This window comes from Amblyomma maculatum, chromosome 3 (genome assembly GCF_055883805.1).
Source record: "Amblyomma maculatum isolate TAMU_Amacu chromosome 3, ASM5588380v1, whole genome shotgun sequence".
In the NCBI taxonomy this organism is placed as follows: Eukaryota; Metazoa; Arthropoda; class Arachnida; order Ixodida; family Ixodidae; genus Amblyomma; species Amblyomma maculatum.
Window position 1 is genome coordinate 166,270,671 of NC_139346.1, and position 243,793 is coordinate 166,514,463.

The following is a 243,793-nucleotide window of genomic DNA, read 5'->3' on the forward strand; positions in this document are numbered from 1 at the left end:
TGGGGTTCAACGTCCCAAAGCGACTCAGGCTATGAGAGACGCCGTAGTGGAGGACTCCACAAATTTCGACCACCTGGGGTTCTTTAACGTGCACTGATGAACATTGCATGGAGACGCTTTTCCCAGTGCATCTAACAATGGACAGTATTTTAAGTCCTTTAGCCTGCCCTAGGCCTAAGAGGAAAGCAATATACTGTCTTGTCCCGTCTTCTGCGCTATTTTCTTCTACCATTACTGCATCGTACTAGAGGACAAAGACCAAAACAGCTCTTCCCCTGCTGCTCAGGTGGCAACAAGGCGCACCACACTCTACAAAGTTTGCTGTACACGGCAGGCATAAGAATAAATTCGAACTAGTTCCTTCGGCACGACTGCTGTAACAAGCGGCTGAGCTTTCGGCTGTAACGTGTACATTAGAGGTTCGACGCTTCGGACGCATGCATGACACTATTTTTGTGGCATCCGCGTTCTACGAGCATTTTCTGTTAGGTGTATGACGGATGAGGACGCTGTAGACTACTGCGAAAGGACTTCAAAGAGCGAAGGGAACGGCGCTTGTCTTTCTCCGCTATGCCATTCGTGTTTCCTGATCTGGATCACGCTTCCTTGCTGCACTGGTAACAATTTATGAACTGAGGATTACTGCTTAACCTTTGCCACGGTCATGCACAAAAGATGTACAATGGGCGTTGTTCGAAGCTTACGTATGCAGCCATTTCATTGAATTTGGGGCTGAAGCCTCCCTCGCCAGCACTGCCTTCTGCTAACTTGGCGGCCTCGGGGATAGCGGTCTCCCTTCCGATGTGCCGCAGTGAAAGCCTCGCAGGATCCATGTTATGGTCTTGAGTTTCAGCGACCGTTGCGGCTGGGTTCGATCGTAGATGAAGGGACCCGGAAGAAGCTCAACTATAGTGAAATAGACTACCCCTATTTCAGTTCTTCTTCTTCTTCTTCTTCTTCCTTGATATTTGGCACATACCCACGAAGGGGATTGGCCAGGGTTCAGTGTGGACTGCCAAATGTCCTACACAAACTGAATTAGTGTAATAAAGTAATTGACAACTAAACAAAAACAAAAGGTTTAAGGTCAGAAAAGTTATTGAATGAAAAATATGAAGCAAAAATTTGGAGTTTTGTAAATTTGGAATGCAATTAGCAGGGGAATCTGTCCGTAGCTGCTATGTAGTTATGTAAGTACTGACAAATTTGAGGCAACGCAAATCCTTTCGCACTCGCACCGAAGGAGAGTAGAAGCGGGACCGATAACGTAAATCCCAAGCGTGCAATTGGACTTTCTAAATGCACCCTCCTCTGATATGAAAACCTTCGGCAAGCGAGAAGGAAGTGATCGATATTTTCAATTTCACCGCAAGCCTCACAAAGGTTTGTGGGGATGATCCCGCATCTACATAAATAAAGATTTAAGCGAGGAATCCTGCATCTCAGAAGAGTCATCGTAACCTCACACTGCCGTGATTTACATGCTCGAACTTTCCATGAGTATATGAGATGCTGGTATTCGGCTGTAGATAGCAAAGAATCATTGCATGTAGCGGCTAGGTATTGATATCGCTGGAAACGGGACATTCCAAAAATGGTGATATTAGGAATGGTACAAGAAACAGATGCATCAAGAGCTGATTTAGCCAGGAAATCTGCAGTTTCGTTATGAAAAATACCGCTGTGTCCGGGGACCCAGATGAAGCGTATTTCTTTCACCCACCCCGGTATGAAATACTTTAGTGAGCGGATCAACTGAGCATCCCGTGCTGACTCCAGTGACAACAAAACAGAAAGAGAGTCTGATAGAAAAATTATTTTTGATTGACTGCAGGGAACTTTTAGTAGCGCTAGCCCAATTGCCATAAACTCTGCTAGAAATATCGGTGTGTAATCCGGGACACGCACCGAAAAACTCCAGGAAAGAGACTCCGAAAAAATTCCAATCGCAGCTTTGTGCGCAATCACAGACGCATCAGTGGCAATTACAGCGTGATCAGGGAACTTTTCAAGGTGTTCACATAGGAGACTGGATATTAAATTTGAGGGCAAGTGCTTCACATTAGATTGAAATATAGAATCATAATTTATATCCACAAAGGACGTTGAGCAACCAATAGGACATATAGAAGCAAGGTCCACACCAATGTTTGTTAAAATGCTCTGCGTATAAACAACCTGGGGCTTGCAGACCCTTGGCCACTGGTGAGTGAGAAAGAGGGCGGGGTTTGACACAAAAATAGGTATAGCCACACCGGGAGTAGTCTCAAATGATCGCAAGAATGATCTGACAGTTAGAAGGTGGAAACGGGAGTTAAGGTCCGGAATGCGGGCCTCCAAGTACAGAACAGTGGTAGAGACTGACTGTGGAAGCCCTAGGCAGAGGCGCAGCGCCCGTCTTTCTAAAAGCAGCAAAGGATGTAGCTTATATTTTGGACACCCAGAAAAAAGAATGCAGCCGAATTCCAGAATCGGTCTCACATAGGCTTTGTACAAAAGTAGAAGAGTATCTCGACGCATACCAAATTTCCTGTTACTTATCCGTGTCAGCCTACCAAGGGCACGTTCACCTTTCCGAGCATTAGACTTGATGTGAAGCCTCCAATCCATAGTAGCATCATACGTAATGCCTAAATACCGCACAGATTCCACTTGAGGTATGACATCTGAGCGGTAGTTTAACGAAACATATAAGGGGGTTACGGTTTTAAAAACTAGCACACTACTTTTGGACACATTTAAAACCAATTTATTTTGTCAAACCAGACCTCAAGTGCATTTAGGTAAGCCTGTAGTGAACGATATAGGTCATGAATATCTTTTGCCGAGGCGAAGAATGCTATGTCATCTGCATATACATATACAGTGACATCAGGATGAACCGGAATATCGCACATTAATATATTAAAAAAGGAGTGGGGAGAGCACAGAACCCTGGGGCACCCCTCTTGTCTGTGCATAGGTGTCTGAGGTTAATGTGCCATCAGTGCAAAAAAATTCTCGTCCTTTCAAAAATTCCCTGATCCACGCATAAATGTAGAACTGAGGACGTAATAATGACAACTTGTTTAGTAGAATGGAATGTTCAATGCTGTCATAGGCCTTAGCAATATCGAGCGTCACTAACGCTGATACCTCCTTGTTGTACATTGCAAGGCGAATCCTACTTTCTAAATCTACATGCGCAGACCATATTGAGCATCCATTGCGGAAGCCTATTTGGGAAGAACTCAAAGCATTAACCTCTGAGATATGCTTTGAGAGGCGGCCATGCACAATTCTTTCTATTAATTTTACTAGATTCGAAGTCAAAGCTATCGGCCGAATGTTTTCAACATGAAATCCTTTACCAGGGTCTTTCAAGAGCAATATAATTTTCGCCACTTTCCAGACGTGAGGCAGCCATGCAGATTCTAATGATTCATTAACCAGATCCAGGAGATCCTGAGTGAAATCATTTGCTAAAATTTTGACCATACCTACCGTAACCCCGTCCCAACCTGGAGCCGAGTTTCTCATGGAAGAAATCACAGATAGTAGTTCTGACCTATCAACCTCAACATACTCTGAGCAGGAAATGGGAGCGTGCAAGGGAACTCTGCACTGCTCCTGGAAACGTAATGCTAGTCCTTGCGCAATTTGTTCCAACTCATCCTTTGCCTCCTGTGGGGACAACACTACTGAACTTAATGACTGTGAAAGGTGCGAGTTTCTATTTCGTTCCATGAAACGATACAAAGCCTTCCTGTGCTTAGGGTTTGACAAATAATTATTTAAATTTTCGTTGTACTCGTCCTTTACCTGCGCTATGGCTCTTTTGAATGACGCCGAACAAAATTTGTAGTTTATCCAGTTTACTGGGCTCTGGTTATAAGAGAGGCTTTTCCATGCTGCTTTTCTACGGCGGAAGGCTTTCTCACACGCGTCATTCCACCATGGGGATGGCGACTTATTGTTTACTGTAGACCGCACAGTGAACTGGGAATCTACAGTAGCATTCGCGATTGAGGAAAATACCTTTTGTGCTTTGTCGGTCCTACATGAACAAAGGTTTGATTTGAGGGAGGAGCGTAGCGAAGCTGCATATTTGGCGTTGTTTACTAGTTTACGGTCCAAAGTTCTATCTCGTGTTGTGCTCATCATGATGGTAAATGTTATTGGAAAGTGGTCGCTAGACGTACCACTATCTACTGTGGACCATCCTCCTATACCTATCCCACCTGCTGCCAGGGATAAATCGACGACAGATTGTGAATTTCCGCGCATGAAGGTTATAGCCCGAGAATTGCAGCAGCGCACAGCATTTGACGACATCCACGTCCATAACAGCTGTCCACATGCGTCGGAGTAGTTATCCCAAAGAGTATGGTGCGAGTTAAAATCACCTGCAATAACTACCCTATTAGAATTTGTAAGTAATCTGTCAAAATAGTCTGTGCTACGTACACCTGTGGGGCAGTAGACGTTAGCGACTGTGACAGGGCCACAATGCGGCAATGTGATATCTACAGCCAAAATCTCACACTCAGGATTCATTACTGTTTTGCTTATTTTTGCCCGGTGACATAATTTTGACGATATCAAAGTTAATAAACCACCGCCCCTACCGTTTACACGATCGGCGCGGAAAACATGATATTTCTTTAAGGTAAATGACTTTGCGGGGGAGAGCCAAGTTTCTTGCAAAAGCACTATGTCTGGTTTATGTGTTGAAAGGAGAAGATATAAATCTGGAAGTGAAGATATAATAGAGCGACAATTCCACTGCAGAACTTGTACACCTGCCATGATTACTTATCTAAAATTGAGGCCGCAATAGCCTCTTTTAACACATCGGTTTGCTGTGAAACTTTGGAAGGTCCTTTTTTAGTTTTGGTCTGAGAAATGGAGGACTTAGAGGGTGAGCTAGAAGCACGGCGCTTTTGAGTAGGGCATGCCATTTCAACACCATTAGAGCAAAAACTTTTGCGAGAAATGCCTACAGGGACACTGTCGATTGGGGTGCACTTGAGCCAGCACTAGAGGAGAATCTGCATTTTAACTTTCAGTACAGGTTTGAGATGAAATAGATGCTGGAGTCAGCACAGGTTGAGGTGGGCGAAGTGACTGGCTACCAACGATACTAGACAAAGCTTCAGTAAAGCTGGTAAGCATACGGTCAACCACGACAGAAAGGGCTTTTTCAACCGTTTTCACAATTGCGGTAGACAACGTGGTCTCAAAGTCTGGAGTAGAAGGGCGCGCACAGTTGGCATAAGTGTGCCTTTTTCGATCAAGAAGGGCATAAGCATCTGCTCGAGAGCAACGATTCTCTTGAATTAATTCTAGTAACGCTTGCTCCTGAGATCGTTTCTCACAACTGGGGTCATCAGCCGAGTGCTCGTTACTGCACAGACAACAGCTAGGTCTTGCAGCGGTACAGCTATTAGAAGAGTGTCCTTCCCCACACACCCTGCATCTTGTCGCAGACTTACACGCTCGTCCACTGTGTCCAAATCGCCAACAGTTGGTACATTGAAGGGGGCGAGGACGTAGCGGGTCAATGCGATAAATAATTGGCCAAATTTTTAACTCAGATGGACACATGAGACCGGCAAAGGTTGTTATAACTGACTCTGTAGCAACACGCACCCCGGCCACTATGCGAGAGCAGCGATACACTGAAAGAACACCAGCTCCTGCGTCCTGAAATTCCTCCAAAATTTCTTGAGCAGTAGATGCAGGATCCACTCCACGCACAATACCCTTAGTGCAAGCCAGCTGTTCAGGAATAAAAGCTTTTACAGGAATCGATGTAAAAGAACTGCAGCGTAGCAGATCTGACACACAATTAATGTTTGCAGATTTGCAAACTATACCTCTTCTCCCGAAAGGTCGCACCTCAGAGATATCAAGGTAGTGATCCGTCAGAGTTTTGAGTTGCTGCTGAATAGCTTTCGGATTTTTCATTTTCAGCATTCCATCGCCTATCGGTATGAGTGCGACAGGAATCACATCGACGCCATTTTTTGCAAATGATTCCAGAGGCAAGCTTTCATTCGGCAGGCTGGCGAACCAATCTGCCGAGCCCCCTCCCGGGGTGGTGAAAGACATGCCTGTGCGCAAGGTAATGACACCTTTACATTACCAAATCCTATAAAGCTAGCCTGAACCCTGATCAAAACCCCCCTGAACGTGGAAAGGCCTCACCACGAAGAAGCTCAGGCACCGAACACCTTGAGGACTCCCAAGACAGGCAGATCAGAAATCGACGTCTTCTTATTCTGCTCAACTCGCACGATCGCAACCCGCAACCCGCGCTCTTTTTCTTCCTTTTTCAGTTCGCGTAATTTCGTTCCCTCTACGATAGGGTCCCGCAACTTCTTTCTCCTCACTGGTTGTCTCTCAGCGAGTCAAACAAACAGCTATAGTTGCTGAGAAGTGTCCCTGAACGCAACCTAAAAGTAGCATACACTCACTGAAAGCAGGGAATGATTACGGTGAAGGCAACTGAATAGTGTTATCGTTGTCATGCCGTCACCTCGTGGTTCTGTTCACGGCTGGTTTTGCAGCTATTAAGAATCAAAGACATCACATAATACAACCTCAAAGGGAATATGCTGGTAATTTATTTCAATGTTGTGAATTGTAAAAACTAATCCAGAAAAGAACTGCACTCAGAGGATTCGAACAGATGATCGATTGAGTGCTGGTATTAGTATTATTCCATTGCGTCACGGAAGATTTTTTTTTTCTTCTTTATTGTCTTTATTTCACAACCAACACAGACAGCATACTGATTTTGCAAAAACAAGCCGGTTTACGTGTCATACTTATAATTACAAAAAAATTGCAAACAATAACTTTCCGATTCCAGCTACCCGTAGCCATTGGTACCCAGAGCAATTCTCTGATAGATGCAAACTATGTCGGGATAAGGTGGATCTGGTACATATCATATGGACGTCTACACAAATTCAAATTATAGATCAAGAGACAAAAACACAATAATTTTGGAAGACTACTGTTGAGCTCACACCTTGAAACTCAGCCATAGATCTAATCAGACTGGCCAAACACAACGTCCGGATCCAGGGACTCCAGGCCGCCGTACAGGCAGATAGGCGGGTGCCTATCCTGTATATGGTGGACGTTAAAGTTCTACCACCACCCCCATGTTGTTGTTCGAGGGGTCTCTACAAGCGGTGCTGCTCGTCGCTTTGAAGGCGAGTGTCACGTTTCGTCTTGTTCCAAATAGTTTGCAGTGCCTCAAAGCTTCAACTATACGCCACAGGGTCTGGCTTGTTTTGGTTTGTGCAGTTTAACGTCCCAAAGCAACTCAGGCTATAAGAGACATCGTAGTGGAGGACTCCGGAAATTTCGACCACCTGGGGTTCATGGGTAGGCTGCAAAGCATCGGGCATGGATCCGGTGTCATAAAGGCCTCAATTTTATCAGCGATTCTGTTACTTTTGTCAGCAACTGCTGGAAATTTTTAAACATTGATATTTTGAGTTATGGGACCGATCATTTTTCATGCATAAAGTTGTGAGCTGTGTACTGCATTATAATACAGCTAAAATACCCGGGTTCGAGCCCGACCGCCGGCGGCTTCGTTTCGATAGAGGTGAAACTGAGTGGCGTCTTTGTGCTGCGCGATGTCAGTGCACGTTAAAGAACCCCAGGCGGTCGATATTTGCGCAGTCCTTCACTACGGCGTCTCTGATAGACTGAATCACTTTGGGACATTAAACCCCGCAAACCAAACCAGACCAAACCATAATACACCTAAAATTATTAGGCTCATTAATAATTTTTGAATAGTTAGGTTTTGAACCATTGCTGTTAGGCTTCTTTTTCTTTATTTTGCTTTTTTGTAAGCTCGCTGTAAGCAATAAACATATCAGTTCTAGAAACTGCCTTTCTCGATCACCGCTGCGGCGCGAGGAATTTTGGGGCCTCTCATGGGCAAATGCGATACCGCGCGGTCAGGAGCAGCTCTAGCCACGCCCACTAGTACGCATCACACAGCACCGAGCTCCTTTTGCAGTGGCCGACTTCATGGGAGCGGCGATCAGCCAGAGCACGTGAAAGGCGCGTCTCTGTGTGATGCCGCACTCGTGGGCGTGGCTACTCCTGACCGCCCGGTACCGCGTACGCCCGTGAGAGGCCCCAAAGTTCCTCGCGCGGCAACAGTGATCGAGGACGCATTTTCGAAAGTCTAAAAGCTGGTATAGGTATTACCAAGGCTGCTCGTAGATCGAGCGGTCATGATATTCGTCACGGTTAGCTACGACCTTTTCAACTAATAAGGAGCGTAAGACAACAGTTAAAAAGCTAACTATCCAATATTATTTCACCTTCCGTGTATTTAGCATGCATTCTCACGCCCTACGCCGTTGACAATGCTACGGCGAAAAGGTTCCTTCCAACTTCAAAAAGTTTATTTTCATAAATTTCTCACCGTGTTAAACGAAACACCCTTTACGATTGCTACCCAGTTTGTCGGTGTTTTCTGCACGGTAAGGATTCTGCTGGGTGTATGCATGTTTTTCGACCCGCAGGTCTTTTCGTTTTCTAGCGTATTATTAATTACATTAAATGCTTTTGAATCTCGGGCCGGCTATATGCAAAAAAGTTGTATAATGCATTCATGCGATTGTCTGCTTAGATCTTCTATCAGTGCTGGACTTGAACCAGCTAATTCTTTTAATAACTAACGAGTAATGGCACGTTGTCTTGAAGCATGCGTGGAAAATTGCAGCAGGAGCTGGGCTTTCGAGCTGAGAGCCTCCCCCCCCCCCCCCCTCTGCTTCCCCACGCACACACACATACGAAAGGCAATTATATTATTGCATCATTTATATCCTTTCTTTTTTCTTTCTCGGAAAATAGCATGTGTCGGCAATGCGCAACTAAGTAGCCACCTTAGTGCGGTACATTCAAGTGACTTCGACTGTAATATACGAAGTAATGAAAGCTTGCTTTCAACTAACTAATGTTCTTTATTAAAACGGCGCGAGTGTTTAACCAACCATACGTTAGAAACGCTACCATCTTTTAACGTCTGCAGTTACGTAGTTCGATAGCTTATTAGAATACTTTTTTTTTTTTTTCAGACAGCACATTTACCGTAATGTCATAGTATCCTTGACCTGTAGTTCGAAAATTAGACGCCCACCACTCTCATTTTTACTTACTCCAACAAAGTGACTCCGGCAACAGCTAAAAAGAAAAATGGAAGAGCTGTTGCTGTGAGCGATGTTCAGGCGAGTGCAAAGGCTTTTTATGTCGGGCCACGCCCCAGCCGGGATATCTTGAAGCGTGACGAAACTGGTGCTGCTAGCACCATCAGGCAAAGTTGCGCAAACGCGGTAGCTGTGCGGCGTGCGATGTGCAGAATGGCTTGTATCTGAGCTAGTTTGTTGTTTCTCGTGCGGAAAAAGGCAATAGGTATTTTTCTGCCTACGCGGTCTGTTGTTTGCTCTCAAATTTCGATATATTTAATTAATCATTTCATTATATTGCATGGATGACGTATACGCAGGTGACAAGCGACTTGTGCAGTTACGAAAAGCGCGCATTCGGCAGCGGCAGTTTCCCATTCGTCTACATATAGGCGAGCGCACATGTCTGATCGCTGAATTCGCGTACGCGTGCACGGAATATGTCGGTGCTGCGCCAGAAAGGTTCTGCAGGTCCTCCACAACGAGTATTTAACCACGGTTCTAGTTGTTGCATATCTTTTTCGCCGAATCTTCAGGTAGAATACTCATATTTGCGGCCTCGCCTGAAGAAGACGGAAACAGCACGAATAGTGGGTGAAATACTGTATAACTAGGGACGACGTGAAAAATAAAACCAACTATGCAGGGAAAATATTGCAACGTTTGTAGACGTAATGGCAACAGTTCGGCGAGAATGTAAGCAGGCAAACGCGCCGCGAAAGGTGCAAGTCACAAACCCTGCAATCAAAAAAGTAAAATAGGTTTGGTTTGGTTTGGGGAGTTTAGCAAAGAAAGCAAAATAACTGTAATTATCCTTGAGATGAGAGTATCTATAGGTTATATCAGAGTTTGTAAGTGCAGGCAGTATTTCAAGGTTGTCAGGTCATTTCGGCTGTCACTCCATACCCATCGTTATGGACCTCTTGCCCACATCGAAGTGCAGGCCACCGCAAACAGTGTGTATGCGATGCCGTCTACAGCAGAGCAGATACAGTTTCTAAACAGAACCATATGTCACAGCTCACACCACATGTGGTGTGGTCTCCAAATGACGTAAAACAATGATTGGCCACTGTGGATTTTATCCTTTGTCCGAGCCTCTCAATTCCAGTACTCTGGGGCACCTTTTAAATTCGAGGGAACTGTGATAAATTATTAATAATCATCATCAGCCAGATTATACCCACTGCAGAGCGAAGGCCTCTCCCTTATTTTTCCAATTAGCCCTGTCCTGCGCTAGCTGCATCCAATTGACCCGTGCGAACTTTTTAACCTCATCCGCCCACCAAAATTTCTGTCGCCCCAAACTACGCTTTCCTTCCCGTGGAATATCCTTTCTTTTTTCTTTCCCTCTCGGAAACTAGCATGTGTCGGCAATGCGCAACTAAGTTACCCTAAGCGACCATCGATTGCCCTCTTTTCGCACTACATGTCCTGCCCATGCCCATTTCTTCTTCTTGACTTAAACTAGAACGTCATAAACTAGTGTTATTTAGTTATTTCTCTGATCCACTCTGTACGTTTCCTATTTCTTAACGTTGCACTACCATTTTGCGCTCCATAGCCCTCGGCGTTATCCTCAACATTAGTAGAACTCTCTTGGTTAGCCTCCACGTTCCAGCCCCCATAGGTGAGTACTGGTAAGATGCAATTATTATATACTTTCCTCTTGAACGACACCGGTAAGCTTCAAGTCATAATTTGCGAGTATTTGCCAAATGCACTCTATCCAATTTTATTCTCCTAGTTATTTCCCTTTCATGATCCGGATCTGCGGTTACTATACCTGTCGTAAGTAGACATATTCGCCTACTACTTCCAGTGCTTCGCTGCCTAACGTAAACTTCTGTTTGTTCCCGAGGCTGTTGAACATTATCTTAGTCTTCTGCATACTGATTTCCAAGCCTAACCTTCCGCTATTCCTGTCTAAGTCATTAATCATTCTTTGCAGTCCATCCCCTGAGATACTTAGCAAGGCAATGTCATCAGCGAATCGTAGATTACTCAGGTATTCTCGATCGACCCTTATCCCTAGTTTCTCCCATTCCAAGTCTCTGAATATATTAATTAGGCTGTTAATGCTCATTTCAACGGAAATGGCTTAAGCTTACGATGCGTATAGCGAGAATCTGCTTTTGAAGTTTTTTTTCCTGTGTCCCTAGTGGGATAGTTAAAACTAGCATAGAAAACCAACCTGCTGTGCTTTTGAAAATATACGAATTTATGAAATAGTGTAAGATCCTTTTTTATGAACACAATGATAGTTTCTAAGCTTCCGATCCATGGGGAAGTTTTACTGCCGAAGTCTGTCCTGCACTCCCAACAAGCAACTAAGACTTTCCATATAAGACAAAACAGGTATGTCTGTAAATAATTGCGAGGCAACTGTTTAATAATGTAAGATGCTTTTATGACATTATCAATGAAAACGATCAAAGCATTCTATACTTACCAAAATTTAGCCTCTGAAGTTTGTCCATTAAAAAAAACCTATGGGGCACATTTTTAAAAATTAATACCAAAGCCTTCAAGCTTGTCGAAGAAAAATCTGCCGATACATTGATTGTCACTGAGAAATTTAACAGTGCAAAAGCTACTTTCAGAAACTCTTTCCATAAACTTTTTAAAAATTTCTAGTTATGATAATGGGAAAGGTAAAGAGCCACTTTTAACCCTGTGCTGTCATCATTGTTCATGCAGCTGCTTATGCACGTGAGCATAGAAAAAAATGTCGTTATGAACCAAGCATTAGCGCGACTTAAATCACGTGTAATCTTGGTATACTCCCGCGTACAAACTCTTTCTGATTTCTCGAAGAAAACAGCCCGCACTGTCTTCATTCAGTTCAGTTCAGTCGTTCAGTCGTGTCCGACTCTTCGTAACCCTATGGACCATTTCACGCCACGCTTTCCGGTCTCTCACTGTCTTCCTAACATCACATAACTTCATCTGCAGTGCCTCGAGGATGCCATCTAACCATCGCGTTCGCTGCCTACCCCTTCTCCGGCGACCCTCAGCCTTTCCCAACATGAAATCTTTCTCAAGCGACTCCTCTCTTCTCATCAGATGACCAAAGTAGGTGAGCTTTAACTTTAGAATTTGACCCTCCAATGAGCAGTCAGGGTTTATGGTCGACAATATCGACTGATTTGATCTTCTGGCAGTCCAAGGAACTCTCAAGAGTCTTCGCCAGCACCACAATTCAAACGCGTCAATTCTTCGGCGGTCAGCCTTTTTCACAGTCCAACTCTCGCATCCATACATCACAACTGGAAAGACCATAGCACGTGTTATACGGATCTTGGTTGGCAGACTAATGTCTCTGCTCTTTACTAGTCGGTCAAGGCTAACCATTGCTCTCTATCCCAGAAGCAGGCGTCTCCTAATTTCATGGCTGCAGTCTCCTTCCGAGGTAATCTTGGAGCCCAAGAAGAGAAAATCTGTCACAGCTTCCACTTCTTGTCCATTGATGCTCCAGGAACTGTCTTCATTACTGAGGCTAACATTTTATCCTCCTCGTGATATTCGTCTTTTGTTGTGGCTCACCTTTTATTTTCACCCTGCATTCTAACCCCCCGCCGAGAAAGCCCATTATGTGGGCACTAAAGCAGCCTGTAATTAAAGTAGAGTGGCAACATCTATACAACTTGACAGCTTTAAATCTGCGCTTTAGTAAAGAACTGATGTCGGCAGCATGCATTCCCGGAGTGGCTGAACGTGCGACACCTAAACAACACCATGCCCCAACCCCGCACGCGGAAGGAAACGCCAGTAGGAAAGCGAAAGTAGGCGGTGTCGATGCTAGGCTGCAATGTTTAGGCGAGCCTCGCAAGACGAAAGTCATGAGTGCCGATCTTTTATGCATTCGCGACTCTTTTTCGACAGATATACACAGTAAGGCAAAAGCGGATTGCGGGGACTCAAGAAAGCTTTTCGAGGTTGCACTTGCTGAAAAGCGCCTGCTATGTTGGCGCAATTCCGTTCTATTAACATGGTTTTCCCACCTGCCCTCCATTCCATTAGTCCGAAGACTGCACATATCGACCGAGCCTGGGGAGCTACGGCGGCAACACTGCTGTCTGAGATCTCACTTCACTCTTTCCTAACAGCAAACCAAGAAGTGAATTAGTGACTAAAAATGCCTGCTGAGAGACCTGCGTGCACAATGCATGACTGGTATTTGATACTTGCGCAGTACGCAGCAGGCCCATGAAAAAGGTAGAGTGGTTTCTCAAAGCTGCTGTGCTCGGTTTCACGCGTCTTCCATGTCGGCAGCACTAAAAGGTGCTGCCTTTTCCATGTTTCTGGGCGAAATAGTGTAATCATGCACTAGATCTGTCATTACACGAGCAATGTATGTTACTTCATATTTTGACGGTAATAGAAAGGTGGCACTCATCTAGTTCACTGTAGCGTGACCTCTGTATAGGATTCAAATGAGTTTCTCTTCGCAATGCCTAGCAAATAAAGTCGAATCGAATGGCAAATATTACAGCTTGTGCAAGAAGATAAGTCCTTTACGCCCGTTCGCGATAAACAGCAAAAGCGTACCAAGTTTTGACGTCCGAAGCCAGATCTATAGGGCATGAAGCATGCTATCTGCAATGGAAGGCTCTGGATGAATGCCAAGTAATGACGTTCTTTACCGGGCACCAAATATTCACAAAATGTAACTCCTGCCTTTGGTTTCCATCGCAATGTGACCGCTGCGGCTGGGATCGAACCTAGAACACGTCCTCAGCGCTCGAACGCCACGACCCTTCATCCTCGTGCAAAGATTATTATTGTTCAACAAGCGTTAGCCATGTTGCGAAAGCCCACATAGATAGTTGTCATGTGACAGGTTCGGTACAACTGTACAGAGAGCTCCAATGTGGACACAACTGTGATGAGCGTCACTGCACGGATCTAATTATTCATAAATCATGCATTGTAATTACTCGAAGAAGTTTCAGTACCTTAAGCGAGCAATCTACCTGAAATAGCAGCTTTAGTTTTTATAATAGCACTGAAAGCGTACATGCATACAGTCGCGACCTCATCCTTTAATGTTCACTCATTACACACTTCCATCAAGATAAGCCGTATGATCAAACCGTGCGGTAGGCAGTAATGAAGTGAAGAAGACCAGCGAAGCGGTGATTCATGGCAGCACCTACTCGAAGCAGTAAGAGCAATGTAGCTACGCTTCTTGCGCGCGCGCGCACACACACATGCACACAAGCACAAGCGACCACCCACAAACTTAAAACTTGTCCCACAGAGACCGAGAACAAGGCGTTCAGGCGCTTCCAAGAGAACGGGGGCGCGGTTTACCGACCTACAGCGCAGCCACAAAATGGAAGGCACAACGGTATTCATTGGTGTAGAGATGAAAAATTCTACAGCCGAAAATAGAAAAAAACAACGCGGGTGCCTGCTGCTCTTATCCCGACAAACTGTGTGAGGTCATTTAAGCACACAGAGATCCGCTGCAATCACCGGGATTGTGCAGCGCAGGTTTCGTGCGAATATGGAGAGCCTTTTCCTTTGCTCGATGGAAGTGAAGTTCCTCATTTGCGATCTCTTGCGTACGCGTTTTTGGCGGCACTCCGGGCCCATGACGATGTCACAGAATGGGGGAGAATAATTTGGCAGCAGGTCTCAAGCCCGAAATGTAGTCAAAGAAAAAAACTGATCGTTGAAATAGAACACATCATCCTGCACAAATTGCGCCGAAGGATTTTAGAACTGTTCTACTAACAGCCGAAAAATTGCGCAACAGTGGAGATAGCAAAGCATGATTACATCCCAGTTTCCCCTGAGACAACTTTTGGTGCTCCATAGCTCTATTTTTAAGCAGCATCTCTCTCTCTCTTGTGCAAGTCTTGTTTTGTTTTGTTTGTTTGTTTTTTCCAGGCCAGGGGAGAACCAATTTAGAGCAGCAAAGTCGTTTTCCACATGATCGGCTTAAATGCGCTAAAATCGGAACGAAACGGTGAGAATGCAGTTTGAATAACGGCGGGCAAAATTTGTGGGAAGCGAGTTTAGAGGGCCAGTACTATAAGCTGCAAAACACACGTCGGTTTTGTTACTCGAATATCTGCGGTGGCGGCGGCGAGCAGTACATTTACGCTTGTTTATGCGCCTTCGGTTTCGCGAAAAGATTTAGAAAAGAAAACTAGGTCGGCGTGACAGCAGCAAAGCGAAGCCGCTTGTGTTTGTGCGTGTGAGCCGAACTCGATGTGGAGAGTGTGTTTGGTGGGCGCATTGCTCCGCGTGTACGTAATAGGATCCGCGGCGTATATGTATAGGAACACGTGGAGTATACCGGAGCCAAATTCGGTGGGCGTTACGCCACGAGCTTTAAGAAGTCATTCGCTCCATAGCAATACAAAGCGACGCTGACCCATGGTTGACCCGTTTCCATTACACATCATAGCATGGTTTCGCATCCGCGATACGTTTGACTCGGCTAAAGAATTCACGTGGGTCTTTCTGTACAACGTCCCAACGTATAACGGTATAGACCTTCCACGACTATACCGGCGCAGAATTGAACCACCCATCGTACCAGCGACGGCAGCTTTGAATATGAAAGAGAGAGAGAGAGAGAGAGAGAGAGAGAGAGAGAGAGAGAGAGAGAGAGAGAGAGAGAGAGAGAGAGAGAGGGGGGGACGACATGAAAGACCGAATTTTCACTTACATCCCCGGCTAAGAAACCGCACAAACATCTGCTCACTGCATTCCAGACTGGTTCATACGCATTCTCCGGTGATTTGGAGATTGTTTTCTAAAGCCTTTTAAGCGAGAGTTTAAGGTGCATGAGAATCTCTCGCGTGGCAGGTTTACAACATGCGTTCGGGAACTTCAAAATGCCTTTAAAAAAATATCAATTTGACGGGCCAATTTAAAGCACTGCTGAATATTTAATGCTAAATTCTTTACAGCTCCTTACTAACAGCCCTTTACCTACCTCCTACCTACTCCTGCATTTACAGTTAACCCCTTTACGTATTTATTTCATTTTCGGAAGACCCTTACGCGCGAAAGGATTACGTGCGATACGCTCGAGCAGCGTACACCGTGCACGCAGCGAGTTAGGAGGGAGGGGGTGCTGCAGGCGTTTAATCTGGAAGTGGAAATTTACATAGTTAAATCAAGAATCGAGAAATTTGACGAAAGCCCGTTCGGTCGGTATGGTCAACGGCACCGACCAAAACACGGATGGGAGGACTTTTCGGCTCCCACATGGGAGTTTTCCTCACAGGGTATTACAATGGAGCGTTGCCTTTAACTTACCGCGCGTGAATGAACTCGGACATCCTGAATACACTGGCGCGATAGTATTTACATCATTGCAGATGAGCGTATTTGTGCTATCGTTTGTGTGATCAAGTACTCGAGATACTGCTATTAAATTCGCATGCCTTGCTTTGCACTCTGACACATACTTGCAAAGCCCATTCAGGTTTTCGTTCTCATATATTAATTGACTCAGTGCTTGTGACTCATTTTATGCTCAGTCTGCATATCACAGGAGCGCAATATACATGCGAAAGGGAATGGGAAAGAAAAACCGGGGGGGGGGGGGGGGGGGGGGGGTATAGTACGGGTGCACGCTAAAACAATGGCCAAGATAGAAGAAAACAGCACAATCACTGGGCACCAAGAGTCCATTTTTAAGGAAGGTGTGTTTGTGGGAAGGGGGGGGGGGGGGGGGCAGCAAAATATAAGGCGGCACTTACGAGCGTTATCTCAAGCCATTGACAGGCTACAACCGCACACGCTCAATGGTGGAAGTCTTGTAACAACCTGCGCAAGGCGTCCGTGTTCCATCTTGTCGTTACTTCATTTCGCCTTCGTTGGGAGCAGAGCTCCTTGGATGAAAGTCAAATTTCATCCCAACTGTATTTTGCTAGCGCCTTTTAGTTCTGCGTCACATAGGTCGTGGAAAACGAAAACGTGCACGAAAGTACACGGACACCATCTTCCACAACACTGGCAACTGTAGGCAAGCGACGCTTCGGCAATGTCATTGCCCTAAGCAGCGCAGAGAAACCGCAGCACCAATGGACCGCATTTTACGACATCTGGAAATGGTCGCGGTGCTCCCAGGTCATCGCTTCGATCGCGTGTCATTTCAATCCTACCTGTCGAGGACACTAATGCCCAGCTACGAACTCCTCTGATTCGTTGTACGCCACACTGACAGAAACCCCTTGGGAATGAAGAGCCGTCTTGACGGCGGATGAAAGAACCAATTAGGCCAGTGCACAACGGCTCCACTGAAGTGTTTAAATGCAGAATAAGTGTTTCTAATGGCGCTGTCACTTGTCGAGGACCTATTGTTCTTTGCGACAACCGGAAGGAGTGGTAAATGCCCGCTGTGGCTCTGCCAGACACGGGCCTGCCGGAAACCAAAAAGACACATCCCTGTCCATGTCTGAACGTCCCGACGTCCCACGTTTACTTTCTCCACGAGGACCTGCAAATGTGGCTTTTACAGCCGGGTCAACCTGGTCACCACCAGTAATGAAGAAGCCGCTTCAGCCTCTGCTACCAGAACATTACCTTTTTGGAAGAAAAGGCACTCCAACGAGCATGGTTTAGAAAACCTACTCAGTCTCTCCGGAATTAATACGCGGAGATGAAAACAGGCTTCAGTAGTTCTGTCACCTTCCTCCCGCGACCCGCCTTCACTAAAGAAAATGACACCAGCCACACGGAGCTTAAATATCGGCAGTGGAGACCAATCCCTTTCCCGACCGTGAAGTCCGAGGTGAGCGCTAAAGCGAATGCAGTCTTGCTACTGTTTCCAGCGTAGCACCATGGGCGCGAATTGAGACAGACTAGTTGAGTTTCCCCTACAGGTGGCCAGGTGAGGAAACACCTGATGATATCGATGTTGTTAATAAATGTGAGATTCAGACTCGCAACAATCACGTTATTTGATGGAACGACAGAAAGATTACAATTTATTTACATATAAATAAAACAAGAAGATACAAGCAAGAAGAGAGCTATTTGCATGACTGACCCGTTGGTCGGACGAAATCAGCCCTGGTTTAATCCAGAGCGGTTACTTTTAAGCCATCTGTCTCCGCCCTTGGCGGGGACATCAACCAATAAGCCATAAGGCAACTTTTCTCACCAATCAAAGACTGGGGAAAGGAGCAAGAGTGGAAGCGTGGGCGAGTTGGTGATGGTTCGATTGGTGCATAGCGCTAAAAAGACAAGGACACAGCGAGACACACAGGACGGGCGCTAACTTACAACTGAATTTTTATTTCAAGACCAGGCAATATAAGCACTTTCTTGACAAAGAAGAGGGGGAGACATAAAAGCGTTAAAATATAGGAAGCAATCAAACAGCGTTATCGTCAAACACGTTCACAGAATTAGCAGACAGGTATTGCATTTCTTTGTCAGATAAAAACACTGAGGCAGCACTGATGCACATATCTTTTTGCAATGAAATATTGAACGCCTCTATGATTTCCCTTGTAAGCTGATCTTTGTGGCAATCAATGATGTCCGACCTTTTAAAATCGGGATAACAACTGGGACATTTCTTGGTTTTTCCATCTATTTCTTTTTCATTAATGTGGCAAGCAAGATGCCCTTTGACACCATTCCTGACATCATTGTAATGTTCGCGTAACCTGTCATTAAGGCATCTGCCGGTCTGCCCTATATATTTCCGGCCGCATTTCAGTGGTATAGAATAAATTACATTATTTTTACAGGAGACATATTGGTTCTTATGATTCTTTCCACATTTTTTGGCTTTATTAGCACGAGGGTTCACGCGGTTACATAGGTTTGATAATTTGTCAGGAGCGGAGAACACCACCCGCACTTTGGCTCGGCTCATTATCCTCTTTAGATTGTGGGAAAGGGTGTGGCAATATGGGATAACTGTGACTTTCTGTTGGTTTTTCTTTTCATTCTGTGGAATAAGTTCATTAGGATCAGCCTTTCCCAAATGAGATAGTGTATGCTTCAGCAATTTCTGAGCGACGGATACCAGAAGATAGGGCGGGTAACCTGCTTCTTTTAGCCTATTGCACTGTTTAAGAAAACTAAACTCAGTATGGTGTGTACAAGTCTTTTTGAGCGCGTTGGAGAGGCATAGATTAGCAATGGCACGTTTCACCGTTTTTGAATGAGCAGAATGGAACGGAAGGACCGGTTTTTTGCTTCGTGGTTCATAGGACCAGCAGGTGTGACGTGCTTGTAGGTGCAGTTTTATGTCCAGAAATTGAATAGAAGGATCATCAGGCATCTCATGAGTAATGGTTAAGGGAGATAAGGCGATGTTAAAGCATTTTAAGATTTGTTGTGCGGTGGCGTGACAGATGCCTTAATGACAGGTTACGCGAACATAACAATGATGTCAGGAATGGTGTCAAAGGGCATCTTGCTTGCCACATTAATGAAAAAGAAATAGATGGAAAAACCAAGAAATGTCCCAGTTGTTATCCCGATTTTAAAAGGTCGGACGTCATTGATTGCCACAAAGATCAGCTTACAAGGGAAATCATAGAGGCGTTCAATATTTCATTGCAAAAAGATATGTGCATCAGTGCTGCCTCAGTGTTTTTATCTGACAAAGAAATGCAATACCTGTCTGCTAATTCTGTGAACGTGTTTGACGATAACGCTGTTTGATTGCTTCCTATATTTTAACGCTTTTATGTCTCCCCCTCTTCTTTGTCAAGAAAGTGCTTATATTGCCTGGTCTTGAAATAAAAATTCAGTTGTAAGTTAGCGCCCGTCCTGTGTGTCTCGCTGTGTCCTTGTCTTTTTAGCGCTATGCACCAATTGGGGAAAGGATATTAACTAACAACACGTGGGAAAGGAGAGGTCCCAACCAAACATATGAACGGCACTGACGTCACCACATTCCGAACCTCTGCTTTCCCTTGTTTTCTTTCGCACACGTGCATGCGGGACCAACGTATGCCGCGTGAACAGCAGCTGAAGTTCTTTATAAAAACAAAAAAAAAAAAAAGAACAGAAAGCTGTCACTGAGGAGTCAAACGCCACGTGGAAGCTCCCAATTGAGCAAGTGCTTCTTGTGAGCACCTGTGGCTCAATGACCCATTGTGCCTCATCGCGCACTGATCAGCCACCGCCCACCTGCTACCCCACAAAGGCTGTATGCATATGCGCAGAGGGAAAGACGCGCACGTAGCAATACGAGAATAATGCATACAAAAGAAAACGTCCACTGGTCCCCGATATGACATTCAACACTGTATACTGCACAAAGATGCGCGCTGGAGTGACAGCTATGGTAGGAAGGCAAGACGAGAAGGAAATGAGTGCTCTGCAGCGGCAGGTGACGCGTTTCCACCAAATTGGTAATCGCCGTGACCGATGACAGGTGCAAATCTCAAAGTACCTATCTCGGTTAGTACGCTCTGTACGGGAAACCGAATGGCGCGAAAGTTCACCGAACTTCACACTGTACCCCTGGAGTTAACTTCTAAAGACGTGACCCAGAGGGCGCTCACATACTTCATGGCGGCTTATGCTGACAGCTCTCCTTTGATAATCGTCGCAGTAGGTGAATAACCAATTCGCTTGGAGAACACGAACGTGAAGGCATGTAATAGGAAAGGAAGCAGGCCGAGAAGAGCCTGCGAAGCAGTCAGTACTTGTAGACTACCAGCAGCAGAACCCGTAGGATGCCTTCGACGCTCTTTGTTTGAAAGCGGATCTGCCGTGGATGCTGCCCTGCCTTCGCTAAAAACAGATAATGCATTTCAGACGGCTATAGAGTGCACGTTTTATAATTCTTTGCTATACATGCGAACACGTGTGCACGCAAAGTTACGAACACAAAGCTGTCGCTTTTACGCGCCTTGGGCGATTGCGAAAATGGTTTGTATAGATCTCTTCACACAATGCAGCCAACATCAACCGTCCCGTTCGAACAAGACAGAACACCGTTTCTGGCGCCGTCGCAGGTACTTACGGCACAAGGCCGACACTCGGCGTGTAATCTCTTCGATTACAAATGGAGAAATGACTGGCGCTGTGCCCTCGTGACAGCGAAAATTCGCTAATTGATTATTGTTTCCTGAGCGGCCAGCATGACCGGAAGCTAAAGGGAACGCCTTACAGGAGCCCGATGCCCATCATAAAAACCAGCCGTACAAGATTAGAAAGGTGGCAATAATGTGCTAACGGCGTTCTTTTCAAGCCTGTCACGCGCACACTCAGAAGCTGTGAGCGCGAAGTTCGGGGGAAATCCGTTTCGGCCAGCCCCTCCAATTCAGTATAAGGTGCTGCATTATCCACTGAATCTGACTCATTACAACCCAAATAAGTACCACTCTTACCTCATTTTTGCAGTCTGCTGGAAGAAATTGGTCTTTACTGCTGGGATTATACCTTGCACTTCTTAGACCGTGTGCATCTAACAAAGCTAAAAAGTAAGAAATTGAGAAACGTAAGTCAGCGCTGCATCGTTCGGGCGAATAATTATTTTGCACTTTTCATGCTTTAGGCTGGCGGCATAAGGATATGCCCAAATAGCCCTGAGTTCTGTGCAATTCGATGATACTCACCGCCATAGCAGAATGTGTTAGCTAAGTTGTGGAGTTAGCAATTAAAAATTATATGAGACAGTTAAAGCTGCTGTAAGGCGAAAGCCTTTTTAATTTTTTATTTCTTTCTAATTTTTATGTTTTCATTTATATTTGAGTATAATCATTAGATTCACCATTGACTTGCTATGTGGCTACTGGATAAGAGTCTGGACTTACGGATTGACCTACTATCTTTCTGGATTCACATTGAACGCCTCGCCTTCTAGAAAACGGGTTCGCGAGTCATGGTCTCGCCCGACGAGTGACGAATCCAGTCGTTCTTAAAAACACCGGTTTATTCCGAATGAAATAAAAAGCATTCAATAAAAAAGAAACAACATCGAGTGCCACTTCGCTGGAAACATGTTGTCGAGGAACGCGACATTGGACCACCAAGAATAAAAGAGAACGGGGGTCAGGGCTTTACCGCGGCAAGACAAAACACCCTGTGGCATGAATAGGGCGAGCGATAGGGCCAAAACTCTAACAGGTGGTGCAAGAAACATTAATTGCTCCTCGCGTGACGCCACCTCACGCAAATACGCCTGTTCGCTCATGCGCACTCGCGCTGCCCGAACGGTTTCTAATACAAATAGAAAAAAACGCTCACGGTTTCTCGCGGTTTGAAAACGCTAAAAGAGGCTGCGGAGCCCCACAACTTATGGCTTTTGCCTATTGATTAGCCAATGTTTAGATATTTTAGATATGTCTATTTAGAACACGTAGTAACCGCAGATCCGACCATGAAAAGAAAATAACAAGAAGAATAAAATTCGGATGGAGCGCATTTGGCAAGCACTCGCAGATTATGACTATAGCACTTACCGGTATCACTCAAGAGGAAAGTATACAACAGTTGCGTCTTACCTGTACTTACCTGTGGGACTGAAAAGTGGAGGCTAACCAGGAGTGTTCTACATAAGTGGAGGACAATTCAGAGGGCTATGGAACGAAAAATGGTAGGGGTAACATTAAGAGATAGGAAGCGTGCAGAGTGGTTCAGAGAAATAACTCAAGTTACCGACATTCTAGTAGAAATTAAGAAGAAGAAATGGACATGGGCAGGACATGTAGTGCGAAGAGAGGATAACCGATGGTCGCTGAGGGTAACAAACTGGATTCCAAGGGAAGGAAAGCGTAGCAGGGGGCGGCAGAAAGTTAGGCGGGCGGATGAGGTTAAGAAGTTCGCAGGGGTCAAGTGGATGCAGCTAGCACATAACCGGGTTAAGTGGAGAAATATGGGAGAGGCCTTTGCCCTGCAGTGGGTATAGTCAAGCTGATGATGATGGTGATTATAATGAGATATTTTAGCCAATTTAGCCAGTGTTTGCTTGTTATCTTTTGGATTGGCTGTAGATCTGTCTTTGCATGCAACACTCCTGCGGATGCCACTCATGAGCCAAGAAAGGCCTTCGCCTTAAAAAAAGCTTCAATGCTCATTGGACGTTATTCATTGTCGCTGCTGCCGTCGGATTACATTTTGACAAGCTGCTTCGGAAGGTTAAACCCCAGCACTAACCACCTAACCATCTGCGCAATACACCCGTGTTCTGTAACGACATCATTCCATTTCACTTTATTTTATTAAGCTATAGTTTGTGAGCCCAAATTTATTCCCGAACATATTTTGGTCGGCGCTGTGTAGTGTTTGGTCACGTCATTCGTGTAGACAAAACACGCAGTCGCAGCTCAATCAGTAATTAAAGGTACGTTATGGACATCATTCGTCGTTTATTGCTTTTTTTTTTCTACTGAGTCTTTCTGTCAACTCGGTGCCTGCATCTTTTTGTTTGTTCGTGTCTGTTTTGTTTGTTCGTTTGTTAGTTAGTTAGTTTGTTTGTTTTTTGTTCATTCGTTCATAAGGATCTGATAACACTCCTTTTCTGTCGCTTCGCCTGCGCTTGTTTTTATTAGTTCACTCGATTTGTATGTCAGACACATATGCCGTTTTACGATTATATACATGATGGCGAGTGAGGCGCCGTAGGCGAGGCGTTCAGCTTCCCGGGAAAATGACAGCGAGGAGAGTAAAGCTGACGCCAAAGAGATTGAAAATGAGCACAATCAGAGTCCATTCCTTTGAGCACAATGCTACAACGGTCATATAAAAAATAACAACACTATTACAAGTACGGTATGTTAAAATTTATGGACTTAAAGTAAATATTTTATTTTTTATTTTTTATTTTTGCTTTGCAAGTGACGGCATGAAGAGATAGTAAACCTTATTTCTTCCTATTGACCCCGCGGGGGCTTCCTTCAGGTCTGGGAAAACATCATTCTCGATGGCCGTCCACGCCTGGCCAATCAGTAATTGCTGACAGGGAAATTCTGTGGGAGTCAGCATCATATCAGAGAAGCCACTGCTACCACCACAAAAGCTTATCTGCGAACAACGTGCTTGTGAACACTGCAAATGTTCGCACTCGTATGCAACTTTATTTGCTTGCAACAAATAAGTACTTCGGTAGCTCAGTCCCTGTCTATAGCCATGCTATAGTGTTGTGCCAATTGGGTGCCATGATATTCCTCAATCGCATGGATGTTTAAGAGTGTTCTGTCGATGCCTAATTTAATGCTGAGTTCACAGAAAAAAAATATTGCTAAACGTTCTAACAGTCTCAGATTTATCGAAACCGAAAAAGTAGAATGAGATTGTGCTCTACGCACACTCACGATAATGGATCATAGAGTGCTCATGGCGGCGAATTTGAACGCCAGGCTTTGCTGAAGTCGTGCACGAACTGCATTGCTTAACGATGTTTTAGAAGCCCTCGCAACATGTAACCCCGTATTACCAAAGGCAGCCAAATTAAAACCAAGCTGTTGCTCTTGCTCTATAGACTGGTAGGAGAAAAATGATTTCGAATTTTGCTATGTTTTCGTTCGTTGATTGCAAAATGATTCTTCAGAAAACTTTCCACGGGCACAATGTGTAGCACTTAGCGAAGCTAATTTAGCCAGCCAACCACCTCCCGCAGTACAGATGGGTTTCCTAACAACTAGGCCGCGACTGCGGTTAAATGCTTGGTGGAGATATAATGTCCAGGACATAATTCGTGGACTATTTATAGCGCTAATTCATTATTGACTCAGTTCCGCTCGGGAGGCAGCGGTCCAACGGGCGCTATATTACTGTGCCCGCGGCTATCCGGATTCAGGTCATAAGGCCACCTAGACGCGTGGGAACCGGTGTCTTTTCCGATATAGCGAAACTATAATACACAGCTGTCTGCGAACGAACGGCCCGTTAGCAATATGGAGTGGTAAAAAGAAATAAGACTCTTGACGGAAAGGCAGAGCTGCTGACGTCGACATGCAGTATTTGCAACCTCAATGGCAACATTCACGGTAGGTGCCGCCTACGCATTGGTCGCTATGCTGCGTGGGAAGTGTAATAGAAGAGGTATACAAAAAAATGCACACGCAACGATGGAATTTGATGCGAAAGATTCGCTGCTCAGGACGATGGATACTTATTGCGCAAGGAAATCACCACCAAAAGCGTGCTATCCCACAAGTTTTTTTTTTGTTTGTTTGTTTACGCATGTGGGTAACATACCCGCATTTTCCAAAAAAATAAGCCTAGCATACCAAGCTAAGGGATAGCTTGCTCCTTCTGTATCACTGGTGGGCGCTCATTGGCGGCACCGGGGATCGAAACCTGCATCTCCGGCAGGCGAGGAAGATGCCCATTAGGACACCGGCGCGGTACGAAAATCTGCGTTACCGGCATTGGTCGTAAACTTCGCTTTTGCATCGCATCCCGCTGAGCTTTTTTTATTTTTCGATTTGATTTCACCGTCCCCCTTCCGTTCCGCTGAGGCGTGGGTTTCTGGTGCGTGGTGCCCTTCTGAAGGACGGAGGTGAAGGGAGGGAAAGGGAGAAAGGAGGGGGGGGGGGGAAGGAATAAGGCCTAGGTTTGTGTACAACAGGAGACGAAGATTTAGCGTTATCATTGGATACCCGGAAGTACAGTATCCGGAAGTGCGCCCACCCGTGGTTGTTTCGAAGGAGGTCCTTTCCGGGCCAGGGAGGTGCTGGATCTGAGGACCCATAAATGCACGCACGCACGCACGCACGCACACACACACACACACACACACACACACACACGCACGCACACGCACGCACACACACACACACACACACACACACACACACACACACACACACACACACACACACACACACACACACACACACACACACACACACACACACACACATACATACATACATACATACATACATACATACATACATACATACATACATACATACATACATACATACATACATACATACATACATACGCGCTCGCACGCGCTTACGTCAGCGTGTGTGAGAGAAAAAGCAGAGAAGTGGGTTCATTTTTCAGATATAAAACTTTGTGGTAGTATAGTCTAAATATCCCTAGCCGCTTATTTGCCTTGGTTGAGGTGATTTCCTCACCTTAAAGAAGACAGGCAGATGATCATATTTATTTTTCTCAATTTGTGTTCTTATGTCAATTGAACGTTGGCCGTTCGGCTCGTCCGTTCCCGTTTTTCTTGTTGCTGAAAAAAAAAAAAAGAAAAGCTGTGTCAATCGCCCAGAAGTAGCCAGTAATATGATGTGGTGCCAGCTAGCGCAGGCGTTAGTGGGAAGGTAAAGCTGGCATATCTGGCAGCCCTTTAGCGAGGAGTATGCAACAACATTCCTTACGTCTCCCGTATACATTCGGGGCACACGAAAATGTTTAGGCCACTGCGGTTGTTACGAAGGCGTCATTACCATGAGAAACATTTAAGTTATACGGCATGTGAATAGTCCTTTTTAGTAGCCAAATAGAATAAGAATGTGTATATATGCGACTGCATTAAATACGAATATTTTAGATGACAGAATGGAATTCGAATCAGAGAGAGAAAGAGAGAAAAAACCGAATCAAAGAGCTTCCCTAACATTCGCTACTTGTCGGAACATTTTATCATCAATCGTTCGAAATAGCGAAGATGTACTTGTGGCTTTCCGATATGCCGCTATTGGTTATGTGGTTACAGCTGCTCTTAAAGGAGGAAACACCAATCTGCGCAAATTAATTGCTATACGAAGACAATAAATTTACCTCATTATGCTCAACTTGTACACATATTTAAATAGCATTTCGCGGTTGGAAAAAAAAAAACAGGCTAATAATAGCTGCACATATGATCACGCGAGAGGGAGCGTTATATATAAACCATGGCCTCTGATATTAGATCCTACCACGTCGTCTAATCTCAGTGCAGCTATTAGCATGTGCAGCTATTAGCATGTGCAGCTATTAGCATGTGCAGCTAATAGCTGCGCATGGGCACTACGAACGTAGCGACGAACGGACCGCGTCGCGTGCCCAATACTCCATCACAAGCGGCCAATAGCAGCAGCATGGTACTCGGCAACTATGTAATAGTCGTCGGAGAAAAATCTGACGGTAGTTATTCGAATCTGGGAACAATTATTCGAAAAGTATTCGAAAACTTGAACAACTTGGTTCGTTTCGATTAATTTTGAAAATGCACTATTTGTTTTGTCCGAATAATCAGTAAGAGGATATTCGATTCACTTTCTGATATTTACTAATATTTGCACACCTCTAATTACAGCACTCAAAAAATTCAATGGTGACATGCGCGAGCGCACGCTGATAAAATTCGACACAGGAAAGAGGAGGAGGAGGAGGAGGAGGAGGAGGAGGAGGAGGAGGAGGAGGAGGAGGAGGAGGAGGAGGAGGAGGAGGAGGAGGAGGAGGAGGAGGAGGAGGAGGAGGAGGAAACAAATTTTTTCAACGCACTATTAAGCGTCGAGAATGTCCTGGGCCAGAGTCACCAAGGCCAACTAGTCCTTCAGCTGGTCAGAGGCTAACCGAGCCCGCCACGTTGGGGGAGGAGGTTGTGGAAAGTGAGGTGATTTTATTGCAACAGGGCAGGAAAACATGCAGCGTTCTAAGTTTGCATAATGTTCGGAGCGATTTGGGCACGCGGGGGAATGTCTGATTCAGTATAGAAATGATCGCGCAGGAGTAAGGAATATATTTAGTTGTATGCGTCTAAGTATGCGTATTTGTGTGGTAGGGAGAGATTTATCAGGAAGAGGAAGTGTACGAAGAGTTTCCCTAATGTTGTCATTGTGAGTATTGCACAGGAAAGAAGCACACCTTTAGAGAAGACGGAGTAGTTCCAAACGGCTTGCACCTTGCGTGGGAAGCCGCGGCCCCGTGCCAAATATAGCAGCCTAGCGGACGACGCGAAGTGGTGGATTGCTTCGGCATTTGGCGCCTTGGCAGCGCACCTCAGCCGCTACTCAACTTGCTTTTCTATGCACCTGTAGCCTGCGGCCTTGTCAACCCACGCGCGGTCAATGAAAATGCTTCAGTGAAGACAAATGTGGGCCGAGGTAATCCTGATTAGGTAGTACGCCAATAAAGCAGCAATTGATGTGTATTGGGACGAAGTATGCATCGAACAGCTGGCAGCGCAATCGACCGATGGACGCCGCATATAGTGAGCCAAGGCTTCGCACCGCAAGGGTTTAGGAATGTATAGCTCTCGTAAGGCCCACATCTTCAGGGTGGTGACCATCGTAGAGATGATGACAACCAAGAACACATAGAAAGTGAAGTAAATAGAATTCTCCTATTTATTGATCCACTGCAATTATAGCATTATTAGGGCAAATAATTCTCTCACTTGTCACTCAACCAGGAGCGATAGCATTTCCGTACTCAGTAAAAAGATTGAATTCATGCTGATCCATCGGTTATATGCAAACTGTTGCATTACCGAAATCGAAGCAACTCTGTAACCACCCGACCTCCTCGCACGCACATACAGACACACAACCTCGCATTTCTCTATTTTATAACTTTGCAAAAAGGTTACAATGTTATCATTTCATCTTTACCAAAAAGCAGCAGACCGCTAGCCTTTTACGCGGGAATTTGACCTTGGATTACGTTCATGGGTTGTAGCCCACTGTTCCTGGAATTCCGCATTTAACGCATGCTCTAAGAATTTAAATGCCGCGAAAAATAGCGCAACTTCCTATCCGAGCATATCAGTATGCTGCAACAAAAAGTGAAGCGCTTAAGCAAAAGTCAGAAAATCTCATCAAAATTCTAAAAGCGCCACCCACTCGCACCATAACCAAAAGCATTCGCTAAACATTATCTCGCCACAGGCTGAAATCGGGGGAGGAATATTCTAAGCTTTGAGGCTAAACACTCTTCGTGCAGAGCGCCACGGCCAGTCAGACCCTCACTCCCCGCTCCGCCACACATGCACACAACATGTCGCGCCATCGTCGCGGTGTCTCCGTCGTCAGCATCAGCGACCGCGACGATCACTGGCGCCGAAACCGACAATAAGGGAGCCAGGTGCCGAGAAACAACGCTGCATTCTCTAGACAACAACAGTAGGAACAGGTAAAGCACACAGGCGAGGAGAGTTACTCTGGCGCCGTTCCGGAGACTTCTTGCTCGCTCGTGCTTCTTTTGTCCTCCGGCACGCGCAAGTCGTGGCGTCCGCAGCGCGACCAGCGGCGGATATGCAACGACGACGCAGGAGCCTCCACGCTCGCCGCTGCGCTCGGTTGAGCGAAAAGAACGGGCTGCGGCGTCGGTGCCGGCCAGAGGCGCCAATCTGGGTCCACCATCTCGCGACGCGGATGAGGACCACAATCAGGCAAGAAGGAAGGAAGAAAATAAATATCAGAAGAGAAGAATGCCTCTTTACTTCCCCTTTCCTTTCCATTTTTTTTTTTTCTACCGCTTCTCTATTATTCTCTTCCGCCAGGGGCATTTACTCGGGCGACTGGCGACGTTTCTCTCACCTGCCGATGACCGGTGAAAGAAAAGCTGCCTTCCAAGTTCACCGGCTCACGGTCATGCTGTCGGAGCCGGGCGGCCAGTTCAAGGCGAAGTTCGCCGACAGCCTCTCTGTTGGCGCTGCCTTTGAATGGTTTGATTTTGATATGTGCGCCGCGCGCGGTACTTGAGGTTGCACCAGGAAGGACGGGAACGACCCATCGAAACGCTGCCTATCCCGATAGAGTGGGGTCCATGTGAGTGGTGTTATCATGAGTTTCTAACCGAACTCATGATAACACCACTCGCTATCTTCTTAATACCACTCCGCTATATCGCCTGTTTCATCATATAAATATCTCGGCATTCACATAACACATAATCTTTCTTGGAAAATGCACGCGAACTATATATCTAACCAGGCTAACCGCACACTAGGCTTCTTACGCAGCCATTTCAGAGCTGCAAACAGTTTCGTTAACTTCATTTGTATAGGACGTTAATAAGACCCAGACTAGATAATGCAGGCTCTATCTGGGATCCTAATCTAGTAACTTTAATTAACAGTTTAGACTCCGTTCAGAACCGCGCCGCTCGCTTTACTGTTTCCAATTTTTCACGAACTGCAAGCGTATCAGAAATAAAATCAACCCTTGGTCTTCCTGTGCTTTCTCTGCGTCGTAAATATTTTCGCTTATGTCTTTTTCATCGAATTTATTATATTAATCCTATTCTCAAAAATAAATTATTTCATACTCCTTCTTATATATCCTCACGCATTGATCACAGTTTCAAGGTGGGGATCGCTCTTTCGAACCACACTTTGTTTGAATTCATTTATTCCTCGAACTGCGAATGACTGGAACTATCTCCCTGCCTTCGTTACTGCCATCACCGATGTCGAAATTTTAAAGAAAACTACGACTGAGTTTGTATGCCCCTCCTCTCTGTAATGCCTCCGGGCCTTGAGAGTATTGAAAATAAATAAATAAATAAGTTATTGGTTTTCTTTTGTGTGTGCAGCCTTATCTATCACGAAAATATTTGTCGCCAAACTTTCTTAAATCTTCATTTCGTTTAGTTTTTGAACGTTGAATTTATTTATCTTCCATATTTTGCTATAAATGCAAACATGGTATGACTCTGACTCCGAACACGAGGGTGGACTTGCTAGAAATAATGCGGAAGTCTGTCTGAAGGGCATTCTGTACAGACAATTATCAGCACCAATCGGGACTTGAATAGCCGGTGACTTAGACAGGTCAGCTTCGACTCATTTGGCAGTCGTTACAGCCTCTCTAGTCACCATCATCTTCCATCCATTTTTTTCTGCACCGTGAATGTTTGGGATGGCAGCTACGAGGGAGGGCAACTTCGAGCGAAATAAGAGCGCAGTAATTGCCTCCCATCTCAATGCAACTCTTAAACCGTTCAAGGGCGCCACCAGGGAAGAGGTGAAGAAGCGAGTGGAAGGAGGAAAAGAGAGAGAATGGCACAACAAAGCATTTCTGGTTAATTTGGAATACATTTTGTTCTTTTCCTGTCACTGATATTGCACAACACACTGGCGCTTTTCGTATTTAGTCCCAGTGGAAACGTTGCGGACGTAGTCGAGTATTGAAAGCGAGTCGGGCTCACCCTCGAATGCACTAATCACTAAGTCACCACCACGGTAAGTGCTAGTAAAGAACGAGCGAGTTTTATAGCGCTTCAATATCGTCGGAGACGTTATAAGGCACGTCAAATGCGCTGCCTAGTAGAGCCGAGATCGCGTGTTGAAGAATTGTTGGCGCTAACACGTGGTACACAAAACCCTGGGCCTTCGCTTTATCCGTGACCGCGGTAATGCATTTCACTGCGACCGCGATCTGTATGCGGTTCCACTGAAATCATTTCCTCATCTCCGGCCAGTCGCCACACATCTAAAACGACGAAGGCATCTCAGAGGACGGAGATTGCTGCGAAACGCTGAGAAAGAAAAATACCTGATGACACAAGGGCCAAGATTATGTGAGCCGTGCTAGAATGCGCGGAGCCTGTTCAGCAGTGTATACGATGGTTGTACACGCTCTCCACGACTCTGGACTAAGACATGTAGACTGCTAATATTACGATTACATATGAAGACACAAGACTGCGAAGGCAAACACAGGAAAAGGATTATTGTTTGCTTATTTGTACTGTTTTTATTATTTGTACCCGTTCTCCTGTTATAATGCCCTGTAGGTTATGTTGTGAAGAAAAAAAAATAGTATTTTCTCCTTGATCTTTTACACGGCATACTGGAAGGACGACTATGGTCACCCTGATGGAAGAATACTTTTCCACAGGGCCACTGGTGTGAAAAGTTGTTTAGCTGTGTATGAAACACCAGTTGGTAAAACTCACAAGCACTAAACCGAGGCGATGAACTGTCCCCGCGCACATTACTGTCGCTCACAGTGAAGCCACGTCGCAAGCATCCGCTTGTCTGCGACTTTCGAAGCGGTCACCGCGTTCGCCCCAGATTCCACTGCTGCCACGACTGCTCCGGAAAGCCAGGGCAAGTCCACAAAATGCGGTCACACTGCGTCCCCGGAGGAACAAGGCGAGCGGCTCCACTCAGCTCTCTTCCGGGGCAGACGCCACGAACTATGAATCCATATGCTCTTGCAACCTCCACCTTCGACATCGAGCACTTCAGAAAGGGGTTGGCTACACTGCAGTGGTAAAAAGTAGATAGTTTTATACTGCCGTCTAATGGCTGCGCTAGGGTGAGTGCTCAATAGTATTTGATCTCTTATTTTAATTCGTCTTGGTTGTTGTTACTGCGCGATGATGCAAAAAACTATACGCATACGTACAACCTATCTATTCTCGAGAGTACTCTCACTCGAAACGTATCATACAGCATCATCAGCTGCAGCAAAGCAAACAAAAAATGGGTGCTGATGGATGTGACATCACATACCACAATAAACTTCTTCGATCATATTTCCATTTATTCTTACCGTTTCCGTCCATCATGCCTGGAATGGGCGAAAAGCGGCGGGCGCCTGATTTTGTGGAACGCGGTAAGAGGTTTGCACCTAAAATATAGCAACTCGGTGGTGGCTATACGGTAGCAACAGTAACTGCAGTTGTCGAAGAACACAAACTCCGTTACTCTGCGCTGCGTTCTATTCAAAGCTGACGAATATATTTCGAGAAAAGGCCCCTAAAGCGTCCTACGATAATATCGAACAAAATAGGAAAACTTCGCCCAGCTACAAACATTCAAAATGTTAACATCTTCATATCTGTCGTCAAAAAATCGTGAACAAACAAACAATACGAAGCTTTTTGGCAATATTAAAAGCTTCTGCAAGAAGTCAGCGTTGGACTGAAGCGGAGGCTAAAGAGGCTGCCGCCCGGGGCCTCGACTCTGAGGGCAAGAGGAGGGGGCCCATTTAAATATTCTAACCTGCTTCATATATATGTTACACCAAATAACGGAACTTCGAGCAACACTGTGATATGAAGAAAGGAAACCAGAACAAAGATGAGGGGAGGGGCTCCGTTTAATCTGACTTCGTTTAGCTTTTGGGATGACCTTGTCGAGCTCCAAAAGCAGGAATTACAGACTACTCTGGGACGTCCCTTTCTTTAGAGAAGATCTGCACTTGCTTAGAGATTGGAGAAAAGATTGTTATTGTTGCTTTGGAAGAGGAAAACAGGCCATGTGTGAGTGAGTCCCGGACTATGTTATTCGTTACCTCCTCGTCAAGCGTTATAGCCCCGGTTGTGTTCTGTGTGCTGCCAAACTAATACATCACTCTCGCAGTAATCACAATGATCACAACTTGTTCTTTTTTTTTTTTTTTACTTCGTTGCAGTACAATGAAACGGGGCATATTGTACAAGTACAATATGGAAATGAGGAGGGACCGCCAGAAGGAAAACAAAAGGGGGGGGGGGGGACATGCCCCCCATTATTTTTAATCCGGACCTGCAAAAATCAGCTCATGCGATCTTAGTTAACTTTACAAGACACTTTCACATCTCCGCGGTCGGAGGAAGGGTCTTTCCTTATTTGCTTGTTTATTTTGTTCACCCTCTGTCTGTCCAACAAAACCAGACTTTTTCAACGTAATGCGAAATACGTGTTTACCATAATGACTCGCACTTTACAATGCTCCCTTGCTCCCCTTCAGTACATATGTCATCGACACTGACAGATGTCGTTGACCTTGACTTTTTAAGGTATGACCTTCTACTGGAGTAAAATTTGTTTGACTGTCGTGTCACTCATAGATAACTGGACGCTTTGCAACTCAGAAAACTAGAATAATGAAAAATCCTGCATGCAAATTAGCATATCATATTGAAGTTACTAAAAATATCCTAGATCTCACTATGGCGGGACGGCTCCGCACGGCTGGCTCGTTGGTCTAGGGGTATGATTCTCGCTTAGGGTGCGAGAGGTCCCGGGTTCAAATCCCGGACGAGCCCGAATATTTTTCTTTTTTCATACGTTTTATTTTTATCGCAAACCCTCGTCCGCAGTCAATTTCCTCCGATTTCTATTAGACTGCTTTTTTTTTTCTTTTTGTTCTCGGCTTCAGTCATAAATGCATTAGCGCAACAGACGTCCCGTCTAAAACTGCAAAAGGGTCGTTTCTATAGCTGGGCAAAGAGTTTCTATGATAAGATTCCAGTCATGAGCGAACTTAGCCGTTATACCGATGCAAACGCTATTGACGAGTTTGATCGTTTAAGTTGATATTGTTGCGGGGGGCGGGCGGCGTTGCCTTTCTACAGCATTTCCTCCACTTTCATCAACGAAGCAGTGCATAGGCGATATTGCAAAAATGAAAACGGTTACTACTGCTCGCTCTGTATCCGATTGCTTTCTTGTTGTTAAAAATGATACTTTTTAGATAGGAAGCGCTCCGCGGAAACTATCAGCGATCCCCATCGCTTTTGACTTCGGAAAATTGCACACGAAGCTCCGCAGTTCGTTCCACTGAAATCAGCTATCTCATCTCGACTCCTCGAGCCGGGTCGGGCCAAAGCCATCGCATGGAGGAAAAATTTCAGGCATGTAGCGGGACCGTAATAAGTGCAAGCGACAAGGTTCGAAGATCCAGTGGCCGCCAATGAGTGTAACGACATTTGCACTCGCGCTCTCTGATCTTGTTTCAAAACTGCGATTACATTTTGGGAGTTGATGTTGGTAACGTTCAAAGTGCACTCATATGTAGACACGTGCATTTCGCCGGCAAAACAACCTGGGCGACGCCGACGTGGGACTCGCGCGCACTGGATGGAAATTTGATGTATGCCTCAACGACACCTCAAAACAGGCCGAAATACGTTTGGCAACGCGGAGCAAGCAGCGGGTGACGCCTCGTAGTGGTCGCTTCTCATTTGAGGCTTTGACTCCGCTCTCTCGATGCTGAGACCACGCGAAAAAAAAATTACGAGGGACTTTAGCGACAAAAATATTGAAAGGCTTTAAAAGCCTGAAAAGCCTCATCTTGTCTAGCGTTCCTGCCATCTGCAATCCCACACTTGAACGCGCGCCAAGGAACGCCACGCGACAGCCGCCGCAAAAGCGGGACACATTTTGTCCACGCCTTAAAATTAGAGGGTCTCTGAAAGCGTACCCTTCCTATTATATAATTTGCCTCCAATCGTTAGCCTCTTGTGTGCATTCATTGTAGGGCTACATATAATTATAATTAGTTTACAGGAAAGGAAAGGAGCAGTGTCTATCACACTTTCTCCGGCAAGTGTGAGTTTGGAAGGTACACTATCGCTCCTGTCGCGTGGCGTTCCTTGGCGCGCGTTCAAGTGTGGGATTGCAGATGGCAGGAACACTAGACAAAATGAGACTTCTCAGGCTTTCGCCTTTCACTACTTTAGTCGCTAAAATGCCTCGTATTTTATTCATGCATATCCAATCTTTTCTTCTTCTTACTCCTTTCTTACATTCCGTAGTCTGCATGAACTCTCAGGGCTTTCCATCGTAGAACAATTTTCCTTAGATCTCCACACAACCATACATAGATGATAAACTCGTGCAAATGCAACCACACGATGTATCCTTCGCTGAATTTTAGTGACCATAAGGGGATCACCGGCAATAAGCTGTCCCATCAACTCGCCCGCGGAAGTTTTGACTATGTGACCTATCAGTGATCATATGGTCAAGCCCGCCGACGGTCGGCGAGGGGTGGCCATCAAGAAGGACATCAAGCTGCACTACACGTTACATCAAGGTAACGTTACTCCGTTGCACACAGATTAACTCTTGCATACCGCAGGATTCAGGACTCATCCCGCAGGTATATTTACCAATGCATGCCTTTACAGCCCCATCACTACCCTTCCTCCTACTCCGATTTGAACGCTGTCTCTTTTTCGGCCCTGTCACCCTCAGCACCAAGCACTGTCCAAATGCCCTTAACGCTATACCTGGCCCGCCTGGTAGGAGGATCCCAATGAGGACTTTCAGAAAACCATGGTCCTCCTGGCTGTCAACGTGTTGGACATCTAAATTTCGACTGCTAATAAAAACGTTTGCGTCCTCCTCTGAAATCGCTATAAAGGCATATGAGCAGTGGTTTTTTAAAGTTTTTACACCACGTACCTCGTACTGCGCAAATTCTTGGTTGTAACTTCACGCGTTTCTTATCCGACCGCAATCATGGTCATGCTGATTGATTGTTTTATTGCCTGACTGACTAATTCACTGACTGATTGTTTCAGTCTGTAAATTAAAAAATTTATGACTAATATTGGACTGATAACTTGGCAACTGATCAGTTGATTGATTGATTGATTGATTGATTGATTGATTGATTGATTGATTGATTGATTGATTGATTGATTGATTGATTGATTGATTGATTGATTGATTGATTGATTGATTGATTGATTGATTGACGTTTGTATGTGACGTCACTCCTGCGATGTAAGGCACCGAGCTATTAAGGGCTGCTGCTCAATTACGACCACGTTGGGTGCGTAAACGGCACGAAAATTATTTCATCTAACGCTATTTAATGCCATTGCCAGAATCGAAGCCGAAATCGGCATTAGTGTGCCATAGACACCCCAGTGGGATGGTGGAAATGTAGTTCACTGCTCATCCTACCTACTGTTTGCATGCCCGAGTTTCCTTGCCTTGCACAGGAAGTGCATAGAAGCCCTACATACTGCGCTGTGGGTGGTCGTTCGTTCAACGGCCACTCACTGATCCCAAAACCAGTCTCAGCTATGGAGTCTACTAGTTCGATTGCATGCATGAATGTTCCTCGAAATGTAATTTATTTCCGTTTAATGCAAAAGCTGCACGGCTGCGTCTGATCGAACCTTTCGTTATCTCCAGCTCGATGGGCGATCTGCAGTTTTCGGTGGCTGATACTGCGTCCTTGACCGACGTCTTACTGCGTCTTTTACTTGTATGTAAAGGGCTCGTCTTATTGACATTTATATGTTCTTCTAGTGCAGAATATCAATGAATTCGTCCTTTTTGACCGCGGTGAGGTAGGTTGAAGCAGCGGTGCGGTGAGGTATTGAAGGTCTCCCATTAGCTTTTTAGTGTTACCTGGATGCCATATTTGTTGGCCGGAAATACAAGATTCAAGTTCATAGGTCTGGTGTCTATGTTGAGCGGCTAGTAATACCTGCTTTCAGTGATATTTTCTGTGGACGAATAGACGTTTCACTCGAATCATAGTTATAAAGTAATGATATAAGATCTCTTAGTTACGTTGACGATTGCATTATTTTCGTGCGCAATCGAACTTCAAGTGTGGCTAAGCATGTTGCCAAGATCTTCGAGGAGTCCAGCAAAGGATTGAACATTACTGCGAAACAACCCAAGGACGAATGCATCCAGTTCCCTGACATCGATAATCTGCTTCATAAAGGATCTGTTAGGATTTCTGATCGCTTCTAGGACATGACTCACAGCACCCGAGAATCATCAAGAAAGTTTATATTTCGGCCTTAGGCCGTGAGGTGTTGCCCTCGCAGGATTGAACCTGGCATCAGTAATGAGGTTAGCTGTTCAAGGGTGGATGCGGTCTTCCTGTTGAGGCTACTCAACAAGTGTTTTCATGAGCTGGCTGAAAAAAGAAACACCTGAACAACCAGGGGAAGATCATGGCGCACAGAAAAGGACAGCAGCTATCTCTTACGGTAATAGCGTATCAACTGCCGCGAAATTACAGTTACAGTTAAAATTAATTAAAGTTACAGTTAGCTAGAACGGGTGCGCCATGTACGTCATGAGCAAGTGCTCTTGTCGGGCTGGGCGTTGCTGGTTTATGAAATTCACCTCTTGTTGTTGAATGATGTATACCGTAAGCGATTTATTTTTTTCAGACACCTAATTGCCAGATTTCTTTTAATCAAACAGACATAGGAAAAGGTTGCATCCGCATACAATTTGAAAAAATGGAGCAGTAGGGGGCTTATCGCCTCTGTTTCGAGAAACTTGCTGCATGCCTGCAAAAAAAATCGGATTTTGAGACTTTTCCTTAATTTGCTAAATATTGAGCTTGCACAGAATAAATCGTTTACGATTGAAAGGCAAACACAGCGGGGCATGGATGCAACCTATAGGCCTCTAAGCTTCAGATTCCTCTTGCGCTGCCATCTAACACTGGACCGCACAAAACTGCAGATAAGCGTCAAGGTGGTCTCGTAAAGTGGTCAAAGTATTCCACATCCAGAAGAAAGCGTGCAGATGCGTATGCACGGAGCCATCAATTATATTGCACAAAAGAGAGGCGGTTTTTCATACGACTTGTTTTGGTTTTCAGAATTATGGCTTTATGATTCCAGAATTATGCTGCTAAGCTGGCTACGAATTCGCGGGAATAACTGGCCATCGCACGCGCAGCTTGTTGTTTCTTACCTTTCTCTTTTTACTATGCTGTCTTGGTTGTTCTCAACTTTTTCACAATTGTGTGCTTTTATTTTCTTTTTCGCGCTGTTTTCTGTCATCCTTTTTTCACTGCCTATCAATTTTCGAGCTCTTTAACCATGTCAAGTATCGTTCCTTAAGTTCAAATTATACGGTCTTATTTACTGGTGCTCAAATTATCACGTATGCATGCTCTCCATGCATGCCACTATCTAGCTTCATGTCTACAGCCATGAGCGAAGAGAGAACAGTGCACAGGAGTATGATAAAAGCCGAATACAAATTATACGACAAGAAATGAGAAACTTTTGAGCCCTTTCACGGGATTTTTGCGCAAGGTCTTTATCACATTGATACCGGTATCTCGCTCTGTTCGAAGCGCTTCAGACGATTGGACTGAATGCGGTACCATTTGTTGGCCGGAAGCTGGGTACAGCGCTATTATCGGTATTTGACGCATCCTGAGGACTTAAAAACATCGTCGAATTCATGTAAGTCATTGGCAGGGTAGATACCAGAGTATGAGACCGCATGGTTGATACACTCGGCCAGCCAACTTCGCCGCGAGCTTCGTTCGTGGTAGATCTAAAAACATTTGTATGCTACAGAAAAAAAAAAAAAAAAAAAAAAAAAAAAAAAAAAAAAAAACTTGATTGTAAGGTGTTTAGTGACGGAAGCAAAAGCGATAAGGAGTCAGCTCATGTCTTAGATCGCGGCGACTTTCCCTATGTGCTGTCAAGCCAAGATTAAACAAAATATAGCCGAACCGGAAGCGGAAATCAATGAAAGGTATTTAAGGCACTTGTGCGCCCGTTTAGAACCTTGTCGTGCATGCAGTCACCGCTGTTGAGAGTCATGAAAAAAAGAAATGTAAAGGGACCCTTCGCGAATGGGCGTTGAATTGTAGATATAATGAAATGAACAGACGCGCATAGGGTACACGTATGGCTGCGTGAGGTTCCGATAAAGCTCAATGCAAGACCGCCCGGAGCACTTTAACGCAAGAGCTCACTGTCACCGTGAACGTCCAATTAAAGTTCACAAAGGAGCCCGCTCTTATTCTGGAATTGTTAACTGATGCCATCGGGAAAGAGAATGACTTCAGAGGGGGAGGAGCTCTGAAAGGTAATAAAGCAGATCAGGGTTTGAACGGTGCAATGCTTTGTTGTGCAGTCACGACTCACCCCCCCCCCCCCCCCAAGACAACAAAACACAAACCAAAGCACTAAGCATGCAGTCCCGATCTTTCCATTTCCTTTTTTTGTTTTCCTTTCAGAAAACACGCCACGCCTGTCATTGTACTAGCTCTCCCCCTCGTCGCGGGATCACAGAGGGAGGTTAAACAGCGGGAGACTACCAGTTGGGTGCCAATTTTAGACTGAATCCCGAAGTTGTCGCTGACTAAGCATCAATTCAGCGGACTATTAATCAACTGTTATTGGTATTACGACATATACCTCACAGCGGGACAGTATATGCAACTGCCTGATGTGGTCTGGCTCGCAAATGCAGTCTGGAGGCAGCCAAAAAAACTTTTTTTTTTTTTTGCATTAAAATAGTCCCTCCTTACTTTTTCACATATATATTTCACTCTTGCTCTTCCTCATTTTTCCTCTTTCTTGAAATATGACGCCATATACATTCGATAGCTGCTAACGCTGTTATAGAAACAGCAGTAACTGACGAAATGAAGACAGAGAAAACGGCACGAGAAAACTAGGACGAAAGAGAAGGAGCAGGAGAGGGGCGCACATTCTGTCGTTGCGTTATCGTTGTGTTTTCGTCGTTGTTCTCCCGCGCCGATGCATTTCGTCAGCCATAATTCTAGAGCACTATAGCCATGCCGCACCATCTAATATACCTCAAGCCGATGTCTCGCTGGAAACAATAGTTCGCCCATATTGATTTTCCACTAATGGTTCACAAAATGTACTTCTCTGATAGAGTGGTTGATTCAGTGAAGGTGAAGCGAAATTTTTAAATATAGGCGTTTTGCGATTTAGAGATTTCTTAGTTGGAGCTTGTAGAGATCGTGGAGAACCGCGCATCCCTCCGAAACACCGCGCGCCCCGGAGGATAAAGGGGACAAAAGTATTCCTTCTCTTCCGAGGATGAGTAAGGCTGGCATGTGCTTCCCACATGTGGAGAAGGCGACTATCCGCAGCCGAAGTGTCCTCTGGTTCCGGGATAGTGGATGTCGCCGACTCCACATCATGTGTGAGTGAAGACACCTAGGCCTCCAGGTCCACAATGGTGTCCGGGGGCGTTTTGCCGGATGCGGCGAAATCGATCCCAATCGACCACGCAGGCCTGATTGCGTTTGGGGGGTGGGGTGAGGGAGGAGATGGAGAGTTCAGTGCATAAAATGTAATGCTCACTGCCTAATGAGTGAGTGGTATTAGTCCAGCGGCTTTCTCGAACGCATTTTGAGAGATTCAAGTCTGGGCTTGTGTCTTGCTGAATGCTAGATCCGATTCGGGTGAGATAGGAGGTGTCGTTGAGAATAGAAAGCCCTTCGTCCTGAACGAAGGACAAAACTGCCGTACCTTTACGGCAGTTCTTTCGGTAATCCCAGCTGGTATATGGCTAGCATTGAAGTCGCCAACCACTAGTAGGGATCCTCCCGCGCTGTGAGGGCTTTCTTGATTGCGCCAATAAGGGGGTCAGGAGGGCTCTTGGGAGGACTATAGAGGTTGAACCTCTGCAGTTCCACTACCACACGCTAATTCTGTTGGGGTGTGCCGCCATGTTGGGTTCTATCAGTAATAGCTAAAGGGGTGGGTAGTACAGTGCAACCTCTGGGGAGAAGCTCACAAACTTGGGTTTGGATTTGAGAAAACGAGGCTTCTTGAGCACTTTGACGCTTCTCAATAGCCTCTAATCGTTTTGCGGCGTTCGTCATCCAGTTCTGGGTTTCGGCGCGGAAAGGTTGTACCGAGCGTTCCAGGGATGCATTGCCGTCATAAGGAGGGCAGTCTGCTCGGCATTGATGGCTCGGAAGGAACTACCCCAGTCGCTATCTTGCGTTTTGCGGGAACGCCACGAGTAGGTGAAGTAGCGCGCGAAGAGGAGGTGGAGAGGGGAGAGTTTGAAGGAGTTTTGGAAATGGTGGGAGGTGCTTGGGTTTGCGACATTGTCGGCAACGCTGCAGGGGACTGCTCTCGCCTTAAAAGGAGTTGTAGATGCCGTTTAAGCTCGGCGGTTTCTTGACTCTGTGTTCTTAACTGAGCTTTAAGCTCCGCGTTCTCTCGCTCGAGCGAGGAAGACGGCGGCCTCCAGCTCACCTGTTTCGTCGATGGACTGTTTGGCCCGGGCGTGGCGGGAAGGACCTCGAGCGGCTTCTGCTGTGGCCATGGCGGGATCCCGTCTTGGAGCGGCTGCGGGTCTTCGAAGACGATCGAAACCGGCTTCTTGATGGTCTAGACGACTTGAGAGTTGTCTCAGGAGGTGGAGCGTCCGAAAGCGTTATCGGCGATGTGGATTTTTGGGATAAGCTTCCGGAGCATTTGAAGCGCACTTTGCAGCGTTTGGTCCCCGTGAATTGGGTTTCACCGCATAAGATGCTCTTTGGCGTGCAGCCCGGCGTTTGCTTGGGTGGATGGGCAACGCCGCAACGGAAACACAGGTCAGTCTTCTCCTTGGGACAGACGTCTGCACGGTGTCCAGGCTTCCGACAGTTGAAGCAAGCTTCAACTTTTTCCTTGAATGGGTAGCAAGAATAAATAGTGCGGTAGAAGTTCAGTTGACGCGGTACCTCCGTGGTGTCGATGAACGTGACTAAAATTGACTTTGTCCTGCCGAGCTGCCGGGCTTCGGCGATGGTGAAGGACTTTCTCTGATTAAGGGCCACAAGGTCTTGGGAGATTTCGTCTTGCGTCTGATTGTAGACGGCTTCGTAAATAATGCCTCTTACGGTGTTGTCGGGGGCCGCGACACAAGCTTTCAGGGGTACATCTGGTCGTTGAGGCGAAATCCTTGCATGCGGACAAAATGTTTCATACGAGTTTCAGAAGGTGTCCTCACCGTGAAAGAGTTGTTGTGCGGGTTAATGAGCAACTTGTCGTTGATTCTGGCTTCGTGGTAGTCGACTACTGCCCCGGCACAGATCAGAGGCAGGAGTGCAACTCCATTGATTAGGCGAAGATTCAAGCCCCCGCCCGGTCGGAAAACAACCTTGTAGTCCGATGTCGGCAACCGGGGAATAGGATCATGCCTCTTCAGCTTGGGAGGGGAAGTCTTGCCTTTCGGAGCGGAAACAAGGTTGTCCGAACTTGTCGAGGCTCCAGCAGACGCGGACGCGCCGCTGTCCGAGGCTTGCTTCAGGTTGGAGTAGAGCTTGTTCCGGGCCCGCACCGCACGGGTTCAACGAGGATCGTTGTGAAATTCTTCTGGTGAAATATCTTCTCCTTCTTCACCAACTGTCATCTTGAAACATGAAGCAGTCAAGGAGTTTGGGCGATGAGCAGCCGGCGGCGCTAGGCCTGACCGGTAAAGGTACGAGGAGCCCTTGGTGAGCAAGGCTTGACGAGATGTGCTCGGCACAAAGAAGAAATCTTCAAAAGGTGAGAAAATATGGACATAGATTGTTCGAAAATGTCTGAAACTGGCGCGGAGCACCTTCCCTGACCGATTTGATGGCGATCAGGTCATTCCAGGTCGTAATTCCGCCACGAAAGTTGAAAATCACAGGAGCTGATGTGAAATACGTCCACTGGCTTCGAACGCTGGTGGCTAATCCTTAGTGGTGACATGTCATTTCAGCGGAATCGCTGAACTCTATCCGCTGCGAAACGCCACAAAGAAAGAGATCCTGACGAAGCTTTCAGGATTGTTCTGCCGCTACGGGTTTCCGGAGAGGCTGACCACTGACAACGCCTCGTACTTCACGGCGAAAGTTTTTCGTGATACGTGTGCCGCCATGGGCGTACGGCAGCAGTGAACAACGGGTTATCATCCACAGTCAAACGTGACCGAGCGCCGCAATCTCGATGTGAAGCCACTACTCGGGGCATGCGCCCGGACGCACAACGACTGGGATGAGCACCTCGACACGATCACCTTTGCACTGCGAACAAGCGAGAATCGCTCCACACGCTTCACGCCTGCCTTCCTGATGTTCGGGAGGGAACTAAATACGCCAACTGACATCATTTTGACCAAAAGGCAGGATGCTTCGTCAGGCGAAACGGCAATAGCCGACTACGCGCGGCGCATGCGTGATCGCTTGCAAAAAGCAGTGAGCGAGGCCAGCCAAAATCGCGCTAAAGCCGTGTGCACCTCCGGGCGTCTTAAACACTTACATGGACGCAGAGCTAGTGCGGAGGCCCGCCCGATGTGCCGAGTGCTCAGTGACTTAAGACATTTGCGGGTGGGCCTCAAGCAAACTACTGTATATTGTTCTATAGTATGCATATATATCTTATTTTTACCTATCCTTTTCTTTCTCCCTATCGCTCACCTCTTTCATTTCCTCTACCCCTTCCTCGCTATCCCTTTATTTCCGCCGCCCCATTCAGGTGCTTCAGATATCAGATAGCAGATACTGGGGCTGGCAAACATCTTTTCCTTTCTTTTGTATATAAATAAAATAACCACTACCACCACCACCAGGGCTAGCCAGAAGGCTGCCTATGATCGCGCGCACCCGAAACTGGAATTTCAAGTGGGAGACTTCGTTCTAAAGCATAGTCATGTGCAGAGCGATGCGAGCACGGGGTTCGCAGCTGGCCTTGTGCCTAAGTGGATTGGGCCGTTCATAGTTGTTGAGAAGCTCTCGCAGCTGAATTACAAGCTGAAAGATCCGAACACGGGCCGATTTGACAAGCCGATCCACGTCGGGGAGCTAAGCAGTACTTCCAACGGGAAGTGGCTGGCAGGACCGCAGCACCGATTCCGTGAAGACGTGAGGAAAGGTCAGTACCCCCATCTACCCCCAAGGCTCGCCCATAGAACACCCACTATAGGCGAAAACGACCTTGACGGGGTGACTAGCCTCACAACAACGCGTCGCCCCCTCAGAAGAGCGGTCAAGTAAGCAACCGGTTGTGAGGAAGCCAGCTGGCTACGGGAGGTTCGTATCTAGCAGTACTGTTGCTATGTCCCCTCGTCCCAAACAAAAGGGGGGGGGGGGGGGGAAGCGGACGGTGGCGAAGACGCTACCAAGCTGTCCCCCCTCTCCACCTGCTCCCGAAGGGACCTGGCCAAGTGGCAGGCAACTATTGGTTAGAGGCGCCAAGGGAAAACCAATCGGAATTCCTTATTTGTTTCCCAGAGGGCGCGGCAGGGCGGTTCGAACTCGGAGCGATTCGTTCGGCCGCCCCGCCACGCCAGTCTGTTCCGAAACGTCGTTGGAAGAACAACGCCGCTTGGGCCAGGCAGTGAGACTGGACGGAGCCCGCCTGGTCCAGGCTGACGGAGGGGCCAGTTCGCCGCAGCAGCAGCAGTCACGGCATCTCCGTCGGACACCGGAACGCCGTCAAGAACCAGGGCGCCGGGAGCCACGGTCTCGGCTGGTACCGCAGCAAGGGCCGCAGCAGCGAGGACCTCGGCGGCCGGGGCCACAGCAGCGGGGAATGCAGCAATGGGGCCCGCAGCATCGGGGCCCGCGGCCGCAGTGGGTGCAGCAGTACGACCCGCAACCGCAGTGGACGCTGCAGCAGCCGCTACAACAGGAGCGGCCGCGGTATCCGCGACGGGCTCCGGTGACGGCGGCTGCACCACGGAAACGGCGGTTCCGGTCCGTGGCCACCTGGACGTGCCAGTAGGGTGCCGAGCCGCCACGACCGTATGTAAGTGTGGCGGCGTGGTCAGACCAACTTCAGGTGGCGGCGGACCTCGCCCTGGATCGGGTGCCGCGGGTCTTCCGCGGCCGCACTGTGCGGGAAAACTTGGCGGCGCGCCCGACTTCGGGGATGGGCTCCGATCCGGGAGCCGTCTATTGCGGCACGTGTGGCGTGCTGGTAGTACACGAGGCCGTCTACAGGGCGTCGGCCATCCACCGGGACGTCTCGGACCGCTGCGACACGAGGCAGGAGGCGGTACGAGCCAGGATGGCTCGAGACCCTGAATTCGCCTCCCTCATACTCCGGGTGGACGTTCCAGCCGCCCAGAGCCCGGAGACCCTCCTGCCTTGCCTCGAGCCCGCGGATGACCAGCTGGTCATTGATGAAGATGAGATGGCCCTCGAGATAGACCTGCTGGGAAGGTTAAAGGGAGGCGAGCCCGGATCCCCCCACCCTGCTCTCTCAGCTGGAAGAAGGTGGGAAGGAAGTCGTTGCCGGTCACCGTCGCCTAAATTCAGGTGACGTTCGGTCTTTAGGGAGGAGGAGTGTAGCGATCGTGGAGAACCGCGCATCCCTCCGAAACAACGCGCGCTGTGGAGGATGAAGGAGACAAAAGTATTCCTTCTCTTCCGAGGATGATGATGATGATGAAGTCTTTGGGGTATTCTTGGGGCGGGGATACTGGACGCGGGTTATGCCGGCCTACGTCGTGGCATTTTTGGGAAGACCCAATAAATATCTGGTTCCGGGCAAAGTCCTGTTCTGCGTTGTGTCGTACTTCGCATTACCACTTTGCGGCCGTGAGAAAGGCTGCCCGTGGCGTGCGATCGCGGGAGCGCGGTGTTTGCGGCCAAGGCCTCTGACGAGGCTCGACGGCCTATAGTACGAACCCCCACAAGCTTCAGTGCCATCTTTGGCTGGCATCAGAAAACGGACGAATCATGCTAACTTCTTAGTGGTTTTAGCCAAATTCTAATAGCATATTTTACTATTTAACTTAGATGCTTGAATAAAATTGAGATTTGTAGCTGGCCGCCAGTACTAGCGGTACCAATTGTTAAAACTTATAAAGCGCGAAATTCATCGGCTGAGTGGCTGAACGAATTTCAACCACTGCGCGCCCTTTTCGAAACACGCGCGCTGCGAAACACCAGTCACTACATCCCTCTCTTGGATGCCTGCCACGTGACCTACCCGGTCCTTTCCGCGATCTCGCCGCTGGTGACGGGAACTTTTTTTTTTTTTTTTTAAAGGGGGTGCGCGGCGGCGAATCCTTGCTTCGCCATAGCACCCGCGGTAGTAGCATTCTCGAAATTCTATGAAGGATTATGGTTCTGACTATCGGATGGCTATAAATTATTCATTTCAACCCGACCCCTTGGTGTAGTTGCGAAAAGATTAACTATTGGAATTTTGATATTCGGCTTACTATTTAGGAAAATTCGTCTATTTTTTGTTGCCTGACAAAACTGCTACTATAGCGCCGCACGAGCCACCTCGAAATCTTAAAAAGGCTATTTTCGAAAATTCTAGTTCGCTTTCGCTCGAACACCAGGAATAACAAAATACAACACACGGAAAACAAGCATAGTCAGAAACTCAAAGCTTTATTTAATGTGTTGCCGTATATAATTAAAGACTTCCTCCTCGTGAGTTGCGTCACAAATCCTGACTGATGAAGCGATACCGAGCGCACCTCATCAGAGATGATCAGCGTGTGTTTGCCTCGATTTGAAAGGCATATTTTCTGTATTACCTCACCGCTTTAACTGCTGGATGCGTCAGGTACTTGCCGGGCAGATCCGTCTCAGGACGCCAATATAATTTGCATGTTTTCTAAGATTGCTTAGTCCGACCTGAGACGCAGTGTACGTGTACAAAGATTACGGGAAACGATTTCAGAGAAATCTTTGCCCGCGCAAGCATCGCATTGATGTTCGAATGAATTACTCTTTCCTATCCTTAGGTATCCATATAACCAGAGTTTTGTCCGTTTTGATTTTGCTCATTAGCACATATCGCGTCTGAAACCGTAATCCAAGTACCATCAGTACCTTGGACGCATAGCTTCCACTGCCTGGCAGGCACAAGACAGACCCCGATCTTTGCTAAGGCTGTGGCACACTATCGATCGTAATCTTGTAATATCGATCATAAACATATGCTTTAATGCCTGGAGAACTGAGAGCCTAGCTGGTAGCAAATGAAAAAAAAAAAAAAAGGAACACTGGTGCGCACTGACAAAAGCTTGGGGATTAATGTCTCATACCGCTTGCAAGTACTGTTCATTCAAATTAGGCAATCTAACTATCAGCTGAACCATACGCATTAGGCCAATTTTATATTTCCTTGTCTGCCATAAAGGGAACTACTCTAAATTGAGATCGTATTTGAATGGGCAATTGGAAACATTGGCGCTGGTCCCCTTCTATAAGGAACTAAAAAAAAAATTGCTTTAAAAGCATCTTAACCGATGAACCTGAAACTTCGAGGTTCGGTTTTTATGGTTTATATTATTTTGTTCCTGGTGTTTCAGACCTAAGGTTCGTTCTGTATACTGCGGCTCCTTCGGAGTGCACATTCTCCATGTTGACATGATATGAGTTATATTTTTTCTTCTTTGGAAGCTTCCTCTTACACCGCTAAGTATAAGGTTCTTTCTTGATCGTTTGTGCCCATTCAGTACCATACGATGCCACATTATTGTTGGGACTGCACTCTGTATGGTTCAGTGCTACGTATTATTGAAACTGTGACACTGGAACGAGCTCTGTGTAAGAATACTTTGTTGAGAGTATTGTTAAAACCCAAGATGTTTTAAAAGATGCAGGCTGTGGTGCTGAAAGAGAGTTGGTGTTTAGGAAGCTAACACAAGTTTGACTTGGTTTGGTTTGTAAGATTTAACATCCCAAAGCGACTCAGGCTATGAGGGATGCCGTAGTGGAGGACTCCGGAAATTTCAACCACCTGGGGTTTTTTAACGTGCACTGACATCGCGCAGCACACGGGCGCTTTGCTTATCGCCTCGCCCGTGTGCTGTGCGATGTCAGTCCCAGCCCCGGCGGCCGCTTTTCGGTGGAGGCAAGAAGCAAGTCGCCCGTGTGCTGTGCGATGTCAGTCCCGGCCCCGGCGGCCGCTTTTCAGTGGAGGCGAGAAGCAAGTCGCCCGTGTGCTGTGCGATGTCAGTCCCGGCCCCGGCGGCCGCTTTTCAGTGGAGGCGAGAAGCAAGTCGCCCGTGTGCTGTGCGATGTCAGTGCACGTTAAAGAACCCCAGGTTGAAAGGACTCCGTTTTTCACGGCCGGCAAATGGCCCGGCTAACTTGTAAATATATATGTACTGTTTATTTTGTAATTTTTACATTTAGCAATAAAGAGAAAAAATCCCGGGCAAAATAAAAAAAAAAATGAGGACCCCTTCTGCTTCGCTCTGAGTGCGCGTTGGGGTAGTTAATCTTCCATAAAAGAAATCATTTCGACGGCAGTCCTGTAGGCCCGTCCGAAGAGCTCCTTCTCTGCCCTCTCTTCATTTTTTTTTCTTTCTTCGAGGAGGGGGGATAGGGGAGATTATCATCTCAGGGGAATTCCGATGAAGGCTGTCCGTCGGCTTACAAGGCAGCGCATTGCGTGCGCGAGGAGTGCGCGTGTCCTCCAGGTCGCGTGTCAAAAGTGACGTGGCTGGTTAGATCTCCGAGTTTAGCTACAGGTACCCAATAAAAAAAAAAATTAGAAACCCACGCACCCTGCCCGGAGTGTCTCGCATGGTGGGCCGTCCTCGTCAAACTACTAGACATGCCATGTTCACGGCTTTGCTTTATTCGTTGCAACTGCGCTGCCAGTGACGTATTTTTATGGCATCAAAAGGTCGAGCCCCTTGACCTAGGGGTCTTTCAAAAGTGAAATAAAAAAAAGGGAAATTTATAGCCCCTCTTGCCTCTCCTCCTGACATCCAGGGGCGTCTGAGCTGTTGCAGGCATGCGTGCCTTGTAGCCATCAGTGCATGCGCAGATGGCTCCCCACAGAAGCGGAAGGCAGTAATGTATCCGCATTGGGCTATGCTAAAACTCTCTAGACCAGTGCGCTTCAGTGAGTCGCCCGAGCTTATCGTACCGCCACGTTGAAAAAAAAAAAGGATAAAGCGCCTGTAAAATTAAAGTGAACATCTCAGACACGTGCGCTTGATTTGGCCGCGTTAAGGAAAGAAAAATGCAAGTCCTACTCATTATTTTATTTTCATGTTAAAATAGTTATTTCTTGGTCCAATACTGGTCTTGCACAACAGCGCTGCTACCCTGCTTGAAGAATTCCCCAAATTCTTTTTTTTTCTTACAACTTGGCATTTGACGGACTCCGCATTGTCGGAGTACCCCATTAGCACCTGCCGAAGGTGGGATGACGCGTGACCGGACGGGTGACAGGGGAATCCCGCAGCGTTTCCGGATGGAACCATGCGAACGCTGCTGCGGCCGCTTCCGCCGATACCTTCGGCCGAACGGGTTGTCTCTCAGGTGCTTCTCCTCGGGCTGTGTCGAAGATGTGACCTCCTTCGCGGTGAAGACAGTAACACGTACTCCTTACTGTTTTGTTTAACAGTTGATGTGCTTCCGTTGTGAGAATTAGAAACGACGCTGCATGCATCCGCTCTTACCTGTTTCTTTTTTTTTTTTCCTCCATACTTTCCTGCGGGGATTGAAAGAAACGAACAAAAAGGAAGCTTCTTTTTTGTTTCATGACCTGGGCGTCCGTGTCTACTCACCTGATTTCTTCTTTTTTCCCTGCCGATCATTTCCTTTCTCTATCGCGATGACGCACCGCGAGTAATGTGTTATGCGTGTGTTGCGTAGAAAACTCCTCTCGCCAAGGCTACGCGTGTAAACTGGATTCACGGAAGCGCGTTCTGTTCGCGGCTTCTTCCGACGCATACGACCGCCTCGAGCGGGAAACTTACATGACGTTTGTCCGGTGTCGAATGGTTCTCGTTTGTTTCCACTGCTCAGGTATTGGCGGGGTGAAGTTCAGGAGAATAGCACAGGAGCAGAGCAATATTTGTGCCCTATTTTGAGACCTCACTACTTCGGCCTATATGAAGCCAAACCAGACAAACATTTTTGTTTTTATTCGTTTCAGAGCGGTAACAGTACGGAGAACTTCATCCTGAACCATCACTTCTTCCACCTAGGAAAGAATTGAAGGTCCTGCATTTGATTTTGCCTCATTCACTTCGAAGAAGTTCTAATTTTAGATTATTTTTGTTCTTTTTCTTTTCTTTCTTTTCTCCCCTCTTAATAGCTGCGTTGAAATGATATGTAATCAGTTCAGTTCAGGCGTTCAGTCGTGTCCGACTCTTCGTGACCCCATGGACCATGTCACGCCACGCTTTCCGGTCTCTCACTATCTTCTTAACATCACATAGGATATGTAATCACCAAACCTAAACGCCTGTCTGAGCATCAATTTTTATCCTCTTCGGCTGCATCAGTAAAATATAGATGTGCGGAACGCTACGATTTCGAGCGCATTGTTCCAAGATGGCAGTCACAGAACAGCCCTAGTAGGGTGCCTCGATGTGCGCTCCCTTCCGGAGGCGGAGGGGAGCGCGCACATCTAGGCAGCCTAGGCTCTAGTCCTCCCATCTTTCTCCAAAATTTTAAGCCGTTGCTCGTGACGCTATCTGGAAAGGGCTGCTTCAAACTGTCTTTCCAACCCTCGGCTTGCACCCGCGTCCCGCAACTTTAGAAATTAAACACCGAGTCTAAAAGAGTAAATTTACCGTGCGCGACCAAGGCTCGGCAGCGGTGTTGCCCCAGTGTCAGGCAATTTAAGTGCAAGCAGTCCCGGCTCCCAGAAATAGCTGTCTTCCATGCCTGAAGCGAAGAGCACATACGGACGGCTCTGAATGCTTTCTGCGCTTCCCATCATCTCCGTTTGTCGTTTTCATTTGTCTATATTATTACTACCATTTCTTAATTCATGCCTGCGTGGTTTTCTTTATTTATTTTTTTTTAATGGGACGCGACCTTCGAGAACAAGGACGCTTGTACACGAAGCACCACGAACGGCACCACGAACGGCACCACGAACGAAAGCGTTTCGGAGCGCGCATCCGACAACGACGCCAGATATACCGTGTCGCACAGGACATAAGCAGCTCGAAGGCGTTTGCAGCGTTCCTCGTTGCTTTTCCGAAGTACAGCGAGTGTTCACGTATCGGCGTTAAGAAGCTGCCCTACCCAACAGACGGCATGAGTTTGTGAAACGGTGTTGTATTTAAGTCCCTGCACGCGGGCACGGGCTCATAACGTGTTTGGCACGAAGCCCTTTGTCGTGTTTATGCATGGATGGCGCAAAAACCGCTGATTCTCCCACTCCTCTTCCTATCGCGTTTTTTTTTTCTCGAATTAGGAGCAGGCAGATTAATTACAAATGCTTTGGTTGTGATACAACCTTTTCTATGCGCACCATATCATTTGCGAGTGTGGATCGGGCTCCATTGCTCTAATTGAAAAATCTTGCCAATTGTTGCATTCAGCACAAATCATATAGGTAAAGCGGTCGCGTATCGCCTGAACCCAAGAATAATGAATAACCATGCTTCGTGTTGTTCGGTGTGATATGATTCACCAGAAAGCTAAAATTACTGTTTATCTAGAGCTAAAAGCCCATTCATTATACTTGTTTCTATAATTTCGACAGGTTCATTCGCCCGTTTTAAAGTACAATTTATGAAGTGTAAGCGCCTAAGAAGGCGTACGTTTTAACTCCGTAACTAATTATTAGTCACTACTATTCACCCAAGCACCGAAAGTTCATAGGGAAAGAAGCATTCGCCCATGTTAGCGTGAGCAGAATTGATGCTCCTGTCCAGTGCACTTGCTCTACCAAAGCTGACCTGAACGGCTAACAGATTGATTGACTAAAAGTTCGAAGTGGGAGCAGAGTATTATGACTTATCATAGCAGCGACGGATTCCTGGAAAAGTGCTGTTGCCGAGATATTTCTCTGCCCGCCGACAGAGAAGCTGTTGCTTTATGAATCACCCAAGAAGCGATGACATGGCACCACGTGTTGTGGACAGCGTCAGAATACGCCGGTGGCACGCTGTGTCCGACCTTGGGCAACGACTGTACCTCTCTATGTCATCATCGTTGCCAGATCAGCATCTGGCTGAAAGAGGAGAGAGTGATTTGGCGGACATTTCCGGCGGACGGTTTATGAAGACTCCACTTCACCAAATCAAGGTGATTGGATATTTCTGAATGAACTGAATTCTCCCACTAAATGACCTAGAGAGAGGCAACCCTTTTAAAAAGAGAACCAGTGCTCAGCTTCAGTGCATTTTCATTTCGCCACCAAGTAAATAAATATCTCAATCTCTCGCCCCCTCTGTTTCGGCAGCCGCCGCCCTATGTACCTGAACTGACGGAACAACAACAACAAAAAAAAAAAAAAAAAAGCGCTGACAGACAGGACGAGGAAGAAAAGGCAGGTACGCGTCAACGCTGTTTTCGTTGTTCCGTCCAACATGAACCAACCAGCCCGACTCAGCCCACTTCTTAGACCGGAACTGAAGCCTGAATCGGCCCCTCGCAATCCTTTGGGTATACGCTGCAGGACAGACTCAGCAATATACTTCAATAATGTGGAAATTTGGGCTTGTTGGTTCATACTTCCAAGCTGTAGCCCACACAAGACGGGGGACTGAGAACGAGAGGACACACACACACAGGCCGTCGCACACGTGAAGTGTTTTTGTATTTTGTTTAAGAAACTCCCCAAAGTTGACTAGGTTTTCTTGAACTTAGTCGTTTTTACGAAATGCTTCCGCCGGTCGTCCGAGGCGGTTCCATGCCACAAACGCCATGAATTCAGTGCAGCACCGCCGTACAACAGAGCACGCATAAAGACCGATGCGGTTTCCATCTTATGTTGCACAGTATTGAATTAAAATGTACCCCTCGCAGTTGAAGTTATGACGCCATCTCGGTTCATATAGACTTATCGCGAAAACGATTGCTTCAAATACACGCGTTTCTTTCTTATCCGCAGACTGCCATCCTCGGTGCGCACATACGCCTGAGTGCACGCCTATAACGAAAAAAAAAAAAAAAAGAAGCACACACTGTAAGTGACTGGTGATGCCACCGCTGTCAACAGTGTCGGAGCTACTGCGCAAGCTATAGAAAAGTGGCGTGAGCTGTCGTTTACACGCTCTGTTTGCTGGACTTCCCCTTTCAGACACGCTTGGCGCGCTCTGCGCAGGTTGAGCGCTTCGCCGAATAGGCTGAATGAAGTACGTCAGTTTGCCAGCATTCACATCTGTACCACGACATTAGGGAGTTTTAGTGTTGCGTATTTATAGTTCGCTGCCCTTATCGCAGCTCTCAGGATCTGTAATACGCAAGTATGTATACAGCTCAGAGACCAGATAGACTTATAGCTGCGTAAGGACTGAGAACTGCGCCCACACGCACGCACAAAAAACACGCACGTGCGTACGCTTTCTGATGTGTTTGCGGATCACGTTGTCATTTGGGCCTCGGACGGACACATTCGTGATGAGTTTAAGTAGCTCACTACTTAAAGGCGTAGATCGCCTGGTCGGAGTATTTCACCACCTTTGTGGCTTTAATGAGTTTTATCTTTAGACGGCTTAGTTAACGATTAACCTATCTCTTATGCAATCCACTCTTACAAAGTACATCAGTTTCACCCTTTCGTATTTAACATCTATAACTTTGAACATATCATTCAAGTGAGATATCGAACGAACCGTATATTATCGGTTGAAGTTGAGCGAATCGGGTCCGTATGTGCCCAAGGGTGCGTACAAGGAACCATAATGGAAGCAGGTCAACCATATACCGTCGCCGCTTTGTAATATGAAAGCCCCCATATAAGAATACCCCAGCGTGTAACATTAGCCGAATTCGGATCCCATACCGCGCGCTCAGCATTCCTTCGTGTGTATGCGTGCCCAAAAGGAGAAGCCGAACACTCTCTGAACATCTGTTGTTACGGTCCACAAATGCTATCGCATTCAGCTCACACTTACACGGCCTTTCTCCCCCCGCTTACGCTGACCCCATTTATGTGACTTTCCTCTCTTCTTTGATGTTTAGAATTTCGACAGTTGCGTTTCATATGAATTTAAGGACACGTACTGTGTACACATCCGTGAGTGCAACCGGACGTTGAGCAACAAAGTAAATGCTTAGCACGAGCGTGCGTTTTGATTTTCGGGCACGTGCGTGCGTTGTTTGCGGAATTGTGGGTTATTCTCCTTCTTTTATAGCGCAGTGCGCGCGTCTGTTGTTGTGCGCATCGCATCCCCTTCGTCTCGCTCCAATATCTGTGGGACAGAACTGAACGTGTCCGGTTTTTCTTCTGCTCCATTTTCGAAGTTCGTCTCCCCTCCTCCCCCTTCTTTTTTTCGTGGATTCCTATACTCACGAGAAGAAAACACACATTCGGGGGCGGCAGAAGGTCCGAAGAAGTAGCTCCAAAGATGAAGCAAGACCCGTTACTTTTTCTTGCCTCTACCTTCTAGAGAAAATTTGAGAGAAAATACGAAAAACACCATTGTAACCTTATTTCGGTCGCTCTGTGTCTGTACCCTCGTTTTCTTGCTGATTTCTTCAGCGTGTTATTTATTTTTTCTATCTTCTCGCGCGTAGGACGATTGTTCGCAGTCCGACTTCCCGTTTTTACTCGATCATTTTTGTGGATTTGTGTTCATCGCTTCATTCTTACTTTACACTTTTTATGCTCTTTGCAGCCTCTCTAGAGGCGTGGGACGTTTTTCTATTGCGCGTACGTAGGACAAGGCTATACACACCACTCGATGTTGCGTTATGTACACGCGCACTAAATACAACGGATTCTCTGTGCCCGCTAAATAGACCACTGCTAGTACACACACGTTCACACAAGCGAACACAGACGCACGCAGACACGTATACCCACAAACACACAAAGAGCGAAGAAGAAACGACCTCTCACGCACGCTGTTCGACCATCGACTGTGGTGCCCTTTTTTAGGCCAATGGACACCGTCGTCCTGCGGTCCATTCGCGTCTGAGGTGATGCGTAAGTGTTGTGGTTCGGCACCTCATTCCCCGTCGTCTTTCTGAGCGGGTGTTTGAGAGAGGGGGTGAGAGAGAGTAGAGAAAGGGAGCAAGGACCGATTCGGTTCGTTCGCACCATTGCTCCTCTTTTTCCACTCGTTGTCACTGACCCAAGTGCGCGGACACCAAGTGTGGCTGGCCGCGGTGGACTTTCCAGGTCGTCACGTACACGAAGCAGGGTGATGGTGGCGGATGACGATGTGGAAACTGTCGCACAGTACGGTAGCCTCGGGCAAAATGTACGCACTACGACCTTGACCTTGTTTTTCTAGCTTAGCTACACAGCCACGCGATACCAAATTCAAAAAATTATTATTTTTTTTTTTTTTGCGCTTAAGCCAACCTCATTTAAAGCGTAGCGTGTTGAAGAGAAAAGGGATTGCAGTTCTGATGACACAGCGCAAAAACAGCATTGACCTATCTTTGCTGCTGTTTTTGTCACTCACTCACTCACTCACTCACTCACTCACTCACTCACTCACTCACTCACTCACTCACTCACTCACTCAGTGAAGAATTTAACAGCGCATTCGATGTTATTCGGAGACCGCACCGTGAATCTTTCCACTTGCGCACTGTTTATTAAGAGCGCTGAGACGACCGTTTTAAGGTTCTGGAAATCCCCTTGTAGACGTGAGGAGCATTTGGCTCACTGCCACGCTTGTGAACGGAAAGCTACAGGAATTATATCTGAGAATTAATTCTTCACTTGCGTTTTTCGGTCGACATGGGAGATGGAAACGATAACGAAAAATACCCTTCGAGTTCAAAGTTCGCTCAAGGCGATGCAAGAAAGGGAACGTTACCTTAGGGCGAAACAAAAAAAAAAAAGAGATAAGAAAAGGCCAACTTGTTCAAAACAACACCCTGCGTCATACAAACGATCTTAAGAGCCAAATGTGAGTGCATGTACATTAAATGGACGTGACACACACAAAAAAAAAAAGAATTACTTTTAACTTCCTCGCTGAGCGCAGAGAAAGATTAACTTTATCGAGACCCGCATAGTGTCACAAAACGTGATGCAAAGCGTAAAATGTCTGATGCGTATCGCTTTCTGGCTAGATCAGCAAAGGTTTTGACAAAACATTGGCGGCGATATTGGCTTTCACGATATCTTTAATATGCGCAGCTTAGGCAACTAAGTTGAAAGAAGGAAATACATTTCAAGACTGGTTAATATATATATATACATATATATATATATATATATATATATATATATATATATATATATATATATATATAATCATCTACTGTGGTGTGCCCTGTTGCAAGTAAATGGAGGATATTTAAGTAATAATAAAAAACTCTTAAAACACTGTCCTCATCGTGTATTTCTCTCTCATAGCTATAATAAGTCCATATTAAACAGCATAAACTACATTCTGAGTAAGAAAAGGTTAAAATGTGGCAAGAAAAATATTAACTACTTTATCTTTGATTTCGTTTTTTATTGAGCTATTTACTTTGCCGTCTAGGCAATGACATTTCAGAGAGGGGTATAACTTTAAGATCAACAGGATTAAAGGCTATTGAACCCTAGCTATGCTGAAACTGTCGAAAAATTGTTCTAGTGCCCTGTATCGTTCTCTGTCGCCGTTGGTTTACAATACAATTAAGCCTGCAGAGTGGAAAAAAGCGAGCTGTTTCTTTATCAAACGTATTAGAGAAAATCTGATGGATTCGTTCAATAAAGATGTTAATAGCTGTGAATCTTCATGTCTACTTAAACTAAAAGAGCGCCAAGCTTTTCATCGTAAGCATCATTAGCCTCAGCTCACTACAGGAAGGCCGTCCCATATGGGATGCATTACATATTTTCTATCGTTCAATGCGTCTTTTTTTTTTCTTTTCACTTTAATACGAACCCTGTATAACGACGTCTTTTAAGATAAACTTAATCGCGGATGGTTGCATCCTGTACTGGAAAACACGACGTCAGTGTTTAGTAAACACTATCTACGCAGAAAAAACAAAACAAAAAAGCGATGCCGCATTTCAACACCTCCAGGAAATCCTCGTCACAGAAGCAGCTCGTGCACAACTCAAACCGCGCTCGCCGTATGTCGCTCCGTATACCTAATACTCAGCTAGCCGACGTCCGTTGAGCTGTTAACAGTCTCTGCATACAAATGAACAGCCGCCGCACACCGCCTAGCATTCATCTCGATTGTATTCAGAGCGCGTTGGCGTCAAGAAAGAGAGCGCGCGCAATTTCTTTCTTTCGTGCCCCAAAAGAGACCTAACTCGATTCATTATCTAGCTTGCGCGCCCAGCCCTTAAACGAGAGGGAAGACAATGAAAGCACCTGCGGCGATGATTCACGCTTCCTTATTAGGTAGGCAAGTGAGCACCTGCCCTAGAGAACGTGGCCAGCTGTAAATCGCCTTCGCGAGGATTGATAAGGCTGCTGAGTGGATACTGACTAAAGTGGTGAGTGAGGGATTGCGTAAGTTGGCCGCACGAGTGACGGCTTGCCGGTGACCGCTGCCTTATTTCTTTTCGTGCTTTTTCGTTACGGAAAACAAAAAGCGGGACGAAAGAATGTTACGCAGGATTATACGAACGTAATCCATGTCGTAGGCTCTGGCTGCATGTATTATTAAGGCGATACGCACAATTTTGTGTTGCTCTGACGCGAAAGAGGGAGGGAAAGGAAGTTTGAAAACAAAAAGACGAAGATACTTCCGATTTGTATAATGTATCAGCAAAAACGAAACGAATTGTCGCTGAACATATCGGCTGAAATTTAGTTTGACGTTCGGAATATTTCAGCGCATATTAATTGCGCCACCCCGATAATTCAACTTCCACACACAGTTGCCACAACAGCTTCGCTATGAATGTTCTAAAGTGAGCAATTTTGAGCCGGCGTTATCACGCGTGTCGACTCAAGATTATGAACTGTGGGAAAGCACTGCATTCTCGGCTCAATTCTGCTATTGCACCGCGGTGAGATGAGACAATGCCGTCATGCAGTTAGTTTCGATCCCGTTGATCTGACTTATATAAGCCTGAAGGTTCGCTCGGTTCATTATATGCAAGCATGAAAAAGAGTCCGATGCAGCGACATGGCGGCCAAACCACTTACTAAATCGGCATCGACATTCACATCGCTACAATTGGTGTTTCCCATTTAAATGGTATGCGGTTACTACTTTAATGCAATCCAATTCTGCGAGCGTATTACGCACACTGAGTGCAGGCAAATGCGTGGTTTCCAGATGAAAGGATAAGGATTTATTAAATTGGTTATAAATAATAAGTTTATTTCCTTGCATAAGCTAGTGCCCTCCTCCTTTATGCATATGGAAAATAACTTCCAGTTCTTGTCGCGTACTTCGACTTCATACGAGACTGAGCTCGTCATACGCTTTCTATGTAATCGCTTGCAACGTTTTGTTTCCACTTTTTTTACGCCGTTATGTGTGCACTCAACTGGGGCGTCTGTCGGCGCCCTCGTTCTATTCATAGGGAGCTCCCTCAAAGCAACAAAGAGTGCGACAAATTAGAAGCACGAAGGGCATTCATTCACCCATTCGGATCTGGTGAGGGACTCGTGTAAAGAGGGCAAGCGCGCGGCAAACATGCCGACCGTGCACCATCTGCGTATCCGCACACGCAAGCGACGAGGCATGCGTTAGTTCGCAGCACTAAGCCTTTTCTCGGTCTCTGCGCGGTTACTATACATCAGTCGACAAAGGATCAATTCACAGCAATCTGCTAGCCAAACCTTGCATTGAGTATTCTCGCTTTCTTCACCTATCCAGCCTGCCGGAGCGTCGTCTAGCTTGCATATGCATGATGAATGGCGAGCAGCCTTTCGAAATGATGTTTTCGTCAACAGATGAAAAACAGCCCATGCTAACTACGGCTGAGGCCGTCATACTCGAAAATATTTTGCGCTGGCGTAGTTGAAAGCAGGGGACAGGAAAAGGGGAGGGTTCCGACTGGTGGGTAATTTATATGATAGCACATAAAGGGACTCTTGTGTCTTGTCCCTTGGCTTGTTGCGCTATGAAACTTCAAACAGGAAACCGACTTGCTAAAGGAACTGGGAATTTAGTCTGGAATATTGATGAGTGACTAAATGAGTGAAAAGTGTGTTTTATTTTCCTGTGCGCAGAAAATTTTAGAAGTGTCCTTAGAAATTAATCACGGTGATGTGCAATAAAAGGAAGAAACATGGAGGAAATGCTTGACATGTGAGCCATCCGCGATCGAGGTGCCTATCGGCGTCTTGAACTGCAAATAGTATGAGAAGGCTCAGTAACTTTTCATCTTAAAGTAATGTGGATTCCAACAGCAATTATCAATTTATTTTGCAACCTACCCCGCATTTACTGATACCCATCAGTATCTCTACTCTGTCGCAAAGCTAAATAGAAGTATTGTTTTCTGATGAACGATATAGGAAGCGGCATTTGAAACGCGCGCAAAATGTTCGAGAAAGGAACAATAGTGCGGTCATTGGCTGCAAACCAATTTTTAAACAGAGCTTTTACGTTTAGCACGCATTTGTTTAAAGGCTATACTAGTTAAGTTTATAAAGTTCAACGTCCTGAAGCGACCCAGGCTATGAGAGACGCCGTAGTGGAGGACTCTGCAAATTTCCACCACCTGGGGTTCTTTAACGTACACTGACATCGCACAGCACACAGGCGCCTTGCTTTTCGCCTCCATTGAAGCGGCCGCCGCGGCCAGGATTCGATCCCGCATCTTTTGGCACAGTAGTCGGGAGCCCTAACCACTGCGCCACCGCGGCGGGGCTATCCTATACATCCGTCTCAGAGTTGGCGACAGGGCAGCGAGGAATTGGGGACGAGTTCAATCTTTTCTGCGTTTAAATTAACCGCATCCAGCACTCGGATGCGTGAATTTCTACGGCGCTACGACGAGAACCTATTGACCCCCTAGCGCTGCCTCAAAACAGAGAGAGAAAATAAGTCTATACCTATTATACGCTACCTTGCGCAAAGCTCGATATGCTTTCCTATTTCTTCTCTAAATTTCCTCAGTAGACATGGCACGATTTCATTGTAATCTCTTAACCTTTATCGCTGTCTGCGCCGGTTTGAACATGGTGATAACCGAGGCAGTACGCATCATTCGCCGTTGCGCTGTTGAAAATAACAAAATAGTGAATGGAAATGGAAATTTGCATTGACCAACCTTCTCACCTGCGCATCTGTTGGTGGTCACGCAGGTATGATAACATCGCTGTAGACTGTCGCGTTACGACTAAAATAATAAACGACTTTTACTTGTTTATTTGTTCTCAGTCTTTTATTTCTTTTAAATCTTAAAGACATTTGGTAATTGGTTTGGTTTATGGGTTTAATGTCCCAAATCGACTTATAGGCTACGAGAGACGGTGTCGGGATGGGCTCCGGAAATTGGTTCTCTAACGTGCACTAACATCGGACAGCGCACGGGCGCCTTGCTTTTCGCCTTCTCCGAAAATCGGGCGCCTGTCTTAACGACATTCAATGCAACTTTGGAGTAACAATTACATGACGTAGAAAAATGCCCTTTATGTTTTCGCAATGCGTTTGCCTCAGTTACAAAAGTCTCCACAGTTTTGCTTCCGTACACATACACGCAAACCATGCGCTTAGAAGGACGAGTTCCTAGTTTCTTTTGTCTAACAAGTGCTCATGATAGGCTATGAAAAAATGAATAACGTACCGTCTTTGCCAAAAGCAACCAGGGTGCATGTTTTGCTTCTCGCTTGCATTCTAAAGCCACCATGGCTTCCCAGAGGATCACAACTTAATAATAAGCGAGGACAGAAGCTCGCCTTTACTTTGCAGGATTTACAGCTTCAGAAGTGGTACGAACTCTTCACTACTCGACCTAGAAGCGAAACCCGCAGCCTGGTTACTTTTGGCAAAGACGGTACATTTGAAAAATACACTGCGCGACTTCCCGACCTATAAATGCAGTTAGGTATATTGCTCTAAACCTGTTGCAAGTTTGAACATAAGTTATTGCCATTTTTTGACTAAAAGTAGCCACAGAGATTTTTCTTTTTGCTTGCTTTTCCCCTCTCTATATTATTTTCACCTTGACTGCACCTCACATCGCATGTCGACATCGCAGCCTCACGAGTCGAATCCGACCAGGAAAGGATCAAGCGCGATCTAGACGATGTGCAGGCGAGGAGGGTGCCGAGAAAAGGGGAGAGATCGAAAAGGAGGAGTGGTCGAAGGGGGTGGAAAGAGGAAGAGAACGACGGGAGGGTAGCAGCGGCTCCTTCTCTCTCCTTCTCCTCCGCCGATTGTGTCGCCGTCGCGCGAGCGCTCTTGAATCGGTGGCGTGGTCGGCGGCAGCAACGTCGTTCAAGAACGTGCCGCCGCTGTAGTCGAGTCTGGCGCGGCGTGCGAGTGTAGCGGTGCGCTCGTTGGCCGAGGAGGGTGTCCGGTCGGTTCGCGCTACAGGCCGCGGCCGTTGGAGTATTGCTCGTGCAACTGTGATTGTTCATTAACGTTAAAGCAAAGCGCGGTAATTTTCCTGGGCCGCTTCTCGAATAACAGAGCGCGTATGTGTCCGTGTTGTTTCCTTTTTCGCTGCTGGAGGTGTGCTTTGCCGATTCGCCGCTGGGTGTTTTTGGTGTTCGTCGAGAGCAACTTTGGGATTACTGTTGGGACGCCTTGAAACCGCCAGCAGCTGCATCGTTCCATTCCAGAAGGTCTGCGAGGGAGACTGCGCTAGTCTGTCCAGTCAAGGTGAGTCGCTCCTTCTTTCAGCGGGAGATCTACGCCGTTACTCGGGCGGAAAGCTAGTTAGCTGTGGGCGAACGTGTCGTGAAGAGTAGTTTAATTAATCGCACTTTTATGGACACGGGTTTTATGCTACTAAAGGTTTCCAGAAGTTTCGTGGTTTAGAACTTGTTCCTGGAACAGTGGTTCCCCACAGAGATCTGTGAGCTGTATATTTTTGCGTATTTGCCGAGTCTGCCGGAGTCAGGAAAATAGAGGAATGGGTCCTATTTTCCCTCCGAGTTTTCGTTGCAGTAAAATTGGCCATTACGATATTCTTTTTCGAAAGAAAAGGAATGGGTAGATGGCAGATAATCTACCTGGGAGGGTACTTTGAAGGGTAGAAGTGAATCCGAAATTTCACAGTACTAAGCTTATCTACAAAAGCACTCGCGCCTCCCTGGAGCAAGAGGGCGAACACGAGGAGCAAGTCAAAATTAGTATTCGTGAAGGAAATGCATCATTCTGTGCTTTAGACACGTTGGCTTTCACAGTCAACCTCGGATGGTGGTTGGCACAGGTGAAGGGGCATCCTCCCACCTCCTTTTAGAAAATGAATATAGCAGGTGGCGATGGTCTCGCCTCCCCCAGCAACACCTCCCCCTTTTTTCTTTTTTGTCCGAGCAGGAAATGAAAGCAAAGTCTGAACAAAGGTTTATACTTCTCAGATATCCTCCTGAAAGTTGTGTGAGGAACTTGACAGCTTACAGACTGCATGCAGGGCCGAGCGTTTCGCGATGTCATTCAGTACAGCAAGAGAGCAGAGGGAACAGTGCTCGCAGGACCCGGATATGCCTGCCAGGTGCACTTCGTCAGGTGCACACCTATGCATTGAAACACACCTGTTTCCAGTTCCGAGTCTGGTTTACGCAGGTGCGTCAGAAACGTGCTGATACTCCTTCGTTGTCCTTTTCTTCGTTACTCCGAGATAACACGCGTTGAACACGGTTGAAAAGTGCCTTTCGAGGAGGGCGGGAAAAAAAAAAGCAGTACTTCCGAGGAAGAGGTGGAGATGAGGTCTGTTGAACATGCGTGCACAGCGGCTTACATTTTGAAACCAACCCTTTCAAACGTAATTGCGGCCAACGATTACCGCTCCCCGACGCCTTTCTAATACGCCCCCTTTCCTCCAACACACGCGCGCGCACCGCGCTCACGTGCAGCAGTGCATCTGTACAGGCCGGTGGCCAACTGCTGTTCATGCTTTGGGTAGAGTGTGCTAGTACACTCTACCTTGGGATTCTTGACCCATAAACAGGTTTCGCTTTGCTCAGGTGTCGGGGATATCGTCCCGTGTGTGAGGGTTGTTCGTTTGTTGATGATTTGGGGAACTCTCGTGCACGGGTAACAAATCAGCGCGACGCAAAAAAAGAAAAAAAAAACGTTCGTGAGGGAGGGAAGCTTGCATTACAACGCCCGGCGCGTTTTTTCCGGTGTCCCTCCCCCGAGAACGTTTGTCCACCTTTCCTCTCCTGCTACCCACGAGAATGCGTAACTGACTAGCCCACAAATTTTGCGCGAGATTTCACGAAGCTCGCCGCGTGTTCATTACGTGCCAGGAGAGGTTTCTTTTTTGCCGTAGGAATGACTTCTCTCCCTTCCTGGATTTCTCCCGTGCTTTTAACAATTGTTTCGCCAAGCGTGTTCTAGGCCGAAGCCACCTTTACCTTAGGCGACACAATCCAGAAATACGTTCAGTGGTTGGCAGTCTGTTCTGAAAGTTTTATGAAATTACTAGCAATATTGGCTGGTTAATTGGTGTGTGTAGGACGGCAAGGAAGCACTGTTGGAAGCAATAAAGTGGACGGGAGACTGCGCTGATGATTGGGACTTATATGAAGTCATTTGGTTTGGTTTGTGGTTTTAACGTCCTAAAGCGACTCGGGCTATGAGAGACGCCGTAGTGGAGGACTCCGGAAATTTCGACCACCTGGAATTCTTTACCGTGCACTGGCATCGCACAGCACACGGGCACCTTGCCTTTCGCCTCCAGTGAAAAGCGGCCGACGAGGCCGGGATTCGATCCCGCAAGTCATCTGTTTTGACACGGCAACTGCCCTTAGCTACAACTAGAGACCAGCGTTTCATATCGTCTTATTTCCGCACATATTTATTTTAAACATTCGCTAGTACATATCTACGTGTATCAAGGGTCGCCAGTCCCTTTTCTCTTTAGCTGCTGACGACCAAGTAGACATGACTAGTTTCGACATTTATTAGTATACACTTTCCTTCTCTCCTCTATGTAGACTTTCCGGCAGTATTCCGATGCTTTCAAAGTACAATATCGAAACCAAAGAACGCGCCATAAATCGGGAAAATCAGGCTGTCCGAAGAGTTCCTATAAATCAATCTTATTTTTCTTTAGCAATATTTTTCCGCCACGAGAACAATGAACACCATTTCTATGATTCAATTTCAATTTTTTTTCGCGTGTATTCATGACAAAAAGCCTCGGTGCCGCCGCGCACTTATTTCACTTTCTCGTTAATGCGTCACTCAGCTGGAGGTAATGGAGCGCAACGAACTGCAGCCGATCAGTCACGTTTAGATCAGAGACAAAGAAAGGAAAGAAAAATGTTGTGTTCGCCCCTCAAGTGATCCCTCTGCAACCACTGCCGTCGACTTATTCTTATGACTACGTGGATAATCCACTTAGACATCCCATCGTGACAAATCAGGGTTTCGTAGATGAAAAGGGGTTTACAACAGCTGAATAGAATTAACCGCGGAGTCATGAAAATCTATTCGACGTCGCGCCTTTGGCTGAAGGATTTTTTTTTTTTTTTTTAAGTTGTATCCTTCCATAACTACCGCGAATTTTCGTCTCAGCGGTGGGGGTAGCGGAGTGCTTGTGCAACGAAGGTATAAACCACTTCTCCAAAAATGCAAGGAGCGAGCACTCATGAGATTGCGCACATGGTGCTTTCTAATACTGCTCGCACTCTGAAGTAGTAGTAGTAGTATATGGTTAATTATTATTAGATATCAAAAAGGAAGGAAAGAATGTTTGACAGCCCCGGTATTTCACTTTGAAGACTCGAATAGATTTTTGCAAACAGTGCCACTGGGCTTTCGGGTAGATTGTATCATTTGCTGCTCACGAGACGGAAGTGATGCGGAACGGGACCCTCCAAGGAGGCCACCATACAAACGGCAATCATGGTAGCGAGCTCTATTTGAAGCGCCAGCTCTACACGGTGATAATGAGACAAATTCCTACTGACTCCGCGTGCCATACAGCCGCTTGGTTAGGTTCGGTTATGTTATCAAAAGATTAACTTTGCTTGTTTTTCTTTTTCTTTCTTTCTTTCTTTTTTTTTTTTTTTTTTTGCGCCGGACCGTCAAATGGTGTAGTAAAAATACACTGCTGGTTCTTTGTTTTCTTTATGAATAGTGTAACGAAGGTCCAACGCTCTCACTTGCGCATTTATGCACTGCAAGTTCACCTTGTGTGTCTGGCGCCATATGATTATAAGGCCGTTTCCTTCCTAGCTTCATGGAACGAAATCCCTTGCACGAGGTCTGTGCGCGAGATCTGTCATTTTCCGCGAAATGTGATCTTGTATAGCATTCTGACATCTGCTATCCCACACTTGAACGCGCGCCAAGGAACGCCACGCGGCAGGAACGATGGTTAGCATCCAAACTCACTTGCCGGAGAAAGTGTGACAGATCGATACTGCTTCTTTCCTTTCCTGTAAACCAATTATAATTATATTGTAGCACTGCAACGAACTTCGATAAGAGGAAACGATGCGAGGCAAATGTTAGGGGAGGAAGGGTAGGCGTTAGCCATTCTCCTCTTAAGAGATCGAAGAGACATTCTAATTTTTTTTGTTTTGATGCGTATGAATAAAGCTAAAAACCAGAGCTAACAATTTTAGCGAAATTTGGGTATTCCTGTGTAACGGGCGTAGTCTACCGTCGTATTTAAGTCACACACTAAAGTGTCGGCCGCACAATGAAATCAACTAATTTATCGACTGCAATGCTGACGATGTCATTGGTTTCAAAGCGTGACATGTTTTTATTGTCTTCGCAAATAACATGTACACGAACGAAATCATTGTAAGCAGTGGGAAGTACCTAATCGACACCCTTTTATGGGCTAGGATATTAAGCGCGTTAACATTTACAGTCTTTCAGTACACACTTTAACTCTGCTTTCTTTCAAGGCTTACTGAAAATGCCACCTCGACATTAACTGGGCTGTGCTGCTCCTAAATGTGACGGCTACGCTGTAATATACGTACAATCATTCCGGCCTCGGCGGCCGCTTTTCGATGGAGGCGAAAAGCAAGGCGCCCGTGTGCTGTGCGATGTCAGTGCACGTTAAAGAACTGCAGGTGGTAGAAATTTCTGGAGTTCTCCACTACGGCGTCTCTCATAGCCTGAGTCGCTTTGGGACGTTAAACCGCACAAACCAAACCATCATTTCAGTGAACAGGTATCGTCTAAAAGAACATTCACATCGGGAAAGACTACTCGCGCTTGTCTTCAATAGGGCGTCATCCTTATAACTCTGGGCTTTCCTTGCATCGCCGTCACGACACGTGGGAATCCCTGCCCGGAAGGTCGGCTGCTGGCATACAATATAAACACTGGGGGTCCACCGGCACGCGCGGAAGAAAGTGACTCGTCCCTTTCTTCTTCTCCACGCTGTGCATGCGGCCCGTAGGTGAACAATGGATGCGTTGTGTGACCCACTTGAGTTAGTATATACGCGAACGTCCGTGTATATACCGGCTGTGTAGGAAGAGGAGATTCCCTTCACATTCCTCTCGCGCATACATACATATTGTGTTGGTACGTGGGCACGCTGCTTTTCCGGACCTTTCTGCGTGCATCAGCCAGGATGCGCGCTTGATGAGGTCGTTTGCCTTTGGGCAGAAAGCTGCCTTTGTTGTGCATGTGGTTGATTGAAATGAGTGCACCGGCGCCCCTCAAAATCAATTCATTCGATGCATCATTCGAGGTTAATATCATGTTTGGAAAAGACTGACGCCGGTCAACTCGAGCGCTGCACCTAATGCGACAAGTATCCTATGTTGTGCCGGCGTTTGAACAACCCTGGTGTTCTTCTCAAGAACTCCGTGGCTTATGGCTGCGGGATACGGATGGCCTGCACCGATGCGTTCTCGAATTTCGTACTGGTGTGACTATTTTTAGTGGCTTCTTTGTTTATTTAGACCATACATAGATGCATCTCGCGTGTGCGTGCCTTGCGGCGTTGCCTTACTTACTTCAGGCCCCTTTTACTTATTTATTTATTTCGGCTACTGGCAATTCCACAAGGGATTTTCACAGGGTGGGTACATGAATACAGAAAGAAAATTTACAAGCGCAGGTGTCAAAAAATCAGGGAAAGGTGCAGGCATAAAAGTGACAATATTCAACAACCTTTTAAAAACAACACTCCGGGGCTGCTTTTCATGTTGCTGCATTTGCTCCTAGATCATGGACATCATACTTATGATGGCAGCTGAGGACTGGCGCTCGAGAAAATGAAAGTTAGCAGTCGGTAGCTGACGTTTCCAGCGCTTTTTATCATTCATATGACACACAAAGACATCCAGTCAATCACTGAAACTAGCAGAGAGTCTGGCTGTACTTGCCAAAGGCTGTTGTTTCCGTCGGTCAAGCGGAACATGCATATGTTTAGTTTGCCGAAGGTCGTATTCATCCTTCCGACCCCTTGCTTGAAACGGCCACGCACCGCCTCGATAGTTTGCAGCTTCGCACTGAACTGGTTATTAGCATGTGACCGGCTCTTCCGTTAATACTGCCTGTGCACTCATCTCGGCTTCCTTGCCTCACCGCAGGGCCCTCCCACTTCTCACTGCTGTCCCTTCGCCCTTCCTGTCTCGAACATATTCCTTCCATACTCTTGCGACCGAGGGTGCGCCGTTCCTGCATGATTAGCTCGTTTTCGCGCGCTGTGCCATGCCAGGCCACGGTGAGAAAAGAAAGCATAAAAGCATAACGCTTGTCAGTAGACCGTAGCAACGGCGAACGGGCTACTTGGCCAGGCGCAGCAACCTGTCCGGCCGACATGTCCGTCCCGGGAGAAAACGGAAGCAACGTCCAAGTCCGCGCCAGAAAGACAGCCGCGTTTCTCCTCTTCTTGTTCCTTTATTTTTGCGGAGTACGCCGTCGCTGATGACGCGTGGGTACCTCGCCGCCAAAGGCGTGGGTTGCTTCGACGTGTGCGATAGCTCCATCTTGAATGCCGGGGCCGAGATCTGGCCGCTGTTCTTTCTTTCCCTCCTCTCTTTCTCCCAGTCTGGCATGTATACACACGGGGGTGTGTCGGCTGCTCCGTTATACGTGTGCCTGCGCGCGACTGCATAAGAGATCGCGGCGCCCCCACTGCATGTATATAGATGTGTGCGCTCTGGCGACGCCAGCATAATCGCCGTCGCACAGATGGACGCCCTGCCGTGGTCGCTTTTCCGTCGGTGCCGTTTCCTTCCGCGTGCGTGTGTGTTGCTGTGCCACTTGGCACTGTGGCTGGCTGCGTGAGCGCTATAGATTGTAGGAGTACACATACGCATGCAGCAGTGCGTGAGACATGCATGGGCGTCGTGAAAAACCCTGACGCCGTTGTGTGCTTGTGGCCGCGGGCGTCTGACCGTGGGCTTCCCCCGCAATGGCCCACAGACTACCTATTTTTTTTTATTATTCACCACAATCCCTGGATCTAGGTGCTCGCTAATCTCGGGAGCCAATGCTCTTGCTCCTACCAGTTTCGCGCTATCACTTTGTGTGTCTGGCTAGTAGGTGGTTGGGCTTACGGCTCCAGCTCAGAGGCTGCTAAAAACGAAATAGCCTCCGGAAGAATGGTTGAGGAATGTGCAATAACGGGAGTGGGGCAATGAAGATTTTAGTGTATTGAATGCAAACCTAGGTATACATTTGTCTTGACGATCGCATCCCATGTCTACAAGGTTCAGCTGAGCTATGATCACTTAGTTTTTTATGACCTCTGCGCACGTCAATGTCTACTTTACGTGCACCATGTCCTAATTAAGAAAATATCGCGGCGACTAGACCGTTTTCTCCAAATGCGTCGCTCAGAACTCTAAGTTCTCGTATAGAACGAGCCTCGCTCGCATGCGTTGCTTTCCCTTGTTCTTGTACTTGGCTGCCAGTGGACTTGTTGCATTCCGATCCGGCAAGCTTATATACGGCCGCTGGAATCTTTTCGCGTAACCTTCTATTACCGTCCTTAATTTCAATCAAGCAGCTCAAAAGTAGCCGGTTATCGGCGCGCACTTTGTTGTTTAACTCACTGGACCGACAACCATGCACCGACGGCTGAAGCCAGTGCAGTTGGCTTAGAACGTGCAACTTCGCACCGCTCGGGCATTGTCTTAATCAGTTATGGTATCTGCAGTGGTTTAAATTAGTGCACTGCTTTTCTGCTCTTTCTGGCTCTACCTGTTGTCCTCTAGGAGTCGCTCTGATCGACACTTACGGACAACCGCATAAACGCGGTTAGCAAAAGAGGTCACGGCTTACCGGGGCAAAATGAGTTGGCCTTAACTCGGTGCCGTCGCATGCAAAGGTTGACTCTCCAGTCTTTCCGGGGCGTGTCATGCATACAGGTGAGGGTCTTTAGCCAGCTGTCACGTTCTAAGGATGCTACCGTACTCACCACGAGACGAGACTCGTTAAACAAAGGATCTTCAAACGACGTTAAACACGTTAAACATTCATAAGAAATTTTAGCGCTTACTTAAAGAATTAATTCCATTTTTATTTCCTTGCTTTGCTTTCTCATTGCAGCTGTGTGCTTGGCCTTTTTGATTACCTCAGCTGGCTTGCTTGAGCTCACTTCGTGCAAACCAAGGGATCACACATTGTGTCTGGGCCGTAGGCTTGTGTGTTCTGAGATGCAGACCTCCGCCTGGGGTGGCAGAGTAGTTAAAACACAAGGAGACTGGTTCGATCCTAGGTGCGGCAGCCGCTCTTCTGTGGAGGCCACAAGCAATGCGCCTATGTACTAGACGATGTAACTGTACATTCAAGAACCCAAGGTGGTATATTTTCGGAGCCTTCCACGATGGCGTCCCGCGCGGCATGAGTCGCTTTCGGACTTCAAACCGCATAAACCAAACCGAACCTGAGATGTAGAATTTTTTTTCTGCACATCACCACCAAGCATTGCCACCAGCTACGTCTGGAAGTTTTCAGTTTCTTCTTTGTTTACTAGAGCACATTTAAGGCGTTTTTGTTACGTTCCCAAGATCTGTACATGTTTTGGTTTGTGGGGTTTTAACGTCCCAAAGCGACTCAGGCTATGAGAGACGCCGTAGTGGAGGGCTCCGGAAAATTCGCCCACCTGGGGTTCTTTAACGTGCACTGACATCGCACAGTACACGAGCGCCTTGCTTCTCGTCTCTATCGAAAAGCGGCCGCCGAGGCCAGGATTCGAACTCGCATCCTTGGGAACAGTAGTCGAGCGCCGTAACCACTGCGCTACTCCGGCGGGGCCTGTAAGTGTTTTGGATGCAAAGGCCGGTCATGTCTCTACATGAAAACTGTCAAGGCGCTAGCAGCTGCGGAGATGCTTCGCCGAACTACTCTGCCTCGCACGTGAAACGACCATATGGTTAATAACGAAAAGTGCTGTTCTTCAGGTACTGCACGAGCCCACGAGTCCCCACAGCGTCGTCAATACTGCGTTTTCTGCGCCACTTGCTACCTTTTGCACGCGGAACCGTTGCGCTTAACGAGCCGCTTTCTTGCTAGACAGCAGCGCGATTAATAACATGCGCTTTCACGAAAAGTAGTACATAGAAAGACGAATACGGAACAGACGCGAACCAGCCAGAACACTTCTAATTTGATAACCCCTGGCGCTGGTTAACTTTCACCCCTTTAGGCTGCAGCACGTGTACAAAAAAAAAAAAAAGAAAAAGGAAACGGCCTCGACGTATAAACCAGTCGATGTACTCTGTACTGCGGAGAGAATGCCTTCGGCGTGGAATGAAAGGGCGCCTTTAACGGCATGCAAGCGTTCGCATAGCAGGTGAGATCGACTCATAAATGGCGCCCTTGAGAAAAAACGCCGTTGTACGCCGGCAAAGATAGAAATCTTCACGGGCGCGGAGCAAAACGTGGTGAGTGCTGTGCCCGATACTGTTCCCCGATACGTTAATTGTATCTATGCCATTTATTGCAGGCGAGGCTGATATCGGCCTCGCGAGCTTTCTTTTTGTCGCCTGCACATTATCGTTGCCATAGATAGCATGTCGAGAAAGGAAACGAGACCATTGACAACCGCAGGCGCTTCTGGGAAAACGACTTTTTTTTTTTTACTTGTAACATGTATCGGCGATAAATGGGGCAATACATGATATGTCAGAGGGCTTTGTTGCTTAATCGCTTCGAGTAAAACTATGCACAACTATACAGCACTGCTTATATGCGGAGCTGTAGTCCACTGTACGCTTGTCTTCTCAGAGCCGCTTGAATCGCGGTATCGCAAAGCCAGGTTCTGGCGATTAAAGGCACGTGTTTGGATGATAGCATTCCTTGCATATGACCGTATGATTGGGGGCGGAGAAACGCGCGCTGCAGGTTACTGCGTCTCGATGACTGAGCCGAAGGGATCCAGCTTTATTCAGGCAGACCATAGGTGTGCCTAAATGGTTGCTCCTATTGTTAGGTTTTTGTTACAACCCAGTGATCGACACGGCAAACTTAGCGGCGGTTCCTTATAATATAAAGCAGTCGGAATATAACATTTTTTATGGATCATAAAATAGAGCAGTATGAAGGCGCCACTGTATGTACGGGAATGTCTCGTGATGCAACGTACCGCGCTATTTTTACGCTCACTGAACTGAAAGAAATTGAGGGCAACTTAGTCATCATGAAGCTCTGTTAGGTTCGAGTAGTAATTCTGAAAAAGCGCCAGGGATCAGTACTTACTGCATGAAAACTGAATTCATCGCAGCGACCTGTTTACACGCTTTGTTTCCGCGACGTGGAATGTACTGCGACTACTTGCACCCACTCAGGCACTGCGATGGTGCTGACAATGCTCAGCACCTCAGGATGCTGAGCATTGCAGGATGCTCAAATGCCAGTTTGAGCATCCTGATAAGTCCCGAGCTGTGATCCCGACAACGTATGGCCCATATAATCAGGAGTCTGTACTCTGTCTCGATATCAGTTGCATTGCTTCGACACAGTATCCTTGCGATCACCTTTCGTTTTATTGGCGCATCTCTTCCCCCACCGCGCGTTGAGGCGTTCACCGAAAAGTGTTACTGCGTCTTTATTCCTTTCCACCAAGCTCAGAAAAGTGAAGGATCCATGATTCATGATCCTGTCTTTTTGTGTGTGTGCGTGTGTGTTTGTCTGCGTAATGAAACCTATAGTATGAGAGAGTATAGGGTGAAGAAAAAAAATGTCGCTACGGGGAGATCGCGGAATATAAGCATTCCCGAAGTTTCCAGTGTATGTGCTGCTATGTGTAAAGGCGCCGAGAGAAGTGATGTCTAGCGATTCGTTTAGCGCCGCAACAAAGTAGAGCTCATACTGCGGTGCTCGAAGCAGACGCGAAGCGATATTTACCGTGAACAGTAAAATGAACAAAAAGGAGGAGGGCGTATTAATCGGCTTTACCCGCGAAGAAATTCCTCTCCAACAGGAACAGCAAACTGCGAAGAAACTCAGGGGCGGGTCCCGTCACCGTTCACTCTTCAGCTCTCATCCCGTTACGCGGGACACTTCGACCAGCGTAATTTTGTTGTTTTTTTTTATGGTTTTCTAATGTTATATGCACGCCCCTTTACGTTACCTTGGTAACCTCGTGTGTACGCAATATTAACAGCTAGCGTTGCGCCTGGGGAGTACTTGGGCACGGACAACGCAATAGCGGGCAGGTCCTCAGAATACGCTAATGTCGTGCAACAGAGGCGCTCAGAGTCGGGCAAAATTTCAGGCCTAACCGAAGGCAGCGCGCCACCACACTATACCCGACTGCTCTCACTATATGCACATTGATTCGTGTGTTCTGCAGGGTGTGCAGACCTGCGGCCAGATTTGGATGGCTGCGTGCATGCGTCTAGGAAGCAGTGAACGCCGCACGCAGGAAACGTTACTGCTGGGGTGTGACGGGCCGGAAAAGGACCCACCGGCCATGCCTAGTTGCGTGCAGTTACCCGGTACACAGTACGTGTAGAACGGCGTGCAGTATACTTCACGTATCGTGGGGTCATTGACTGCTATCTACACACGTTATGCCCGCTCACGGCTATCGATTCACTGCACCTAACTATATATCTCGTATTTTTAAGTTCTATCAGTTTTCACATCACGAACAGTGGTTCTGCAGGCAGTATCAGACAGAAGTGTGGGACTCTATATATCTGCGGTTACGAAGTGCGACAACACTGCGTGCCCGCAAAATATAAACAAATGCTATTGCAAAATATCCTCCTGCAATAGGTAACGACTCAATCAATGCGTTAAGCCGTAGTTACTTTCGAACCTGCCTGCAGTGTCTATACGTAGCTCAATCAGGCCGGAAATGTCCAGACAAGCATGATGGTCGAGAACATTTTGACCGCTTTCACCCTGCTCACTCTAATGATGGCGCCTCAAGCAAAATTATCTGCAGTGCACGTAATTGCTGAGTAGAAAAATGGTCGCGACCTCTCCGAGGCCCCATTCGTAACCGCGTATGGATGAGCAGCAGCTTGTCTTCCACAGGCGAGTGACCGAGATTGCCGTGTTCGTCTTTCGCTTATCTATCGCTTCGTTCGCACGTATTCTAGATCGACGCATTTCGAAGCTGGATTGAGTCCATTCGTTTTGTTGTTCATTCAGGTTGAAGTGCGAACGGCTTGCTACAATGGTCACCTTTTTCCTTTTTTAATGTTGGTCAGTCATGTGCAGTCGGTCCGGTGGGCCGTTGGAAATCATAAATGTTATTTGCCCTATACCGCCACGAGCTTCGTCAGCCGCGGCAAACACCTTCATGCGTCGTAGTTGGAAATGCCGTGACGAGAGAAAACAGAACAAAAAAAAAATCTGGAACGCGTCGTCTGGGTCACACAGCAGGAAGATGCTGACGACCGGACTTCGGCATTTCCGCGATGTTTTCAGCTTGACACAAAAAAAAGAATTCTGTTTGTGACACACTAGTTTATCGCACTCTATAAGCATGTTTAAAAAAATATGAATTTCGTGTGAATCGTCGATGTGGATCAGGTTGACATTTCGCTCAACACTGACGGTCGTGGTCTGTGGTCGTGCTTCTCTAGTAAAAAGGACAACGCGGTCTAAACAATGACCATAGCTGCTTCCTCCGTTGCGGCCGAGTACGGTCGTTTGCGGAAACTTTATTTCGCTCCGTTGGCGCGTTTAACCGCACCTGAATAAGCGAAGCGTTGACTGTGGTTTCCCTCAGCCCTCCTAGCGAAATAATCTACTTCGCTTGGAGGTTACTCTCTACGTATCCTTGCTACTACATATGCCTGCAATGACGCAGTGATGATAACAAGGGACAAGTAGGCACGCGTGGTTACACACTGTGATTCTCGTTCGAATCAGGTTCGTGTGTTCCTGCAAATGGGCCGGGAAGGGCACACATCCCCACTGTCTTTATTTTTGAGCACTCTAGTGCCTGTAAGGCAGTGGAGCAGGCGCTGCGTGCGTGTGTCTGTATTCCTTTTTTTTTTTCCTTTTTTTTTTAATGTCGAGTAAGCAGGTGGCCATTTCAGCTTCCGCTCTGAGCATCACAGATGGCCAAACAGCAGGCTGCGTATGCGTTCAGGCTTGGCTTAGATTGGCTCGGCTTGGTTGGGTGCGGTCTTTCCGTGACAGGCAGCGTATATCCGCTGTGAGCCTGTGGTAAACAGTGCGTGAGCGTGTGTGCGCGCGCGCACTTGTGTTGCGTACGCGTACGCGCGCATAACCCCGTACGTCAGACTTGGGCCTTTTGCGGGCCTAAGTCGTTTTGTCGGTGAGGTTCCTTCCGCTTTGTTTCTGTGCACGTATTTTTGTGTGTGCATATGTCCTCAATTCGTGGGCGACGTTGCGGCAAAAAGTGCTTGCTTTAGACTCGCAAGCTGTGTCGCTGGAGATGTTTACGAGATTGGCTCTCGCTGGAGGTAGTGTCTGGCGGAGTTAATAGAGCGAATACTAAAAATGCGTTCGTGCATGCGCAAGTGGCTTTTGGCAGGTCACGTGCCACGGAGGATGAAGCCCTTTGTCTCATAATTCATAAGACGTGGTCGGTAGGAAAACACGTGGCTGCATGTGCTATACGTGCTAGAAAACAGCTGTAGCTGTAGTTGCGCGCTGCAAAGGTGTATTGGAACAGACGAAGCGCGTTTTAGTGCTGGTGGTAGAGTGCATTAGTCGTCATATCTCCATTCGTTGCTTTCTTTGCACTAGTTGTCGGCCAGCTTGCCAAAGTCAAGATATGCGATTCACGATACTTGCTTAGTAGGTTTTCATATGCACTGATATCTTAAGGCATCAATGTTACGACCAAGCATCCGCAATTGCGCGCTCTATTGTTCGCCTGTGGGCATGGATAAGTTTTGTGAATATGTGGTGATGGTCCAATGGCTCTAAGTGAGCCTGTTTCCAGGAATCCTGTTTTGTAAGCATGTTTTGCTTTGTGGACAACCTGCAAATGCCAAATTGGCCCTGTCAAGAGAACGTCTGGAAAAACACAAAGAAACGTCCCCCTGCGGGAAATAGCAGGAAGTGCTTTCTTTTGTTCACCCTTCCAGTCGAGAAGTGCTATCCTCCAGTGATGAATGCCTCCTATCCAAAGGAGACGACAGAGTGACATGTCCGCTGACGTGCAGGACAAGAAAGGAGCATGACTCATACGGCCATTAAGTGATTTCCCGGGAATACAGGAAAGATTTGCAATTGTCGAAAAGGGACCATGTTGGGAGCCCTATGCGGCGCCACGTGCACTCGGGTTTCTGAGAAGTAAAACCCCTTGTCAGAACCAGCCTGTGGTTTCTTTGCTGAAGAATAGAAATGTACCTCCTCTCCTCGCCGTTCCCAAGCTTTTCCCGCCAACAAGTGATCACGCCCAACGAATGAATGCCGGACCAGTCAGTGCTTCAGACCATCAGTGCAGTGATGTGTTCGATTGGATGCCGATACCTGAGGGGCGTGCCCTGGATTTGGTTGGTCAGCATCTTCAGAGAGGGGCTGGACATAGGGGGTTTTTAAGGACGCTGCAGAGCACGAAATGTCGCTCTGAGCCCTGGGTAAACGGCTCATCCAGTCGCTTCTCGCTATGAACTCTTAACGCTTGCCATTTTGCTGATGTACCCTTCTTTTTCGTGTAAATAATCTTGTAAATAAGTTTCTCAAAGTGCCATTAAACCTGCTTGTACATATTTCACCAACTTCGAAGATTCAATCCTACTTCAACCCCGAGTCTCTGCACGCTACCAAGTGAAGGCCGGGTCGACATAGCCCCAGCGTCACGACAACTGGTGATCAGCGGTAGGATCTGGATCTACAAGCCCCAACACTGGTGCCCAGCGTTGGGATCTGAATCTACAAGCCACAACATCTGGTGATTGGAGGTGGATCTGAAGCTACAAGCCACAACACCTTGTGATCGGAGGTGGCATCTCAAGCAACAAGCAGGAGCAACAATCGGCCAAGAGGGCAGCTCGGAACATCGATCGCATGTGTGGGTGAGTGCTTGGCTTTTCTTCTGATGTGGACCAGGTTCTAGAACAGGGTTAGATTTTAGAACTGGTAAAAAGTGTTGAAACGCCTTTAGGTTTGGTAGTTTGCACTGTTGTTTTGGAAGTAGCCGACACTCGGAGCGATCATGGACCTACAAAAGCTGCAGAAACCGGAACTGTTGCAATTGTGTGAGGAATTGGGAATTGATACAAGAGGTTTGGCACGAAAACCTTTGATTATAAAGGCAATCACAGATTTGGGAGCCGATGATGAGGAGCTCAGTGAAGCATGGAACCTCATCGCCCAAAAAAAGGAGGAGCAGCTCAGACAGCAGAAAGAGCGGGAAAAAGAGGAAAAGAGGCGTGAGCGTGAACTTGAGAGGGAAAAAGAGGAAAGGGAGCGCGAACGTCAGAGGGAAAAAGAGGAAAGGGAGCGCGAACGTCAGAGGGAAAAAGAGGAAAGGGAGCGCGAACGTCAGAGGGAAAAAGAGGAAAGAGAGCGTGAACTTGAGAGGGAAAAAGAGGAAAGGGAGCACGAACGTGAGAAGCTTGAGAGAGAAGCAAAAAAGCGGGAGCTAGAAATTGAGCTCCGGAAATTAGAAGTAGAGTTGAGCAAGAGGTCGGGCAATTGTCCCCAGCTAGCGGTACCTCTTCTCAACAAGGAGGCAGATTTCAAGATGTCAAAGTACATGCAGCCATATGTGATATCAGGGGATATCGGTCTGTATCTGGGTAACTTTGAGCGAACTTGCGAAGAACTGTCCTTCCAGCGAGACACGTGGTCTCAGAGATTATTGACGGTTCTGCCCTGCGAGGCAGCGGAGGTTGTCGCGCGGCTAAACAAGGAGGACGCGGACAACTACGAGAAGGTCAAAGCTTGCCTTCTGATTTTCGGAGACAGAGATGTGCAGGCCTTAACACGTTCAAAGGCGCGAGAACTAGCTACACTGCTCATTTCAGAAAAATCAACAGCGGAGGAAACGGCAGTTAAAACAGTGGTAAATGCGGAAAATAGCGGGCCAGAAAACTTTGAGAGCGAGGCATCTCAGATAAGTCAACATGAAAGTGAGCTTGATAAGACACGGAATGAGGACGTTCTTGAAAGTAACCTCTTGCCGCCAGTGTCTAGTAATCTCACGAGACTTTTAAGTGGAACCCGAGAGGACTTAGCTATGGAGCAAGCCAATGATCCCAAGAATAAGCTCGAAGTACAGTGGGAAGGACCTGCTAAAGTCGTTGCAGAGCTTTCTGACACTAACTACGCAGTGAAAATCCCCGATAGGCGTAAAGCAGTGCGCATTTATCATTGCAATCTTATGAAGCCTTATGTGCAGAAGGAAGCCGTGGTAAATCTAACGTTAAACCTTCCCGAGGAGATGGGGGACAACTTGATTTGCCTCAGCGGAAAAGGAAGCAACGCTCAGGAGCTTCTCAAAAAGACGGAGCAGAGAGGAGAACTAAAGAAATCCCAGCTGTCCGATCTGGGCGAGATAATAACAGAGTTTGAGGCCTGCTTCGTGGACAGGCCAGGCAGGACTGATTTGACTGAGCACGATATTGAGCTGACTTCAGACGTGCCAGTGCGATCAAGGTGCTACCGATTTTCTCCAAGGCAAAGAGAAATTCTGGATAGGGAAGTAACTCGCATGCTGGAATTGGGAGTAATAAAACCCTCGGAAAGCGATTATGCTTCGCCTATGATCTTAGTAGAAGCTCCAGGTAAAGACCCTAGGCCTGTGGTAGACTACCGAAAGCTAAATTCTCTCACCAGGGATCAAGTGTATCCTATTCCGAATATTGAGGAGAGAGTAGAACAGGTCAGTAGAGCGGCATATGTGACTACGCTGGACCTTACTCGAGGATACTGGCAAGTACCGCTCACTGAGCGCGCCAGCAGATACGCGGCTTTCGTCACTCCGACGGGCAGCTACCAGCCAACAATGATGAGTTTCGGGCTCAAAAATGCTCCATTTTGTTTTTCCCGACTCATGGATAGGGTTTTAAAGGGGTGTGAAACATTCGCGGTGCCTTATTTGGACGACATTGAGGTTTTTTCCGACTCATGGGCGGACCATATGGTACATCTAAGAGCTGTACTGAGCCTTTTGCGTCAAGCTGGACTAACCGTAAAGGCCGAGAAATGTTGCCTGGCAAGGGCGACCGTGGACTACTTGGGTCACAATGTAGGTCAAGGTTTCAGGAAACCCAGCGAGATTAAGATTTCTGCGGTAGCAGACTACCCGCGGCCGAGCACGAAGACGGAAATTCGAGCATTCCTAGGTCTGACTGGATACTACAATCACTACATCCCTAACTATTCAGCTTTGGCCAGCCCTCTGACCGACGCTCTCCGCAAGACAGAACCGACAAATGTAGTCTGGGACGAACAAAAGGAAGCCTCCTTCGTAAACCTGAAGGCTGTGCTGATTAGCCGTCCGGTATTGCGAGCTCCAGACTATGGCCGAGAATTCACGGTCCAGTGTGATGCCAGTGATCGAGGGTTAGGCGCTGTTCTCTGCCAGAGAGATGACGACGGTAATGAGCACCACGTGCTCTACTTGAGCAGAAAGCTGAGTTCTAGAGAGAGGGCTTATTGCGCGTCAGAGAAAGAGTGCGCTTGCATTGTATGGGCCATTCAAAAATTGCAGTGCTATCTTGGAGGGGCCAAATTCACCGTAGAGACGGACCATTGTCCCCTGGCTTGGCTGCAAACTGCGACATCGAAGAACAGTCGCCTTCTTAGGTGGAGCTTGATTTTACAGCCGTACAATTTTGAAATAAGATACAAAAAGGGGAAGTTAAATGGGAATGCGGACGCGCTTAGCCGCTCTTTCTAAGCGGTCCGAGATGTTCCTCACCATGTATCCAAATTGATAATCAGGGTTTTTTTTTTTTTTTTTTTTTTTTTTTTTTTCGTGCGCTTGTATATGTGTGGCTATGTAAAGCAGCACGTTTGGTTTTCTAGGAATACGTGGGTCCTGAACGTCTTGAGAGTGGGCTTTTCTCGAACAACAATGGCAGTTTTCTTTTGACCTGGTCTCTTCAGACGGGAGCCGAGTGCTTGCTTCGACATGTGGTTGAGTTTCAGACAGCTCGAGCAATTTGGCCTACAACAATCAAGACAACGCGACAAGCAACAGCGAGCTTCAAGCGTTCACGTGCAGGCCATTAAGTCGTCTCTTCATGCAGCAGCTGGGACTGCTGCCCTCCGAGACTCTTCTGGCGGGGGAGGAGGCTGTTACGACCAAGCATCCGCAATTGCGCGCTCTATTGTTCGCCTGTGGGCATGGATAAGTTTTGTGAATATGTGGTGATGGTCCAATGGCTCTAAGTGAGCCTGTTTCCAGGAATCCTGTTTTGTAAGCATGTTTTGCTTTGTGGACAACCTGCAAATGCCAAATTGGCCCTGTCAAGAGAACGTCTGGAAAAACACAAAGAAACGTCCCCCTGCGGGAAATAGCAGGAAGTGCTTTCTTTTGTTCACCCTTCCAGTCGAGAAGTGCTATCCTCCAGTGATGAATGCCTCCTATCCAAAGGAGACGACAGAGTGACATGTCCGCTGACGTGCAGGACAAGAAAGGAGCATGACTCATACGGCCATTAAGTGATTTCCCGGGAATACAGGAAAGATTTGCAATTGTCGAAAAGGGACCATGTTGGGAGCCCTATGCGGCGCCACGTGCACTCGGGTTTCTGAGAAGTAAAACCCCTTGTCAGAACCAGCCTGTGGTTTCTTTGCTGAAGAATAGAAATGTACCTCCTCTCCTCGCCGTTCCCAAGCTTTTCCCGCCAACAAGTGATCACGCCCAACGAATGAATGCCGGACCAGTCAGTGCTTCAGACCATCAGTGCAGTGATGTGTTCGATTGGATGCCGATACCTGAGGGGCGTGCCCTGGATTTGGTTGGTCAGCATCTTCAGAGAGGGGCTGGACATAGGGGGTTTTTAAGGACGCTGCAGAGCACGAAATGTCGCTCTGAGCCCTGGGTAAACGGCTCATCCAGTCGCTTCTCGCTATGAACTCTTAACGCTTGCCATTTTGCTGATGTACCCTTCTTTTTCGTGTAAATAATCTTGTAAATAAGTTTCTCAAAGTGCCATTAAACCTGCTTGTACATATTTCACCAACTTCGAAGATTCAATCCTACTTCAACCCCGAGTCTCTGCACGCTACCAAGTGAAGGCCGGGTCGACATAGCCCCAGCGTCACGACAATCAATCTGTCTTGAAGGCCGACAGTTCTTCCTGGGTGCTAGTAGAGTTCTGTAGAGCAAGCATATTTCTAGGTGTAGCCCGAACAGCTGCAACGCGGCTGTACTTCGTCTCACAAGATGTTTGAAGCACTGCGAAAGGCAGAGGCACCCCTGTCCAATCAGGATCGCGCGCACTACAATTGCAAGGACTCATCTGCCTTTCGCAGTGCTGCAGGTATCTTGTGAGATGAAGTATAGGAGCACAATTGCAAGGGCTCCTCTTCCTTTCGCAGTGCTGCAGATATCTTGTGAGACGAAGTATAGATGATAGGGCTCGTTTGCGAACTGTTATGGTGCACTACTGTGAAAGAGCACCCGGGTTCGATCCCGACCGCCGGCGGCTGCGTTTCGATGGAGGCGAAAAGAGGCGTCAGTGTGCTGTGCTGTGCCAGCGCACGTTAAAGATCCCCAGGTGGTCGAAAATATTCCGCAGCCCTCCATTATGGCTCCTCTTTCTCTCTTTCACTCCCACCTTGCTCTTGTCTCTTAAGGCGCGGTTCAGGTGTCCGCAGAAACAAGTGCAACAGATACTGCGTCTTTACCTTCCTGTGAACCAATTATTTTTATTATTATTAACTGTTATGGTGAAGAGTTCTGATAAACATGCAAAAATGTTCCTCTAAAGTTGCTCTCATATTGCTACTCATGGGCAGTTCACTTCTCTTGGCATGTTTTTCTGAGCATGGGGAATTTGTTCCTGTCCCAGCCCCGTCCCGTGTACACACCCATCTCATTTAATGTCATTAGCCCGTATGTGTAAATACCTCGCGTATTGTTTATCTTCCGGGCACCGTCCGAGAGAACGGCATTCATTCAGCCTTCGCCAAGCCCACGGCAAACGCTGGTAGCTTACGCGCGATCTGGTTGCCATTTGTTATTACAACATCCGGCGCATATCGGCGCTGCGCGCCCACATTGACGCCTTGCGAAACAGCCTTGGGCGCCCTCTGGCCTCGCGTTCTTGCAGGATCGTCGCCTGTGTGTGTGCGTGTCTTCATATGCAAATGAGTTGATAAGCGGTGATGATGCGATACATAGCGAGCGGCATCACGTACCCGCGCCGCAATGGTGGAACAATGCGGCTTATGCATGCAACTCGGTGCGTGCACGACCTCTGCGAACGAGCTTTCCCAAACCGTTGCGCCAATCGCGCAGACGCAACGGTTCGGAAATGAAGACAAATGGCGAACCGTTGCGGTTCGCTCGGTTCGTTACTGTTCGCTCTCTTGTTGCATTTCCAGCTCAGTGAAGATAGCCTGTCCGGTTTCCGAGGGTCACTTGCACCCTCAGTGCTGCCCCAGCATTGGTACAATGATGGCAGTGCCCGGCCCCATGTAGGACCACGTTGCCTATATAGCCCTATGTAGGCCAGACTTAGGGCCAGACATTGTTAGCAATTTCTCGCCCTATGTAGGACCGGACATTGCCAACACTGAATCAATACTGGGTCCAAGGTTTGTGCTGTTGCGGATACACAACTGGCCTTTCTTGCATAAGTAATGACTGCTCGTGCCTACCCTTTGCGAATGTCATCCATTTTACGCGATTATTGGATTCGCGTTTCAAGTTAGTTGCGTTTTTAATTTATGCTGCACTTTTGTACCCGAAAGTTAACGACGGCCCGACTGTCGTCCCACCACGCGGTCCGTGTGACGAAAGCGGATTATGTAGAAATCGCTTTCTTTCGTTAATGGCCTTAAGTCGCTCTTCCTTGAAACAATGTTAAAATAAAAGGCACGAGATTTATATAGTGTTTATTAATATAATTTATAATATTAATATAATTTATAATCATAATTTATATAGTGTTAACAGCAAGGAAGGTCAGCTGCTTGGTCGACAACCCCAAGCTGTCAGGCGATATGACCCACAACACTTTCTTGCGTGGGCGTACCCGGGTGGGATTAAAAATGCTATCAAATAACACACCGGCTAACTAACGAGTAATGGGCTTCGTTCATACCGCTGTAAGTGCGATTTTACTTGTACCGATCGTCAAGCAGGGACGCACCGTTCTCGTGGATGCCAGTAACGTACGGAGTGTGTCAGCAAACCCTTATACGATGCTTCAGCAATCTTGTGAGAATAAAATTACTGGCGCACTTAATTAAGCGACTTACGGTGCACGCTGATGCAAAAACACGTTGTTGTATTACCATTTGTTGAGAGTTGAAGTGATGTAATTAGTATTAATCAGTATGGGCGGTTTATATTTATTAGTGTCAGAATTAATAATAATAATTTAATTGGCCGCAATAATAATGCTGATTTGTTAATCAATATGGGCGGTTTATATTAACTAGTGTCAGTGTAATTATTAATTAATTTTAATTTGTCGCAATAATAATGCTGATTTGTGGTAATGCAATTGTATTTCGTGTTATGTTGTTGTAATGACCAGTTAAAATTAGCGCTGTTTGGAAATTGTGATTAGTTGTTTAGTATTGGTAATTCGTAGCGATATCGATAGTCGATATATTATGGCGCAATCGACCTCCGTTAACCTTGTCATCGTCTCTGGGGTTTTCTTGCGCCGCTTTTTTTTTTTTTTTTTTTCGGCGACACCGGGTTTCTGCGCCCACGTATACCACCTCGTGCTTTCGCGTCACAAAAGCATGGAAGACGGCATATGTTTGCATCTGTAGTCGGATGCAGTTCTAGGACTAAGCGGCAAATTTCCCTCACTGGTTTCCTCCAGACATGGCCAGACTAGCGCGGAGGTGGCGGCGTGCACGTGCCACCCTTGCTGCCGTCCGTCCGGCTATGCCAATGACGTCGGCCATGCCAATGCTAACGGCTTCGGTCTACTGTGACGTTGCGGTCAGTCGTCTTGAACCAGTTAATTAGCCCACCAAAATGCTACGCCACTTGACGGACGGCGATTGACCGTGACGTCACGACAAGTCAGTACCATTTGTTTCTGACTGCCCTTTGAAAAGCATTTGCTGTGGTTACATTCGCTGTCACCTCTGCACGACACGACCCGTAAGTTTTCCTCTTAGCCAGCCTCCTTGCACTTTGCCTCGATAGATAGCCCTGCTTCCGTGCAAACGTGCCAGCAGAACCTGAGCACTTGTACAAACGTTCAGTGTTTAGAAGAAGACAAAAATAAAAGTAAAATCAGGCACGCGCACGGCAGTATAGAGACGAGTCAAACTGGAATGTTTGTCCGTGCGACCGCCACGAGTTGTCAGATTACGGTCATTCCTCGGTGCCACCGAATGCCTCCCCGGCACAGGCAGGAACCCTACGGCACTACCAAGAGACCACTGCATGTAGAATGTACGCTCTTTCTCCCTCTGCTGCCCTTTCCCTTCCGGTGTACACTGGCTTTGCTTCTCCGTTTCTGACCCGTTCGGTTCGTTCCTCTGTCTATGCATGTGGGTCGGCGTCCTTTCCTCCCTCAAGGACGGCCACAGGCCCGTGCAAGTTCTTTGCTACTGCTCCTGCGCTCTAGGCAGCAGACAGCAAGCCTTTAGATCCAGCATTGCAGAGGCATTGCGCACTGGACATGACGGGACATGCATCAGCGAGCCCGGCAGCGGAGCAAGCTGTCTTCGAGCAGTGTCCGGCAGGTCTTGCCGATACCCCCCTGGGGAACCGTCTTACCTTTGGCGCCCACGCTTACAAATGAAGCGGAGTCGTCGCACGCGCCTCTGCGGTGCCACTACTGGATGTCTCCGGCATAGCAAAGACAGGGCTATCAAGCAGGATTTGCGCTGCACACTTATACTGCAGCTTGCATTATTTAGTCTTTTGGCTCTCCTGTCGAGCTCCGAAACTGTATCCAAGACCCCGTGCCCCTGCTCGCTCCGCTCGCGCCGCTTTACTGTCCGTATTGCTTGCCACTGGACATATATTTCCCCGGGGTATATATTTAGCACCTGTCAAGATTCTTTGCATTCCCGCCGTCTGTTCACGAACGTGGGTATAGCGGCCTGGCGTCGTCTTGCTCAGGAATACTGCGATTTATTGAAGGGAATATGTCCCTTCGAGTGAAATATCGGCCTGTCCGGAGAGCGCCTCGGCGACTAATCGGGTGATTAATGGTGAGCCGAATGTGGTAGGCCGGTAGGTTGGTACTGGCGTCTGCTTTGCGCATCGGACAGTGTGGTATACCTGTCGGGGAGAGAGGCAACTCGTTCGTTAGCCCAAACGCTTATTTCGTTTGGCGCCGTCTGGGGCTTCTGTGTTTGGTTGAGACCGACAGCACGCTTCGTGGAAGATTGCTGTCTCCGTTTTATTTATGCTGGCGACTAATAAGCGCCCGTTGGAAGGAAAGATTAGAAAGCTGAGCTTCATCACCCGCTTTTGGCGCTTTGCTTTGATTCACTGACGCTGTTCAAGAGCCACATATATATTTGTGGCAAAAAAAGAAAGGAAAAAAAAATCCAGTGATCTCTACATCACGAAGCAGCCACTTACATGATGAGTGTGTGGCTTCCGCTGAGCTCCCTTTGAGAGCATAGGTAGAACTGATCTAAACACTGGTGCACGCTACGCTCACTGTATACATTATCAAGCTACAATCGCTATAAGAGTCTGCTATAGATATCAACAAAAATTATCAACCCTTAATGCGTTGCGGAATCGAGGCTTTTATCCTATATAGTTGGGACTTAAAATCAGGGGGTTCTCGAGGGAGGGGGAGTCTGATACATCCCACTAATATTTAAGAGGGGTCTAAAACTCTCCCGCTTGAATGCATAAGGGCTGAATGAATACGAAGCGAAAGCTATTTTTTATTCTTGAAAGTGGTAATCGGAACATTCCTTCTCGATCGGTTCGACAGTGTCAACGTGAGTCGTAATAAGAACCATCATGTTTTCTAAAACCCAAGACGAAGAAAAATAATATCTGCCTATATATATATATATATATATATATATATATATATATATATATATATATATATATATATATATATATATATATATATATATATATATATATATATATATATATATATATATATATATAATCTCCAGCATGCAGAGCAGTTCGGTGCAGGCCGCTTCTGGTAATGCCAACAAGGCATCGAGTATAAGTTTCAGCCAATAAAGACATCCTAAATGAGGCAACAAAGAGCATAATTGCCCAACGAGACCAGAGTACTTGCGTAAAGCAAGGAGCGCGTTTGCATGAACAAATATCGTGCTTGTTAGTTCTTACTCAGCTGGCTTCGCACAATCCTGCTGTAGAAGCATCCTCAACCTTGAAAACATGATGTAACGGGGAGTAAATGCGCATCAACTTGTGGAGTAGTTTAATTAGGCGCAGCTGATTTCCCGTAATTGCCTAGTTTAATTTTATCGTCGAAATATTCGCCTTTCCTGCAGCTCACAGCTCGCACACTACGACGTTGGCTGGTTGTGCAGCCGAGCGTGTAGTGTACCTTTCCCGCATTTCTCTTTGGCGCAAGATCCGCCTTCCGTCTCGTCCTCTCCCGCATTGCACGTGAGCTGGCGCGGCCGTTCGGAGAAACAAAGGCCACCTTCGGACAGTGCGCGTTTTCCGCCGTTCTTGTTTCGTGCAGCGCTTAGGGAGGCTAGATCTCGCTCAACGCCGACCAGAAAAACCGCCACGATCTTCCTGGGGCTGACTTAAACCACAAGCGGTGACGGTAGCAGTTAGGCTTTTCTGGATTCTTGTACGAGTGGCGACAGAAAACTTCTGAGTCACAGAACAAGGCTATAAAACGGTCGACTTTAATTCATTATTACAGGTTCGCTAGTGCAAGACGATTCCCGGTATTATCATGCAATGCTAGTGCCTCCTGTGACTTAAAACTTCGGCCGATCGACGGGGCGACGACGCCCTGGGGCGCACTTCTGCAATACCATGATGGTCCTGAAGATGTCTCGGTTTCGAGCAACTTCTGGCGCTTTTTGAAATCCTGCATCTGAGGAGTCATCGGTTTTAATTAAACAACTGTTATCCGTATTATCACAATAGTGTCACATAACTTTCAAACAAGTTTTTCTTTATATACATACCGCTTTGTTCACATTCAATTCATGAGTGTTTTCATATGCCCGTTGGGAAGGTGTATCACTTTGTATATAATTTTCAAATACTTTATTTTAACAATACCGGCCGCGCATGAAATTTTTGAGCTTGAAAAATCCTGCGGCTTTATTTCCGCTTTCTTTCGGCAACGGCGTAAGAACCTTGAGCAATATTTGAGCCGCGCTTCCGTTCGCATTTGCAGCTCGTACAACGATGAACGCAACTAGGGGAAACTAAGCTGGCAAGGCGAGTCCGCGGTGCGCATTCCTGTCGTTCCTATAGTGTGCGGAAAGATTTTACCTTTCATGATATTCTGTCTTTTACTTTTTTTTTTCTTTGCGGAATTTTATGCGTCATAGCAAGTAAGAAGAGGTACGTGGGTGAAGGTGTACCTTGCGGGAATTTCTTTTTTTTTTTTTTTTTTTTCTGCCCAGCCCTTTTGCAATTCGCTTTCTGCGGAGCGGCAGTTGCGCGAAGAGGATTTCCAGCGCGCGTTGCATTCAAGTAGCGTGCTCCGTCTACAGCAAGTATTGCCGAATATGTGTATACACCACTTGCCACTAGATATCAGCAGACCACACAAAGCGCCAGAAAGCATAATAAAATATTGATAATAAAACGGTTTCGTCGCAGATTTCGTTTCTCGGTAGCCATAAGCAGATAAAAAATTATGAAGCACACTTAAGCTCCGCCTTTAAAGGTGTGACGTCATTAACGCTGAGGTACTAAGCTGCCTCGTTGTCCAGCTCAGGTCGTAGGCGACCACCGCACATATGAATCCGTAAGAGCGTGCCTGACTCGGCATACAGGAGCGCTGGATGGTTATCCTTCCCACCTCAAATGAACAACTCGAGTCGGCAGCTCCTCTCAGCTTTCTGATGTCATGTCGTCTCTTCAAGTCGCATTCATGTCAGCCACCAGCTACCACCTGCGAAGGCCATGCTCGTGATATTTTGGTCACAAAACCGACGACGTCGACGACGAAGCATTTTCCAGTGAACTGGGCCTTTAATGCTATCACGTTAAAAAAGAAAAAAGAAAAAAAGCTGGCGATGTGTACATTAAAATGTATCCTGAGCAGGGAAAGAGAGTCATGCGCTTTTAGAAAGGTGTGACGTCACCCTCGCATCCGATGCGTGACACGCCGCGAACTTGCCGAGACAAGTTTTCTGGACTCGTTCCTCGCTTACGGCCGCTCCTATAATCATTGGAACGACAATGAGTCACTCAGAGACAGCCCACCCAGCCTTTGCAGGGGTACAAAAACGATATCAATTAGCCTGCCTCCCTAAACGTTCTCTCCTGAAGCACTGGATACTCACTACCATCGCGCGAGCACTGTGTGGACAACCCTTTGAGTTTTTTTTTTTTTTTTTTTTCGTTTAATGATGTCCCCCGTCATGTTGTAGTCTACAAGAGAGGGTATATGAGAGCTCATTTACGGGAACGGATGCGAACTCACCTCAGGTCGTACGCAGTGTACTGGCGAATAAAATAGAAATGAAAAGCATGGGAGGGAAACAGTGGATAAGAGGGGGACGATAAGCGCGGCTGCGACCTTGTGGTGCCATAGCCAGCTTCGCCGCGGGGTGCTGCAGCGCGGATTCCGGTCGTTCTTGGTCAGCGCATGCGGACGACGGCGTTGAGCTGTCGTTTCTCCGAACTGGTCCACGCTGAGGAAACCTCGGGAAGATGGCGTTGCTAACGCTGAAGAAAGAAAAAAAAAAAGGGGGGGGGGGGGGATAAATAACTATGACGTGAAAATTAGGAACGAGTGGTATACAACCTCGCTTGTGCTTGCTTTGTATTGTACTATACGACAGCATCGGCAGTTAGTATGCAAGCCCTTTGTTCCTTGATGAAACCGCATTTTGCCCGATTCGGGTTAACCTGATTTTTACCCTCTTTTGTTCGCTGGGACAGAATTCTAGGACTACACCAAGACTGGAGGATCTTTTTTTAACCATTTGTATTATGTTAATTTCGTCGTAACTTCCTTTAATACTCGTTAGCCAGCGTGTAGCTTCCCGTCAGAGAGACTCTGAAGAGTACTAGTTAGGCTCGATATAGTTTGGACGAAGGCACTGATGTGACCAGACATCCCGTCCATCAAGAGCCAGTCTCGCGCTTTGACCTGCGTGTTATCGTATTCGTAAACTTCCTACGTTTCTTGTGCTTCCCGTTGAATGCCATTGGTTCCATCCTCTTCCATCTGTTGACTGGCGACTACAACTATCGATGTGTTTCATTCAGGCGTTCAGGCGTTCATTGAACGTAGTGTGTGAAATTTAGTCATTGTCATTTACAGTCACTTTTTTGTTTTGTAACTCTATTCATGTGTCTACGGTTTCATGTATCTTATCCTTTTGGACATAATTTTATTATTGTTTTTGCTATTTTGATGTTCACTGTTGTCATTCCCACCCTGCCACGGCTCCTATCTAGGGGCTAGCAGTATTGCAAATAATAATAATAATAATAATAATAATAATAATAATAATAATAATAATAATAATAATAATAATAATAATAATAATAATAGTGGTAGTAGTAGTTAGGAAGTCATGGCGATTAGTTGGTTGAGTGCGTGGTAGGCTATCGCAAAAAAAGAAAAAGAAAAGCGGCCGTATTCCGTGACCTTCCGTTTTCCATTCCGGGTTTATTTGCTCCTTTAGCGATGGTCACTTCTGTTGCGTCATGAAGCTTCTAAGCGTTGCGTTCGTGGTGTCTCTTCTACCTTTGTCCGTGTGTATTGGCTGCGTGACGCTTGAAGGGATAGGCCCATACTTATGGGGATGGCTATCCTCGATGGCGGGACCCACTGCCCTTTGATATCTGAGACTGGTCGCTCACTGTTTTCGTCTTATGTCGCCTTCGGGATGACTTCTGACAAAATGAAATAAGAGGCGTCCGTGTGCTGTACGATGTCAGCGCACGTTAAATATCCCCATGTGGTCGAAATGACTCCGTAGCCCTCCACTACGGCTCCTCTTCCTCTTTCCACTTTCACTCCCACCTTCCTCCCTTCCCTTACGGCGCGGTTCAGGTGTCCACAGAGCAAGTGTGACAGATACTGCGCCTTTCCCTTCCTGTGAACCAATTATATATATATAATGCGCGGTCTTGTAGAATTCTGTCCCATTTTCGACTGTCTATAGCGTCCGTAAATTGTTCGGTATACCGACGCCCTCCTTGTATGGTGACAATTGTGTGCTTAAGAATGATGAATGCTTTATTAGTGCACAAGTAAAGACAGGACATTTTACTAAAGACCCAGAAATACCGCTCATGACGATGAGAACTGGCGCAAAAAAAAAAAATAATAATAATAATAATAAGATTAAGACATTGTACCGAAAGAGGACATGGTGGTTTCCTGCTAGTGATATGAAATTTCTGACCATAATACTGAGTGAGCAGGAGCGTCCCGACTCGGGCGCCTTACCCCGGCGTTTGGTTCATCCCACAGCGCCAGTTCTGCTTACCAGGAACACATTGCTATAACCAGCACGTTTTTGGCTTAAAGGCTTTGGACTCGCATTGCAATTTCTTTTTTTCGCATGCTCTCGCAAGCCGTCTATATACCCCTGCGGCTTGTGCACACGCAAGAGCAAAGGGCGACATTCTTGTGGCGGGCGGTCCTGTAACGGCAGAAAAACACGGCTCGAGATGGCGATCTTTACTCCGCGACGCTTCTGTGTTCGTGTTGCGAGTGTGCGCTCACAGGGATGCAGGAATGAGGAAATAATACGTGCTCTTCTAAATCTGCACAGATCGCTTTTTCCCGATGATTTTTTTTTTCTTAGTGTGCGCCGAGTACAAAGGAATATTAGTAACCACACGTTTAAGACATCTTGCACGGAAGGCTTGTGCTCTCAGTTTTGTTTCGTTTGTTTTTCAGGCGCCTTTGTCTTGGGAATGCTACAAAAAAGAAAACGCAAGCTTAGTTCTACACTCTACACGGCTATCTGATTATGCTATTCTGGGCAGGAAACATCAAAGGGTGCGCCTACATTGTTTTCGGAGAATAGCAGCAATAGACAACGGCAAGTTTCCTCTACTTGGTGCTATGGATCCGTCTGTATGCATGTGTAGTCGGGTGTGTTTAGGGGAATATAGGTTTTAAATAAGGGAATAGCTTCTCGTTAGCATCTACCCAAGTGTAGCTATACACCTCTACACAGGAGAGCGAACCAGCTTCCACTGAAATTTCATAGTAGTGAAAAAAAAAAAAAAATCGTCCTGGTCGAGATGAAATCCGCGACCACTGCCTGCCCGGTGCAGTCACTACGGTTATGCGCAGCCTTTGTCATAAGTTTAGAGGCCAGCGGGTCTGCTTCTGAGCCATACCATGTGGCTTGTAATGCATTGCAGGTTCCCAAACTTGCTCATGGCAAAACGATTTTTCGTCCTACCCTCCCCATTGGCTAGGATTTCCACGATTGTTAAAGAACCATAATATATGGCTTAAGAACAGACCCCCCCCCCCCCCCCCCCCCGGGCTCTAAACTTTTGACAAAGGCTGTACCTAACCCACCCTACGAGACGAAGGTACGTCCTATTCATCTCAACGATTGCATGGCCTCGTGTTGAAAATGTAATTTGTAGCAGTTCAACCACCAGAAAAGAAAGTGCTAGACATTATCTTCGCCGCATTGTCCTGTCCACTGTTCCTATACCAAGGCTGGTTTGTGTAGGACGTAAAATGCAAACCAGCTAGCGTTGGCTGGCACTTCTGTTGCTCTTTACCTTTTATTTTCATTTTTCTGCGTGTTCATCCTCGCTAATGAGATCCACCGCAAGCGCTCAGACAGGCGAATGCTCCGGGAAGGAGCCTCGAAATGGATGTCTCGTCCTTCGGTCGCTGTCGCGGTATTCTCCCTATAGACGAGCCTTTCTATATTTTGCCTCCGTGGTCATTAGACATGTCATTAGGGGTGTTCCTGTGCATCTGCCTAACGGCCGCACGGCCTCCAGCAGGATGCCGTGCGTGTATATATAGAACGTTTCTCATGGCTCATGCCAACCTTTGTTCCGCAATTCTTTCTCCCCATGTTCGCTGCCTGTCGGCTCCTAATGTATTGCATGCCTCGTCGCTAACCCGCGTTCTGCACGATGTTCGATGTCCGTTAGCTATGAACAAGACAAAAAATAAACTCTGAAAAGGCGACTGGGGCGAGTATCTCCTTCGCTAAGCTTACAAACAGATGGTAAATTTGTCTGTGTTAAGTTCTGTGTTAACTTGGTAAAGTGTCTGTCATCGTAATAAATGCTTCAATACTGTCTCGTGATAAATCACTGCGGTATCAGTATTCTATCTGTATGGCGGCAAGAGAACTTGCCGGACAGACGACGTTAAACAGATTAAGAATTAAATAAAAAAATGCATCAGATAAGAACTCCTCGGCACCTAACACTGAATGATCGAGGTCTTGTCAACCATCGAGACATTGCCGTACTGAATGCTGTTGTGCGGTAACTTGTCGATGAAGATTACAGCCCATGCATATGCGCAGAGCTTTCACCTGTTTCTCTACAGCCGGTTCCTCTGCAACCGGGCGGCCCGGAAATAGGCCGCGGGTGTCGTCCTCACGGGGAATTATCGTGCAATTATTCTGCTAGGCCTTGCAATTATATTTTCCGCTGGCGACCGCCCGTCGGCCTTGACCGTCTTCGGCCGCAGTGCAAGTGTAATGCAGTTGAGCAAAGTGGACTGTTTGTTTCTTTCTTCTATTTGTTTAGCTCACGTGCGACTAACTTCCGCGAGCTCTTTATATCTGCAGTGCATGGTTGGGCTAGGGCACTGGAAAGTTATGGCAGACGCCGTAATCCTGCTACCTGTACGAAACGTGATGAATTGCATCGGTTAAGGCTGTGCACATATAGGAGCATCGGGCACCTGTATGTTCCACAAGGGCGAAATTTTTAACCTCTACTGCCATTGGCTTAAGGTTAAATAACCCAAAAGGTCTAGAGAGCTTCAAATGTTCGACTTCCTAAAGGAACGTGGATTCTCCGGATGTCTTTTTATTCTTACTTTCTTTTTATAAGGTCTTGCCACACCAAGTGCGACCATGTAGAAACGCTACTGTGTACAGCACATGCTACTGACGTTCCACCTCTTAAATATCGAAGAACAAAACGCGTTTTTCAATTTGCTGTGCAGTGGTTTAACAATAGCACCAATTTACCAGAGATTTGAGCAGCTTCAATGACAAACGGCTACCCCAGGACGCGTATACATCCATTCCATGCTTCACGGCGGATTGGATGTGACTGTACTTGATGCTTCCTGCAATCTCCATTCGTCCCTAAACTCCACATAGGACTCACCGCGGTGGCTAAGTGGCTTTGACATTCGGCTGCCCATACCGAGGATAACAAGGAAACAAAAGGAAGTGGCGTGAAACAGACGGCGTGCGAAAATGATGTCTCCATCGAGTTCATCGAACGCGCCCACCGCTGCTCATATGTGAGAACGGCAGGAAGTGTCGAAAAGCGCGGCCTACGGCGCGCAGCTGCATGCCTCGCCCACGGAGCTAGTCCGAGGTTAGTCGTTCCAAGGGCGTCCCCAGGCGCTTCCAAGGAAGGCGAGAAGGAAGTCCGCGCTTTACACGTCGGACAGCGATACGAACGTGAGAACTAGAAGCCGAACTGGGCAGCGGACCCAGTTCGTTATCTCCTCTCCCGAGATGCGGCGAGGAAATCGTCCGCGGTTCGCGCACATGGAGCGGAATGCTCAGGCGCGACATATCAACGTTCTCTCTTCTTGTTCCTCTGTTTTCTTTAACTTCAAGCCCACAAGCTTTTTTGCCTCTGTCGTTCCCATTGTGCTGTGCCTACACCATGTGGGCGTCCCGTTCCTGCGCCACATTAGTGCGTGGTGAAAAACAAAACGTCATTAACTTGTCTTGCCGCGTGGTCCTTCTTTTTTGACTTCCAGCGTTTTCTTTGTCTTTTGGGCTCAAGCGAAGAGAAAAGTACGCGTGGCAAGTCGAAAGTGGACCAAAGCAAGAGAGAATAGGACAATTCTAATTTACCGTCTTTATTTTAACTCTCCCATCGCCTCGCCTGTGATTTTTCCCTCAACGAAACGAGGCAACGTACAGTGGCAACATTCCTGTTTGAAAATTGGGCGCACGTCAGAGAACAGTTGAGTTTTACGAAGTCGCATCCTCCGTAGAGCGTCCCTCAATTTAGGCCATTTGGCTTTGGAAGCGTAAACATCCATCAAGTAACATTCCCTGGCTCCTGTGCGGTGCGAGCTGCCGCAAGGTATTACACAAAGCGACGCTTCTCTGTACTTCGGGTCGAGGCCGGCGGTTGTGCCGCAATGTGTACAGAGACTAATGGCGCGCATCAAAAGAATCTTTCCCCAGTGGATCCAACAACAGCGTGCATCAGACACGCATGTGTGCGTCGGCAAATATACTTGTACGTCTTCGCAATCCGCCGACGTTTGGCAAAGCCTCGCGCGCGTGTGGCCCCTGTTCATTCAATGAATAACACGCGATGGAAAGCTCGATTCGCTACAGCGTTACATCGTCCCCGCGCTTTGGCCAGGGAGACCAATCCTTTTGTGTCGACCACTTAAGTGACGACATCGCGTAGCGTCAGCAAGCGCGGTAGAGCAGGGGATATGCAGGGGGTGGATAGAGGCTTGGGGTGCTCTTTGTCTTTTACTGTACGCATTTCTCTTGCTTTTCGAGCGCGGTTGCTGTGTCGCGGCGACTCCTTTTTCCTCTTCGGCTCATCGCATTACTGAGGTCATGCTGACAGTTTATACGTCGTCTTTCTTTTGTTCAGTCTTTGTTTGCTTTGCCTGCGCAATTCTCCGGTCTCTATTCTTCCTGCTCACAGTGAGTGAGGGACTACGACTACTACCGCGTAGCCTGCTTCCTTGTTTGTTCTTCGCGAGTGGCCACGCGTCCCCGTTCAAAGCAAGCAATGGGTTTGTAGTTGACTCGCTTGTCGCGACGCGTCCTTAGTTGTACAACACGTTTGGAGACTGCAGTGTTCGTGATGCGTACTCTCCGGAGCAGTACTTAACAAGGGCAGTGCACGTTTGTTTGTTTTTATCGCGTGCTATATGCGCCCATTCACTTGCCATACAAACGACACGTGCGGCTTTTGTGCTGTCCTGGACTTGACGTGCGTACTGTGCGGTATTTCTCTTTCGTGACAGCTGTTCTTCTTTCTTGTTTTCTTTTTTTTCTTTTTTTACAACGTGTTGGCGATGTGTAACAATGAAGATGCGGGTCGTTAACCTTTTAGAATGGCGAAGTTAGTGCGTTGTCGAACTCCTTTCCTGTTGACATTCTACAGCTCATGGGAACAGCGACCATGAATGAAAGGTTCTGATGCTCTAACGAAAGTGTAAACCTCATAACCATTAAAGCAAGGTTAGAATAAAAAGATAATGTAACATTTCGTTAATGAATACGAGTTTTCGCATTTATATTCGGTATGTTGCAAAGCCGATATAAAAAAATAATGCGACATTTTCTCGTTTTCTTCCATGGTTGTATGCACAAATATTTTAGTATAGGTGCTGCAGTACTATTTAAAAAAAAAAAAACGCTTTTTAAGGTTAGTGTGTAGATTCAGTCCCTCTGAGCGTTGTATTTTGTAAGCCTCCTTAGACAGTGAGCATGATAGCGCAGAGCAGTCATTTCAACTCTCGATGTGCGCCATCCAAGTATAGCATCTAGTAGTAGCATAGTATGACATTTATTTAAGAAAATGGGTTGTGTTAAGGAGACTGCAGCCATTAAATTAGGTGACGCCTGCTTTTGGGAAAGAGAGCAATGGTTAGCCTTGACCGCCCAGTAAAGAGCAGAGACATTAGTCTGCCAACCAAGATCCGTATAACTCGTGCTATGGTCTTTCCAGTTGTGATGTATGGATGCGAGAGTTGGACTGTGAAAAAGGCTGACCGCCGAAGAATTGACGGATTTGAATTGTGGTGCTGGCGAAGACTCTTGAGAGTTCCTTGGACTGCCAGAAGATCAAATCAGTCGATATTGTCGACCATAAACCCTGACTGCTCATTGGAGGGTCAAATTCTAAAGTTAAAGCTCAGCTACTTTGGTCATCTGATGAGAAGAGAGGAGTCGCTGGAGAAAGATTTGATGTTGGGAAAGGTTGAGGGTCGCCGGAGAAGGGGTAGGCAGCGAACGCGATGGTTAGATGGCATCCTCAAGGCACTGCAGATGAAGTTATGTGATGTTAGGAAGATAGTGAGAGACCGGAAAGCGTGGCGTGACATGGTCCATAGGGTCACGAAGAGTCGGACACGACTCAACGGCTGAACTGAACTGTGGGGTAGGTCGGATCCTGTCTGGGACCTACATCTTTTCGCGAGCATAACTTTCCTATCTTTCCTTAATTAGTTTCCGGATACAATTAGGCTAATTACATTACGCGAAATAGAACTGTATATTCAAGCAAATTCGCTCTTTCATTTCCGGGGTAATGTTCTGTTTAATTCGGGACCGGGAATATAAAAAAAGAAAACTGCCTTGCGCACACAATGCGTCTTGGCTTAAAGCGGTGCTCACGAAAGGTAATCAGGACCAGGTCGGACTGAAACGTAGCTGCCCTCGACCTTGAGGTTAAACTCAGAGCGAGCTGGCGACCCCCCTTCCCGTTCTGCCCCCTCCGACCCGCCGCAATTTCTCCTCCCAACAGCCTTTCTTCCAGCGCTCATTGTTCTCCTTAATAGGACTTTCACTTCAAAGGTGCAGTTCAGTGTCCTCACATCGCCGCGACCTCGAGCCGACATGACCGTACCGCAGGATTTTCGCGTCCATTGCTCTACATGGTCCGGTAAACCCGCTCGAAAGTATACGGTTAAGAAACCGCAGCAAAATGAGTACTGTCTACTCGACGATATCCCTGCTGCCGCTGCTGCTGGTGAGGTGGCCTGCACTTATTCCACGCATAGTCCGGACCGAACCTTTCGCGCGGTCGCTGTTGTCCTGGTATAATCATTCTCGCTCAGGTCAAGGGCGCTGGCCGTGGAGGCCTTGCGAGAACCACAGGCTTCCCAGTCTGCAATTGCAGGCAAACGTGTGTGTGATGTTTGCGCGTGGTGCGTTAGCGGGAGCGTGGGAAAAAAAAAGTGGTGCGTACACCGGTTTGGGCGAATGGCCGTCACAACTGTAGACCTGTGTGACGCGGGAAGCCTTGCGTGCCTGGTCAGCTGCTGTGGCATTTTGTGGAAATACTAAACTACAACAGGTTTACAATTGTCGACCGGAAACGGTCAAGGCGAGTTTACGCGTCTCGCGGCTATAGGCGTTCTTTCGCGATGCGCACTTTCGCGCCGAATTTTCGCTCTCCCGTAATGACATTTCAACATCAACTAACCCTTTTGATGTCTTCGCAAAGACACTATTCAGTACTGAGGTAGTTTCATTTTCTGATGGTAGTCTAGCTCTCGTGTACTCCATCTTTGACTACTGCTGTTGTCCTTTTTTTTTTTTTTTTTTTTTTTACGATGCGGGGCAGAGTCAGTGGTATGGCAGCTGATCATGAGCGAGGCTTTTCTGGTGCCAATGAGAATGCATTGATTCAATATGCCCTGACAAATGTGTCACGCCCAGCCGCAAACAGCCCAGTCACTACAAAGGCCCTTCTTGACTGAGGAGTGCACCCAGAGTAATTTTTCGTCTACTATCATATATTGAGTCTCTAGTCATATAGGCCTTTAATCTCTAATCATAAAGCTGTCTCCTTCACAGATCTTAGAATTTACTCTGGGTACGCACTGTGTAATAAAACTTTTGAAGACGGTATAGCAACTGCTTCTTGGTTCTTGGTCGGTTTCGGCAAAGTGCCAATATGATGGTGGTAGTGATATATTGAAATGTTTGGTTTGGTTTGTGGGGTTTAACGTCCCAAAGCGGCTCAGGCTATGAGAGACGCTGTAGTGGAGGACTCCAGAAATTTCGACCACCTGGGGTGCTTTAACGTGCACTGACATCGCACAGCACATGGGTGCCTTGCTTTTTGCCTCCAACGAAAAGCAGCCGTCGAGGCCAGTATTCGATCCCGCACCCTTCGGAACAGTAGTCGAACGCCGCAACCACTGCGCCTCCCCGGCGGGGTGGTCATTGATATGATACTGAAATATGAAGTAAAAAAATGTTGCCGGCCGCAGCATTGATTATACCACGGAGAACCGTCGTTGTGTTCATTGACTTACCTGTTGTGCTGTTTTCGTGCGCCCCTTCATATTCTTGATCAATAATTTTATATTGTAAGAAAATTGTTAGCCATAATATTTTACCTCTATTGCTTTCTTTTCTTCTATAAATTAAGTTTTGTTTTCTTTGTTGTTGTTGTTGTTGTTGTTGCCCTTCGTCTTTGTTATGCACTGTCCACTTAGTGCAAAACATTTAAATTGAGGTACATGCGCCTTTCATGCTTCGAAGAGCTGTCTCAGCTGGCTTCCGCGTCTCCTTTACCTTCACAGACGTGCCTTCAACACGGACGGCGCACGAGGGCACGTTCGCACTCCACGTTGTAGCGGCAGCATACGTGTTATAGCAGCGGATGGCGCCAACTGGTTCGCTGTTGTTTAGTCTTCACCTTCCCGTCACGGCTGGACGAAGAAATGCACCTCCGCGTCCGTCCCATTGTTTTCCTCAGGGCGGGGATTGCACGTCGACCACGAAGGGCAAAAGCACGGAGCTGCGTGGAGTTCAGAAGCAAGCATGTTTCTTTGTAGCTGTTCTGCCTTTCCGGTGGTTTCCCGTCTCTGAACCTTCTTTGTGACGACGTGAGCAGGCATCTGTCGTAATAGGCTGGTTTTACCCTGCCTAGTTGAGGTCGAGTAGCAGGTCCTGCTTCCGTGTCAAGAAAGTTGTCGCGGTTTCGGCCACGCATTGTTTACAGCGGGTCACGGCGGATTTTTTCAGAGCACTACTTGCGCTTCCGGGCTTCCTCGAGTCCATGACCACTAAAAGAGTCACGAAGGGAGCAAACTGCTCTGATGGTCAGGGAGGCGAGAGCAGCGTGATCAGAAAGAGAACACGAGAGGCAGGCAGTGAACCTACTTTTGTGTTGTGCTTGGTCAGTCTTGGAAAAGGTTTTGTTGTATTTATTTAGGAGTGAGAATCATTTTCTTTCCCAACGCTTCGTTATCAAGCTCCATTGCTGCCTTGGCTGTCCAAACACCACTCGTGCCGTCGGTCACTACTCAACTACGTCTACTTTTAAACCAAGCTCTCCCTTCGGGAGGAAAGCTAGCCATGTCAAGCGAAGCTGTCTAGCCACAAGTATTAACGTCACTTCCTTGCCTACAGTTTGGTGGTCTTTGGCGGCCACTGTGGCTGAGTGGATGTGTCGTTCATTTACGCACGAGTCGAGCGCTCATTTGTTTGCGGATTAAACTGCACCTGCTGGTCGAAAGTAGCCCGGGGCACTCCAGTATGTCAGGCCACATAGCCTATAACGTTGCTTCCGTGCTTGAGGTAAAATAATCCATAATCCACATTTATTTTTTTCTCTGAATAGGCTTTCTGCTTAAGCGATGCCACGGCATCATGTGGCGTACATTATGGCGTGGCCTGTGACATACTTTGTTAGGTATCATGGCACACTTTACGGCATTCATGCCCTGTAGCAGTCTAACTATATCCTGTGACTACTCTGTGGCTTCTCTTTGCGTTCTGTGACTACGCCCTGAAACTGAGTTCCGGAACTGCACTCTGCGACTGCACTTTGCCACATGCAGTACTCTTGTGGTCTGCCGCAGTACTCTGCCACAGTACTCTGGCACATGCAGTAAATTCTGCTGGTCTACCACAGTGGTCTACGGCTGCACTCTGCTACTTACTCGCTTGCTACCTGATGGCCGGCGTCATACTCTGGCGTTTTCTGTGGCATGTCTTGTACAATCATCTGCGTGCTGAAGTTTACCTTGTTTCTATACTGCCACCTCCGGGGCTTGGAAGCTGTTAGCAGCGTCACATTTAGTACTTTTTTTTTTTTTTTAGCATATATGCCAAGCTGGAATAGAATATACGCACTATGGCAGAAAGAAAGTTTGGTACAAGTGCGCTCAGCGTTTTTTTCTCCACGCCAGCAGCAAAATAACTGTCCGAGGCTCCACTCAAAGGACACTTGGTGCACGACAGTCGCGTGCCAGTCAACTGTTCGGCGTAATGTGCCTCGCGGGGCGTTGATTTGGTGCGTCATGCTTGCTGGCGCTAATTCGGCTGGCCGCACCGAGCGAGTCGTGATCCCGACTGTGAAAAGCGCGCGTGCAAACACTCGTGCGTACTACACGCAAGCGCTGGGTGCGCCGTACTGTCACGCGCTGCTGACTGCTCAACGGCGGTCGGCCTTTCAGAGGCGTCGCCGCTCGCGTGCCGTTCGATGAGAGGCCGGCGCGCTCCACTTGTCGCGCGGGCGTGTCTTCGTTGCGTGCTTTCTCGTGTGTTGACTTTTTTTCTTGTCTGCCTTTCAGGCACGAGGGGCTGTGTTCGAGTGTACCCGGGTGGCTCACGAATTCACTCGAGGGTTCTTCGATCGCTGTACCCGCCCGCCCACCTGCCGCCACACTTGCCACGATCACTTGAAGCGCATTTTGCGTTTTTGCTGCTCACGGCGTTCGGGTTAATTGATACCGCGGTGTCGTGAGCGTGTCACCCAAATCTTTCTCCTTACCGTAACTGGCCGCATTTACATTGAGCCGCTGGCGTGTCACTTAAGTGCAGCTTCCGCAGCTGCGCCATGTGTGTTCCAGTAGGCGGTTCGTACGGTTCGGGAGAGTACTACCATTTCATAGATTATCTATTTTCCCTGGTGCTTTCAAAACTGCCCGCATTTTTTATTGCACAAGTAGGAGTAGTCGTTTCACAATGGTTTACGCCAACGCTGTTTTCGTTTGCGAATGAAGGATGGTTAACTCTGAACCATGTAACCACAAATGTGGGCCTCCACAGAAACGAACGTCTTGACGCTTGTTAGCGGCCCGAGGTCAATATCCGGGTTCCAATACGGCAGCACTATCAGCAAGAATAAATACATTTAATTACTACATCCAGATTATTTTACGTAATCCTGAATTCATAACGCTTAAAAGCTGCTGTTTTGCTACCAGACAACAGCAAACAGTGCTAGAAGACTAGATAAATTTGACATGGACAATGTATAATCGTCCTTGATAAAATACGGCTACTGGGCAGGCCTGCTCTATGCGAGGGTGTATCGCGGTAAAAAAAAAAAAAAAAAAAAAAAAAAAAAAAAAAAAAATTGTAACCTGCTGTACCCCTGTTACTGTTATATCGCGATCCTAATCAAGGCAGCCTTCCTATGTATGTCGAAGCGGCAGCTCTGATTTAGATAATTTTTCCCATTTAACCGGCAAGCATCTGTGCCAACCGCTGCAAAGTGGAGGGAAAACGAGCTTCCTTGCCACACGCCGTGCATCTAACGCTTTGAGTGACTCGCTCAGAAGAAAAGCAGTACAAGGAAAACGTTGGGATGGGTTACTTATTCAGACTCGTAAGATGCCTGAACGGAGCGCATTCATCATTGCAACTTGCGAACGCCTGACTTTGGACAGATGTTAACGTGTGCGGAAGAGATTGAGGGGGACGCTATCTTGAAGACTCTCCTTTCCTGACTGCGGTGCGCGACCTTGGGTGGGCGACATACTCTGCATATATCCTGACGTCATGGAGAAGAGGGCGTGTTTCTCGATTACTCGCGCCTTCTGGACGCTAGCTTCCTCGGAGCCGACCTAAGCCGCGCTCGCGAAGGTAAGGTGAGAGGCTTTCGTCTGTTATGGAGCTCTTGGGGAGTGTTGCTCGGCAAAGGTGACGTGCACCGGTTACTATTCGTGTCGCTTACGCTTACGTCATTTCCGGTCTTCCTTGGACGTTACGAATACTTTGTGGTCGTTTATAAGCAGTGTCGCAATTTATGCGGATACATCTACGGTAGAAAATGTTGCTCTTTAATGAAGTGGTGGGCGGTGACCTAGAGAAAGATCGATTTTGTTACGACCGCTCTTGTAGAAGGGAAGGGTACGGGGAGTAATTGCATAGCTCCCTTATAATGCCGATACTTGCGTGGCCCGCACTTCCTGCTAGGTGATGTCAACATCAGCGTAAGAGACAAGAAATGATTTTAAATGTGCGCTGTGGGCCCTTCGTCTATATCTCTATTTCAGTAGTACCAAGTATCTGTGCGAGCGACGATCTTGGAACTTAAGTATATATTTTGCTCCTCAACCGGCAGGACGCGCTCATATTATGACTGGTTGCACATGCAAAACATTGTACTATAATCTCGACACCAATGTTTCAGTTTTCATTTGTGCATGTGCGCGCGCGGGGCAACACTACGAGCCCGTTTCAATGCAGCAATCAGAAATATCCCAGTCGGAAAAAACTACAGCAACTTTTCTGTTGTTACGACAGGATTTCTGTGCGGTTTTTGGCGGGAAACCTGTTGTGACAACATAACTTTTTGTGGTAACATCAGAAATTTCTATAGTTGCAACAAAAACGGGCCACAGAACTACAGACAACAGAATTATACTACAGAACTAGACAAAAGTACTACAGAACTACAGAAAGATTTGACGCTTACGACAGAACCACAGAATATTTTGTCGTATTTTTGACACGGTTTTGTAGTTTTTTTCGACTGGGATATGTTTGCGAACGAGACATACATAGCATAAGAATGCAAACGAGTCTGCATTATCCGGTGATGCCCTGCCGGGATCCGCTGTTGCGTTCAGAGAAGGCTGCAGCTCCGCAGTCACAGCCTGGTTTCCGCTGTAGCGGACCAGGGATCGCACTGGGCTCACACGGTGATGTTTGCTTCGCCTTGCTTTCTTTTTTCGTGTAAAACATTCGTTGTGGCAATATCACGCGTGTCCTGCCCGGTAGTCTTGTGGGAGAGTATCCGTTTGCTTGGAGGGTAGGCAGCCCACGAACAATGGCCTCCCTTCCATAGCAAGGTCGGCGTTCCGGATATTGACATTCCGACACTGTCCAAATGCTAGCGATTCTAATGTGGCGCCAGCGGCAAAGTGACGGCCTGGCGCACGAACTCGTGGCATTCTTTTGTTGGCGGAGGACCTTGAGATAGGAACCCGCCCATGTAAAAAACTTCTTTGGGCAGCCTACACATTCATTGTTTTTTCAAGCATGATATGTTATTTTTATGGTATGCGGCGCGTTGAGGAGACCTGGAAATATAGTTGGAAGTTTTGTCTTTAGTTTCTTTTTGTTCTGTCATCTGACGTGACAACCATGACATCCATAATTGTTGATACACACATGACGCAAAATGAACATTCATCGGAATTAACTTTTCCGGCGTTTCTTATTTTATGATAGCTCAAACGGGAACGCTGTTATTAGGTTGTATATATTGTGTGATCGGAAGCTGCAAAAACGCACAGAAATAACGTGCATCAATTCTCCACGTCAGAAATTTTAACACGCCGAATGGCGCACCCTGTCAAAATGTCGCGTTGTCAACGTATTGCCACGTCAAATGCATGGAAGCATCTGGTGCGAACAATGAAGGAAGGGGATAAGGGAACACTTTTCGAATAATGTAGAACGAAGCATAAGCTGTGTAATTTTTGGCGTATGCTCTTTGTGCATTGTTACACGTGTGGGTTGCAGTATTGCTTCTCGCGGCCCGCCGTAATTACTATTCCTCAAGGTTCCCGTGGTCACGGCACACCGGGGGTGCGGGCGCCAAGCCGACCCACGGGGAGTGCCGAAGGGTCCGACCTCGAATTCTGCAGCAGGCCAATATGCTTACCTTCCTTCTCCTGTATGCATTACTCGTGGGCGGTAACGTCTCGATCCCCACGATTCGATCGGGCGTTGTACGAGTATGCGACTATGAACTGCGGCAAACTCCCGACCCTCAAGTCATGGTTCGTGACGTCCACCTCGCAGATATGGTGCCCGTTTCCATGGACCTATGCTGCCATCTGATTACCAGAATGCAAAAAGGCTTACAGGAACACTTAATAACGTTATAATGTACCTTTGATTAATTTATTTTCGCAGTTGCGCGCACATAAGGCCGAAATGAAAACAAGATATTTCGAAAGCAAGTTTGGAGACGCGAGCAAATATTTATGGACGTTGGTTTTTTAAACAGATAATGGTTCCTATACGACAAGCGGTAAGCGTTCTTCATGGATGTGAGCCGGCTGAGTCATTACCTAATCTGCGCCAGTCATTATTTCTGAGTCTCCATCTCCTGTGAAATCAGCGGCTGGATCATTTCTCCGCATACCAAGAACTTCAAAAGAAAAAAAGAAATAGATTCTTACCTCCCCCCCCCCCCCCCTCCTCCCTTTCTAAGTAAAAAAAAAGAATTAATGAAACCATGAAAAGAAATCTTGTCCACCTTTTTGTGAGGCACGTCTCTCACGTCATATCGTATTGTTTAGGTACCTTCCACAGCTTGTATACAGCTATTCAATGTTCATATATGTCTCTGTGTACTGAATTAGGAGGTATGCAAACTACAAAAGAGGTAGAAGAACCTCTGGGCATGCAACAAGTTATTCGTAACAATGATTGTCCTCGTACATATTATTTACCGTCTAAATTCAATATTAAGTGTGCGAGAATGAGAGCCTTCTTCAATTCGGTAGCCGCCACTCCAACCATGCATGTTTTGTTTTATTATTTATCCACCATCATTTTTCTTTCTTGCCATTTTCTCTGCAATTTCCCCTCCAAGAGGCAACGCTACTTGCGGCGGGCTCGAATTTTAAGCTCTTTGCCGCTGTACACACCTGATATGCAGTGAAGCCCAAACAAGCAAACATAAATTGAGTTCAACTTGATGCGGCAGCTTTTGCTACTATAATTTCACTGACAACTGCTTCACGAAAATAAAAAGGTTAGTTACTTTCGCGCATGGCACTGCTGGTTTCATGACTACTAAAATGTCTCGTCTATGCCTCAAAACGTCGGTTAGCACGTCACAGCTAACTGCCCGGCACAAAATTAATTTGTTCTGAACTATAGGACTAATTCGTGCCACGTCATATTATTACCTGGTGTCAGATACAGCTCAAGTCTGCAGTTGTTGTGGTTGTATAAAGAAGGAAAAGAAAATGCATGGACCTGCTACTGGCTCTGTAGCTGAGCCACCACTGCTGCCTCGTGCAGACAGGAGAGAAAATATAGAAGAAAGAAAAACAAGAGTGAATGAAAGATGCACGCCGCAACAGCCGTCGTCCACCACCGAAGCGGTGGCGGGTGCAATGACGGCCTACAACAGATAAAAATTTGGTGGCAGGCTAGCCCCCGCCGCAAGCGGCGGTGACCTACCTGTCCCAGCCTCATCAGGACCAGGATCAGCCACCCTTCACACTCCTCTCAAGTCTACAGTAACCACCACAGATAATTATTCCGTGGCAGAAAGTAATTAGTGGTGAAAACAGTTCTTGTTACCAAAATATAAAGGTAGCCGTGGGACCAAATCAAAATTTAAGGTATTTCTATGTATCTGGCTTGCTTGGTGTAGTCGAATACCAAGAACTTATTGTGTATGCTGTTCAGCAGAGTAATGCGCATGCCGTGTACCACGACCCACCGATATCAGATGTATTTTTAACTTGTGCTCTACTATAGCACCGACTACCTCGGCTCTTTCGGAAGCAATCTGCATGACCCCTTCTGATGCTGCGATCGCTAATGAAGCAAATACCATTGCTTTTGTTTCTTCTCTTCAAGTTCCTTCTTTATACGTGAGGCAGTTGTGGTGAGAGAGTGAATGATACTCTAATGCGCAATGAGCTAGGTGGCCTCTCGCAGCGCTAAATAAAAAACCTGACAGGAATTCTTTTGTGTAGATGATTAAGCTCTAGCGGCCAAGATTGGACCAACACTGGCTTATTGCATGGTGGCCAGAGATGAGCCATACAACGTGAAGATTCAGCCCACCGAATGATATGCCGTCGGATTGCCAGTGGGATGATTGAACGTTCGTTCACTATTCGTGTGTGCAGAGAGCGACACAGTGAAGGAGGTGAGCGACCTGTTAGGAACCGAGAACGAGGACAGAATTAGTAATGGGTAGACTGAAAGCCATTACATGACATCTGTCAAAGTGAAGTATGACCATCAACACTGCATTTATCTAACGACGTGGCTTGATGAATTGGTTTCCGTTGAAGAAAGGCTCGATCTGTGCGTGCACTCATTTAGGAGAAATGGTTTTGGCTTGTGTGTTATTCGTTTGTTGGTTGGATAGTTCGTTTGTTTCTTGGTAGCGGCCTCGGCCGTTGTCGATTTCGGAGGCAGACGAAAACGCAAAATGGTCGAATTATTCTTAGATGAGACACACTACGTCGTTATAAAAACACGCGGTGTTCCCTCCGGTGGAAGTGATTGAAAGGAGCTCGGTAGAATGGGCAGTGCTGTAAGTAAATTGAATACGCCGCATTTTAAATCATCGGTTCTAAAAAGCGTCAATGCAGATCAATGCACTGATACGGCCACTATTACATTACGCAATCAGGAATAAGCACAGCTTATTGAAGCAGAGTTATCAAGGATGAGGACTAGAGAATCAATCCAGTGGTGATTACCCAGTGTCGATATTTATTTTTTTTAATGGTATGTGCATCAATAACTGCACTTAATTGACTTGTATACTTCTTGCACACCCCATGCCACCGAAGCTGTGAAACTTTGTTCTATGCGTACGGTTATATTTCCTTCATATATCAGGCAAAGTTTAGTTTTACTAGTGCGTCAACTCCCACATGCCAGTGCTTCAACTGTCCACACAAGCACGCGCGCGAGAGTGGAACACTACCTTTTTGTCATCCTCACCATAGCCCTTCTGACTTGCTTCCCAGGATCTGAGTCTTCAACGTGCCCTACTCAGTTTGGCCAGAGTCCTTCGATGTTCCTTGTAAGCATTGAAGGACTTTGCTTTGGCTCAGGACAAGCTCGGCGCTTAACGTCACGGCTAATAAATCTGATATTTCTAGTACCACTTCTGCAGTCTTAGTGATTTTCTTGATGTCCGCGTGAACGGAAAAGTTGGTATGTCTATACCAATGGCAGGGGCGCACCTTATCTCATTCAAAATGCTGTTTTTGATAAATTAAGGGATGCGATTAGCAAAAAATTGAACTACTGAGATATCAATATCATTGAACCAAACTGTACTGAAATGTCTGCATCATTCAACAAAACGGAACTACACAGATATCTGTATCTTTCCTATGCAGCAATTCATTCTTGATGAGGAACACTGCAATTAGTTGTCGACCACGGAACCTGCAGGATAGGTGGCCGCCGTGCCCGAAGTGTTGCTACGCTGAAAGTTTAATATGATAGCGGCTGCTGTATGGAGTCTAAAAGCTGTGCACTTCATGACATTGCGCCTTGTTTCCCGAAAAATAATCTTTCGTCTTAGGTCACAAGAGGCTACGCACCGAGTTCAGCGGCGGTTCAGCTCTCAGTACACCACGGCTAAAGTTTTGTCCTCATGCCAGATACCCTCAAGGACAAACTTCCCTGCTCCTGACACGACGCGGCAGCTATAGCTCACACAGTTGCAGTTGTTGTTTTGTTGTGCTGCACAGCCGCCAAACATCTGCTACCGGGCTCTGCCGCGACGTCTGACAGCAGCGCAGAGGACGTCCCAGAATGAGGTGCTGGAAGGGATCGTCAAGGCTTCGAGGGCGGCGGCAACAGCAGCATCGAAGCACACGACTCGCCGGGCCGGTTTGGCCGTGCAGCCAAGAGAGTCCTTGCCTCCCTCGTCCCCTCCTCTGCAGCGCACTATATCTACGTCGGCACCTCTGGCCGGCGTGCCTTCACGTCGCACTTCGGGCCGGCACTGCCACCGATCTCATTGAGCGGCGGCCGCGTGCTACGTCGGCCACCAGTCTCCTCCAGCGCTTCACCGGAAAGAGAGCAAAAAGAAGAGAGCGCTGTCGAGAAAAGAGCGCATATGCTTTCCTGTGTCTCAGCCCGGCAGAGTGTACGTACTTCTGGCGGCCGCGTTTTCCGTGGGCTTGCCTCTGCGGCGAGCCCCCAGGTGGAATCTGGGTCGGGAGCGACGGCGACCAGTTCGAAAGTGGACGGACAACGTGCGCGCACTCGCGAGCTGCTCGCCACGCGCGATCCTCTGGGAGAGGCCGACAGGATCCCAGCTAGCCCGTGGGGCCCACGCGCCTTGTCCGCGTAGTCGTGCTCTCTGCCAGTTCTGTGCAGCGTGCTAGAGACTGTTTCATTGCGGTGCCTTGGTATGTCGTCTTAATTAACTGCTTCGAAATAGACGTCTACGCTGCCCAACGTATTTGTGGTACACTCGCATCCGTACTCACGGGCATATCCAGTAGTCTGAACCTAGTAGTACTCGATGTATGAGCGTAAGAGTAAAGCACTGATGTCTGATATGCTGAAGGAAGCAAGCTTCGTTAACATGGTTTGTTTCACGAATAAGTTATTGCCAGAAAATGCACTGAATCCTACATTCGTGCCGCGTCCTCTGTTATGTATAGGCAAAATGTATTAGGCCTGTAGCATGGGGCTTTATTTAGTGTCGACTGCTCACACTATGAATCTCTATAGGCTTCGGGTTGGTGACAGCCTTTCAGATATGCCTCTATTGCAGAAAGTAGTTCGGCAGAGACCTTATGCAGGCCCTAAAGTTAAGCTACGAAATTTAGAACTTCGCATTTCAGTTAGCTCCATTGTTTACTCTCTAGCCTTCAGTACTCACTGCGAATTTCTGTGTACTGCTCACGCATTCTTAACCAATGGGCGCGCAGCACTCTAGGCGCATTTATGTAGCTACGAGGCGTGTGCATCCAACAGTTCCTCTTCCGTGCGACCTGGCCTGGTGTACGCAATTATTATCCGCTGTACGCCCTGCAGGATTTGGCGACATCGACGCGTTCCTTCTTCGGAGTTCCCCTCGGGGCTGATAAACGGCAAGGCGTCCGTGCGAGTTGATGGAAAGGGAACCAGGCACGCAAGGGGAAGTACACACGCCTGGTCACGAGGTCGTTTCCTCGAGGAACCATTTTGCGGGTTTCGGTGGGACCGCCCTTAATAGATGCGTTGACCTTGACGATCAGGGTCTGGCTTCGATTCTGTTCGACATTTATCGAGAATGTATTTTCTTGTTGTTCTTCTTATTTGGCGCCAAAATTAAAGGCGTAGTGCTCTAGAAACTAGCCACGCATGAGTTATCAGCATCAATAATTTTTTGCGTTGCGAAAATGTGTGAATCGGAATTTCTGATATCGGTGAACTTGCCTCGTCAATCACCTTTCTTTTTATAGGTCTTCATTGCCGCTATACATATCATCCCGTAAAGTTATGGTACGGATACCCTGTAGGATGTGTACGGCGACCTGGTGCTCAATCACACCGTTAAAACTTTTGCCTCTGAGCCAGAATTCAAAATTGCATCTCGGGTATACTATTGTGCTATGCTTTACCATACCTAACCGGTTTTTCAGAAAGTATAAAAACTCCTTGCAAGGCGATGCATCTTTTATTGAGCTTTTGTCATGAACTGCTGACTTCACATCCTTCACGGCATCTTTAAAGAAGTAGTCGATGTTTTCTGGATACGATGACATCGGCTAAAATTGACAAAACTGTTGTCGTTCAATAGTGCATTGTGTCAAGTCCTTAACTGATTGTGTTTGATTCCATCTGGTCACCCATCACAAATCATTCCAAACAGATGCACCTGCTAGCTTGGCGAGGCGTTTCGTTTGGTCTCAACGGTAGTCAGCATATTCGAAACTGCGAATAGACTTCAATATTGTCATACTGTATATTTTTATACCTATAGCTGCTTGATTTTTTTTTTCTTTGCGGGGGGGGGGGGGGGGGGTTAAATGAAGTGTTCACAGTATGCTCGCGGTCTTTATTTGAAATCTTGTACATTCAAGGCTGCGATTGGGCAAAGCGTGCGCTCATGGCAAGGCGCACCGCCGCCGACTGCATCAATGCCTGAAGCGTACATAGCATGTTACAGTGTAACTTAGAAAACAAAAAAGTTTTAAAAAAGCCCCTTGTCTTGCTTCCGACAGAAATGGTTAGATATCGCTGCTTCTACGTAGAGAGCTAGTGTGAAATGCGAGCGTATAGCTAGAGCAGACGCGACGCCGGCTCCTTCTGGTTTTCGACCTACGAAAAGAACGGGTTTCGCCGCTCGTGGTCCAAGTTTACTTACTCTCCTGGTGGCCTTAGCGTCTAAACACGTCCCGCGCCAGAAGACGGAACGGTTCCCTGTCGAATTGGACGGAGTCAAGGAACTCAGCATTCCATTCTGTTTTGCAATATTAGTCGTTGCCGCATGACACTGGGGATGATGGAGGATGACATATTGTTTGTAATGTGAGACACACAATAGTGAACCATTCGCTTAAGAAGACGGACACTGAAGAGGGCCAAAAAAAAAGAAAAAGGCGAAGATGAGTTTTCGCTTTGGGTGGAACGAATTAAACATTGCTGCGAACGTGAACTAAAAAAGAAAAGGAAGGAAGAACCTTGATGATGCTGCTTTTGAACGCAGAGTGGCGCTGTGGTTGTGCATGTAAGGCCCAAGGATCATCACTGTCTTCCTATGCAAGCCATATCGCAGCCTAATCCAATATTTCCCTATATGCACCCCTTTCCCCATGTTTTTTTAATGCACGCACTTAATTCGTGCATATTGTTTCTTACACGGATGACTACCCAAAATGGCCACCAGGACTCCTCTCCTCAATTGCTGGTTTGGGTGGTCTTGGTTCGGTTTGGTTTGTAGGGTTTAACGTCCCAAAGTGACTCAGGCTATGAGAGGCGCCGTGGGGGAGGACTCCAGAAATTTCAACTACCTGGGGTTCCTTAACGTGCACTGACATCGCACAGCACTGCGGCGCTCGACTACTGTTCCCAAGGGCGCAGGATCGAATCCCAGACTCGACGGCCGCTTTTCGATGGAGGCGAAAAGCAAGGCACCCGTGTGCTGTGCGATGTCAGTGCACGTTAAAGAACCCTAGGTGGTCGAAACTTCCGGAGTCCTCCACTACGGCGTCTCTCATAGCCTGAGTTGCTTTGGGACGTTAAACCCCCCAAACCAAACCAAACCGTTTCGCCACCATCGAAACGCAGACACTGGCGGTCGGATTTGTCCGGGTACTCCGGCACAATGGTAGGGCATCTTCACGTGAACACTGCACCAAAGCGGCGAGGCTAATCTCAATTGTTGAGGCTACCCTTGGCTTGAAAGTGTTTTGCGCGTACATGTTCTATCAAGTGTGGTTCGTTCCGGAAATGTGCAGGAGAGAAGAAAGCACCAGATGATTAAATTTCATAGACGTACAAATGACACACTTGCAGCACACAGAACAACTTACAGAAATTAGAAAATAGTGAAATAGTGACAAAGAGGGGAAAATCAGTTGTGTCAGAAAATAAACCAGATTCGAACGTCGAGCCTGTCTAGTTTTCTAGCATTATAAACGATGGGTGGGCTTGTGGAAGTGTATGTTGCTGATCTAAATTCTTTTTGCGGCGTTTGTTTCTTGAGACTGAGTGACATATCTAGGTGTCATGCGTATCTGTTCTGTGTAATTAGGGGGCTACCTCATGCAACTTATACTCTTTGGAGTGCGAATGGCGCCAATAAATCGGGTGCGAATGATCTAGCGCTCGGCCCTTGGCTTACTGCTACCTTACGAGTTTAAAATTGGGTACTAGTAAACTGCGAAGTATGCATTAGGTAGCGAAGTACTGGAAATAGTAGGCGAATATGTCTACTTAGGACAGGTAGTAACCGCAGATCCGTACCATGAAAAGGAAATAACAAGAAGAATAAGATTGGGATGGAGCGCATTTGGCAAGCACTCGCAGATTATGACTAGCAGCTTACCGGTATCCCTCAAGAGGAAAGTATACAACAGTTGCATCTTTCCTTTACTCACCTATGGGGCTGAAACGTGGAGGCTAACCAAGAAAGTTCTACATAAGTTGAGGACAACCCAGAGGGCTATGGAACGCAAAATGGTAGGGGTAACATTAGGAGATAGGAAGCGTGCAGAGTGGGTCAGAGAAATAACTCAAGTTACCGACATTCTAGAGGAAATTAAGAAGAAATGGGCATGGGCAGGACATGTAGCGCGAAGAGAGGATAACCGATGGTCGCTTAGGGTAACAAACTGGATTCCAAGAGAAGGAAAGCGTAGCAGGGGGCGGCAGAAAGTTAGGTGGGAGGATGAGGTTAAGAAGTTCGCGGGGGTCAAGTGGATGCAGCTAGCACAGAACCGGGTTGTGGAGAAATATGGGAGAGGCCTTCGCCCTGCAGTGGGTATAGTGAGGCTGATGATGATGATGATGATGATGATGATGATGAAACTGCGCAGCAGTTTGTAGAATATGCTGATATAAGCTTCGTCTTAGCGTTTCCTTTTTTCTATTGTGTTGTTTTCTACCACTTCAATGGAAACGAGAAAAAAAAAAAGGGAAAGGGTTCGAGTGTACAAACAGTTTCTTGCCAAGCAACCGTGCGAATGATGGAAGCGAGTTTCTGATATTTCACAACGACAGCTTGTAACGATACGTTTGCCTGTCCTGCAGCGTTGTTACAACGTTGCGCTACGCTGATTGGTCGGCACCCGCTGACGTCATAGACGTTACTTCAACGCGCCATGGCAACATGGTGCGCTCCGCGCTGATTGGTCAGCATGTAGTTGTCGTTGCCACTGAGGGGCTCGAAAACTGCTGACCATCACAAGTGTCAGCTTAGTGACATCACGCGCACTTCAAGCTTAAACGGCAAATAATACTGAATAAACATATGTCAAACCCCGCAAAAAGTTGTCGCTGAGAGTAGCGTTGCAGTGTACCTGCTCGAGGATATCAGGGTTCCACATACAACGCTTGATATGTGGGGACCGTCGCCAAAAAATATTTCATTGACCAGATTGACAGTACTATACAAAATAGAGCGGTAAGGTTCGGTCTGTGGCGATAGAAACGATAAAAGAGTTGCACTGCAATGAAAAATGAGCTGGAAAAGGAAGCACTGTCCTCGTGCCGAAGAATATTGAGCTTGATTTTGTTATTTTTCTAATATATAACATCAAGACAGTAATTAACAAACGCTTATGTTAAAAAGCCGCACTATATATTTAAAAGACTGATCAATCATGACATTAAAATGCAAGAATATCAGACTAGAACAAGCCTTTATGCTAATGAATAATGCTAATAATGAAGACCTGACTTCTTTTTTTTTTTTTTTTTCTAATGTTCTGCCTCCACCTCGCCGTTTAAACGCTCTTGGACAAAGCGGGGTATCTGTAAATTAAGAATGAAGAGGTTTAGGGGGGGGGGGGGGGGGGGGGGGGGGGAGGGTGCCAAAAAAAATATTCTTCGAAGGTCCCTCTAACAGTTCTGACAGCGTACGCTGGCGCGGCTGTGCGGTCTAGGTGGAGAATTTTAATTCCGCGTTCCTTCCCTGAGAGTGCTTCTGTGAAAGTATGCAAACAGTTGCTGCAGATGCTTTTTGCCGAATTCTTCAGCTTCAATAATGTGGAAAAGGTGCAAGTGGATTGTGGTCAACTGGGATAGTTTTGCCGTCGGAGATATAATTAGGTCTACTCAACTTAACTGAGCCCCCCTTGTTATACTGTTTCCTTGTACCAATAATTAACCGTTAGGCACTGCAGACGTGCACGATATAACAGTTGTCACATCACACCACCTCCTGCTAATGTACACCTGGAAACACCAGCACTATTGGCGGGATCGTGTAGAGTTGCATTCTACGAAAATCGTTTTGCTGTTGTCGCTCGCACTGTCCGAAGAAGTGGATTACTGTTGGCTATCTGTCTACATGATTCGGCCATCATTGTTCTTTTGCTCTAACAAACAGCTGCTCCAAGCGTAATGGTTTGGAGAAAGTTTGACCAAAATTGAGTGAGTGGTACTTGCCTAGAAGAAGCACGCAGCCAACTTCCAGTTACGTGCAGATATCCTGTTTTATTTTTGGTTATATAACACATATATCTTGGACGTCGTACTCCACTGGGGCTAAAGAATCTTCACTTTAACTGGCCTCTGCTCCCTTGACATTAAGTTGCACGCATCTTGGTGACAGTGATGTAATATTTTCTGAGTGACGGATGGAGCGCTCCAACAACAGATAAAAGCTCCGAGGGCGCTTTCGGGACGCAGTGACACACAACTCTTTTTAACTTTGCCACCCACATATCGATTGAAAACGTTTTGTTTGTTTCTAAGCTTCACTCGTAAATAGCTACTGTCCTGTTGGTCTATAATCCGAAATAATGCCGTTAAGTACCGATTATATGGGGTGTAATATCTGGAAAAGCCAATAACGCTTTCTTTCATTCCAAATGTGCGGCACTGCGCGGTACTTTCCGGCAGGCTGCCTTCGCGTCGAAACACTGAGCGCCCTCTAGTGACGCTGAGCGCATACAAACAAGTCTACGAAAGAGAGAGAGGTTCTCCTTTATTGTTGTTTCCTTTCCACTCGCACTTGTTCGGCGGCCTTCCAAGGACGGCCAACGCCACCGCTGCTCGTGACGTCATGTTTCCTCCTGCGTCAGTTGCGTCCAGAGACCGCTAGATGGCGCCAGCTATGCAAATACTCGGCGGGAAAGGCAGGATAGATTTGCCGCTCGCGAGCGCGGGCGCAGCTCCTCCAAGCAGGCGCGCTACATTCGAATGAATACGAATGGGATTTAACAAAACGCTAGGTACATCGAATAAGATTTGCATCACGAACGCATAGGTTTCGAAGTCGGACGGATGGACGGACGGGGAGAAGGAAAGAAGGCATAGACGTTGACCATAGAGACCTCCGGTTGACTACCCTACATTGGAGAAGGGATAAGGGGAGAGAAGAAGAGAAAAGACTTGGAGCACAGTCACAGTTTGTCACTCAAACCGGTGGCTGTCAGGTAATAAACAGTACCCTGTATGCCTCGAAGACAGTCGACTGTCGTGGCCATGGACCGAAGACCTTATCCGCCTTTAAAGGGCAAGGATCGAGGCGGTCGAGCGCACAGCGCAACTCATGTATTTCATTCACATATGCATTACATTAACACAGGAGATGTTCGACTGTCTCTTCACAGCCACAATTTTCACAGGTAGAGCTGTCGGCCGTTCCAAACTGGAAAGCATATTTGTTCATGAAAGCAGCATCGAGCCATAAACGGCACAGCAACGCTGCTTCTCGGCGCACTATCTTACAGGAAAAACGAAGGTGCAGTCCAGAATCCAGTTCCCTGAGGCGGTGGTTGCAAAACTGCCCCGTGTTCCACGCTGAAACTGTAATCTCCGGGGCCAAAGAGCGAAGCGCACATGATGCTTCAACACTCGATATGGGGATTTTGAATGGAACTAAGTCGGGTGGAGAGTTGTGCGTCCGTCAAGGAGGAACATACACTGCTTTCTGAAAACTGTTTCATGTCACACAAAGAACTTAGTAAGTGGCCCGCGGGAAAAGGAAGACCTAAATGTACTTATAATACTATGTGTCAATTTGCCCTGTTCCTCTCCGCCCTTCTTCTTGAGCTAGCTGCTATAACTTAAAGGTTAGTTATTTCAACAGTTCTATTTCGTCAGTTCTGTTACTACATATAACCGTCGCTGTTTGCTCATTCTAATCTAATCCCACCCCTTATGTAATCCCCGGTAAAAGGGGATCTCTAAGCTAGTAAAATAGAACTTTACTATTCACACCTCACGAATGATATCCTAGTTTAATTAATTTCTTCAATCCTTTTATGGTCATGGCTTAACTAAAACCCACCTGCAACTACTTGGGTGTTGAATCGAACTGGTATCTCGAATCCTTTCCTGGCATCTTTAAACACGAAACGGAAATGGTTTGCTATCCAAAATTATTTTGAGAGGGAGAGAGAGAGAGCGCTCTGTGAAATCAGCCATTAAAAACTTCTTTGTATTTTGCATTAACCCTCTCATGCAGGTGTGATATTGCCTTCGATGTTAAGGCTGTACATATACGTCTGTCACTCAAGTGTTCTGAGCAGGACACGCTCAGTTGTTTGTCCGCCATAAAACCCGACACAACATAACCAAGTGCGAATCTTACACATACAGGCTGTCACGGTCACGATTTTTATGCCATATCAAAATTCTAATATACGCGTAGTATTCTATCGGGGGATAAACTTGTTTAACTGGTAATTTCTGCAGTTAAACGAATCGGTAACCCACTCTGTGGCTCTCAGATACATCAGTGGAAAGCTTCTTGTAAGAAATATGGCGAGATTTCTTTCAAGCAACGGTGATCTCCTACCTAAGGGCAAGTTCGTACCAGCTATGGTAAACTGTGTTCCTTTTCCCTGAATAAATTTCATTTTTACTTCTACGAGTGCACGTGCGTTTATTTTTTGGGTTCCTAACAGTGCGTGCAGAGGGACTTCCTGATCCCTTTTTTATTTATTTTCGTTGTGATTTTTAGTGGGCGAATTTCTAACAAGTGCAAAAATGTACGTGCTCTTATTTACATTTTGCGTATTTTACAGCGGTGTTCATTTTATATAAGAATTAATATTTGCTTTTAATCTAATTACTTCCTTCTAGCTATCTCTTCGCCAAAGTTCTTCCTATGATTCTGCACTGTTTTGACAAGCTACTAGTTATGATTCAGATTCCGACGACAATGGACGCTGAAACATGTGTCAGCTTTGACTCTCGTTCATAAACGACAGTGAAGCAACTGCTGAATACGCTATATTAGGCGCGATTGAGTGAAGTTTTGCTTGTGTAGCAGCATCTGTCATGACAAGAAAGTCAACAGAAGCCTGAAATGCCAGTCACAAATTAACATATTTCCTGGAAACCACGGGTCTCTTTTTTTATTTCTTGCTTTTATTGTCTGTTAAGTTAGAAAATATCCTGCCTGTAAAATTGCTGTTCCAAAACCGCGAATATGAATCTTGAATTGCGTTTACCGTGTTTTACGTCTGTCTGCCACAGTTCCATATACGCTCTATGTACGCTCCCCTCTCGCGTTATCGTACGTCTTACTTTCTGCCAGCGTATTTCTTTCATTGCCTTTGTCCTTAGGGTTTGCTCCTGTTCTTTGTGTGTGCTCGATGGTCACTGATGTGCTTTTTACCCTTAATTAATTTTGGCGACTTTTTTTCCTTCTCACGGTTTTATCTGCGGTATTCTGCTCACTTGCCGCATAGCTGTCGCTAGGATGTTTGTTTTAGTGTCTTCATTGTGTCAAGCTCTTTGTCATTCTTTTAGTCGCGTTGGTTGCTGACTTTTCATTCATTGATTGATTCATTCATTCTTCCTTTCATTCTGCTCACTTGCCGCATAGCTGTCGCTATTTGTCTGTTTTAGTGTCTTCATTGTGTCGAGCTTTTTGTCATTCTTTTAGTCGCGTTGGTTAACTTTTCATTCAGTGATTCATTCAGTGATTCATTCTTTTTTTTTTTTTTTTTACTCGTCTTAGTGCCTATTTTCCCGCCAGTATTTTAGTCGCGGCGCCTCTTGACTGTTCTTTGGCTCTGCCGCGTTGCTGCAGTTTTTAATGTTTTCTCCTGTTGTTCTTTCCTTGTCTTCCTTTAGCCGAGTTGGTTGTTGGCATTTCATCTACATCTTTTACACACGTTTTATATACGCCCCCTGCGTTTTTGCTTTTGTTCTCTTTCTTAGTGTTTTTTTCCTGCTCTGTTCGCTTTCTGGCAGCGCCTCTTCTTGGTTGGTGTTGATAAGCCAGTTATGGTTTTTGTTGGGCGGATGCAGTGACTAAATATTTTAGATGGGCGCATGCGCATCATTCCCTCGTTCTTCAGGCTGTATATAAGGCGTGGTTCTGCGTTTTTCGCAATGAAAGTTGTCAGTCAGCGCAGTTTTGTGTCCTCCTTTTTTCTTGTCCTTCGTCTGCTAGCGCTTTTCCCCGTTAGTTCCAAATCGTCTTCTATGGCAAGGCAAAGTGTAAGGCTTTTATCCTGCAAAAAGTATGCACATTTTCATTGCACTGATTATCACTCGTAACGACGGTTTGCTTCATCAAGGCATGGTTTCCATTTCAACCGCTTCAGGCAAATTATTCGTCTGCAGGTGTCGATACTCAAATAGAAATAATAGAAAAATAGAAAGCGACACCGGGAGAAATTCATCAGTGACCTCTTTGCAACTCCTCCGTTGAAAGAATTCGAGACTAATCGCGAGGCTTCGACGAACACGAAAACGCCATGTTTAAATCAATCCTTTAAATGCGAATTGGCGTCATCTTAAAAGTTTTTCATACGGGATATATTTTTGGAGTGCGTTCCGCTGTGGTAAGTATCCAATCAAAGCAATACTACAGTGGCAATACAAATATCCTGAACAGTGATATCAGTATGGGTCGAAATTTTCGGCCACCATGTATTTGAATGCGACGGCTGCTCCCCCCCCCCCCCCCCCCTTTTTTTTTTTTTTTATTTCTTCCACCCTTCCCTCTGTGCGCTCATAACAATACCTTGGGGGAGTGTATTGCACACGTTGCACACAAACCGCCTTCTGAGCATTTCCTTGCGACTTGTGCAAGTAATAGCGAAACTAATGTCACAATTCACTGGAAGGCATCATAGCTACTTACCGCTGTTGGGCGTGCTCGACTACTCCGCGTAATGCAGGCTTGTTCTGCATCGTCAAAGCTCGCGCTTGTGCGCCCTAGAAAATGTAGCACACTGGATCAATTTGCTTTGAGCGATCGCTTTCGCTTTCTTTCCTCCGTTGTACGATATGGTCTGCAGCCCTGAACTAGAATTATCGGCAGTGATTGATCACAGCATGCTTCTCCCTTTCTACATAGCTTACTTGCGATCGCAGCTGCCGGTGCAGGCATAATAGCCGCATTTCTCTGTGTGTGTTTGCGTTTCTGCGCGTGCAGTATCTTGTCATAAACACACCTCATAATCATCTCATTCTTCATCATTTCTACCAGACCTATAGGGAGCCTGGCTTCGGGACTAGGTTGGCGTTTCTATTGCTACATTGGGGGCTTATCTTTCCATATAACTCCCCCCTGATGTCGCAACGGAGTTTCGCCCGGAAATTGCAAATGTTTGATGTCTGTATAACTTTCTGCCACTGCTCCTTAGAAGCTACGAGTATAAGCTGCCGTCACACCTGCACAAGACGTCTTTGCTAAGAAGGCCTGCCTGGGTGTGGCATACGGCGGCTGGTCCACGTTGTTCGCCGTCGCCCGTGGTGAAACCGTGAAATCGGGGCGCATATTCGCTGGGAGATTGACACTCAAGTAGTGCGTTATCAATTCAGCATGAAGGAAAATATTAGCTTCTTAATGGCACGAGTTAAGCGAACATTCCTTTACAAACTGCTCATTGGATAAATATATTTAGCCACACCCACTTTTTTAATGATGGTTGCCAATTTTGCGCCAGCGTAGTTACACTGAAAGCTACAAAAGTGTAAAATGCAACACCATTATCCCATAATCAGGAGTATTTCTTTTTTAATGTTGACAGTATACAGAGGAAGGGCGGAGCATAGTGTAGGAACGCCGGATTTCTATGTCATGCCCCGTGTTTGGTCGATATGCCTATTGGTCCCTTAATCCCTACTCATATCCCAGACCCGTTAGTCAGACGCGTAGAGCACATGTCATTTGTGAGATCGATGCACAGTGTGGATGCTGCAGCGCAGTACGCCTATAAAATAAGGTGTCTCTGCGGCGCCCAAAGCCTGGGGGATATATGCACAATCGAGCTGGCTGTGGAGACCTCACTATCCTCACGTGAGTTCTCCTATTGCACAGTCTCTCTCAGACGGCGATAGTGTGGCCCAGTGTGATGACTGCGCCAGCTGAGGATCTTGACTGTTGGCTCTCAATGACGTAAGGATAGCGTAGTCAAGGACCGCAATGGCTTTTAACTTTATTCGTTTTCGTGTTTTTTTTTTTTTTTCGGTCTGCACTGGATGTGACCAAAGAATCTGACTTCCCAAGTACGTCATAAAGAAGACAGCCCTAGGCCAAGGGAAAATTTGTAGCCATTTGTACATGTGGGTTACTGAAGCCACCACGCTATAGAGCGCTGCACAGAACTCGAAAAGGGATGGAACGCTAGAAGACCGTGCGGCCCCCGCACAGGTCGCGCCACCGTGCGACCTCGACCGTCACGACTGACGAAGAACTCGTCGACGAGGTGGCGTTTTAGGAGCTCGAGCCGCTCACCTTTCCGCGTGGCGTTTGCCGCCTCCGTTCGGTGCTCCCGAAGTGCCGCTTCTTATTCTGCTCCTGCCTGCTTCAGTGGCTGCTGCCACTTTCTCTTTGTGCGCAGAGAGAATTACCGTGTCGCGCTGCGAACAGCTACGCGGCGTGGCAAGGCAATGAGTGTGAACCTCATATACGCTTGCCGACTCTCGCCAGCGATGTGTACGAGCTTGGTCTTGCGGGGGAAAGGTTTCGGGGCACGATTCGCGTGCGCCGAATGGCTTCCATTAGCGACCTCCGTTCCGCTGAGCCACACGGCGGCGGTGAACGCTTTCATTTTACCGAGGAGCTGTTCCTTGGCTCCGTGCAGGAAGGAGAAAGTGGGCTGCGATCGTGCGCGCAGAAGCGAGCGCTAAATGCGCGGCGTGCTGTGATGGAGTCTGCGAGCTTGCCGGTGTGCACTAATAGGGAGAAACTGTTCATTGATGAGAAGAGGACGCGGCAAATTGAAGGCCGAGCAACTTGGAAGAACGCCTGTGCCCATCGGCGCCAGGTGCGATTTCAGAGGGGCCGGCTGAACTTATTTATTTGGGAATTCGCACATGTCCGTGGCATAGTTCCTAAATGCTGCAACATGGGGGCAGTTCTTGGAACTTTAGCTTTCTCCTAACGTGATAGCTTTAAAGGTACGCTATCACGTTACGGAGACGACGCCTGACCATTTCTGGACTTTCGACGGCACGCAAGTTACACCTTCAAAACCACACTATCACCCTACCCGGCCACATGGTACAAGAGATATATGTGCTACAAGCCTGTAGCTTTATATTTAGATCCGTTATGTCGAATGAAATATTTGCGCGATAAAAAAAAAAAAAAGGCGTTAAAAGCACCGTGCACGAAAAATTCGTCGTCGGTGTCGTCCGGCGTTGACGTTATGAGCGAAAAATTCGAGCATGGCGCTGGGAGCTGACATGACGGCGCACTGTGTGAACGCACTGTCTAACGTTACGTTTGGGAGCAGCTGCCAACTTGGGTATCTCGTTTGATATGGGAGAATGATATCAAAATCAGCCTGGCAGGGCCCTTGCGTTCACATTACGCCTAGGCCACTCAGGCACTTTCATGCGGCTTGGTTAAGCCGGACTTTATATAAGGGCTGGTAGCCTGGGCTGTGCTGTCATACCCTCAAAGGCGGAAATATCCCCCATATTTTTTTTTTTCTGCCGTCCGTCACAGTTGTTATCGATATAACGTGTGCAGGAAAAGTTTCTCTCATTACGAAAGCTTGCCGCAAGGAGACCTCTGAGCTTCTATAATACCACAAAGTACTCCATGACGTCGCTATACTTTGTTCCTGCCTAACGCCACCAGATGCCCATAAGAGAAATCAAAAGAGAGGGGTGGCAGTCTGAACATCACGGGCCGCTGCTGCAGTAACGGCAGTGTCCTGAGCACTGCGATGGCTGCCGCGCGCTGCGACCTCAACACTGTACAGCACCCGCGCTTCGACGCCATGACATATCGCATTCGTGCAGCGAAAGATATTCCACCGTGAAACAGGGCTGATTCCCACGCATCGTGTTAGCCCGGAGAAAGTGTTAAGCATGTAAGGGTGTAAAGCTTATATATTTAGTGGTTTGGTTTGGTTTGTGGAGTTTAACGTTCCAAAGCAACTCAGGTTATGAGAGGCGCCGTTGTGGAGGACTGCGGAAATTTCGACCGCCTGGAGTACTTTAACGTGCACCGACATCGCAAAGCACATGGGTGCCTTGCTCTTTGCCTCCATCGAAACCGGCTGCTGAGGCCGGGATTCGATCCTGCATACTTGGTCACAGTAGTCGAACGCCCTAACGACAGCGCCACCCCTACGGGGCTATGCATATTTAGCGTTCCTTCCAGTAAAGTAAATAAAGGCTGTGTTAAGCGGAACTCGATAAGACACTGGGAAGGTTAATCTCCTAATTAAACGAGGTTGAAAACAAATTTTCCTTAGTGATGTGGTCACTCAGTTTCAGCGAGTCTTTTCCTTCAAACTGATGCCACTGCGGCATGTTTTACTTTCTCGTTTTCTCGTAATGAAACGAGAAAAACAAACGGCTCATTAGAGGTGTTCAAGTTGTCGCCTCGTTGTTATCGCCGAAGTCACGCACAATTCGCATGAACGTGTACTTTGTTAAAGGTGTTATGTTTTCTTGTGACATCGTCGCTTTCTTTTGTCCAGATCCATGACGGGCCGCCGGTGTCTGCAAGTGGCACAGGAAGCTCTACGCTATCGCTGAAGGTGAGTAATCTTGGTTGCCGTATCTGCTGATAGTCCTCGACTCCCGCGCCCGTCCATATCTACGTCACTCGTGATTCCCAAATTTACTAATTCATTCTAATTCATTTGATGGCTGCGCCTTCAGCCTGCCCAACTTCCGTTTATTGTTGGTTACCTACGGTGTATACCTATTCGACTTCATAAATGTCATAAAGAGCCGACCCCCCCCCCCCCCCCCAATAAAAAAAAAACGGAATCAAGACTGCTGCGCGTAACAGAGCTTATTCGTGTCTTGGGGTCTCTGTACAGGTAGAGAAAGCCGCGGCATTGCTTTGTGGGTGTATAGCGTCATGCATTCCTGATTTAAGCCAAGCATGAGGCTCTCAAAGCAAGAGCCAGAGAGAGAGAGAGAGAGAGAGAGAAAGTTATTTTAATAAAGGAAAGGGGGGTAGGTCGGCCGCTGGTAAAGAGACCCTGGCCTGCTACCGCACTGAAGAATGGGGTAAAGGGAAGTATATAAAGAAGTTAGGGTACGAATGGAGCGTAACCTGGAGCAAGGGCTAAAATAATTATTCGCATATATGCCAGGAATATTAGCGGAGTGATGGGACGTGATTTTCTTCTAGGTACTTCATAATCATTCCTGTCTGCCCTGGTCGGCGAGCTATACTGCTGGCAGATTATGAATTGTTAAGTGAAAACTATTTAATAATTCAGTACCTGTTGCTTTTGTTGTTTAAACTGCGCAACCAGAACACAGACCGTATTTTTCTCGAGCCGACAAGCAATTTAAGGGACCGACGGGATGCTCAATACCGCAAGCAAAGGCGCGCTTGCATTTTCAGCCTTTCATACGGTTGCTATACAAGTCGACGAGTTCGATGCCCTCTGACAGAGGGCATCGAGGACTTGCCGTTATTCCAATTAACATTTCTTTGTGTGGGAGGAAACGGAGCTGGGGAAGGAAATTGTGACAGAGGAGTCGAACCTGCCCTCCTCTTCACCACAATGCCTGGACGTTGCGAAAACTTCCTCCACCACTCTCGCTAGCCATCTTTGATCCTCAGCTTTCGACGTATACGTACCCTTAGATTTACGATTGGGTGGTGCCGTCCGTTCAGAATGGCTCTCGCAATTTTGACCCGTCAACCTCTATCACTAGCTACGACCCGTAGATTCCTCTCCGGCCCCCTCCCCCTTTCTCTATTCTCTGCCAGCTCCCCACTACATCCATCGACGGCGGGCAATTAGGAAGCAGTTGGAGACAGGCCGTGCGGAGAGCCGAATCGTGGTACCCAGACGGCAGTTGCTTGTCTTGTGCATGCTTGCGTCTGCACGATGTGCTTTCTGCATCTCTTGACACCAGTTGCGATCGACTTCTGCTGCCCATCTTCGGAACCACTTCTGGTCGTCGCTTAATTGCCGCGCGCTGCGGACGGAGTCTGACTTCTTGGAGCCCGTCTCCCTCTCTCAGAGGTTGCTGGTCTGTGTTGTGTGTTCCCTCCGCGGCTCTCGGAAACTGAATGTGGGGCGGGCGCTGTGTGTGGGCCCGGAGAGATGAGTCTCAAGTGTGTGAGCGGCTGCGTGCAGCATCTGCCATGCCTTCGGATGGAGAGCGTAGTGATAGAGAGGAAGTGAAATAGGAGAGTGGATGGTCGGCTTTGTCGGGTGATAAATTGTTCCTGGAAGGTCTGACATAACGTGCGTATGTAGTTACCGTACAATGTGGTGGCCGCTCCTGGTTCCTCCGCTTCACCAGTAAATAAAGGCGGTCAAGCGACTAATGATTCGACATAAAGAAATCTGGCAGAAAAAAGTAATGATATAAACTATTACATGCAAGGGAGGCTCGGTTAGACGATAGGTTAACAAAAAAAGTTTGGTGATGGAATCAGGTCTTTGAAAACATGTCAGAAGCGCAACCGCCAAAGCCGGTTGAGACGTCCGCTAGGCAATGGCATTCAGACTGCAATGCCATCGAAACAATTATCAGGAGTGACAGATTGCGTGACTCTGTGCAGCGACCTGTGTCTCTAAAGCTAGATTTTCGTTTTTATCTTCGTCCTGTCTCTCGACCCATCTCCTTAAAGCAGACAGTGAGCCAGTCACTCAGTCAATTATACTGTGTCGTTCTAGGAATCACTATAAATGAATGGCTGAACACAATATGCGATCAGTAGTTAAGTAATCAAATAATAAACGAGCGCTCCTAAGCACCGAATCAGTCAGTTGATCCGTCAGGCCCATACAAATCATTAGAACGACTAATATCTGTGCGGAATAGTTCCACACACGCGCTGTATATTCCCGCAGCACTTCCCTCTCTATGTGCATGTATTTTATAGTAATGAACAAAGGATGTAGTGTCAAAAGAACACAGGTATATTTAGGAGCGATTGGTCAGAATACTTTTTAACCAGACAAAGGACGAGACACAGGGAAGAAGAGGACAGGACAAGGCCGGACTAGCAACTGAATGTTTATTGAATGAAAGAAAACGAAGACTCATTCCGAACAGCACGCGTTGGCTGGTTAAAAATGAACCCTTACCAACTTGCCCAGTCGTCAACCTTGCTGGTCAGAATACATTTGCAAAGAAAAATCACCTGGTATTCTGCTCTCTCTCTGTGTCTTGCCCTGAATATTTATGTATTTATCCACTTCCCGCATTTCGTCCGTGAGACTAAAGGACATGTCACAAAAGACGACAGCAGTCTCTTTTTTTCTGCTTCTTTGTCAGCACTTCCGATACATCAGTCACACTGAACGAGACACGCGCGGCGCAAAGTATTACCGGCGGGGGCGACGCCCTCGCCATTCACGTTACGCGCGCTATACGCACGCGCCCCTGTGTCGACGGTGAGGAAGACGGCGACGTTGGCTTGGCTCGCACGCGTAGTGTTGTGCTGTGCGGGCGTCTTCGGCGATTCTCTCCGCGTTCCGCGTCGCCGACTCGAAGGTCGAACTCCTCGCTTCTATTACGGCATAGTCCCGGGAAACGACCGCGCCGTTTTTCCATGCACGCTAAGCACTCCGAGTGTCATGCTACGCTTCGAGACTCGCGTTATCGTAGCCGGAAGAACGGCGCGAAGAGTGTCGAGACCCTGTTCTTGCCTAGTTTGCGTCTGCTGTGTATTATATACCTTCCCAATTTTCTCTCTCCGTGTTTGAATGCCAGTGTGCGTGGCGCTTCTTCCGGAAAGGAAAGAGAGATGAACGCCGTTCGACAAAAGGAAACATTTTCTTCCTTCGAACTGCAGCCGTTGCAGTGCGCAACCACAGTTGGATCACTCGTCGTCGTACCCGCACGATTCCTGTACTCGCTTCTTTGTCGCGAGTCGAGCAGATTGATTGATTGATTGATTGATTGATTAAAACGTTAATTTCCACCGATTTAGGAGACCTCCTACTCCCCGCTCCTGGTACGCAGGCCTGAGGAACGGGAGCTAGAACCTCCGCGACTAAGGACTGGCGAATATACATTGGTTTGTTGCGTGAGTGCGTGTCCACTCTTGAAAGTATATATAGCGCGGAAGAATTCGGGCTTTATAGTGCGCTGGTCCTTTCGTATAACGAGTGCCGTTAAAGCAGCACAAAAAATTGGCCCAATGTTGGTACTATGTTGGAAATATTGACCCACCACATGACCAATGCATTGCCAACACAGTACCGATATTTAGCCAAGATTTGTGCTCCCTGTGAGATTTTCTAGCACTTATCAGGGTCAATTTTCAGTTCCTGATCATTGGTTAAGGCCTCGAAGGTAAAGACGACTGCTGCTTGACGGCACTTGAGCGGTCGTTAATTCTTGTCACTCTGTCTCGACTGAAACACCTATAATTGTGTCAGTATAATTGCCGTGACAGAATGAATATTACAAATCGATGTAAATGCTTGCGTACGTGCCCGTGCCTCTGTGGCGACGCAGGTATTTTGTAAACGTATATGCACATAACATGTTAATTTAGGTAATCTAAATGAATACCTCCCAAGTCACGAACAAGTAGTAGTTCAATTTAGAGACAGAGTGAACTCTTGTGCAGTTAACACTATTAGGCACTGCGGAAGCTTTGCATGGCGTCATTGTGGAGCAAGAGCAACCGCCCGCTGTAAGTGACGGCCCTTTCGACGTATCGTCTACTTCATAGGCACTTCAAGAATATGAGCCTAAACGTTTTTCGATAACCTGTTGGTTGAAAAATAAACGCCGCGGTATCATGGCAGCCATAATAAGCTATAGGAGCTGTAAGGTTCCGTTTGCGTTCTGGGGACCAAATTAATATAGTCGAGCGTGACATGGTACTTTTTGGCAGCCAAAAGCGACCAATCGAATCAGCATCCGCTGGATGGATTTGACCACGGGAAATCGAGACGCTCGCACATTTTGCGAGGTCAAGCCCTTTCTTTAAGGCGTTTGTCAACTAATGACGAGGTCGTGATAGAACATCAATCTGAATGTGTTCCAGTTATTATCGTCGGTTAATTTTGTTTTAATTACGTAACAACTGCAACTATGCGTCTCTTTTACGAAACAAAAAAAACAGGTATATAAGTGGCAGTCGTGCGCAGTATACCGGAGGACACTGTGTCTGTCCCTTCACGTATTACCACTGTCCTTCAATGGCATCGCACAGGTGAAAACCGTATCTCCGGTAAAGAGTCGGGCACAGGTTCTCGATATCCACTTGTCGCCCCAAACCTTTGTATTTGTGCGGCCCACGCTTCCCCTGAATGCTATCTGTCCTTGCAAGAACTGCGTACCACACTGTGTCACTCCCACCAGGCCGCGATTTTTCGAAACTGGCTCTGGCCTCCCAGTGTAGCTCAGTGCACAGCCGCAGCTTGGGCATTCGTCTCGCGCTGTCTCGTGCGAGAGACAAGACTTCGCGGTTCTTCTCGTTCTCACGGCGGCAGCTTGCATTCTGGCACACTGCGCATACAACGTGGGCGCAACCGCGACTTTGAATGAACGCTCGCTCGCCCGTGGGGATGAGCTCGTCCTCGTATGCGTGCTGCGTGCGGGCTTTTCTAGGTTGAGGAGAACTACTGGCCGCAAGACCGACGGCCACCCGGCTATCCAACTGGCCGGAAGGAAAAAGAATCGTCCCTGTAGCATGCATGGGAGCGCAGGCAACGACGTATGGCCGGCGTGCACTTCGCTATCGAGGCCACTCGGTTCCGTGACCTCTGAACCCTGCCGCGGAGACGCGGCGACGGCGTTCCGTCTGCGCGCTCGGCCAGCAGCTTCTTTGTCCAATTGTTTTCCGTGTTCTTGTTGAGGATTCATTATCAACAGCACCAGCGGACCAGCCTACGGCTTTTTTTATGCCGTCGATGCTCGTCATAGTTATTCATTCAATTCTGCGGACCGTTTACCGGCATAAATAGTACACCCCGTGAGGAGTGAGTGTGCCCCGCCGTTGTGGTGCAGTGGTTAGGGCGATCGGCTGCTGTGCCCAAGGACGCGGGACCGAATACCGCACGCCCGCGGCGGCTGCTTTTCGATGGAGGCGAAAAGCAAGGCGTCCGTGTGCTGCGCGATGTCAGTGCACGTTCATCATCATCATCATCAGCCTGACTATACCCACTGCAGTGCGAAGGCCTCTCCCATATTTCTCCACTTAACCCGGTTCTGTGCTAGCTGCATCCACTTGACCCCTGCGAACTTCTTGGTCTCATCCGCCCACCTAACTTTCTGCCAGTGCACGTTAAAGAACCCCAAGTGGTCGAAAATTCCTGAGCCATCTTCATTACGGTGTCTCTCATAGCCTGAGTCGCTTTTGGACATTAAACCCCACAAACCAGCCAACCAACCAACCATTGCCACATAAAACTGCTTTACCCACTTCAACTGCAGCTTTCTTCCGCTTTGCCCGTACCTATACGACGCTGCGGCGTACAATTCGCGGATGACACCCTGTGTTAGCCCTGGCGCGTACGCCTTGGCTGGCAGCCCGTGGATGTAAACTTTGCCATACGGTCGCTTCTTCGTTGACATCACAATGCGTCATTTGTTTGCTCAAGCGGAAGAGTATATCTGCTCTCATTGTTGTTTGACTTTACCGTCTTCCTTTTTTTCAATACTACCTGTGCCCGCGATTCTCTTCGTCCACTTTCTCACCGCGAGCATTCATGGCCGCGTGTAGCTGTCTTCCTTCCGCAGCGCCACAGCGCGACGGTGCTGAGATACGACATTGAGTTCGCTATCTCGTGGAGTGCGCGATGATCACCGTCCGCCTCTCCAACCGCTAAAACGTTTTTGCTGACCGGTATGCACCTTCTTCTTCCTCTGTGAGGAGGGCCGACGGCATGCAGGCATTCGTAGCACGCGCTCTGATGGGCTTTCCTTCCTTCTGCGTGGGAATCTATTGTCCTCGCTTGCACTCATCCAACATGTCCTTGATGTGCGGCCCAGGAAGTATCGCCGCCGTCCTATGCACTTCGGTGCGCGTGGCCAGCGAGGGCGGCGTCATTTCGAGACGGCCATTATTTTTACTGGGATTCTTAGGAAAGAGTGCCTGTCATTACGTTTGTTGCCTTTGATAAGCACGTTTAGTGAATCTCGACGTAGTTCGCTGACATGTACACGGTTTCAGAGTTGTCCGGGGAAATAGTAGGTATCGAGAATATGACCCTGGGTTTATGTGACGCACATTTATCAGGTCTATGCATGTGATTCATTAATACTTCTTTTTGGGCGAGTCGATTCATTTTGACTATAGGAAAAATTTGAAACAGCGCTAACAAACACAACCATGAAAGATATACGACCTCATCGGTCGTCTCTTTTTGTGGTTGTGTGTGTTAGCGCTGTTTCACATTTTTCCTGCAATCTGTGCATGTGAGTTTAGCTGTAGGCGTTTTTATGAGGACATAACTTTTGTATGGGAGCTCATAACCTAGAGCAGCCGTATGTCTAACTCTAGATCATTGTCTTACTTGGACGCACACTAAAAGCGCCACTCTGCTGCTTTTCACTTCTTGAGTTCTCACTTTGTTCTTTCAGATATCAGACCACTCGGGGGTTACTAGTCGTTATGGTCACTACGTAGACTCTGCCGTCCTGGAAAAATTTAGCCTATAGTTTGTGAAAGCTGACGTTAACATGCCTCCTCGCAGACAGTCCATCTAAGGCCGAAACCCACCAAACCAGTCGAGATCGCTAACGCACCACACGTGGCTCTTGTGCGCTTCATAGAAACTCTGTCTGCACTAGCGAGCGGTCTAGTTTCACCCCCGCTTTTAGTATGCAAGGTCTGGAGTCTGGGAGCGTTTTTGTTCGCTCGCACATGGGCAGGCACTTTAGGTCGTGTCGAGCCAAACCCAGATATTCAAATTGGCCTCGCGAATGTCTTCCACACTGTTAGTCCGCGGGCGAAAACCACTCGCGCCTGTGCGTGGGCGGACTGTGCACGTACGCAGTATTGAAGACTATTCATTTCCACGCCGGTGGAAGTGGTTCTTCTCTCGAAGAGAAAAATTGCGACAAGACGCCCTGATATACGAGGTCAGCGTGGTCATTCCTCAGCTGCCGAAGCACATGGCGCAAAGGAATGAGGAGCCATAAACGCATGCTTCGCTTCTGTAGGCCTTATGCGGCCGATATTGTAGTAATTTGTGAATACATGGTGGCGCGAAATGATGGCAAAGAAGACGCTTTCTTCACGATGTTACCATTGACTCGTAGTCAATATATTTTGGTCGTTTTTTTTTAACCTTCAATTTTTTAACCAAAACTTTTTAACCTTCATTTTTCGACAAAAAAAATTCGTTAGACCGGGGTAGACAGGGAAATCGGCTTCGTTATATCGAGTTAATTAGTCATAGCACTGGACCATATGGGCATCTCAAGGGGAATCGCGATATATTCGTTAAATTGGGACATTAGTTAAATCGGGTTTCATTGAATCGAGTTTCGAATGGATAACTGTACGCTCATTTGTGTACATACAAAATTATAAAACTGCTTCATATTGAAATTGGCCATGACTTTGTCTGAGTTAGCAGTAAAAATTGTTAGCCTATGTGATTAAAACTTATTTATTCATTTATTTATTGCTCACACCGCCTTGGTAAGGCATTACCGCGAGGAGGAAGGATAAGTCACTCCTGAGAAATTGCAGATACATTGTACATGAAGCATGCATAAAGAAAAGAAAAAAAAAGCATCAACATGCGTAATAGAAATTCAAGAAAGCGAGTACTCGTTAGTACAAAAAGAAATACAGAAAAGCATAAATATTATGACATAAGTCATTAACTCACGAACATGCCTAGAAAACGCGGTTGTAGTAATCGTATACACGACTAATTCCCCTCCACAAGCTTATTTTCTTGGCCTTGCCTTGTAAGATATGCTGGTAAAAACAGTTTGAGTATTGCCGTGAAGATGCGGTGAACTTTGGGTGGTGAAGCGACAAATATTGAGGTTACTCCAGTCTTTCCCCTACGTCACACACACGGAATTACGGCAGTAAATGAGCCTGCGTCGAGCTATAGAGTAATAGCTGGACGACGCGTTCCATCGGTTCGACACACGGTTCTGGAACGCGAAAGTGGCCCTACTTATACCCGCGCGACCTTCGTTATGATGGAACGGACGAGAAACTGCGCCTCGAGGATGTATGCTTCGGAGCGGTTAGGAGCCGGTTTATCGGCTTACAAGCTCGCAACGTGGGAAATCTCAGTGTAGGCTCCGTTCTTCAGTGCTTAGAGCGCAAGGAGCGTGCACCGTTCCCGGTTCGCGAAATGCTTGCTTCACTCAGGTAGGCAATTACCTTTTGTCTCGTGGGTATCGCGTTTCGAACCCACTCGCTGCGCACAACAATTGGCCGCCAGAGCGCGCGTTCTTCGCGTCTCGCCCTTGCTCTGATTGGGCGTTTGATCTCCAGCGCACGACGAGCGAGACAAAGCTCGCGCAGATGTCCCAAGTAAATACCAGCATCTCCGGAATTGTTCGAAAAAATGGGGACGCCCTTGAAGAGGAACAGGGGGTCGTGAGGTTCACATACGCTTTCTTTTCGAGCATCTCGTGCTGGGTTGTCGCTGTTTTCTTACTTTATTATTATTCCGGCAGTTTTTTGCTTTCTATTTTCGGGCCGGCTTTCTAAAAATCGTCGCTCGCTACGCGCCGCTCACTCTTTGCTCGCTAAACTTTCGACCTCTTTCACGGGAAAATGGCTCTTTGTTCCTTGTCGCATCGGTATCAATTAGCTTCCGCGCTTGTCTCTTTTGTTCGTCCCCTCGTGTTCTGTCTTTATCCTCTCTTGTCATTTTGCTGCGCCGAAATGTCCGTTCTGGCTGTGCTTGTCGTCTGGCGTCTACTTGCTCTCCTTGTTTTATGTGATGTAGCGTTGCAGTGCCCCCAGCACTGCGCTCTAATGGTGCGGGCCTTTGTTTCGGAGAGTTCATACCCGAGGGGAGTAAACATTTTTTGTTCCTTTAAATAGGCCCGCGTACAGTCTGGCTGCGCATCCCCTCAACAACAAAAAGAAAATCGAATGTGCACTCACGACTGAAGGATAGTATACCTCAACTGTGAAAGCCAATGACCACCTTTTATGTGTGCGCGTGCTTGTGTAATTGAAACTGTTTCTGCGGCGTGACAGATAGCCGTAACCATTCAACCAGCCAAGCCACAGTTGTGCGGCTGGTTACACTGCTTCAGCAGTAGCGTCACGCACACTGTTCTGGTGCTAAATACAATATCATGAACTTACCTTCCACGTTTCTTCCTAACGCGAAAAGTTTTTGATAGAAATAAGGACATCTAGGTTTCTATTTTTACGAACCTCAAAGCCTCAAAGCGCTGCCGCTAGAAAAGCTCTCGCACGATAGCTGCCTTGCAAGTTTACAGGGTCGATATGAAATTGCTGGAGCTTGCCATATTGTTGCTACTTCACGGTGTCATATATGCACGGAGAAGATTGCGTGACGTGGATGACCGAGCTAACACCCGTTCTTACGGCTATGGGCTTAGAAAGACAGCCAGAGCACATTAAGTCGATAAACATTTTTTGCACGCACAGCTGGGCGCCAATGCAGGAGTGAGCGCTTTTCGTGTTGGCTAATAAAAAAAAAATAATAAGGACCCCAGCGCTGGGATGTTATCCCACGTCAAGCATTTCGCGTGGCGTGATTGAGCCTGTCAGCCAGGTTGTTTTTTTTTTTTTTCTTTTTCACAGCAAGTGGCTTTGTTAACGCTACTTTTCATCTGGAAAAACGCTGTAAGGATCTCATTTGCACACCACATTGGACGGACAACGCGGTGCATGGTCTGTAAAGGACACAACCGGTGGTATATTAGAGGACCTTTTTATCCAGCACAGCAACATCTTCGTTCACACTCCACAAATGCTTGCTCCACAAGAGGCGCTGACCGTCCGTGCCTCCTTTACAGGGGGCCCTCACGGCCAGGTAAGCGTGACAAGCGGCCAGCTGCCAGGTGGGGCGCGCCCTGGTCTTTGTGCTGAGTCATCGCAACGAGAGAGAGGAGTGTGATTCATGCGGGCGCCCATCAGCTGTCCGGCCAAGAGGCCTCGTCCGCAACGCTCCGAAGCGTCACAACCACGTACTCATTGCTTCAAAGGCTAAATGCGCGCACCGGGTCGCGACGATCCCCGACAAAGGCGCGCCCGTTCACTTCAACTCGCTCTGCCGCGCACGCGGATGCAATAGTGCTTTTCGCTGAATCCCTAGTCATAGCTGTGTTCGTGCACAGCAGAGTGAACAAGAAAAGCTCACGACTTCTTTTTTTCTGATTAGAGAAGGGGTGGGGGGGGGGGGAGCAAGCGTAGAACGTCGCTCTTCTAAATCCTGGTTGTTGCTATAGAGTATGCATAGCTTGAAGTCGGCTGTCCGATTACAGTGGACGTTAAATGTCCTCAGGGGGGCCGAATTTATCCCCAGCATTTTAAAATATCTGGCTGCTCTTTATATCTGCTTCCTTTCATTTTCACCTTCAGTCCTATCACTGCATCGCCTTCCCATAGTTCACAAAATAAACAGCAGGAAACGGTTCTCCTGTCAAGCTAGGAAACGTCCTCACGGAAAACAGCGGCCGACAATATCACTATTAAAACAGTAGAAAGGAAAACTTCCGGAAAGGAAAACCTCCGTATCTGATACTAAGAGAGGACGTACTGCTAGCTCTACCCTCCACCCCGTCCAGCAGGGGCAAAAACCACGTGAGCTTGACATACCTCAAGGCATTGTGAAGGGCACATATCCTGTGATTCTAATAGCACATTACCGCGAGTACTCCTTCCTCTGCGCTCATGGGTAACTTCTAAATCGACCGGCCGGTGTATAAATGCGGGACGTTTCAGTTAACGCCCGCTAAACCCATTGCCTCATGTCAGTGTAAAAAAGCCTAATGGCAGCTGGTCCACTAATTTAGTCGTTTCAACGAGGCAAAGCAGGTGGCCATTTCCGTTTTAGCAACAATGGCTTTCGCCATTCGGACTTCGCCTTGGAGCAACACGACCTCAACGCTGCGAATAGCGGAGGCCCTTTTAAGATTTCTCAAGGACACATGACATCCGGTCCCTGTGAACAATCCTACGCGTGTAAGTGTGCGCGCGTTTGATTCATTACATGTTTCACCATACTTCCGTGGAGCAGCTTGTCAGCTAGGTGCTCAGCCGTCTGCGAACAAAACCAATACGGGGATCGTGTGGCCCCCGGCGAATTACTGGGGAGGCAGGATACTTGCTTCAGGAGGCACGCAAGCATTAGCAAACAATTACAGGGAAATGAAGGGCTCGTTATAATGCGCGTACAAAAGGAGCCGACAGCCACCGGCAGCGAAGAAAGCATAGGGGATTTCTTTTATGCTGTTCAGTGCCACGGCTTTCATTTGAAAGTATCCTTTCTGTGCAAGTCCTCCAACGGGTGCAGAACCGCTTCTAACTTGTGTGAAACTGCGCGCTCTAAGTGTAGCGTTTCATTCGTTGTCCATGCACTGTGCAGTACCAGGCCAACAACTGCACGCAGTGCTGTGTTTATTACTCACAGCCTCCATGGAGAAATCTCCAGAAACGGTGGATTGTAGTACTGATGCACTCCTATTTTGTACACTGCTGCACCCATTAATAGGGTGCGTCAGTACCTCAATAGACCCTTTCCGGAGGGTGTGAGTTAGACACAAAAAGGGTGCGATTTTATTTACTGTGCAGTTGACACTGTGTTCTGACTCCTCTTTCTCCTTCTTGTTCTCACTGCCATGCGATATTCGGGCGGCTTAGAAGGTCGAATTACCTAACTGAATTGTGAAAATCAGCAGCGCCGTATCTAAATGTCGTTCTTGCGAGGGCATTCATTTCTCTAGCAATCATAGCTTTACTCCGTTTCACAAGCTGTTTGCAGCGCTTCAAAAGGTAAGAGTGACCTGAAACATTCAGCATGGCGCGCTTTACACGATTACGTTCCAACCAACTTGTCAACCATGGTGTATAAGGATGCGGTGGAGGCACAATCCTATTGTGCGCGTCATCCTGGCTGGTCCTTGTCACCCTTATCTCTCGTTCCGTAATCAGCTTGTGAAGCGGAGTATATCCTGCAGGTAAGAGAACGTTTTACGTTTTTCTCCATGCTATCAAACAGATCAGTTGTCGGAAGTTTTTGTCATCGAGTGTGTCGTAATTGGTCTCACTCGCTCCATATTAACAACATATACAACGAACTTTACCAATACCAAAAGTGAAGAACGCTTTAAGAGCTCGCGACTCGCGCCCTGATCAGCCTTATCCGCCACAAATACTTCGGAATGCAGCTTCAGGGATATTTCTATTGCAACAATATGCATGCCTTCCGCGGCATTCTCAGCAGTGTTCATGCCGTCTGCGCCGCGTCCTGTACGCGGTAGCCACTCTGGGCTGGTCATCGGGACATGATCAAGAAACAGTACATGGCATGCTCGGTCTATTACATACCTCCTGCGGTCTCGGGCCTTTACATAGTTTTGTATTTCGATACGTTTTTCAACTGTCAACACTTTCCTCTTCCACGACTTTATTCGTGCAGGACTAGAAGTAAAACGCGGTCGCATATTAAGTGCAACTTGGAGAATCTGTGCTCTTCACTTTTTGTTTGCCGCTGGCTCAGGTCGCTACGGGAACAGTGAGTTGACTTCGATTTCTTTTCCAGATTAGATAGGTCGGCATGCGTGTGTTGAATCATGGTTAAATCATCAGAATCATATCTCACACAGCACCTATAGCCATCATCGTTTTATTCTATTTTTATTGTGAAGTTAACTTGGGGGGGGGGGGGGGGGGGGGCGGGGGGGGGGGGGGGCGCTGATCAACGTGAATGGAGCACTCCAACCGTGAGCTTTGCAGCCCAGCGTGCTCGTTTTTGTCCCGGTGTGTTCGTGCGTGGTACGCCCAAAGAGAACGTTAAGTCCTCTTCTTTCGCTCTCTTCTTCCCTTTCTCTCTGTCTGTTAAGTGCAAGCTTTCGAAAGGAGCCCTTCAGCTTTGTCTCGCCCTGAACAAAGCCGAACCAATTCGCGCGCACCATTATGCGGGCTCGAGTTCTCGCGCCGTTAGTTGCGTGCGCGCGGGCAGCCGCAGCCGGTTGAAGGATGTTGACACAAGCAACCGCCCGTCTGTAGAGGGCGCTGACTGTCGAGAGGGCCTTTGTTCACGATGCCGCTGCTAATAAGGCAGTTGCCCGCACGTCGTGCCTCAGTGCAACCCTTTTGACGAAGGCGTGAAAACGTCGCGTCAGTCACCTTTGCTGGCTTTCTATTCACTCAGCGCACACCGATGTGCTCACACAGGCACGCGAGGCTGTACGCATGCGCCCCTCTTCAGACTGTTGCAAGCAAACGCAAACGAAGAAGCCATGCAAACGAGCAACTTTGCGAAGCAAGTGGCCAAACAGACCAACATGCATCAAGCTAGCTATAGTCTCGCATTGCGCCTTGTTGCAAATAATGCGCGCCGTGACTTACTTGACATAGCGAGTCTCCATACTTCTCTCAACGGTCATTTGTTATCTTGGTGACGATTTCAGATTGCTGTAACAAAGTTCAGAAGAAGGCGGCGCTCTGCGATCGAAGTGCGATTGTACATTTTTGGCAAACCTGGCTCATAGTTGTTCGAACAGGCTCAAATCAATGCACCCCGCTGTGGGGGTGCAGTGGTTATAGGGCACTCGACTCTACTGTGCCTAATGCGGGATCAAATCTCGGCCACGGCGGCCGCTTTCCGATGAAGGCGAAAGGCAAGGCGCCCGTGTGCTGTGCGATGGCAGTGCACGTTAAAGAATGGGGTAGTGGTTTATTGTTAAATAATCAAAATGAAGGAAAAGAGTTTCCGGCTGTGGCAACTGCTATCTAAAAATCTGAAACACCTGAGCGGCGGCTGGCGGGAAAGAAAAGGGGATAGGAAGAGGATAGCGAGGGGAAGTACAGATGGGAGCGATAGGAAGAAAGGACAGGAGGAGCTTTGTACATCATTTACATAGGGAGCCTACATTTTACAAAAGGTCAACGAGCCTCACGTCGCTCGCGCAGAAGTGTCCGAGCACTCACGTTGAAGAATCAAATTACTATATATGCGTCGTTTTTCAGAAGAGCTGAGAAATTCTCGTGTACCGTAATTAACTTTCATAATCTCGTCGTCAGCGTACTGCAATCGTCATCTTCTCTGTCCAAAAAGAGCGCTAAATGCCTTTCTTATTGTTTTTTTTTTTTTGCACACACGTACGAGTACCTGAATTATTTGCATTACTGAAACAAATTTCGCATTGGAAGCAATTTAGATCGGGAGTGCGATGCGACGTCCGCGCTCTCTTCGGACGCAGTTTTCGCCATGCCAAACAATCAACCGTGGCAAACCATAATAAAAGGGTGGTTCGACCATAGTCACCACAGTCACGATTTCCTGCATGTGACCATCACCTCGTTGTTTACATCGGCATAGGAGACGCAGCCAAGCCGATATTTTCGATTGCAGTGGCTCAGGATATTACGCAATTGACGAACAATCGACGAATACGTCTTCCCTTACAGGCAGTGCCGGTACGAAAACTTTCTCTTGTTGTTACTATTTTGTTTTGTCTTTGGCCGAGCTGTGGGAAAAGTGCCAGTCGCGACCGCGGTGAGTGGTGCCAGGCATTGTTTCTTGTCCCATCAGGCGCCGGTCGATAGAGGGAACGCTATAGCCATATGGCAGGCGTTGCGAGATTCCATTGGCGTACTGATCGCGAAATCGTTGCTTTCGCCTTTCATGTCTGTGATTCGGCCCCTTCGCCCCAGTGATCGCGAAATTTTCTTTGTCCCTACGGAAAATTGGAGGTGGCTTTGAAGTGGAATCGTCAATATCGCACCAATGAACTGACGGGTCGGCAACGTCTTGGGGAATAGAGTATGTTTATAGACCTCTCACGCATTGTGCTTCTATAGGGCGGTGGTCAACACTCGTAAGGAGCCCAAATAACAATTATTTTTTTTTGTTTTCAAGCGCTACGGCATGCGCTATGACTTATATGTGCTTTCTGTACATGCTATCGCCTACTCTGCAGCTTTGTTTCTGCAAAACATTGAATAAATACGTACTGCACCCATGCTTGCGCTTTTTCTGTAGAAAAAAAAAAAAAAAAAAACGCTTTCAAGACATCTTGCACGGGCACTTGTAACCAGTGCCGATGCGTAAAATGCGAGGAGGAAAAAAAAATCTATTTAGACTAAGGTGTAAATCGCACGGTGACATGAAAAAGACGTAGACAGAGCAAAAGCAAAAGAAGTAAAAGAATTAGCTGTGGTTTAGCTTGCGGTTAAACCTGTAGTTACGCGAAAGGATGTGCGTGGCTACCGCTTAGCTCGGCTTCAAATAAAGACACGGCTTTTGCGCGTAGTAGTTTATGGTTTCAGCTTTATGCCATGGGGGAATCGCTTCACGTATGAGTGCCTCTTGCCTCTCGTCGTTGACCATCCTCATTCAGGTGTAGAAAACTTCTAATGGTATGACATCGTCTCTATACGTCGAACGCCGGGGCACACCACCGTCACAACGTTCGAACGAACATTGTCCTAGCAACTCGCTGTTGTCGTTCGCCTCTACCAACTACCGTGTTATGTCTTCTTCTTCTCTTCTTTCACTTCTTATTTCACTTCTTTTTCTTCTTCTTTTACTTCTCTTTCTTCTCCACCTCTTCCTCTTCATCTTCTTTTTTCACGGTGCCACTCCGACGGCTTGAAAACCTACTGCAGTGTAGGTTTCGCTACAAAACTAGCTATCCCTTAGGCATCGACACGCTTGGTAAAGATTTTCCGGCGCGTCCTGCCCTTAATCAGCTATTGCGGAAGTATGCTTCCCTAACACGCGCCAGGTATATCGGGTATATATAGCGTTATGACACGTACTGCCAGCAACAACCTCGACTGGCTTCCTGCCTTGAGCTCTATAGGAGACGCACCGCCCTGCTCTTGTCGTCGTGACTGAAACCGCTGAGCCCTGCAGCGTCGGTAGCAACCCTTCTTTCACGCACGCAAACGGATTTCCCCATCCCATGCACCGACACGTCCGGGAGCCATACTGGCACGCGGTCAAACAAAATTGATATCTCCGCTCGTAATCATCTCTCTGTCCCAATGGAGAGTGGTCCGCGCACGCCAAGTCTTGCCTAGGCACACCATTCGTTCGCGCGGGGAACATAACTGTGATCAGTACGGGCACGCCTCCTCAGCCTCTCTGGGGCCCGAGGGTGCGTGCAGCATTCGGCAGAGGACCGCACGGCTGTCTTTTCTCTGGCACGGCTCCCACGCAGATGTGCCCTGTGCGCCCACGGGCCGAACGAGTGCCCCGCGCACGTAATTGTGAGAGGCGAACGCGCGTGCCGGATGATTACAGAGGATGCCGCGGTGCTCCTCTCTCTAACAAGTGCGGCCTGTTGAAGCTCGCGTTGTTCGGAGAAGAAAGGAAGCGGCGCGAGTTGAGGAAAGTGGGTGTCGCGATGCATGGTTTTTGTGCGTTGCGCCTACCGCATGCACTGGTCTCCTTCCTCGTCTTCACTCAACACCATCCCCCAGGGGTGCACTTTCGCGCTTGCTACTCGCTCACTGTGCGCGTATATGCCAGGAGCCAGCGTGTATATGATGTCGTTATTGTTTCCCATGACCGCGCGGTCACAAAACTGCGGTGTCATCGGTCGCGATTGTGGCGCCTGAAAGATAAACATTTCCGGGTGCCCTGAAAGATTGTTCTCGTTGGGTTTGTGGCGTAGCCCTTGTCTGTACTATGGTGACCTCTGCCGTAGCTATCAAGGCATTTATGCTTCTTTCGTTACTGAGACCTTGCAGCATGCTGTAATTACATGCCTTTATTGACATCACGCTCAGTTTCCAGATCTTTGTGCTTTAAAGACATCAGCTTTTTCGTCCAAGGGTTCAAAATTAGAGGGTCTGACGAAAGCCTATCCTTCCTCTCCTATCATTTGCCTCCCATTAATTGTTTGCCTTTTATCGGCGTTCGTTGCAGTGATACATATCATTGGTTTACAGGAAAGGAAAGGCGCTGTATCTGTCACACACTCTCCGACAAGCGCGCGTTTGGACGGTACACCATCGCTCCTGTCGTATGGCGTTCCTTGGCGCGCGTTCAAGTGTGGGATTGCAGATGGCAGGAACTATAGACAAGATGAGACTTCTGGTTGGTCGCTTCGAATTTGGCGGCTGGTGACGTCACTTCTCGGTCGACCAATCAGGGGCGCCGCTCGCGCGGACAGCGTTTGTCGACGACAGTATGAGCCATTAAAGGCTTTCGCCTTAAAAACCGGCAACATTTAGTCGATGGTTTGACTGCATATCGTCTGGTCTGGCACGACAGTCAGTAACCTTGGCAGCATGTTTTTATTAGGCTTTCGTGGCATTTAAAGGTGCCACAGGGTCGAGCGATGCTATGAGGCTTAGCCGAAAATTTCCGTGGCAGGTGTTTTCGTGCAGTGTTTCCGTTTCACGTGGCACCTGCTTGTGGAAAGCTCGGCAGTGTTTGGGCGGAAGTTGGAAAGCTGCCTACGTTTGCAGGTCCTGCATTGCGCCGACGTAGCAGCCTGTTTACGCTTAGCTATAACCGCTGTCCGTTGAAGCGGAAAATGGTGCCATTTTATTGCAATAAGCATGTGTCATTCGTGGAGGGTTATTGTGAGTCATTCATTGCAGTTCTCGCTGCTAATGGCAAGCTTACAATATAGTTTGCTAAAAGCAAAAAGAAAGCTCAAATGGTTTGGTTTGTGGGGTTTAACGTCCCAAAGTGACTCCGGCTATGAGAGACGCCGTAGTGGACTCCGGAAATTTCGGCCACCTGGGGTTCTTTAACGTGCACTGACATCGCACAGCACTCGGGCGCCTTGCCTTTCGCCTCCATTCAAAAACGGCCGCCTAGGCCGGGATTCTATCCCGCGTACTTGGGATCAGTAGTCGAGCGCCGTAACCACTGCGCCACCCTGGAGGGGGAAAACTGAAATATAAATCAAGGTAGTGTGTAATACGTGCTGTGGTTACATCCACCTTGCAAAGACGCACTGTCCAGGAAATGTCGGATCTTACAATTTTTTTTTCATCCTCGCGGGCCCTGACTAGACGCATCAGGTTTTCCCGGCCTACTGAACTTAGTCTAATTGGGGCTGACATAAAAAAAAAAAAGAAACAAACAAAAAAGAAATAATCATAGTGAGGTTCCTTGCATCTTTGCCGTTCTCTGTGCCTTCCTCTGCCAGGCGTTGGACGGAATCTCAAGACGTGGCGGCATAATTGTGTCTGAAAAGTCTAAGCGAAAAGCCGTCTGCGGCATCTGCAGCCGCTCGCTTTTGTTTACCAGTATAGTTTTCCGAACTCGTGACCCCTCAACGGTCGTTCGTTCGGTCGGTTGGTGGGCTGCGCTGTTTTGGAGCAGGTGGCAGCGGCCGGGGCAAACTGCTGTCATAGCGGTGGCAGCGCGAAGTTGCAGACGATCGTTTATTCTAGCAGCGGCAGCAGATGGTTCGCTGTCGTCTTTTCGGTGGCTGGCACAGGCGGCAGCACGCGCCTGCCACACGCATGCGCCGTTTGCGTGCCCTCTTATTTGATTCGTTCATTCTCCCTCTAGCTGTTCCGTTGGCTTCGAAAAAACCGCGCGGAACACTTGTTACACCTATACACCGGTAGACGGTTGTTGTCTCCGGAAGGAAGCTTGTGGAGTGTCCGTACTTGTTAACCAGTCTGCATCGACGTGGCTTGTGGCGTTGTGCCAGCATTTGTTCTGGTGTTAAATTACCGGAGTTTTTGTTTCCAACGTGAAAAAACTGCCGCTGTGAATTGAGTCACGTGAACGTGTGGTCCGACGGATGCAAAACACGCACATGTGCAACGGAACGGTGAGTCACAACCTGGCAGTGTTTTCCGGTTGTGTTACCTTGACACTATCGAAGCGTACGTTTTGTGCATCTACTAGTACGGCGCCGTTGTCTGCTTTGACGATCGTTTGGTATAGGCGTTGCGTTTTGGTGCTAGTTGCATTAGTTACGTTTTGGTGCGGCGTGGAATGGCATTGGTACGGAGGTGGTTACAATATACTGTCTGTAAAAGCCCACAAATTGTGGGATGGTGGCCTTGCTTGTATCCGTTTGCCGGATTTGCAACCATTGCAGTGGAAAAGCTCCGTATCGTGTTATCCTACACCTAGCGAGAAATTATTACACGGCTCTTGCGTGTTCCGTACGAAATTGCATTCACTTGTCAAAATGTCCGGCGAAATTGCACGCAGAACAAGTTTTCTTCTCACCGCAACCTCCTGTCGAACCAGTGGCGATCAATCTAATCGTTCCGGAGAATGACGCGCCAGGCGTTCGAAACTTCTTATTTTTACCTACAGCTGATGAAGTGTATGCGACATCGCATCTGAATCGGTGTGCTTCATGTTTTTTTCCCCGAATAAGTTGAAACAGTTTAGAAACGCCGCCAGCATACCACGGATAGCAAACAGGATTGCACGCGACCGTGATTACGCTTGTGACATTGCGTATGAGGGGCGGTGCATTGAATTATTGAGGGGATAGCCGATGAAGTCCGGAGAGGAGACAGAGCGTATGTGTAAATGATGACGAAGACCATTACTCTTCCTGTAGGTAGGCCCGTATGAAATGCTCCCTCTCCTCTTCGCCTTTCTGCATCTTCGAAGGCAAAAGGCGTCGGCGATCGGCCGAACACCGGTGATCACCGCAACTTGGCGCATTAAGGCATTTCTAATTTTTGTTTCTTTTTTTATCGGGCATGCGTGACGTAATCACCGACGAAGACGCGGCCTCAGCTGATTCCGGAGGATGCGCGGGGTGTGCGTGCTCGAGGTCTCTTGCGTGAGGGCCCCTTATGGATGTGTGAGAGGGGGTTCTTGCTGGTAGGAGGCCCTCGAGGAGTGAGAGGCATGGAGGAATGCGGGAATGGTGTGCGGACGCCATATACACAGGCGAGGGTACACACACAAAAACGCGCACGCAGCACACACACAAAGTGAAGCGCAAGATCCGACGTTCTGCGCGTGCTATCTTTGGCGGCGATCGCCCATAGCTTGATGACCAGCTGCCCCCGTCTCGACGGCGAAGGTCTGCCGTGACTCGGTCAGCGCCGTGGTCGTCATTGAAGTTACCCGATGAACAGGGAAGCTATGTAAGGGGGCGGCTATGGGGTCTGCCGCCTTTCCGAAGTGGAGAGAACGTTGGTTGAGTAACTAATGGACGGCGCCTGGCTGGAACAAGAAGCATCGCGTCTGGACGGTGCAGCGCTTCTTCACGCGCTGGCCAGCAACCGGTTGCCCCCCCCCCCCCCCCCCCCCCCTCCGATATCTGTGTTTTCGCCCCCTAAGCTCCCTTCCCCTTCTTCCTTACACGCCCCTTTGCATGGCGTGGCTCTCGTTATATGCTGGCCGCCGCACGCTTTCTTCCTGCTTACCAGCGCTCGCGACCCGCGTCGGTGTGAGCGCACCTCTACAGCGCCGCAGTTTCTTAATCGCCCGAAAAGGGCTGGCCGCTCCGCGAGCTCTGTCGTCGCCGGGGCCAGTTTTGCATAGCAGGTTGCCGCCGAGGCGGCGGCGCACTTTCCTTTTCAGTGCATGCACTAAGCTTGTTGACGCCGCCGGCGAATAGTTTCGGCGCGAATATATTTTCTTAATCAGAGTCGGTTGCTGCTTTGTTGCGCCCGAGGTTGTTTGTTTCTTCGCGACTGGCACACGGCGTTGAGGTGCGGGCCTGTTTAAAGGGATGATACGTTGATTGAGAATGTAGTCGTTGCTACGCTCGGCGGGGTGCAGAGTTCGCGCCAGTTTATTTAGTCGCAGTAATAAAACATAGCACGTTAACAAGCACGCCCCCCCCCCCTCCCCCCCCCCCCCCCAATCCCCGCACCCCTTCTTTAACAAGCTTGTTTTTCTCCCTGGTGGAATAAACAGGCGCATCTTAGCATATTACGCTGACATTATGCAGAATAAAGCTAATGTCGCAACGCGAGTGAGTGCTGGAGTTTAACAAAGAGTTGACATTTTATTGTGTTGGGGGAGAGGAGGGGACTGTATCCAGGAGTTACAAACTGGAATATGGCAGTGAAAATGCCACCGAGGTGAATTACACGTTAAATACACGAAGGAAACAAATTATTGAAAGACGTAAATCTTACAACGCGTGCAATTATGTCCGACTGGCTCTTATTAGCTTGGGGTCGGCGTATTGATGTGCACGCCCAGGTATACTCTAATGCCAAGTGAACGAAAATAGGTTCTAAACGTGTGTGTTAACTGCCTGAACCATAAAGCCGGGAACCACTCACATTAATGCAGAGAATGCTCATTATTTTCACCGTCTTCGAAATGCCGCAACTTAGAAACATCCCTACCGAAAAAGCTATGAGATATCAATAATCTCACGCATACTAAACTCGTACAAATCCTATATAATCTCATACAAATATCATTAAATGCATGAGAGATATGAGATTGTTTGATATCTGTATGAGTTTAGTAGGAGAAATCTTATGGGGCTATTGTGACTCATAAGATTTTTTTCACTACCGATTCGCTGCCAGGATCCCGCCATTTTCTCGTCTCTTTTACTTTTTATACATCCCCCTTAAACCGGAATGTTATTCCCAGTGACAATAAGTCGTTTCACCCATCTCTCTACAATCCTGCTCTGCGAAGTTACAACTCCGTGGGTTTTCGATTAGAGAGCGGGACCGCGGCAATGTACAGTGGCTGCCAGCTGCGTTCCCCTTTTCTCTGTCTCTCTCAACAGCGTCGATCAGGAGTAAAGGGTCACTGCTCGATGAAGAACACAAAGGATGACAGAACAATTGCTCTCTGCAATGCACTACACGCCTTCATTCTTTTTCCTGGCTCTCTAGCTCTCGGTTGGTTTGTTTGTATGCGAGAGCGCGTCTTCCTCTTCGGGTTTCCCGTAACAAAGTGCTCGACATGGGCCTTTCGTTTGCGGCCATCTACGCCAACTATTTGTTCCGAGGCTCTCCCATCCGAATGCACAGGCGTTGAAGCTAGAAAACACGCCCCGGTGGAACCATTACTAACTGCGGCCAGTGCTTGTATGTATTTATATACAGGATGCAGCGGGAGCCGCACAACAAATTGTCCGGCAGTGACGCCGCCCGCACCGGATTTAGACTAACCCGCGCGTGTCCATTTGCGGCGTGCCATTCGTAGGGCGGACGGAGCCTGCACAGTGTAATGGAAGCGCGGCTCCGAAAGTAGACGAACGACGCAAAATGGAGACTACCGCTTACGTATGTACGCAGTTGTTTCGGTCGGCTTTGCATGTATAAACAACCCCCGAATTCCGCTTTTGTATGATGCAGGCTGAGGCGAACCTGGCGTTGGCTCTGCGGTGGATGGTGCTGATAACGTTGTCATCAGAGGGTACTTGCGCCGATGCTGAAGCTTTTTTTACAGAAAGAGTTCATTACTTTTGCTGTGTAGGGTCATTTTTCTTCGAGAGTTATTCGCTAGAGACGTTCGCGCTCATGCCGCATTGTTTTGGAATATTTGGATTATCATAGTTGAGCGCCTAGCATAGATCTTAGTTCCTCGTTTGGCTGGTTGCGTCACTGGGCCTTTAGGTGACACGACAAGCCTGAACATTTGAAGCCTGTATATACAACGAAATGAGCCGTCGTCCACCACCGCTTAGGTGGTGGACGACGGCTGTTGTTGCGGCGCGCGTTTTTTTCTTCCTCTCCTTTTTCCTTTCTTCTCTATTTTCTCTTCTGTCCGCACGAGGCAGCGGAGGTGGCTCAGCTACAGAGCCAGTAGCAGGCCCGTGCTTTTTCTTTTCACTCTTCCTACAGCCACAACAACAACAATTGTTTGTGCCTAGCGCTCCGAACTGTCGAGTGTCAGTGCGATAATTTGCATGTAGCCTGCAATGCTAAACGATTGATTATGAATTAAATTCATATTCCACCGTTTAGCATTGCGGGCAATCGTTACAACTGGGCTCAGATAAAACAAATGCGCGCTGTCAAAGAAAGCGCGCATTTGGTCAAAGAAAGCGGGAGAAGAAATGATAGTACTTGTTTTAGCAGTAATCACATATAAGGATGAACAATGGCTAGTCTTTTATTTTTCCCAATGGCAACAGTGTAGAAGTGGATGTACAAGAAATGTTGCTGTATTTAAATAAAGAATGAACATTATCGGCCGTATAATTTTCCGAATCAACGGAGGTGTTATAACTGAGAGGAGCCAAATGGAAAACTTCTGAGTAATTAATTTGGCCCTCTTGTGTTATTTAAGCCGCACTGACATCGCGCTGTTGTTGTTGTGGCTGTAGGAAGAAGAAAAAGAAACGTGCGGACGGAAGAGAAAATAAAGAAAGAAAAAGAAGAGGGAGAGAAAGACGCGCGCTGCAACAGCCGTCGTCAACCACCGAAGCAGTGGCGTGTGCAATGACGGCCTACAAGAGATAAAAATTCGGTGACAGGCTAGACCACGCCGCAAGCGGCGGTGACCTACATGTCCCAGGCCCATCAGGGCCAGGAACAGCCACCCTTCACCACCTCCCCCGCCCGCACTGACATCGCGCAGCACACGGGCGAGTTCTGGATATAGACTCCATCGATGCGCGCTACCGCCGCAGCCAGGATATAATGCGGCGGCTGCGTCTCGGTAGCCGATTTGCCCTAGTCCCTGAGCCACCGCAGTGCCGGACGTTATCTTTGAAGACATCGTGATTCCTACGAGAATGCCATTGCACCTTGAAGTTGTTTATACGTACTGCGTCATACTTTATTACGTAGACTACGTGATAATTTTGTTGACTTTATTCACAATGAACCAGTAGCACTGCACACAGTAAGATTTCGGATTTCCGGAGCCCTCCACTACGGCGTCTCTCATAGCCTGAGTCGCTTTGGGCCGTCAAACTTCACAAAACTCTTAGGCTATTTCGTCTTAATCACGCCTTTATCGTTGTAAACAGCTTCAAATCTATCAACTATTTGTGACATTTTGTGGCGGTGCGGGATGATATCCCATGTACGCTGACTACAACGGCACCCTCCTTTATATTTGTTTTCGTTAATTCGAAATATTTTTCTTCAGTTATGTGGTCTGTTAACTTCCGTTATAATCAGTACATTATCGTGTATCAGTTTTTGGTTTGTTGTTTCTCTGCCCGGTAACCAAGCCTCCGTCTTAAAGGTCGGATTGCAGCAGGGCATAAGTCGAGCCGAAAAAAAAAAAATCTAAATGATAGATCGATAAGTGCGCAGCCAGGCCATTTTTTCTGCTTCGCTATAGAACCGCAGTGACTACATTAGCAACTGCCCTCGAATGCACACCTTGGTTGTAACTTGTAATCAGCTACCAATGGTCTTGGCTTTATTTTGTTACACATTCGCCTTGCGTTTCGCTTGTGGCCCTCTCCACAATTACTGTACCCCACTTTCGACTGCCCTCCAGTCATTGTGATGCTAATCAAACGCGTATACGATATACGTCGCTAATGAAGAAGTGATCGAGTGCTGTGCAGTAGGACGCATTTCCGGGTTTTCCTTGCCTTGTCCGCTGTGCGTCGCACGTCCAAATGCGAGCCGCTCCCTCGAGTGCCGATTATTCGGCTCAGATAAAACGAAGCACTTTGAATGGTTGTTTTCTTGTGTGTGCCGATGCTTTAAGTGTTTAGATTCAGCCATTTGATCTCGTTTTTCCTTCGCCAACCAGTTGCCATCGTTGGCCCGTGTACGACGCACCCGTTCTGGGAGTTAGCGAGAGAGTCGCCATAGATAATTAGCGGCGATTACGTGTCTGCCGGGGCGACTCCGTTATTTGCTGCCTGCACGCGACGCAAACGAGCCGCTGCTCCAGCAGTGAGCGTTGCAAGGGCTTGAAAGCAAAAGCTGTGTAGCAGGGCGATGCCGCGTGCGTTGACCTGCATGCTCCGGATTCTTGCACGCGCTGAGGCCGTGCACTGAGCGGCCGCCTTGAGAAGGACGCTGAATCCCCGCTTGGGATCAAAGAAGTGCGTCTCGGTCGATTCGCTTTCGTTGGCTCGCGAAGCTGCTCTGCCAGCCCGCATGCAAATGCAGGCTCCGCGTCTGCTGCGGTGTAGACAGAGCCTTTACTTTGTGGTGTGTACTTGTGCGTACGTAGCTTTGTCCGTCCGTGACTGATGCCGTCGGCGTTCAACTCTGTCGTGTTCTTCTTCGCTGCCCCCCCCCCCCTCCCCCCCCCCCGCTTTTTTTTTCTGTACTTGGTTAACTTTCAAGTTGAAAGCTGAGCTTTGTTGTTTAGACTAGGGTTTACCGCAGAGATGGGCCTCCCGCAGCTCCTGGTAGGAGTTGAGCACCCCCAAAGCCTTGAGTTTTGCACGTAATTGACGTGCTTGAAGTTACTGACGCGGTGACATCACAGCTGAACGCATGGTGGTCTGGACTTGCAGTGTCCAACTTGCTTCCGGGAAACTGTGAATGGTGAGATCCCGCACTTGTGGTCACGAGCGAGAAATGTGACACGCACTGCTTTTACGCCAAAGCTTGATACAGAAATGCATGTTGCGTTGGTCGAAAAAATTTTCGTGCTCTCCAGAAGGTCCTTTATTTGTGATGATCAACAGTCCTTAGTAAGTGTTTCACGCATCAAGTCCGGAATGGCAGGGACATTTCTCTATGTCTTTCACCACCTTTGCTGAAATCGGTTGCGCGTCTCACATAGCCGCTTTCGTGCTGTGCTTCATACTAATTTCCTTCTGTATAGCTTGAGGAATAATTGCTGAACTCTGTGTCAGGCGTCAGCGTAGTAATTCACTACCTGCTTTAACAACGGGAAATAAATCTAGCACCCTGACCGTACGTGTCTGAAATTAGTCTGACCAATTGATGGACGTCCCCAAACACTGCTTCAAGTCCAGCCTCATGTGCAACTTCCTGCTTTCGCATCCAATGCATCCGAGTGTTGTGCACCAGTCCATCACACCGATGGGAAAAGCCGGCTGCTGCGTCAAGCCGAGAGCGTAGCCTGGCTCCAAAACTAGCAGCGCCTGCTGCCGCCAAGCAGCCGCGATTGGGGCACAAATCACCGGCTGAGCAGGAAACGGATCGCAAGTTGAGGGCAAAGAGGAGGGTGGGACACCGGGTTTCGCAGGAAGGGCAGCACAGTTCGCAAGTGGGAAGCTCTCCAGTGCACAGCTCTATATGGAAGCCGGAGCAAGTGGCATGACGTTGGGCCTCTTGCAAGATTGGATTTACGGCACTTGTCACGCTTCGCCATTGAGCCCCGGCGTCTCTGTACTCTAGTTGCGTGCATCTCTCGCGCAGCTCAATTCTTGGAGTCGTTAGTACTTCTGCATATAACAAATGTGTACAATTGTTTCGTGTGAAAAGCTTTATAATCTGTTACTGCTAGAAACCGGGCGAACGGACAGACTCGTGACGCTTAGCTTCGTGGATTTTGAGCTTGACCTAGCCTAATATGAATTGAGTTTCCTATGAAGCTTGGCGGAATAGTGAAGTCCGGTGGAAGTCGATTTGTGAGTCGGTATTCGCTCAATAAACCTTTAGGATTACTTAAACTGAAGTCACGCGACGTTTATACCCATGATTTTGCGACTTTTTTTTATTCTCTGGCTTTTTCCAATACTGGCACCGCCAAATACAAGCTCGCAATGTATTTCTGCTTTGTTGGCAGAAGCTTCGGCGTTGTGCTGTTCAGGCGAATGGGACGAAGGTAGTTCTTTGATAGGTATTCTTTTGCCAACGAACGATACTTTTGGACACAAATGAAAGGAGTGAATAACTGGTGTTCACTTTCAAAATATTCACTGTTCGATATGTAGGCGCATTTATCCCATCGACCAATTTAAGCACACAATGTGGTCAATCTGTTAGAATTTCCGCATGGATGGGAATCTCCGCTGACAGGTTTTCTAAGCTATTCGCGTTCTATTCTTTTTTTCTTCTACCATAAATCTCTTTCGCTTTTCTATTCACTTAAAATTACTGCTATATGCTGAAGTTGCGGCGTGCTGTTTTCAGGTTACTCCTTGTTCTCGTTAGGTCCCGGTCTTGTTCTTCCTCACTGCTGCGCGGAATTACCGAAGCAATGCGCCAGCATCCGCTGCTTTGTCGCGGCGCAGCGCGTCGTTTTCTGTGCAGCATTTCCCCTCGTTTACTGCCACAGCCTCTGTTTGTGGTTTCTTGCGCCTGCGCCGCGGCTTCTTAATTCCCAGCATCATCCGCGAGGCGGTCTTCCTTTGTGTCCGATGACGTGCCCGCGTAAGGATGCCCCCCCCCCCCCCCCCCCCCCTTCCCCCCTCCCGCGTTCTTCCTTCCGATCAAAGTCGACACCTCGGGGCCACTGGAGTACGAGAGGTCATGGGCGGTCAACAGCCCCATCCGCTGTCTGTTTAGGGCTTGTATACCGTTGTTCGCAAGAGCTTGTCATTGGCGTTGGTGCCGTTGAATAAGCCGTTACTGGGAACTGTTATCCTCTCACAAGTCGTCGTGGTTCCCCAATTCAGAAGGGTGCGAAGGCGGGGCGATAGTTGGTGGAAACAAAAGCTCTGTCGGGCAAGGGCGAGCAGCAGGCGTCGAAGAATGGATCATTTCTCGACTCCAGATTGTTCCCATCACGGACAGTGCTTTGGACTGAACGATCATGTTGCCATTGACATGTATAATGGTGTTTCCTTCTTTCGGTCGGTTGTTGCTGCGGAGGCATCCTTTTCTAGCCACATCTCATGAACTAACGCAAATTGACCGCATACAGATGACACGCTGAACAAGACGTTCAGCCTGTCATGTTTATGTGTTCAATCTGCTTCAGTGATGTGAGATGTGGTCCTTGATCTCCTTGCTTTAGATCACCACCGTTTTCAAACCGCCCTCAGAAACTAGAATACGATCTCGGAATGCAATAAGTATAGTGCGAACCAAATCGTACTCTGTGCAGCTTGGCGATTAAGTGCACCAAAATTCAGAAATTCAGCGTTTTCAATAACTTGCTAAGTATGCTTGAAGCAGTGCGTGTGTCCAGTCTCGTACCGAATAGGCGCACACCTGTCTACAGCGTTCGAACAGCGCCATGTCGAATCAAGAAAGTGAAAAGTATTGAGAAAGTATACTCGGTCCAGAAGAATCGAGACTTCAATCTACTCTATGTCCATGTTGGCGTAGTTGGTACGGCTACACGGTGCAAAATGAACAGGACGAAACACGGAAATGCACGCGGTTGCCGAAATAACGGTGCACCTAAAGCGAAAACCCCACTTTTCACAATTTGCCCAGGCAACTGGGCTTTATCAGTTACAGAGAAGCCGAACAAGGTTTCACTTTCTTTGTTCCGCAGCACACAACTCCGGGGCTGCACATTATACCGCTGTACGTTAAACCTGACCTTCACTGCCCGTAAGCGAACACGACCTACCGTGAAAGGTCACTAAAAAAATATTCAGTAGAAAGTATACTTTCAGGTCTGTTTATAAGGCCCGTGCAGTTGCATTTGCGTGACTAGTCGCCGCGTGCCCTCCAGTCCTCCGCCATGAACTGTCATACCTTATAAACGCCATAAACACGAGCTCGTTCAACGTGACCCGTTTCACGTAGTAGTCTCTCAACGTCGATCACGAGCTCCGAGTAATACGGTTCACCGTTAACCTGTCTTCCACGGAACAGAAACCGGCGAGTCAGAGCGGAAAGGGTTTGCCGAGGCTATCCTTGTCAGCGGGAGTAGCAGCAATCCGCCTTCTGGCAGCAGGGCAGTCCAGTGGCATTTCCGCCACCCCTGTACGGACACAAAACGAGCTCCGCGCTCAGCGGTAACTGCAGACGAGTTTTGACTGACAACCGGCGCCCTCTCTTCCTCTTCCTTAAGCTTCCGTACGAACCGCGAGAGCATCTGCTGGCGTGACATCATCGCCGGCTGCCTGGCTGGAGGGCTGGTGTATAACTGGCCCTACGCCACCGCTGAGGAGCGCGCGTCGGCAGCTCAGCGGGTTCTGCTGCTTGATGTTGCTGTTTGCTGTTTGCTGTTTGCTGCTGTATAGTGGTGGCAGCGTGGTCGTCGTCTTCGTCGCAGGGGCTGCTGTGCCTCGCGAGGTCGCCGGCCCTTCTTTCCGGCGTTATGGGGGCGCCGCCAAGCAAGCTGCGGCCCGCGCGCGCTGTAGTCGCGGTGAAATCTGAAACCGGCGCACGAGTGGCGTTGCCTCATTCGCATAGCGCGTCTTTCTTTCTTGTTTGCTCCTCTCTGCGTTCATTTTGCGTGTTTTTGCTTTGCATCTCTGCCTGGCTCCCCCTCTGTCCTCCTCAGACTTGTTTGGGTGTGTGGTGGCGCGATGGCCTCGTCCTTATAGCGTTCACGCGTAGACGGCCTTGTGGCGATAGCAAGATGCTAGCTGGACTTGCGTGCTTGTTTAGGAGACCTTGCACGAGATATGCCTTGCCGCGCGCGGCTTCGTTGGGAAACCCTGCTGAGCTGTGGTTTGTTCTGTGTACAAACCTTGGTTACCTATGTGCTGACGCAGGGACTTGTGTGCGCGAGCTTGTGGGGCATGCTGAATAATAGAATAAGCATGCGGTTCTTAACTTTCGCGTTGGTACATAGATGCGACCTCGTGTTCAGTCGTGTTAGTAATGCCGTTACTTTCTTTTGCAGTACTACCGCACTTGGGGTCCTTGAATAAGTGTAAAACTTTTACCCTTGACATATCGAAAGACTATGAGTTTGCTGTTATGTTACGTGATATGACTGTGACGTGATGTGATGTGACATGTCTGCGATGTGACTGTACTAACTTCACTCATCCCTCTCTCACAACTTTTATATCCACTCACCCCTTTCCCCCAGTGTAGGGTAGCAAACCGGTTTCTTTTACGGGTTAACCTCCCTGCCTTTCCTCCTCATCTTCCTCCTCCTCCTCCTCTTTTACCCTTGCTTTAAAGTAGTAGAAATGCTTGATTTGAACTCGTAAAAGAGGAAACGAGGCTGTGGCCGTGGTACATAATTGTAAATTCTTTCTTTCTTTTTTTTTTTTTTTTTTTTGCGGAAGTGCGGATTATTGCATATGTCCCACGTTTCCGTAATTCACTGCGAATTTGACGGTGGAAGTGACGTGACCAGCGAGCGTTCTGCTTCTAACCTGTCCATCTACGTCTTGCTGGCTCAGCCACGATTCTTCAACCAGCTGCAGCCGTTCTCTTTGGCTTCAAATGACGATATTATTCTTAGTTCTCCACTCGTATGGCTCGCTCCGTCCCCCCTTCCCGCCTGCTCAACAATATACGAGGGGTACGTTTGCAAAAAGCAATGCCCTCAATTTCTGTAAAATTTAAAACCTTTTAATTTAAAATTTGCTAACTTCAAACATAATAGAGCCCTGCCAGCTGTCATAAATGTAAATAATCTTCAGTGAAATTGATCCCGTGAGCTCGATATCTATATATATATTTCCAAAATTGCTGACGAAAACAGTTTTTGTCACGTAGCGGGAACCATTATTACAAGCTGTTTCTTGTCGACTTAGTCCCGCAGGAAATTTAACTTGCAGTTCTGTCTCTCTTCCGTACGTAGGTGCCCGTTCAGAACATTGCGTCGTAGGATCGTTATAATGCGCATCATATCCCACGCGTTAGCTGACTATAGTATCATCCACCGCCTTTAAAGCAGCGAGAGTCCAAAATAAGCCTTGAGCAGCTACCGGCACGGACAAAAATAACGGATCACGCTATTTCCTTCTGAAAATTTTCATACGTTGCATAATTAAAAATGGCAGTCGCGGTATGTGCGAATTGGTAGTCGACGCCCGTGCGCTTTCACTGGGACAAATATTGTTTTCTTATCTCCAGTGCAGAAGGCGTGATTTTAATGTGAACGGTTGTTCACATATGTCCACACCTGTACGTCTAGGATGCCCAGCAAAATTATTATAAAAGCGAGCGACTAAAACAAGTGTTGTCGGTCACTCGCCTTTTGGAAACAAGGGTATTTCCCGTTTTATTTTTCAGTATTCTCGGGATTGGTAAGACCGCCGTGATAAGCCTCTGGGACCGTTGTCAGCGCACGTAGTACGTATCGGCAGTCGGTCGAACGAGAGCATGTCCCAGTGTGACACGGAAGCGCGAATCTGACGAGCTTGTCTGGAGGTGTGCGCGTGCTCGCCGCCCGTTTCCTGGGGCTATGTCGCCACTCGGCTCTCCTCTCTGCTCTGCCTGTCCTACAGAGGCGCGTTGCCGTTTTTTGTCGTTGACGTCATCGGTTCCCGGATGCAGCCATCGAGCACTGCCCGATCGAGGCTGTGATACGCAGCCCCACTGGCGACACCTGTGCCATGACATATTGTCTGTTCGTTTCACTGCGCTGAACTGAATTTGTTCTTCTCTTTTTCTTTTAAGTGTCTGTGTCTTCGCTGAGGTGTACGTACGTACACAGCGTAGCTTTTTTTTCTGAATGACGAATCCTAATTGCTTGCTACGCTTGCAATGTGTCGGTGTACCCTGTCGGCGTAACCGCGCAAGAAAGTAGAACCTTTGATCGCCCCGCCGATTGGCGTCAGATTTCCTGACGTAGCGATTATTTACACAACTTTCCTGCAACACCTGAAATACAGCGATAGAGGCACAATGTTAGCATTATATATATATATATATATATATATTGCCGTTTTTCAAGATTCACAACTTCTGCATTAACCCTTTTCCTCTCAGCCCAATAAGTAAAAATAGCTAATTAGTCTTTAATAGTTAATTAACTTTGGTGAACGAAAAATACTGCAGGTTACCATAGGCGATTCTGAACAGCTCTGAATTGGTTTCACGGGGCTTGGGCCCACCGCATTTTTAAAGCATTGGTTCAAGTTAGCTGGGACACTTGGTATATAGAAGGAAGACAGCGAAAAGGATAGGGAAGTATAGGTGAAGCGCTTCATTTTTAATTGCTTTCTTTTTAATTCAAAATTAGCAGTGAACTATTTTATGCCATGAATGGTAATTGATTCGAAAGCAGAACAAAAACGGCCTGACGCCAGTTGGATCCAAAACCCGCGAGCCCCGCGTACTCATGACCTCCTTGTTAAAGTTAACAGGCGTCGCAAGCTCGTGGTTACTAGGAATTAAGAAATACGGCTTTATATATCGCTAAGTTCAATCGATCTTTGTCTTCCCCATAGAACACGGTCTGTAGGTTTCGCTCCACACCAGATGAAAGTGTAAACACTACGCATCCGCCCTGTGATATCCGTGCACTCTTTTCTGCGTAGACTACACACACTGCGTTCGTGACTCATCCTCAGCGCGCGTTTCTCGTGGGAAGGCAGCGCAGTCTTTCTACGAGTACGCGCGTTTATACATTGCGGTGCCGACGACGACAGACCCACGGGCCGACAGCGCGTAACGCAACGCAGGCCTCCCGAGGCTTGCGCGCTCGGTTCACTGACGGAACGGCTTGTACACGACCGGAACTCTTGCTCTAATCATCAGATGAAGACAGCGCAGCGCTCTTCAGCCTTTCGCTGAGAAATGGCTCCTTGATAGGGTACGTGCGTGCACTCTGTAACACGTATGCATCTCGGTTTCATGCAAAACGCATCGCCACGCTTAGGCTGGGTTTCCGCTGTTCGGTCGGTACTCGGGCTCCTTCGGGGCGCCGTCGAAACCAACAGGACGCTATCATTTCATGCGCAGACGATCTGTAGCAGAGATAAACGGCATGATAAAGACGCATGTACGGGTTGTAGCTCTGGCAAACGTGTGCATATTCCCCCACAGGCGTAATGGTTAGCAAGGACCTATGCTGTCTTGTATTCAGCTACAGAATTCCGCCCTCCCGCTGCATCCGATTCGCTCGCTGTCTTTCTTACTCACTATATTTTAACGGTGTACAGACTGAACAGCCGGCTACCCTAATCAGTCCCGAGGTCTTATTAAAATTTTGTTTCTCGCTCTCTGAAAAAGAAGCAATAACAAAGATCTTCACGTCACATATCTAGCTTGTAGTCCTTTCATGCGAAAATCAATTCGCCTTGCTCGAGAAAACTGCCCCCCACCAGTGATAAGATCAGGTCAAAGAAAAACAAGGTGTAAATGCATGGGCAGTTTGTCGGGATCCGTTCCCAGTTCTGCTGGTCGCGGGAAATATTGATACGAGGTTATAAGTAGCGCGACCCGAAAGTATAGTTAAGGTTTGCAGTACATTCAGGTCGCGTTTCTGGGTCATATGTAGGGTTATGTACCGTTAAATGCATTCTTTTGCTCAGCTTCTGAATCCATTTATCGAACATGTGTCTTCTGAAAGCTTTGAAAACGCGTTCAATGATCTTCATTTCCGTCTCTATTTGATTTTGCTCGCCTAGGGAAAAAAACCGTATGAGTCACAATAACCTCATACAGATTTCTCATACTAAACTCATACAAATCTCATTAATTCTCATATATTTCTCACATGAGGAATGAGTTTAATGAGATTATATGAGATTTGTATGAGTTTAGTACGAGTTTAGAATGATAATTTGTATGAGGTTATTGTGACTCAAGGTTTTTGGCACGCGCTGTTTGAGGGAGAGTCAAGGTTTGATCTTAAATCACACCCCCCTCTTCCGATAACGACAAAACAGCTCATGTTTTTAGTTTCTGCCTGACGACGTCGACAGCTTACACAGTAGCATGAGAGGAAGAAGAAACAAACAAAAAAAAAAAACAAAGGCGTGAGGTCGGTGTCCTGCGTTTCAGGTTTCAGGCACGTATTCTCCGAAACATAAGCTTTTTAAACTGCTCCTTGAATTCGATACAGTGCGAAGAGACCCCTGCCTTTTTCCAGCCTCGACTCGTTCGAAAGGAAGAATATTAAAGCCTTTTTAAGCATTACACAGGGGCACTTAAGATACAGAGGGTTTCCATTCTTCGACCTTATTTTCTTTTTTTTTTTTTTTTTTTTTTGTTCTTTAATCTAGTTTGGGCCTCAACTTAGAGAGTTCAAAGTCGTAAGAAGCTGTACCTGGTTTGCAGTTTATCGCTTATGCGCGGAGCTTCTCTGCGACGCTTATCTCTTCTTTTCCAGTAGCGTAACCCTTTACGGGGCGGCCCAGTTGAAAGCACGCGGAAAACATCCACTCGGCTCGTGCGACACACGTACGGCCTGATTCGTAGTAGAACTACTGCATTTGGTATAGGGTCGTCTCTCTGATAGAGAGCCGCAATAGCAGTGCGGATTCCTCCGACTTCGAAGTGCCGTCGTCGTAGTCTCCGATAAAGGAGGGCTGGAGACATCGCGGCCGGACAAATATGGTTCCAGTGTATCGATGCATGTAAAGAAAAATAAGGCAGCAGTGACTTGGCTGACACAAATATCAACGACCCGGGACGGTATACTACCAAAACAAGCACCGTGAACGTCTAGGGTTAAGGAATTGATTTCAAACGTTAAAAAAAAAAAAAAAAAAAAAAAATTGAAACATTCGAGTTTTTTTTGGGCCGTGCCGAGAACCCCTTCAGGTTTTTATTTTACTTTTTTTATTTTTCGTATCGTTTTAGAGTTCCTATTCCCCGTATGTTGCGCAGGCGGCTACAGCAGCGGCGACTGGTGGACGTTTCGAATGCGACCTTATCGGCGCAAATATCCTCTCGAAACGTCACGAAGAAGTCGCGGTTACGAGTCTTCGGCCAACCGTTGACGACGTTTAAACTCTGCTCTCGATCGCTTCTGCTAGCGTTGTGTTCGGCAGACTTGCCGCAGTCATACTGCTCACTGGCACGTGGACGATAGCGCGCCGCGGACACTGCATAGCGGAAGCGTCCGCATGCGCACATCGTTCTGATGATAAAAGTCCGCTCTGACGGCTGCCCGTAAAGATAAGCAAGTGCGTAGCACCTCATGTGTGACGTCGTTTCGGGTCGCTTGCGGAGGCTGTGCACTGCACTGTCTTGTTCGGCCGGATTCTCTTCCTTTGCGGCTACTGGCTTTCACACTGTCTTGTTATATTTTGCTCTTGCTGCGCATGTGCGCTGTGTGTTGGATTGCTGGATTGTTCCGGGTATGGGGCAGAAGAACCACAGCGCGGCTTGTCGAGCTTATAGAACTGAGAGGAGGAGGGGGGGGGGGGGGGGGGGGGGGGGGCGAGAGTAAATACTAGTCTGCCGGTCTAACATTTTCGTTCTCGAACAAAAAGAACAGCATGCAAACGCTTATTTATGAAGCGTGCTTTCTATTTAGAAGGTCTGGAGGTGGCACGCCCTGCGCTCAGCTGACACGTGCAAGCAGAACGTCTTCGATGTGAAAATGTTCATGGCTGCTGATTTTGTTGTTTGATTAAGGCAGGCTCCCGCTTCTGGAGAACTATCTGTAGCGCGCACTTGGTGCGCGTTGTTCAATTCACGCTGCGCTGTCATTGCCGAGAGTCGCGAGTTCGTTAGCAGAGACCTCTGTCTCTTCATCCATTGCTGGCCAGCGTGCTTCTATAAATCATTTTCGGCGAACAAACTCATTTCGTTTGGAAAGCTTGTTTTAGTCAGAGGCGAAATGACGTTTTCCCTGCGCGAATCCTTTGAATGCGTTTTCCCATTAGTGTCTCGGTACGGAGAGGAGCAAAGACTAATGATGGGAGCCGCGAAAAGTCTGGTTGCTGTCGTTGGATGCGCTGCGACTCGATCCGCCTTGCAGATTGTTGTCTCTCAAACTCTTTCCTCACTGGCGTGATTTATAAATAGGAGCAGCTGTAATGGCTGCAGCGCGCCTTTGCGTATACGTTCTCAAGTTGCGATCCACATCCCATTACTTCTCCCTATCTTCAGAGCTTCGACTCAAAGCCCTTCCAAGCAAATATATGCTAGCTTGTTTTCATCGGGGAGTCCAAACACGAGCAGTATTAAAGCCGGTTTTCAGGTCTTCCACCTGTCACCATTCTAGTTATACTTACTTGCGGAAGTACTGTCTGGTTGTAGACCCCGGATTTCTGGCTGGTTAACTACATAAGCTCAACTAAATGATGGGCATGCGTTGCCGGAAGCTGTAGTAGTGCAAGCAGCTTGAGTTACACCTTTTAAATATGTATGGGCAAGGATATCATTCCATGAAGAGGACAGCTACACGACCTATATGGCCACAGCTAACATGGAAGTTTTTAGGTAGTGCTTTCTGTAATGCACAACTTGATGAGATGTTCAAGGGCGGACGACCACCGCTACGGAAGATGGTAGACATCTAACCACCACAAACTCTATAGATGAAATAAATGTTTATTCTCTTTCTCTCTCACATGATCCATATACAACAAACGAAACGACACATTTATATGTGTCCTTTAGGCTATCATTTCACTTTGTTGAGAGAAAGGCAACTGATTTATCATGACTCCCTGTATAGAAATCATCTTCAGGGTTTAACGCGCAGCCTATTGGACAGGTCGGGTATAAAACGTTTCTTTCTCGAGTCTTTATCTTGTCAATATACCATCCGAGCACCACAATGCAGTTTCATCGCGAAGCGCGCAACAAATTTATTAATGGTGGAGGCAGCAGTCACTCCTGACATAGTTTCGAACTCCTGGCCTTGGTTGGTTGTAAAACCTTTAATTCCATCGGAAATGGGCGTCCTCTTCCCCGCCCTGGCCTGATTGTCATTCTACGCGTAGAAATCGCATTCCATTCGCAACACTGCACTTAATCGAAAGGGTCTATGCAACGAAATTGTCCCGGATGTCGAAAGAGGGAATAGGCTGACTTCTCCATGCAAGAACTCCAAAAAGTCTTCACCACAAGTCCACAACACGGAACGCTGAACGATGTAATCCCTTCCTGCCAACACGCAGGCAAGCATCGCGCGACTTGTCAATCGCGTTTAGATGGATCGTGGGTGTCCAAGTGGGCGTGTAGACTTCGCCGTGTATCGATAGGCACTGTAGGTACGTGCTAGAGTGGAATCGGAGTGTCCGCGCCGCCCGACTTCCCCCAAAATAAGGGCCGCGCGCGCTAGACGCAACCGGCGCGGCATCTGGTCATTGGCACCTTGCTTGCTTGCTCCGTGGCCGCCTTCTTATCGAGGGACGACTTCTCAGAAGCTGATGGACCGTCATGATTGCCGTCACCGCCTCCGGCGCCGCTTTCGCCACGGCAAGCGGCCACAACAGCCTGAATTGGCCTCACGGTGACGTGAGATAACGGCGTTTGGCGCTTGTCGTCGCACTGGCTGACTCGTGGTATTTGACGTTGTTCGTTTGGCCTCCGAAGCCGGAAGCAGGTCGCGTGTCTCAACTCCGCCGCCATAGCCTCGGGTTAGTCGCCCCGTTGACGGCATTGCATTACATGGACGCGCTGCTTTTTGCCCGTCCCGCTTTTGTTCTCGCCCTGTTTGGAGGTTCTGCGCCCGTCGGATTGGAGACGGGCCACGCGCTCTTGTCTGGCCCCCTGTCAACAACAGCACGGTGATTATGCGTTGAGCAACAGGACGGCTGGCGCTTCTTGCGTTGGCAGAAGTGGATTCGCAGGATTCCATCGCGGCTGTCGCCGGAGACTTTGTATTCAGTAAGTGCTGTCTTGTCTGAATCAGTGTGTCAATGTTTGGCAGAGGCGCGCTGCCATACATTGCAATCCGCAGCAGGTCAGGACAAACCTCCGAGGACAGTGTGTGGTGCAATCATTGATATCTTCCTGGTATCTCGGCTTTTATCGTCACTATTCTAAAGCGACTTGTAAAACCACGTTAGTGAAATGTTCTAAATCCACTTCACGTTCTGTCTGTAGCGGACGTCCGGTGGGCGGCGCATATGCCTTTTGGAATTTTTCATTGTTGCATATCGTGAGTCATAACGGATTCGGGCTCAGGTAATGCTTGTGTAGCATCGCATGAAAGGGATCCTCTCTTTTTTTTTTTTTTTTTTTTTTTTTTTTTTTTTTTTTTTTTTTTTTTTTTTGTAGTAAGTTCTACCTACCGCGGGCTTCAGTCTTAAACTCCCTGACAACGTCGTGACAGCTATTCCGGTCAGAGTGTGGCACGTTTGCCACACACCGGTTTCCGCTTGGCCTCTCGTTTAGACCATGATGATTACACTTGAATAGGACATTCCTGAACTTATTTTTCTTTGGGTTATAATTTACTTCCATTTCTTAATCGAGACAAAAGTACGATCAAGGAGCTGAGTATAGACAGGGCTTCTGCGTTTATGCAGTAGCAACTGGAAGTAGCGAATTACAATGGAGGCTTCTTCAGAACAACAGACCTGTTTTCAAGGGTTCCCGATAGCGGATGTTTTCCTAGCATTCTTCGCTCGGCTCATCCGAGACAGCGATAAGGCGCATGACCTGGAGTGGCCTTGATATGGGTCTTGAGAGAAATAGCAGCAAACGTGCAAGACATATTGGTAACTAACTTCTGTACACGATGGTGTAACCTTCAGTAAGGACTTACACAGTTTTAAGGCGTTGGATAGAAGACCCGTGGTGCCGCTAGATATCCTTTTAATAAAACTGTGTTGCCCAAACCCCCTCCTACTTCTCGCGAGTTTACCGATCGATAGTCGTGTCAGTTGTTTTTATTTCTTTAAGAAAAACTGCTTACCTATACACGCAAAAATTAAGTGTCGAGTCAGAACAGAAATAACAGCCGCGGAAGCTGGAGCTTTTTTTTTTTGAGACATTAATTGTAAGTCGCATCGGGAATTTCGATTTCAAGGATTCTGCATTATCAGGACTGTCTGCAAACACTGCTTTGAAATTATCTGATTTTCGAATTTCCCTCTAAGGTGAAACGTGTGGTCGGGAAAGCACAGCGCGTCCCGTTAGAAAGAAATGTTCTCTATCGCTTCCGTTATTCCGTGCGTTGGGAAATGCACACGCACTTCCTCGTACTAGAGATATCCGAAAGGCGCGTCTCAATGTTTCAAGAAGTCTGCTGCCAGTAAATTGCATCAGACAAAAAAACATAACAAAACAATATATTGTGTATTCATATTAGCAGCTCCTGCACGTATTCCCTCCCGGGCCTATGAGCACATGGGCAGATCACGTGTAGAGGCTGCATGTTCTTTTGTTCATCGACGCTCCGTATCAGGTCGGGGCAATCTCACAAGCTGCAGTGTTTTTCCGACGAACAGCCAAAAACAAAAGCGTCGGGGACGACTGCGCGAGGTCAAGGGCAGGTTCTTGTCTGCGTGTGCCCAAGGCGATCGGAGACGCTTCTGATTGCACCGCGTGACCTTGCAATTAACACGCCTTTGTGCGCTGCGACATTGAGATTGCTTCAATTTCTGGGCAGCCGGAAATAGAAAGTCTGCTAAGTGAAGAGATAATCTAGGAAAACAGGTTTATCACGGAGAAACCAGAATAAAGAATGTTAAATGATAACAAACATCTCATATCAACTACATGTGCTCTTCTTTAAGACGCCGGAATACAGGTATCGCAACGTGGTCTTCGCCTGTGTATATTATATATGATCGCTAGATAATTTATGATTGAATTTCTTCTGTCACGCTGTGTCGGTTTCACCGATCAAACGATGATTGCGCCCTGAAGGCTTTAGGTCACTAAGATGCTGACCTCTGTGGGTTCTCCTCTTTTAGCTATACCTAAGCAATTCGATTCGGCATTGACACCAGCTCAGTGTCACCCATCAGCACTTCTGACGCATGGCATGTAAAAATACACACACACACACACACACACACACACACACACACACACACACACACACACACACACACACACACACACACACACACACACACACGCGCACACGCACACGCACACGCACACGCACGCACACGCACGCACACGCGCGCACACGCGCGCACACGCGCGCACACGCGCGCACACGCACGCACGCGCACACGCACGCACACGCACGCACACGCACACGCACGCACACGCACGCACACGCACACGCACACACACACACAATTGATTTTTCGTCAGCTCTGACAATGGGCAAAAGATACGTCGAGGTATATACCATATATGCATATTGGAAAGTGTCTTAAGTCCTGCTAGCGCAGGCGCCGTCAGTTATTTCGCACCAAGAAATCGCGAATTTTGGGCTTTTGCTATGGGTTTAGTAGCGCGCATACCAATCAATCTCCACCAATATGACGCAGACGATCACGCAAACGGCAGCTTTTGTTTTCTGCCTTTCGCTTTTGTCTTCCAGGGCGTCGGCACGTTGTCCGTTATCTTTAGAGCGTCGAGACGGTGATTGCCGCGCCGCATTCAATCGCGATCGAATTCCGAAGCGGGTAGACACTGTTTGTCGTCCAGTGCGAAAGGCTGCATGCGACCATACGGACCTATAAATTCACAGCTGCTGGCCATGGTGTTCCCTTTTTATTCCGCCTGATCACACATTGGACTCCCAACCTTGAAGCTACACCGTACTTTTGTGAGGTGAGGTGAAGCTGTTCAGTTTATTTTTGTCTGCCTTGTAATTTCTCCAGAGCAATTTTTCATTACGTATAATCTCCCTCTAAACCTACGTCAATGTAATGGTGTTGGGATGTTCCTATTCGTCGTCACTGCGCACTTACACTAGACTCATCTAAGTCAGCAGCATTGTTGGTCCCGTATATTGCGTCGAAAGGGAACGAAGGGACGGAGATTCGCTGCCCATCTTTGCTGGAGCGCATTGGGTTGCATACGCTCTAAAGTACACCAAGTTCTCGCTCAGTGGTGACAAATGACCTTCAACAGCAAATAGAAGGGAAACCTGTAGTCTTCAAGGCAGTCCAAATCTGCCATGTTTTATTAACTGAGCAGTGTATATACCTGCGTCTTGCAATTCACTCAACGCAATCCGCCTTTTTCACTAAGCCGCTGTGCGCATGCGCGCCTCTCCCCTGGTTGAAAACAAACCACTAACCCCAGCTGCGCATGCGCAGTTCTTGGCCTCCGCGATCGCCAGAGCCGTAACTGATCTTGGAGGCCATGTGTAGTTATTATTCGTGACATGCGCATGCGATAGATGGCGGCAGCAGTCAAGAACACACACCGTCATTTCCCTGGCGCCAAGGATGTTTTCAACCAGTAGCAGACAAATTTTCAACCACTCCCAGAGGGCGCCACATTTTGTGAAAAAGGCGGATTGTCGAATCATTCATTTCATCCTTAAACCTCGTCGACGAAGTAGACATCCTTTTATCCTTTCGCGTGCTTTATGTTCAATCGGGGATTCGTAAAGATTGACAGTATTCGGCAGTGCAATAGTGATTACATTTGTCTTGCGTAGGTTGCGTTACGTATTACTATGCCTCAAAACACACGCCTCTAGAGCGTGTTTCACTAAAAGGCTAGGGCGGTTTGCGTGCCGATATATGACTTCCGAGATAATGAGTGAGTGGCAACAGTAATGTTTACTTATAGTAGCTTTTTAGGTGGTTTCTATGCGGCCTGCATTGCGCACTCTTTTCTTTATCGGAGCGAGGAAAAACACACTCCCTGAGCATACGCTCGATGCATTGTCGATCTCAAGCACAGCGCGCATGCTTGATCATTTTTATTCCGGTGCAGAGTTCTTTTTCGGTAGGACGACCAATTTTTCTCTTTTTTTTTCTTTCAAAGAAATAATTTCCAAACGGATATATCACGGTTGTTTTAAGCGCGGAGAATTAAGCGTGCGACACATCGAAAGTGACATTACCGAGTTTCGTAGGTGTACTTTTGTTGTGACATTTCGAGCGCACAGCCTTGATGGTATACATCGATGTTTACGGTTTATGGGGTTTAACGTCCCAAAGCGACTCAGCGACTCAGACTATGAGACACGCTACAGTGGACGCTTTCAAAGTTTCGACCACTTGGGCTACTTTGGCGTGCACTGACATCGCACAGCACGCCGAAGGCGCTCGACAGCTGTGTCCAAGGATGCGGGACCGAATGCCTGCCGCGGCGGCCACTTTTTAATGGAGGCGGAAAGCAAGGCTCTCGTGCTTTGTGCGATGTCGTTGCACACTGAAGAACCCCATATATGGTCAAAATTTCTGCAGCCATCTACTACGGCGTCTCTTATAGCCTGAGTCGTTATAGGACGTCAAACCCCATAAACCAACCATTCGATTCCGCATCCCTGGGCGCAGCAGTCGAGAGCCCCACTGCACCACCGCTGCGGTGCTTGTGGCAGTCGCCCTAATCTCTTGCCCCATTCACTTGAAAAGCAAATTATATGGTGTCCTGCCAAGTGTGCAATGACGCATGAACTTTGTTTTCAGCTTGTGCATGGTCATAGCTTGAGTCATGCGCAACATCACGTACCTCATATCTTTTTGTTATATGATGAAGCCATGCTGATATCTGTCAGTTAGCCTGGTCAGGGATCGACAGTTCCGGTTCACCGCTTCGGGACAGAGCTGCTTGCGGAAAATAAACAGTACCGTGCATCTTGATTGCCAGTTTAATGGTTGGCCGTTGTTTTTTTAATCCTGGGGAAAGAATGCATGCAATACGGTAAATCATGTATTGGGAAAGCTATAAGTGTTCATTCCCTTTTCGTAATATTGCTTTTTTCGAGGGAAATGATTGCAGCATGAATTTTCCTAAAAGAAGAGGTCACTGGCGCGCAAATCGGTTCGCGAGGTTTGGTTTCATATTCGAAGAGTAATTGTTATGTTGTGCATAATTTGCCGCACTAATCAATGCCGCATGGGCTGCCCTGATCGTTATACTTCTTCGCTAACTTATTAATGTGGCGCCACGTTACCCGCGCATGACACCAAGGATATTAAAGGCATAGTTAGTCAACTTCCACCCAAGCGCGTTCGTACCGCCACGAATAGAGGACTGATATTCAGCTTCCGCGGAAACTAATTCAAGAAGAAAGAAAAAGTTTGAGTGGAGGGTCAAACCAGTGTTCGCCGTTAGTGCAGGGAACTCGGTCTAGGACACACACACACAGACACACACACACACACAGACACACACACACACACACACACACACACACACACACACACACACACACACACACACACACACACACACACACACACACACACACACACACACACACACACACACACACACACACACACACACACACTCTCTCTCTCTCTCTCTCACACACACTCTTTTTCAAGCAGACTGAATACCGATGGTGCACTGCACTGCAGTGCAGTGAATGCACTGCAAATTTCCAGTTTTCTTTTTTCGCTAATTTTTCCTTATTCTCATTTTCCAGGGCAAGAAAATAATCCTCCTCTGTGCAGTGTATGCCTTACCTGTTTTCTGGGGTAGTAGCAACAACAGCGGCGGATCAAAATATCGTTATGACGTCATAGGGATTTGCCGGAAAGCCTGCATCACGATGACGCACTGGCGTGCGCGACCCGAATACGTTCCGCGTCGTGAACGCCAATTGACGTTTGCGGCTTTTGCGTTTTCCTCGGCGCTACATTTTCCCCTTAGTGTGCCGCTCGCGCCGACAGAGAGAAAGGCGGGGAGAGAAGAAAGAGAATATAGACAAACAAAATCGCGTCGTCGTGCAGTTGGAATTCTCTGGCGTCCTTGCGCCAAGGTCTCCGCGCCTGAAACAAGGTTAGCTTTAATGTCGCCACATGCGGTGCACGCGACCGTCGCGTTGCGTGTCAGTTTTCAGTTTGCGACGACTGTGGCGGCTGTCCCGCGGGCAGCAGATGTCGGACGAGAGGCATGAGGGAGAGCATTCCGAACATTCCGCGGGACTGTCCAGCTACCTTCGCATTTCTTTGGGTTAATCTGTGCCCAGCAGATATATGGGACTCTGGAACCTGTGAATTCTGCACCCTAAGAGACCATACGCAGGCTTGTGCGTTAAGTAGATCAATTTTTTTTTTCTTTGCAACTGTGAACAACTCCGGTTTTAACAGAATGGCATAGCATCTCCAGGCTTGCTTTTTTTTCTCAATTATTATATTTAAGCAGCCTAACGTCGTTGACTACGGCTCTGGATAGTTTTTACGGCGTTTCCAGCTCTTCGCTTATTTAAGCCGACTTTGATGCTTCGAGTTAACCACCACAACATGGGCATACATGGTGTGTAGTATACTAACAGCTTTTCGTGAAAGGCGGACTAAGGTTATGACTATTGGTGAACATTTTCTCACAGTCGATGCTGGCTTCTACACCGCCCAACACCTTTTTCACATGTTTTTCGCGGTATGTCTAAAGCGCCCTTCACTCCGTTCTATTGTAATGATACGTTTGCTACGCTTGGGGATTATGCCAAATGAGGTTTAGCGTTACAGTCATAGATTCGTATCAAAGCCCCAGCGGTATAGGCAATACGCTGGCTTGCTTAACATAGCCTTCCTCTAAATCAAGTTTAATTCGCTTTTAACTCCATCCTGATTTGTAAACAGTTCACTGTCACAAAGACTAGGCTCAATTTGGCAGAAATTGGCCTGAAGCACTGTCATGAGCACAAAGAGCCCCTGACGAAGCACTTCTGGTGTCGAGACTAGCGCATTGGCTTCCTGTACAAGCACACTACTGTCCATTGCGGGTATCTCTAAACCAGGATTGCTTCGTCTGGGACGCTGGCGTGGTTTGGCATGCGGTGGCAGAGGTTACAATAGAGCATAAAATAATATTACCACGCTCGCAGCGTAGATTAGTGGCACCGGTGAACTGAACCAACAATTACTGCTTGCGAAATGGGAGTCAACGCGCGATTTCCTTCAGGAAAGCTCTTGGTTCCTCTTTGACTTGCCATGTTCCATTACGATCAAATAAGGAAATTTTTGGTCTTTTGTTTGGCTCCGCTGATGGAGAGCTGCTTACTCTGCGCAAAAGAAAAGACAATATCTGAACATCTGGTTCAGACACACGCATAGCATTTTCTTTCCATTCCCGTTCTCGCGTTTGTTTAAACATTGGTTTCCGTCTGAGGGTTGTTTTTATAACGCTCGCGCATTCGGTCTTTTTGTCGTTCCAGCTTCGTTCCCGGCCCTGGCAGCACATTTGAGAACCATTCGAGCCGACCCGGCGGCGCAGCGGACCGGGGTGCCGGGTCAACTGCAGCAGTAGAAGCTCCAGCTATGGGTCTGAGCGCCTTCCCAGAAGACGCCGCCGAAGGGTGCCAGCTGCGGCGGCGGTCGTGAGGTTTTGGGGGCGGCTGTTTCAGAAGGACCTAGAGATACAAGGCGAAGGCTTCAGTCCTTCAGTGCCTACGACAGAGCTTGGCCCCGTTCCGCTACCATCTGCGGGAATTCCTCGGCACAACATCCGACACAAAGGTTCTTCCTTCCTTCGCCGCTAGCGAAAAGAACAACGACATGCGTTTCTTCAAGCGACGCTCTCCGGAACCTCCCGAGCTGGTGCGTCTCTGGCGGCTGCCTCCGGAAGTGGGACCAGTCCACGGCGGAGAAGGAGAACACGCGTCGCATGTGGCGCCGCTTTTTCACCGCGCGGCGGTTTCGAGAAGCGCCAGTCCAGCGACGGCAACGACGCTCCTGCGGCTGCGGCGAGGGGAGTGCTGCGGCGCCGCCGGTTCAGCCAAAGAGGCGATGGCGCTCAGTTCGGAAACGCGCTGTGCTGGCGGTCCCGTGGATGTTGTTTCTCCGGCGTCGTCTTCGGTGTCGCGGTGCTGCTTCGTCGAGGCTACCGGCGCGGCGAGAACGGCTACACCGCCCGGATCGGCTAAGCTTAAGCGAGGTGAGTGCCTTAGTTTTCTTTTCACCGTGTTCGCAAGTGCGCGATCTTCAGGTGGTGCGCGTGCGGAATTTCTCGCGCGCTGACATGCTTCGGGTTTCCCTTGCGAGACGTGCCGTGCGGAGAAAGCGCGCGCTCCTTTGACAACAGCGGTGGGGGCGACCCTCTCCCGTGCTTTGACCGCCGTTCAGGCAGCATGCGACTGCCCCCAACCTTGCTCGTAGCTCCCCGGCCTTTTGTTAACGGTGCTTTCAAACAGTTTTGGCGCCCGAACTGCAGTCCGCGTAGCTCGAGGTGGCCGTGTAGTGGTACCGAGATGGACGGTCGCACATTCTGATTAATTGCTGTCGATACGAAGAAATCTGATTTTTGTGTTAGTTTGTACATTGGAGAACACTAAAGATGATGCCGTCCGCTTTCATTGGACGTAACCCGTAAACGAGAAGCTCTTCAGAAATTTTGCTGTATCGTACCCGTTCGTAGATCACAACCTTGTTTCTCTTTCTTTTCGACGCCGTTTCGTTCGGGGCAGGGCAGAACCGTTTTATTATACCCTTCTGTGCGCGAAATAACAGAATAGGGACCGTGACTCTACCTTTCCTCGCCTCATTAGCACATATATTATGTCGAGGTTTCCACGGAACACTTAAATTAGTCGCTGGGCTTACGCATTTGGCATGCTCTCATAAAGATTTGATACGTCGAGCTCAGCAACCCATTCATTGTTCACTCGACACCCTTATCGCGACAGCCGCAGCCGTCGCTCTGAGTGCACTGCAAACCTTCGAGAGCGGCACCGCGGAGCGACTCTCCCAGCGCGAAGCCGGTGATTCAGAGGAAATGGAGAACGCTGTTCAAAAAACACTGCATGATGCCACACTGGCGCGCCTGTCTTCCGTGTGCGCTCAACCCACGCCGTGGTTCGCGGGAAGATGCGTCGGGGCTTATCAGTCCAACTTGAGTGTCGAACACCTTGTGTCACGAATAAGGCCAAACGTGGCGTCAGGAAGTCAGTCGATAGTGCCTCATGCTCTCCAGTCTCGCCTAGCCGGGCACTGTGACTGACCAGCGGGCTCTAGTCCGCTTTGCGAAAGAGGATTTGTGTGAAGTCAAAGAAGTGCCTTATGGAGTTGTCACCTCTCTCCTGCAGTCGTGTGAGGCTAGTCAGCAGAACGTCCTGGAGAGTTGACATCCTTCCACGATTTGCCTGCTGAGTGTTTAACCTTTCGACAGCATATCTTAAATACAAATGTCCCGAGTGTTTAACCTTGCGACAGCATATCTTAAACACAAATGTCCCAAGAGCTGAACGAGAGCTGCGTTTCTGTGTGTAGGAGTGCCCCGTTATCGCGGGCACCGTGCGAGTATCGGATCGCGCGAGCCTTCTCGTGCCTGTTTCTTCGTGCTTCGGCGCCAGTCTTCGCTCGTTGTCGAAAGCCCGCGATTCGATGACGTGTACGCAGCACAGTTATAATGAACACGTTGTCCTGCTAACCAACTTAAGTGTTACTAGCTTGTCCCAACCCTCACCTGGTTCAGGTGTTAACCAACTATCTGTTGCTCTGTCTGTTGTCCCCTAAAAAGGGGTGCAAGTCGGGTTCATTGCCAGAGACTCATCGTTGGCGCCCGGTCTTTCGTCCCCCGTTTTTGCTTTTCACCCACCCTCCTCCGTCCTTTTTGTTCCATTTTGTCCCCCCGTGGCCTATTGTAAAGTGAGGCGTCGGTTTCCAACTGTCCCCGTAGCCGCTTGGCGCATGGAAGCAGTGACAGTGGACAGGACCTGGGCTGGAGGCGGCACTCTCTTCCGAAAGCTGGCAGGGCAGGCGGGGACGACGTTTCGGCATCTGCGACATGTCTGGCTGTTGCCGCGGGGCGAAACGTTTCCGACCTGCTTAACGACTGCCGCCTGGGCGCGCTGAGAGAGGGGGGAAAGTTTAGCTGCTTGCCGCCGCGGGGTGTGCTCCTCTTCTCTTCGTTCGCTTTAACTTTTATTTTTCGCGCATGAGAGAGGAGAAACAGCGGAGGAGAGGTAGGCCCTGGGCCTGGGTGCATGCATTGCTCGCTTCCCTTACCGCCGCACGACTGAATGACTAATACTCCTCCAGCCTCCGCTGGCGCGAGGCTGGAAACATGATGGCCCGAGTCTCTTCCGAAACATGGTTTGCTTTCTCTCTCTCTCGTTCCTCCTACCAGCTGGTTGGGTCCGAAAGAGGGAGAGGACCGTATTGGCGCTTTGGAGCCCCCCTCTTCATGCCCTTTTCTTTCTTTCCTGGCACTCTTTCTATCGAAAGTGCATGCTTGCTTGATCGCTCGCTCTTTCTCTGGCACGCAGTCCAGTTTAAAAGATAAGGAAAATGATTTTTTTTTTTGCTCGTGTAGCGTTGAAGATGCACTGCTAGTCACATCGAGAATATCGTAAGCACTGCGTCTTACGGCGGGACTGCCGTTTCGATTTCCGCTGGGTTAGGTATGGCGCCGATGCAATTAACGTCGGTTAATAGGCCGAGCGTTGGTCCGTTTATTCCTTCGTTTCATGCCGCGGTTGATACGTCGCCCTAATGCTCACGGCAGACGCGGTTGCTGGGTCTTTCTGTTAGTACTGAGCTCAGTCCGAATGGCTAAAGAGGTGGGAGCGGTCCTTCGCGCTAATTGGTTTTGATCCTGTGGATCAAGTCGCGCGAGATTGTGGAGGCTGCTAATCATTGCCTCGTCCAATGTAGTAAGCATCTGGAAAGGTAGTTTCTTGACTTTTTTATTTAATTTTTTTATGCCCAGTCTGCAATGGAATTTCGCGTTGTAATGCAATTAGCCAATGACGCTCGCAGACCCTGCCTGTCCTGGATATGGGTGCGTCGTGAGTGTTCGTTAGAACTTGGCGTTGTCATTTTGGCGCGCAGCCTCGAGATTGCAGATGCGCAATTTCACATAAGGGATAAACTTTAACCCCTTCGCGGTGGTGCAGTGATAAGACGCCCGACTACTGTGCCGGAGCACCCAGGTTCGATTCCGACCGCGGCGGTTGTGTCCATGTGCTGTACGATGTCAGCGCACGTTAAAGATCCCCAGGCAGTCGAAATTACTCCGTAGCACTCCACTACGGCACCTCTTTCACTCCCACCTTCCTCCCTTCCCTTAAGGCGCGGTTCAAGTGTCCACACGAACAAGTTTAACAGATACTGCACCTTTCTCTTCCTGTGAACTAATTATTATTATTATAAACTTTGCCGCGAGCTTTTAAATAAAGCCAGAAATTTTACCCCGTTAAGAAGCTTTGCTACAAGTTTTTGTACCGCAGGTAGACGTTACTATCAGCCAGCTTGACTGCAATAGTTTCATTGTGTATTAACTATTGCGGGCCGCGTCAATGGCTGGTGCTCCGTCAGTTTATCTTTATTGCAGTTTACGTTAATTAACCACTACAGGCAGCATTAATAGCTGGTGTCTCATTATGTACACTAGTAAGGAGACATGCCCCGCCTGGGTGGCACAGTGGTTAGGGCGTTCGACTGCTGTGTCCAAGGATGCGAGGTCGAATCCCGGCCTCGGCGGCTGCGCTTGATGGAGGCGAAAAGCAAGGCATCCGTGTGCTGTGCGATGTCAGTGCTCGTTAAAGAACCCCAGGCGGTCGAAATTTCTCGAAGTCCTCCACTACGGCGTCTCTCACAGTCTGAGTCGCTTTGGGACGTTAAACCCCACAAACCATAATAAGGGGAATGGAATCGTGGTAGATGCCTAACGTACGTTGCGCCAGGAGTTACACCCATGTTGCGTGCACGAAAGCGTTTTACATCTTACCGGCTATTGAGCTTTTTTTTTTTTTTTTTTTTTTTTTTGTGGGGGGTGCTTGGTATCTTGTCACTGAAAGCTCTACCAGCGAGTCCAGTTTAAAGTCTTGCAAGCATATTCAGAGATTTTACCTGAGAACTGCTTTTCTGTGGTCAACCAATATACGCATAGGTATTCGCTTCTAAATTTCAGTATCGAAGAGCCCAATCGAAAAGCAAATTGGTGCAGTATAACCAGCTCTTTAGGGATTCGACGAAATGGAGCGAAACAGCAACAAAGAAAAAGCGAATACATTCTCGCTCACTTGTAAATACTATAAAGAAAAAAACGTACAACAGTTTAAGAAAAAAGCACGTACGGACAGGGCGCAGCGGTTTAATGTGAATTCGGGGAAGGTAGGACGTTCTAGATATCATGTCTTCTGTATAAGGGGAATTCCCCCACCGTTGCGCCTGATTTCAGATTCCTGCGCTCGGAATGTTCCTTGACAGCTGCGGGTGTAACCAGCCGTGTCCTTTTGCTCAGGCATTCCTCTTTCGTTCTGTTCCCAATCCTTTTTGCTTTTTGCTCAATGGAACCATAATCTAACGGATAGCTTCAGTTGCAGCGTATATTTGTATCAGGTAGTTATACCGCCGAGGACGCACATACGGGTGTTGGAGAATTGAATCGCAACCTCTTTTGCCAGATCCAAATTCCTATCGTTTTTGCTAGCTCAGACTGTCTCTCGTTCGTTTTGCGGACGCCAAGAAAACAGGACGCCCTTATCGTAACGTGTCTCGCACCCCCGACTGACTCAGAGGCTTTAGGCGCGCACACCTCTGCAACCGGCGGAAGCCTGGGCTTCTTTCATTCTGCTTTTCGTAAGCAGATAAAACTAAGAAAGGAAAGAAAAAGATACGAGTGGGGAAAGAACGACAGAGAAGAGAAAACCATTGAGGGGGGGCCAGCACTGACGCAAACACGCACTATACAGCATTAGAAACGAAGAATAAAAAACTAAGGATAAAAAAAAAATTAGTGAGGATACCGTCGTTAATTGTCCACCTTTACGCAGCCTGTCAAATGATGTCACCGAGCGTGTCGCGCCGACTCCACTCCTTTCGTTTCGTTTTTCGAACTAAGTTTTTTTCTTTTTTTCTCGATTCGTGCCTCTTTTGTCATTTCCTCTTTCATTGCCTTTGAATTTTGTGACCTCCCGCGCACTACACGAGGCGTCGTTCTCTGGGGCCCCACTGGTTTCCAGCTTTTTTTTTTTTTCGAAGTTGCGTGTTGATGTGTAGAGTCGTTGCGCAACTCGGTTCTTTGGCGGAAGGCCTGTGGGTCAGAGGGGTAGGAATGATCTGCCATATACACCAGACACTTCTTTGCCGAGCGCCGTATGCGTCGGAGTCGGGCGCCTCCAGAGTGGCTGAAGTGGCCTCGAGTTTGTGCTTTCTGTGCCGTGACGCTGCAATTTGTTGCGCCGGTGTCACTTAGAAGTTATTATTTTTCTCCTTTAGCTATTTCGAAGGTTTTCGGAACTTAGAGAAATGTAACGGAGAAAGAAATGGAGGAACTAAGCGTTGTTGCCTGCCAGTCATTTAGCGACCGGGCTCTTTTATAACGTTTTTGCGGAACGACGTTTTTCTGCGTGGCCTGCTAACCCTTCCTTCTTTTGCTTGTCCCTTTTTCCGTTCTCTGCCGACCTGGCTGAGACCTTTCGGCGCTGACGGGTCGTTTACGAAGTTAAAAGTAGGGCGACCAGTTTACGCCGCCAAGAGCTGGAAAGAAAGTCCTTAGCGCGCGCGCCGTCTTAGCACCTCATTCGCAGACCCTCCTTTCCCCGGGCTCCATTTCGCACGCAACCTGCGGCCCCGCTCATTGTCGGCGCGCTTTTCGCCACCTGCCCCGGCTTTATTGCCCTTTTCCAAATATTTTCTCTCGCCTCCGCGGACTACGCATTCGTCGCCTTGTTTGCTTTTGCTTGCGGCCGAACCGCCTTCGCCGCCTCCGCGGCTGTTTGCACGAGAGAGTTGATACGTATACCCATGCCGGACGTGTGAAATCATTTTATTATTTCCCGTTTTCCGCGTTCTCTCTTGCTTGTTTAGGCTGCTTATTTCGTAATGCAGAATGTGGTGTAACTTCCGTCGGCATTCGACTTGAAGCCGACGAGTGCGAAATGAGCCTCGGGGCGGCCAATCATATCGGCGGTGAACAGAACAACTGTTTGACCATACTTGTTTTAGAATATTTATTGCGGCTGCGTGTATCAAAATCGCACACTTGGCTCGCGTTGGCGATGGATGGATGGAATATAGGAGCGTCCCCTTTGAAACGGGGTGGTAGCAGTAGCTATCATGCTCATTTTTCTCCCTGTGTCTTAATTATTGTTTTAGATCGATTAACTATACCATCATTCTATTTATTGAGTTTTTGTTTCTACATTACTAACATTATGTCACTTTTCTGCTTTTAAGCCACCAATCTTCCAGTCGTTTTTTGCTAGCTTCCACCGCCGGTTTATTCACCCGGCCACAGGTATCTCTAAACCCCAGAGCTTCGGGAAGAGTGACTGCGCCTGCATCGACTTCCGGATGGATGCCATTACATTGGTTAGACTACAGGTGCGCCTCCTGTTGCATTCGGCCGAACTCCTCGCCGCTACTTGAAACACAGTGATAGTGGAGAGAATAAACCTCCAAGGTTCCATCGAAAGTGGAATGCCCAGCTTATAGCTGGGCGGTGAATCATTAGCGGCACATTATCTCCATATTTTGATTGGGACTTCCGTTAAAGCGCTACCAGAATCCTCATTACTTATGCACTGTGCTTGAGTTGAGCCCAATGTAATTATTGCATTCAGATAAATGAGGGCTATCGCTGACGGTCTGTCGGTTAGATCTTAAACTTCGCTTCCCAGTCAGAAAATGAGCCTAATTGCCAAGAAAGCCGAGTGAAAACCTCGAATCCAACGATTCCCGGTTGCCTTTCAGTCCATGCAACTATATTTTCGGGAAGTCCGTTTGGTCAGTTTTGGCTTTGATGCTGAACGCAGTATGCCAAAGCGTAAACTTCGCGCAGGTAGAGCAGTCACAACTGCAAGACTAGCTGCAGTGCCGTCAGTAAGCACTGCGTCGAGAGATCGTTTACGATGATGTGCCACAGGCACGGCTCGCATCCCTGCTTCAATTACTCGAGATCTCCAACGCCTTTCTGTGGCTAGACACTCTAAGACGTTATGTAATGAAGTCGGTCAACTCCCTGTGTGACCCTGCACTTGCTAGCGTTCACTAACGCGAAGGCAATGCGCCGGCGTCATGATGGCTGCCTTCACTGATAAAGCACACGTACGCTCGGCGATACAAGTTGCAATAACAGATAGCAAGGCGAGCGTAAACGGCGCAGTCGCTTTGTGTGGTGTACGTGGGTGACATATGCTATGAAGCTGCGTTCCTCACGGTTTATCGGTAGTGCGCGGAGATGAAACAATATTCACTTGTGTAACCACTCTGCGAGAGGCAAAAGAAAGCAGCATGGCAGTCAGCATTCATAGATGACTTTCTTCCAAGCTTGGCAAATAGCCCGAGAGTGGCGGCTGTGTTGCTGTTATTTATTTGTTGGACATTAGCTATGCTCTTGGTTATAAGAGATACACAGATGTATATTTCGTGCACTGTCTTTATTTATATATTTGGTGAATACAAATGTTGTTTTACGTGCCTACTTTCCTTGCTGATACCGGTAACCTAGACCGAGGAAGTGTTGAGGTATCTCGATGTTGGGGTCGAAGCAAAGTCCTTCCTCGCGCTCTGGGAAGTCTCCTCTGGAAACGCACACGCAGTCTCCATCGCAGCGATCGACGGCGTCACACTGCGAGAAATGGAATTATTGAAGGTCGGAATCTACTTGCGCAAATTGTGTATTCAAATTTTGTTTTTTGGCCTGTCTTTTCAATTGCAACTCGGCTCGCCACCTTTATTCTATACCTGTCATGTAAGACACGCCCATTTTTCACTGCTTTCACGAAAGGAGAATATTTAACCGCGGGGCCCGACGTGGAACAAAAGGATGGGAAACTTGTGAAGAAGCGAGCTGTAGTGTCAACGTGACCTCATTCCGCTTGCACAAAAAAAAAAAAAAAAAAAAGACGAATCATCTTCATCAGAGTGCTGCCAGTACCATGACCCACATTGTGCAGTAAGTTATTTTTATATTCGGTTGCGGGCTTCTCACTACAGTTAATAGGGCACGTGACAACGGACGTTCATCAGCAGTCTGATTGCTCTAGCAGAATTAGCTTTCTCGCTCTGAAGCATGCAAGACGTTTGAACGCTATATTACTTCTTTGCACACCGTTAGGTTAAGGCCCGGAAAATTTCTTTTTCTTCTTTGAGGTGTAGTCTTGTCAGATGACAAATACTCTCTGGTTTTGCAAATTCTTTCATGTCTTTTCGAATACCTGTCCAGTACTATTTCGAGGAAGAGCGTAGAGCAGAATAAAACTCACTCTCCGGAGGCAATGAGAGTGTCTCAAATAGAGCTCGTAGTCTTTCCGGCTTTGAGACCTGCAAAAGAAAAAAGAAATGAAAAGAAAGTTTTTGCACAGTCTCCCGCACGACCCTCATAGGGTGTTCCGCTGCAGACTTTCTTAAAGCTTGCAGAATCCGCAATTTACGCATATCTTCCACGATAATATACTACACGGTCGGAAAAACTACAGAAAATTTTCTGATGTTACGACAGAATTTCTGTGTGGTTTTTGACGGGAAACTTGTTGTGACAACAGAACATTCTGTAGTAACATCAGACATTTCTGTAGTTACAACAAAAAAGTACTGCAGACAACAGAAATATACTACAGAACTACAGAAAATTCTCATGGTTACGATAGAACTACAGGATATTTTGAAGTATTTTTGACACAGTTTTCTAGTTCTTTTCGACTGGGTACAGCAATTCGTAATAAAGGAATGATCACTCACTGCCTTCCACCCAAGTGCAGCCATACGGCTACAAAGAAAAGCTATACAGCTTTCTCAGAAATTTTGTAGTTAAAGGAAAACTCGTCTTGGTCCAAGGGTCGAACCCTGTACCACTGCCTTTCCGGGGCAGTTGCTCTACCAACTGAGCTAATCAGGAAGAGTAGCAGATGATAGGGCGAGGGCGAGTCGATCAGTAACTCGGAGTGGGATCTTTGTCAGTCCAAAGTTTAAGAAAAGCCCGCAAGGTGGAGTAAATTTGTCCTGGGCATCCATCTATTACAAATTCACTCCTCCTTGGGGGGGCTTACCCTAAACTTCGGGCTAAGGCAATTCGTGTGTACGGCACGCAGGTGTTCAAGCTGCGCCGATGAGGATAGCAAAAATCAAAGGTTCTGAGTTATACACAAACACGTACTGTGCATTGCGATCATGACTTACGGGTATTCCTCCGGGTAGCGGTAGATGTAGCCGCCTCTGGACCGCTGAGCCGAGGCAGCGCAGGCACTCAGGGCAACGCAGATAAATAGGATATGCAGCTGCATTCCTGATGACGGAAAACTGCCGCAATCCTCTTCAGTTCAAGCAACTTAAATGTGCCTAACCATTGGACAGCTTTATATAGAGTGTCGCCTGCGCCATATATATGTAAGGTAACGTCTGTGTTGCAACCTTCGCAGTAACCAGATGTTCTGACGCCTGATGTTCTGCTCAAGTTAACTTTCTGTAACTCGTACAACCGTGCTCTGACGTAAGAAAGGCGCGTGCTCGCAGTTTGATACATAGTCGCTGTGGGTAGCTATTGTTGTTCGAGTTTTTGCACCATTTTTTTTTTTTTTTTGTAGAACTTACGCTCTTGATGATTATCACGAGAACTGTGGCCATTCTGTGGAAAGCTCAGCCAGAACTATTTCCGCCCGCCGTTTAGAACTATGGAAAAAAAAAAAAAAACAGCAGCTCTCAGATTAACGCGGAAGGTTTTAGTTGCAAGGCTACAACACACCAGCCTTCGTTGTATAAGAGGGACAAAAAGGTTCTCGCACTAAGAGTCTGAATAATTAATCGCCCATGTAGGTAACCCAGACGATGCAAATAATTGCGCTAATACCGACATTTATCGATTGTCTGTCGTGCTCTCGTGCCTCGATGTTCATATTTTGCGGACTCGTGAACAATACCTATTCGACGCACAGAATTCGACCATTGTGTTCTTTCCCTTCGTACTCAATTTGGCCGGGGGTCTTCGAGAAAGATGCTGACGTATTGCGCTCCGGAAGTAGGGCTGACTTGGTTTTATAAGCACTGTTCTTTTCACGGGAAACTTTATGCGCTTCGCCTTTGTCCCGTTCAGCGTTGAAACAGCCACGGCATTAAACCCTTAATTGGTATGATGGCAGTCGCTTCCCGTTCGCTGCGCGATACATTATATAGTGCCGTACTATTGTTCCCTCCTGTTCTGTACTTTCCCCATGCTAGCTTTGTTTGAACGATTGTTAACAGAGCCTGTTTAATGTACTTCGCGGTTTATTTTTCAGCTTTCTTTCAAGTATGGTTATATCGTATGTTATACAGTCGAGCTGTCTCGCCGCGACCATAGTAATAGCGAACTGTCGCTTATTACGAAAGAGCATGCTGCTACTATCAGGTGTTTTGCCCACAATACTGCGTCGCGTATGCAGTTACTTTGAAACGTGGTTAGAACGAGCTGGGCGGCGCCGTGAAAGTCTTCGCAGCCGGAAAACCCGCGCTTCCTGCAAGCGTCGTGACCAAAAAGCGTCCCTCTATTTCGTGATACTTCCCTTCCTTTTTTTGGCAATTGAAAGGTAATCATGATAAAATGGCTTGACCCGGAAAGTTTATAACTAAAACATATATCAGACACAAATTTGAATGTTCATGGCAATAATTTCTGAATATCGCATTTACGGGCCGTCGACACCATGTACGTTTGCTCTTCAGTTTTCCACCCTTCGGGCAAAACAGAACAGAAAAGATTTTTGTTTTTTTCTCTCCAAATTTTCTGCTTGCCGGTTTTCCCGAACAATAAGCTTTAGCACGGTGGCTTTAGTAACCACCGACACATGCGGACAGCAGCGTTTAACAGATATACCTGGCTCAATAACGTTGTAATTGGACGTGAAAAAAAAATTAAAGAAATAAAAGCTACCCAACGTGTTCATAAATCTGGGCAACACCAGTTATTGTCAGCACACAATAGGTTTTCATGTTTCCGAGTTTCTTTTCTCCATTAAAAGATGGTCTGTTAACAAGGGCTCTGTGTCAGTTCCTACGCTTGTCTTCTTTGCTTAGCCAGTTCTGTTCTTTATATCTGTGAATTGGTTATTTCGTCATTGAAGGAAGTATATTTTGTCTGTGCTCGAGTGTCGCAGCGCGTAAAAGAAAAAAAAAAAAAGAAGCTTAGAAGCACAAGCTCGTTCCGTCCACTTCTGTGTCGGACTTTCAGCTCGCGTCATCATATTCTCAAAATATGTCTGACCGTCTTCCCCGATGAAACCAACATTTTTGGCTGTTTACTTTTCTACATCAGTCATATAGTTAACGCGTGGTTCTGACGCGTGAAGCTCGCAAAGTTCATCTTCGAACCGACCGACCTGGCGAACAATTGGAACATGAATCTGTATGCTGCAAACAAAGCGATAACTTTCGAACGGAAGCCAACATTCTTTCAGATATTGTAGACGATGTAGGTTCCTGCGGGCGGTGCATGACCATCCGGCTTCTGCGGTTGTAAGGTTTGTGATCAAACCGTTTCGGTGGTCCTCAAAGCGCTGAAATGGCGTTGGCAAGGGATTTTGCCGGCAAGTTCTGCTTCATATCCTATGCAAGGGCGTGGGCGAGCCATTGTGGGATGTAACTTACTTGATCAATTTGCAAAATAGTGTACCGGTAAATATACCAGCCGGAACGTGAAGGCGGTGGTTTGCCAATCTGGAACCCGATTGTTTGTGCGTCCGTAAATTTGTAGCTGCCCACTGCTGGTTGGAACGTTTACTACGTGTGGCCAAACATATCTGCGCGCATAGCCACCGCAATATACGTACACTGCTGTGCCTACATTGTTCTGTGTCACGTATGAAGAGCTCACGCAAGAGGTTTGACGAACCTATAGGGTTATTCAAACGAAATTATGCGCTTCTAGTTTTACGTGTATGGTGGCTCATGGTCGTTTTTGTTTTCCTTCTCTCTGTGGTCATATTAAAAGCACTGTCTTTGCTGACGCAATTGCATGACTCGTATATTTCTTGCCAAGCACCAGAACGGAGCTTGTTATGGGGTAGCCATTCAGAGACAATATCCAGCCTTCTGGGGTTATTCTTCTCGTTTTACTGGAGTTAAAACCGGTGTTCCTCTTGTTTTTCTTTTTAACATACTCTTGCATCCGTTAAACAAAAGGGCAGGTAAAAAGAAACAAAGTGACACCCTTTTATGTTGTTTACAAATATTTGCATCAGAGGCGCTTTTTATTTCCTGCTTTCTGTGGAAATATAGAAACGGATTCGTGTACACATGCATGATTATGCATGTATGCAGACGACGACCTTCACCTGCGCATTTTGGATAAACGCTTTTTTTTTTTTTTTGCCACTCTTTAATCCCCCTATATATTGTCCTAGTGGTACGGGTGTCCTTTTTCTGCCCATGCATGGAAGAATCTGGCCCCTTTCAAACCGCTGCTGTGAGGGCCACCACAACCAACTCGTCTCGTCCTTGCTCGGCAAGGTTTTTTTTCACTTGCAGTGGCATGGCGGGGCGTGGCTGCAGTGATATTTTAGGGGTACCACGAATAGAGGCTACGCCCATCGTTCCGGCCTGTAGGATTGTCTCATTTCTGGAAAAATTTCCATCGGTGCACTGCGGTGCACAGCATGCTTGTTAGCCGGTGGGCGTGTCGTGCGTCGGCTTCCTTTGATTCATTGTTGCTGTCACAATTCGGGGAGAACTTGTGCTTTTTTTGAGCTCTTATACAATTTCTCACCTCTCACTACGGGGCCTTATGCTGTTTTCTATTGTTAATGGCACGCTTTCCGTTCATTTTTCTTTTTGACTGACGTCCAGGGAAACGTGAAACGCGTAAATGTACACGTAAAAACGCTAGTCGCATATCTGTGTCGCTGCCTGATGGCCCACTCCACCTTAATTATTTAACTCACCCTCACTCAGCTCACGAGATCACCTGATTTTCGCTAACTCATTCACTCAGACATTATAGTCCGGTAACCTCACCTCGAAGACCTGAGCTGGCATACATCAGCAGTCACACTACATGTGGCGGATGATGACCTTTGCCTTTGTGCCATAAAACACAACGGGTCAGCTGCTCGCACCTCGGATTTCTTGCCTCGAATCTCCTGCCTCGGCTTTCACCCGTCAGCCGTTATATCTCTCTCTGCTCATGCATTTGAGATAACCCACTCATACGCCATGTGAGAGCGCTAAAGCTTTTTTTTTTTTGTTTTTTTAATTTTCAGCGATTAACATTCATGAAAATGTTTCAGTATGCTCCATAGCAGTGAGCCAAGGTGATCCATTTCGACGGTTGCTCGCGTGTTTCATCTGCAGACCTGCGCTCCTCCAATGCACCACAGCTAAGCATATGATACGTGCACCAGAAAGTGAACGAGCTGACGGATGGTCGGCGGCCTTTTTCGTCTTTCCAAAAGGGAAGCCGCATCTAAAAAAGTACCAAAAGAAACCGCGAGAAGCCGCACGTAGGTGCAGAGCCGGTGCCGGACGCCTACGCTCTACATGGACCTCCTCGGAGGGCATCGCTGATAAGGACGTTTATCGCCGCGAGTCTGCTGTTTGGTGTCCGGCCGGATTCTGGTGTCCGGGCGACCCTTCGTCATGAACTGCGAGGTGCGTTTAAATGCGAGGAGGTGTCTACAGCGCACAGCCTTTATGCCAACGAAGGCGGGGCATGCGCTTGGGGGCCACAGTTCTCACCCTCTGATATTTTCTATACGTACTCGTTGGAGCTTTGCTGCGTGCTCGAGCGCTTCTAAATGTGCGGGTTCATTCAGGGGTTCCTAGGCCAGCCACAGCCACACCTTTTTTCAGCCTATATATTTTTCTTACCTCTGTTGCTCAACCAACGCCTAAACCGGATAGCATAACGCGAGGCTCCGATAAGTGGCCTGTTCCACGCCATCGAACTCAATATCGCAAGCAAACATTTCAGTTCTTAAACCACATATGCATAATAAACACCAGAAATGCGAAAATAACATTTATTCTCTTTCTAGTAAGGATTTGAATAGCTGTTCTTATGTACTCTCCAGTATATATATATATATATATATATATATATATATATATATATATATATATATATATATATATATATATATATATATATATATCTATATATATATTGTTTTGTTTGCGGACCTCTATATTACCTTGGTAGATCGCTTGTGTTCATGTTTATCTTGTAGAGAGATTCCAACAGTGTTTTTTTTATTTCTGTATTTTCGATGCATACAGTTGTGCTATAATCGCGCGGCCTCTGCACTGCTTTTTTCTTCTCCCACGGGTACATTTTGATTGTAGGGCACCAGATAATCTGAAAATGCTTCACGGTAGCTTTTTGTCTCGGGTCCATCCGTGCAGTATGGATCTGAAGCGTAAATAAACTAATGCATAATAATTATTATTATTTTCTGACGAGGTGGGCTCGTATTACTTTGACGCATCTCTTTCGCGAGGTGGTACGGAACTGCACCAGCTTTTTTGCACATGTGCAGTGACTGCGGTACGTCGGTACCTTGTATCGTCTTCTCTCCTTGAGTCGCTTTCGATTTCTGGGCGGTGAGTTTTCACTTTCCAGAACGTTGAAGCCGCGGCTAGAGCTCGGAATGAATACCAATCAAGTTTTTTTTTTTTTTTTTTTTTTTTGTAGGTGTTCCGAGTAATGGATATTCATGCAACACGTCCACGTATTTTTGTGCTTTTTTTTTTCGTTACGATTTGTATACCCCACAGATAAATTTGATGTCACGCGAGCTGTATTTTGGAGAGCATGACGCTTTGCACTAAATAGACTCACAGGGACCTGCGAATTTCTGACACTTGGTCACTCTTCACGTCGTGGCATTCACTCATCCCCATTAGGCAGCTACCGCACCTTTACTTACCTTATAGTCTCGGCGCAACCTAACTCATAGTGGTGGGTTCCTTGACTGCAGTCTCGCACACGTGATTCACCCTCGCTCTACCGCGTCCATTATTTATCTCTTATCACATTATCGGCTCTTATTCGATTAATGCATCGAGGATATAAATCTCAACGCAAGTCGGAGAAAGGAACCAGCCCTGCCTTTCATTACTCTCTTGCCGATCGCAAGACCAAAAAGAAAAATACACCAGGCGCCTCAGCACAGCGGTGGAGTGTGCTCTCCCTGTGAACTTGCCGCGCGTGGCCCGCTTCACCAGAGAGCACTCCCGCTCGGAGAATGGGAGGAAGTGCTTCTCGAGCACGATTCTCTGCTAGCTGTCGTCTCGTCCAGCGGCCGATATCGTAGGCCGCCTGACCGAAGAGCAGAAGGAAGGTAGGGAGATGCATTCGATGGTGGGATGCAATACCGCGGAGCCTGTATTTACTCGTCTAGCTAGCGGAGAGAAAAGACGGGGCCGACGAAGAATCTATCTCTTCCCAACATCTCTCGCTTCAGCGGCGCCGTATACTTTCATTTGTCGATAGGCGGATCGAAGTGACGCCGCGTCGAGAAGTTCCTAAAAGGAGCAGCCGCTCGGAGCGAATTCCTGTTTCGGAAGAAGCGAAGTGTACGGAAGAGCGGCAGGCACGTCACGCTCTCTTCCACGAGGCGTCCGCTACGAAGTGGGGAACTCCCACACCGGCGTGAGCAAGTTGCCAAGACAAAAGGAAACTTCAAAGTGAGAAGGTGCCGGCAGGTCGGAAGGGCATCTCCCAGGAAGAAGCGGCATTAAAAAAAGAAAAAAGAAATCAACCACTTCAGCCGCAGCATATTACACTTTGGTTTAGTGTGTTTTGCTTCCTTGTCCTTTCGTAATTTTTTCGCGCCACCAGTGGCAGCAATAATACGGTAAAGATTACATAGAAACGCGGCCAACTATTGTTTGCAGTTCAGGCTTCCCTGACTGCCGCTCCTCCTGTTGCCGAGCGCACGCTTAGCAAGCCTGTATTTGCAAATCCTGGATAGGGGCCGCACGTGGATTGCAAAGCAGCACAGAAACAGAAGCAGCGCGCCGGGGCGTTGTTCCGTCTCCCTCGGCTGGCCAAGTTTTTCTTTGCCGCCCGATGCCCTCTGTGCCGGCGCGTCCTTGGACAAGGTCGAGAGGCTGGGAGCCGGTCCTCCGGTTCCCCCCCGTGCACCCCTCGGCGGCGCGACGGCCGTTCCTCCCCCGCCGTGCGTCGATCATGCGCGACCGCCAGAGGATGTTGTGGGGAGGGGATGGCAGCGACGGAGTTTGGTCTTCGCTCCGCGCTTCTTCCTTCTTTTCTTCTTTTCGCGCGCTTGTTTCACGCGGTTGCGGCGGGGCTCGCTCGCTGCTGGTGTCCCTCGTGAAGGTTCTTGTCGGGCACAGCCGCGCCTTCAGCGTTGACGGATGGAGAGAGAGATGTCTGCGTTCGGCCGTCGCTAATTCGGTTCAGCGCTGCGCCAACTGAGCAGATTGAATCTACGCTAGCGTCAGGTGAGACAGTGTCCTTGCCGTTGGAACTGCTGCTGGCAGAGATTTTGGTCCTGCTTACTGACGTATTTGAAATGCCGATAAGTGACGGGGCCAAATCAGTGAAGCAGCGGCGTAAATGGGAAGCCACGGATGAAAGTTCCATGGAACATGATCTTAGTCGTTCGAGTTGTCCTATTTTCTTTGTTTTCTGCGTTGAACGCAACTAGTGGGTTTGCGCACGTGACTACTTCCCCTTCGCTTGCTAGCGCGTGCAAAGTGTTCTCCGCACACACGTTCGTCCGTCGACGCGCCTGCCTGCCTGCCTGGCGTTTGGACGGCTCGCAGAAGCTGTTTACTTACACAAGGAAGAGAATCTGAAATGCGCACGCCTGCTGGCAGATCTTTAGGAGTTCCTTGCCGTTGGGGTGCACTTGCTTGGCCACAGGCCATGCATGGTACCGCCGTGCCGGGACAAGTGATGACAGCATATCTATCCAAGTGTTTGGGTAGCCCGTATGACTTGAGGAACTGTCGGTGCATAGAGCCGCTTAGAATTCTCGCTTATTATTGCACGCGCAGCGCCGAAGTTTTGCTTTAGGGAACCACAGACATATAATATGTGACATTTTTCAAAGGTCGTGCAGGCGGCGCCAAAGCCTGCAAATGATCGTACAAATGGTATTCGTTCAATTGGAATTCATGGCTTCCAGTGCATTATCGGAAGCAGTTTCACATATGGCTTCCATGTGGTGTTAGGCCTGGAGTGGGAGAGAGAGGTCACCATGGATGAGGCAGAGGTCCCAGATGTGCGGACCAGTTGCAGACCGTGAACTTCTTGTAGATTATATGCTCCCAAGCTTGCCGCTTCTACGGCATCTGCTCTGTTATCAGTTATCAGTGCCGAGTAAGTTCGGTTAAGACAAAGAATTGCCGTGGTCGTGCAGTGAGTGAGGTGGGGGCGACCCTTCCGTAACGTTTCAAGCCTAACGAGTGCAGAATTTTGGTCTTTCTTCCACATATGTGGCGCTGACAACCGTTTTCCCCTTGCAGCCGTTATCTCGATCGGCTCGCCACCTCTTGGCGCCCAGCGCGCTCTCTACGCATCGCTTTGTGGCGACTCCCGACCTGTCCCGCTGGGTCTCTGCATCACCAAACAGCAACGTGGAGGGGGTGGAGGTGCGCGGTGTCACTTTTCGCGTTTTGCTCGAGACCGGTCCTCGGCTGCGCGCGATGCTGATGGATCGCTCTTGCTCTTGCCCCGGCGTGTGTGTGTTTATCTGTTGCCGTTTTCTCGGACGGGCGCGAGCGTGAGCTCACGCTTCTCTGTTTGCTGACGCGTTGTCTACCTCCCCCTACGGGTGACCCGGCGGCACGCGGTCTCGCGCGAACTTGCGGCAAGGCAACCGAGCTGCTTCAAATATATATATATATGTGTGTGTGCGCATCTACGGGGATGAATTCTGCCGAACGCGCGAAGCCCTCTACGAGAGCCTTGAGTCATGTCCCAATTGTGTCTGGCCTTTGTGTAGAAAATATATGCCAGCCTGGCACGTCTCCATCCGCGGCTCCTGAAGACCTCGTGATACCCCTTCTTACGCTGTATATGTATGTACATGCAAAGGATCTATCTAGCCTTCACCTGAATCTGTGGAATGGTAGCTGTAGGCTACCGCAGGCATGACTCAGACGCCCGCACGCTATTTTTACCGCCTGAAAGGACGCAAAAAAGGACAAATTTGCATCTACATGTCGCCGGAATGCCCTGCTAAGGCATGGAGTATGCTCTGGCAAATATATATATATATATATATATATATATATATATATATATATATATATATATATATATATATATATATATATATATATATATATATATATATATATATATAGGAGCGAGCAAACAGTTGACAGCGCGCGACGTAGCTGCAATTGAAGGAAGGGATTGGATTCGTCTCTTTTCCGAGCGCTTTCAAGGAAGGCCTAACACGCGAAGGCCAGCTTTTAACGCGGCAATCTTTGAAGAATCCCTAGCGGTGAAAAATTGCTGCATTTTGCTCTGTATAAGAGCTGTGCGATCACTTCCATACTCTATGGGGCGTTGTTTCTTTCCTGAAGTAAAATGTAAGGAAACACGTGCAACAGTTCCACAGGGTGATAAAGGTAACCAAGCTTGTACTTCGTGTCATGGTATTTCTTTTTTCTTATTTTTTCGGCCTCTGCTATCGGGGTGTCTATAAACGGGTGTCTATACCATTGCGGAAAACCTGGGATTGCCAAGGAACTTTTGTATACCTGTAAAAATCAGTTTCCGGAGATAGTTAGAAATGAGACCAGAACTGGGAAAAGGACAGACTGAAATTAATAACAGGGTTTGCCATGAAATATGACAGTACCGGGAGTGCCCGGCATGTGGTGCATTCACAGTGCGAGAGGGAAGAACACAAGCGTTTGTGTTGGGTTCGTTCTTTTCGTCCTGTCTTTGCGCTGTTGCCAACACGATCTTCAACCAGCAAGCCAAACTGATCACACATGCGTTGTTTTAGTAATTAGCGTTTCGTTTTACCTTGCCTAAACCTTGTACATTGGCCTTGATAGTCGGCCAGTGTGTTTTCCCGCCTTTCAGTGGTCAGGGACTTTTGATTCAGGGTAAACATGGAAGAGTCGGAAGATTCGGAAAGCGTTCTTGCCAGATGTACTTGGTTGTAAGAGCTTAAAAAGTTTCGTTCGAACAAAACTGGTTCCATGTCCTGTACTCTAAATCCCTAAAACTGATTTCTGTTACATGGTATGATATCATATCAAGCGGTGTGCTGTTTTAATCTAAGCACTGAAGACAGGGAATGGATTCCCTCAGTCCGATCCTACTTCAGGTACAATGATCTTGGCTCATATGCAATGCAAGATGGGCGCACTTTCTCGCCTCTGTGACATCCAGCTTTTAGTTGGTAAAAAACTAAGTTCAAACACAGTTGAGTCGCTTCTGGATTTTAATGCAGGCCATATAATTCACGGCGACCCGCTGATAAGCCACTCTTCCCAACAACTATCTTCCCAGCTTGTGCGCAATTCAGAATTCATGCGCTTGAGCACGACATTAATGGCACGACGTACGTGTAAGCTTTCTCATATCAGGGGCGGTACCATCAAAACACTTCCTTTCAACCCAGCGTCTGTACGTGTGCGATGGATAATTGTACGGCTTCGCCGGATCCTGCACGCCCATCTTCTGAAACCCTGCCAACAGCAACGTCGAAGCCGACGGCTACAACTATAGCGGACTTCCGCGAGTAAATAAAACCTCCTGGTCGCCAATTACCGCACCTGTCATAGGCGAGGAGCGCGCGTTACTTTACGCCCGTTTCGCTTGTCTGGCCAGTTAACCAGTGCCAGCTAACCTTTGCCTCCTATGAATTTTATCCCAGCCAGTTGAGAACAAAACAAAACTCCACACTCTAAATTTCAAAAGCATTTAATGGATGCAAATTACCGCTTGTGGTCTGGCGTAGGTTGGCAACGAGCAGTCTCCCATAAAAGCGAAGTGCCACGCGAGACGAGAAAGGCAAACCTTACTTATAACGCCAATTATAAGCCGTGCACGAGAGCGTGATTCGCAAATGTAAGCTCGGGAGTTTATCCTAAGCCTGTTTTGTACAGAGCTTACATTTTTATCAAAAGCCCTCAACGAGACTGCCGTGTGGGGCCACAGGGTTAAAGCAGCCGAAGCTCCCTATGTTTTCTCTATGACTCCTCTCTCCTTCCGCACATCGCAGCATAGGTGCTTCGTCTGACGGCGACCGCAGGGGGCCTGTTAGTAGCAGAAGCAGCAGCGAGGAAGGGTGCAAGGTCGCGACGCTATTTAGCGGCTGTTCGAAGCGACGCCATTTTTTATTTATTTATTTATTTTTTATTTATTTTTTTTGCTCAGCTGCGCGCCTATGTGCCGGCGGCGAACTCTTGTAAAGCAGCAACGGCGTGCGTTCGAGTCACGCTCTTGTTGCGGCGACCGTTGTGTTGTGTACGGCACATAGGCGTCGCACCACTGGCGTGGCGGAGGCCGCGCTGTTGGGGATGCGGACAAGTTATGTGGGACGCGTGGGTTGTTTGGTGTGTCTTGCAATGTTCCGTGTGTTCGCAGCAGCGGGTCGACGGGAGAGACCCCCCTCGGTGATGGTATGTCTGCATGCAGCCGCGCGTCGATTTTTTTTTTTTTCCCCCGCGAGCGTACTCGACCCACTTGGAAACGGGCTTGTTGATGATGACGTCAGACTCCTAATGGCCCCCGTATTAGCGTTTACGAGATCCTTCTCCTGCAGCAAGGTGGAGAAGTGACGCAAATGAGCCAACCAGAAGGGTGAGCGACCAATGTCATTGGAGAGCGGAGCGAGAAGTAGGTTGATTAGACGGCTGCACTCGAAGTGCCGTTGTTTACGGAGCACACGCGGTTCGTGTGAGTAGTCTCTCAGGGTTGCTTACTCCCAGCTGCGCGCTCGAGGACACATTTTGGTACGCAACTTCGATCGGCCGCGCAAGGCTACACATTTTTCAACGCACTCGACGCGGACGGATGCAATGCATCAATCTTGCTACAAAAGAGCCTGCATTAGAGAGTCGCGTGACCTTGGCATAAATCTCGAAGGCCCCCAACGTCGTGTATGCTGCGCCTTGCAGGGCTTTCTAGCATAACAAAGGCACGCCATGAACTAAAGAGAACTGCTTCAAACTTCATAAAGCGAAGTGGGAAGAAGACAGCACCCTCACTTGCCGCTTTGCGCACCGACCTGTGAATAGACTGGCCGTGTAAGAAGAAGGCAGTGTACCATCTTTCGGGCTTTGAGTGGTTCGGAACGTAGTACCATAGGTCCGGCCAGTGTGCGCTTTAAATGTTCTACTGGCGGGATCAACCTGTGCGTCTTTGCTCGTTTTTCTTTGTATACGCCTTGCACATAAACCCATAGAAGCGTTGAGTAGACCCTGCTCTGGTTTACACAGTGTGCGCTTTGACAGAGTGGTGACTCGAGAGGCAGAGGTCCTGCCATCTGGTGATATCGAACCGTGACTCGAGCCCTGATAATTGTCTTCGACCTGGTTGCAGCTTCTCGCTGAACTCATTCATCGCGCTAATCAATCGCATTACTCCGCGGCACTTCCTCAAGACACGCTCCTCTCTGGCTTGGCTGCCGCGTGGAGGGCGAATTGTGTGCCACTTCCGGGAAGCTATTCGAGCGGCTTCGGGTCGTTTTTATGCTTCAATCTCGGCAGCGCTGGCTTCCCGCTTCTCGGCACACACTGCGTGTCGTCGCTCGGTGTCCTCCATAACCGGCTTTCAGCGTGACAACTCCGTGCAGTGCACGGCCGACCACCCGCCGCTTTCGGCGTCTCCAGAGCGTATATACGCTGGACCTGCTAGGCTAAGTGTGCCCGAAGCCATGCGTGTGGGCCTTCATTTCAGTCCACGCGTCATTTTTGGGTCCCGTCTATTCTCCCTGCATGGTCCTGCGGGAACGCGCTCGTGTGTGTTTATTTTTGGGGTGCGCTGGTGTAATTGCGTTCGCGTATAATAGCTGTCTCCACGCCGCTCCTCATCGCTAATACAATCGTCGCTTTTCCTATACGCCTTTTTTGGTGTCTGGGGCAAGTTGGTATTGGCTTATCGGTTCATCGTCTGGCTCCGTTGTCCGCTCTATTTTTTTTTTTTTTCTTTGTTTTTGCGATGCATGGATGCTTGCTGCCGGTGCTTGTGGGCAGGTGCTCAGTGCACCGCTCCAAGAAGCTATCTTTGGCGCTCCTCGACTAGTCTCGGCTGTGTTGCAAATATAGTTAGCCGGAGTCAAGAATCCCTTCCCGCGTCTAGCGTTTTTGGTCTGTTCGTAGCCGTAGCATGCTCAGGAAGGAGCGCTCGTAGCGTGTCGCTGAAAGGCGAAAGGCACGAGCGACAGAAAGGAGAATGTTTGCCCTATAAGGCGCGCCACCGTCGGCTGTGAGCGGTCGATTACAAATCCGCCTTTTGCTGCGAAAGCTGCTGTAGGATTGCTGTAGCTATACCCTGCAATACTGCATTCTATACCGTGGAATCTACAGCATCAGCTGTAAGAACCTGTAATTACCTAATGAAATTTATTTGAGGAATTTGAATTGATGAAACCAGTTGACTTGAATCGAATCGAAATTGCAGTGAATTCACTGTAAACCACCTGCCACCACTGACAGGTTGCAAGATTGAGGGAGGGAACGTCCGCTCCGCTTTTAAGGAAAGGCCGGAAGGTGGATGCCTCGGGAAGTACGCATCCAGGAAACAAATTATTATCCTAGTATTGGACTGTGTCGACATTGTACTGGTCTTATGTAGAGCGAGGCATTGCTAACACAGTGTCAATATCGGGCCACGCGTTCGAGAGGGGACTACAGTGCAAGGAGGAGGTTCTGATCGGGCTCACGAAAGTGTAACCTGACCTGATATTTGTTGCCAGGGAAACAACTCAAAAGGTGGATACCGTCGATGGTTGGCTCACTCCACGATGACGACGAAGTAGAGGAGGGCAGCAAGGGGCGAATTCTGACTCACTTCAGCTCTCAGAGCTCTCGCCTTGCGTTGTGCGAAGAAATGAATGTTTGTGAGAAATGTTTGCAAGTAAAGCAAAGTCCTAAACACATTCTCTAATTAACGCAATATCGGTCTTTAACCTTGGGAAGAAAATGTAGCACTGCAGATGCGTGTGCATTGATGCATGGAGTCACATGCTGCCTGATATGACGTTGCATCTTGCTTAGCTGTTAGCCATAGGTAAGTTTATGAACGTATGAGATATATGAGAGCCAAGTATTGCGTTTCTGTTCAGGCGAAACGAGCTCATGCGCGCGAGCTATAAATCACCAGCATGACTGCCCATATTGGGAGTATCGTTGGTTATTAAATTCATGGACCATTTAGCGCATCACTTAGCTGCCCAGTCACGTGACGTAACATATCTGCGTCGAAAGTAGACCCAGGGTGAAGGATAGGGAGGACGAATCTCGCGTTCGGTAGCACCTAACCTCTTCGAAGCACGCACGCCCCACTTTTGTAGGTTATTAGATAATATGAGTCGAATATTCTATTAAGGCCACAAACGGATGGTTCCAGAGGCGGTGTCAGAGATAGAGTGGCAACAAAGGGTGCATCAGAGTCCGCGTTCACTTATGTGCTCCACTTTTGCAGGTTCTTGGATAATGTGTGTCGGATATTCTATGAAGGCCATTAAACGGATGGTGTCACTGGTGTGTATAGGCGGCCACAACAGACCGGAGAAACCTCGAAAAAAAAAAAACGCGGGAAGCAAAGCGAACATGATCTCTGTGTTATTTTTTCTCTCCCTCTCTGTCGATGAGTGATGCGGGCATCGCCTTGCTACAGCCGTTGCTGCTTTCGTTTCTGTTTTCCTCTGCTGTACGCAATGATCCGTTGAGTCACGCTTTCACTGACCTCAATGTGGACTTCTTAGACAACAAAAACAGAACACGAAACGAAAAAAAGAAAAAGGAAAAGAAAGGAATATACGGACGGGATCGACGCAACAGCGAAGATGCATGCGATGGCCAGAGATGGCTTCTCTACTCGCTTTGCCGACAGTGGTCGATTTTTGGTCGTGCGGGTCTACTTAGGAGCAAAAGCGCCACCGTATACGTGCATAGGGACCCAGATATGGGAAAAGAGGGACAAACTGTACACGTATACACCGAAAAGGGGTCGCCTAGCCTCGTAGGCACTTTTTTTTTCTCCTCTAAATAGAACGATGAGATTGCGGCATTATGCACTACACAAAGCTGCCGCGCTGAACGAGATTCATCTCCGCCAGTGTACGTGTCTCCGCTTTTACCTCCATCAGTGTACAGATGCCGTGAGCACGGGGAAGGACTGATGGTGCTTTCCGTTTTGTACTCTGATTTTTATTTTCTTTTTACTTGCACTCGCCGATTTTTCTTTCATTCCGCGCTTTTCTTCCCCCTTTTCGTGCTTTGGCCGATGTTCCACTTTCACGTAACTCTATTTTGTTTAGTTCCTTGATTTTCCACGGACTCGTGTTTCACGACTTGTGCTTTTTCCGAGGGACGGGTTATATTCATTATAACTGAAAAACGCAGTCTAAAACTGGCGCCGTGACATCGTATTGCGCAGTGTTATTACATAAATAATGCTTGTGCCGGGATTTTTTTTTTTTCTTCAGGGAAGTGATAAATGCACCTGTTTAGGTTGATATTTGTACATACTGTACGCAGGTAAATGTAGCTACTATGACATGTATCGATAACTTAAGAAGATTAAAAAGAAGAGAGAGAGAGAGATTGGTTCACCCTAGTCCTGATCGTAGCCTGAAGTCTGTGAGCTGGGGCAAAGCCCTTCAATATCAACAACTACCTCCGGCTGGGGCGTTTATTACTCAGTGGGACTCGGTCGTTTATTTCTGGCACATAAGCATGCGATAGTTAGTCTACAGTCCTGTCCTGTCCTCTCCTCTTAGTTGGGAAGTACGTGCCTGCTGTGACCAGAGTCTTAATAAAAAAAAAAAGAAAAAAAAAACGTGACGTTAAAACCACAAAGTACTCAGTGACTGCAGCAAAGATAATTGTGAACTGTTTGAGATTATGGGAAAACTAGTCCCATTTTTTGCGATCCCACTACAAGTTGGTTCGCCTTTACTTCAGTGACGAAATTTGACATGTTGTAATACTATACTTCGTCTCACAAGATATCTGGAGCACTGCGAAAGGCAGAGGAACTCTTGCAATAGTGCTCCTAAGTGCCTCTCGCCCCCTGCGCACTATAATAGAGGATTGTGCTCTTACTGTCATCCCCGCCAATTTGGGGGGCGAGAGCCGCGTAGGAGCACAATTGCCTGTTGTAGTGCGCGTGATCCTGATTGGACCGGGGTGCCTCTGCCTTTCGCAGTGCTGCAAACATCTTCTGAGACGAAGTAATAGGCATACAGTCTCGCACAGTTGAACTTCAGTGACAGTTGCCTTGATTACTTCACTGTTTTTTTTTTTTTTCTGGACCTGAACCCATGCATCTCTGTTAATGGCTTTGCTGCTGAAACTTCCGCGCCCTTTGGCGATGACAGTAGCTAGAACACTTAGCAGCATAGTGTCGTCAGCGGACCACTGTCGACAGAAGCTAACAAGGCACGCCGCACCTAAACAAGCTCTTTGTTGTTTTGTTGAAAATTGCTGTACCTCTCCACTACGAAATTGCCCTATTCAGTGGTCTGGGCCCCACAACGACTTTCGAATGCTTTGATGTTGGCCGCCTCATCACCGCTTTCATGCTGCGAGCTAATGACCATCCCCGCGGCTACCGAGTCTGCCTGCCCCTGAGTTGCTGCCTTTTGTGCGCTGCCAAGCTCGGTCGGGAAGCGCGGGTTTGAGGCAGGTTCCTCGAACTGCTCAAAAGCACGTGGTCAGCCTGAGCCGTTGGTCTCAGCGGGGGCTTTTTCACGCCATGTATTTTTGAACGTTGAAGGCGAGTGAAAGAGGAGAAAAAGAAAATTAAGAAAAATGTGGGGGCCGCGTGCGATGTAGCGGGGTTCCAAAGCCCATCGTGGGTGCATTCAAGGCATCCGAAAGCACTGCACGTGTTCTTCGGGGTATCCGGCGAGGTCGTCACTCTCAATGCCCCGGTGCCCGCGCTTTGAGTCCGTGGGTTTTAACAATAGACGAGGCGAGCCACTGTCCGTTCTTCTTCTTTTTTTTTTTTTTTTTTTTTTCTTTTTTTGACGACGGATGGAGTCGTAGACGGAGCTGGACTCAACAGCGGCTGCAGGCGGCGCCCTCTAGAGGGCCCCAAGCCCGCTATCTTCGGATCGCCCGCGGGTAGACCGGCGGCTCCGGCCTGCGGAATTTCAAGGATCTTATCGGTGCTCACCGAACGTTGGCGTCGTCCCGGACGCTGTCGAAGCGGGCAGCGACGTCGAAAGTCAAGGGCGCCGAAACCAGCCTGGGGCGGCGTCCTCGCAGATCGCTTGTCCGTTCGTCGGCGCAGTGGATCGCGTTTGACGATGTCGCCGCAACAACGGCAGCGGGAAGCGAATTTTCGCACCCTTGTTGTCGTTCTCAGTGTTGCGTGTATTCCGGTCGCACGCGAAATGACGCAAATTGTAATGCATATATATTCGCAGAGGTTGTGCGGACGTTTTGGCCGAAAAGTGACAGTTACGGCCCAGTAGCGCACTGCTCGATATGCTAACTTTAATCACGATTCGCGACTCGCTGCCACGATCAGCTACTGTTTGGAAGGGAACGGAATCTTTCTGTACATCTGGCTAATCGTCGCCGGTAGAAGCCAAGATCGACAACGAGACCTATTTGGAAAGTGCACATTGGTACAGCCAAGCGCCCCTAGTCGCAAGCGGCAAATTCGCAACTAGCACGTCTGGATTGTGCTTTTAGCCATCAATTGAATATAACTATGATCGCTTGCTAACCATAATACCGCTTTCATACCAATTTCTGATTGTATCATCCATGACCCGTAGCTTCTTGCGCTTGGTATATATATATATATATATATATATATATATATATATATATATATATATATATATATATATATATATATATTATAGTGGACATCAGCGTCAATGCAATACTGTGCCCCCGCAGGGGGCATCTGTTAAAGCAGATGTTTGCGTGTACTGTGCGACACCACGGACCCCGAGCACCCACGCTTAGCCGTGCGTGGCATCGCCGTGTCTGGGGAAAAGGGGATCCTAGTGGTTGAGTCGATGCCGAGTGTTTGGACCTTTAAGGCCCCTCGGCGGAGGCAACACACCACTTTGGCCCATGCTTCCCATAGACGGCACCTCCGGGCTGACCCACCCGGGGGGAACCGGCAGTCGCCTTTTCCTATCCTCCCCTCCATCTTTCACTTTCCTATCTTCTATCCTACAGCTCTCCTGTCTTCTTCTCTCTTCTTGGATTCTTCCTTCTTCCGGGCGGCTAGGGTTAACCGTGTGTGGTGTAACTACCCTGGGTTACCCATATTAGGTTATAGTTACTGTGTACAGCAGGCGAGGGTAGGACTTATTTATTTAACTCCTGCCCCGTCCCCTTGTTGGGCTCGATGGTGGGTGGCTGGCACTGTGACCGAACAGCATACTTACTTTATGGCTTCTTCAAGACAAAATGATCGCCAAACAAAGAAAAGGCGGACCGAAGTAACCTCTCAATTCTTTAATGAAAAACTAGAAATATTCCCCAAGTTCCACGTTATCCATAGTGAAAAACCAGAAAAGCCAGCCCGCATGGTGTCTCCCTTCATCGTGTCCAAGTCTCTCACACAAGCCCTGGGTCCAGGATACAAAGTATCCAAGCTGGGCAGTGGGGACCTCCTGCTTGAAGTCAAAGACAAAACTCAATATGACAACATTCCAAAGCTTGAGTCGTTTGGGGACATCCCAATTGTAGTGTCTATGCACACATCATTGAATACTGTCCGTGGCGTGATATCTGAGAGCGATTTCTTGAACCTCACAGAAGAAGAAATGCTTGAGGGGCTTAAAGAACAGCATGTAACCAATGTGCACAGAATAAAAATAAGAAAAGATGACAAAGAAATACCCACTAAGCACCTTGTCCTAACTTTTGCCACCTCCACACTCCCCGAATCTATTGAAGTAGGATATATCAAAGTGACTGTGCGACATTATATCCCCAACCCCAGACGCTGTTTCAATTGTCAACGCTTCGGTCATGGCTCACAGAGCTGCCGTGGCCGTCCAAAATGTGCAAGATGTGCTGGAAATGACCACACCTCTGAAAACTGTGCAGCTGTGCCACGTTGCGCCAACTGCGATGGGGAGCACCCTGCCTACTCCAGATCATGCCAAACTTGGAAAAATGAAAAGGAAATCATAGCCATAAAAACAATAGAAAACATCAGCTTCAAAGAAGCGCGCGAAAAACTGAAAAAGAAAACCCATTCGTTTTTACAGCGAAGGCAGACTACTCCAAGGTGGCGCGTGGGGGCGACACGCCACGCTTGAATCTGGCTCCTGTCCAGGCAATGCCTCAGACAGGACCACCCCCGCCCCAGGCAGGGACAGCGAAAGCTTCCTTGCCATCTGCAAAACAGGGCCTACCGGTCTCACAACCGCCAGCCCAAAAGGCTTCCTTCAGAAGATGCCTGAAACACAAGCACCCGCAGCTGACCAGCGGACGTCCAGCGCCTCCGAGGAAGCGATGGACACTAGTCTTAGTTCGCCGCCGCTTCTGCGCCGGCACAACTCCCTTGAAAAGAAAAAAAGGGACAAACCCCGAATAACGGGCCCTGAGAGACCCGAAACCTAAATTTTTAACTCTCAACAAAATCCACCCAATATGGCGTTCCTCATTCACTGGAACTGTCGAGGTCTAATTAACAACTATAGTGATGTAAAAGATCTCTTAAACACGTTCTCTCCATTCGTCATCTGTTTACAAGAAACAAACCTAGGACCTGAATATAAAAACATTCTAAAAAATTATAAAGTCTTTCAGTGTGACCGGGAGCAGTCTGGTAGATTATCAGGAGGTGTCGCTATTGTTATCCAGAGAGGTGTTGCAACCAGACAAATCAAGCTCAAAACTAAATACGAAGCCGTAGCTGTTACCACTTTGCTTTTTAAAACGATAACGATATGCTGCTTATATCTTCAACCTCATTCACCAGTAAATCTCCATGACTTAGAGGAGCTTTTAGACCAGCTGCCAGAGCCTTATCTGGTAGTTGGTGATTTTAATGCCCATTCATCTTTTTGGGGCAGTGAATTAACAGATACTAGAGGCCGCATATTAGAAGATTTTATATTATGTAACAACATATGTTTGCTGAACACCGGAAAGCAAACATACTGCTCACCAAGCTCTGGAAAAATGAGCTGTTTAGATCTATCCCTCTGCTCGCCATCGATTTTTAATTATTTTAAATGGGACGTGATAGACAACCCGTATGGAAGTGATCATCTACCTGTTGTTATTGAGCTTTTATCTTCTCCATCAATCATCCCTTCTAAACCACGTCGCTGGAAGCTCCACCTAGCCGACTGGTCATTGTTCAAATCAGAAGCCAATTTAGAAAACATTTTTTCAGACAGCCTCAGTGTAGATGAATTAAATGAGCTTTTCACGACCCGTATCCTTGCTGCTGCTCACCTTGCTATCCCCCAGTCCTCGGGCAAAATACAACCAAATCATAAACTGTGGTACACACAGGAATGTAAGGAAGCAAAAAAACAACAAAATAAAGCCTGGGGTGTCTTTCGCAGGTACCCAACGCACGAGAACCTAATGAACTTTAAGAAAGCAAGAGCAAAAGCAAGATATATTCGTCGCAGCGCAGAGAAAACATCTTGGAAAAACTATGTTTCATCTATAAACAGTTCCATCACATCCAAAAAGGTATGGGAACAAGTTCGCAAACTAGATGGTACCTACTCCCCCTACACAGTCCCTCTCCTAACCCCTCCAGGTGTGCAAACTAGCTTGCAGGAGCAGGCAGATATACTCGGTGAGCATTTCTGCAGAGTGTCTAGCTCTAACCACTACACAGAATCATTCTTAAGATATAAAATCACAGCTGAAAAACAGAAACTCCCAACTAGCGGTGGCAGCAACGAACTGATTAACAGTTTAATCACAATACAAGAAATTCATAGAGTTCTATCTACTGGCAAAAAGACTGCCCCAGGCCCCGACGAGATACATTATGAAATGTTGTCCCACCTCTCTGAGCCATCTGTAGAAGCCCTTCTAAAGTTTTTCAACAAGATATGGGTAGTAGGACAGATACCGGAGGCGTGGAAAAAAGCTCTTGTTGTACCATTTCTGAAGCATGGCAAACCACCAACTTCGGCCAGCAGTTATAGGCCAATATCATTAACTAGCTGTCTGGCAAAATAATTTGAGAGTATTCTTAATATTAGATTAATGTTTATCCTAGAATCCCAAGAGCTTCTCGATATTCATCAGTGTGGCTTTAAGAAGGCATGTTGTACAACTGACCATCTTGTCCGTCTGGAAAATACCGTCCGAGAAGCATTCATACACAGACAGCACTGTCTAGCGGTCTTCTTCGATCTTGAAAAGGCATACGACACAACATGGAGGTTCGGAATATTGCGTGACCTTGCAGACTTGGGCATCCGTGGGAGAATGCTAAACATCTTGCGTGATTTCCTCTCTAACCGCTCATTTAATGTTCGTCTAGGCACAACTATGTCAAAAACATTTATCCAAGAGAATGGCGTACCACAGGGATGTATTTTAAGTACTACATTGTTTGTTGTAAAAATGAATAGTATAAGTAAAGCAATCCCAGAGTCTGTTATGTATTCACTCTACGTTGATGATTTGCAAATTGCCTGTACATCATCCAACATATCATCCTGTGAGAGGCAAATACAGATAACATTAAATAAGTTAGCTACATGGGCAGACAGGAATGGGTTTAAATTCTCCCCTCAAAAAACAGTAGCTGTTCTTTTTTCACTGAAGAGAGGCCTACAGACAGATCCAACTTTATACCTAAATGAAGCTGAACTGCCAGTAAAAAATAAACACAAATTTTTAGGTATAACTTTTGATAAAAAATTAACATTCCTGCCTCACATAACTAACCTTAAGAAGAAAGCTTCTAAGTCCCTCAACATACTCAAAGTTCTCTCAAAGAAGCACTGGGGATCCGATCGAACATGCCTCTTACACATTTACCGCTCTCTTGTACGCTCCAGTTTAGATTACGGTTGTATTGTGTATGGCTCCGCGAGGTCATCATATCTAAAGCGATTAGACCCAATACATAACCTCGGCTTACGTCTTTCTAGTGGTGCATACAGAACATCCCCCATTAAAAGCATCTATGTAGAAACAAATGAACCACCCCTAGCCGACAGGAGGAGCATGCTTACATGTGAATACATACTCAGGATAAGATCTTTACCAAAACATCTCTGTTTCCCCTTAGTTACAAAGTGCCCTTCCAGAACACTGTTCATAAACAAACCCCATGCTATCAGGCCTTTACTACTCCGCTTTGAAGAAATATGCCAAGATTTAGGAATACTGGATGCACTTCCAACTGTAGCCCAGAGACAGTATCCATTTCCGCCCTGGTACAGCCTTCCCTCTACATGTGACCTCACACTGACAGCCTTCCGAAAAAATCAAACAGCACACGAACACATATTACAGGAATACCTAGCACTACGAGAGAAGTATATGAACTTCACAGAATTTTTCACAGATGGATCAAAAACAGCAAATTATGTTGGATGTGCTGTCGTGCAAGGCAACAGAGAAAAAGTCATAAGGCTACCTAACAGTGACTCAATATTTACTGCAGAATGTTACGCTGTCTATGTAGCTGTAAATAAAATTATGCAACAGAACTGTGAAAAGAGCATAATCTATACCGATTCTTTAAGTGTGCTTACGGCATTACATTCCAAAAATGCAGTTGAGCCTATAGTAGGGAACATCATTCACGGCATAGAAAAAATCACAACGCAAGGCCAAACCATAATCTTTTGCTGGGTTCCTAGCCATGTTGGGATAGATGGTAACGAAGTAGCCGACTCATGTGCTGCACAAGCTCGAACTAAGAAAATAAAGAAAATAACAATTCCCTACAAGGATTGTATTAAGTTAGTAAAAAGAAGCCTGATAGATAAATGGCAGAAAAAATGGAATAACGAAGAGCAAAATAAACTACACACAGTAAAACCCATTGTAGGAGAATGGAAATCATGTACACAGAACAAACGCTTCAGTGAGGTGATTTTGTGCCGTCTTCGAATCGGACATACACACTTGACACACAATTTCTTACTGAGAAAAGAGCAAAAACCATTATGCAAAGAATGTGGAGGTGAGCTCACCGTGAACCACATTTTGATCTCGTGCACAGAACTTGAACAGTTAAGGAAAAAATATTTTACTCCATTCTATAATGAACGCATCCCATTCCACCCCTGTTTACTATTAGGAGACAACCCGCTTGTTGAAATTTCATCTGTTTTTAGTTTTCTTAAAGAGTTAGGGATTCTAAATCAGCTGTAATTTTCTAAACTTTTCATTTTCACTCATAAAGAAGCTCAGCAACCTAGTGTTTGGCGCATGATGGTCATAGTAGCCTATGTGCCAAAAAACCCAACCCAACCCGCAATACTGTGGGCTATGAGGTGGACGTAATTTTTTATAAATTACGGAAATTGCAGTTATGCGTTGGTCGAAGCAAATGCAAAAAATAAATTATTTAGTATGCAAAATATGATCGCCATTTTCTTTCACTAGCACACAAACAATTGTCTGGATTCAGCTTGCCTGTTTCTGCAAGCACGTTCTGCGGCGTTTTAAATACACGCCACTGATTTCGGCAACGAAAGTGAAAGCCTGTCTCGTTGCGTCAGGCTTCGGGGCCTTTCATTGACGTTTGCGGCCGTTATCGACCTGAGTACGTGGTGTTTGGCGTTGTCAGCTTGCACACAGCCGCTGATAACGAACTCCTCTTATGCGATTTACGGTTTAGAAATTAGCCGGCAGCGCTGGCGCTGCATTGATGTTAGGGCAGCGTTGAGTGCTGAAGCTTTTCACACTGATTTGCCACCGAAGTCGCAGCCATCGCAGTCTGGTGAGCGAATCACAAATCGATATTCTTGGATCACTATGTCATCCTTCTGTTAATGAAAAATATCCTTGCTCACTACATCAAGATGCCCGGGCGATGACCAAGAATTTACAGGTTTCAAGCGGAAAATATTGAAAGGCATTTTATCTTGCAATGATTATTGCCTTAAGGTACATACATGTCATAATAGCAGTATTTTCCTGGATACACGAGCGTATCGGGAATGCGCCGTTAAAGAGCGCCGAGATCGGGACATAACAAACACGGATTTCTCGAACAGCTCTTGAAGCTCTTTCCCTGAATCGTTCCGCCACTCGTTCCTTGGACATCAGTTGAGCCACAACGGGTAACGCTCCCAGGGCCTGGCAAATAGAGTTCTGCAGCCAGCTTCGTGGAAGACTTCACGCACAACCCCTTGGTGGGGCACGGACAAGCTATATGTGACCTGGCAAATAGAATTCTGCAGCCAGCTTTGTGGAAGACCTCTCGCACAACCCCTTGGTGGAGCACGGACAAGCTATATGTGACCTTTAATTACGCGTCTCCGCCACATCGCTGCACCCTTACATGTGGCGTGTGGATTAGCGAAGGGTCATTGAACCCGGGAGCGGTGCTTAACAGTTCACGCGATAAAATGATCAAGTTGAGCGTCCAGTGTGCTATGGATAGGCGTGCAGCTGATGTCAGAGTTCCACCACCTGGCGTGATCCTTCGAAAGTCCCAGAAAGTGTTTTTCGGTTATACTTTTGTACAAAAAAAAAAAAATAAAAAATAAATAAAAATGTGCCGAGCTTAACGACGTCTCGTATAGGATCAGTCATTGGGTGTGAGCTTCGACCGGCCTAAATCGAGCCTCTGTTCTCAGGATCGCGAGTTACCAAATAGGACGACATTGCGTGCCTTACGGAGAAGCCAAGGCTTGCGTGCGGAGGTTCATCGATCCAAGCTGCAGGTGGCAGCGGAGCCCCGTCGAGTTCTGAGCATTTCGTGAGAATGCAGACAGCAAATGACGTCGTTTGCAAGGGCTAGCCCTATTTTCTCCCTAAGTCAAGGCAGAGAGAGGAGAGAGAAAAGTGACGAGCAGGGACCGAAATATGATGGTAGTAGTGGTTTAATAACAATAATTAAAAGAAGAAAATAGTATTGTGCCGGCCGCAGCAACTGTTATCCAATACTTAAGCACCGGAGCTGCGGCCGCCGGGAAAGAAAAGGGATAGGGAGAGGATAGCGGAGAGAAGTACAGAGGGTAGCGATAGCAGACAAATACAGGGGGAGCTTCGTACACAATTTGCAAAATACAAGGAGAGGAAATATTGGTTTAGCGAGAGTGAAATTCAGGCGCAGTATCTGTTGCACTTCTCGACTGACACCTGAACCGCGCCGTATATGGGGCTAGAGAGGAAGGAGGGAGTAAAAGAAGGGAAAAAGCGGAGCCTCAGGGGAGGGCTTGAGTAATTTCGACCTCCTGGAGGCCATTAGAATGCACTGAAATCGCACAGCACACGGACGCCTTTTGCGGTTCGCCTCCGTCTAAACCCTCATAGCATCATCGCTTTCGGATCCGTCTAAACCCTCATAGCATCATGGCGTTCGGATGTTACACCCTACAAACCAAATCAAACAACTCACATCTGTGACTATTTCTGGTGCCTCGCATTTATGAAACCTCCATTGCATAACATCGGGTCAGCTATTAAAACACATATTTATGGCTAAATTTCAGCAAAAAAGAAAAAAAATTAATTACTATAAGAGTTCAGTGCAGGATTACGTCGAATTTTCAGCACTGGTGGCTTCATTATTCATCCGTGACACAAATGTCCATTAAAACGGCAATATATCAAAACGCACTGACGTGCTGATGCAGATCAACTGACCGCAGTGTACAATATCTTAGCGCGTTCATGAAAGAAGCACACCATATCAAGCCATAATGTAACGCACCACACGATAGCAATTAAGCCATGTCATGTCATTCTATACGCGTGATGCCATGTCATAGGTATGTACCATGATGCGCCGTATAACTCGACGACTTCGGCCAGCATTCACAAGCGCCGCGACTATCCCATGATGCACCGCGCTTCCTGCGTGGCGGCCATGCGAACGTCGCTCCTGTTTCCCAGCTGTGAGACGCGGACGATCGTCGGTTTCAGACTCGCACGCGGCGCTGCCGATGGTTTCCTTATTTGCTTGGCGCTTCCTGGAGGATCGGGAGACCGCACACGCGGCTGTGACGCGGGTGCTGTTCCAAGGCCCCTTGTTTCTTTGATTCGCTCGTCATCCCCCTCACCACGTCCCGGCAGAATTCCCATCGACACGCGTTATGTGCGACGTACGCCTGGCGGAAGTCAACGCAGCACGTGCGCGAGGTGTTCGACATGTGACGCGCACTTGTCTCCCATTCGTGGCGTTTCCGCTACTGTGTGTTGTCGTCGGTGGGCGGAAGTTCGTGTTTTGGAAACGCCTCTGGGCGTGCTTTCGTTGCGCGGGTGGAGGTGTGATGTAATACCTAACGGCAGGGATTCTTCGCACGTGAACCCACTGGCATTCAATGAAAACCGCAGATACGGCGTTCAAGATGCCATCTACTGCTTGAATAAACAATCAGAGGCGTGCGTGTCATCCGTATGCGTGCCCCACCCATTGGGAGGTACGCTTCAGGTACGCAGTTTATAATGTAACAATTGAGAAATTCCGCCATTGTGGTATCGGGTTTATGGTGAGAGTACGGGATTCGAGTCATGCCAACGTTGTTCTTTGAAAAAAAAAAAAAAAGCCCATAACTATTTCACTTCTTGGTAGACAGTTCAACCGCAGCGTAAAGAAGCGAATGAATATTTGTTTCTTGGTTTATGGGTTCAACGTTCAGGCTAAGAGGGACGCTGTAGTGGAGATCTCCGGATTATTTCGATCACCGGGGTTTCATCGCACAGTAGACGGGGTCGAAAAGCGCACCCCGCAGGGTTTGAACTAGGATCCCCGGTTTGGTAGCAGAGGGTCCGAACAACCACCGACTTCAAGTATGGAATTGAGTTAGGGGAGCCGTGTATAGCGGAGGCCTGTCAGTGTAGGCCCGTCAGGGGCTTCACCATGGAACAGATAGCTATAGCTTGCATAACTGTTCAAACTAACGCAGGCGACCTTCAGTCGCACATCGCGGCAATACGCCCACTTTGCATCTCAGAAATCGAAAAGTGCTCAAATTTTTAAACTCCCAGTTTGCTGAATTGCACCCGCAACACTTTGTAATCCGGGAAAGCTCAGGCTTGCTCCAGAGTAAGCTGCTGGCTTGTCACGAGCGAACGACCTCTAAGAAAAGGCCATGCACACCGCTACATTCGCTGATCGTCATGCGGTTGGGAAGGAAACAGGGAATCATGGATAAATACACACCCCTATTACGAACTGGTGCATCGCGCTGCGACAAACCGGAAAGTGAGATTGCGACCTTCGCTCACCCCAAATTTCGTCGAAATATTTTTATTTTCTTTCAGCATTTTTGCAATTGCGTTCTGACTGCGTGACAGACTTTGTGCTTTTAAGGCTGTGGACAAAATGCCTTGTAAATACATTTATAAATGCCTCTTAATTCACCGAAATACTACCGTTGCGGCACCACGCGAGGGCAACGGAGTCACATGGTGTAGCGCATACCTGTACGCTGGCGCGCGAAGCGAGGACTCCCTCGTGGCCGTGCGCCGGGCTTCACTGCAGCCGCTTGCTTTTAAATTGCGCGCGATTAGCTGGCACTGATCCGGCGCAGGCATTGAACTGATTTCGGCGCGCGTAGAATTGCGGCAGTTCACACTTCGCCTGCAAGGACGCATATGCTCGCGCATGCGCTACGGTGTTTCATTCTTAGATCGCCTCTTTTAATTATACTTCTTTTTGGCTGCGCGCGCACGCGGGGGGGAACACCACTAAAGCAGTTTGCGAGACCCCGAGAGTACATTTCCCTCGCTGGCTCGATGGAGGCGAAACCAAGTGGCGTCCGTGTGCTGTGCGATGTCAGCGCACGTTAAAGATCCCCAGGTGGTCGAAATTACTCCGTAGCCCTCCACTACGGCCCCCCTTTCTCTCTATTCACTTTCACTCCCACCTTCATCTCTTCCCTTACGGCGCGGTTCAGGTGTCCACAGAGCAAGTGTGACAGATACTGCGCCTTTCCCTTCCTATGAACCAACCAACCAACCAACCTCGCTGGCTATCCGTAGCGGAATGCAAGCAGATAAGTGCAGCGCTGTTGTTTCGACATGTCGGACCATTTCATTCTTTCTCACACGGCCTTCCTATATATTTATGAAAAATGCAGATATGTTCAGAGCGGCGCGAGCGAGCGTGGGGTTTGTGCGTGTACCCGTTTCTTTGAGGACAAAGGGGCCGCCGGAAGGATATACATGCGGGCCGTTACGCGTACTCCAGGAGTAATGCACAAATTGAGCGCGTCCGCGCACAAATCCAGGAACCTTGGACGAACAGCGTCATTATACTGCTGCCCCTTACACTTTCACCGCTGGTATTATTATCCGCCGGCGTGAACGGGGTAGGCAAGAAATTCCGCCCTTCTTTTCGTTTCCCCCTTTCCCAAGCACAACGGTGCGGTCATACGAGTCTAGCCGGCGCTGTTACGACCAAGCATCCGCATTTGCGCGCTCTATTGTTCGCCTGTGGGCATGGAAAAGTATTGTGGAAATGTGGTGATGGTCCAATGGCTCTAAGTGAGCCTGTTTCCAGGAATCCTGTTTTGTAAGCCTGTTTTGCTTTGTGGACAACCTGCAAATGCCAAATTGACCCTGTCAAGAGAACGTCTGGAAAAACACAAAGAAACGTCCCCCTGCGGGAAATAGCAGGAAGTGCTTTCTTTCTTTTGTTCACCCTTCCAGTCGAGAAGTGCTATCCTCCAGTGATGAATGCCTCCTATCCAAAGGAGACGACAGAGTGACATGTCCGCTGACGTGCAGGACAAGAAAGGAGCATGACTCATACGGCCATTAAGTGATTTCCCGGGAATGCAGGAAAGATTTGCAATTGTCGAAAAGGGACAATGTTGGGAGCCCTATGCGGCGCCACGTGCACTCGGGTTTCTGAGAAGTAAAACCCCTTGTCAGAACCAGCCTGTGGTTTCTTTGCTGAAGAATAGAAATGTACCTCCTCTCCTCGCCGTTCCCAAGCTTTTCCCGCCAACAAGTGATCACGCCCAACGAATGAATGCCGGACCAGTCAGTGCTTCAGACCATCAGTGCAGTGATGTGTTCGATTGGATGCCGATACCTGAGGGGCGTGCCCTGGATTTGGTTGGTCAACATCTTCAGAGAGGGGCTGGACATAGGGGGGTTTTAAGGACGCTGCAGAGCACGAAATGGCTCTGGGCCCTGGGTAAACGGCTCATCCAGTCGCTTCTCGCTATGAACTCTTAACGCTTGCCATTTTGCTGATGTACCCTTCTTTTTCGTGTAAATAATCTTGTAAATAAGTTTCTCAAAGTGCCATTAAACCTGCTTGTACATATTTCACCAACTTCGAAGATTCAATCCTACTTCAACCCCGAGTCTCTGCACGCTACCAAGTGAAGGCCGGGACGACATAGCCCCAGCAGCACAACAACTGGTGCCCAGCGTTGGGATCTGAATCTACAAGCCACAACATCTGGTGATTGGAGGTGGATCTGAAGCTACAAGCCACAACACCTTGTGATCGGAGGTGGCATCTCAAGCAACAAGCAGGAGCAACAATCGGCCAAGAGGGCAGCTCGGAACATCGATCGCATGTGTGGGTGAGTGCTTGGCTTTTCTTCTGATGTGGACCAGGTTCTAGAACAGGGTTAGATTTTAGAACTGGTAAAGAGAGTGTGGAAACGCCTTTAGGTTGGTAGTTTGCACAGTTGTTTTGGAAGTAGCCGACACTCGGAGCGATCATGGACCTACAAAAGCTGCAGAAACCGGACCTGTTGCTATTGTGTGAGGAATTGGGAATTGATACAAGTGGTTTGGCACGAAAACCCTTGATTATAAAGGCAATCACTGATCTGGGAACCGATGATGAGGAGCTCAGTGAAGCATGGAACCTCATCGGTCAAAAAAAGGAACAGCTCAGACAGCAGAAAGAGCGTGAAATTGAAAGAGAAGCAAAAAAGCTGGAGCTAGAAATTGAGCTCCGGAAATTAGAACTAGAGTTGAGCAAGAGGTCGGGCGATTGTCCCCAGCTAGCGGTACCTCGTCTCAACAAGGAGGCAGATTTCAAGATGTCAAAGTACATGCAGCCATATGTGATATCAGGGGATATCGGTCTGTATCTGGCTAACTTTGAGCGAACCTGCGAAAAACTGTCCTTCCAGCGAGACACTTGGTCTCAGAGATTATTGACGGTTCTGCCCAGCGAGGCAGCGGAGGTTGTCGCGCGGCTAAGCAAGGAGGACGCGGACAACTACGAGAAGGTCAAAGCTTGCCTTCTGAGAAAGTATAGGCTTAGCGCCGAGGCGTTCAGACAACGTTTTCGGAACGCTACTAAGTCCAGGGACGAGAGTTACCCTGAATTCCTGTACAATTTAAGAGTTAATTTGGGCGAGTGGCTAAAGAGCACTGATTCCTACAGTGATAGGGACGCTGTAGTCGAGCGAATTCTTTTGGAGCAGTTTTATAGCTGCCTCCCAGAAAAAGAAAGAAATTGGTTACAGGACCGAGGCGAAATTAAGTCGGCAACTGAAGCTGCCGAACTTATTGAGGAGTATGCTTCGCGCCGACAATTCAGCAACCCAGCAGTGGATAGGCCCCGCAATCCCAAGTTCAGTGTGAAAAACCGTCAGGAAAGGCACTTTGCTAGAGTTGGAAACGAAGAAATGAAGGTTTCTTCAGGCAAATTCCCTAGAAAGGACGGCAGTGAGAAAAGTGGGGAAGTGACCAACGTGCAGAACACAAAGAATAAGCTTGAGGCTAGGAAGCCGCTCACATGCTTTAGGTGTAATTAGCAGGGTCACATCGCCGTCAACTGCCGGAAAGAAAAGATTGCTTTCTCGTATGTCAGGGACTGCGATGAAAATATGCAGCTTTTAGAACCCTACCTGCATGACCTAGTAGTCAACGGGAAGCCTTGCAAGGTACTGCGCGATTCGGCCGCAACGATGGATGTTGTCCATCCGGCGTATGTATCGCCTTCCGACTATACAGGACAGTGTGCATGGATCCGACAGGTAGTTGAGGAACAGAGTGTGTGCTTGCCGATTGCGAACGTGGTCATCGAGGGCCCTTTCGGCGAATTAACAACCGAGGCTGCCGTTTCAGGAAAGCTTCCTAAGTGCTATCCGTATTTGTTCTCCAACAAATCGGACATGCTGCTGCGAAAGAGGGGCATCCTTTTCGGAGACAGAGTTGTGCAAGCCTTAACACGTTCAAAGGCGCGAGAACTAGCTACACTGCTCATTCCAGAAAAATCCACAGCGGAGGAAACGGCAGTTAAAACAGTGGTAAATGCGGAAGATAGCAGGTCAGAAAACTTTGAGAGCGAGGCATCTCATATATGTCAACTTGAAAGGGAGCTTGATGAGACGCGGAATGAGGACGTTCTTGAGAGTAACCTCTTGCCGCCAGTGTCTAGTAATCTCACGAGACTTTTAAGTGGAACCCGAGAGGACTTAGCTATAGAGCAAGCCAATGATCCCAAGATACAGGAGATAAGGGAGCGCCACCGCGCCACTAAGACAGCAAACAATATTTCTTTCGAGATGAGAAAGGGAGTGCTGTATCGCTTATTCAAGGATAAGCGCGGAGTAGAGCGGGACCAATTAGTCGTTCCCCAAAAGTATCGCGGAGACTTACTGCGACTTTCCCATGGCAGCTCGTGGTCATGTCACCTTGGAATAAAGAAAACAAAGCAGAGGCTGTTGCAAGAATACTATTGGCCTGGATGTTTTAAGGACACGGAAAATTTTGTACGGTCATGCGACACGTGCCAGCGGGTTGGAAAGGCGCAAGATAAGTGGAAAGCTCCGATGGTGTTAGTACCAATCATTACCGAGCCGTTTCACCGGTTAGTAATAGATGTAGTTGGGCCTGTCGTGACGCTGGGGCTATGGCGACCCGGCCTTCACTTGGTAGCGTGCAGAGACTCCGGGTTGAAGAAGGACTGAATCTTCGAAGTTGGTAAAATATGTACAAGCAGGTTTACTGGCACTTTGAGAAAACGTATTTACAATATTTACACGAAAAAGAAGGGTACATCAGCAAAATGGCAAGCGTTAAGGGTTCATAGCGAGAAGCGACTGGATGAGCCGTTTACCCAGGGCTCAGAGCGACATTTCGTGCTCTGCAGCGTCCTTAAAAACCCCCTATGTCCAGCCCCTCTCTGAAGATGCTGACCAACCAAATCCAGGGCACGCCCCTCAGGTATCGGCATCCAATCGAACACATCACTGCACTGATGGTCTGAAGCACTGACTGGTCCGGCATTCATTCGTTGGGCGTGATCACTTGTTGGCGGGAAAAGCTTGGGAACGGCGAGGAGAGGAGGTACATTTCTATTCTTCAGCAAAGAAACCACAGGCTGGTTCCGACAAGGGGTTTTACTTCTCAGAAACCCGAGTGCACGTGGCGCCGCATAGGGCTCCCAACATGGTCCCTTTTCGACAATTGCAAATCTTTCCTGCATTCCCGGGAAATCACTTAATGGCCGTATGAGTCATGCTCCTTTCTTGTCCTGCACGTCAGCGGACATGTCACTCTGTCGTCTCCTTTGGATAGGAGGCATTCATCACTGGAGGATAGCACTTCTCGACTGGAAGGGTGAACGAAAGAAAGAAAGCACTTCCTGCTATTTCCCGCAGGGGGACGTTTCTTTGTGTTTTTCCAGACGTTCTCTTGACAGGGTCAATTTGGCTTTTGCAGGTTGTCCACAAAGCAAAACATGCTTACAAAACAGGATTCCTGGAAACAGGCTCACTTAGAGCCATTGGACCATCACCACATATTCACAAAACTTATCCATGCCCACAGGCGAACAATAGAGCGCGCAATTGCGGATGCTTGGTCGTAACAGCCTCCTCCCCCGCCAGAAGAGTCTCGGAGGGCAGCAGTCCCAGCTGCTGCATGAAGAGACGACTTAATGGCCTGCACGTGAACGCTTGAAGCTCGCTGTTGCTTGTCGCGTTGTCTTGATTGTTGTAGGCCAAATTGCTCGAGCTGTCTGAAACTCAACCACATGTCGAAGCAAGCACTCGGCTCCCGTCTGAAGAGACCAGGTCAAAAGAAAACTGCCATTGTTGTTCGAGAAAAGCCCACTCTCAAGACGTTCAGGACCCACGTATTCCTAGAAAACCAAACGTGCTGCTTTACATAGTCACACATATACAAGCGCACGAAAAAAAAAAAAAACCTGATTATCAATTTGGATACATGGTGAGGAACATCTCGGACCGCTTAGAAAGAGCGGCTAAGCGCGTCCGCATTCCCATTTAACTTCCCCTTTTTGTATCTTATTTCAAAATTGTACTGCTGTAAAATCAAGCTCCACCTAAGAAGGCGACTGTTCTTCGATGTCGCAGTTTGCAGCCAAGCCAGGGGACAATGGTCCGTCTCTACGGTGAATTTGGCCCCTCCAAGATAGCACTGCAATTTTTGAATGGCCCATACAATGCAAGCGCATTCTTTCTCTGACGCGCAATAAGCCCTCTCTCTAGAACTCAGTTTTCTGCTCAAGTAGAGCACGGGGTACTCATTACCGTCGTCATCTCTCTGGCAGAGAACAGCACCTAACCCTCGATCACTGGCATCACACTGGACCGTGAATTCTCGGCCATAGTCTGGAGCTCGCAATACCGGACGGCTAATCAGCACAGCCTTCAGGTTTACGAAGGAGGCTTCCTTTGGTTCGTCCCAGACTACATTTGTCGGTTCTGTCTTGCGGAGAGCGTCGGTCAGAGGGCTAGCCAAAGCTGAATAGTTAGGGATGTAGTGATTGTAGTACCCAGTCAGACCCAGGAATGCTCGAATTTCCGTCTTCGTGCTCGGCCGCGGGTAGTCTGCTACCGCAGAAATCTTAATCTCGCTGGGTTTCCTGAAACCTTGACCTACATTGTGACCCAAGTAGTCCACGGTCGCCCTTGCCAGGCAACATTTCTCGGCCTTTACGGTTAGTCCAGCTTGACGCAAAAGGCTCAGTACAGCTCTTAGATGTACCATATGGTCCGCCCATGAGTCGGAAAAAACCGCAATGTCATCTAAATAAGGCACCGCGAATGTTTCACACCCATTTAAAACCCTATCCATGAGTCGGGAAAAACAAAATGGAGCATTTTTGAGCCCGAAACTCATCATTGTTGGCTGGTAGCTGCCCGTCGGAGTGACGAAAGCCGCGTATCTGCTGGCGCGTTCAGTGAGCGGTACTTGCCAGTATCCTCGAGTAAGGTCCAGCGTAGTCACATATGCCGCTCTACTGACCTGTTCTACTCTCTCCTCAATATTCGGAATAGGATACACTTGATCCCTGGTGAGAGAATTTAGCTTTCGGTAGTCTACCACAGGCCTAGGGTCTTTACCTGGAGCTTCTACTAAGATCATAGGCGAAGCATAATCGCTTTCCGAGGGTTTTATTACTCCCAATTCCAGCATGCGAGTTACTTCCCTATCCAGAATTTCTCTTTGCCTTGGAGAAAATCGGTAGCACCTTGATCGCACTGGCACGTCTGAAGTCAGCTCAATATCGTGCTCAGTCAAATCAGTTCTGCCTGGCCTGTCCACGAAGCAGGCCTCAAACTCTGTTATTATCTCGCCCAGATCGGACAGCTGGGATTTCTTTAGTTCTCCTCTCTGCTCCGTCTTTTTGAGAAGCTCCTGAGCGTTGCTTCCTTTTCCGCTGAGGCAAATCAAGTTGTCCCCCATCTCCTCGGGAAGGTTTAACGTTAGATTTACCACGGCTTCCCTCTGCACATAAGGCTTCATAAGATTGCAATGATAAATGCGCACTTCTTTACGCCTACCGGGAATTTTCACTGCGTAGTTAGTGTTAGAAAGCTTTGCAACGACTTCAGCCGGTCCTTCCCACTGTACTTCGAGCTTATTCTGCCTTGAACTTCTCAGCAACATCACCTGGTCCCCGATACAAAACGTCCTTTGACGGGCTGTCTTATCATAGTACCCCTTGGAACGAGCCTGGGCTGACTTCATGCTGGCCTCAACGAGTTCCTTAGTGTTATGTAAGCGATTCAAGAGGTTCAGAATGAATTCTACTACTGTTGGGTCTTCTCCGCGCCCCTCCCATGCTTCGCGCACCATTCGCAAAGGTGAGCGCAGTGACCTTCCGTACACCAACTCGGCTGGGCTAAATCCAGTGGATTCGTGCGGCACTGACCGCAAAGCGAAAAGTGCTGCAGGCAGGCAGGTATCCCATTCGCGCTTGTTTTCATAGCACAGTCCCCTCAGGACTCGTTTGAGAACAGAGTGCCATCTTTCTACGCTGTTGCTCTGCGGATGATGGATCGAGCTATGCACTACCTTAATGCCGCATCGCTCGAGAAATGAGGTGGTGAGGACACTCGTGAAAACGCTACCCTGATCACTTTGGACCTCGGAAGGGAACCCAACTCGTGCAAACACTGACAGCAGCGAATCCACTACACTCTCGGACGTCACCTCGCGCAGCGGAACAGCCTCTGGAAATTTCGTGGCTGGGCATAACATAGTGAGGATATAACGGTACCCTGACTCTGTCACAGGAAGTGGCCCAACTACATCTATTACTAACCGGTGAAACGGCTCGGTAATGATTGGTACTAACACCATCGGAGCTTTCCACTTATCTTGCGCCTTTCCAACCCGCTGGCACGTGTCGCATGACCGTACAAAATTTTCCGTGTCCTTAAAACATCCAGGCCAATAGTATTCTTGCAACAGCCTCTGCTTTGTTTTCTTTATTCCAAGGTGACATGACCACGAGCTGCCATGGGAAAGTCGCAGTAAGTCTCCGCGGTACTTTTGGGGAACGACTAATTGGTCCCGCTCTACTCCGCGCTTATCCTTGAATAAGCGATACAGCACTCCCTTTCTCATCTCGAAAGAAATATTGTTTGCTGTCTTAGTGGCGCGGTGGCGCTCCCTTATCTCCTGTATATTGGGATCATTGGCTTGCTCTATAGCTAAGTCCTCTCGGGTTCCACTTAAAAGTCTCGTGAGATTACTAGACACTGGCGGCAAGAGGTTACTCTCAAGAACGTCCTCATTCCGCGTCTCATCAAGCTCACTTTCAAGTTGACATATCTGAGATGCCTCGCTCTCAAAGTTTTCTGACCTGCTATCTTCCGCATTTACCACTGTTTTAACTGCCGTTTCCTCCGCTGTGGATTTTTCTGGAATGAGCAGTGTAGCTAGTTCTCGCGCCTTTGAACGTGTTAAGGCTTGCACAACTCTGTCTCCGAAAAGGATGCCCCTCTTTCGCAGCAGCATGTCCGATTTGTTGGAGAACAAATACGGATAGCACTTAGGAAGCTTTCCTGAAACGGCAGCCTCGGTTGTTAATTCGCCGAAAGGGCCCTCGATGACCACGTTCGCGATCGGCAAGCACACACTCTGTTCCTCAACTACCTGTCGGATCCATGCACACTGTCCTGTATAGTCGGAAGGCGATACATACGCCGGATGGACAACATCCATCGTTGCGGCCGAATCGCGCAGTACCTTGCAAGGCTTCCCGTTGACTACTAGGTCATGCAGGTAGGGTTCTAAAAGCTGCATATTTTCATCGCAGTCCCTGACATACGAGAAAGCAATCTTTTCTTTCCGGCAGTTGACGGCAATGTGACCCTGCTCATTACACCTAAAGCATGTGAGCGGCTTCCTAGCCTCAAGCTTATTCTTTGTGTTCTGCACGTTGGTCACTTCCCCACTTTTCTCACTGCCGTCCTTTCTAGGGAATTTGCCTGAAGAAACCTTCATTTCTTCGTTTCCAACTCTAGCAAAGTGCCTTTCCTGACGGTTTTTCACACTGAACTTGGGATTGCGGGGCCTATCCACTGCTGGGTTGCTGAATTGTCGGCGCGAAGCATACTCCTCAATAAGTTCGGCAGCTTCAGTTGCCGACTTAATTTCGCCTCGGTCCTGTAACCAATTTCTTTCTTTTTCTGGGAGGCAGTTATAAAACTGCTCCAAAAGAATTCGCTCGACTACAGCGTCCCTATCACTGTAGGAATCAGTGCTCTTTAGCCACTCGCCCAAATTAACTCTTAAATTGTACAGGAATTCAGGGTAACTCTCGTCCCTGGACTTAGTAGCGTTCCGAAAACGTTGTCTGAACGCCTCGGCGCTAAGCCTATACTTTCTCAGAAGGCAAGCTTTGACCTTCTCGTAGTTGTCCGCGTCCTCCTTGCTTAGCCGCGCGACAACCTCCGCTGCCTCGCAGGGCAGAACCGTCAATAATCTCTGAGACCAAGTGTCTCGCTGGAAGGACAGTTTTTCGCAGGTTCGCTCAAAGTTAGCCAGATACAGACCGATATCCCCTGATATCACATATGGCTGCATGTACTTTGACATCTTGAAATCTGCCTCCTTGTTGAGAAGAGGTACCGCTAGCTGGGGACAATTGCCCGACCTCTTGCTCAACTCTAGTTCTAATTTCCGGAGCTCAATTTCTTGGTCCAGCTTTTTTGCTTCTCTTTCACGCTTCTTTTCCTCTTTTTCCCACTCACGTTCGCTCTCACGCCTCTTTTCCTCTTTTTCCCGCTCTTTCTGCTGTCTGAGCTGCTCCTTTTTTTGACCGATGAGGTTCCATGCTTCACTGAGCTCCTCATCATCGGTTCCCAGATCAGTGATTGCCTTTATAATCAAGGGTTTTCGTGCCAAACCACTTGTATCAATTCCCAATTCCTCACACAATTGCAACAGTTCCGGTTTCTGCAGCTTTTGTAGGTCCATGATCGCTCCGAGTGTCGGCTACTTCCAAAACAACAGTGCAAACTACCAAACCTAAAGGCGTTTCAACACTTTTTTTACCAGTTCTAAAATCTAACCCTGTTCTAGAACCTGGTCCACATCAGAAGAAAAGCCAAGCACTCACCCACACATGCGATCGATGTTCCGAGCTGCTGTCTTGTTGGCCGATTGTTGCGCCTGCTTGTTGCTTGAGATGCCACCTCCGATCACAAGATGTTGTGGCTTGTAGCTTCAGATCCACCTCCAATCACCAGATGTTGTGGCTTGTAGATTCAGATCCCAACGCTGGTCACCAGTGTTGGGGCTTGTAGATTCAGATCCCACCGCTGCCACCAGTTGTCGTGACGCTGGGGCTATGGCGACCCGGCCTTCACTTGGTAGCGTGCAGAGACTCCGGGTTGAAGAAGGACTGAATCTTCGAAGTTGGTAAAATATGTACAAGCAGGTTTACTGGCACTTTGAGAAAACGTATTTACAATATTTACACGAAAAAGAAGGGTACATCAGCAAAATGGCAAGCGTTAAGGGTTCATAGCGAGAAGCGACTGGATGAGCCGTTTACCCAGGGCTCAGAGCGACATTTCGTGCTCTGCAGCGTCCTTAAAAACCCCCTATGTCCAGCCCCTCTCTGAAGATGCTGACCAACCAAATCCAGGGCACGCCCCTCAGGTATCGGCATCCAATCGAACACATCACTGCACTGATGGTCTGAAGCACTGACTGGTCCGGCATTCATTCGTTGGGCGTGATCACTTGTTGGCGGGAAAAGCTTGGGAACGGCGAGGAGAGGAGGTACATTTCTATTCTTCAGCAAAGAAACCACAGGCTGGTTCCGACAAGGGGTTTTACTTCTCAGAAACCCGAGTGCACGTGGCGCCGCATAGGGCTCCCAACATGGTCCCTTTTCGACAATTGCAAATCTTTCCTGCATTCCCGGGAAATCACTTAATGGCCGTATGAGTCATGCTCCTTTCTTGTCCTGCACGTCAGCGGACATGTCACTCTGTCGTCTCCTTTGGATAGGAGGCATTCATCACTGGAGGATAGCACTTCTCGACTGGAAGGGTGAACAAAAGAAAGAAAGCACTTCCTGCTATTTCCCGCAGGGGGACGTTTCTTTGTGTTTTTCCAGACGTTCTCTTGACAGGGTCAATTTGGCTTTTGCAGGTTGTCCACAAAGCAAAACATGCTTACAAAACAGGATTCCTGGAAACAGGCTCACTTAGAGCCATTGGACCATCACCACATATTCACAAAACTTATCCATGCCCACAGGCGAACAATAGAGCGCGCAATTGCGGATGCTTGGTCGTAACAGGCCACTTCCTGTGACAGAGTCAGGGTACCGTTATATCCTCACTATGTTATGCCCAGCCACAAAGTTTCCAGAGGCTGTTCCGCTGCGCGAGGTGGCGTCCGAGAGTGTAGTGGATTCGCTGCTGTCAGTGTTTGCACGAGTTGGATTCCCTTCCGAGGTCCAAAGTGATCAGGGTAGCGTTTTCACGAGTGTCCTCACCACCTCATTTCTCGAGCGATGCGGCATTAAGGTAGTGCATAGCTCGATCCATCATCCGCAGAGCAACAGCGTAGAAAGATGGCACTCTGTTCTCAAACGAGTCCTGAGGGGACTGTGCTATGAAAACAAGCGCGAATGGGATACCTGCCTGCCTGCAGCGCTTTTCGCTGTGCGGTCAGTGCCGCACGAATCCACTGGATTTAGCCCAGCCGAGTTGGTGTACGGAAGGTCACTGCGCTCACCTTTGCGAATGGTGCGCGAAGCCTGGGAGGGGCGCGGAGAAGACCCAACAGTAGTAGAATTCATTCTGAACCTCTTGAATCGCTTACATAACACTAAGGAACTCGTTGAGGCCAGCATGAAGTCAGCCCAGGCTCGTTCCAAGGTGTACTATGATAAGACAGCCCGTCAAAGGACGTTTTGTATCGGGGACCAGGTGATGTTGCTGAGAAGTTCAAGGCAGAATAAGCTCGAAGTACAGTGGGAAGGACCGGCTGAAGTCGTTGCAAAGCTTTCTAACACTAACTACGCAGTGAAAATTCCCGGTAGGCGTAAAGAAGTGCGCATTTATCATTGCAATCTTATGAAGCCTTATGTGCAGAGGGAAGCCGTGGTAAATCTAACGTTAAACCTTCCCGAGGAGATGGGGGACAACTTGATTTGCCTCAGCGGAAAGGGAAGCAACGCTCAGGAGTTTCTCAAAAAGACGGAGCAGAGAGGAGAACTAAAGAAATCCCAGCTGTCCGATCTGGGCGAGATAATAACACAGTTTGAGGCCTGCTTCGTGGACAGGCCAGGCAGAACTGATTTGACTGAGCACGATATTGAGCTGACTTCAGACGTGCCAGTGCGATCAAGGTGCTACCGATTTTCTCCAAGGCAAAGAGAAATTCTGGATATGGAAGTAACTCGCATGCTGGAATTAGGAGTAATAAAACCCTCGGAAAGCGATTATGCTTCGCCTATGATCTTAGTAGAAGCTCCAGGTAAAGACCCTAGGCCTGTGGTAGACTACCGAAAGCTAAATTCTCTCACCAGGGATCAAGTGTATCCTATTCCGAATATTGAGGAGAGAGTAGAACAGGTCAGTAGAGCGGCATATGTGACTACGCTGGACCTTACTCGAGGATACTGGCAAGTACCGCTCACTGAACGCGCCAGCAGATACGCGGCTTTCGTCACTCCGACGGGCAGCTACCAGCCAACAATGATGAGTTTCGGGCTCAAAAATGCTCCATTTTGTTTTTCCCGACTCATGGATAGGGTTTTAAATGGGTGTGAAACATTCGCGGTGCCTTATTTAGATGACATTGCGGTTTTTTCCGACTCATGGGCGGACCATATGGTACATCTAAGAGCTGTACTGAGCCTTTTGCGTCAAGCTGGACTAACCGTAAAGGCCGAGAAATGTTGCCTGGCAAGGGCGACCGTGGACTACTTGGGTCACAATGTAGGTCAAGGTTTCAGGAAACCCAGCGAGATTAAGATTTCTGCGGTAGCAGACTACCCGCGGCCGAGCACGAAGACGGAAATTCGAGCATTCCTGGGTCTGACTGGGTACTACAATCACTACATCCCTAACTATTCAGCTTTGGCTAGCCCTCTGACCGACGCTCTCCGCAAGACAGAACCGACAAATGTAGTCTGGGACGAACAAAAGGAAGCCTCCTTCGTAAACCTGAAGGCTGTGCTGATTAGCCGTCCGGTATTGCGAGCTCCAGACTATGACCGAGAATTCACGGTCCAGTGTGATGCCAGTGATCGAGGGCTAGGTGCTGTTCTCTGCCAGAGAGATGACGACGGTAATGAGCACCCCGTGCTCTACTTGAGCAGAAAACTGAGTTCTAGAGAGAGGGCTTATTGCGTGTCAGAGAAAGAGTGCGCTTGCATTGTATGGGCCATTCAAAAATTGAAGTGCTATCTTGGAGGGGCCAAATTCACCGTAGAGACGGACCATTGTCCCCTGGCTTGGCTGCAAACTGCGACATCGAAGAACAGTCGCCTTCTTAGGTGGAACTTGATTTTACAGCAGTACAATTTTGAAATAAGATACAAAAAGGGGAAGTTAAATGGGAATGCGGACGCGCTTAGCCGCTGTTTCTAAGCAGTCCGAGGTGTTCCTCACCATGTATCCAAATTGATAATCAGGTTTTTATTTTTTTTTTCTCGTGCGCTTGTATATGTGTGACTATGTAAAGCAGCACGTTTGGTTTTCTAGGAATACGTGGGTCCTGAACGTCTTGAGAGTGGGCTTTTCTCGAACAACAATGGCAGTTTTCTTTTGACCTGGTCTCTTCAGACGGGAGCCCAGTGCTTGCTTCGACATGTGGTTGAGTTTCAGACAGCTCGAGCAATTTGGCCTACGACAATCAAGACAACGCGACAAGCAACAGCGAGCTTCAAGCGTTCACGTGCAGGCCATTAAGTCGTCTCTTCATGCAGCAGCTGCGACTGCTGCCCTCCGAGACTCTTCTGGCGGGGGAGGAGGCTGTTACGACCAAGCATCCGCATTTGCGCGCTCTATTGTTCGCCTGTGGGCATGGAAAAGTATTGTGGAAATGTGGTGATGGTCCAATGGCTCTAAGTGAGCCTGTTTCCAGGAATCCTGTTTTGTAAGCCTGTTTTGCTTTGTGGACAACCTGCAAATGCCAAATTGACCCTGTCAAGAGAACGTCTGGAAAAACACAAAGAAACGTCCCCCTGCGGGAAATAGCAGGAAGTGCTTTCTTTCTTTTGTTCACCCTTCCAGTCGAGAAGTGCTATCCTCCAGTGATGAATGCCTCCTATCCAAAGGAGACGACAGAGTGACATGTCCGCTGACGTGCAGGACAAGAAAGGAGCATGACTCATACGGCCATTAAGTGATTTCCCGGGAATGCAGGAAAGATTTGCAATTGTCGAAAAGGGACAATGTTGGGAGCCCTATGCGGCGCCACGTGCACTCGGGTTTCTGAGAAGTAAAACCCCTTGTCAGAACCAGCCTGTGGTTTCTTTGCTGAAGAATAGAAATGTACCTCCTCTCCTCGCCGTTCCCAAGCTTTTCCCGCCAACAAGTGATCACGCCCAACGAATGAATGCCGGACCAGTCAGTGCTTCAGACCATCAGTGCAGTGATGTGTTCGATTGGATGCCGATACCTGAGGGGCGTGCCCTGGATTTGGTTGGTCAACATCTTCAGAGAGGGGCTGGACATAGGGGGGTTTTAAGGACGCTGCAGAGCACGAAATGGCTCTGGGCCCTGGGTAAACGGCTCATCCAGTCGCTTCTCGCTATGAACTCTTAACGCTTGCCATTTTGCTGATGTACCCTTCTTTTTCGTGTAAATAATCTTGTAAATAAGTTTCTCAAAGTGCCATTAAACCTGCTTGTACATATTTCACCAACTTCGAAGATTCAATCCTACTTCAACCCCGAGTCTCTGCACGCTACCAAGTGAAGGCCGGGACGACATAGCCCCAGCAGCACAACAGCGCCTTGGTGTATATCCGGAACGGGCCGCAAGGAGCTGTCAATCTTCCACGTGGGTGGCTCACACTGCCGAAAGAAAGCTGCGGAGCTACAGACCGGTGAGAAGTGTGAGAAAAGGAAGTTTCCGATGTTGCTCGGTGGCCAGCGAAGGAGCTCCTCTGGTTTCTCGAGGATCAAGGAAATGCCTCCTTGGTGGTTTTCGCCGCTGCCGCTTCTTTCCGCGGTTCCGAGACAAATTGACGTTGAATAACTTCGTATATGCTCGCTCTACCGTGTCGAATCGCGAACTATGCCCGAGTGTCTGCTACGCTGTATACTTGCCTGACGTCCTCCATGTCTGAAGCGTAACTGGAGCATGCGCCGCGCCTAACGACTGTGTTGCAACCAATGGCGCTAAGTCGTGCGGTCCCTCTGGAACAGTGCCCCCTGTAGAAAGGAAGAAACATAGTCATACGACGGGCACTCTCGTAATGGCAAAAATGAAAGTATGTGGGCGATAACTAGAAAGCAGCATGGCAGAAAGTGGTATATATAGGGTTCGATAGAGCGGTCGCAGTTTGTATGGCGGCAGCCATCGGAGCGCAATAGTCAGAAGAAAATATCGGTCGTCACCCATCATGATCTTTCTTCTCCCCTTCCCCTTCCCCAGTGCAGAGTAGCAGGCCAGATTTGATTTATTCCGGCCAACTCTCTGCTTTTCCTTTCAATAAATCCATCTATCTATCTATCGGTCCGCAGGCGCAAAAAGTGCCCCTGAGGTTATCGCTGAGTCATTCACCACCGCCTTTGGTGTAACCTACACGAGACCACTTCTAAACGGCACAACTTCGCTTCAACGACCCCCTTCACCAACAAGGCATCAACAACACAATTTCGCACCTTCTTTTTCTGCCGCGGTCTTCTTTGCGGTCATATACCGCGCCAACTAGCGGTAGAACTTGCCCATTGTGGCGCGTGAGTGCGCGGAGGCTGGTCGTTGTCTCATCATCGGTCTTTGTGTGGTGGGGGCTTTCGTCCGACCGCCTGGGGGGATCTTAGCTGTCTTCCGCACCCCTTTTTAGACCGCCGCCGGTACACACACAGGCGCAGCAGCCTCTCCGTTCGCGCCTCCAGAAACGGAAGCTCGCAGTGCGCGCACAAGCCAGGCCCATTTTGGGAGGCCGAGCTGTACACCGGCTGCGCCGCTGCCTGACTCATCTCTTTCTGGGAGTCAGCCGCCGGTTGCTCGTCGCCGGCGGTCCGAGCCGTTCCGCGAGCGGAAAGAAGCGGCCCCGCGAACTGCGCCGAAAACGGAGACAATAGGCCTAGAAGAGAATGGGGCCGGGAGGCGAAAGATAAGGAGAAAAACAACGGTGTCGGGATCCACAGAGATGGGAAAAGCCAGGCCGAAGGAAAGCCGAAACTCGTCCAGAAACGGCACGCACCTGGCCAGGCCCTCTTCTCTTCTTTGCTGCGAATGCTTTGTTGACGGAATTCGAAAGCGCGCTCGTGACGCATTTGTGTGTTGCCTGCAGCTGCCGACCACAGTTGTTATGCAAGACTGTGACAAAGGAAAACTGAGGATACGAGCCTGTGTCCAATTTAATTAGGCGCGGGATTCTGATGTCAAAAAGGCTTTGCTCCTGTAGCGTTAGTTATCACTCTGTGGGCCCTTTATTTTTGGCTTTGATAGGATTTCCGTGCTTTTGCCGAAGAGCGTGGGGTGAAAGTATACGTATTAGATGCGTATAGTATAGTCGCAAAGACGTGACACTGCAAAAATTGGGATTTTTTTTTTTTCAATACTTTTTACCTCGTGCTATAGCTGGGAAATAATTATCCCAACTTTGAGTACTTTGCCGAATCATGCATGGTATACTTCGATTTTGCAGTATCGATACGCGGCTGGTGTACGCATACCGTCAAGAGTAGGACATAAAAAGCTAATCCGTAGGCATTCCTAATTTAAGACGCATGCATTTTGACCTCGACGTTCTTAGGGAACTAAGTGGAGGGAGGGTGAGCGAAGATTAGATATGACCACTGGGCGACTTAAACCACACCGTGAGGCATGCGGCCGATGCTTGCGTGACATATTGTGTACGACGCGGCGGATTCGTGTAATAAACCTTAGCAAGTGTATGGCCTACTTTTTGGTTTTATCAGCAGTCCGCGGCTGCGGCACATGCTTCCTAACGCAGTTTTGTGAGCTTTCTTTTCTTTCTTTTTGTATTTCTGCCGGTGATCATTACCTTGGCTCTGTTCGTTCTCAGTCTACATTTACGTTCCGGTGCTTTGGGACAACCTTGGCATTCTTCGGGCTGTCGCGGCTGCCAGGACTCGTCCTCTTTCTGCAGGTTCTCCAGCCAGAATTGCAATTCTATGTTATTGTTCCACGGCTATCATATAACCTCGACATTCTTCGTTGCCCTTGTTAAAATTCGTGTAGAACTTAGAAGGAACGAAGAGCAGTATATATATATATATATATATATATATATATATATATATATATATATATATATATATATATATATATATATATATATATATATATATATATATATATATATATATATATACTTGCGTAAGCATTCACTTCCACGTAATAATATAATTCGTTCAATGAAAGGAAATAAGGTGTATCTCACAATTCTGTGGACACCTGAACCACGCCGCATGGGACGGGAGGAAAGTGGGAGTGAAAGTGGAAATAGGAGCCGTAGTGGAGGGCTTCAAAGGAATTTCGACCACTTAGGGTCTTTAATGTGCACTGACATCACACGGATGCCTCTCCGTTTCGCCTTCATCTACTTCCATAATTTACGAAAAGGGCTCGAAAGTAGACAGCAAGGGTTCTCCTTAGCCGCCATGGCTACCTTTGGCAGAGTCGTTACATTAAGTTTTTTTCAACTCCACCAGTAATAGTGCACAATATACGAAGATCTTTTGATACAATAATGACGTGTTTCATCCATTCCGGATGTCGCTTTAATTAATCTCTACTTCATATGGCCGTTTTACTGTCGAATGTTCAGGTGCTGCCTTCCTTTACTCCCTTCCTGACGTTGAAGGGAGTCCTGTGATGATAGTGATGAACCAAATTTATAGATGCAAAAGTGAGAGGGCAGAACCTATGGCACCGCGGAACTAGGTGACATCCCTAGTCCGGGACGTCATTGGTCGCTTCGAAGCCGCTGCCTCTGCTCCTCGGACTAGAGCTCGATCATCTAATCCCGAGCAGTTTAGCGGGGCCACCTGCCAGGCCTCGCGGGTAGGGTTGGGGATGGGGTAAGGTTTGGGTTTCGTTGACACTCCCATACCATATGAACTGCCTGTTCCCCATAGTACCTGCAGCGTTCGTCTACTGTGTCGAAAAAAAAAAATGGGTTATGCTGGGATAAGAAAGTGTTCTGTGCGTTGACTATCTGGGCTTGTTCGTCCAGACGTTGTTTCGGCCCAACTCCATAAAAAAAACTACGTTCAGCACCATGTCTTCACGGCTCCCCGCTGACCATCTGAGCCTTTTTCTTAACGGCTCGCATAGAGTGGGCGGCACCTGGCCTGCTTGTTTTAGTAAGCAGGGCGTGCATACATTTCTTGAGCAGGTTTGGAATTCTGGCCATTAGGATGCGCATCTGGACTAAGGATAAAAAAAAAAAAATACCGAAGTCTACAGCGAACGCCTTCATCAATTGAACCCACAATCCGCGGCGGTACGCACGGGCGAACAGCAGCGTGACAGGCCCATAAACTGGCGGCTGCAGTTATCTCACGCACGGCGCTTCTTATACTCGCGCGTTTGTGTATGTATGTGCGGCGGACCATATCTTTGTTCGGGCGTTTTCTGGCTGACGCTGAGCGCGTTTCTCCCACTTGGCAGGGTTCGCGTTCAGCCGCGTGGGCCGCAAGACGTGCGTGGGCCCGCACAAATACTCGCTGCCCCCGTCGACGCCGCCGCCGATGTCGCTGGCCGCCGAAGAGCGGCCCTGCTTGGTCGAGTGGCCCCAGCGCCTGGCCACCTTCACCCAGCCACTGAGACTGACCGTGCCCGATCTCCTCTCGTCGAGAGAGGCTTCGCGCAGCGTCGAGTGCCTACAGGACAGACACGTACGTACACTTCCGCTATGAGTGGCCTTGCGTAAAGTGTACACGGATGTGTAACGTGTACACAGATGTGTAAAGTGTAACACGCAGGTAGGGATGTTTGGTGCCGTGCAGAGACTGCACAGTATACTTACGGACTATTTTATTATGAATGCGGCGCTTGGTTTTATCTATAGTTTTATCCTTTGTACGGATTGTTCCGTGTGCGATAGACGGTGCCTTTTAGCCCGCAGCTAAGTTGACTTAGATTTAGCCAATGTCTGTTGCTCTGCCATCTCTGGTTTCGTAAGCTGTCGCCGGGAGACGTTTCTATTATGCGGAAGACTTCACGTTGTTTCCACAGTGTCAGTTCGATGCGCTTCCGTGAGACCTGTTCCATATTGATCTGCCCTCCTGTTGCCTTGCTCAAAAGTCGTAAATGGAAACTACCTTATTTGGTCTTGTCTTAACTGTTACTAGGTTTTCTCAAGTGCTCTTTGCACGACCTGTAAACGCTCTCCACGGTTTTTATTTAGAGGGGCCCGCCTTTCGTGCTTGGAGGTGACATAATTTAATGGTTGTTTTTTCATAGGGATCAGCAGTGCAGAACATAACTGCGACGTTCTCGATGACCTCGAGTGTCGTGTGCCTTGTGCGGCTTTTTCTGTAAGCACCAGTGAACATGCACTGCTAGAGCGATCTTACTTTAGATCCAGCCGCGTACGCTAATTGAACGTCATCGTTTCCGCAGGACGGCAGCTTCTATCAGGACTGCGCTCCAAATGTGGCAGAGGACCAGCAGCGTACCTCGCACCAGCGCCATGGCGCCGTGATTCGCAAGACGTCGTCACGCATGTACCGCAGTCGCTCGACGTCGGCACTCGTCATCGAGGCATCCCTGCACGATGGGGACGTGATGGACCACGACGTGCTGGACACCACGGTACTAAGCGTGGCGCACTCGGGAGGCCGGTACCGTCGCGACTGCTTTGGCGAGGCATCCGTCATGGACGGGTAAGCAGCTTATACTTTTCTAGGTGCACGAATCGTGTTACTGTCGCCGGAAAATATTCGCGAACAAATGCAGAGGAGGTTGCGCTTAGGAGGATCCGGGTCGGTGTTGCCCTTACACCAGCTGTTACTAGGACGTGGTCATACTTCCAGCACTTATATCCCCGCCTAGGGTGCCCGATCTGTAAAAACGAAGATATTGAGGCCGACATCCACCACTTGCTGTGGGACTGCCCAGCACTCAAACCAACCCGAATCCGGCACCTGAGCATAGCTGGCCTTTCAGCAACCAATCCTGCTTCATACGTCACTTGGACGCAGGAACCTCATCATCGCTCACTTCTGGACTTCATAAAATCAGCCAACCTATTTCCATTCATTTAATCATTTATTCATCCTTCATCGCATATCCTACTGATGCCCTGAGGCAATAAATATCGATTAAAAAAAATGTTAGAAGAATGTAGTACCATTCTTCAACGGAGGGCTTGTTCGAGATTCAAAGGCGTCGCCATTTGGTTTCCTTTTGTGTTGGCTGCAAAGTTTTGCTACCGATACTTTTTTGGGCTTTCTCAAGCTTCCTTTATCTTCCCTTTGGCTACACCTGAGCCATTGTGTCTGCCATTTTTCGCAAACATCATGTTATTCTGAACGTCTGTCGCACTCTATCGGCCAAGGCCTCCGCTGAGAGATAGCAAGAGGAGAGGTGCTGTACAGAAAAAGGGAACAAAGAAGGCAGATACAAAGTAACAGGCTCAAGTCAAAAAAGCATCGCCGTGGCACAGAACCGGGAACGCAGAACGAAAGCAGCAAGCTCGGCCCGTGGACTTCCAGGCTTACCCTTGGCAACAGGTGTCAGGTGTCAGTATTCGTAGGAGAGCCATCCCCCGACGATGTTCTCAAAGCTTCGCCAACTAGTCAAACTGCCCGGGCTCAAGCGGCATTTCACTCTACTGAAGAAAAAGGGAAGGTAACGATCAAAATCCTGGATCTGATTGACTGGATGCATGTTGCAGAGGTATGCGCAGAAAACAGCGGCAGATGAAGTGTCGGAATATTTGACTGATGAGGGAATGCGATATTGTCTAATTGTCCAAAGAGCATCCCACCTCCCCCCCTTCTGCCGGTCGTTCATGTCGCATTTTTCATCAGAAACCCACAAGATATGAGCTGTGGAGTTGGCTATCGCGCGTATCTAACAGTTGAGTGCATTTCCTGCTTTCGTTTGCTAGGTTGTTTATTGTCACAGATCATAAAGGGGCTGGTTGAGGCTTCCTGCTTGTTCTCAAAGAAGTTCACAAATCCAGGCAATCTTCTAAACCTACTTTTACCCACGGTCTGCTCCGTCACGGATGTAAATAGAGAAATTATTATTGGTTTCTTTTTTGCTTTTGCGTACCGTTCAGTGTCTGTGTCCGTTTGCTCCGTGTAGGGTGCCCGTCTGCAAGGACCTTCGGTGCTCGGAAGAGGGCGGCAGCACCAGCAGTGGCAGCAGCAGCGGAGCCCCGCCAACCCCACCACTCGAGGAAGACGTGGGTGTGCCGGGCGCTGGCGACACAGCGAGCCTCGCCAGTTCCACGCAGCACCGCTCGGACGAGTCCGGCTACGAAAGCGACGGCACTAAAAACGGCGGCGAAGACAGCCCCAACGAGGATGCGCCCGCTGTCGCCACTGCCATTGCCGCCGCCACCGCCAACGCCACCGCGGGTCACCACTACCAGCAGCATGGGCAGAGGTGCGCTTCCTTTCATGTTGCCTCTTGGTGTTGAATGTAGGGCGTACGGGGGGAAGGTGCAGCGAAATCCGCCTCCTCCCTTACTTTCCGGCGGAAAACACAGCGACGAATGCGATAAGTACGGAACTGATTTCTACCGGCGGTAAAGCTAGTTGCACGTCGCTAGCCAATGTAAATCTTCGGAGATGGTTGCGGCTGCATGCCGCTCGTTCTTCGACATCGGGTACGATTTCGCAGTCTCGCCGGGAAACAACGCGCGAGTCACGCACGAGCACCATGACATTTCGGTTGCACACTTGACGCCGAACGTACTGGAACACAGCACAAGACTGCTGCTATATGCGACAGCTGTCTAATGACGTAATTCTAAAATTGCGCTCGACTGTCATTTTGTAATTGAGCCAGCTGGCCGGGGAGGGGTACGTGTTCCCAGAGCCGAAGTATAAATTTGACGCACTTTGGGTTTGAGTCATTGGTTTATAGCGGAACCTTCTGGTTCAAAGACGTTGGCTTCCGAACGGCACTCCGGTGAGCGGACGCACAACACAAGCGCAACAATTTGTCAGGAATTAGCCGTTTGCTTGCCATCTGTAGTAAGCCTTAAGCGCGATCGTGAAAAAAAGGAGGTGGTTAGAACGGAGCAAATACGGTATATGCCGTTGATTCCGTAAATGTCTCTATCATCGGGAGCAGCTAGGCGTTGTATTCTCGCCGCTTCTGTTTGTTTATTTTGCTATTTTATACAGCTGTGGTAAATTCGTTCATTATGCCAAGTGCGCGCTCGTCGCCGCTGAATATTAATAAGGCCATCCGCCACGCGACACATCGCAACGTATTTTTTATTTTTTTTTTTCATTTACAGAAGGATGACTCTAGCCAGTGGAACCGTGCAGTCGCCACGCATCGCGTGCACAGAGCCCGCGAGTCATCCTTTCACAAATGACATCACATCAGCGACGACCCCCCGCACGGCGGCAACCGCGTCCACGACGCCGAGCGCAGCTCCATCCCATCAGCGTCGCGCCTCCTCCCAAGAAGGTTCCAACGTCCAGAGGCTGGCGGCGGCGCTCTTGCACAGGATCTCCCTGCAGTCACCGAGTGCCGGCTCCAAGGGAGGCGAGGCGTCCAGGCAGGACAAGTCCAGGTGAGGCGCTACTGCAGTAGATAACTACCTTTACTATCGGCGACTTTCGCGAATAGGCGGCACCGCATTCGAAGGTGGTGACTGTAAAAAGGACTTCATATGTGATCAGTCTGGGTACGGTAACAGGGTTTTTTTTTTATATATGTATAATCGCGCCCACTTTTAGTTACTAAACAGCTTAAATTAATGGATGTAAGCAAGGATCAACTGTCGGCCCGTGTCTGCAGAAGTCCTCCGTGCAAGCATAATCGCACACGATCGCCGCTCACCTTCTGTTTAGTGATGTGAAGCTCTCCATGCTCTGGATGTTATTTTATGTCAGGTAAGTCAGAAAAATGTGACGTTTGGAGTTTAGCGCCCCATTGCTACAGGTGAGCAAATTTTTGCAAAATCATTGCATGGCGCTGAAAGGCATAAAACGGTTTTCGATTGCGTCGGTTTCCATCGTCGTCTGCTTGAATTTCAATTCAGCAAGCTCGCATCTGTAAGAATCGAATCTGTCGAGCCACTTAATTGTGAGCCGACGTGCTTACAGCACTGCAGCAGTGTGCTGTGCAAATATCATAACTCGAAACTGCTGTGTGCAGGGCAAAGTTCTCGTTCTTTGTTTTAACTTATATGCAGCTGGGCTTAAGGGCAGCCATTGACCGTGAAACACCCGGCCTGCTGTAAAATATTGGTTTGTTTGCTCTCCACAGGACCGCTCGAGTGAAAGACAAGCTTGCTCACGTTAAGGCATGAATTCGATAGTATCTATAGTATCTATATCGATAGTATCTATATAGTCGGGGCGTGTTCTCGAAGGTGCGATGGTGCGTGTAGTATAGACGCGGGCTTCTGCTTTTGCTTTCACTTGCCGGCAGTCCACCCCGCCGGGGTGGCGCAGTGGTTACGGCGCTCGACTACTGTTCCCAAGGACGCGGGATCGAATCCCGGCCTCGGCGGCCGCTTTTCAATGGAGGCGAAAAGCAAGGCGCCCGTGTGCTGTGCGATGTCAGTGCACGTTAAAGAACCTCAGATGGTCGAAATTTCCGGAGACCTTCACTACGGCGTCTCTCATAGCCCGAGTTGCTTTGGGACGTCAAACCCCCCAAAACAAACCAAACCAAACTTGCCAGCAATCCGATCCCCTGGCGTGAAAGGAGTATAGTACCTACCTCTCCACTTTGTCTTTTTTACCCGCACGTCTCTCGCCATCGCTTCACTTTAATGTTTCATTTTGTGAATCGTGATACGAGAGTGTATAGAATAAACAACTACCTATAGAATACAAATAATGTTCAAAATGCGTATGCAAAAAAAAAAAAAAAAATGGTCCCCCGCTTTTTGATGGCAACAGCGCGACAATGCCGTCATGTTTCGCGTTTAAAATAGAGTTCGTCGAAAGTTCGTTTGCTCGGGGACAAGCATATTGACACGGTCGGTCTTGCCTTTTCACGTGTCAGTATGTTTCGCATTTCTATCCGCTGCATCCTTAACGGTGCGACGTGTTGGCGCTGATACCCCTCTCTCAAGCGGGTGGGTGGCGTGGGAGGAGGCTTCACCATGATACTGTTGCGGGCTAGTTGCATACAAGCTTCACCGCACCATGTGCGAAGACGCACGAAGCACAGAGTTGTGGCGCAGTGGAAGAACCACGCAGATGCGACTGAGGGCAACGCGCAGTGCAGCCAATCAGCGTCCAAGACGGCGCAGCTGCACTCGGATAGCTGGCTAATGCGCAGCCAGCTATCCATCAGCTAAAGCATCATCGCTATCACTGCGCGCTGATGCGAAGCTCATAAAAGCGAAACCGAAACTAAGTGAGCGGCATATTTTCAGAAAGGAGGCTGTCCGTTCTTCGTTACGCTTGCCTTCGCGTGTACATCGAGGGTCGCAGTCTACTCAGCAGTGTGAAGTTCAAAGAGAAGGGCTACTTTCGCGATCGCTTTCTGTGCAGATCATTAACCTAGCTGTGCAAAACGTCGGAATCTGCGAGCCCCCGAGCCATAGTCCTGCACTGAAGTTGGCCGCGAACCGCTCCGCCAGTTCGAACTGTACGGATTTCTGAATTAAAGGGGTGAAATTAGAAAGCTCTCTCTCTCTCTCTCTCTCTCTCTCTCTCTCTCTCTCTCTCTCTCTCTCTCTCTCTCTCTCTCTCTCTCTTCTTTTCTTTTCTTTTTTTTTTTTTTTTTTTTTTTTTTTTTTGTAACTGCAGTTTTCAAGTCTTGGTGGTCACGCGGAACAAGGAGGAGGCATCTGTCTCCACGGCCTCCGCGCCGGTCATGGCGTCAGTTTTATGGTTTTAGACTTGAAGTTATTGTTTACTTTCTCTCCCCGTTTTGGAGGCTACGCGCCACGTCCCGAGCGCTAGACCGCCCTGGCGAGGCGACGCGTGTAGTTCGAATGATCCGCGTTGGGACCGACTTTCGTTTCAAGCTTTTTATATATGAAGTTGGAATTTAATCAGGGGTGGGACAGCTACGCCACTTGCGCCATTTTGATACAACCACAATTGTCTACGTTATGCGTGCAAAAAGCATTAAAATGACCGAAATTGTGCCAGCTTGCGCCAGTTTGCGCCAAAGGCCAGACAAAGAAGTGCAACACGTTGCTTTTTGTTTTTAATTGTGACTACGACCCTCATTAATTGGGATTACGAGTGCGGTCTAGCCCCATGAAAGCAAGGTGCAGGACGCTCATTATTCTGGTGATGGGCGCGCTCGCACCGCACCAATTGGGACGTGTGGTGAGGGGGAGGGGAGGGGGAAGGGGAGGGTTCGCAGCGAGGTAATGCCCGCGCAGCCAGCGATCATCGATAGTCCTTCCGAATTTCAATTCGGCTGCGTTTCGATGGAGGCGAAACGAAGTGGCGTCCGTGTGCTGTGCGATGTCAGCGCACGTTAAAGATCCCCAGGTGGTCGAAATTACTCCGTAGCCCTCCACTACGGCTCCTCTTTCTCTCTTTCCACTTTCATTCCCACCTTCCTCCCCTCCCTTACGGCGCGGTTCGGGTGTCCACAGAGCAAGTGTGACAGTTACTGCGCCTTTCCCTTCCTAAGAACCAATTTATTATTATTATTGGAACAGTGGTGCGCAGGCCCTCCTACGTATTATAACAGGCGCTGCGCTACAACTGGATCCCCTCACTCGATCAGTGGCATAGTTTCGGTTTCGTTATAACTTCACGCTATCGCGGCTGCGATCAGGCGCGCGAGCGTAACTAGCATGGAGGAAGGAAAGAACTTAGGAGAGGCCCTGACGTCACTTTTTTGAAGCCGGCATGGCCGCGCTGCCGCGCCCCGACCGAACGCTTCAATGTCTCTCCTCCTCCTTTACCCTCCGCATTTTCTATCTCCGCGATGTTCACGTATCTCGGACCCTTAGCAACGCTGTTGCTAGTGGCCCGAGTTTTCATAGCAACAGCGATGCCGTTGCTAATGGCCCAACTTGGCTAATCCTAAATTTTGACGTCACTTCCGCCACACTTTCTCCAATGCATTGGGAATGGCAAGGGCCTCTCCTAAGTTGTTTCCTCCCTTCATGCTAACTAGTCTCTTACTTTTATTTGGAGATGGCGTCACGTGTTGAGATGCTTGCGCGCATTTCACTCGCTTGCATCTATGTGCTTCTTGCAGTACGCTGAAACTGCGCGGCATTTGTCATGCGCTGTTCAGTCGGTGCACTGAAGTATCCTCAAAACGGTACGGGACCATTTTTAAGCAACCTCCACTTTTACTGCATTGCAATGCAAAGAGGGTAGTTGCTCCAAAATGCTGATATTGCTCCTATAAAATTATTACATTTTGCTCCATAGCTGTTCCAAAACGTAAATTTTTCTGCTCCAAAAGCTCCTCCAAAACTAGTTCTGGTCATCTCATCACCGAATTGTTTCATGAAATGATTTTTTTAAGTTAGAAATTCTAAGGATTTCACTGTATGAGGTTGAATGCACTCGTAATTTTCTTGCGTGCACCAATGCGCTTTCCTGTAACGCTGTTCCTGCTGCGATTTCCAGGAGCTTATTCTTGTTCAGGTAGCACCATGTATAGTGTAGACAACTGAACTAGACCACCTACATTTTTTTTCCTTGGCAACTGGTTTCAGAGCGCTAGCGGCAACGGTTCACGGGCAAGACGTAGACATAGACATGAAGTGTTTGAGGTAAACATGGAATTAAGACTGCGGCCCACTCGCTTTCGCCGCCACGGCATGGAGCAGCTGATGCAACACGTATCAAGGCGGCTATAATTGAGGCAACAAAAGTGGCTAGGACACGTGAGCCGAGAGCAAACAGAAGTACCGAAAAATATCGGGCTCTTGCCCTATTCACTGTATGCGCGGGCTTCAGCATTTGGCGGGCGTGTTCACGCACGGGGTATGTATGCACCAAGCTCGTGATCAGGGGTCCCACATATCACCTGATTTCATGATACCCTGTGTCGAATTTAGATGGCTGCCTAGAGGGGATGAACTTCAATAATCCCACAGAAGCGCATGTTCTCGTCTAGTTGGTTCTGCATGGCGTAGAGGTTACTTCAAGTACAAAGACATAGAAGAGCCTTGCCTCGAGGGTGCAAGGGTTAGGATGCTCGAATACTGTGTCCAAGGATGCAGGATCGAATCCCGGCTTCGGCGGCTGCTTTTCGATGGAGGCGAAAAGCAGGGCGGCTGTGTACTCTGCAATGTCAGAGAAAGAGAGAGAGAGAGAGAACCTTTATTGTGTAAGACAGAGGATGAGCCGGCATAGGTGGTGAATACCGGCATCTCTTTGGTCTGCATCCCTATTCTGGGATGAGGCAAGATCCCGCTGCCTCTCGAGCCCGGCGTGCGAGAGCAGCTTGCGCCTCCGCACTCGAGCACTCGAGGAGGAAGGTCTCCTGAGCCTCTTGCGATGTCGGGGCACGTTAAAGGACCCCAGATGGTCAAAATTTCCGGAGTCCTCCACTACGGCATCTTTCATAGCCTGCGCCACTTTGGGACGTTAAATACCATAAAGACATAGAAGAGCATATACGACAACTGACAAGTGCTTGCCCGTCTTGCCTGAATTAATCTTAACAGTGCGAAGGGAAAAGTATACAAGGTAGCAGTGATGGTTCGCCAAGTGCATTTAAGCCGTGCTGTTGTCTTTTGCAGCATCACAGGTGTCAGTTTCAATTGAAGCAAATCGTGAACAAGCCCTGCAGGAAATGTTTCTGCAGCAACAGCATGATAAGCAAAGTGACTCTAAATTTAAAGAAGTCCTATGCTCTGGCTAACTACGGTTTTTGTGGCCACAAATATGCTACTTTCTAGGCACAGGCCCATAGTCGGGCATGGCGCACTTCGAGTGGTGTCTCTTAACACTTGTAGGAGATGTAGGCACTGTCAAAGAAACTGCGTCATTTCGGCGCCAAACTCTGCTCGCTGTCCACAGTGGCCCACCTCCCCCGTCCCTCCCTATTACAAAAAACAAACAAAAGGCTTTCTTAGTGATGTTTGGCTGGCTGTTCATAATTTTCTTTGGTTGACCTTGAGGCGCAATAAATTGTATTAACCCATCTCTTACAGCACCAGCTCGAAGCGTTACCTAAAGAAAATGGCCGTGACCATTCTCCTTTCCCGCATAGTGCTTTTCACATCTTGACATTTTTTTTTGCTTGCTAGATTTAATGCTTTTTTCTTTATATAAGCTTTGTCCTATTCTGCAAGCTGATTCAGTAAGACTATTGCTTTCTTCTTGTTGGATTGTAACAGTCATAATTGATGAAAATGATTCGTTTCTTTCCTCACAGGCTTGAGTCTTCGAAGCAGGACCATCATCACCACCACCACACAACGCCGTACGACTGTAAGAGCCTGCGCTGCAAGACGCAATCCCTGTTCTCCGTCCTGCGGAGGGGCGACAACTCTCAACAAGTGACCCCTGCCAGCGATAGCAGCAACGGCAGCAACCGAGACGTGGAGTCCAGCCCGCGGTCCGAAAGAGCTACACCACCGAATTCTGGCTCCAAGCTGGAGCAGTTCCGTGCCTGGACACTAGACCGAAAGCTGCTGCGCAACCGCTGGAAGAAGTCGCCGTCAACGTCAACGGAAGGCCGCAGCTGCTCATTCGAGTCCCCCGTACTCTCCAGGGCTTGCTCGCAAGAACAATCCTCACAGAATGAAGGCGCCGCCCCTCTCTTGCAGACCACACTCAAGAGCGCTTCTTCTTGGACAAACATCTGTGTCGGTAACGATACTGTGAGGGATAGCGGTAAAGACTGTCGGGTGGGCCGTGCAAGTCTGGGAGACCTCGGGTGTCGCAGTGCCAGTGATGTATCTGGTAGTGATGACCTTGGACATCACGCAGCCAGCACAAATGACCTGCGGCGTCGCCTGTGGCTAGAGGCGCATCTGGAAGGTGGCGCGACGCGGCAGCAGCGAGGAAGTGACACTGCTTTCATGCGAAGTGTGCCAGATGGGGCGCGCGTGTTAGCCGTGCGCTTGGCCAAGGACTCTAGGGGCGAGCTGGGCGTGTACATCAAGGGAAAGTGTGCTTCAGACGGCACTGTGCTCGGCTATGTAGTTGCCGACCTAGAGCAGGATGGGCCAGCGGCCAGGTAAGCGCCTAACCTTTCATAAGTTTTTAATAATTATATAATTTTTGTAATATTTCATCTCAGTATCCCACTTCGTCTTTTCACACCGCGTGAAAGACTAAGATTCGTATAAAGGAAAGTTAGCCAGTTCTGACTGGAGATGCACACGTTTTCTTCAACGTTGCTGTTTTTCTTCTCCAAATGACTTGTGTTTTCTGACATGCTGCCTCTTTCTTGAGTGCTGCGTATCCGTCCGTTGAATCCCTACGTGGCAACAAAGCTCACTGTGACCTCTTAGCAGTGCTGAGACTGGTATGCTTTCCTGCTCTGCTTCAGGAGTGGACAGCTGCGCAAGGGCGACGAGCTCCTGGTCATCAATGGTCATCAAGTTCAAGGTGTAGAAATCGAAGAGGCCCGTCAGCTGCTTGCCACACCAGACCAGGTGGTGCACCTGCTGGTTGCTCGTCAGGTCAGTGTTTAGTAGCTCGTTCCGTGCAGAAATGCAGACTTCTTAAGCATGTTTTCTTTTATTTTATTATTAGTATTTTTTTTTTTTTTCGCAAATACCATATTTTTGCGAGTATAGGTACACCCAATTCTTGCAAATTTTTTTTTTAAGAAATGCATGCGAATCCAAGCACACCCTTTCCTGGAAAGGAAGAGCATGTATTCAAGGCTGCCAAGCATGCTTGCTCACTCTAGAATCTAGTAAATGCACTATTTACGGTAGTATTTGGTTGTTTCATGGAGTGCTTGAGCAGCTTAACATTGGCGGCAAGGCAAGTGCAGAAATATATTTTGCAATGAAAAATTTGTTTACTAAAAAGTTTTTTGCCTTTATGTAACAAGTCCATGGAGACCCGCGAGGCATACTCGCACACACCCGTGCGGTGACCGCAACCTCGCTTCTGGCGTAAAAAGAGGGGCACATCCTCATTATTCATTTTGTACATGGATGCGTGCGAGCACGCCAAATATCTGGTGGGGCAGATTGGAGCATAGGAGCTTGTGCCGCGCACCTGCGCAGATAGGCTCTGGAATATGTGCGTGCACTCCGATGCGAGGCACGAGTGCCATTTGGAATCTGTTCTTTACAGTGACTACTTTTAAATGCCCGTTCTTGGGCCTCATGTCAGTGTTGCAGTCGCCGGTGTAACTGGAGGATGATTGCCATACTCCCGGAAACAGCTGGGAAGGTGGCAGGCAGAAGGGAGTACGGCGGGAGGGTTATAATGTCTAACCAGAACGTGGTTATCATGGGTGCTAACAGGAGGATGGAGGCGAAAAGCAAGACTCTTGTGTGCTGTGTCATGTCAGGGCACGTTAAAGCACTGCAGCTGTTCGAAATTTCTGGAACCCTCCTTTACGGCATCTCTCATAGCCTGAGTTGCTTTGGGATGTTAAACCCCGTAAATTTAAACCTTTTGAGAAGTGCTCCTAGCGACCTTTTACAATTGATTAGGGCAATACCTCACCGCGCTTTCATAGCTGCATCACCTCCAGTGACATCAGCTGGGCTTCTGGGTGCACTTTCAAAAAAATAAGGTGCTTCCAAGTGACTGGGGCGGGATGGGTGCCATGAGCTTTTTTTTTCTTTCGTGTCATCGTTCGCTCTATTGAGGAAGGAAATGAGGAGCATGTCTCTTGATCGCTGACATCTTTTGCTTTGTGTAATTTCTTTCGCATAGTGAAGTGTCATTCAAGGTGGGTCAGCTTTCTTGGTGATTATTTCCTTAATATAACATTGACTGGCTCCAGGCCCAGGATATTTTTGTGCTTATGCACAGATTACTTTTTGGTGTTACTCTTTAATACCCACTCAAAAAGCTCCTTTTCAACTTCTTTTGCAGGAAGAAGTGGTGGAGGACTACAGTGAAGACCCACTGACATCGCCGCCGCCCAACGGAGCATCCAGGCTGGCTGAACCTTACAGAGTCCCTGCTGAGCGAAGGGCCAGCATTTCGCACCCCGGCGCTACTGCCAACTACAACACCATTCCAGAGGTCTCCGAGGATAGCGAGAAAGACAACCAAGTGAGCACCTCACTTCATGCTTACAAATCTTAATGAAAGTGAAGTGCATTAGCATGAAAGGCCATTTTATGCCTTATTTTCGCGATTCTAAGCGCTCCCCTAACTTCAAAAAAGTATCGAAAAAGAAAAGCTGCATGCAAATCTAAGCAGCCTCTTTTTTTACGAGAAGAGTGCCATAGGCAAGGCTGCCAGCGCGGTTACAAACTCAGTCGTCAAGCTGGAGCCGTTGGTGACCCGAGGTGATGCAACGTCCGCAGCATGATCTTCAGCTTCTTGTGTTGCTACGTTCCTACTCGACAGGACAGCTCGTAATGCAGAACGGCAATAGTCAGCTGAAAGCAATCCTGAAAACTATCAGTGTGTTGTCACGTGGACCTGGAATCGGTGGCTTTTCACAGACATCACAAACTCGCGCTGATTTGTTTGGTGTCAGCTGTTTGGGAGCCGTAACAGAAGTTGGAATAAATTTGAACAGGGCTCCCACAGCTTGAACTTTAAGCGAACTATAATTGCGTTTGCAGAAGATAAAAGGATATTGACGGGAAAATAGGAAAGGGAAGGGAGGATTTACACATTGACAGAGTAGGGCTTCAAACTGCAAGGCATCAATATAGTTTCTTAGATGAGTGGCGCGCAGCAGTCAACGGGCAAGAACAGATGGCTTGGCCATGGGTGTGCGCCATGCTGTGTATGAGCCACAAGCATAGAAGTTGTTTAGGCCAATAACATTTAAGTGCGGTTGTACCACATACTTCACACATGTATAGCTTGGTTGCTAGGCACGAACTCTAACAATTTTATGTGCCTACATAAAGGTGTAAGCGCATCCGGTGTTTTAATACCATTATATGGTGAAGCTGACAGTCACCGAAATGGAACCAATCGTGCCTCTTGCACAGCAGGTTGCCTGCACGCCTTTCAGAACGTTGCTTTCCGTTTGCAGGCGACACAGCAGTACAGCAGTGGTGTGCTGTGCACCTTGCCGCGGCGGCCGCGTCACAACCACCACAATGGCGGCTCTGCGGGTGTGCCGGGTGTGTCCAGCGGCAGCGAGCTACTCACAGTGACCTTCGTCAAGGGCCCCGGACGAGGAGCCCTGGGCTTCAGTGTGGTGGGCGGCCGTGACTCGCCGCGCGGGGCCCTAGGCATCTACGTGCGGCGCATATTCCCGGGCGGCCAGGCTGAGGGCCTGCTCCGTGAGGGCGACCAGCTGCTCTCTCTCAATGGAGAACCCTTCGAGGGTCTGTCGCACGCTGAGGCCATCGCTGCCTTCAAGCGCGTCCGCCAGGGCGACCTTGTGCTCAGGGTGGCACGAAGACCACCCAAAAAGTGAGTGGCACTTAGCTTTAGTGCCTATTATTGTTGATGTCAGTGACAATTTCTAATGTCGGGAGGGGGGTACTACTTTCTTCTATACTTTCTAGATAGGCTGTCTGCAATAGTAGTGCAAGGAGAGAAACTTTGTAAGTGAACGCGTTTATTTCGAACTTCGAAAATTCAAATTTTTAGATAATCTGAAGTACGACTTGATCCAGCCAAGCTCAACAGAAGTCTGTCTTAAAAAGTCCTCTTAATTTCAATTCGAGTCGGTTCTGCTACGGAAAATTCGAACTTTATGGCGCTGCAAGTAACAGGGCTGCTTGTCTCCAGAACGGAGATAAGAGCAGGGAAAGAAGTTAAAACTGTGTAAAACTAAACTTGCACCATGATTGAGTCTGCAGCTGTCTTCTTGTATGTCATGAACTCCCTTTTTCAGGAAAAGCTCACTAATTTGACACCCGTTGATTCGGAAATCTGGATAATTCAAAGGTTGGCGCGGTCCCTTGACCATTGACGCTATGGCTTTGCTCCAGTTAATTCGAGCGGGCTTCCGGCCTTAGTAGCAATGTGTGCAATGATCGGCAGGGTCCATGAAAATAGCCCTTCCACTGCGCACATCTGCTGTGCATATAGCGGCAACCATAACAAAAATGGAAGGCCTAATCTCTGAGAATGCACTGACCACTTAGTTTTGTAGTAATAGTGGCTGTAGTTCCAGTTTTTTGCTTTTAGCACTCCCTCCCGCGGCGATGGCAGCTTTCCACTGTGCATTACCCAGACAACTCAGCCTTGCTAAGTACTGTTTCAGACATCACCTGGGTCGTTGAAAGTCAGCACTGTGTGTGTGCTCTTGTTCTCTAGCCTTGTAATGTGTTTCACTATAACAATGTTATATGTCAGAACCAGCAATGCCAAGTTTCCACCTTACTGCTCGCTTTGTTTGCTTTCATCTGCGTGGTTCTTCCACTGCATTGAAACTGAGTGCTCGTCGCACAGGAGTGTGAAATCTTCTCTCTCAACACTGCAGCTTGTGAGAGGGTGCCGCTGCTAGCTTCTGTTGCCACTGCTAGAGCGCATAGCTGCGCAGTCTGCAGCTAAACCCTGCTGGAGAAAAGGAATTTGACATTTCTTGCTTGATCGGTCCGCGGGCCGACAGTGTGCCTCACGTAGTAGTGATAGGTGTACCACTGAAGGTCCCACATGTGATTTGGCCTTAATAGGAATTCAAGACCTGCTTTGACATAAATATGAATTTGAATGTGAACTATATACCAAGATCAACAAAGAGTGATTTCATATATGAAGAATTTTATAATGTCCTGACAGTATTTTCAGAGGTGGATAGTTTTACATTACTATAGTAATCTCTTCGCTATAAAGGTTTTTGATGTGAGCAGTAACATGCTAGCAAATGCTGTAGAATCATGTATGTGTGGCCTAGTATAGCAGCAAGATTTGCAATAAGTTAACGAATTAACGAATGTGATGCTTTGATCCGTACATTGGCTAATGTATACTAAAATGTTCTGTAAAATATGCAGAATGAACTGTAAAGGTTACGGGAAGTTTATCATGTCTAGCAGACCAAAGGATTTGCTATGGCACACATTGTGGTGTTGATAGCCAGAGCGCTTCTAAGCTGTGTGCTTTTACCTCAGGAAGGTGCTAGTGCTATTTCTATGCTGTATATAACTATATACCCTGCCAAGTTTTAGCTAGCCCATTTTGCAGTGACTCTAATGCATTTCTTAAATTTAGAATTGCATTGCTTTGCTTGCATCAGTGATTAATGGTTAGTGCACTATTTTTTCCAGCTCACAAGTGTCCAAGTCCTGTTGTAACCTGGATAGCATGACATAGAGAAGATACAAGGCTTTGCGAGCATTAACCAGAGTCTCACAACATCTAGTCTGCCTGGACAGTTGCATCTGTGATACCATATGTGAATGATTCCAGCCTTACTCATCTCCCTGCCTCAAAAAAAGTTTTGTACAATAGCTTCCCCATTAAGTTTCAGCTTGCGTGCCTTACCAATATCAATATATTCTACCAATAATTGTGTTCATTATGCTCCAAAAAATGATGCTATATTAAAGTTAATGCATTGTCACTCCTCTGAAATCTTGTCTTTTCTTGTGTGTGCTGTACACAAACTAACTACAGTAAAACCTCGTTAATTCGAACTCTGCTTATTTGAAATTCCACGTAATTTGAAGGTTTTCAGCGGTTCCAACATTTTCTATGAAAATTTTGCTGGATAAATTGAACAGTCAGCGCACCTCAACTCGGTTAATTCGTCGGTTCTGACTGTTGCCTCAGTGATTTGTGCTATGCGGCGCGCACCTCGGAGGCTAGAATCAGTTTTCAGAAATGCCGCTGTGCCACTAGCACCACTAGGTCTTTCCGTGTTTCCATTGTACCTTTGTCTACCCTTTGCGTTGCGGTCGTCGCACGGTCTGGTCTCGTCGTCTTCACCGCATTTCGCCTAGAAGCAAGTAAAGGGCGATCTGATTCAGCGTTGTTTCAAGCACGCTGGGTTTTCTAAGTGGGAAGATGCCGGTTTGCCCGATGAAGAAAGTGATGGTTGCAATGACTTGTCTTATACTGATAGTACATTAGACAATGAAGGGAAAGCACTCTGTATGCACATGAATGACATCACTGAAGACGGCGGCGGCTGCAAATTCATAGACTACATGAATGCTGAATGTAATGTGCAAATGTGCACATGAATGACATTTCTGAAGATGACGGCGGCTGCAATTTCATGGACTACATGAATGTAGAATGTGATGTGCAAATGACTTATGCGGACTTCGAAAGTGAGATCGCTGAAAGAGGACATTCCGACGATGATGATCCTGATGCTGAACCCGCCCGTGCACCGGCTTTAACTGCGGTCGTAGAGTCACTAAACGTTGTGCGCAGTTTTGTGGAGTGGAGGGGTGGTAACGGTGATATGCTATGCATTATTAGTCAACTGGAGGACATGACTTACGGTGCTGCGAACTACCGCGCCAAGCAGTCTCTCATCGATGACTACTTCAAGTGAACATCTAAATAAAAGGGCTGTATTGATGCATCAAGGTATCGTGCAATTATTTTTCATTTTTTGTCCGTGTTTGATAATTAGAAACCCCGGGTAATTCTAAGGTTTTTTTGTGGTCCCGAGGACTTCGAATTAACGAGGTTTTACTGTAATTTGTAAAAGACATCGCCTCCAGGTCCGTTTCTCCGTATTTTACTTTGCCATGCGAGTGGCTTCACTGGCCGTCAGTCAGAACCAGGTGGAATGTCGAACGCAACAGCTAGCATATGGCATATACACATGGTGCTATTACAGGAACCACAGCAGCATATGGCACTTTGTATTACAGACAAACTTCGCAAGTATTCTGTTTTACATGTAATATTCTTTTTTGCTAGTAAAACCACCCATAATTGCTAGCCACCTTACGCCCCCACTGTTCACTTGTACATAGCAAGTGCAACTGTAGGATACAACTTAAGTCCACAGTTCTTCATGACAGAAAGTAGTCCTCTGTAAAAACTTTTCTCGCTACATAAATAAAAAGCTAATCATTGACCAAATTAAGAGCTCAAGAATGTTGATCATGGCTTGTTAATAATAATAATAATATAATTGGTTCACAGGAAGGAAAAGGCGCAGTATCGGTCTCACTTGTTTCTGTTTTTGTGGACACCTGAACCCCATCGTAAGGGAAGGGAGGAAGGCTGGGAGTGAAAGTGGAAAGAGAGAAATAGGAATCATAGTGGAGGGCTCCAGAGTAATTTCGACCACCTGGGGATCTTTAACGTGCGCAGACATCGCACAGCACACGGACGCCTCTTCGTTTCGCCTCCATTGAAACGCAGCCGCCGCGGTCGGGATCGAACCCGGGTACTCTAGCACAATACTATATCGAATATTAGCTTCATTCACTGGTCAGTAGAGTGATGGAGATGCCGTGTACTAGAGCACTGCACCGGCCCGATTTTCTGGTCTTGGCCTGGTCCACGCCCACTGTTTGAAGCCCAAGCCCAGCCCGGCACACACCAAAGGCTATCGTTGAATAGCCAGCTGCCTGCTGAGCTACCAACTGAGTGTCTTCCAGCGGCTCATATGAGGCTCGAAATGTGGAGTTCTTAGCGATAACAGCACCTTCTGCTAGGTCAAACAGTGTATGGTCACTGGTATTGTATACTTTAGCAGGCACATGCTTGTGGAAACAAGCCGGATGTCATGTGTTACAGCACTCCATAAGACCTTCACTGTAAAGTGCGCTGCTGGGTTTCCCACTTTTTCTTTTTAGCTTTCTTGGCTAGCATCATTGAACAGCATCAGGCATGTGCGTCCAGAGTTACTAAATCATTGAGTGGTGCTGATTAAACTCTGTCTACAAATTAGCTTTAGCTCTCATTCGGCGTCAACAAAAGTAATAGTAGTGGTTTAGTCATAAGCCACTAGACAGAATTTAGCGGTGGGATTCCTTTATTTCTGAAAGAAGCCATGCACAGCTAGCCTCAGCCTGGTCTGGGCCCACCACTTCAAGCCTGGGCCCAGACCAGGCCCGCAAAGTCGAGGCTAAGGCTGGCCTGGGCTCAGCAAAACAGCAATTTTCCAATCATCGGGCTTTAAGGTTGGCCAAGCCCGTGCAATGCTCTACTGTGAATCATAGATAAGTGGATTTATTGAAAGGAAAGGCAAAGAGGTTGGCCGAAATTATTAAAATCTGGCCTGCTCTACACTGGGGAAGGGGAGAAGAAAGAAGATCATGATGGGTGACAATGTGGGAGAAGGCGTATGAAATATATTACATGCACGGGATCTTGCTTTACAAGTGCGAATCAAGTCCGGTGGTGCACAAAAAACTGAAAAGAGCCCGCATTGCTTGGACACCCTTCCCCTTGTCTTGCCAAATGCCCAGCAGCACCTCCGTGGCCACAGCACATGGCCCACAGTTTAAACTGTATTTTACTGTAACACCTTGAAATCCTTTCCGTGTTGGCTTCTCTCATTAGCAATATAATGCATAACACTAAGCATGTTGTTCAGATCTCCTATGCTTGTCTTTAGGAGTAATTTGCACTAGTGCACATCATGACAAACACATGCACATTGTTAATATTGCCAAGATGTGCTCCCAGTTTTAGAGCAGGCAGCGAGCAAGGCTGCTTCTGCATTTAGCAAATTTAAAAGTTAATATGCTTGTAACTTTAGCTTAAATAAATTGCATGCTTACAGCTGCTGCAATTGACAATTTGTAGGTTGTCAGTTTGAATTTGACTATATGTAGGTTGTCAGTTTGAGGCTTG

At 47.8% G+C, this 243,793-nt stretch overlaps 2 protein-coding genes and 1 non-coding gene across 5 annotated transcripts; 2 read left to right on the plus strand and 1 right to left on the minus strand.

Moving 5' to 3' along the window:
• Positions 1–34,013: 34,013 nt before the first annotated feature.
• On the plus strand, positions 34,014–34,085 carry TRNAP-AGG (transfer RNA proline (anticodon AGG)). The gene has a single exon. It is a non-coding gene; the product is annotated as a tRNA-Pro (tRNA).
• A 27,660-nt stretch (positions 34,086–61,745) lies between these two features.
• a (arc) lies at positions 61,746–240,598 on the plus strand. Of its 3 annotated transcripts, XM_084598509.1 has the most exons (12): positions 61,746–62,148; positions 122,568–122,627; positions 167,955–168,673; positions 224,490–224,716; positions 225,444–225,706; positions 227,136–227,438; positions 228,301–228,582; positions 234,339–235,145; positions 235,461–235,593; positions 236,975–237,157; positions 238,101–238,486; positions 240,292–240,598. In XM_084598509.1, the coding sequence occupies exons 3-12, from the start codon at positions 168,295–168,297 to the stop codon at positions 240,335–240,337; spliced, it is 3,009 nt and encodes a 1,002-aa protein (XP_084454635.1). In that variant the 5' UTR covers positions 61,746–62,148; positions 122,568–122,627; positions 167,955–168,294; the 3' UTR covers positions 240,338–240,598. The 3 variants fall into 3 exon arrangements, with proteins under 3 accessions (XP_084454635.1, XP_084454636.1, XP_084454637.1); XM_084598510.1 differs by lacking the exons at positions 61,746–62,148; positions 122,568–122,627 and adding an exon at positions 160,353–160,585; XM_084598511.1 differs by lacking the exons at positions 61,746–62,148; positions 122,568–122,627 and adding an exon at positions 163,331–163,438.
• Positions 176,000–178,053, minus strand: LOC146196764 (uncharacterized). The gene is made up of 3 exons (XM_084598512.1): positions 177,862–178,053; positions 176,949–177,006; positions 176,000–176,311 (listed from the first exon to the last, which is right to left on the minus strand). Exons 1-3 carry the CDS (start codon positions 177,963–177,965, stop codon positions 176,162–176,164), a joined length of 312 nt encoding a protein of 103 aa, XP_084454638.1. The 5' UTR covers positions 177,966–178,053; the 3' UTR covers positions 176,000–176,161.
• Positions 240,599–243,793: the final 3,195 nt, after the last annotated feature.

Excerpts from the sequence above, each read along its gene's own strand:
- a (XM_084598509.1), top strand. The coding sequence starts at position 168,295 with ATGCGTTTCTTCAAGCGACGCTCTCCGGAACCTCCCGAGCTGGTGCGT. Across the intron at positions 225,707-227,135 it reads GAGGCATCCGTCATGGACGG|GGTGCCCGTCTGCAAGGACC; the intron begins GTAAGCAGCTTA and ends TGCTCCGTGTAG. Across the intron at positions 228,583-234,338 it reads TCCAGGCAGGACAAGTCCAG|GCTTGAGTCTTCGAAGCAGG; the intron begins GTGAGGCGCTAC and ends CTTTCCTCACAG.
- LOC146196764 (XM_084598512.1), bottom strand. The coding sequence starts at position 177,965 with ATGCAGCTGCATATCCTATTTATCTGCGTTGCCCTGAGTGCCTGCGCT. Across the intron at positions 177,007-177,861 it reads CGCTACCCGGAGGAATACCC|GTCTCAAAGCCGGAAAGACT; the intron begins GTAAGTCATGAT and ends TTTCTTTTGCAG. Across the intron at positions 176,312-176,948 it reads ACTCTCATTGCCTCCGGAGA|TGTGACGCCGTCGATCGCTG; the intron begins GTGAGTTTTATT and ends CATTTCTCGCAG.